Source organism: Dipodomys spectabilis, unplaced genomic scaffold, assembly GCF_019054845.1.
Source record: "Dipodomys spectabilis isolate Male_0828 unplaced genomic scaffold, ASM1905484v1 ptg000234l, whole genome shotgun sequence".
Classification (NCBI taxonomy): Eukaryota; Metazoa; Chordata; class Mammalia; order Rodentia; family Heteromyidae; genus Dipodomys; species Dipodomys spectabilis.
Window position 1 is genome coordinate 17,528,253 of NW_024870911.1, and position 274,882 is coordinate 17,803,134.

General features: G+C 46.6%; 15 protein-coding genes and 1 non-coding gene across 36 annotated transcripts; 11 read left to right on the forward strand and 5 right to left on the reverse strand.

The window, feature by feature from the left end:
- The first annotated feature begins 420 nt into the window (after nt 1-420).
- Gls2 (glutaminase 2) lies at nt 421-19,705 on the forward strand. 2 transcript variants are annotated; one of them, XM_042698972.1, is made up of 18 exons: nt 421-671; nt 4,769-4,868; nt 6,140-6,261; nt 6,836-6,965; nt 8,746-8,825; nt 8,910-9,073; nt 9,362-9,420; nt 15,375-15,407; nt 15,711-15,769; nt 16,222-16,288; nt 16,426-16,476; nt 16,648-16,824; nt 17,516-17,647; nt 17,797-17,889; nt 18,055-18,116; nt 18,736-18,812; nt 19,273-19,336; nt 19,477-19,705. In XM_042698972.1, the coding sequence occupies exons 1-18, from the start codon at nt 490-492 to the stop codon at nt 19,631-19,633; spliced, it is 1,809 nt and encodes a 602-aa protein (XP_042554906.1). In that variant the 5' UTR covers nt 421-489; the 3' UTR covers nt 19,634-19,705. The 2 variants fall into 2 exon arrangements, with proteins under 2 accessions (XP_042554906.1, XP_042554907.1); XM_042698973.1 differs by lacking the exon at nt 421-671 and adding an exon at nt 803-915.
- Spryd4 (SPRY domain containing 4) lies at nt 18,412-22,400 on the reverse strand. Of its 2 annotated transcripts, XM_042698975.1 has the most exons (3): nt 22,284-22,400; nt 21,559-21,923; nt 18,412-18,816 (listed from the first exon to the last, which is right to left on the reverse strand). In XM_042698975.1, the coding sequence occupies exons 1-3, from the start codon at nt 22,390-22,392 to the stop codon at nt 18,772-18,774; spliced, it is 519 nt and encodes a 172-aa protein (XP_042554909.1). In that variant the 5' UTR covers nt 22,393-22,400; the 3' UTR covers nt 18,412-18,771. The 2 variants fall into 2 exon arrangements, with proteins under 2 accessions (XP_042554909.1, XP_042554908.1); XM_042698974.1 differs by lacking the exon at nt 18,412-18,816 and having other exon boundaries at nt 20,744-21,923.
- Nucleotides 22,401-35,716: 13,316 nt separating this feature from the next.
- LOC122124345 (major intrinsic protein of lens fiber) lies at nt 35,717-40,600 on the forward strand. Its single transcript, XM_042699073.1, has 4 exons — nt 35,717-36,103; nt 36,568-36,732; nt 37,372-37,452; nt 40,237-40,600. Exons 1-4 carry the CDS (start codon nt 35,744-35,746, stop codon nt 40,420-40,422), a joined length of 792 nt encoding a protein of 263 aa, XP_042555007.1. The 5' UTR covers nt 35,717-35,743; the 3' UTR covers nt 40,423-40,600.
- A 1,576-nt stretch (nt 40,601-42,176) lies between these two features.
- Timeless (timeless circadian regulator) lies at nt 42,177-72,864 on the forward strand. Of its 3 annotated transcripts, none has more exons than XM_042699111.1 (30): nt 42,177-42,264; nt 55,367-55,561; nt 55,684-55,837; nt 56,214-56,328; nt 56,424-56,486; nt 56,970-57,071; nt 57,446-57,601; nt 57,829-57,962; nt 58,160-58,247; nt 58,847-59,023; nt 59,732-59,949; nt 60,164-60,267; nt 60,581-60,750; nt 62,992-63,120; nt 63,204-63,355; nt 65,220-65,317; nt 65,411-65,534; nt 65,626-65,827; nt 66,100-66,245; nt 68,213-68,298; nt 68,389-68,506; nt 68,596-68,678; nt 69,558-69,700; nt 69,902-70,085; nt 70,170-70,238; nt 70,352-70,470; nt 71,734-71,950; nt 72,089-72,184; nt 72,328-72,440; nt 72,775-72,864. In XM_042699111.1, the coding sequence occupies exons 2-29, from the start codon at nt 55,465-55,467 to the stop codon at nt 72,399-72,401; spliced, it is 3,618 nt and encodes a 1,205-aa protein (XP_042555045.1). In that variant the 5' UTR covers nt 42,177-42,264; nt 55,367-55,464; the 3' UTR covers nt 72,402-72,440; nt 72,775-72,864. The 3 variants fall into 3 exon arrangements, with proteins under 3 accessions (XP_042555045.1, XP_042555044.1, XP_042555046.1); XM_042699110.1 differs by having other exon boundaries at nt 55,400-55,561; XM_042699112.1 differs by lacking the exon at nt 42,177-42,264 and adding an exon at nt 53,258-53,317 and having other exon boundaries at nt 55,400-55,561.
- A 5,351-nt stretch (nt 72,865-78,215) lies between these two features.
- Apof (apolipoprotein F) lies at nt 78,216-80,430 on the forward strand. The gene is made up of 2 exons (XM_042698606.1): nt 78,216-78,231; nt 79,478-80,430. The coding sequence occupies exons 1-2, from the start codon at nt 78,216-78,218 to the stop codon at nt 80,428-80,430; spliced, it is 969 nt and encodes a 322-aa protein (XP_042554540.1).
- A 909-nt stretch (nt 80,431-81,339) lies between these two features.
- On the forward strand, nt 81,340-111,755 carry Stat2 (signal transducer and activator of transcription 2). 2 transcript variants are annotated; one of them, XM_042698783.1, is made up of 24 exons: nt 81,340-81,517; nt 87,554-87,691; nt 87,999-88,161; nt 90,242-90,337; nt 90,701-90,805; nt 90,896-90,971; nt 91,879-91,961; nt 92,122-92,270; nt 94,117-94,275; nt 94,378-94,470; nt 94,697-94,756; nt 100,927-100,947; nt 101,435-101,528; nt 101,651-101,698; nt 101,779-101,862; nt 102,511-102,606; nt 102,707-102,842; nt 102,983-103,035; nt 103,142-103,236; nt 104,369-104,502; nt 104,689-104,871; nt 107,063-107,120; nt 109,308-109,618; nt 110,179-111,755. In XM_042698783.1, the coding sequence occupies exons 2-24, from the start codon at nt 87,561-87,563 to the stop codon at nt 110,310-110,312; spliced, it is 2,562 nt and encodes an 853-aa protein (XP_042554717.1). In that variant the 5' UTR covers nt 81,340-81,517; nt 87,554-87,560; the 3' UTR covers nt 110,313-111,755. The 2 variants fall into 2 exon arrangements, with proteins under 2 accessions (XP_042554717.1, XP_042554718.1); XM_042698784.1 differs by having other exon boundaries at nt 90,716-90,805.
- A 3,476-nt stretch (nt 111,756-115,231) lies between these two features.
- Il23a (interleukin 23 subunit alpha) lies at nt 115,232-116,782 on the reverse strand. Its single transcript, XM_042698785.1, has 4 exons — nt 116,324-116,782; nt 115,794-115,895; nt 115,507-115,653; nt 115,232-115,393 (listed from the first exon to the last, which is right to left on the reverse strand). Exons 1-4 carry the CDS (start codon nt 116,486-116,488, stop codon nt 115,232-115,234), a joined length of 576 nt encoding a protein of 191 aa, XP_042554719.1. The 5' UTR covers nt 116,489-116,782.
- A 6,324-nt stretch (nt 116,783-123,106) lies between these two features.
- On the forward strand, nt 123,107-144,509 carry Pan2 (poly(A) specific ribonuclease subunit PAN2). Of its 6 annotated transcripts, none has more exons than XM_042698706.1 (26): nt 123,107-123,237; nt 123,905-124,301; nt 127,259-127,428; nt 127,541-127,661; nt 127,818-127,895; nt 129,298-129,565; nt 130,838-131,180; nt 131,612-131,708; nt 133,574-133,693; nt 134,125-134,244; nt 134,487-134,615; nt 134,722-134,921; nt 135,032-135,180; nt 135,323-135,429; nt 135,630-135,728; nt 136,158-136,228; nt 136,336-136,483; nt 136,777-136,920; nt 137,056-137,115; nt 139,131-139,221; nt 141,915-142,072; nt 142,166-142,309; nt 142,429-142,608; nt 142,719-142,812; nt 143,123-143,320; nt 143,899-144,509. In XM_042698706.1, the coding sequence occupies exons 2-26, from the start codon at nt 124,020-124,022 to the stop codon at nt 143,931-143,933; spliced, it is 3,606 nt and encodes a 1,201-aa protein (XP_042554640.1). In that variant the 5' UTR covers nt 123,107-123,237; nt 123,905-124,019; the 3' UTR covers nt 143,934-144,509. The 6 variants fall into 6 exon arrangements, with proteins under 6 accessions (XP_042554640.1, XP_042554642.1, XP_042554643.1 ...); XM_042698708.1 differs by having other exon boundaries at nt 136,336-136,477; XM_042698709.1 differs by having other exon boundaries at nt 135,032-135,168.
- A 502-nt stretch (nt 144,510-145,011) lies between these two features.
- Cnpy2 (canopy FGF signaling regulator 2) lies at nt 145,012-148,640 on the forward strand. Of its 3 annotated transcripts, none has more exons than XM_042698715.1 (6): nt 145,012-145,152; nt 146,006-146,118; nt 146,263-146,378; nt 147,187-147,390; nt 147,825-147,921; nt 148,477-148,640. In XM_042698715.1, exons 2-6 carry the CDS (start codon nt 146,031-146,033, stop codon nt 148,518-148,520), a joined length of 549 nt encoding a protein of 182 aa, XP_042554649.1. In that variant the 5' UTR covers nt 145,012-145,152; nt 146,006-146,030; the 3' UTR covers nt 148,521-148,640. The 3 variants fall into 3 exon arrangements, with proteins under 3 accessions (XP_042554649.1, XP_042554648.1, XP_042554647.1); XM_042698714.1 differs by lacking the exon at nt 145,012-145,152 and adding an exon at nt 145,231-145,408; XM_042698713.1 differs by lacking the exon at nt 145,012-145,152 and adding an exon at nt 145,438-145,510.
- An 11,214-nt stretch (nt 148,641-159,854) lies between these two features.
- Nucleotides 159,855-185,342, forward strand: Cs (citrate synthase). Its single transcript, XM_042698654.1, has 11 exons — nt 159,855-160,084; nt 173,541-173,588; nt 174,113-174,220; nt 175,144-175,209; nt 176,030-176,161; nt 176,410-176,598; nt 179,903-180,102; nt 181,350-181,479; nt 181,589-181,690; nt 183,161-183,370; nt 183,783-185,342. Exons 1-11 carry the CDS (start codon nt 160,043-160,045, stop codon nt 183,951-183,953), a joined length of 1,398 nt encoding a protein of 465 aa, XP_042554588.1. The 5' UTR covers nt 159,855-160,042; the 3' UTR covers nt 183,954-185,342.
- A 1,484-nt stretch (nt 185,343-186,826) lies between these two features.
- On the reverse strand, nt 186,827-191,113 carry Coq10a (coenzyme Q10A). Of its 2 annotated transcripts, none has more exons than XM_042698759.1 (5): nt 190,706-191,113; nt 189,952-190,098; nt 188,939-189,131; nt 188,105-188,206; nt 186,827-187,571 (listed from the first exon to the last, which is right to left on the reverse strand). In XM_042698759.1, exons 1-5 carry the CDS (start codon nt 190,828-190,830, stop codon nt 187,404-187,406), a joined length of 735 nt encoding a protein of 244 aa, XP_042554693.1. In that variant the 5' UTR covers nt 190,831-191,113; the 3' UTR covers nt 186,827-187,403. The 2 variants fall into 2 exon arrangements, with proteins under 2 accessions (XP_042554693.1, XP_042554695.1); XM_042698761.1 differs by lacking the exon at nt 190,706-191,113 and adding an exon at nt 190,545-190,638.
- A 10,040-nt stretch (nt 191,114-201,153) lies between these two features.
- On the forward strand, nt 201,154-220,295 carry Ankrd52 (ankyrin repeat domain 52). The gene is made up of 28 exons (XM_042698821.1): nt 201,154-201,273; nt 201,616-201,699; nt 202,151-202,229; nt 202,430-202,500; nt 203,506-203,706; nt 206,319-206,406; nt 206,552-206,694; nt 206,918-207,130; nt 207,388-207,466; nt 207,691-207,805; nt 208,445-208,527; nt 208,636-208,753; nt 208,945-209,013; nt 209,177-209,317; nt 209,395-209,475; nt 211,093-211,204; nt 211,405-211,476; nt 211,773-211,974; nt 212,217-212,304; nt 212,384-212,501; nt 214,528-214,747; nt 214,914-215,001; nt 215,106-215,189; nt 215,292-215,437; nt 215,646-215,728; nt 215,932-216,014; nt 216,200-216,291; nt 216,698-220,295. Exons 1-28 carry the CDS (start codon nt 201,247-201,249, stop codon nt 216,946-216,948), a joined length of 3,231 nt encoding a protein of 1,076 aa, XP_042554755.1. The 5' UTR covers nt 201,154-201,246; the 3' UTR covers nt 216,949-220,295.
- A 2,124-nt stretch (nt 220,296-222,419) lies between these two features.
- Slc39a5 (solute carrier family 39 member 5) lies at nt 222,420-229,301 on the reverse strand. 3 transcript variants are annotated; one of them, XM_042698824.1, is made up of 12 exons: nt 229,276-229,301; nt 228,905-228,985; nt 227,861-228,217; nt 227,146-227,326; nt 224,988-225,150; nt 224,669-224,838; nt 224,281-224,421; nt 223,825-223,918; nt 223,569-223,739; nt 223,309-223,389; nt 222,969-223,159; nt 222,420-222,681 (listed from the first exon to the last, which is right to left on the reverse strand). In XM_042698824.1, exons 3-12 carry the CDS (start codon nt 228,142-228,144, stop codon nt 222,538-222,540), a joined length of 1,620 nt encoding a protein of 539 aa, XP_042554758.1. In that variant the 5' UTR covers nt 228,145-228,217; nt 228,905-228,985; nt 229,276-229,301; the 3' UTR covers nt 222,420-222,537. The 3 variants fall into 3 exon arrangements, with proteins under 3 accessions (XP_042554758.1, XP_042554757.1, XP_042554756.1); XM_042698823.1 differs by lacking the exon at nt 228,905-228,985 and adding an exon at nt 228,497-228,556 and having other exon boundaries at nt 229,276-229,293; XM_042698822.1 differs by lacking the exon at nt 229,276-229,301 and adding an exon at nt 228,497-228,556 and having other exon boundaries at nt 228,905-228,975.
- A 212-nt stretch (nt 229,302-229,513) lies between these two features.
- On the reverse strand, nt 229,514-238,394 carry Nabp2 (nucleic acid binding protein 2). 4 transcript variants are annotated; one of them, XM_042698828.1, is made up of 8 exons: nt 236,665-236,718; nt 236,360-236,515; nt 236,168-236,269; nt 235,566-235,704; nt 235,250-235,321; nt 234,990-235,071; nt 234,840-234,903; nt 229,514-230,023 (listed from the first exon to the last, which is right to left on the reverse strand). In XM_042698828.1, exons 3-8 carry the CDS (start codon nt 236,244-236,246, stop codon nt 229,833-229,835), a joined length of 627 nt encoding a protein of 208 aa, XP_042554762.1. In that variant the 5' UTR covers nt 236,247-236,269; nt 236,360-236,515; nt 236,665-236,718; the 3' UTR covers nt 229,514-229,832. The 4 variants fall into 4 exon arrangements, with proteins under 4 accessions (XP_042554762.1, XP_042554764.1, XP_042554763.1 ...); XM_042698830.1 differs by lacking the exons at nt 236,360-236,515; nt 236,665-236,718 and adding an exon at nt 238,281-238,394; XM_042698829.1 differs by lacking the exons at nt 236,360-236,515; nt 236,665-236,718 and adding an exon at nt 237,936-238,244.
- Nucleotides 238,395-238,646: 252 nt separating this feature from the next.
- On the forward strand, nt 238,647-264,413 carry Rnf41 (ring finger protein 41). 3 transcript variants are annotated; one of them, XM_042698825.1, is made up of 8 exons: nt 238,647-238,789; nt 239,322-239,397; nt 243,617-243,800; nt 250,918-251,030; nt 257,606-257,877; nt 259,982-260,117; nt 261,129-261,232; nt 262,075-264,413. In XM_042698825.1, exons 4-8 carry the CDS (start codon nt 250,941-250,943, stop codon nt 262,424-262,426), a joined length of 954 nt encoding a protein of 317 aa, XP_042554759.1. In that variant the 5' UTR covers nt 238,647-238,789; nt 239,322-239,397; nt 243,617-243,800; nt 250,918-250,940; the 3' UTR covers nt 262,427-264,413. The 3 variants fall into 3 exon arrangements, with proteins under 3 accessions (XP_042554759.1, XP_042554761.1, XP_042554760.1); XM_042698827.1 differs by lacking the exon at nt 239,322-239,397; XM_042698826.1 differs by lacking the exon at nt 238,647-238,789 and having other exon boundaries at nt 239,279-239,397.
- On the forward strand, nt 258,744-258,869 carry LOC122124445. The gene has a single exon (XR_006150556.1).
- Nucleotides 264,414-274,882: the final 10,469 nt, after the last annotated feature.

The window sequence follows — 274,882 nt, forward strand, 5'->3', positions numbered from 1 at the left end:
GACTTTGCAGCCCCCTCAACTTCACCATCCCGCCCACAACTCCCGCACGCACTGCGCAGCACCCGAAGAATCCGCAGGCGCTGGCGGACCGCCCACAGCCTGACCCTCCTTATGTAGGACCGCCTTTCCCCGCCTCCCAGCGCTCTGCTTCCCCGGTGATTGGACGAGGGCTCTGTCAGTCCTAACCCCTGGGCTCCGCCCCCTCTTTGCCACCCACTAGACCGTAGCTCCCTTCTCTCGGTGCTCCGCAGCCCTCCGGGTCCATTTCTGCCCTGGGGTCGCGGGGGCACCTCGCCCTGGCCCCAGCCCAGGCGCAGGCCCCTCCTCCTGTCCTCGCCCCACCCCCGGGCCCCTCTCCCTGTTCTCTGGGGCTCGGCGCCGCACAGCTCGGCTCCCCCGCGCGCAGCCTGGCCGCGCTCCTCCGCCCCTCCCTCCCGGCACCGCACAGACGTCTCGGGCGCCCGGGCCAAGCGCGCGGCGCGCGGGGGCATGCGCTCCATGAGGGCTCTGCAGAGCGCGCTAAGCCGGGCGCGCGGGCACGGCCGGCGGGGAGGCTGGGGTCACCCGAGCCGGAGCCCGCTCCTCGGCGGGGGCGTCCGGTGCCACCTCAGTGAGGCCGCGGCGCGGGGCCGGGAGACGCCGCGCAGCCACCAGCCGCAGCACCAGGATCAGTAAGGCTCGCGGGACGGGGGCAGGGGCCCGGCTCGCTCCCACTCCCGCGGTGGTTCTCGCTCGCTCCCGGGGAGCCCCCTTCCCCAGGCAGCGCTCTCCCCTCCCCGCTCTCCTCGCTCACTAGCCTGCGATGCCTTTTCCTTTAGATTTGGGGCTTTGGGTCCGCCGCGCTCGGGCGGTAACGTGCCCGCCGCCCGGGAGGGCGTTTGGGCAGGTCGGTCTACGAGATGGTGCCTGTCCAAGGTGCGTACTGAAACCCCGGAACGCAGATGGGCGCCGAGTGTTGTTTGGTGCACGTGTCTGAATGCGGGGCCGTGTGCACACCCGCCCATCCCTCACCTTTCTTCGCCTCCTCGGTGGCGCTCGCTCGCGTGTCTTGTAGGGGATGCATGGGGATGGAACAGCTTCCTGCCCCAGGTCCAAGTGCACTCGGGTCCTGTCTGTTTCTGCGCGTCCTTGGCGCGGGGACTGAGAGCTGCGCGCGTTATTATTGGTGCGCAGGTGCGCACAGATCGGTTGGGTGTGTTCGCGTAGCAGGTCTCCCTCATCTGTAAAATAAGGATGGTTTTCCAAATGGTCTTTGAGTGGAGAGAATATTTCTAGTTTATGGTAGGATTCGAGTCGTACAGACGCAGATTTCCGAAACCAGACGTCAGACTTGGTTATTGGTACCCGTCAGGCTTCCTGATTGAGAAAGGTTCCCTTCCTCTGGGCACATCTTCCGTCCTGGAGACTGAACCTCTCTTTTCCTTCACTAACCAGGAGTACTTGGTGACTGTGCCTTCTTTTCTCCAAGATGCATAGTGCTGGAGCAGGAAATCTTATCCTTCCCAGAAGTCCAGCTAGACCCGGTCCAAGTAGCTCCTGCTTTTTTATTTTTATAGCAGTCACATTTTCCCTGTCATTGACATCTACCTGATGACATTTAGAAACACATATACACCATAATTAAAGTAGCCAGACTGACAAAGCACTACCTCACCACCGCTGGAGTCCTTGTCCTGAGAGGTAAAACACCAATAAGTATTATTTATTATTAGTCATTATTATGCAGTATTTTCCATCAGCATCTTCTCAAAGAGATGTGGAATACTGAAAGCCGTTCCTGTCCCAATCTCCAGCCCACTTCCTCCCATAGACTGGAAGTGGGACAGAGCAAAGGCTTCACCTCTCTCACCCTTCCACTTTGTTTGGGGTGATCACGGTAGAGGTATCATCGCTGGCTTCCTACACACACTCTCTCTAGTGGGATCAGTGATGGAATGTATATGGGAAACTAGTTTTTCTTGCTTAGAGCTGCTTGTGCTCCTGGTCTTGCACAGGTACACCCTGGGCAGAGAGAAGTTGACCCCCCCTAAGGGGGATAGATTCTGGGAGTGTGATGTCATGAGGGGGAAGATCAGCAAAGAGGAAATGCCCTGAAATTCAAATTGCTTTTTTTTTTTTTTTTGGTCAGTTGTGGGGGCTGAACTCTGGGCCTGGGCGCTGTCCCTCAGCTCTTCACCTAAAGGCTAGTGTTCTACCACTTGAGCCACTGTGCCACTTCCGGATTTTTTTCTTTTTGCTTATGTGGTGCTGAGGAATTGAACCCAGGGCCTCAGGCATGCAAGGCAAGCGCTCTACCACTGAGCCACCTTCCCAGCCCTGCTCTTTTACTTTTAACATTATGTTGGTGATTGACCTCTGAGTGATAGGTTTTGTTTTTTTTTTTAAGATTTTTGAGACATTCAAAAGTGACATGGCATTATTTCTAGTCTTCTGTCAGCAGAGATCTAACTTCAAAGTTCTTCCCAACTCTCCTCTGCAGTTAGTCCTGTTAGCTTTTTACCTCTCTTCACTATTGGCACTAGTGTCATTGTGACTTATTGGAGTCCCCAGAAATAGAAACACTGTCCCTGTTCTGCTGTTCTTCCTGGCTACAAACACACACGGGTCTAGGCTATGACAAGCTCCTTGAGAGTCTTTGTTTATTTGATGTTCTAGTGTTTAGACTCAGAGCCTCATGCTTGCTAGGCAGGTCCTCTACCATTTGAGCCATAACCCCAGTCCCAAGAGTCTATTTTTAGTGTACTATTTCAAGAGACAATCTAACCAAATAGTTCAAAATTAAAAATACACAAACTAGCCTTTGTGAAAAGTATTCCTTCCAACCTAACACTTTTTTTTTTTTTTTGGCCTAACGCCTACTTTACTTCTTATTTCTAGTTGTGTTAGTATTTTTTTTTTTCTTTTTTTGGTCTTTTGTACCTTTTTCCCCCCCAGAACTGAGAACCGAACTGCACTTGCCAGGCAAGTGCTCTTCCACTGAGCTAATCCCCAGCCTCTTCTCTTCTTATTTTTTATCCATTCTAGAATTATTTTGTACCTGAATAAGCAAACACATATGTATTTCCCCGTGTGTGTGTGTGTGTGTGTGTGTGTGTGTGTGTGTGTGTGTGTGTGTGTGTGTGTATGCCTTTCCTGGGGCTTAAACTCAGGGCCTGGATACTGTCCCTTAGCTTTTTCACTCAAGGCCGGTGCTCCACCTGAGTCACAGCTTTTTTTCTGGCTTTTTTCTTTCTTTTTTAAGTAGTTTAGTTGGTAAGAGTCTCACAGACTTTCCTGCCTGAGCTAGTTTCAAACTGTGATCCCCAGATTTTAGACCCCTGAGTAGCTAGGATTATAGACATGAGCCACTGGGGCATGGCTCTAATTTCATTCTTAATTCTGCATAATAGTTTACTATATAAATATATGGTAAATTGCCTACCTAGTTCCATAATAATGTACATTCAGGTTATTTCCAATTTTATTATTTCTAACAACGCAGTGAATAACTGTGAACATGATACTCTGTAGGTATATGAGTGTACCTGCAGGATAAATTCCTAGAAGACAAGATTGTTGGATCAAAGGACTTTGAGAGTGTATTAATCTCAGTTATCGCTCATATTTGGAAATGATTTGATAAAGTAATTCCTCTAAATTTGTTACTATGTTAATAGAAGAACTCTTGAAGACGAAGAAGACATTTGATTATTTAGGAATGTTAGATGTTACAAACCAGTGGAAGAGACATTTGGGGCAGTGGGCCCTTCCTAGCAATGTAACTTGGTAATTATTATTAAAGAACCCACTATGTGCTAGGGACTTTGCTCATTGCTATGAAGACAAAGATGTATAAAACACAAAGACCTAGCAGTGGAGCAAGAGAGTACTGACATTAAAGATGGTACGTGAGACAAATAGGCAGCACAAGCAAAATCTGGAGTTTAGCGAAGGTTAAAGTTGGTAACATTTGACCTGGACCTTGAAAGATGAGTAGGACTGTGCGAGATGAAGAGAAAAGTCATTACATGTAAAGGTAAAGCATAGCAAACGCTACAAAGCTTCCTAGTGCCTGTCCCATTTGAGTTACCATCTCTTTACTAGAGTGTGGAAGAATGGTGAGCTACAGGAAAGGAAGGATGGAAGGTTTTATAGACCCTCGAATTAAGAATTAGCTAGGTGTGGGCTGGGAATGTGGCTTAGTGGTAGAGTGCTTGCCTAGCATGCATGAAGCCCTGGGTTTGATTCTTTAGTACCACATACACAGAGAAGTGCTGTGGCTCAAGTAGTAGAGTGCTAGGCTTGAGCAAAGGAAGTTCAGAGACAGTGCCCAGGCCTTGAGTTCAAGCTCCAGGACTGGCAAAAAAAAAAAAAATTAGATGGGTGTGGTAGTGCACTTCAATAATCCTAGCACCTGGGAGGCTGAGGCAAGATGATTTAAGAGTTTGAGGGCAGCTTGAGCTACACAGTGAGACCCTGCCTCAAAGAAATAAAGAATTTACTCTAGGCACTAGGGAGCTATGATAGGAAATGCATAGGAAGGTGTAAGAAGGTGTGATGATTCATGTTTGGACATGTTTCAATGCCTGTGGAACAAGTGCAAGTGTCTAGAAGGCAACTGGAAATAAAGGCCTGAAAGTCAGAAGTAAAAAAAGGCTAGAGAGTGATAGATCCATCTCTCAAGGAAGAGACATGGAATGACATTCACCTAATTATAAGCTCATGTTCAGGGAGGAGGAGCAGGGAGTTCTCAGGCTCCTGTCCTCCTCCTATTTCTGCCTCCAAACAGTGATTCATCAGAGAGTGGCATGCTATCCCGCCTCGGTGATTTGCTCTTCTACACGATTGCCGAGGGACAGGAACGAATCCCTATCCACAAGTTCACTACCGTAAGTTACTCTATCTCTTCAGAGCTCTAAGCCCTTAGAATCTTTGGAAGTGAGCCAGGTGCCGGTGGCTCACGCCTGTAATCCTAGCTCCTCAGGAGGCTGAGATCTGAGTATCATGGTTCAAAGCCAGCCTGGGCAGAAAAGTCTGTGAGACTCTTATCTCCAATAAACCACTCAGAAACCAGAAGTGGTGCTGTGGCTCAAGTGGCAGAGCACTCACCTTGAGCTGAAGAGCTGAGGGACAGCGCCCAGGCCCTGAGTTCAAGACCCACAACCAACAACAACAACAAAAAAAAAATCCCGGAAGTGAAGAAAGGAGGATGCAGGTGCAGGTGAAGGGCAATTAGTTGGTAAGTTGCTATGTGAGGATGAAGAAGACAGATGTAGTACCAGGTGCCTAGGCTGAAGAGACAACCCAATCCCTGTCCAAAGGCCAGGAAATGAAACACTAACAATGAAAAAAAAATGTCACCAGGCACTGGTGGCTCATGCTTGTAGTCCTGGCCACTCAGGAGGCTAAGTTCTGAGTATTGCAGTTCAGAGTCAGTCCAAGTGGAAGTCTGTGACTCTGTGTATGTGTGTTTGTGTGTGTGTCAGTTGTATGACTTGAACTCTGGGCCTGGATGCTGGCTCTGAGCATTTCAGCTCAAGGTTAGTGCTCTACCACTTGAGCCACAGCGCCACTTCCCGTTTTCTGGTGATTTATTGGAGATAAAAGTCTCAGGAACTTTCCTGTCCAGGCTAGCTTTGAATCTCGATCCTCAGATCTCAGCCTCCTAAGTAGCTAGAATTATAGGTGTGAGCCACTGGCACCTGGCTTGTGAGACTCTTATATCTCCAATAAACTGCTAAAAAAAACAGCTTGAAGTGGAGCTGTAGCTCAAGTGGTAGAGTGCTAGCCTTGAATAAAAGAAGCTCAAGGAGTGGTGCTGTGGCTCAAGAGGTAGAGCGCTCGCCTTGAGCTGAAGAGCTGAGGGACAGCGCCCAGGCCCAGAGTTCAAGACCCACAACTGACCAAAAAAAAAAAGAAGCTCAAGGACAGTGTCCCAACCCTAAATTCAAGCCCCAGGATCAGCACCAAAATTTAAAAAAAAAAAAAATTCAGGAAACCCTAGTTGGTCTTCAGAGCTAGTCCAGCATCTCTTAAGTCTCCCAATCCATTTGTTCCATTTGTAGTTGGGCTTGACTTAGTTGAATATCCTGGGAAGATTATTAGGATTAGATTATTACCTTTTGAGCTGACTTTACCAGACATTTTATTTCACCCACAGGCATTGAAGGCCACTGGACTACAGACATCAGATCCTCGGCTCCGGGACTGCATGTGCCAGATGCACCGCATGGTCCAAGAATCCAGCAGTGGTGGCCTCTTAGACCGAGATCTCTTCCAAAAGTGAGGGCCCCAAAGATAAGGGCACTAGTTCCCTGAACTGTTCTGTGGACAGACACTGGGCAATTTTACAGCTCAGCCCACTTTGTTTTATTAGTTATTATACAAGTACTACATGAATACTCATATAAGTTTTAACGATTTATAAGCACATGCTCTCATTTCCCTCTCTACCACATCCTAGTCCCACTTTCCCAGAAGTAAACATTGTGAACAGATTAGTGAGCATCTTCTAGATAATATCCTATTTATTCACTAGATATTTGAATATTTATAAACATGTAAATATGACTTAGGACTTCTAAAATATATAGAGGGGACATATATGTTTATTGTTATTTCTCATATCTCAAGACATAATGACTTGAGCCATCTCCCATGTTATTATAACCCCTCATTTCAGAGGTAAAGAATGAAAACCTAGAAAGATAAAAAGTGACTTGCCAAATGTCACATAGCTATTGGTCCCAATCCAGATAGCTACTTATAACCTTCTTTGTTCTCACATTCCATGGCTCCAAAGTGAGCCTCAGCTGCATCTCTCTAGCCTTCTAATGCACTCATGTCTGGGATCCAGGTGTGTGAGCAGCAACATTGTGCTCCTGACCCAGGCATTCCGAAAGAAGTTTGTCATTCCTGATTTTGAGGAGTTCACGGGCCATGTGGATCGCATCTTTGAGGATTGCAAAGAGCTCACTGGAGGCAAAGTGAGTGCCAGGGGGATAAGGGAGGGGCAGGGGCTCTGGGCCAGACATAACTTGCTTCTCAGAGACTTTCTTTCTTTCTTTTTTTTTTTTTGGGTCCGGTCATGGGGCCTGAACTCTGGGCCTGGGCGCTGTCCCTCAGCTCTTCAGCTCAAGGCTAGCGCTCTACCACTTGAGCCACAGCGCCACTTCCGGCTTTTTTCTTTTTGTTTATGAGGAATCGAACCCAGGGCCTCAGGCATGCAAGGCAAGCGCTCTACCATTGAGCCACCCTCCCAGCCCCTCTCAGAGACTTTCTGGGGCTGGGAATCCTCCAGGATGAGAGGAGAAGCAGAACTTCTAAAAATGGGATATCACATGTTTCTATCCACCTGACTTCTAGAGCAGAGAATCCTCAGTGCTAATGGAAACAGATGGCATAAAAAGTCAACTGAAAAGCAGGGCACCAGTGGCTCACACCTGTAATCCCAGCTACTCAGAAGGCTGAGACCTGAGGATTGCATTTCAAAGCCAGCCTGGGAAGGAAAGTCTGTGAGACTCTTTTCTTTTTCTTTTTTTTTTGGGGGGGGGGGGGTCCGGTCGTGGGCCCTGAACTCTGAGCCTGGGCGCTGTCCCTCAGCTCTTCAGCTCAAGGCTAGCGCTCTACCACTTGAGCCACAGCGCCACTTCGGGCTTTTTTCTTTTTGCTTGTGTGGTGCTGAGGAATCGAATCCAGGGCTTCATGCATGTAAGGTAAGCGCTCTACCACTGAGCCACCTTCCCAGCCCCCGTGAGACTCATATCTCCAATAAACCACCAGAAAAAAACAGAAGTGGTGCTGTGGTTCAAGTGGTAGAGCACTCGCCTTGAGCTGAAGAGCTTAGGGACAGTGCCAAGGCCCAGAGTTCAAACCCCACAACCGACCAAAAAAAAAAAAAAGAAAGAAAAAATTCAACTGAAGCTTTCTAAGAGACTTAGAGTAATTGACAACCAAAAAAGGAAGCCAATTCCAGAATTCTTTTTTTCCGTGTGTGTGTGTGTGTGTGTGTGTGTGTGTGTGTGTGTGTGTGTGTGTGTGTGTGTGTGTGTGTGTGTGTGTGTGTGTGTGTGTGTGTGTGTGTGTGTGTGTGTGTGTTCTGGGGCTTGAACTCAAGGCCTGAGCACTGTCTCTGAGCTTTTCTGCTCAAAGCTAGTGCTCTATCACTTGAGCCATAGCTTCATTTCTGGCTTTTTTTTTTGGAGATAATAGTCTTACAGACTTTCCTGACTAGGCTAGCTTCAAACCACAATCTGTAGATCTCAGCTTCCTGAGCAGCTAGGATTACAGGCATGAGACATCAGTGCCCAGCCTCCAGAATTCTTTTTGTTTTAACCTTCCATGGACTTTATTGCCAGCTCTACAGGCCTGGGACTACAGAAAGATAAGGTCCCCTAGAATTTGGAAGACTTGGGTATTTCTGGGAGCAGTAGTCAGAAGGGAACCATTCTCCATGCTGGAGACAGGATCTTATCCTTTATTAAAAGATTCTCCTGGGCTGGGAATGTGGCTTAGTGGTAGATGCTTGCCTAGCATGCAGGAAGCCCTGGGTTTGATTCCTTATTACCCCATAAGCAGAAGAAACCAGAAGTGGTGCTGTGGCTCAAGTGGTAAAGTGCTAGCCTTGAGCAAAAGACACTCAGGGACAGTGCCCAGGCCCCGAGTTCAAGCCCCAGGACTGGCAAAAAAAAAAAAAAGATTCTCCTGACTCTGAATACAGCTCTGTTCTTCTCCACATCGATCTCCTCTTTACCCACTCTTGGCTAGGTGGCAGCGTATATTCCTCAGCTGGCCAAGTCAAATCCGGACCTGTGGGGCGTCTCCCTGTGTACTGTGGATGGTCAGCGGTAAGATGTTGGGTGAGAGGAAAGGGAGGGAGGGCTCCGGGCTGAGTAAAATAGAACCCCTTTCATGTCACTGTCTGTCTGCAGGCACTCTGTGGGCCACACAAAGATCCCCTTCTGCCTGCAGTCCTGCGTGAAACCCCTCACGTATGCCATCTCCATAAGTACACTAGGCACTGACTATGTGCATAAGTTTGTGGGCAAGGAGCCCAGTGGTCTGCGCTACAACAAGCTCTCCCTCAATGAGGAAGGTAAGCCACTTCAGACCACGCTCCACTCCCCTCCCCCACCCCCAGCCTTCTTTTTCTTGTTCCTTTCCCTTTTCTTCCATCTAAGTACTAACAGGCCTGACCCTGCTTAGCTTCTGAGATCAGAGATTGGCCATGGCCAAAGTACACAGCTGTAGCCTCTGCCTTTCCCCATTAGCCCTGTCCTTCCTTTCTCAGAAATCTTTTTTGTCTAACCCACAGAATGAGCAGGCTGTGAAACAGGCTTTCTTCCGTGGCTAATGAGATTCCGGTTGATTTGTATTTCCTCAGGAATCCCCCATAACCCCATGGTCAATGCTGGTGCCATTGTCGTCAGCTCCCTGATCAAGGTCAGTGCCACCCCCGTCTTCTGATAGATACTATTCTCTAAGTCTTCTTGCACAGCTCTGGGGAGCTGAGTGGTATGATTCCTTTGGGGGTTACCAAGAAGCATGTAAGAGCACGGCAGGGATCTAGGTGTGCTGAGGAGGTTTGTAAGAAGGACTGTATCACCCACCTCTCCCCATACTGTTTCCTTCCCCCACCTGAGTCTGGAGCCCAGTGCTTCCTGGACCTTACAGAAGTGCACAGCAAGTCCTGACCCCTGCCTAAAACCAAGGGCCAAGTGCCAGAGAGAACGGGGGAGGACAGCACTATTAGGCACTGATTGGCCACTCCTAGGTGAGAGACACTTGGAAAAAGGTGAATGGTCGGGCCAGGGCAGTTATTCACGTCACCTGGAACTGTGAGTTGGCCTTGAGCAAGGGTGTCAGGCAGGCACATCAGCTGTAGGTCTCCCAGGGCTTGAGCAAGAACCTGAGAACAACGTGGGCAGCCACACTCCAGAGCCAATCACAGCCCCTCCTGAGGAAGGTGGTGTTAGGAGCCCATCCCCCTGAGAACTCAGGTGTCAGAGTTTCTGCCCCCTCCCCCCAGGTGTTGACTTTATAGTTGACCTATGCAGGAAGCAAAGAGTCTGTGGTAGGAGACCAAGCCAAGTCTAACACACACACACACAGAGACACACACACACAGACACACACACACACACACACACACACACACACACACTTCCCTAAGCACTATCTACAGCCCTGCCTCTTGGACCTACCTTATCTCATTCCTATCTATGTCAGCTAAAACCTTGTCTAATGTATAAGGCCCTGAGTTCAATTCCAGAACTGAAAAACAAATAGAAAACCTTAGCTTCTTAGGTGGCTGAGATCTAGGGTTTTGTTTTTGTTTTTGTCTGTCTTGGGGCTAGAATTCTGGGCATGGGCGCTTTCCCTGAGCTCTTCAGCTCAAGGCTGTTGCTCTACACTTGAGCACAGCACCACTTCCGGTTTTCTGCTGGTTAGCTGGAGATGAGAGTCTCTCAGACTTTCCTGCCTGGGCTAGCTTTGAACCACAATCTTCAGATTTCAGATCTCAGCCTCCTGAGTAGCTAGGATTACAGGCGTGAGCCACTGGCACCCAGCTGAGAACTAGGGGCAGACAAATCCCAGAGACTCTTCAATTAAACAAAAAGATAGAATTGGAAATGTGGCTCAAGTGGTACACCAGCTATGAGTAAAAAAGCCAAGCAAGAGCTCTAGAAAGCTGAGCAAGAATGCAAGGTCTGATGGGCTGAGAAGGTGGCTCAGTGGTAGAGAGCTTGCCTTTCACACATGAGGCCCTGGGTTTGATTCCTTAGCACCACATAAGCAGAAAAAGCCAGAAGTGGCACTGTGGCTTAAGTGGTAGAGTGCTAGCCTTGAGCTGAAGAGCTGAGGGACAGAGCCTAGGCCCAGAGTTCAGGACCCATGAGTGGCAAAAAAAAAAAAGAATGCAAGGTCTGAAAGGTCCGGGACAGTGTGTCCAGGCCGAGTTCAAAACCCATGACCAATGGGCTCAGTGGCAGAGTGCTTGTCTAGCATTCATGAAGTACTGGGTTCCATTCCTCAGTACCACATATACAGAAAAAGCCAGACATGGCATTGTGGCTCAAGTGGTAGAGTGCTAGACTTGAGCAAAAGAAACTCAGGGACAGTGCCCAGGCTCTAAGTTCAAGCCCTAGGACTGGCAAAAAACAAAAAAACCCATGAGCAACAACAACAAAAAAAGAATGTAATGTCTGGAGTTCAAGCCATAGTACACACACATACACACACATACACATGCACAATTAGCTTCATTACACTTAGCAATATAATTTAATGCTGTAATATATGCAACAAAGGAGCCACACCCCATTTCTTACTCCATCTAGTGTTAGAGATAATATGGGAGTCAGGGCTTGGCTAGAGGAATGCTCTATCTAGCACAGGGTATTAGGACCAGGGTTACAAATAGGACTTAGGGCAGGACTAGAGTCAGGATGAGGGTTCAGATAAGGATAGATGTAAAGGTGAGGAGGGGGTAGGGGAGATGGGAAGGGATGGGAAGGAGGAAACAAAGGAGGCAACAATGCTTGATAAGAAATGTACTCATTACCTTGCCTATGTAATTGTAACCCCTCTGTATAGTATTTTCACAATAAAAAAAAAAAAAAAAAGAAGTTAAGGTGAGCACTAGTGGCTCACGCCTGTAATCCTAGCTACTCAGCAGGCTGAGATCTGAGGCTCATGATTCAAAGCCAGCCTGGGCAAGAAAGTCTAAGACTCTTACCTCCAGCTAACCACCAGAAAACCAGAAATGGAGCTGTGGCTCAGTGATAGAGCTCTATCCTTGAGCATAAAAGGTAAGTGTCAGTGTCTAGGCTCAGTGTCAAACCCTATGACCAACAACAACAACAAAAAAAAAGGAAGTAAAGATAAGCCTCAGGAGGAGTCAGGCTCATGTATGAATGAGGTTGTTTGAGACGGATCTCCTTATGTAGTCCAGGCTGGCCTCAAACTCTTGATCCTCTTGCCTCAGCTTCCCAAGTGCTGGGCTAATAAGTGTGTACCACCATGCCCAACTGAGTGAGGTTATCTGAATCTTCATTCTTTGATATCTGTCTGTCTGTCTATCTATCTCTATATATTTATTTATAGATAGATAGCATGCATGAAACCCTGGTTTCCATTCCTCAGTATCACATAAACAGAAAAAGCCGGAAGTGGCACTGTGGCTCAAGTGGTAGAGTGCTAGCCTTAAGCAAAAGAAACTCAGGGACAGCACCCAGGCTCTAAGTTCTAGTCCCGGGCGGGGGGGGGGGGGGGGGGGGGGGGGAGGGAGGGGGAGAGAGAGAGAGAGATTTGTCAGTCATGGGTCTTGAACTCTGGGCCTGGGTACTATCCCTGAGCTCTTCAGCTCAAGGTCAGCACTCTAGCACTGAAGCCACACACCGCCACTTCCAGTTTTCTGGTGGTTTATTAGAGATAGGAGTCTCAATGTATTTTCCTGCTGGGGTTGGCTTGAACTATGATCCTCAGATCTTAGACTCCTAAGTAGCTAGTGCCTGGCTTGATACTAGTTTTTTTTTCTGGTGTTACTAGGATCGAATTCAGAGCCTTGTACTTCCAAAGGCAAGTGCTTTACCACTTGAGCCATGCCCCCAGCCTTCTCTTTTTGAACTTATTTTTTTACTTTTTTTTTTGTCGGTCATGGGGTCTGAACTCTGGACCTGGGTGCTGTCCCTCAGTTCTTCAGCTCAAGGCTAGTGTTCTACCACTTGAGCTACAGCGCCACTTCTGGCTTTTTCTGCTTATGTGGTGCTGAGGAATTGAACCCAGGGCCTTATGCAGGCAAGGCAAGCACTCTACCACTGAGCCACCTTCCTAGCCCAGTTTCTTTTTACTTTTTTGTTTTGTGGTACTAGGGTTTTGAACTGGGGCCTTGAAATTTTGATAGGCAGGTGCTCTACTACTTGAGCTATACCCCAGCCCAAGTTAATTGGCTTGAATTTTTTGCCCAGGGCAGGTTTTGGATTGCAATTCTCCTACCTACATGTACCTGTATGCCTGTAGCTGAGACCACAGATACTCACCACTAGACTCAACTTACTGGTTTAGCTAAAAATCTCCCTTACCTTTTTCTCCCCCAGACTGGCCTTGAAACAAGATCCTCCCACTCTCTGCCTCGAGAGTAGCTGAAATTATAGGAGTATACCAGCACACCTGGCATGATGTTTCTCTGGTTTTTGTTTGTTTGTTTTTGGTAGGTCGTGGGGCTTCAACTCAGCGCCTGGGCACCGTCCATGAACTCATTTTGGTCAAGACTAGTGCTCTACCACTTTGAGCCACAACTCCACTTCCAGTTTCTGGTGGTTAATTGGAGATGAGAGTCCCACAGACTTTCCTACCTGGGATGCCTGTGAACCAAGGTCCTTAGATCTCAGTCTCCTGAATAGCTAGGATTACAGGTTTGAGCCACCACACTGGTTATTTTTTGTGTGTGTGTGCCATTCATAGAGCTTGAACTCAGAGCCTAGGCACTGTCCTGAGCTTTTTTTGCTTAAGACTAGTGCTCTATCACTTGAGCCAAGGGTCCATATTCAATTTTTAGTGGTTAACTGGAAATAAGTCTCAGTAGATTTTCCTGTCCAGGGTGGCTTTGAACTGTGAGCTTCAGATCTCAGCCTTCTGAGTAGCTAAGATTATAAGTGTGAACCACTGGCACCTGATTTGTGTGTCCTGGGGCTTGAACTGAGGGCCTAGGCATTGTCCCTGAGCTCTTGAGCACAAGGCTAGTGCTCTACCACTAGAGCCATAGCTCCACTTCTAGCTTTTTGGTGGTTAATTGGAGATAAGAGTCTCAATTTTGCTGTCCTGGCTGGTTTTGAACCACAGTCTTCAGATCTCAGCCTCCTGAGTAGCTAGGACTACAGGCATGAGCCACAGACACCCAGCTTAATGGTTTGATTTTTAAGATCACTAACTAGGGCTAGGAAGTTAGCTCAGTGGTAGATTGCTTGCCTTGCATGCATGAGGCCCTGTGTTTGATTCCTTAGTACCACATAAGCAACAACAACAACAAAAATCTGGAAGTGGCACTGTGGCTCAAGCGGTAGGGTGCTAGCCTTGAGCTGAAGAGCTGAGGGACAGCGCCCAAGCCCAGAGTTCCACCCCCCATGACCAACAATAAAACAAAAAAACAAAAAACCAAGATCACTAACTACATATATGCATGTGTTACATACTAGGTATTAAGGGGTTTTTTTTGTGTGTGTTTGTGTTTGTTTTTGTTTTTTTGGATGGTTATGGGCTTGAACTCAGGGCCTTGGTGCTGTCCTTGAGCCTTTTTGTGCTCAAGGGTAGAGCTCTATCACTTGAGCACAGCGCCACTTTTGGCTTTTTCTGAATAGTTTAATGAGGTAAGAGTCTCATGGAGACTTTTCTGTCCAGGCTTCAAACCACAATCCTCAGATCTCATCCTCCTGAGTAGCTAGGATTACAGACGTGAACTACCAGTACCCAGCTCTTTTTTTTTTTTAAGCACCAGGCATGCTGTCTTAGCTACCCATGAATGAGATGGGAGAATCACTTGAGTTCACTACCTGCAGACCATCCAAGAAAACAAAAAGAAAAGCCAAGCCGGGCGCCGGTGGCTCACGCCTGTAAACCTAGCTACTGAGGAGGCTGTGATCTGAGGATCACGGTTCAAAGCCAGCCCTGGCAGGAAAGTCCATGACACTCTTATCTCCAATAAACCACTAGAAAACGGGACGTGGCGCTGCGGCTTAAGGGGTAGAGCGCTCACCTTGAGCTGAAGAGCGCAGGGACAGTGCCCAAGCCCAGAGCTCAAGCTCCATGACGACGACGATGACCAAAAAGAAAAAGAAAGAAAGAAAGAAAGAGAAGCCATTGTAAAGTATTAACACATTTGCTGGGCACTGGTGGCTCACACCTGTAATCCTAGCTACACAGGAAGCTGAGATCTGAGGATCATGGTTCAAAGCCAGCCCAGGCAAGAATCCTTATCTCCAATTAACCACCAGAAAACCAAGCGGCACTGTGGCTCAAGTGGTAGAGCACTACTAGCCTTGAGCTGAAGAGCTCAGAGCAATACTCTGAGTCTTGAGCCCGAAGACTGGCAGATTAAAAATACACACACACACACACACACACACACACACACACACACACACACACACACACACACACACACACACACACACACACACACACACACACACACACACACACACACACACACACACACACACACACTCAGGGCAATACTCTGAGTCTTGAGCCCGAAGACTGGCAGATTAAAAATACACACACACACACACACACACACACACACAGTAGCAAGGCTAGTCTAAAACTTAAGTCCTTCAGACCCTACCTCTGGTATCCTTCTAGGACTGACATACTGACATCTCTCTCTTTCTCTGCAGATGGACTGCAACAAAGCAGAGAAGTTTGATTTTGTAAGTTCTTTGCTACTTAGCTCTTGGCTGCCTTTCTCCATGGCATGCTGTCCTCCCCAGCTGCCCCAAGTGCCTGGCTCTAAGCTCAGCATCATGTGCACCAGCTCACATTAGAAGCCCTATGTCCCAGAAATGGGAAACTACTGGTCTCATAGAGAAAAGCCTGTGGATGTCCCTGCCCTTTTTAAGCAAACCTGAGATATGCTCCAAATGGATCTGGTTCATAAGGGCTAGTCAGCCTGGAATGTGTTTAGTGGGGATCCTTAGTCAAGTGGCTCTTGCCTTGCCTCTCTTCTCTTCCAGGTGTTGCAATATCTGAACAAAATGGCTGGGAATGAATTCATGGGGTTCAGCAATGCCACGTAAGGCCCTATGTAGAAGACTGGCTGAACACACTAGTGTTGTGTGTAGATGGGGAGCGGTGAGAGGAGAGAGATTCTAGGGGATCCTTGGCCTCCTAGCTTCCTCTGAGCCCCTTCTTTGGCATTTGTTTCCTTTCTGAAATAATTTGTTCCATTTCTAATCATTATGAAATGAGAGGCAGTGTAGTGTTTGTGCTGAAGTCCTTGTCAAGACCCACCAGGCTTCTTAACTAAATGGCTGGGTACCTTTGGTGATTTTTGTTTAATACACACTTTACAACAAAGCTATGAGAGTGTTTGCTTAGACTCATACATTTACTAATATTGTGAGAAGTTAGAAGGGGGCTCATTCACTGTAGCACATGTGATGCGGTTCTGCCTCTCAGGCAAGTAATTTTTCCTTCTCCCCATACCTCTCAAGTTTCAAGTACTAAATTGGGTGTTTGCTTCAGATTCCAGTCAGAGAAGGAAACGGGGGACCGGAATTATGCCATCGGCTACTATCTCAAGGAAAAGAAGGTAACTGGGAGAAGCCAGTAGACAAAGTCCCTGGGAATTCTGGTGGCTGAAGGCAGTTGGGATTGGGGTATCACCCAAGACCATGGCAGTGTCAATGTGCGGCTTGAACAGAATGCTCTCCCCTCTCTTCCTTGCAGTGTTTTCCCAAGGGGGTGGACATGATGGCTGCCCTCGACCTCTACTTCCAGGTAAGTAAAGCATTCTCAGGGCTGAGGAAACAGGACTGCCCTCTGACTCACACCACAGACACTCCTCTCTGGTTGTTTTGTCAGAAACCCCAAAGGAACTTGGGAGATCTTGTTGTCCCAGAACATGGTTCCTGTCTACTCTGCCTGATCACCTGTCCCTTGTATCTATAGTTATGCTCCGTGGAGGTCACTTGTGAATCAGGTAGTGTCATGGCAGCCACCCTGGCCAATGGAGGAATCTGCCCCATCACAGGCGAGAGCGTGCTGAGCGCTGAAGCCGTGCGCAACACCCTCAGCCTCATGCATTCCTGTGGCATGTATGACTTCTCTGGCCAATTTGCTTTCCACGTGAGTGTTTCTGCCCTGTCACTCATCTGTCATATACCCAAGATCAGGAAGAGAATACACTGGTCTCTGAAGCGGAAGCTTGTTTCTGCTTCCCATTCACAAGCCTGCAGCCAGGCGAGAATGTATTACACACATACCACATCCCTCAAATATGTAGGCACATGAGTCACTCCTGGGTAAGCCTTTACAAGGCTGGCTCTCCTCTGCATCTCAGCTTACATATCACCTCTAAGGAGAGGTTTATTTTTAGTGTATCTGGCACTGGCAATGGAAGCCAAGCCTCATTGTGTTGGACCACTGAGCTGTATCTGCAGCCCTAGCAGCTTTTCTGACTGCCCTTTTTCAAACAAATCTGCCTCTCCCTCGTCACAGCACTCTATTTCTCAGGGTTGATCAGAATTATTTTTAGCTATTGCCTGTCTCTTACCCCAGAATGTAAGTTACATGAAAAGCTTTGCACTAGTTTCAGCACAGCATCCAGTAAGCATACTATCAGTAATATTTCAATAAACATTTCCTAACTATCCATGGACTGGGGGAGGATGGCATTGAGAAAAGAAGTTAATTAATAAGCCCAAAGGTTAAGGTGGATTGTGGCCTTGTCTATGCAGACACTTCAAATAGCCTGCCTTATTTGTTTCCCTATTTGAGCAACCCACAGCTTATCTTCAGCATCTAATCTGTTCTCTAGGTGGGCCTGCCTGCCAAGTCAGCTGTGTCAGGAGCCATCCTCCTGGTGGTACCCAATGTCATGGGAATGATGTGTCTATCACCACCATTGGACAAACTGGGGAACAGCCAAAGGGGCATCAGCTTCTGCCAGGTGAGTGGCTCTGTGTGTCCTACTTAATATTTATCAATTAAGCAACAAGTTAATGATAGCAACTTTATTTTAAGCAAACAAAGCAATTTTGAGCTCCTACCCAGTGCAACTGGACAAGCTATTGTTACATCTCTGACTTACAATTCTAGAAGTTGGTGTCTCTTTTTAATTTTCACAACTATGACAACCTGAGGCACTGTGCTCGGAAGTTAGACCCACGGCGTGAAGGTGGAGAAGTTCGGGTAAGGAAAACCTCGGCTGGCTCGGCAGGATTTCTCAGAACAAAATAATCTGTTACATTTCACCAATACCCTTGACTAAACATCCATGGAGAAGGGTTACAAGGTAGAGCTGGGCCTGGGTGTATTCAAAGCCAGTTAATCTCAGGTGGGGTATCTGTGTTCCAGAACAAGACAGTGGTGAACCTGTTGTTTGCTGCCTATAGTGGAGATGTCTCAGCTCTTCGGAGGTAACTCTACTGTATATCAGATATACACAATAAAATACAAGTCAGAGATCTTATTAGGAGGTAACATACCAAGACAGTTAAATTACACCAACTTTAGGGTTAGCCAGAATGGACAGAGATTACTTTTTTTTTTTTTTTTGCCAGTCCTGGTGCTTGAAGTCAGGACCTGGGTACTGTCCTGAGGAATCAAAGCCAGGGCTTCCTGCATGCTAGGCAAGCACTCTACCACTCAGTCACATTCCTAGCCACAGATTGCATTTATATGCGACAGAAAGCAAAATGCCAGCCATGTAAATACTTAATTAGTGGCAGTCACTGGTCATTGAATGCTAAGAGCATGGTCCTAGGAGGCAAGGATCCCCTCTCAAGTGGATTACCAACACCAACAAATATACACTATAACTAGGTGCCAGTGATCCTCCTGGAAGCATCACACTCCCATACTGAAAGTGGGATGGGACAGACTTACAAGTTACAGAACACATTATACAGAGCCACAGATATTAACATTAATCATTTTACTTTTCCTGAATCCCATCCAATCTAACCCAACTACAGAAAGGATACAGAGGATTCTCGACTGATTGGGATAACTCTAGCTGCTTTCCACTATCCTCAGGTTTGCTTTGTCAGCTATGGATATGGAACAGAAAGACTATGACTCCCGCACAGCCCTGCATGTTGCTGCTGCTGAAGGTACCTAAAGAGTGGAAGAGGGGAGGCAGCGTGTGAGACCCTTTCTTTCCTACTGAAAGTGTCCCATTATATGTATAGTTATACTATTAGTATTAGCAGCAAAATCCCAAGGCCTTTTCTCTTGCCCTCTTATGTAGACTCCAGTTGCCAAAGGTCTATAACAGAGTTCAGGACCCATATCCTCTTCTCACTTTCTTTTTCTTTTTTCTTTCTTTCTTTCCTTCCTCCCCCCCACCCCCCCGCTTTTTTTTTTTTTTTTGCCAGCCCTGGGCACTGTCCCTGAGCTGGTTTTGCTCAAGGCTAGCATGCTACCTCTTGAGCCACAGCACCACTTCCAGCTTTTTCTGTTTATGTGGTACTGAGGAATCGAATCCAGGGCTTCATGCATGCTAGGCAAGCACTCTACTACTAAGCCACATTCCCAGCCCCTCCTCTCATTTTCTTCTGCCCATATTCCTAGGACACACTGAAGTTGTTAAATTCCTGATCGAGGCTTGCAAAGTAAATCCTTTTGCCAAGGACCGGTGAGTAAGATTAGGCTAAAAGTGAGGACAATGGTACAACCTCATCACCACCACCTCCCAGCCACCAGCCACTGTGCACATGATACAACTATGGCATTCCCTGTGTCTTCTTTGCCTAATCATGTTCACTGCTCTGTCAGGTGGGGCAACATTCCTCTGGATGATGCTGTGCAATTCAATCACCTGGAGGTGGTCAAACTGCTTCAAGATTATCAGGACTCCTACACACTCTCTGAAACTCAGGCTGAGGCAGCAGCTGAGACCCTGTCCAAAGAGAACTTAGAGAGCATGGTGTAAGCACAGGTCATGGACAGACCCTGCTCAAGGAAAAGCATGAGCTGGCCACATACCTCACCCATGCAACCACCAGGAATAATAGGAGAGATGCTTCCGTGGGAACCAAGGCCATTTGGTGATACAAGCCAGTACTTTCTGTGCGAGTCAAAACACCCCATCCCTCTATGAACAGAGCACAGAGAAGGTCCTCAGTGGACACCTGCAGTAGAGCTATCCACAGAAACACAAGTATAATCTAATAGCCTGGCCCACTAAAAAACCATAACAGGTCCCCTTTCTCTCCCTGAAGAAACCATCACAAGAGAGAGACTTCAGAGAAAGGACCATGCACTTGTGTGTATCACAGAGAAGGAGGTGCCAGTACATCTAGATTTAGTAGTCTTAGTCTGACCCCAAAGCCACGACAAGCTGCTGCTACTGCTAACAACAATTTTATAGACAGAGAAAGTATTTTGTGCTCAAATAAACTTTAATTACACAAATGATTTTTGTTAAACTTAAGTCATTCTTTTTCCCCTAGGGTTTCTAATTTCATCACCATCATAGAAGGTAAAATAAGGTAGAACCACGGGGTCTAGCAAAGCCCAAACAATTCATATATATATATATATATATGTATATATATATATATATATATATATATATATATATATATATATATATATATATCTGTTCCACTAGGTTTTCCTCAACCCCCCCAATACTGCTTTAGGTTAAGTATATCCTGTTGCCAAGGAGACATGAGGGTTTGGGTCTACATAGGCCAAAAACTGGATTATGCAAAACTCTAGTCTCCTTTTCTCAGGAAGTTTCAATTATAGTGATATGAAGAGGAACTTCTTAAGAATAAAGCTTCTAGCCTGGCGCCGGTGGCTCATGCCTGTAATCCTAGCTACTCAGAAGGCTGAGATCTGAGGATCACCGTTAAAAGCCAGCCTGGGCAGGAAAGTCTGTGAGACTCTTAATAAACCACTCAGAAAACTGGCAGTGGCACTGTGGCTCAAGTGGTAGAGTGCTTGCCTTGAGCTGAAGAGCTGATGGACAGTTCCCAGGCCCAGAGTTCAAGCCCTACAACCAACCAAAAAAAAAAAAAAAAAAAAAAGAATAAAGCTTCTGGATCTAATCCTTTAGCTATCCCCCTAGAGTTTCTTCCCCTTTGGTAAAAGCTGTTACTGGCACAATGACAAACTGGCTGGGTATCAGAGGTACATGGACTTGGCTTAGGATAGCTGCAGCTGTGTGGGGCTGAGGGTCTATGGCACTGAGGTACTAGGGGAGGAATACCTTCTCACTGACCCACTGAGTAAATAAAGTACCCAAGGAGCTAGAGCCTAGACTTTTTAGGTGCTGTAGAGAAAAGGCAAGTCACTGTACCACCCCTGCAGTCAGAGGTAGAAACAATTCACTCTGGAGAGATCTGGTGAGCCCCCAAAACACAACATGTGGGTAAGGAAAAGAGAGGTATCACGGTTAATATACTGGAACAGTACTAAAAGGCAAGGTTCCAGGACTGAACAGTCTGAGGGGCCAACAGAACCAAGACAGGGAAAATATACCCCCTGTAATTTAGGGAACTGGCAGTAATCTGAGGGGAAAGCTTGGCGGTATGCCTAGTTTTCACAGGACGGACAGAGGACCTGATACTGAATTGTGGAGCTACTGATTGCTTTGGGGCAAAGTAAAACAGCTTCAGACATTTTTAACTCAAGGCTGGCCAAAAAGCATGATAAGGGACTTCAGTAATGGGCATGCTAGAGACCCTCTGGCACTTCAAGCCCTGAGTGAGTGAGCAGCTCTCCATCCCAAAGGGCAAAAGCAGGCACCACTGGACCCCGAAAATCTGTCTGTAGCGTGTGTATCACAGAGACCTGGCTCACATCCACCAGGCTCAGCTTCTTGGCCTCATATTCCAGCAGCAGCCCCACCTTCTCTGGATGCCCAATTCCCTCAATTGGGGCTTTCTCGTTGGCCAACATGGTATGCCACTTGCGCTGGGCATAGGAGAAGACCCAGGAACGGTCATCGACACCGATGCAGCTATCACGGGACATGTCCACATCTGCCACTCCTATACGGAACTGCTGGGACCGTTTCACTGTCACCTCCCAGTAGTGTCTGCCATTGGTGACCGCTGTGTCTGCCAACACCACTGCCCACTCCCGGAAGCGCTCCACATTCAGGGCCACCTGAGTGGGCTCCAATCCCACTAAGCCATATTTGACACCTGTGTCCTTTTTGAAGAGTGCCAGGCTGCTGTGGGCGGTTTTTTCTTCCAGTTTGAAACTGACGCCTGCGGGCAGAGCAAAAAAAAAAAAGACTGGATATCACAAAGGCTTAGGCTTAAGACTGCTGATCTCCAGATTCTGATCTGAAGCCAGCAGTCGGATCACGAGGAAGCAGGGGAGTCAGAACGCCAAGATGGCAAGAGTGAAGTAGGGTGGCGATCATACGGCAACGCGACGAGCCAACAACTCAGACTAAGCAAGCCTCAGCCTCGGCAGAAATCAGAGGATGCGCAAAGTTGAGACTCTGGACTGAGGCAGGTGGGGGAGGGGACGTGGTTCGAGGGGCCTGGCGTTCTTGGCTCGGGAAATAAGAGGCGGGAAGTGCTTCCGAGGTAAAAGAGAGCAAAAGGAGATAACGACCCTACCTCTCCGGGCCTCCCCGGCTGCAACCCCCCATCGTTTGGCTCCCCAGCGGCACAACCGCGCAAAGGGCAGCGCCATCTTACGCCACGGATGCACGGGGCACGCCCCCATGCGGGAGGCCCGGCCCCCGGGCGGCCTGCGCCCAGACCACGTGATGCGCCAGGCGGCCGCGCAGCCTGATGACGTGAGAGCCAGGACCTGAGGCGGGCGTCGCCATCTTAATGGTTTCCTGCACAGTTTCTTCTGCTCTTTGAAGGGTGTTTTCCGTTCTTTTGTTTACTTATAGTGTGTGAGTGGGGAAGTGCTGCTTGCATTTGAACTAAATAGGACTCTTAGAACAATAACCAGATGCTTAGAAGTTATGTATGTGCTGATCCTGGGGCTAGGACTCAGGGCCTGGGCACTCAGGGGCCAGGCATGAGTCCTGGGCATGTGGCTGCTATTTAGGTTTGTGTGAGTTGGTTTTTTTTTGGGGGGGGGGGGGCAGGAAGGGGGTTCTTTTTATCTTTCTTTCATTCTTTGTTGTTGTTGGTCGTGGGGCCTGAACTCTGGGCCTGGGCACTGTCCCTCAGCTCTTCAGCTCAAGGCTAGTGCTCTACCACTTGAGCCATAGCACCACTTCTGGCTTTTTCTGCTTATATGGTGCTGAGGAATCGAACCCAGGGCCTCATGCATGCAAGGCAAGCACTCTACAACTGAGCCACCTTCCCAACCTCCATTTAGGTATTTTTAAAGTTAGTCTTTCCAGAAACAGAGAGCTTTTTGAAGAGCTGAGGGACAGCGCCCAGGCCCAGAGTTCAGGCCCCACGACCGGACCCCCCAGAAACAGAGAGCTTTTCTTTTCTACCACCATCACCACACACTAGTTTCTCAGTAATTTTGTTAGGAGGATTTTCAATTTTCAATTGTTGAGTGAGCTGCCTTGGAGATACTTATTGCATAGGTGTCTTTCTTTCTTTCTTTCCTTCTGCCAGTCCTGGGGCTTGAACTCAGGGCCTGGGCACTATCTCTAAGCTTCTTTTGCTCAAGGTTAGTGCTCTACTACTTTTTTGTTTGTTTATGTGGTACTTAGGAATGGAACCCAAGGCTTCATGAATGCTAGGCAAGCACTCTACCACTGAGCCACATTCCCAGTTCTGCATAGGTGTCTTTACTAATTCCTTTCTGTAGAACCTAAACACAAATACCAAACAGTTCAACTTTAGTCTGTTTGGCCTACATTAAAAACTTATCTGGGGGACTGGGAAGTTGGCTCAGTGGTAGAGCGCTTACCTTGCATGCCTGAGGCCCTGAGTTCGATTCCTCAGCACCACATAAGCAAAAAGAAAAAAGCCAGAAGTGGCGCTGTGACTCAAGTGGTAGAGCGCTAGCCTTGAGCTGAAGAGCTGAGGGACAGCGCCCAGGCCCAGAGTTCAGGCCCCACGCCCGGACCCAAAAAAAAAAAACAAAAAACTTACCTGTCCTGAAAAGTGTGACACACAAAACCAATTGATCTTCCAGTTGAAAACTACTGTTTTGCTTCAAAGATGATCATTTATCAAAATAACCACTCAATTTGGAATATTGTCTTTATTCACCCACAGATGAATTGTGGCAAGCATTTACATGTTCCTCTTTTATAAGTAGACAGTAGACAGTAGACAGGTACTCTACCACTTGAGCCATGTTCCTAGTCACACATTTTTTTAAATAAAAAATGACAGTAGAAAAGGGAGTTGTATGTGTACATCTTCAGTGTGCAGTAGCCTATTCTTTCCACCAGGGTTCAGTCTGGCCAAACTTTATCAGCCAGCTAAATGTGAGAAACAAGTTTTGCTGCCTTTATGAGGAAAATGCTAGAAGGTGAAATTGCTTCAGCTGGTCTATCAGTGCTTTTTATTTTCATAATAAAGAACAAGGTGACATGAGGGCTAAAACAGTAGATACACACTATTTGTCACTTAAGACACCTCCATTATTCCTTACTCAGAATAAATTTGCCTGTCATATCATTTTACTTAAAAAAATTGGGAGTGGGGTGGGGCTGGGAAGGTGGTTCAGTGGTAGAGTGTTTGCTTCACAGGCATGAGATCCTGGGTTCGATTCCTAAGCGCCACATAAGCAGAAAAAGCCAGAAGTGGCACTGCGGCTCAAGTGGTAGAGTGCTAGCCTTGAGCTGAAGAGCTGAGGGACAGTGCCCAGGCCCAGAGTTCAGGCAATTAAGAAAAAATGTTATTGAAAAGGTTATGTACAGAGGAGTAACAATTACATAAGTCAGATAAAGAGTGCATTTCTGCACTTCCTTCCTTCCTTCCTCTCTCTCTTTTTTTCTTTCAGCAGTCCTGGGGCTTAAACTCAGGGCGTGGGCACTGTGTGTTAGCTTCTTTTGCTCAAGGCTAGCACTCTAACACTTGAGTTGAAGCACCACTTCCAGCCTTCTCTACTTATGTAGTATTGAGGAATCGAAGCCAGGGCATCATGCATGCAAGGCAAGCACTCTACCACTAAGCCACATTCCCAGTCCAATATTTTACTTTTATAGACTAGCCATTCATCTAATGAATTTACTTCCATAATTCAGGTCATTTACATGCCTCATTATTAAGTAAATTATTTTAACATTTTCATGCAGTGATAGAATTTTAGAAGTGATAGATTTTTTTTCTTGACAGACAAAAGGACATTTCAGGTAGAGAGAACAGCTTAGGCTAAAGCACTGGGTTATGAAACAGTGAGTGTCTGAGGGAATACAAGGAACACATGTTTTCGCAGTTGTATGTTGGGGCATGAGAGAAGCTCTATCATGAAGGCCATATATGCTATGATATGAGTTTAAACTTTTCCCAGGCATTCAGGAACTGTTGCAGATATACAGAAATGACAAATTGCACGTCCTCCTAGAAAGGTAAAGGTGGTAGCAGCATGGGGCATGAATTGGAGAGGTCAGAGACAAACAGGGTCTGTGGACACCAGAGTTCTCAGAGAAGGTATGGTATGAGCTCATCTGTCTAACTTGGTAGAATTAGAGAAGAGCTGGTGACTGATTTAATGGAGAAGGATTCATGGTTGTTGTTTTTTTTTTGTTTTGTTTTTTTGGGTCCGGTCATGGGGCCTGAACTCTGGGCCTGGGCGCTGTCCCTCAGCTCTTCGCTCAAGGCTAGCGCTCTACCACTTGAGCCACAGCGCCACTTCTGGCTTTTTTTTTTCTGCTTATGTGGTGCTGAGGAATCGAACCCAGGGCCTCATGCATGCAAGGCAAGCGCTGTACCACTGAGCCACCTTCCCAGCCCTGGGATTCATGGTTTCTGACTTAGGGGATAAGGAAGGAGAGGCATGTTGGAATGTGAAAAGATAATTAGTTAAGTTTAGATAGGCTAAATTTGAGGTATCTATGGAAAACCACATGAAAATGTTGATGAAGTCATCCAATGAAAGTGAATAGACAAACTAGCCAGGCACTGGTAGCTCACGCCTGTAATCCCAGCTACTCAGGAGGCTGAGATCTGAGGATCTCGGTTCAAAGCCAGCCCAGGCAGGAAAGTCTATGAGATTCTTATCTCCAATAAGCCACTCAGAACCTCAGCGAAAGAGCTGAGGGACAGCACCCAGGTCCAGAGTTCAAGCCTCATAACTGAAAAAAAAAAAAAGTGTATAGATTAGAGGAAACAAACTTAAGGCACAACCTTAGGGAATACCAATGTGTAAGATAACACATATGAAGACCCATACTGACCATTGGTCTGCCTTGCTTTAGGTTTTATCTAACTCCCTAGAAAGGAAAGAGATGGGGCTGGGAAGGTGGCTTAGTGGTAGAGTGCTTGCCTAGCATGGATTAGGCCCTGGGTTCAATTCCTCAGAAACACATAACAACAACAAAAATAGTAAGATTATTTAAAAGAAGTATTAAAAATAAAGAGGAAACAAGAGGCAAGGATAAAGATATAATAATCCTTTGATTATTCTGCATCTTGGATTGCCCTATTTCAATATGATCCAAGTGCTAATTGGATCTCTGAACTATGGATGGGAGAGGGGTGATGCACTCAGAGCTTGGTGATTGTTCTAGGCTTTGCCAGGAGTCAGCAGTCAGCAAAGCATAACCAGAGAAAGAGAGAGGAGGGGGTGGGGAGGCCTCTGGAGCTAGCCAAAGGGGCTGCTGGGCTGGCTTGTGCTCTGTTGAGGCCTTTGTGCTACTGTAACTGTCCACACAATGGAGCTGGTTACATGCTGACCTGGCATTCTGAGTATGGGGCTGGGATATTCTACATGGTGGAAACTGATGGATGGTCACCCAGTTCCTGAGGACCATATCTCTATTCACAAACCCTGAAAGCACTAGAGAGGACATTCAGTACATGATAATAAATTATGTTGGTGTGTCATTAATTCATAAATCATCTATACAGCTAATTTAACACACATATATTATTTATTTACTGCTTAAGTATATCTTATTTGTTCCTTGACCACCTCACAAGAACAGCAAGACTGATTTTTTTTTTTTTTGTCAGTCATAGGGCTTGAACTCAGGGCTTGGGAACTGCCCCTAAGCTTTTTTGCTCAAGGCTAGTGTATTATCACTTTGAGTCACAGCTGCACTTCAGGTTTTTAGGTGATTAATTGGAAATAAGAGTCTCCTGGGGCCAGGCACTGGTGGCTCACACCTGTAATCCTAGCTACTCAGGAAGTTGAGATCTGAGGATCCCGATTCAAAGCCAGCCTGGGCAGGAAAGTCTGTGAGACTTTTCCCCCTCCTCTTCACTGCCCCTCCCCTGATCGTGAGGCTATTAGATTCAGGGCCCAGTGCTGTCCCTGAGCGTCTTTGTGCTCAAGACTAGTGCTCTACCACTTGTGCCACAATGCTACTTCTGGTTTTTGAGTGGCTAATTGGAGGTAAGAATCTCACGGTGGACTGGCTTTGAACTGCAATCCTCAGATCTCAGCCTCCTGAGTAGCTAGGATTACAGGTATGAGCCACGGGCGCATGGTTTTTGTGAGACACTTATTTCCAATAAACTATCAGAAAACCAGAAGTGGCTCTATGGCTCAAAATGGTAGAGTGCTAGCGTTGAGTAAAAGAGCTCAGGAACAGCACCTAGGCCCTGATTTCAAGCCCATGATTGATTAAGGAAAAGGGGGGAAAAAATAAAGATTCTTACAGACTTTCCTGACAGAGTTGGCTTTAAACCATGATCCTCAGATTTTAGGTGGACTGATGTTCCTTAAGGAACTTAAAAATACCTTGTTAGAAAAAAACAGGTGCTGATGGCTCATGCTTGTAATCCTAGCTACTCAGGAGGCTGAGATCTGTTCAAAGACAGCTCAGGGAAGAAACTCCGTGAAATTCCTACCTCCAATTAACCACCAGAAAGCCGGAAGTGTTGCCATGGTTCAAGTGGTAGAGCGTTAGCCTTGAGCTGAAGAACTGAGGGACAGCACCCAGGCCCATAGTTCAAGCCCCATGACTGGAAAAAACAAAAACAAAAAACCTTGTTAGATCATGATGATAGGGCATGGCTGAGGAGGAGACACTGAAGGGTGATGAGTCAGTCCTGGAGCACCTCAGCAGTATCTGTGATGATCACATGGGACCTACTGTGGAGGAATAAAACATGACAAATTGCTCTATTTACAGATTCCTCCCTATTAGAATGGACTGCTTCTACAATATTCTCTGGAACTGAGAAAAGGGACTTCTTTTTAAAGTTGTAAATAGGATAAGTGGATTCAATCCTCAGTGCTGCAAAAGAAATTTAAAAATCAGCTGAGTAGAGTGAAAGAAAAAAAAAATAATAGAAAAAAAAGAATAGAAGATGAATTGGGGTACATTCTATGTGATCGTAGGTATCCCCAGGAATTTCCCAAAGGTACACTGCTACCCAGTGGTTCAGTTGCTAATTTAGCACTGTAGCATCTCACTTATTTACCCCGTTTCTGGTGAGAGATGAGATAGCCTTAGCTTAGCTTATCTTTCAGATACTTAATTCCACTTTTTTCTTACTTCTCTGGGTCTTAAAACCTAACATCATACAGATGGGTAGAGAGCCTTCCCTGTGGATCTCTGGTTAATAGAAGCCACCATCAGATCATGGCCTTTACTCAAGGAACCTGTGGTCAAAGATGTCAAGAGGAAGAAAAACTGGTAGAAGAGAGCAAAGAATGGGGACAGAAGATGCCTGGGTGTGAGTGTTTAAGGTTCCTGGGAAGGGCCCCAACTCAGTGAACATGATGGCGCACTTTCTCCCTGAGCACTTAACAACACTTGTTTCTCATCTCTCCGTCCCACTCACCTACACCTAGAAAGGTAGTCTCCAAACTGGAGCAGGATATTAACAATCACTTTGGACCAGGCTGGCAAAACAGTGATATGGGAGGTAATCCCTCAGATGAGGAGAAATGGCGATTTCTCTCCATTGAAGATTGAGACTCTTCATCTTCTCCACTAAGTCCCAGTCCAACCATGATATGGTTTATTCTTTTACCACTTCCTTATTCTCTCCTCCAGTCTTTCTTTCTTCCCAGATCAGATGCCTGAGGGTCAATAGATTCATAATTAAGTGTCTGTGGCCCGATTTTGCAGTGCTGAAGATTGAACCCAGATTATGCTAGGCAAGTTCTGTACCACTGAACTGCACCTTCAGCCCTGAGCTGTTTTTTTTGTGTTTTGTTTTGTTTTTTTAGGAAAGAGGGTATAAAGAAGGATGTTGCATGTGATGGACACTGCCAGCCTGGACAGACAGACTGATTTTCCTTCCCGTTCTTAACCAGAGTATCCAAAAACAGTAATTTTGGAGATATGTATTAGCCAAAGGCTTGGATACTGTCACCCTGGTTTGTAGGGGTGATACTTAGGGCCTCATGCCCCAATAGGAGCTCCATGCCAGGTGCAGTCTTTAATCCCCAATAGCCAGCCATGGCTATGGGATGGTGGTAAGGAGTCTGGTATAAGTGTTAAGTGGAGGACACAGACAAATCCAGCTCTGACCGTAGCACACCACAGCTTGACCTTCTCAAAGGCGTGGCTTATATCCTAATGGCAGAACATAGGAACCATACTGGCCTCTGGCCTCTGGTGGCTTCTTCTTTCTTCTTCTTCTTCTTCTTCTTGTCGGTCATTGGGCTTGAACTCTGGGCCTGGGTGCTGTCCCTGCACTCTTCAGCTCAAGGTGAGCGCTCTACTGCTTGAGCCACTGCACCACTTCTGGTTTTCTAGTGGTTTATTGGAGATAAGAGTCTCACGGATTTTCCTGCCCGGGCTGGCTTTGAACCGCAATCCTCAGATCTCAGCCTCCTGAGTAGCTAGGATTACAAGCGTGAGCCACCGGCACCCAGCTGCCTCTGGCTTTTCTACCTAACACTACCCAAGGTAGCATCCCAGCTGGTCACCCAGGTAAACAATTTTCTCCTTCTTGAGGAGAACAACATTGGGTAGGTAATGAAGGTAGTTAGCTGGTAGGAGTTTAAGGAATGAGAAAAGCAGGGGAACTGCTATTTTGTGCAGCTTCTCATTAAACCACAATGATCCAAAGCATATAGGCCAATGTGTTACATTCAGCAGCTCAGAAATTTGGATGACTTGTCACAGATCTTTTGCTTAGCACTTCCAGGTTGATTGTATTAATCAACTATCTATCACTGTAATAAAAAACCAGAGGCAATTAACTTATACTTAGGAGAGTTTTATTTGGCGCATAGTTCTGAATGTTTCAGTCCAACACTGATTGAGCCCACTGTTTTGGGCATCTGGCAAGAACATCCTATCATGGTGGGAATGTGGAGAAGAGCAGACTGCTTACTTCATGAGCCAGGAAGCAAAACAGAGAGAAAGAAAACCAGAGTCTCAAAGTCCCCTTAGAGGACACACCCCCAATGACTTCATAGTCACAGTACCTCTCACTAGCACCCTCCTGGGACCAAGACTTTACCACAGGTTCCTTTTGGGAGAACACTATCCATATTCAAACCACAGCAGGGGTAGATATTGACTTAGGGCAATGAGAAATAGTACGTGTGCTCTCATCCCTGGTCTTAGCATCTCTAGTCTCACAGATAAGCAGGCCAGCCTCTGTGTCTAGGGTTGGTATTCACCATGTTGATATTCACCTGGTGGGCCAGGCAGCCTGGCAGTGGACTTCTCAGTGACTGTTGGACCACTGGCATTGAGTCCCTTACAAAGCAGGGACTCGTGCAAGGCCAGAGTCCACTTCTTTTTATTTTTATTTTATTTTTTGCCAGTCGTGAGGCTTGAACTCAGGGCCTGGGCACTGTCCCTTTTTACTCAAGGCTAACACTCTACCATTTGAGCCACAGTGCCACTTCTAGCTTTTTCTGTTTATGTGGTACTGAGGAATTGAACCCAATGCTTTGTGTATGCTAGGCAAGCATTCTACCACTAAGCCACATGCTCAGCCCTATTTTTTTTTTTTTTGGTCGGTTTTGGGGCTTGAACTCTGGGCTTGAGCACTGTCCCTGTGATCTTCAGCTCAAGGCCAGCTCTCTACCGCTTGAGCCACAGTGCCACTTCCGGTTTTCTAGTGGTTTATTGGAGATAAGAGTCTCTTGGAGGCTGGGAAGTTGGCTCAGTGGTAGAAGTGCTTGCCTCGCATGCATGAGGCCCTGTGTTTGATTCCTCAGCACCATATAAGCTGAAAAAAGTCATAAGTGACACTGTGGCTCAAGTGGTAGGGCGCTAGCCTTGAGCTGAAATGCTGAGGGACAATACCCAGGCCCAGAGTTCAGCCCCCACAACTGACCCCTCCCCCCCAAAAAAAAGAGTCTCATGGACTTTCCTGCCTGGGCTGGCTTTGAACTGCGATCCTCAGATCTCAGCCTCTTGAGTAGGTAGGATTACAGGCATGAGCTACTGTGCCTGGCTCCTATTATTTTAAGTGGTTGTATAACTAGGTCAGTTTACCTCTAAAGAGAGATATAGCCTGTTTTTGTTTTATTTTGTTTTAAATGTCTAGCTGGACACCTGTAAATAATCACAGCTATTAGGAAGGCTGAGGAAAGGGGATCCTTTCAATTCAAGCCCAGTCTGGACTACATAATAAGGTCCTGTCTCAATAATAATAATGATGATAAAAAACAATAAAGACTGGACGCAACGGCTCATACTTGTAACCTTATTTTCCCAAGAGGTGGTGATCAGGAGGATTGCAATTTGAAGCCAACTTAGGCAAAAACTGAGACTATGTCAATGAAAAAAAAAAAGCTTAGCATGGAGGTGTGCATCTTTCATCCCAGCTATCTGGGAAGGTGTAAAGTTGGAGGAACATAGCCAAAACCATTTGAGACAGGAAGAGACCCTATGAGAAAATTAACTAAAGAAAAAAGGGCAAAGTTGGGTGTCCTGCCTAACAAGCATATGGCCCGGACTTACACCTTAGTGTCACCAAAAAACTTAAAAACAATTAAAAAAGCAAAGAGCTAGGTTAATACAAAACATTGAGCATATTCATTAAATTAAAATTATTATTATTATTATTGCCAATCCTGTGGCTTGAACTCAGGGCCTGGGCACTGAGTCTTGAGCTTCTTTTTTGCTCAAGGCTTACACTCTACCACTTGAGCCACAATTCACTTGCAGCTTTTTCTGTTTATATAGAAATGAGGAATGGAACCCAGGGCTTCATGCATGATAGGCAAGCACTCCATCACTAAGCCACATTCCCAACCCTTAAATTAATTTTGGGTTTTAGTTTTGTACCAGTACTGAGTCCTGAACTCAGGGTCTGGGTGCCGTGCTTTAGCTTTTAGCTTTTTCTGCTCAAGGCTAGTGCTCTACCACTTGAGCCATTTGTTGTTTTGTTTTTGTTTTTAACATGCATGCTTTGTTTACATTAATCAATCTTTAGAAATATATGTACTTTTTACCCATTACACAATTTCCCAAATGCTAATATTTACATTACTTTTGAGCTCTGCACTACAAAATTTCAAGTAGCTAAAAAGTTTCCTGACCCTTACATTTATATTCCCGAAGTCAAAGCTTGTATATGGATAACCATAGTCACTTCCATACTTTTTCTGATGAAGACTAACCCACAAAAATAAAATGTTTCTCTCTACTCCTTTTGCTAATAACTATTCACACACACACACACACACACATACACACACATTTATTTGTTGTTGTGGGGCTTGAACTCTGGCCCTGGCACTCTTCCTGCGCTCTTCAGCTCAAGGCTAGCACTCTAACACTTGAGCCACAGCGCCACTCCCAGCTTTTTTTCTTTTTGCTTATGTGGTGCTGAGGAATCGAACCCAGGGCCTCAGGCATGCAAGGCAAGCGATCTACCACTGAGCCACCTTCCCAGCCCTATAAATACATTTCTTTTTGAATAGTGTCGCTCGCCCCTTCCTGTGCTTTCTTGCAGATTTTCCATTCTGGCTTTTTTACTAATTAACTAGAAACAAGAGTCTCACAGATTTATCTGCCTAGGTAGGCTTCAAACCCCAAACCTCAGACCTCAGCCTCCTGAGTAGCTAGGGTTACAGGTGTGAGCCCCTGCCAGTGCCTGTTTTCATTTCCAGTTAGATAAGAAAGAGGCTGACATTCAACTAAGTGGGGAGACTGAAACTCAGAAATGGGCTGAGGTTGGATTTGGATCTCCATAGAGTTGTAGTTGACATTTGTTAAGGAATAGGGGAGGGATGCTGGCATACATTTGCCCTTCTGTTTCTTCTGTTTCTTCTTACAAGAGGCTGTAGGGTTTTGAGATAAACTCTTCCCACTAATAAAACCCTAATGAATGGCTCTTATTTGTTAAGTGTTGTGCTCTGAACCAGGCACTACATTATCTTATTTGATCCAGAATAAATTGAGTCTACTGTTTATGTTAGAATGATTGAACAAATACTTATTTTCTGTCTTCTGTATGTCAAACCCCAGGTTTGCAGCGGTGTACAGATCAGAGATGGTTTTTGCTTCCCTGGAGCTTATGTCTACTGTTGATAACATGTCCACCTAGAAAGCACTAAAGCCAGCCGTGCGTGGTGGTGCACGCCTATAATCCCTCATTTGCTATTGCTGTTGCTTATGAGTACAGGCTACACAGAAGACTTTTATTCATGATATCCTCTCTCAGCCCTGGTTAAATTATTTATTTATAGCTTGGGCTGGCCTTGGATTCTAGTTCTCCTGTCCACCCAGTGCTGGGATTATAGGCATGTATAACTACATCTGGTTTTGTTTGTTTAAAACTGGCATCATTCTATTTATTTATTTGTTCATTCATTCATTTTTTTGTGTGTGGTGCTAGAGTTTGAACTTAGGGCCTTGCACTAACTAGGCAAGTAGTCCTAAACTATACCTTCAGCTATTTATTTTATTTATTGTTTTGAGGGTTGATACTGTGACTTGAATTCAGGGCCTTTTTGTTTAAGGCTAGTGCTCTACAACTTGAGCCACACTTTCACTTCTGGCTCTTTTTACTAGTAAACTGGAAATAAGAGTCTCTCAGACTTAATCTGCCTTGGGTGGCTTCAAAGCTTGGTCATCAGATCTCAGCCTCTTTTTTTTTTTTTCTTTTGTCAGTCATAGTGCTTGAATTCTGGGCCTGAGCGCTGTCCCTCAGCTCTTCAGCTCAAGGCTAGCACTCTACCACTTGTGCTACAGCACCACTTCCGGTTTTCTGGTGGTTTTTATTGGAGATAAGAGTTTCATAGACTTTCCTGCCCAGGCTGGCTTTGAACCATGATCCTCAGATCTCAGCCTCCTGAGTAGCTAGGATTACAGACGTGAGCCACGAGTGCGGTGCAGATCCCAGCCTCTTAAGTAGCTAGGATTATAGGCGTGAGCCTCTGGTGTCTGTAAGGTTTTTTTTGTTGGTGGTGGTAGTCGTCGTGGGTCTTGAATTCTGGGCCTGGGTGTTATCCCTCAGCTCTTCAGCTCAAGGTGAGGGCTCTACCACTTGAGCCACAGCACCACTTCCAGTTTTCTGGTGGTTTATTGGAGATAAGGGTCTCACATACTTTCCTGCCCAGGTTGGCTTTGAACCTTGATCCTCAGATCTCAGCCAGCTGAGTAGCTAGGATTACAGGTATAAGCCACTGACGCTCATATTGGAAATTTATTTTTAATGATAATTAAAAGCCATCCAGCAGAAAAACTAAAACTTTTTTTTTTGTCAGCCATGGAGCCTGAACTCTGGGCCTGGGTGCTGTCCCTCAGCTCTTCACTTGTAGACTAGTACTCTATCACTTGAGCCTCAGCCCCACTTCCGGCTTTTTCTGCTTATGTAGTGCTGAGGAATCGAACCGAGGGCCTCATGCATGCAAGGCCACCTTCCCAGCCCCCAAACTAGAACCTTGACAATCACAGAAATATACATATACTGTTGAAACTAGGACTTCATGGGAAAAGCTGTGACCTGCGTGACTCGCTTGGTATGGAAGTGGAGATGAAGGAGTCTAGCAGTGTGTCCCATTTTGTGTTCTCTTCCTGCATAGCTCTCTCCTTTAGGTACCCAGTCCCTCACCAAGCCCGAGCTTGAACCTCTTTTGCTTCCCACATCACTGTTATCTGTCTCTTTGACCAGCCTGTTTTCCTAGATTCAATTCATCACCTCTAGTCCTATCCCTGGGGATCTAGGCTTAGGATTCCAGTGTCCCAATCTTGACTCTTACACAACATTGGATCTTCACATTACTTTACAGCCAGAATTCTGTTTTCTAGTTAGGAAAGATGAAATACAAGCAGACTCTGAGGTTTAACTACTGACTCTTTTCCTCTTTCTAGGCTGTCCAACTCCACTTGCAGCCTGTACTTCTTCCCCGACCTGCCTCTGTGGTTTAAATGACAAGGCTGAGTTTGGAAAGGCAGGTGCTGGCCTGGGTTGGGGGTAGGGAACATGGGCTTGGAGAAAGCCAGACACAGCAGAACTATTCTATCCCAGAGCTGCAGGGTCCACAGATTCCAGCCCAAACCAGCCAATGAGAGAAGGCTCTCTAATCCTAGGGAACTAAAGAATTCTCTTCAGTTATCCAAATTCTCTGCTGAACCCCACTTCTTACCCCCGCCCCCACCCTCACCCTGGGCAAACTCAGAGGAGTCTGAGGCCCCCCAAGAGCACAGTCTATATGCTGCACAAAGTGAATTCAGCTTGACCCAACTTCCAAGGAGATTTCTGAAGAATGTTCTAAAGTAGATGCAGATATCAGTCAGGACTGTGAACCCCAACTTCCACACACAAATAGAGGAAACCTACTGTTCCAGTTCTCCATCCATGAGCCTCACCCTCATGGCACATGGCTCTCTGGGCTCATCTCCCAATTGTGGAGGAAAGGAAAAATCCAGTAGCTGTATCAGATATGTGGGAGTGGACTCAGCCCTCCACAGCTGTGAATGGGTTAAGAGGCTGGCCCAGCTATCTCTGCCTGCCCCTCCCAGGGATTAAGAATCCTCTATAAAGGGGACTGTCCACTCAGACCAGTCCAGGGGGGTATTAGGGACCCAGGCACTGTGCCCATCCCCCCTGCCATGTGGGAACTGCGATCCACCTCCTTCTGGAGGGCTATATTCGCTGAGTTCTTTGCCACCCTCTTCTATGTCTTCTTTGGGCTGGGATCCTCCCTGCGCTGGGCCCCGGGACCCCTGCATGTCTTGCAGGTGGCTTTGGCCTTTGGCCTGGCCCTGGCTACACTGGTGCAGACGGTGGGCCACATCAGTGGAGCCCATGTCAATCCTGCAGTCACCTTTGCCTTCCTTGTGGGCTCCCAGATGTCCCTGCTCCGTGCCTTCTGCTATATGGCAGCCCAGCTCCTGGGAGCTGTGGCTGGGGCAGCTGTGCTGTACAGTGTTACCCCGCCAGCCGTCCGAGGAAACCTAGCACTCAACACGGTAATGGGCAGCTTCAAGGGATGGGGGGAACTTGATGTCTCAATGATTATTCTGACTGGTGCAATAGTGTGTGTGTGTGTGTGTGTGTGTGTGTGTTTCTGAGTGTGAGGAAGGATTAACAGTTGCTTGGAGGGGTAAGGAAGGCAGAGAACCCCAAAATAGAGCATGAAGAAACTTGAGTTCAAGTTCCAGCTTTCCTTTCAACTCCTTACAGGTCCTTGGGAAAACCAATTTTACCTTATGGGGCCTCAATTGCCTCATCCATGTAAATGGGCACAATCAGCAACTGTTTCCTCTGTGAAAGTTTGTTAGAAGACAGGATATAAATTCATTTACCATGAAGGGGGGTTGTACATTCCTCCTCTCTTGGAACTGATGCCCTAAGGGGACTATGTGGGAAGCCTTGAGTAGGTAATACTATGGCTTTCTAATGAGCTGAATTCATCTCTTCTTCCTTTGGTCAGCTGCATGCTGGGGTGAGTGTGGGCCAGGCCACCACTGTGGAGATCTTCCTGACACTCCAGTTCGTGCTCTGCATCTTTGCTACCTATGATGAGAGGCGGAATGGCCGGCTGGGCTCCGTGGCCCTGGCAGTTGGCTTCTCCCTGACCCTGGGCCACCTCTTTGGGGTAAGCAGGAGAGGGGAACAATTTCTCATTCAAGAATTTCAGGTTTCCTAAACCTTTCTCAACTTTTAAAGATTGTTTTGTTTTGTGCCTGTCCTGGGGCTTGAACTCAGGGCTGAGGCACTGTTCCTTTGCTTTTTTTTGCTCAAAGATAATGCTCTACTGCTTAAGCCATAGCTCCACTTTTGACTTTTTGGTGGTTAATTGGAAGAGTCTCACAGACTTTCCTACCTGGGCTGACTTTGAACCATAATCCTTAGACCTCAGCTTCCTGCCTAGCTAGGATTTCAGGTGTGAGCCACCAGGCCATTCCATATTCAAACATGAACATTATCTACCTCCCTCTATCACTCAGCCTAGAGGAATCAATCCTGCCCAAGCCCTACTCTTGTGACAATATCTAGTCCTTCTTGATCCAAAGAGAAATACATGGGTAGACTAGAACTTTGCGTCTGGGCCCACTGTTGGTCCCTAGTTTCGGCATCCCCATCCACTAAGGGAATCCTAGGAGGAAAATCTTGTAGCTTTGTCTGTTCTTACTGGCTGCTGGCTGGAGACTAGCTAGCAGCTGTCAATGGTGGTCTGTGAGGAGAGAAGCTGAGTGGGAGGGGCGAATCTCAGTTACAATCTTGTCTCTTGCAGATGTATTATACTGGTGCAGGGATGAATCCTGCCCGCTCCTTTGCTCCTGCCATTCTTACCCGGAACTTCACCAACCACTGGGTGAGTAAGGGTTAAGATCCTTGAGCCCCTCTGGATGGGGCTGGACTACAAATTTCAGATTTGGTTCCTGCTTTCCATCTGGATATGTTGGTTGCTTTGGGTAACCCACAGCTAAGGGGCTGTCAAGAGAGCGTGGTATACCTGTGTGAGCAGGTTGAGTTACTTTACTAGAAGTTGAGGCTCTTAGCTGGATGTGGTAGTGTGTGTCTATAAAGGCTGAGGATGGAGGATTATTTGAGCACAGAAGTTTGAGGCCAGCCTGGGGAACATAGAAAGAACTCCTTCTCTTAAAACAAAACAAACAACAACAAAAAAGCTGTTACTTATATTGTTCCTTTTTTAGTTGGATTTGGGGTTGTTGGATTTCAGAATTTTAACCAAGTATCCTCTGAATAAAGCTATGACAGACAACTAAAAATATGAAGACAAAGCTAGGTGCTCATGGCTCACATCTTTAATCCTAGCTACTCAGGAGGCTGAGATCTGAGGATCACAGTTCAAAGCCAGCCCAGGCAGGAAAATCCATGAAACTCTTATCTTCAATAAACTACCCCCCAAAAGAGCCAGAAATGGAACCATGGCTCAGGTGGCAAGAGTGCTAGCTTTGAGCAAAAGAAGCTCAGAAACAGCATTCAGGCCTTGAGCCCAAGTTCCATGACTAACCAAAGAGGGGAGAGAGAGTGTGTGTGTGTGTATATACACACACACACACACACACACACACACACACACACACACACACACACACACACACACACACACACACACACACACACACACACACACACACACACACACTGAAACTCCCAAAAAGCAGGATGTGTGCCCAGCACCAGTGGCTCATGCCTGTAATCCTAGCTACTCAGGAGGTTGAGACCTGGGGGATGGATGGTGGTTCAAAGCTCATCTGAGCCGAAATGTCTGCTAGACTCCATCTCTAACCAGGAAAATGCTGGACCAGATGTGTGACTAAGTGGTAGAGTACAAGGTTCTGAGTTCAAGCCCTGGTACTGGCACCAAAAAGAAAAAAAAAGTCAGAATGAGCATGACTGCAAATGGGCCTGAGCTTCCCCTCAATTCTAATACTTTACTAGTCTTTTGTGTGATCCTGGGAAAATAACCCAATCATTCTGTGCCTCAGTTTCTCTAACTATAAAATGAAGTTGTCTGTGCAGAACATTTAGCACAGAATCTAGTATTTGTCTTCAACAAATATTGGTTATGTCTATGTTGTTTAGGCCATATGCAAACTAAACATGAAAATAATTAAAAAAAAACTTTAAAGCTACATATGCATCTTCATAGTATCATTATTCACAATAAAGAAAAGATGGAAGCAACCCTACTATCCTTTGACAGCTGAATGGGTAAATAAAATATGGTCTATACTTACATGGAATATTATTCAGTCTTAAGAAGAAAGGATGTTTTGACATGCTACAACATGTCAACTTTTATGACCTTATACCAACCCCGAACCTTGAGGACATTATATATACTAAGTAAAATAAGCCAATCACTAAAAGTTAATTCTGTTTATGTGCTGTGGACTATTCAATTTTGTACAAGCAGAAGGTATAAGGGTGGTTTCCAGGGGCTGAATTGGAGGGGGAAAAGGCACTTACTATCTAATAGCTGTAGAGCTTTAGATTCACAACTGGGGAAAAAAAACTGGAAACAGACTGCACAATTATGTAAACATACTTTCTTTTTGTGTGTGTGTGTGTATGTGTGTGGTGTGTGTGTGTGCCAGTTGTGGGGCTTGAATTCAGAGCCTGGGCATTGTACCTGAGCTTTTTTGCTTAAGACTAGTGCTCTACCACTTTGAGCCACAGAGCTACTTCCTCCTTCCTGGTGGTTATTTGGAAAAAAGAGTCTGACAGACTTTCCTTCCTGGGGCTGGCTTTGAACCTCCATCCTCAGATCACATCCTCCTGAGTATCTGGGATTACAGGCATGAGTCACCTGGATCCTGGCTTATGTAAATATACTTAACATTACTAAACTGCAAACTTTAAAGTGTTTGATGTTATGTCACAAAGCATATTTTACCACAATTTACATTTTTTTCCAAGAAATATATAAACTGATAACAAATAATAGATATGTGCTAAGAATATGTAGGATAAGGGAATTTTTTTCTAGGTCAGTTGGGGGCTTGAACTCAGGGCCTGGGTACTGTCCCTCAGTTTTTTTGCTCAAGGCTAGTGCTCTAGCCCTTTGAGCCCCAGCTCTACTTCTAGTTTTTTGGTGGTAAATTGGGATAAGAGTCTCATGGACTTTCCTGCCCGGCTGGCTTTGCTTTTTTTGTTGTTGTTGTTGTTGGTTGTGGGGCTTGAACTCTGGGTGTGGGTGCTGTCCCTCAGGTCTTCAGCTCAAGGCTAGCACTCTAGCACTAGAGCCACAGTACCAATTACGGTTTTCTCAGCGGTTTATTGGAGATAAAAGTCTCATGGACTTTCATCCTGGACTACTTTTGAACCTCTATCCTCAGATCTCAGCCTCCTCAGTAGCTAGCATTATAGGCGTGAGCCACCAGTGCCAGATCAACTTAAGAGTTTTAAAACAAACTGGGGTGAAGTGTAGTACTTGCTTAGCAGGCACAAGGCTCTGAGTCCTATCCCCAATACCACAAAAGCAGTGACTTCTAGCTAAGACAATGGCCAGTTGCATGTGACACTGTGTATAGAATGTCTTGTTTTCCACTGAGGGGGGAAGAAGAGAAGCAGCCTTACCTCCCAGTCCTCCCCCTGAAGTCTAAACATTCCTTTCCTCTTCCCACAGGTGTACTGGGTGGGTCCAATCATTGGAGGGGGGCTAGGCAGCCTCCTCTACGACTTTCTCCTCTTCCCCCGGCTCAAGAGTGTTTCTGAGAGACTGTCTATCCTCAAGGGTACCAGACCCAGTGACTCCAATGGACAACCAGAGGGCACAGGGGAACCTGTTGAACTGAAGACCCAGGCCCTGTAAAATCTCCAGCTGGAGAGAGGAAGTAGAAAGCTGCCGGCTTTCTGTGGAGGGGCCATGCTAGCCCCAAGATGAAGAAAGAGACTGTGGGGAGGGGCATGTACTTCTTTATTTTTTAATGTATGTGTATTTTTCTCTCCCTCTCCCTTTTTGCTGTGTGAAATCTTTCAAGTTGCATTCATAAGCTGGTTGGTGCAAACTTCCCTTCCTCCCCTACCACCTCCCTTCGCCGTGGTGTGTGTGTGTGTGTGTGTGTGTGTGTGTGTATGAATGTGGATGAGTGTGGCTGTGTCTGAGTTTTTGGGAATGCGAGCTTAGGGAAGGGAAATGAGGTGTCAAAGTATATGTCCCTTCCTCAGCCTGGTTTGGTGAACACAGGGAACAGAGACCTCAAGTTTCTGCCCTTTACATTGCTTCCAGTCAAGTGCCAGGTGCTTGATTTCTGAGGAAGCAGAAAAGCTGGGTGGTCCTCTCAGATGGTAGATAGGAGACCAGACATTCCAAGGAGATGGAACTCAAGGGAGGTGGGTGGGAAAGGGAAATGGAGGTATTGGCCCCAGATCATGATGCAAGTGTACCTAAAAGTATGGGGGAACATAAGGGGATAATGTAGTCTACTTATTTCAGGGATGCTTGCCCCAGGGACTTGGGCAGGGGAAGTAACGCTGAGAAAAGTGAACACTGGGATTTGAGCTGTTCTGTAAAGCCACATAAACCTGTCTACATCCACTGGCTGGGTTGTGTGTTCATTATGCCTTAATGGATCTCCTTGGGCCAGGGAGCTCCCAACCTCTTTAAGGGGTGAGCAAGACTAGAATCTAGAAAAATAAAGCAGCTTAGCTTGTTTGTCTAACATCCCTTGGCAGATGGCACCTAGAATGGCCACCTTAAGGCAAAAACAGGAAATCAGATGGCCTGGAGCAAAGTAGGGGAGGATGGAGGAAGTGTTGCCCTTCCAAGATTTATTTGCAGCAAATGTCCAAGTGGAATCTTAATGCGTTTATCACTGGCTCTAGTCTCTCTCTCTCTCTTTTTTTTTTTTTTTGTCAGTCGTGGGTCTTGAACTCTGGGCCTGAGTGCTATCCCTCAGCTCTTCAGCTCAAGGAAAGTGCTCTACTACTTGAGTCACAGTGCCACTTCCGGTCTTCTGGTGATTAATTGTAGATAAGACTCTCTTGCACTTTCCTGCCTGGGCTGGCCTGGAACCACAATCCTCAGATGTTAGCTTCCTGAGTAGCTAGGATTACAGGCCTGAACCACCAGCTCATGGCCGTATCTTCTTTAATTGGTGGCACAATACATCACCTCAAGCGGTGCTCCAGATCACCCTCAACTGAATAATGAATAATGATTGCTGGTCTCTTCCCTTTATAGCTTTCACAAGCTTTAGACTTATGCCTATAGTTATGACAGACAACCATAACTCCCATCGGTTCTTCAGCTCTCCACTTTGGCCCAAATAAAACGTAACTTTCCTAACTAACCACTTAGGACTCCGGATTAGGCCCACTTGACTACAAGGGGAAGAATGTAAACTCGTCTTCACAAGGACCTTAATTTTCACGAGAATGCAACAAGAAATTCATACCGCTATGACTTTTCCGATGACTACAGGGGATTGACTCAGATAAAAACAATCCTAGTCCTTTCTTCCCTTCTGATTATAGCCCCAGTCACCCCTTTTCCCCCTCCGTCCCGCAGTCAAGTGGACTAGTCCGGCTTGCCCCGCCCCACTTCCCGCGCAGGCAAGGACAGTCCCAGCCATACCGGGTGGCGGGAAGTTCTGCGACCGGGCGTCTGAGGGCTGCTGGCTCTGCGGGGCTCAGGAGAGCCCGCAGAGAGCGGGTGAGTGTGGCGAGAGGGCTGTAGGTAGCCTACGATCCCTTTGCACCCGCCAGGCAGTGTCAAGCAGCGCTGTCCTGCGGTCCCATCGCTGAGTCTGTGGTCCCGCCGTAAGGTTTAAAGGCAGGGGGCGGGGCTCCCGGGGAGCATGCGCATTCGCAACCCGAGTCTTCGCTGGGGCGCTGCGGCCTGGGGAAGCTGTGATTGGTTCTTCTGCTGTCCCCGCGCCTCTCAGCCAGAGCTGAGCTGGTCACGGGCCAGAGCAGAGCGTTCCAGAGGACTGCTACTTCGAAAACTCCCTATCCAGTTCAGATTAAAAAAAAAAGTTTGTTGGTCATTAGGACTTTGAAATCACAGCTGTTTGATAGAAATCTTTTTCTTTAATGGAAGTAATTATTCTGGCCTTTCCCCCTGGGGTGTAAAGTTGCAGGATAAACATCTCTGCTCAAGTTTGTCTGCTAGGCAAGTAGCCACTAATTCAGTTTTGTTCTTGTGTGCTGGGCCTTGAACTCAGGGCCTGGGTGCAGTCCCTGAGTTCGTTTGTTTTCAAGGCTAGTGCTCTAGTACTTGAGCCACAGCTCCATTTCTGGCTTTTTGCTGGTTGGTTAGAGATAAGAATCTGATGGGAGCCTAGGGCCGGTGGCTCAGGCCTGTAATCCTAGCCACTCAGGAGGCTGAGATCTGAGGATCACGGTTCAAAGCCAGCCTGGGCAGGAAAGTCCATGAGACTTTTATCTCCAATAAACCACTAGAAAAACGGTAGTGGCGCTGTGGCCCAAGTGGTAGAGCGCTAGCCTTGAGCTGAAGAGCTGAGGGACAGCGTTAAAGCCCAGAGTTCAAGCCCCACGACCACTACCATCACCACCAAAAAGAATCTGATGGGCTTCCTGCCGGCAGCCGCCTTCAAACCATGATCTTTAGATATTAGCCTCCTTAGTAGCTAGGATTACTGTCCTGAGCTACTGATACCAGGCTTAGCAAGTCTCAGTTTATTTACTTTGACTTGTGTGCTGTCCTAGAACCTTTTTTAAAAGCCTGACCATTGCCCTTTAACCTTAAAACTCTTACTAGCCGGGCACCGGTGGCTTACTCCTGCAATCCCAGCTACTCTGAAGGCTGAGATCTGAGGATCATGGTTCAAAGCCAGCCTGGGCAGGAAAGTCTGTGAGACTTTTATCTCCAACAAACCACTAGGAAACCAGAAGTGGCGCTGTGGCTCGAGCAATAGAGTGCTCGCCTTGAGCTGAGGAGCACAGGGACAGCCCAGAGTTCAAGCCCCATGACCAACCAAAAAAAAAAGCCTCTTACTTCAGCAGTTCACTGTCAGGCTTGTGTAGGTGGGCATGGTGGCCTTTCATGGTCTGGACCTGACCCACTGGGCCTTATTTTCTTTCTTTCTTTCTTTTTTTTTTTTTTCTGTCATGGAGCCTGAACTCTGGGCCTGGATGCTGTCCCAGCTCTTCAGCTGGCTAAAGGCCTCATTTTTTAAAGCCCTAATTTTTTTTTTTTTTTTCATCTCATCTTTGACTACTAACCACAGGGAAGAGAAGAGCACTGTGTTCTTTCAAACCTCAGTACCTGTGCTCCTCCTGATCCCTATTTGGAAGTTCTTGTCATTTCTCTGCCAGTGAGCTTGTCTTTGAGTTCAGAACCCATTGTAGCTCTGAAATCCAGTTTAGCCAGCTCTCCCTGGGCCAAGCTGGCCATGTCTTCCTTTGTGCTTCTGATGTAGTGTACCTTCCTCTATTATCAGTGGCGCTATACAATTTAATAAAGGTTACAGAGCTCCTGATAGGTTCCATGTACTGTGGTCAGCACCAAGTGTATAAAGAGATGAATAGTTCAACCCCCGTGGAACTGACAGTCTGGTAGGAAAAACATGTATATAGGAGTCTTCTGCAGTTAGGGGTTACAAGATTATAAATAAGTTCTCCCTGGGGCTTGATATGGTGGTGTTCACCTGTGATTTCAGTTATTCTAGGTTACTGAGAGATAAAGGTAAGAAGGCTCCAAGATAAAGGGTGGTCTAAGAAAACAAACATAAGACACTGAAACATAAAAGCCAAAAGGACTTTGGCATGATTCATGTGGGAGAGCAACTGTCTAACAAACACAGGCCTTGAGTTCAAATCTCAGTACAACAACAGCCCCATCCTCTTCTGTTTCAACTTCAAGATTTGTATAGATCAGTTAGTACCACATTTATAGAGCACTTATACTATGCTAGTCATGATTTTTTTTGGGGGGGGAAGGGGGTCCAGTCATGGGGCCTGAACTCTGGGCCTGGGCGCTGTACCTCAGCTCTTCAGCTCAAGGCTAGCGCTCTACCACTTGAGCCAGAGCACCACTTCCGGCTTTTCTTTTTGCTTATGTGGTGCTGAGGAATCGAACCCAGGGCCCCATGCATGCAAGGCAAGCGCTCTACCACTGAGTCACCTTCCCAGCCCCTAGTCCTGATTTTTGAGCTCAAAGAGTTTACATTTTAGAGTGGTAGTTAATAGGATTAAATTAGACTCGTCTGAGGTGCATTTCCCACCCTCCCTCCCTTCCTTCTTCCCTTCCTAGAAGTAGATAACAGGGGACTGAGTTAGACTCACCTGAGGAGCATTTTCTTCCTTCTCTCCTCTCTGTCCCTCCCTGTAGAGGTGTTTATTAGAATTGAACCCAGGGCCTCATACATGCTAGTCAAGCACTCTACCACTGAGCTATAATCCCAGCTCTTTTATTTTGAGATGAGGTCTTGCTTGCTAAGTTGCCTAAACTAGCCTTGAGCCTGGGATCCTCCTACTTTAGTCTCCCATGCAGCTAGGATTACAGGCATGGAACATCATGCTCAGCTGTGAGGTGCATTTTCAAAATACGTTTGCCCACGTTCCACTCTGGAAATTTTGATCCAGTAACCAGGCTATGAAAATTAAAAGATGAATAAGAAAATTACTGTCTTCAAGAAATCTGAGGAAAATGAGGGGAGACAGACCTTTTAAATAATCAACTTTAACTATTATATTTAGCATGAGGTATTAAGTGCCATGATAGGTGTCTGTACATAGATACAAAGGAGGAAAGTTGCTTCTGTGTGAAGAATTCAGGAAGAATTGCCATTTTCACTCTGTGTGTGTATGTGTATGTGTGTACACATGAGTGTACACATGCATATGCTTGCTGGTTTGGGGGGTCTTGAACTCAGGGTCTGAACTCTGTCCCTGTGCTTTTTTTGCTCAAAGCTGGTGTTCTATCACTTGAGCCACAGCTCCACTTCTGGCTTTTTGGTGGCTAGTTGATGGCAAGTCTCCGATTTTCCTGCTCAGGCTTTGAACTACAATCTTAAGATAGTAGCCTCCTGAGTAGCTAGGATTACAGGTGTGAGCTACTGGTGCCATTTTCACACTTTTTTTTTGTTGTTGTTGTTGTTTGTGGGGCTTGAACTCTTGACCTGGTCTCTGTCCCTCAGCTCTTCAGCTCAAGGTGAGCGCTCTACCACTTGAGCCACAGTGCCACTTCCTATTTTTTTGGTGTGTGTGTGTGGCTTTTTTGTTTTTGTTTTTGTTTTTTTGTCGGTCGTGGGGCTTGAACTCTCGGCTTGGGTGCTGTCCCTGCACTCTTCAGCTCAAGGCGAGCATTCTACCGCTTGACCCACGACACCACTTCCGGTTTTCTAGTGGTTTATTGGAGATAAGAGTCTCATGGACTTTCCTGCTGGGGCTGGCTTTGAACAGTGATCCTCAGATCTCAGCCTCCTGAGTAACTAGGATTACAGACATGAGCTACCAGTGCCCAGCCAGTTTTCACTCTTAAAAGAAGTCCATAGGGGGCTGGGAAGGTGGCTCAGCAGTAGAGTGCTTGCCTCACATGCATGAGGCCCTGGGTTTGATTCTTAAGCACCACATAAGCAGAAAAAGCTGGAAGTGGCACTGTGGCTCAAGTGGTAGAGCGTTAGCCTTGAGCTGAAGAGCAGGGGGACAGCGCCAAGGCCTAGAGTTCAAGTCCCACAACCCACATTAAAAAAAGAAAAAAAAAAAAGGAGAGAGAGAGAGAGAGAGCGGGGGGTCCATAAATGGGAGGAGGACATTCTGGACAGAGGAGTAGCTTACCCAGGAGATGGAAAGGTAACCACAGGCATATATGAAGGGCTATGTAATGTTGAGGTTGGAGACTACCAAAGTTGTTTGTTTTTTTTTGTAGTACATGTTAATGTAAATACTTCTAATACTACCAAAGTGAAATATAAATGTTTCTCCTACCTTAAATTCCTCCATTTTTCCCCAGAAACATCACTCTGGGTGTGTGTGTGTGTGTGTGTGTGTGTGTGTGTGTGTGTGTGTGTGATGTGCACATGCTGTAATTGAGGTTTGAACTTAGGGCCTTGTGGTTGCTAGGCATGTGCTCTGTCACTTGATCCATGCCTCTACCCCTTTTTGCTTTTTGTTGGGGGGGGGGCCTGAACTCTGGGCCTGGGCGCTGTCCCTCAGCTTTTCAGCTCAAGGCTAGCACCCTACCACTTAAGCCACAGCGCTACTTCCGGCTTTTTCTGCTTATGTGGTGTTGAGGAATGGAACCCAGGGCCCCATACATGCAAGGCAAGCACTCAACCACTTCCCACCTTCCCAGCCCCTTTCCCAACCCCCCACTTTTTCTGGACCAAGATCCTTCCTCCTATGACTTCTGTATAGATAGGACCACAAGTACCTACCATCATACCCAGCTTGTTTGTTGAGATGAAATCTTAAACTAGCCCAAGCTAGACTTGAACCTTGATCCTCTTCCTGAGCTCTCCCTCTTAAGTAGCTAGGACTGTCTATGGGTATGAACCACTGCACCCTGCTGAAGTGTTTTTAAGCCAGGTGGGGATGTGGTCAAATCAGATAATTATCTTGTTAGATTTAATAAGATAAGGTTAAAGTGACGGAGTACAACTGTAATCCCAGCATTGACAAGTCTGAGAGAGAAAGATCACGAATGCAAGGCCAAGTCAGTGTGAGCTACATAGGGAGACCCTGTCCAAAAAAAAAACAAAACCCTAAGATTTAAAAAAAAGTCAGAGATACAAGGAAGAGTTTAGGCTACTCAACTGAATCATGTCAGCAGTGCTCAGAAGCTGAACTAAGACAGTAACAAAGCTGATAGACAGGGCTAGATAGAGGGGCTTAAGCAAGTTAAGGGAGATGGAAGTGACTCCTAAGTTTCCACACAGGTTTTCCCTAATTTGAACAGTTGAGGAAATAGTATCAGAGTCTGAGTGATCTAAAACAGAAGTGGAGATGGCGGGGAATGGTGAATTCAGTAATTCAGTGTTGATCATATGGCATGCAAGATGTCTCAGAGACATACAAGTTGGTTGTTTTGTTTTCTTTTGTGCCAGTACTAGGGCTTGGACTCTAAGCCTCATCTGAACATGGCTTTCTTGCTTACAGCTAGTGTTTTATTTCCTTTTTTTTTTTGGTAGGTCGTGGCACTTGAACTCTGGGCCTGGGCGCTGTTCCTCATCTCTTCAGCTCTTCAGTGCCCCATCTACCACTTGAGCTACAGTGTCATTTCCAATTTTGGAGATAAGAGTCTCACAGACTTTCCTGCCCAGGCTGGCTTTGAACCATGATCCTCAGATCTTAGCCTCCTGAGTATTTAGGATTACAGGTGTGAGTCACTCCACTGGTGCCTGGCTAGTGTTTTTATTTCTTGAGCTATGCCTCCTATCTGGCATTTTTGCTTGTTAATGGGAAATGAGAGTCTCAGATTTGTCTATAGGCTGACTTCAAATGTCAATCCTCAGATCTTAGCCTCCTGAGTAGCTAAGATTACAGAGCTAAGCCACAAACACCCAGCTGTGTTTATTCTTCCTGAGCTTCTGTTTCTTCATCTATAAAATGGAAATGATAGTCTCTATCATTAGGAATTCAAAGTATAGTAATGCAATGAAAACACAGAGTACACGAGGAGATGCTTCCCTTCCCCCCCCCCCCACCCCCACCCCCTGGTTGTGGGGTTTGAATTCAGTGCCTGGTGCCATCTCTGAGCTTTTTCACTCAAGGCTAGCACTCTACCACTTTGGCCCACAGTGCCACTTCTGGTTTTCTAGTGGTTCATTGGAGATAAGAGTCTCATAGACTTTCTTGTTCAGGCTGGCTTTGAACCATGATCCTCAGATCTCAGCCTCCTCAGTAGCTAGGATTACAGACACAGCACCCAGCTATATTCCCCCCCCCCCCCAATATTGGGGCTTGAATTCAGGCCCTCAAACTCTCACTCAGCTTTCTGGTTCACAGTTGGTGCCCTATCACTTGAGCCAGGCCTTTTTTCTGGCTTTTTTGCTGTTTACTTGGAGATAAAGGTCTGCTAAGACTGCTTCAAACCTTAATTCTCATATCTCAGCTTCCTGCATAGCTAGGATTATATCTGGGAATCACTGGCACCCAGGAGGAAGAGACTATTTTAGGGTTTGCAGAAATGATTTTCTCTGTGATGTGTGTGTGTGTGTGGGGGGGGGGGGGCTTTTGCAGTACTGAGGCTTGAAATTATGGCTTCACATAGTAGGCAAACATCCTGTCAGTTGGGCCATGTCACAGACATTTTGGATTTTTTTTTTTTTTTGAGGTAAGGTCTTGCTGACTTTGCTTGGGCTGGTCTCTAACTTAATAATTGGTGCAGGCTGAGTTTGAACTGGAGATCTTCCCACCTCCCTTTCCACCTGCTAGAGTACAGATTTGAGCCACTGCACCCAGCTTTACTTTTATTTTACCCCACCAGTTTACAAAGTACTTTTATGTGAGTGATTTCATTAGATTCCCTCAGTGACTATATGAGGTGATAAGGAAGATACCTTTCTGTGTCAATTCAGATCCTGTAGGAAGCAGACAGTGAGATGGAGTTAGGTGCAAGGCATTTATTGAAGCTGGGAGTAATCCTGCTCAGGAGGCTGAGATCCGAATTTGAAGCCTTCTTGCACAGGAACATCCACAAGAAGTTTATTTCCAGTTAACAACCAAAAATCCAGAAGTGGAACTGTGACTAAAATGGCAGAGTGCCAGCCTTGAATGGAAAAGGACTGAGTGCAGGCCCTACGTTCAAGCCCCAGTACCAGTACAAAAAAAGGAAGAAAAATAAAGATGCTCATTGAGGAATTTGTCTGATACTGTTAGGAGAAGGGAGGGAGCCCAATTGGAAGTAGAGAGAGCCTCAGGCCACAAGGCAATTGGATAGTCTGCTCCAATCCAGTGTGAAATTCTGGAGCAGGGATTGCTTCATTGGACAGAAAAGGCTACACCTTATACTTCTGTGCTTAGCCATGGTGGCGGAAGGGGCATGGGAGAGCTGTCTGGAAAGAAAAGAACTGAAGTAGATCTTGTATCTGCTAGCTGTCAACCAACTGCATTCGCAACCAAATAGCAAGCTCTTTTTTGAGAAGTCTGAGCAGGCCTTGCCACCCTGTCATTCCCCTTTTTCAGATTCAGAAGCTGAGACTAGATTCTATCTTCTGAACATTGTACTGTTTTATGACACCAACTTACATTCTGCAGCCACTGCACTAATTGAATGTCTCCTGTGCGAAAGTCTCTGGATTTAGTGTGTTTAGAAATGTGTAAGACAATGATTTGTCCAGGAAAAAAGAACTATTCTGGGACCTGCAGAAAGTAGGTCCTGAAGTAAGAGCTAGAGATGTAGAGTGATTTGTGCCATCTGGTTGGTCCTACCCTGCTGAAGGCTCACTCCTGGTATGAGCTGACTGAGAGGCTTTGGGGACTCAAGAAGGAAGGAGACTTCCACAATGGAGGGAATAAACTGAGGGGAGTTTATGTTTGAGACACGTGTGTTTGTGTTTCTGGATGAGGGTCCCAACAGCAATCAAGCCATAGATCAGAGTGGAATGGTTAGGTGGGTATGTATGATATAGGTGCAATGAGAATAACCAGATTATAAATAAAAAAGAGGAAGATGGGGCCAGACAGACTGAGTAACTTATTTAACTGAATGAAAAGAGAAAAGAAAGGAAAAAGACAAAAATAAATAAACTCTTACCTCCAGATTTTAAAGAAAAGGAGTGTGAATTCTTAAGTATTGGGTCCCTGGGTGATTTTTTTAAGTAGTGTGTTTCTACCAGGGAGGGCTGGAGCTCCTGTGCAAGCTCTTTTATCTCAGCTCTAATGAATGGACCTGAGACTATGGGGCTGCTGGCCTGGGAGCGCTACAATAAGTCTCTGACCTATTTCTTCCTTTATGCTGCAGTTGTCCCACTCAAAACTGCCAGGATTAGAGCCAAAGTCTTGACTCTCTTGCCTTCTCCCATCTGCCAGGACTGTTTCTTCCCTGTTTCCATTCACTATGCCTCTTATTTTGGTAGCCAGGAACCCCCCCTGTTATTTTTGCCTTTCAGGTAAGGTAATGTGTTAAAAGCAGGGATTGGGGGCCAGTTTTTGCAAGAACGGAATCCTTATTTAAATTGGTTTAGAACGTTCAAATCTTAGCACTACCAAAAACCCCACAAAAATTTGTTATGGAGGAGCTAAGGTGAAGGGGAGGCTGAGCAAATCCATGTGAGACATGGATTTGTCTTGGCTGTTAGAAGACTTTAGCATTTCACACCTTTTTAGTACCAAAGTGTGATACCTCCTCATTAGAAGGAAAATGTGCTAACTTTCATTTTTTAGCTCCTTCCTTCCTTCCTTCCTTCCTTCCTTCCTTCCTTCCTTCCTTCCTTCCTTCCTTCCTTCCTTCCTTCCTTCCTTCCTCTTTCTTTCTTTCTTTCTTTCTCTCTCTCTCTCTCTCTCTCTCTCTCTCTCTTTCTTTCTTGTGCCAGTCCTGGGGCTTGAACTCAGGGCCTGGGTGCTGTCCCTGAGTTTTGTTTTGTTTTGTTTTTCTCAAGACTAGTATTCTAGCTGGGCACTGGTGGCTCACGCCTGTAATCCTAGCTACTCAGGAGGCTGAGATCTGAGGATCGCGGTTCAAAGCCAGCCCGGGCGGGAGAGACCGTGAGACTCCTATCTCCAATAAACCACCAGAAAACCGGAAGTGGCGCTGTAGCTCAAGTGGTAGAGCTGAAGAGCTGAGGGACAACGCCTAGGCCCAGAGTTCAAGCCCCACGACCGACAAAAAAAAAAAAAAAGACTAGTATTCTACCACTTTGAGCCACAGTACCGTTTTGGGTTTTCTGGTAGTTACTTGGAGATAATGGTCTCATGGACTCTCCTGCCCAAGCTGGCTTTGAACTGTAATCCTTAAATCTCAGCCTCCTAAGTAACTAGTATTATAGGTGTAAGCCACTGGTGCCAGGCACATTCTTTGTTTTTATTTCTTTTTGTTTGTTTTGTTTTTTGTTTCTTGGAGTTTTTCTTTTCTGTGCTTTGGATTGAACTCAGGGGAAAATCTTTTTTTTTTGGGTCTGGTCATGGGGGCTCTACCACTTGAGCCACAGCATCACTTCTGGCTTTTTTTCTTTTTGCTTATGTGGTGCTGAGGAATCAAACCCAGGGCCTCAGGCATGCAAGGCAAGCGTTCTACCACTGAGCTACCTTCCCAGCCCCTCGTGGGAAAATCTTTACAATGAAACAGCCTTGCCTTTTTTTCTGCCTTGCCTCGCCTTGCCGTATGTGTGTGTGTGTGTGGGCCAGTGTGCCAGTGTGCCAGTCCTGCCGTTTGAACTCAGCCTAGATGCTGTTTATGAGATTTATTATTTATTTTTTGGTCGGTTGTGGGGCCTGAATTCTGGGCCTGGGTGCTTGCTGTCCCTCAGCTCTTCAGCTCAAGGCTAGTGCTCTACCACTTGAGCCACAGCGCCACTTCTGCTGAGGAATCAAACTCACAGCCTTATGCATGCAAGGAAAGCACTCTACCACTTAGCCACCTTCCCAGCCCCCTGTTTGTGAGCTTTTTTTTGCTCAAGGCTAGTGCTCTACCACCTGAACCACACCTCCACTTGTGACTTTTTGGTGGTTAATTGGAGATAAGAGTCTCACAGACTTACTTGTTTGGGCTGCTTGGAACTGCCATCCTCAGATCTCAGCCTCCTGAGTAACTAGGATTACAGGTGTGAGCTACCAGCTCCTGGCTTCCTGCTATCTTTTACATCCCTATCTTTTTTTTTTGGCGGGGGGGTCCGATCGTGGGGCCTGAATTCTGGGCCTGGGCACTGTCCCTCAGCTCTTCAGCTCAAGGCTAGCACTCTACCACTTGAACCACAGCGTCACTTCCGGCTTTTTTCTTTTTGCTTATGTGGTGCTGAGGAATTGAACTCAGGGCCTCGAGCATGCAAGGCAAGCGCTCTACCACTGAGCCAACTTCCCAGCTACATCCCTATCTTTTACATCAGCTTCCTAGACTGTCACGTGAAGAGAACAATCAAGGAAGGCCTTCAGTCTAGACATGTTTGCATGTATGCATGCAGAGGGTGTGTGTGTGTGTGTGTGTGTGTGTGTGTGTGTGTGTGTGTGTGTGTGTGTGTGTGTGTGTGTGTGTGTGTGTGTGTGTGTGTATGTGTGCAGGTGGGGGTGGTATGCACAAATACTGTGTGTGTGTGTGTGTGTGTGTGTGTGTGTGTGCGCGTGCGCGCGCGTGCGCGCAGGTGGGGGTGGTATGCACAAATACCTCAGTGATTTCCCTGGAAACCACCATGTGTCTTGAGGTGAGTCAGGGATTTCATGCACTGCAGCTGCCTCATCAGAGCCCAAGTTACCGCTGTGCAGGTCCCTGAGAATAAACAGCAAAGAAAAGTCTCCTAGTTCTTCAGTTTACCCAGTGAGTGTTTTTCTGGCTTCTTGTGTTGCTGGGCCCTGCTTTCAGAAAGTAGGTTAGCCCTGGGTGGTGGTAGAGGGATAGTGGCTTCCTGAAGAAGTAGACCAGTTACATAAATGTAGAGATAGCATCAGGCATTAAGCATTAGTCCGTAGGAGACTTCCTAGCCATTTCCTGTGGAGGAGTAGAGGTGGAGTCAGAATTTAGAAGTAGGTATTCAAGCCAGCCAAGGTTTCTTTTGTAAAGGATGCTGTTAATGGCTGAGCGGCGTAGCTGAAGGTGTGTATGGGACAAGATTGATGAATGTTCCTGTATTCCTGACCTGACACCAGACCAGGTAGAGAATGTCATGTGTTCATGTGTGGCCATGTAGTCAGGATCCTGGTCTGAGAAGTCTGGGATAGATGCTCAGTCTGTACCTATGTGATTGTCGAAGGCTTAAGGATTTGATTTGTTTTGTTTTGTTTTTTGGGGGGTCCGGTCATGGGGCCTGAATTCTGGGCCTGGGCGCTGTCCCTCAGCTCTTCAGTTCAAGGCTAGTGCTCTACTACTTGAGCCACTGTGCCACTTCCGGCTTTTTTCTTTTTGCTTAAGTGGTACTGAGGAAATGAACTCAGGGCCTCGAGCATGCAAGGCAAGCGCTCTACCACTGAGCCACCTTCCCAGCCCCAGGTTTAAGGATTTGAATAAACAGGGATATGCTTCAGAGAAGGGAGATGATTCTTCTGGGGAGAGGAGAATGACAGAGTAACAGATTCCTACTCACTCCCATTGGTCTTCAGTCTTATGTACTGACTACAACTGAGCTTGCCATGATTTAGGGTAATTTTGACCAGGTGTGGCCTCTTGCGTCTGATCCATTCAGAAAGTGGAGGATTTAGGAACATTCAGGAGGTTCATGAGTTTGAAGCTAACCTTTGCTTAACAAGATCATGTCTCAAAAAAAATAAAAAAAGAGGGGGCTGGGAAAGTGGCTTAGTGGTACAGTGCTTGCCTTGCATGCATGAGGCCCTGGGTTCAATTCCTCAGCACCACATAAACAGAAAAAGCCAGAAGTGGCGCTGTGGCTCAAGTGGTAGAGCGCTAGCCTTGAGCTGAAAAGCTGAGGGACAGTGCCCAGGCCCAGAGTTCAGGCCCCATGACTGACAAAAACAAACAAAATAAATAAGTTTAATTAAATTAAAAAAGAGGAATTTGGGGGATGAGTATGAAGAAACTTTTCACAGTTCAGTGTTTCAGAAGCCTCAGGGCTCCAGGATGTATCACTAAATAGAATCACTGTGTGACTGGGATTTCTTAATTCCTGTAGCACTCAGGGCTGTTCTGTGTATAGATGAGTTGCAAAAGTTGGGGGGCGGGGGGAGGGGCACTGGATCTGAACATTTTGAGGGAGAAGATAAGCTTACCCTTTTCCTCCCAAGGCTGCAGAGCTTTCTGAGGTGAAAGTCTCAGAGTTCATGCCCTTGTCTAAGTAACCATTCTTCCTATGGAGCAGGAGCCTGCCCCATTTATAGGGTAGAATTGGTTTTATTTGGTAGAAGCTTAGCTTAAAGCTAAATTTTCAGCTTAGCCCTAAGGGCCTAAGAATGTAGCTCAGTGGTAGTGCATTTGGCTAGCATGCATGAGCCCCTTTATTCCATCAGGTAATAACAAAAAACAGCAAACAACAACAACAAACACCAGCCAGGCACCAGTGACTCCTAGCTGTTTAAGAGGCTGAGACCTGAGGATCAGGATTCAAAGCCAGCCCAGGCAGGGAAGACCATGAGACTTTTCTTTTTCTCTCTTTCTTTCTTTCTTTCTTTCTTTCTTTCTTTCTTTCTTTCTTTCTTTCTTTCTTTCTTTCTTTCTTTCTTTCTTCCTTCCTTCCTTCCTTCCTTCCTTCCTTCCTTCCTTCCTTCCTTTATGTCTTTCTGTCTTTTTTTTTTGGCCAGTCCTGAGGCTTGAGTTCTGGGCCTGGGTGCTTTCCCTGAAGGGAAAGCTGAAGGCTAGTACTCTTATCACTTGAGCCCCAGAGCCACTTTTTCTGTAATTTAATTGGAGGTAAGAGTCTCAAAGACTTTCCTGCCCAGGCTGGCTTCGAGCCCATGATCCTCAGATCTCAACCTCCTAAGTTGGTAGGATTACAGGCGTGAGCCATTAGTGCCTGGCTCCATGAGACTTTTATCTCCAATTACCAAAAAAGCCTGAAGTGGTACTGTGGCTCAAAGTTGTAGAGTGCTTGCTTTTAGCAAAAAGAGCTCAGGGACAGCACCTAGGCCCTGAGTTCAAGCCTCACGACTGACAAAAATACCCCAAAGACTGTCCTTGGAACTGGGAGCATTTGAAGATCTTGCTCAGAATACTCAGCATTAGTATGTTTGTTCCTCTCTCCTTTTTTTTACAGAAAAGACCCTACATTCTTCCTTTGTCTCTATAGGCCTCATCAGATTTTCCTTCTCCCTCGTCTGTATATTCCTTCTCTGTTGGCTGGTCCTCTGATATATGGACTTAAACATGATGAACTGTGAACTTCTAGCCACTTGTAGTGCCCTAGGGTACTTGGAGGGAGACACTTACCACAAGGAACCAGATTGCTTAGGTGAGTATCTTTTTGAGGAATCAGGTAAAAACTATTGACTTGAGGAGATCTGTCTCCGGGAGGCGCTTGGGTGGAGTTTCTCCTGGGGTTCTAGGTACAAGCTTCATTCTGTCTGTCTTCAGAGAGTGTGAAAGATTTGATCCGTTACTTGAGGCATGAGGATGAGACCCGAGATGCACGACAGCAGCTGGGAGCAGCCCAGATCCTGCAGAGTGACCTTCTACCCATCCTCACCCAGCACCGCCAGGACAAGCCTCTCTTTGATGCCGTTATCAGGTTTCATTTCCCAGCCTTTTGATTTTCACCATGCATGTAACTGCATTTGTGGGTGTTTTTTGTTTGTTTTGTTTTTTGGTCATGGGGCTTGAACTCGGCTTAGGCACTGCCCCTCAGCTCTTCAGCTCAAGGCTAGGGCTCTGCTACTTGAGCCACAGGGCCACTTTCAATTTTCTGAGTGTTTTATTGGAGATAAGAGTCTCACGGATGTTCCTGCCCAGGCTGGCTTTGAATCCTGATCCTTGGATCTCAGCCTCCTGAGTAACTGGGATTACAGGAGTGAGCTACTAGCACCTGGCTGCATTTGTGTTTAAGCATTGTGTTTGGTGTGTTTTTGCCTGCCTAATTACTTCTTTCTTCTTCATCGTCTCCCCAGACTGATGGTGAACTTGACACAACCAGCCTTACTCTGTTTCGGCAGTGTGCCTAAGGAGCCCAGTGTGCGGCACCACTTTCTGCAGGTGCTAGGCTATCTGCAGGCTTACAAAGAGGTGAGGCCTTCTTTCGGTGGCCCCATGTCAGAGTTTGGAGCAGTGGGGAAAGAAGAGATGGGTACCATATATAAGATCTGTTCCCTGTTCGGCAGGCCTTTGCCAGTGAGAAGGCTTTTGGAGTCCTTAGTGAAACGTTGTATGAGTTGCTACAGCTGGTGAGTGAGCCTTCAGCACTCTGCACTTTCCCTGTACAGAGGAGATGCCGGGTCTAGAGATATCCCTATACTGGGATATCTTGGGAATATGATAGTCTACTGTATAGTCTCCTAGCCTCTTCAGGACTTTTTTCTTTTTCTTTTTCGGTCTATCATGGGTCTTAAACTCTGGGCCTGGGAGCTATCCCTCAGCTCTTCAGCTCAAGGCTAGTGCTCTACCACTTGAGCCACAGTGCCACTTCCAGTTTTCTGGTGGTTAATTGGAGATAAGAGTCTCATGGACTTTCCTACCCTTCCTGCCTGGGCTGGCTTTGACCCCTGATCCTCATATCTCAGCCTCCTGAGTAGCTAGACTTATAGGCATGAGCTATCAGTGCCCAGTTTGAACTCTTGTTTTTAATTCTGATTCTCTTCTGCAGCCTAGATAGATGTCACCTGCTTTCCACAGGGAGTCTCTCCTTCTCATTCTTTCCTTCTGACTAGGGCTGGGAGGAACGGCAGGAAGAAGACAACATACTGATTGAGAGGATCCTGCTGCTGGTCAGAAATATTCTCCATGTTCCAGCAGACCTTGAGCAGGAAAAGGTGAGGGTCTTGGAGCATCTGAGTTCCTACACTTGGTTTGGTTGTACTTGCCTTTTTTTTTGGTTGTAGGGTCTGAACTCTGGGCCTGGGCGCTGTCCCTCAGCTCTTCAGCTCAAGGCTAGCGCTCTACCACTTAAGCCACAGCGTCACTTCCGGCTTTTTCTGCTCATGTGGTGCTGAGGAATCGAACCCAGGGCTTCATGCATGCAAGGCTAGCACTCTAGCACTGAGCCACCTTCCCAGCCCCATGCTTCCCTTTTTAAGCCTTCCTGCCTTGGGGAGGAACCTTGGACCCAGGAGTGAGGTAGAAAACTCTTGGGCTGGGCCATGGAACTGAGCACGCTCCCTTCCTCCCCTTGCCACTCACTGCACAGAGGATTGATGATGATGCCAGTGTCCACGACCAGCTTCTCTGGGCGATTCACCTCAGTGGCTTGGATGACCTGCTCCTCTTCTTGGCCAGCTCATCTGCTGAGCAGCAGTGGAGCCTGCATGTGCTAGAGATTGTCTCCCTTATGTTTCGTGACCAGGTGAGACCCTCGGCTAGTGCACAGTACCCTCCATCTGTATTATGCTATCTGACCAGAACTGCTTTTGTAGTAATGATGGCTGAATCATGTACAGAACACAGGGTATGGAGTAGAGAAGGCATGTCTTCAGTCTAGGTTCCTGTCACAATTCCATTCCATCCCCAATAGGAATGTGCTCGGGATGAAGAATGATAGTTCTGACTATCTCCTCTTTGCTCCAAATCTAGAACCCTGAGCAGCTGGCAGGAGTAGGGCAGGGACGCTTAGCCCAGGAGCGGAACATGGATGTGACAGAACTGGAGGTGTTGCGTCAGCGAGAGATGGCAGAAAAGAAGACGCGCGCGTTCCAGCGAGGCAACAGGTGAATCACAGCTGCTCTGCCTCGTTGATATTAAGTTCTGCTTAATATCAAGGACCCTGAGTGCCGGAGCCAATTCAAAGATTGTAGAGTGGATAACACTTGGAAGCTCTCACTGGCCCTGAAATGCTGATTGAAGAGTAGGGTCAAGTTTCCAGAGAATTAAGGGATCACTTTGGCCTTTGTTTTCCTCCCTACAGGCACTCTCGATTTGGGGGCTCCTATATTGTCCAGGGGTTGAAGTCCATTGGGGAGAGGGACCTCATATTTCACAAAGGCCTTCACAATGTGAGTATTTTCACATCTGAGGTGGGCACACTGGAGTTATAGGAGATGGGTATCTCTTTTTTTTTTTTTTTTTTCAGTACTGGGGCTTGAACTCAGGGCCTGAAATTTGTTTGCCTGGTGCTCTACCACTTCAGCCATGTCCCCAACTAGCTTCTTTATAAGTTTAGGAAATCAGTGACTGAAAATGAAGTAGAACCTTCTAATGTGGTATTTGCCACATTATCTCCTATCAGAGGCAGGGAACCTTTAAGAAGGTTCTGAAGCTGGGACTGTGGCTTAGTGGTAGAATGCTTACATGAAGTTCTCGGTTTGATTCCTCAGTACCACATAAACAGAAAAAGCCAGAAGCGGAGCTGTGGCTCAAGTGGTAGAAAGCTAGCCTTGAGCAAAAGAAGCTCAGGGATGGTGCCTAGGCCCTGAGTCAAGCCCCAAGACTGGCAAAAGAAAAAAGAAAAAGAAAGAGAAAGAAAGAAAGAAAGAGAACAAAAAAGGAAAAAAGAAGAAGGTTCTGAGGAAATTGCAGCACCAGGAATGAGAAAAGAGCTACAGAGGAGGGTGGTGGCTAGAAGTAATTCTCACTCCTCAACCTATACCACCAGCTCCGAAACTACAGTTCCGATTTGGGGAAGCAGCCCCGAAGGCTACCTAAACGTCGTCAGGCTGCCAAGGAGCTGTCCATCCAGCGCCGCTCAGCCCTCAACGTGAGGCTGTTCCTCAGAGACTTCTGCTCTGAGTTCCTGGAGAACTGTTACAACCGGCTCATGGGCGCAGTAAAGGTGAGTCAGCAGGGATAGAGAGGCAGTCTGGGAGGGAATAGTCAAGTGGCCAGAGACGTGATGCGGCCAGTATGGGTAAGAATGGCAACCTAAGCTGGGTACTGGTGGCTCACGCCCGTAATCCTAGCTACTCAGGAGGCTGAGATCTGAGGATTGCGGTTCAAAGCCAGCCCAGGCAGGAAAGTCTGTGAGACTCTTATCTCTAACCACCAGAAAACCAGAAGTGGTGCTGTGGCTTAAGTGATAGAGCGCTCATCTTCAGCTGAAGAGCTGAGGGACAGCACACAGGCCCAGGGCTCAAGCCCCATGACTGACCAAAAAAAAAAAAAAAAAGAATGGCAACCTAGCCAGACGCTGGTGGCTCTCACCTGTAATTCTAGAAGGAACAAATGAAGGCTGACCCTGCAGGGTAGAGTGTCTCTGAGAAACTAAGATGCCAAGAGGGGAATGGGTCATTGGCATGATCAAAAAGATTCTAGGGGCTGGGAAGGTGGCTCAGTGGAAGAGTGCTTGCCTTGAAAAAGATTCTAGAGTAATTGCCCCAGAGTAAGGGGAGAGGGATACGCAGATGGGGAAGAGCAAGAGAACTGGGAATTGTGGATCCTGGAGAAGACTGTACAGTTGTATCAAGGATATACCCCGTCATACCAAGAATTTGGAATCCATGAGGTCATGGCTTTTTTTTTTCCTTCTTGTTCTGATTGTTAGGATCACCTGCTTCGTGAGAAAGCTCAACAGCATGATGAGACCTATTATATGTGGGCCTTAGCTTTCTTCATGGCCTTCAACCGAGCTGCCTCCTTCCGCCCAGGTTTAGTTTCTGAAACCCTCAGTGTCCGTGCCTTTCACTTCATTGAGCAGAATCTAACCAACTACTATGAAATGATGCTGACTGATCGTAAAGAAGCCGCCTCTTGGGCACGCAGGTGAGGGGGGTGGTTAACTCCCATCTTGGCCAGATGGGAGTCTGAATACCTGAATTTCAGATGATACTGTTTCCAGATTCAGAGTAAAGTGGTCAGGGTAGGGAGCAAGGAATAGCAGGTTTTTCTGTTGGGGAAATACTTTGTGTGTGTGGTGGGGGGCATGTTTCTGTAAGCCAGTATGCTAAGTTGTCCATTTTGGGCCTTCAATTCCCAGAATGCATCTGGCCCTAAAGGCCTATCAGGAGTTGCTGGCCACTGTGAATGAGATGGACATGTCCCCGGATGAGACTGTGAGGGAGAGCAGTCGTATCATCAAAAGTGAGGCCTGGCCTATTCTCTTTTTCCAGCATCCCTCCTCGTGTGTGTGTGTGTGTGTGTGTGTGTGTGTGTGTGTGGTGACAAGATCTCAGCATGTGTGTTTGTGTGTGTGTGTGTTGTGACAAGATCTCAGAATGTAGCCTAGGCTGGCATCCAACTGGTAATCCTCCTATCTCAGCCTCTGGAATGTTGGAATTACAGGCATGTGCCACCATATCCCTTCTCATTCTTCTCAATCCCAGCTTCATTCACCTTTTCATTTTCCAGGCTTCCCAGACCAATCCTTCCCTTCCTTTCTCTTCCTCACTCCTAGACAACATTTTCTATGTGATGGAATACCGAGAACTGTTCTTGACACTCTTTCGAAAGTTTGACGAGCGATGTCAGCCCCGCTCTTTCCTTCGTGACCTGGTGGAAACCACTCACCTCTTCCTCAAGATGTTGGAGCGGTTCTGTCGGAGCCGTGGGAACCTAGTGGTGCAGGTACTAGGCGGCCCCTAGTGTGGAAAGAGTTCTAGAGGAGGGTGAAGGACAGAGAGTTCTTTCTCCTCAGGTTTTCTGCAAGCTTAAGCTGATTTGTTAGAACTACTCTAAAAGTAACTACTAAGTAGTAACTTTGCCTAGTAACTAGGAAAAGATAGTTCTAACAGCATAATATGTATTTCTTATGATATTAAAAGGTCTGTGGTGGGGCTGGGAAGGTGGCTCAGTGGTAGAGCACTTGCCTTGCATGCTCGACCCTGAGTTCAATTCCTCAGCACCACATAAGAAAAAAGCCAGAAGTGGCGCTGTGGCTCAAGTGGTAGAGTGCTAGCCTTGAGCTGAAGAGCTGAGGGACAGCGCCTAGGCCCAGAGTTCAGGCCCCACGACTGGACCCAAAAAAATAAATAAATAAATAAAAGGTCTGTGGTATTGCCTATGTGAGTCTACCATAGTTTCCTTTTCCCATTAGATTAATTCATGAGCTGCTATAATTAATTCAGTAAACATTTAGTGAACATTTACAAGTACATAAGTCTTGAGCCATTCCTAGTTTTAAGAGTTCACAAATTATGCTGTAGTATTTCCTGGTATGTTTCAGAAATGTTATGGTCAAATGGAGAAAACCTGAAACTGAAAGTAAGGAAATTAGAGATCTAATCATGTTAGTTATTTGTTGGTTTTTTTTTTTTTTTGGGGGGGGAGGTCTGGTCGTGGGGCCTGAACTCTAGGCCTGGGCGCTGTCCCTCAGCTCTTCAGCTCAAGACAAGCACTCTACCACTTGAGCCACAGTGCCACTTCCAGTGGTTAATTGGAGATAAGAGTCTCACAGACTTTCTACCCAGGCTGGCTTTGAACTGTGATCCTCAGATCTCAGCCTCCTGAGTAGCTAAGATTACAGGTATGAACCACCAGAGCCCGGCTGAGCTTTGTCTTTTACCAAGATTTTTCATGTATCTTTCTTGATTCTTGAGTAAATCTCTTCTGTCTGGAGGCTTCTTAAGTTATTTCTGCTTTTTGGCAAACTCTCTTACTCTAGAAAATAGGCATTTTGTGCTCACTCGCATTAAAGCTATCATCTGCTTTGTGATGTAATTTCTTATTTACTTGTCTGTCTCTCCCACTAGAGTATAAGTTTCTCAGAAACAAGAAAATACACTGTTCAAGTCAGGTGGCTCACACCTATAATCCTAGCTACTCAGGAGGCTGTGATCTGAGGATCACAGTTCAAAGTAAGCCCAGTCAGGAAAATCTATGATACTCTCTTTTTTTTGTGGGTTGTGGGGTCTGAACTCTGGGCCTAGGCACTGTCCCCTCAGCTCTTCAGCTCAAGGCTAAGGCTCTTCTACTTGAGCCTCAGGCCCACTTCTGGCTTTTTCTGCTTATGTGGTGCTGAGGAATCGAATCCAGGGCCTCATGCATGCAAGGCAAGCACTCTACCACTGAGCCATCTTCGCAGCCCCAATAAACTTCCAAAAATTCAGAAATGGAGCTGTGGTAGCTCAAGTGGTAGAGCACTAGCCTTAGGCACAAAACCTCAGGGACAGCACTTAGGACCTGAGTTCAATCCCTAGGACTGGCATGTACACACACAGTAAAAAGATGGAAAAGCCGGGCACTGGTGGCTCACGCCTGTAATACTAGCTACTCAGGAGGCTGAGATCTGAGGATCGCCATTCAAAGCCAGCCCGGGCAGGAGAGACCGTGAGACTCCTATCTCCAATAAACCACCAGAAAACCAGAAGTGGCGCTGTAGCTCAAGTGGTAGAGCGCTCACCTTGAGCTGAAGAGCTGAGGGACAGCGCCCAGGCCCAGAGTTCAAGCAAGCCCCACAACCGACCAAAAAAAAAAAGATGGAAAAAAAGTGAAAGTACACTGTTTATGTTGCTTCCCATTGCTAAAGAGCAGTGCATAATGGGCACTGTGTAAATGACCATTTCATTAGTTTTATAATAGTAAAGACATGGATGCATAAAGACTTCCTCAGGGCTGGGAAGGTGGCTCAGTGGTAGAGCGCTTGCCTTGCATGCCTGAGGCCCTGGGTTTGATTCCTCAGCACCACATAAGCAAAAGGAAAAAAGCCGTAAGTGGCGCTGTGGCTCAAGTGGTAGAGCGCTAGCCTTGAGCTGAAGAGCTGAGGGACAGCACCCAGGCCCAGAGTTCAGGCCCCACAACCAGACCCCCCCCAAAAAAAAAAAGACTTCCTCAGTCTCCTACTATCCTTATACACTTCTTTCCCCATAGAACAAACGAAAGAAGAAAAAGAAGAAGAAGAAGTTTCTAGACCAAGCTTCTGGTAATGTCTCCCATAGTCCAGAGGAGCTAGAGGCCATGTGGCCAGCCCTTGCTGAGCAGCTGCAATGCTGCGCCCAGGTAGGTAGTTATGGAGCCCCCATCTTTTCCAAGGGTAGTGCTCTGGGTAGATGGTCTCCTCAACTCGCCTTGCCCATCTCTAGGATTCTGAGTTCAATGTAGAATCCCCAGTTCCCTTTGATGCGGCCTCAGAGGTGCCAGTGGAAGAGCAGCGGGCAGAAGCCATGGTGAGGATCCAAGACTGTCTCCTGGCTGGCCAGGCCCCACAGGCCCTGGCCCTCCTGAGGTCTGCCCGGTAAGCTTCCTGTCCACCCATCCTCCTGGTCTTTAAAGGCATGAGTAAGCCTTTTATGGTACAGGGTTCTCAGTCTGAAGGAGAGGGAAGTCCCATCAGAGCTCATACTGAGTACTGAGTCCATGAGATCTTTGATTAGCTAACTGAGTTTTTTCTATTTGAGAAATATCAGACATTGTTGGGGGGGAGGGGGGAGGCTGGGAAGGGATGTGAAGGGTAAACAAAGGAGGAGGCTGCAATGCTTGGTAAGAAATGTACGCATTATCCTGCCCATGTAATTGTAACCCCTCTGTACAGTATGTTCACAAATAAAATAAAATTAAAAAAAAAAAAAAGAAATATCAGACATTGGGAGGAAAAAATAAAGATAATTCTTTTTTTTTTTTTTTTTTGGTCTGGTCGTGGGGCCTGAACTCTGGGCCTGGGTGCTGTCCCTCAGCTCTTCAGCTCAAGGCTAGCGCTCTACCACTTGAGCCACAGCACCACTTCCGGCTTTTTTCTTTTAGCTTATGTGGTGCTGAGGAATCAAACTCAGGGCCTCAGGCATGCAAGGCAAGCGCTCTACCACTGAGCCACCTTCCCAGCCCCTAAAGATAATTCTACTAGCCAAAGATAACCATTGTTAACATTTTGTTGAGTAACCTTAAGTGTCTTGTTCTGTCATGTATATAATATATACAAGTGAAGGAGCTAGGCATGGTGATGAATGCCTATAATCACAACCCTCAACTTCTGAGACAGAAGGATCACTAGGCTACACAGTGATGATGATGATATTATTATTATTATTATTATTAGCCAGTCCTGGCACTTGAACTCAGGGTCTGGGCACTGTCCCTGAGCTTCTTTTGCTCAAGGCTAGCATTCTACCACTTGAATCACAGCACCACTTCCAGCTTTTTCTGTGTATGTGGTACTGAAGAATCAAACAGAGAGTTTCATGCATGCTAGGCAGGCACTCTACCACTAAGCCATATTCCTAACCCACAGTGATATTTTTTAAATCTAAGGGAACAGGGGGAAAGATATGTGCTGGTGGCTCACACCTGTAATCCTAGCTACTCAGGGTTTAAAGCCAGACTGGGCAGAAAAGTCTCCAAGACTCCATCTCCAATTAAGCAGCAAAAAAATCAGTCTGAAGGCATGTGATAGAATACCAGCTTTGATCCAGTAAGCTGACTATGTATGAGGCCCCTGAATTCAAGCCCTCTAGTGCCAGAAGAGAGAGAGAAATGAGGAAGGGAAAAAGGGGAAAGAAGGGAAGAAGGGAAGGTGAGAGAGAGGGAGGAAAAGGAGAAGGAAGGAAGGAAAATTGTGTATGCTGACTTTCAATATTGTTTTCAGAACATTTTACGAATACTTTCTTGGGACTGGGAAGGTGGCTCAGTGGTAGAGTGCTTGCCTTGCATGCTCAAGGCCCTGGGTTCGATTCCTCAGCACCACATAAGCAAAAAGAAAAAAGCCGGAAGTGGCGCTGTGGCTCAAGTGGTAGAGCGCTAGCCTTGAGCTGAAGAGTTGAGGGACAGCGCCTAGGCCCAGAGTTCAGGCCCCATGTCCGACCCAAAAAAAAAAGAATACTTTCTTGTCACCTATATTTTAATAATCATTAATGCCTCTCAGGCATTGTGTACATTTGATCAACTAAGTGTGACTGTTTAGGTTGTTTGCATTTTATTCTTAAATAGTTTTCATTGCAATGTGCCCTCTGAGGAAAAATTTTTCTGGTATTGTCGCATCCCTGCGGTAATAATAGTTTGCATTCTCTTTCTAGCTGAAAACTAAAATAGGTCTAAATTCCTTCTCCCATTTCTAATTGCAACTCAGATTTCCTATGGCTAAGGCTTTTGTTGTGTGTGTGCTCCAGGGAGGTATGGCCAGAAGGAGATGTGTTCGGCTCTCCAGACATTTCCCCGGAGGAGGAGGTGCAGTTGCTGAAACAAATCCTGTCTGCCCCACTTCCCCGTGAGTCTCCACTCCCACATTCCCACATATCTCCTCCCAGCTTTGCTTCAGCACGACCATCACAGAGACATAATGATCTCATTCTTCGTATAGGACAACAGGGCCCAGCTGAGGGAATTGCAGAAGAAGAAGAAGAAGAGGAGGAGGAGGCCGAGGAGGAGTTGCAGGTGGTTCAGGTTTCAGAGAAAGAGTTTAACTTTCTGGACTATCTGAAACGGTATGCACTGAGAAGTTAGTCCCAGGTGGCAGCTGTAAGGATGAACGTGGATCTGATGCTGACCTCCCCTCTCCTTCCTGTTTTGGTACAGTTATGCCTCCTCAACTATTGTGCGAGCCTATGTGCTTCTGCTGCGAAGCTACCAGCAGAATAGTGCCCACACTAACCACTGCATTGTCAAGATGTTGCACCGGCTCGCCTATGACCTCAAAATGGAAGCCCTTCTTTTCCAGCTTTCAATCTTTTGCCTCTTCAACCGTCTGCTTAATGACCCTGCTGCTGGAGCCTACAAAGTGAGAGGCTACCAAGGAATGGGGGGCTGTGTCTGTGGTGTGTGTGTGTGTGTGTGTGTGTGTGTGTGTGTGTGTGTGTGTGTGAACAATTTCAGGAAATAAAGGAGGCTAAGAGGTGTCGAGGACTGGGAGAGAAGACAAGAAAGTCAGCAGACAGGCTGAGGGAGCTGCATGGGGGTGGACAGAAGAGTCTAAGGGAGGAGAAGAAATAACTAGGGACAGGTCTGTGTATTCATTTGGACCAAGATATCCTCAGCCTCCCTCTCCTATAGGAGCTAGTGACTTTTGCCAAATATATCCTGGGCAAGTTCTTTGCATTGGCTGCAATCAACCAGAAAGCCTTTGTGGAGCTGTTATTCTGGAAGAACACAGCTGTGGTCCGAGAGATGACTGAGGGCTATGGCTCGCTGGACAGTGGGTGAGCTTGGGGATGGGGAAGGATGGGCAGAAGGGGAAAGGGGTAAAGCCGACTCACAAAGGACCAAAACTAGAAGAGCTTGTAGCTCATTCCATCTAATGTTTCTTCCCCTTTCAGTAGTAAAAAACAGGCCCAGAAAGGGAAGTGAATGCTTTACCTGAGGTTACCCCAAGAGAGGAGACTGGAGGCTATGTCTTCTATTTCTGCCATAGTTCCCTTCTCTGTCATTGGCCTTCACAGAGGTGGGAGTGGGGTGTCCCCCAGGGAGTCTGTAGGTTCCCTCTCAAACTATACTGGCAACCAAGCTGAATATGGTAGTATCACATGTAATCTCAGTATTCAGGAGGCTGAGGCAGAAGGATCAGGAGTTTAAAAAAAAAGTAAGAAACGAGAGGATTAGCCAGGCGCTGGTGGCTCACGCCTGTAATCCTAGCTACTCAGGAGGCTGAGATCTGAGGATCTCGGTTCAAAGCCAGCCCGGGCAGGAGAGACCGTGAGACTCCTATCTCCAATAAACCACCAGAAAACCAGAAGTGGCGCTGTAGCTCAAGTGGTAGAGCGCTCGCCTTGAGCTGAAGAGCTGAGGGACAGCGCCCAGGCCCAGAGTTCAAGCCCCACGACCGACAAAAAAAAAAAAAAGAAATGAGAGGATTCTTAGAAATGTGTGTCCTCCTTAATATGCAACTCCATCCCATTCCATTCACATTGCTCTTTTTTCCCATAGAACTCAGTCCTTGAAGGGACAAGTTCCATAGGCCCAAGCAGGAAAACCTTGTAGTTTGTAGTGTGTTCCTAAGTAGAAGGAGGGTGCAGGGAAGGTTTTACTAACTGGTTCCTTTGAGTTACCTGCCTCACCTTTCTTGCTCCTTTTAGAACTGATTGGCGGGGAGGAGGGGTTGGGAAGGTAGCTCAGTGGTAGAGTGCTTGCCTTGCATGCATGAGGCCCTGGGTTCGATTCCTCAGCACCACATATGCAGAAAAAGCCAGAAGTGGCCCTGTGGTTCAAGTGGTAGAGCTCTAGCCTTGAGCTGAAGAGCTTAGGGACAGCACCTGGGCCCAGAGTTCCTGCTCTATGACTGGATTAAAAAAAAAAAAAAGAATTGATTGGGGGCTAGGAAGCATGGCCACAAGCCTTGAAAGCATAAGATCCTGAGTTCAAACTCCAGTTCCACAAAAATTAAAAAGAGGAGAGAGGGCTGGGAAATTGGCTCAGTGGTAGAGCGCTTGCCTTGCATGCCTGAGGCCCTGGGTTCGATTCCTCAGCACCACATAAGCAAAAAAGAAAAAAACCCGGAAGTGGCGCTGTGACTCAAGTGGTAGAGTGCTAGCCTTGAGCTGAAGAGCTGAGGGACAGAGCCCAAGCCCAGAGTTCAGGTCCCACGACCAGATGCAAAAAAAGAAAAAAAAAGAGGAAAGAGAGAAAGAGGGGAAAAAAAGAATTGACAGAGTCTGGTGGCTCATGCCTGTAATCCTAGCTACTCCAGAGGCTAAAGTCTGAGAATTGGAGTTCTACACCAGCCTGAGTAAGAAAGTTCATAAGATTTTTCTCTCCAATTAACCACCAAAAAATTGGAAGTGACACTGTGGCTCAAAGTGGTAGAGTGCTAGCCTTGAACAAAAAGAGCTCAGGGACAGCACCCAGGCTCTGAGTTCAAGCTCCATGCCAACAACAACAACAACAAAAGAATTGATCATAGGGATGGGAAGTTGGCTCAGTAGAGTGCTTGCCTCACATGCATGAAACCCTGGGTTCAATTCCTCAGCACCACATAAGCAGAAAAAGCCAGAAGTGGTGCTATGGCTCAAGTGGCAGAGCGCTCACTTTGAGCTGAAGAGCTGAGGGACAGTGCCCAGGCCCAGAGTTCAGGCTCCATGACTGACAAAAAGAAAAAAAGAAGAATTGATCATAGAGGGCTTTTGGTTCCCTCTCAGGCTAGCCACCTACTCATTCCTCTTTCACCACTCAGGTCTTCTGGTCGCAGAGCCCCAGTGTGGAGTCCTGAGGAAGAGGCCCAGCTTCAGGAACTGTACCTGGCCCATAAGGACATGGAAGGTATGAGGCTGGAAGATCTGACAAGGTTCTGAGTTGGGCAGCCTGAGCTCCAGCTCTGTTCTTTACTTCTTCCCTCCCTTCCCACCCCAGGCCAAGATGTGGTGGAAATCATCTTGGCACACCTGAGAAGTACTCCTCGGACACGCAAGCAGGTCATCCACCATCTGGTACGCCTGGGGCTGGCTGACAGCGTGAAGGACTTCCAAAGGTAGAGGAGCAGGTTCTGGAAGTCATCGAGAGGGGAAATCCTCAGTTCCTTCCCTGGGCCTCCTTTTCCACTGACACCTCCCTAAATAGGAAAGGATCCCAGATTGTACTGTGGACAGAAGATCAGGAGCTGGAGCTGCAGCGGCTTTTTGAGGAGTTCCGGGACTCAGATGGTGAGTGAGAGGAAGCTCCGGGATCTGGGCCTGGGCGCTGTCCCTCAGCTCTTCAGCTCAAGGCTAGCACTCTACCACTTGAGCCACAGCACCACTTCCGGCTTTTTTCTTTTTGCTTATGTGGTGCTGAGGAATCAAACCCAGGGCCTCATGCATACAAGGCAAGCACTCTACCACTGAGCCACCTTCCCAGCCCCTCTACTGTTTATTCTTAATGAAACTTCTCCATCCCTTCTGCCACTTCTTATAGTTGTAAGGTCATTTTGGGGGTGGATTGAGCTGTTTTTTTCCTTTGGCAGTACTAGAGTTTGAACATAGGGTCTTGTGCTTGCTAGGCAGACACTCTTATCTATCACTTGAGCCATGCCTCCAGGAGCTAGCCTCTTTTTTTTTTTTTGGTGCTAATTCTGGGGCTTGAACTCAGAGCCTGGGTGTACTGTCCCATAGTTTTTTAAAAAATATATTTTTAATTTAAAAAAATTTAATATATATTTTTTATTGTTAAGATACTGTACAAAGGGGTTATAGTTACCTGAATAAGGTAATGAGTATACTTCCTATTGAGCTTTTTTTTGGTCATGGGACTTGGGCTTGGGCCTGAGCATTATCCTTGATCTTTTTCACTCAAGGCTAGTGCTGTACCACTTTGAGTCACAGTGCCACTTCCTATTTTCTGGTGGTTCATTGGAGATAAGAGTTTCATGGACTTTCCTGCCCAGGCTGGCTTTGAACCTTAATCCTCAGATCTCAGCCTCCTGAGCAGCTAGGATTACAGGCATGAGCCATTGGTGCCTGGCATGAACTAACTTCTTTCCAAACACATGGGATTTCATCCTTTCTCTTGTTGCTCTTGAATATTCATATGCTACCTTCCCATAGATGTGCTTGGTTATATCATGAAGAATATCACAGCCAAACGTTCACGGGCCCGAATAGTGGATAAACTGCTAGCACTGGGGTTGGTGACTAAGCGGCAGGAGCTATACAAGAAACGGAGGAAGAAGCTGGCACCCTCAAGCCTGGTAACCACCTTGCCCTGGCCTGGTCAGCCTGGGCCCACCCCCTGTGAAATGCTCCTTAGGAGGAGACCACCCACCCAAATTCTTCTTGTCTCAGGCTGTTTTGATTAAGTCTCTCCAGGGGGGTGATCAGTAACTAGAAGTCTCCACTAAGTATCCCTTGTGGCCTCTCTTCTCATCCTCTTGTCCCCCAATGAATTTTAGCCTAATGGGGAACAGTCCGTGAAAGATTTTTGGCAGGAAGATCTGGAAGAAGAAGAAGAAGAAAACTTGCCAGAAGAAGAGAACGAAGAAGATGGAGAGAAAGAGGAGGGTTTGGAAGCAGAATATGCCCAGGGTAGCTTGTTTCTTTCAACTGAAAACCTTGGCCAAGGCCTAAATGAGGAAGGTGAGGACTGAAGTCGAGAGAGGGTTCTTAGGTAGAAGGTTGAAATGGGAGTAAGGGCCAACTCTGTTTGCATTTTCCCTTTAGGCTTTTCTGCTCCACTCTTGTGGCTCCAGAACTGCCTGCTGAGAGCAGCAGATGATCGGGAAGAGGACGGTAGGTAAACAGAGGATGGTGTTAGGAGCACTGGAGGCCACTAGACCTGGTTGTGGGATTGAGGAGCAGTTCTTTCTTTTCCTCTTTCCACATGACTCTTGATCTTGTACTAGGCTGCTCCCAGGCTATTCCATTGGTGCCACTGACGGAAGAAAATGAGGAAGCAATGGAAAATGAACAGTTTCAGCAGCTGCTGCGCAAACTAAAGATTCGGCCCCCCACCTCCGGACAGGCAAGTACAGCCATCGCCATGTCGACCAGTGCTTGTTGGTCCAGTCAAATACCTCTTCATTGCTATTGCCCTCTGTCATTCCTGTTGCCTTGTCATGACTGGCCAAGATACATCCACAAACCATCTTGCCATCTTCCTCTCTAATCTCCCCTTCCCTGAATCCATGTTCCACACTGCCCCCAAATTTACCCTTCTGAAATAGTTTCAGTGATATCACGCCCCTGTGCAGAGCACTTGCTGGTTTCTCACTAGTTGCAGGACACAGTCCACAATCTCCAAATGGAAGTTCCATGACCATTCCACTCACACTCCTGCTTTCCACCTGTCATCTGCAACTACTTTCCACCCTCCAGTGCTAGGCCCTTTCATGCCTTTTCCTCTATTGGAATGCACACAGACCTGCATGCATGCACACCCTCCCTGCACCCATCTTCCTGTTGAATTTCAAGCCTGCCCTTGAGAATCAGATCTATTGTCACTTCCTCAAAGAAGTTGTCCCTATTAACCTTTCAACTTCTGAAGCAAAAGTGGCCACTTTGACAGCTGAAATTCGTTCATTCACTTCATTCAGCCCAATTCCATGGTATGACTGAACTTTCAATCTTTCTACTATTGGTTGTGAGTTCCTTGAGAGTAAGGATCATAACTGGTTCACCCTGAGGTCCCCAGGATCTATTCATTTATTTAGTTAGTTAACAAGTCTATTTATTAGGAATCTCATAATAGTAGGCATGGTGATAAACACTGGTCATATTTTATTTTATTTCTTTCTCTTTCTTTCTTTTCTTTTTCTTTCTTTCTTTCTTTTTTTTTTTTTTGCCAATCCTGGGGCATGAACTCAGAGTCTGGGCACTGTCCCTGAGCTTCTTTTGCTCAGTGCTAGCACTCTACCATTTGAACCACAGCACCATTTCCAGCTTTTTCTGTTTATATGGTACTGAGGAATCGAAGCCAGGGCTTCCTGCATGCTAGGCAAGCACTCTACTACTAAGCCACATTCCCAGCCCATTGGTCATATTTTATAAACAATAAGTAGAGTTCACAACTCTTGAGGATCTTCACCACTGTAGGGTCATCTTTATCCAATAAAAATATATAAATGTTGGAGATTTAACTCAGTAGAAGAGCACTTGTGGCAAGTTTGGTCCTCTGCTCTGGAAAAAATATATAGGATATGTTTATATCCTACATTTATATGAACAGTGTAAAAAGCTGATGAACAATGAGCATTCATTGTCATTTTTCTCTGCTGTGTTCTTCTAGGAAACCTTCTGGCGAATTCCAGCCAAGCTTAGCCCCACCCAGCTCCGGAGAATGGCAGCTTCTTTGAGTCAATCAACGGAGGCAGAAGAGAAGCTACCATCAGAGCTAGAGCCAAGAGTCCCTGGAGAGCAGGGTCCCAGGGAGGAGCACCAAGCAGAAACCTCCAGTACCCTCTCATTAGCCTATAAAAACAGAGCAGGCCTCGTATCCTCAGACGGTAAAGAGCAAATGCTCATCTAAGCATATTCCCTGAATTCTACTTACTTTGTGCTGTCTAGGTTGGGCCAGAGGGTATTTTGAGACTATGCAGACCCAGTTTCCTAATTTTGACCCAGTGATTTTGTGGTCACTTCAGAGGAGGAGACTGCTGATGATAAAGAGCAAGGGAAGGTGGCGCCCAAGAAGCGGCAACTGCTGGACAGCGATGAGGAAGACGAGGGCAGCAGCAAAAGTAGGGAGTCTTAATGGGACCTACTTTTTCTTTTACTCTGTCTTTAATTTAGAGACAGACTCTACCATCTGCCTTACCTTTAACCTACTTAGATTTCATTCTCTCTCTCTCTTTCTTTTTCTGCCTTACTCTTGTTCCTGTAGAGCCCAAGCTGGGATCTCCAGTAATCTACAGGAAGAAACGGTTTCAGATTGAGGATGAAGATGAAGACGAGTGATAAGCCCGAAGCCTAGGGGTGGAGATAGATTTGTTTTAGGTTGGTGAATTTAAATCAGTTGGGAAAGTCAGAGAACCTTCTCTGATTGAATTGGAAGCAGTAGAGTCCTGGGCTCTTCCCTAGATCTAGGGCCCAGGAACTACAGACAACAGTGCTGATGGACTTGTCTATAGTCAGTCCTTGCTTTTCCCAGTCTTAAGCAGTATGCCCCAGATGCAATCTGTGAGTGACCCATAGGCCCCTTGTTGGTCTGCTCCTTGGGCTTTCTGCTGGAGGTGGGTCACACTTCCGGAGAGTATTGTAATATAATATATGGGGATTCCTCATTACTTTCAGAAAGCACTACATTCCCTTATCCTCCTTTTCTTTCCAGTGATCATCCCCAGGACAGAAGATTGAGCCGAGCATGCATGAAGCCCTGGGTTCAATTCCTCAGTACCACATAAACAGAAAAAGCCAGAAGTGGTGCTGTGGCTCAGGTAGTAGAATGCTAGCCTTGAGCAAAAGACACTCAGGGACAGTGCCCAGACCCTGAGTTCAAACACCAGGACTGGCAAAAATAAATAAAATAAAATGTTAAAGAGACAGTCAGATTTTCTTTTTTCTGTTTCCCCTCTTTCCTAGAAATATAAATAGAATCACCATGTAGGCTGGCCCAGGCAAAACAGTGAGACCCTTTCTAAAAAGTAACCAGACCAAAAAGAGCTGGAGGCATGCATGGCTCAAGTGGAGAGAGCCTGCCTGTCAGGTAAAGGGCCTGGCATTCAGGCCCCAGAATCTCAAAAAATTAAAATAAAAAATCCCAGCTACTTGAATGTAGAGGAAGGAGGATCACAGGTTGGAAAAAAGTATACAAGAGTAATACCTGCATATCCATATATATTGTAACTCTGCTCAAAATTGCCAATTGGTAGAATCAGCCAACATGCTGAACAACTGGTGAATAGATAAAGTATATTCTCTCTCTCTCTCTCTCTCTCTCTCCCCCTCTCTCCTCATACACACACACACATACCATAAAAAAATAAAACCTAGGGGGCTGGGAATGTGGCTCAGTGGTAGAGCGCTTGCCTTGCATGCATGAGGCTCTGGGTTCAATTCCTCAGCACCACATAAGCAAAAAGAAAAAAGCCGGAAGTGGCAGTGTGGCTCAAGTGGTAGAGCGCTAGCCTTGAGCTGAAGAGCTGAGGGACAGCACCCAGGCCCAGAGTTCAGGCCCCACAACCAGACCCAAAAAATAAATAAATAAATAAATAAATAAAAACTCGGGGATGGGAAGGTGGCTCAGTGGTAGAGCGCTTGCCTTGCATGCCTGAAGCCCTGGGTTCGATTCCTCAGCACCACATAAGCAGGAAAAAAAAAAAAAGCCGGAAGTGGTGCTGTGGCTTAAGTGGTAGCGTGCTAGCCCTGAGCTGAAGAGCTGAGGGACAGCTCCCGGGCCCAGAGTTCAGGTCCCATGACCGGACCCCAAAAATAAATAAATAAATAATAAAAACTATAGCTGGGCATAAGTGGCTCACACCTTTAAACCTAGTTCTTAGGAGGCTTCCATTCAGGCCAAAAAGTTTGTGAGACCATCTTCAAAATAATCAGCAAGGGGCAGGGCTGCAGATGTGCTCAAGTGGTTGAGTAACAGCAGAGTTCAAAGCCTATGTAGTACTCTGAGTTCACCCTAGTGCACACACACACACAAAAGGTGAAAATTATATTATTTGCAAGAAAATACATGGACTTAGAAATCATGATGTTGAATGAGATAAACCAAGCTCATTAAGCGACAGATAGCATGTTCTCATTTGCATAATCAAAATTTAAAAGATGTACAAAACTGGGCACTGGTAGCTCATGCCTGTAACCCAGCTACTCAGGAGGCTGAGGACTGAGGATCATGGTTCAAAGCCAGCCTGGTCAAGAAAGTCCATGAGACTTTTATCTCCAATAAACTACTCAGAACTGGTGCTGTGGCTCAAATGATAGAGCACTAGCCTTGAGCACAGATTGGCTCAGGGACACAGCCCATGCCCTGAGTTCAAGCCCCAGCACAAGCAGAAAAAAAAAAAAAAAGATACGTGTGTGTGTGTATGTATGTAAAATATCAATGCAACTATAGGACTTAGGAGAAAGGGAAGGGGGAAATGAAGGACAAATGATACTGTGATACATTGTATCTGATCACTGTCCATTAGCTTTTTCACTCAAAACTGCACTCTATCCCTTGAGCCACGCCTCCACATCCAGGATTTTGGTGGTTAGTGGAGGTAAGAGTCTCACAGATGTGTCTGCCTGAGCTGGTCTTGAACCTTCATCCTCCGAGCTCAGCCTCTTGAGTAGTTAGGCTTACAGGTATGAGCCACTGGTGACTACTTTGGTTTTATTTATTTTTTATTTTTAAGAAAGGAACTTTTTTTTTTTAATTGGTCGGTTGTGGGGCTTGAACTCTGGGCTTGGGCACTTTCCCTGTGCTCTTCAGCTAAAGGCAAGTGCTCAACTGCTTGAGCTATTGCACCACTTCCTAGCTTTGGTTTTAACTCCCTTGGTGGTTACGTGCTGTTTTTGGAGAGTAAGGAGTGAAAATAGGAGCAGCATCCTTGAACCCCTTCATTGCCTGTTTCCTTATTTGTCAGGGAGCTGAGATCTGAAGACTAAGGTTCAAGGCCAGCCTTGGCAAAGTTCATGAGACTTATTTCCAATCAACCACCCAAAAAGCCAGAAGTGGAGCTGTAGCTCAAGTGTACAACACTAGCTTTGAGTTACACAGCTTAGGGACAGTGCCCAGGGCCTGAGTTAAAGCCCCTAGACCAGCCCTACCCCCCCCCCGCCCCCCAAGAAGAAATCTTGCCAGGTACCAGTGGCTCACGCCTGTAATCTTAGCTACTTAGGATGCTGAGATCTGAGGATCATGGTCCAAATCCAGCCCGGGCAGAGAAGTCCATGAGAATCTTATCTCCAATTAACCACCAGAAAACCAGAAGTGGTGCTATGGTTCAAGTGGTAGAACACTTGAGCTAAAGAGCTCAGGGACAGTGCCCAGGCCCAGAGTTCAAGATCCATGACCAACAACAACAACAAAAAATCTCACTTCCTCTTTTTAGGTTTTGGTTTTTTATTTACTTTTTAATTATTGTAGTGAAGAGTCAGGTGTGGTGGTATAAGCCAGTAATCCCAGCACTCCAGAGGCTAGAGACCAGCCTGAGCTACATAGTGAGGCCATGTGTCAAAACAAAACAAAAAACTATGGTAAGAATATAAAAAGTGTTGGGTGGCAGTGGCCCACAGCTGTAATCCTGGCTCTTCAGGAGGCTGAGATCTGATGATCATGGTTCCAAGCCAGCCCAATAAGAAATGTCCATGAGGGGCTGGGAAGGTGGCTCAGTGGCGCTGTGGCTCAAGTGGTAGAGTGCTAGCCTTGAGCTGAAGAGCTGAGGGACAGCGCCCAGGCCCAGAGTTCAGGCCCACGACTGGACCCAAAAAAAAAAAAAAAAGAAATGTCCATGAGACTTATCTCCAATTAACCAGTAAAAAGCTGGAATTGGAGGTGTGGTTCAAATAGTACAGTGCCAGACTTATTGAATGAGAGAGCGAAAGGATGCTGTCCAGGCCCTGAATTCAATTCCCAGTACCAGCACAAAAGAAAAGAAAGAAGGAAGGGAGGAAGAAAGAAAAGAAAAAACAGAAGGAAGAAAGGAATAAGGAAGAAAGGATGGAAGAAGGGAAAGAAAGAAGGCAAAAGAACATGGGGCAAACTGGGTCCTAGTAGCTCACACCTACAATTCTAGCTATTCAGTTGGCTGAGATCAGAGGATCACAGTTCAAAGCCAGCCCAGCCAGCAAAGTTTTTGAGATTCTTATCTCTAATCAATTACCCAAAAGCTGGAAGTGGAGCTGTGGCTCAAGTGTTAGAGCAAGTGGTAGAGTCCCAACATTGAACACAAAAGCTCAGGGACAGAGTTCAGACTCTGAATTCAAGCACTAGGATCTCTCTCTCTCTCTCTCTCTCTCTCTCTCTCTCTCTCTCTCTCTCTCTCTCTCTCTCACACACACACACACACACACACACACACACACACAGCACCTAGCACTAGTGGCTCATGGCTGTAATCCTAGCTACTAAGGAGGATGAGATCTGAGGATCGAAGTTCAAAGCCAGACCAGGCAAGAAAGTCCGTGAGAGTCTTATCTCCAAATAACCACCCCCAAACCAGAAGTGGAGCTTGACTCAAAATGGTAGAGTTCTAACCTTGAGTAAAAGAGCTCTGGGACAAGACCAGGACCTGAGTTCAAGCCCCAGGACTGACAAGGAGAAAATGAGGGGGGGAGGGGGAAGGAAAGAAAATGAGATAAATTGAGCAAAGAGAAAAGAAAGAAAGAAAAAAAGGCCAGTTTCTTAGCACAGGACAAAGGTGACAAGGGCAAAGTCTGGTTCAAAAAGAGTAAATATTTGCAAGTGCTATATCCTTATATTTGGGGAGGAAAATCAGCTTACTGGTTTCCCAGTAATTTTGGTAAGGGTAAGAGAGAAGGTGGGATTATATAACAATAGTTGGGACTGGTGCCATGCTCACAACTGCAATGCTAACTACTTGCAACTCAGAGATTGGGAGAAGCAAGGTTTGAGGCCAGCCTGGCACAAAGTAAAATACCATTTCAACCAATAAGTTGAGCATGGTGATATATATCTGTCATCCCAGCTACACAAAAGGAAGAGAGCAAGCTACTCAGGAGGGTGAGATCTGAGGATCTCGATTCAAAGCCAGCCCAGGCAGAAAAATCCCCTGTGAGACTCTTATCTCCAATTAACCACTCAAAAACCAGAAGTGGCACTGTGGCTCAAGTAGTCGAGTGCTAGCCTTGAGTGCAAAAAGGCTCAGGGACAGGGCCCAGGCCCTCAGTTCAGGCCCTCAGTTCAAGCCATACAATTGACAAAAAAAAAGGGGGTGGAGGGAGAACACAGAATCACAGCCTGATCTTGAACTCAACATCTCCTTTTTAGTTCCGGGACTACAAAATGCTAACTTAATTTTTTAATTGAAAAGAGCACTAGTTGGCTCACACCTGAAATCCTAGCTACTTAGGAGGCTGAGATCTGAAGACTGAGCTGACAAGTCTTTAAGACTTTTACCTCCAATTAACCAGAGGGAAAAAAAGCCAGAAATAGAGGTGTGACTCAGTGGTAAAGTGCCAATCTTGAACAAAAAAGCTAAAGAATAGGCACTGGATTATGCCTGTAATCCTAGATACTCAGGAAGCTGAGATCTGAGGATCAGTGGCTCTAAGCTAGCCCAGGCAGGAAAGTCCATGAGACTGTCATCTACAGTTAACCGTCTAAAAACCAGAAGAAGTGCAGCGGTGGCTCACAGTGGTAAAGTGCTGGCCTTAAGCAAAAAAGCTCAGGGACATTGCTCCAGCCCTGAGTTCAAGCCCATGATGGATTTTTTTTTTTTTTAAAGAAAGAAGCTAAAAGACAGTGCTTTGACCCTGAGTGCAAGCACCAGTACCAGCACAAAATCAATAAATTGATGAGAAATAAAATGAGAGAATCATAAACATGTAATCCAATTCTGAATTTCTCTGGTTCCTATCATGCACATTGAGGGGATTGGAGCAAGAATATATAGAAAATCTCAAAAGTCAAGGTCTTCGGTATTGAGGTTAAATGTCTGACAAGAGGACAAGGTTTGAGCAACCAATCAAATATTTGCAGAACCAGTGTCCTTTACTGGACACAGAAAGCAAGTGTCTCTTTTCCTCATGAGAGAGACCTGGACACAACAGGATTGAGGAGCAACCCAACCTATCAAAGCAGCTCACTTCTCTATGACTGGACTTTGTGGTAAATTGGGGGGCCCAATAAATGAGAGGAAAGGAAACTGAGGAAGTCCCTGTGACCTGAAAATAGGCGAGACCAAGTGGGAGCAGTTGGGTTTTCTGTTTTCAAATCCTTTAACTAAAAAGCTGGGTTCTGGTAGCCACAAACCTGTGATCCTACCTACTTAGGAGGCTAAGATCTAAGGATCATGATTCATAGCCAGCCCAGACAAGAAAGTCTGTGAGACTCTTATCTTCAATAAATTAATCAGAAAAAGCCAGAAGTGGTGCTGTGGCTCAAGTACTTGAGCCTTTGCTCAGGGACAGTGCCCAAGCCCAGAGTTCAAGCCTCAGGACTGGCAAAAAGAGAGAGAGAGAGAGAGGAAGGAAGGAAGGAAGGAAAGAAAGAAAGAAAGAAAGAAAATTCTTTCATGCGATTGTTTCTAACACAATTATAAGATGATTTCTTTGTTGCTTTGTATGTCCCTCCCCCACGGTATAACCCCTGCTTTCACTGTATTTGATGTTGTTATAATTTGTGGAGGGGAAGGGAAAAAAACAAATTGTTTAAATAGGGATACAGGTGGACCCATTGCAACAATGAAACATACAAGTTCTTATGTCAAAAAACGAACTTTACAACTTTGGTGGGGGCGGGGGGGGGGGGAGGAGGATTGGGGGGGCGGGGGGGGGGGGAGGATGGGATGGGAAGGGGAAACAAAGGAGGAGGCTACAATGCTTGATGAGAAATGTACTCATTGTCTTGCCCATGTAATTGTAACCCCTCTGTACAGTATTTTCACAATAAAAAGAGATAAATAAAAAATAAAAAGAAAGAAAGAGAAAGAAAGAAAAGAGATAGAGCACCAACCTTGAGTGAAAAGCTACGGCACGGCACAATGCCCTGTACTGCCCACCACCACCACCACCCCCCCAAAAAAAAAAACTTGGAAGTAGGTGATGGATGAGGTATCCCCTATCTGAGTCTTAGACTCCTTTCAAACTACATCCCTTAGAAAAATAGTTCACAGGACTGAGAATGTGGTTCAGTGGTAGAGCACTTGCCTAGCATGCATGAATCCCTGGGTTCAATTCCTCAGTACCAAACAAACAGAAAAAGCAGGAAGTGGCACTGTGGCTCAAGTGGTAGAGTGCTAGCCTTAAACAAAAGAAGCTCAGAGACAGTGCCCAGGCCCTGAGTTCAAGCCCCAGGACTGGCAAAGAAAGAAAAAGAAAAATAGTTCACATGTTTGGGGTTCTCTCCTTTCTAGGGTACTTTGCTCCAGCCATGCCTAGCAGCAAACTTGTCACAACAGCAATTGAGCTGCTTCTTTGCTGTCTCCTGCTGTCTCCTGTGGATGCCATTTCAGAGAGAAAGCAGGCAAATGTCTCCAAAGTGTACCTTCCTTCATCTTTAGGACCTCAACTGCCCTCCTCAGACTCCTTATCCTGCCAGACCCTGCACCCAAAGTCCCTGCCTGGCTTCAACTACATGACCCCTCTACCCAAGTTTCTGGTAGGCCTGGCTCTAAGAAATGCCCTGGAAGAAGTTGGCTGTCACTCTGATGCTTGGGCCCTGCAGCTTCAGCTCTTCCGCTTGGGAGGTGTGAATGCTACACAGATCCTCATCCAGCATCTTCAAGGACTCCAGAAAGGCAATAGGACAAAGAAAGAAGTCTCAGTAGAAGCCCTGGCCTCTGCTCTGCAGCTGTTAGCCAGGGATCAGCCAAACCCAAAGAGGACTCCGCGCTCCATCCCCACGGTGGACTGTGGCAATGATCAGGAACAGAGAGTGTACAATTACCTCCAACAGTTGCCAGGAGTGGGAACCTACTACAACTTGGGCACAGCTGTGTATTATGCTGTTCAGAATTGCTCTGAAAAGGCCAAGGAACGGGGCAAAGAGGGGGCTATAGATCTGGGCTATGACCTTCTGATGTACATGGCAGGAGCATCAGCAGGGCCTGCTGGCATAGTCATCAGTGCTGCACTTAAACCAGCTTTGAAGGCTGGAGTTCACAAGCTGATTGAGTATTACCATGCAAAAACAGAGGTAAACACCCCTTGCAAGGAGGGCTTAAGAAGTACATCAGATGTGAGTGACTGGGAATATACAATTACCATGGCTCCATTGATAGAAGTAGTAAGTTCACCTCCCTCCTGGGGCTGGGCCTTATTCAAAAGCATTGGTTTGGATTTTGGGGCTGGGAGTCTTGGGGTATAAAAGATGGTAACCAAAGAGGAATAAATAAAATATTCTGACAAGCTGCATCTGGTGTACTCAAAATCCAAAACTGTGATCCAAATTTCTGATTGATTTATATTTGTTATCCAAGAAAAAGGCATTGCTATAAAATGTAGGAATTTAAAATGTTGGGATTTTGGAGTTAGAAGCTTTTTTTTTTTTTTTTTTTAATTCCAGGCTCCACTGAGTGCCTCACTAGTATTATTTTTCTTAAGCTCCAAGTTTAAATTTCTAACGTGGGGCCGGGCTCCTGTGGCTCAAGCCTGTAATCCTAGCCACTCAGGTGATTGAGATCTGAGTATTGAGGTTAGACGCCAGACCAGGCAGGAAAGTCTCAGACTCTTATTTCCAATTAGGCAGCAAAAAGGCGAAAGAGGAGCTGTGGCTCAAGTGGTAGAGAACCAACTTGAGTGAAACCGCTCAAGAATAGTGTCCAGGCCCTGAGTTCAAGCGCACGTGCACACACACACAAATACATTTTAAGTGGAAATGGTCATTTTCATCTGAACGAGTGGTCGTAGAAATTAAAAACGATACTATAAATCTAAAGTATTAATAATTACTGTTTTTTTAAATTATTTCAGCCTTCCCCTTCCGATCCCAGAGTATCGAAATTCCGGCCCCACCCCTTCCCACCTCCGTCCCCAAATCAGTTTCGTTTCTGAGGCTCGGTTTAAGATTCTCGAAAATGAGCTGTGTGGCTCCTGGGCTAATTATTAATTAGGTCCCGCCCCTAGAAAGTAAAGGGAAGGAAGTAAATGAGATTTCTGACCAATCACTGGAGTGGAAGGTGTGTCTTGGAGGCAATTTGTCCCGCCCCGCGTAGAAGTGGAGTTGTGGCGGCGCCAATGAGCGTGCAGCACGGTGGTAGGCGGGGCCGAGCGTAGGCTGAGCTGTGTTGTGCTGGGTGGGAACGCGGAGCTCGGGTTTGTGGCTGCGGTCTCTAGCCACCTTCGCGAGTTTTGGGGGCTGGCAGACGTCCTGACCCTGGTACCTGAGCTCCCTTTGAGGACTGTAAGTCACGACCTGAGCCACTGTGGGGATCGGATACTGCGGCCCTAATAAGGTACGGGTGCTCAGAGGGTGAGCGGGATGCGAGGTTTTCCCTGGGTGGGAAGTGCGGCTGAACCCGGGGTTACCCCGGAGGAAACAACTTCGGCCCTCTGAAATGAAGCTGTTGCCAGCCAATTGCAGGATTTTCCTCCCTGTTCAATCCGGCTATCGCAATCCTAATGCCCACTCCCCTCCCAGACCTCCCTTGCAGCCTCCGAGAACCAGAACCTGGCATTCTTGCAATAATTTCATGTCTTAGCCAAAGTTTTTGCTTCTGCTCTGTCGTCATCATCATTATCATTCTCTGTTTTGGGGGTTTAGACTCAGGGTCTCCAGTGCTTATCCATTTTGAGCCACACCCCCAGACCGCTAAGTTATTTTTGATCCTTAACTAAAAAACAAGCTACATACAAAGATTGACGTGATAAATTATATAAACTGTAAAGGAACTGAAGGGGAAACTATTTGCTAAGGTTACATAAAAATCGAATTCATTTCTGGCGGATGCCGCTTGTTCACATCTGTAATTCTAACTACTCAAGAGGTTGAGATCTAAGGTCCTAGTTGGAAGCCAGGCCTGGGAATGTCCGTGAGACTCTTATCTCCAATCAAAAACCAAAAAGCCGGAAGTGAAGCTTTGGCTCTAATGGTAGAGCGCTAGCCTTCCACAAAAAAAAGTTCAGGGGGCTGGGAAGGTGGCTCAGTGGTAGAGCGCTTGCCTTGCATGCTCAAGGCCCTGGGTTCGATTCCTCAGCACCACATAAGCAAAAAAAAAAAGCCAGAAGTGGTGCTGTGGCTCAAGTGGTAGAGCGCTAGCCTTGAGCTGAAGAGCTGAGGGACAGTGCCCAGGCCCAGAGTTCAGGCCCCACGACTGGACCAAAAAAAAAAAAAAAAAAAGTTCAGGCCCAGATTTCAAGTCCCCAGACACACAGACACACACATAGATACATAGATACACACACACATACACACTTTTAGTTCGTTTCTGAAAAGTTTATTCAATGCAAAACATGTGCCTGAGAGAGTGAAAAATGACTGGAGAAACAGGTTGAAGGTGCTCAGTGTGTTCTCCATTTGGGAAGAATAGTGTTTTTGTTTTGCTGTTGTTTTCATATTTTAATACCATAATTTATATGCTCCCTCGCTTCTTTAACACCAACCATTTAATTCCACAAAAATTAAGCAGGAAGCCCTGTGCTGGAGGCTCATACTTGTAAGCCCAGCCACTCAGGAAGCCGAAATCTGAAGACTGCACTTTGAAGACAGCCTGAGTGGACAAATCTTAGAGACGTTTATCTCCAGTTAACCAGCAAAAAGCCAGAAGTGGAGCAGTGGCTCAAGTGGCGCGCCGCGCGCGCACACACACACACACACACACACACACACACACACACACACAAATTAAATGGGATTTTGCCACTTAAAAAATATTTCATTGAGGATGGGAAGGAGAAACAAAGGAGGAGGCTACAATGCTTGATAAGAAATATACTCATTATCTTGCCCATGTAATTGTAACCCCTCTGTACAGTATGTTCACAATAAAAAATAAATAAAAATTAAAAAAAAATTTCATTGAGGGGCTGGGAAGGTGGCTCAGTGGTAGAGCACTTGCCTTGCATGCATGAGGCCTTGAGTTCGATTCCTCAGCACCACATAAGCAAAAAGAAAAAAAAAACGGAAGTGGCGCTGTGGCTCAAGTGGTAGAGCGCTAGCCTTGAGCTGAAGAGGTGAGGGACAGTGCCCAGGCCCAGAGTTCAGGCCCCACGACCGGACCCCCCCCAAAAAAAATTTTTTCATTGAGCCAGGTGTTGGTGCTCACGTCTATAATCCTAGCTACTCAGGAGCTGAGATCTGAGGATCATGATTCAAAGCCAGCTGGGGCAGTAAAGTCTGTGAGACTCTTATCTCCAATAAACCACTAGAAAACTGGAAGTGGCACTGTGGCTCAAGTGGTAGAAAGCTCGTCTTGAGCTGAAGAGCACAGGGACAGAGCCCAAGCCCAGAGTTCAAGCCCCACAACTGACAAAAAAAAAAAAAAAAAAAATCATTGTGGGCCGGGAAGGTGGCTCAGTGATAGAGTGCTTGCCTAGCATGCATGAAACCCTGGGTTTGATTTCTTAGTACCACATACACAGAAGAAGCCAAAGTGGCTCTGTGGCTCAAGAGGTAGAATGCTAGCCTTGAGCAAAAGAAGCTCAGGGACAGCAATCATACCCTGAGTTCAAACCCCAGGACTGGCAAAACAAAACAAAAAACATTTCATTGTTGAATAGTTATTGAGGTTACAATTCCATGTTAGATTATGAGTATAAGTCATCTTGAGCTGTGTCATTCTTTCCATCAGTCCCCTTACTTTCCTTTCCCATCCCTACCCTTACAGTTTTCTGGTTGGCTATAAGAGTTTCTTGGACTTTCCTGCCCAGGCTGGCTTTGAACTGTGATCCTCTGATCTCAGGCTAGGATTATAGGCATGAGCCACCAGCGCCCAGCTTGTTTTGTTCCTTAAAAGAATTACAGGTGGGGCTGGGAAGGTGGCTCAGTGGTAGAGCACTTGCCTTGCATGCATGAGGCCCTGGGTTCGATTCCTCAGCACCACATAAGCAAAAAGAAAAAGGCCAGAAGTGGTGCTGTGGCTCAAGTGGTAGCGCGTTAGCCTTGAGCTGAAGAGCTGAGGGACAGCACGTAGGCCCAGAGTTCAGGCACCACGACCAGACACCCCCCCCCCCCCCCCGAAAAGAAAAAAGAAAAGAAGAGAATTACAGGCATTTAGTTTTAAAAGATCAAGCATGAGCCTGGCGACGGTGGCTCACACCTGTAATCCTAGCTACTCAGGAGGCTGAGATCTGAGGATTGAGGTTCAAAGCCAGCCTGGGCAGGAAAGTCCATGAAACTTTTATCTCCAATAAACCACCAGAAAACCAGAAGTGGTGCTGTAGCTCAAGTGGTAGAACGCTCACCTTGAGCTGAAGAGTTGAGGGACTGCGCTCAGGCCCAGAGTTCAAGCCCCATGATCAACCAAAAAAAAAAAGAAAAGATCAAGCATGGCAGGCTGGGAATATAGCTTACTAGAAGAATGCTTGCTTAGCATACATGAAGCTCTGAGTCTGGGTTCAATTCCTCAGTACTACATAAACAGAAAAAGTTGGAAGTGGTGCTATGGCTCAAGGGGTAGAGGACTAGCCTTGAGCACAGAGGGGTTCAGGGATAGTGCGCAATCCCTGAATTCAAGCCCAGGACTAGCCAAAAAAAAAAAAAGGGCTGGAAATGTGGCTCAGTGGTAGAGCGCTTGCCTTGCATGCATGAGGCCCTGGGTTCGATTCCTCAGTACCACATAAGCAAAAATAAAAAAAAAAGCCAGAAGTGGTGCTGTGGCTCAAGTGGTAGAGGTGCTAGCCTTGAGCTGAAGAGCTGAGGGACAGCACCCAGGCCCAAAGTTCAGGCCCCATGACCGGATCCAAAAATAAATAAATAAAAAAAACAAAAAAAAAAAGGATCAAGTGTGGGGCCTGGAATGTAGCTCAGTGGTTCAATGCTTGCTTGATTTAGGTAAAGCTCTGGGTTCAGTCCACAAAAATTTAAAAAATAAAAGAAGCAAAACCAAAGACTATTAAAAGGGTTAAAATGAAGCTGCTTATGGCTCATGCCTATAACCAGCTACTCGGAGGCTGAGACCTGAAGGATGTGGTATGAAGTCAACTGAGGTAGAAGTCCTCAAAACTTTTTCTCCAGGGACACTGGTGGCTCATGTCTATAATCCTATGGGGTTAGGAGGCTGAGATCTGAGGATCAGAGTTTGAACCAGCCTGAGTCGGAAAATCTGTGAGATGTTTATCTCTAATTAACCACCAAAAAGCCAGAAATAGAGCTGTGGCTCAAGTGGTAGAGTGCTAGCCTTGAGTGAAAGAGCTCAGGGACAGCACCCAGGCCCTGAGTTTAAGCCCCATGACTGATTTAAAAAAAAAAAAAAAAAAAGATAGCAGTTTGCAGCGGGCAGGAAAAACTGGGGGGGGGGGGGGGGGGGGGGGGGGGAGGGGATGCAGAGCATAGGCTGTTTGGTGACAAGCAGGAAACAGTTGTATGACATTTCTGGATCCTCAAAAATTTGATAATCCACATGGGGAGTCAGATTAACAGATGTCATTAAAATGCTACAATCTAAAGGACAGAGTGACCCTTTGCTTGTTGTTTAGACATTGTGTAGAGCAGATATCCTCCTTGCATGATGAACAATTTGTAGGCTTATCTACCCACCCACCCCCCTTGCCAGTCCTGGAGCTTGAACTGCAGGTGCAGGTGTGGTTGTTCTCTTTGGGCCTTTTTTGTGTTCAAGGCTAGTACTCTACCACTTGAACCACAGCATCACTTGGGCTTTTTCTGAGTAGTTTATTGGCGATAAGAAAGCATCTCATGGACTTTCCCAGGCTGGTTTCAAACCATGATCCTCAGATCTCAGCCTCCTTCTAGCTAGGATTATAGTCATGAGGCACTGTCACCCGGCTGCCTTATCTCCTCCTCCTCCTCCTCCTCCTCCTCTTCTTCCTCTTCCTCCTCCTCTTCTTCTTTGCCAGTCCTGGGGCTTGAACTCAGGGCCTAGGCATTGTCCCTTAGCTCCTTTTTATTTTTTTTATTTTTTTTTATTTTTGGGTCTGGTCGTGGGGCCTGAACTCTGGGCCTGGGCGCTGTCCCTCAGCTCTTTAGCTCAAGGCTAGCGCTCTACCACTTGAGCCACAGCGCCACTTCGGCTTTTTTCTTTTTGCTTATGTGGTGCTGAGGAATTGAACCCAGGGCCTCATGCATGCAAGGCAAGCACTCTATCACTGAGCCACCTTCCCAGCCCTCCCTTAGCTTCTTTGACTCAAGGCTAGCCTCCACCACTTGAGCCACAGCGCCACTTCCAGTTTTTTCTGTTTATGTGGTACTGAGGAATCGAACCCATGGCTCCATGCATGTTAGGCAACACTCTACCACTAAGCCACATTCCTAGCACTGCCTTATCTCTTTAAGAAGGCTGCAACCCCTAACAAACTTCCAGAACAAACAAGAATCATAAATATTCAAAACCAACACTGATCTTTATTCCTGAATAAATAAAAACACAAATACATTTAAATAAGGGAGATATATGAAAAATGGTAAAAAAAAAAAAAATATCTGTTAAGTTAGATGATATTTCTTTGGTTTTGATATACTGGGATTTGAACTTAGGCCTTGGGCTTGCTAGGCAAGTGCTTTCCTAACCCATCTGCTACTAGAGGACTCTTACACTATACATTCTATTTCTGTATATGCTTAAAATAGATCATTGAGGGCTGGGAAGGTGGCTCAGTGATAGAGTGCTTGCCTTGCATGCCTGAGGCCCTGGGTTCGATTCCTCAGCACCACATAAACAGAAAAAAAAAAAAAAGCCAGAAGTGACGCTGTGGCTCAAGTGGTAGAGCGTTAGCCTTGAGCTGAAGAGCTGAGGGGCAGCGCCCAGGCCCAGAGTTCAGGCCCCACGACTGGACCCCCCCAAAAAAAATTATTAAATAAAAAAAAAGACTTGATACAAAAGGCTACAATATTGGAGCTATGAAATAGTACATCTTGGAAGAATATACACCAAATTAAAATTGGTTACTTTTTTTTTTTTTCTGGTCGGTAATGGAACTTGAACTCTGGGCCTGGGCACTGTCCCTCAGCTCTTCAGCTCAAGGCTAACGCTCTACCATTTGAGCCACAGTGCCACTTCTGGTTTTCTGGTTGTTTATTGGAGATAAGAGGCTCATGGACTTTCTTCCCCCAGCTGGCTTTAAACTATGATCCTCAGATCTCAATCTCCTGCGTAGCTAGGATTACAGGTGTGAGCCACTGGCACCCGGCAAAACTGGTTACTTTCAGGAGAAGAAAATGGACCGAGATTGGAAGTGGAGTTGGTGTAAACTTTAATATTTTCTGTATTATTTGTTTGTATATTTTAAACATTTTGAATTAGTAATGATAAACAACCACAAGACAAAGGATAATTTAAGCCAGCAACATGTCCCATTGAGAATCCTCATCTTTTTAGAGCCCAAATGGCACAGTGGGAGCTGCTGCAGAGTCTTGACAGCTTTTATCTGGACCAGCTGCACCGGCTGTATACAGAAAGCCTTCTGCCCATGGATGTTCGACAGTACTTGGCGGCCTGGATTGAAGACCAGAACTGGTGAGGGTTTTAAGAAGGTGGCTCAGTGGTAAGAGTGCTTGCCTTGCATGCATGAGGCCCTAGGTTCGATTTTCTCAGCACCACATAAGCAGAAAAAGCCAGAAGTGGGGCTGAGGCTCAAGTGGTAGAGTGCTGGTCTATAGCTGAAGAGCTGAGGGACAGCGCCCAGGCCCAGAGTTCAGGCCCCACAATTGGCATAAAAAAAAAAAAAAAAGAATTGAGGGAAGAAAAAAGTGCTTCCTTTCTCCTGAGCCTCCAACATCGTAGAGCTTGCAGAGATATTACCCTTGTCACTCCTGGTTTTCAGGAAAGAAGCTGCCCTGGGGAATGATGACTGCAAAGCCAAAATGTTATTCTTTCATTTCTTGGACCAACTGAACTCTGAATGTGGCCGCTGCAGTAAGGACCCAAAGAGCTTGTTGATACAGCACAACTTGCGAAAATTCTACAGGGATGTTCAGGATATTCAGGTGGGGTTGGGAATTAACGGTGGGAGTGTAGAGTATGGCTTGGGATGAGAAATAGTACCTAAGGTGCAAAGGGAATGGGGCAGACCTGGGGATGAGGGCAGAGTCTAGACTTGGGGGCTCATTGACAGAGAGGACTAAGTCTGGATAACACTATTGGGAGAAGGCTAGGGATTCAGGATTGGGAAATACTGGGAATATTAGAGAAAAGCTTGAGGGTGGCAGGTAACTGTAAATCATTGAATTAGCTGGGCACCATTGGCCCATGCCTATAATCTTATACTAGCTACTCAGGAGGCTGAGAGCTGAGGATCACAGTTCAAAGCCAGCCCAGGCAGGAAAGTCCATGAGACTGTTATCTCCAATTAAGCACCAAAATAGTCAGAAGTGAAGCTGTGGCTTCACTGTGGATATTGAGAGCTAGCCTAGAGCAGAAAAGCTTAGAGACAGCGCCCAAGGCCAGCACTCAAGTCCTAGGACTGGTGCACACACACACACACACATTAAAAAAAAATGTTGAGGGGCTGGGAAGGTGGCTCAGTGTAGAGTGCTTACCTTGCATGCATGAGGCCCTGGGTTCGATTCCTCAGCACCACATAAGCAAAAAGAAAAAAGCCGGAAGTGGCATTGTGGCTCAAGTGGTAGAGTGGAAGCCTTGAGCTGAAGAGCTGAGGGACAGCACCCAGGCCCAGAGTTCAGGCCCCACAACCAACAACAACAACAACAAAATGTTGAAACAATATGTAACTTCTCTAGTTTATATAAACAAGTGTCTGAGTATAATCCTCCAAGAGGATTAGGAAATACTTCTCAGACCAGCCTTGAAAAATGAATAAGAGTATGATAGGCAAGAAATGAGGGCAGATGGGGCTGGAAAGGTGGCTCAGTGGTAGAGCACTTGCCTTGCATGCCTGAGGCCCTGGGTTCGATTCCTCAGCACCACATAAGCAAAAAGAAAAAAGCCAGAAGTGGTGCTGTGGCTCAAGTGGAAGAGCGCTAGCCTTGAGCTGAAGAGCTGAGGGACAGTGCCCAGGCCCAGAGTTCAGGCCCCACAACTAGACCCCCCCCCAAAAAAAAAGAAATGAGGGCAGAGATAAGGGTTGGAGGAGGACATTCCAGGGAATAAGAATAGTCTTGGGCCGGGTGCCGCCGGTGGCTCAGGCCTGTAATCCTAGCTACTCAGGAGACTGAGATCTGAGGATCACAGTTCAAAGCCAGCCCAGGCAGCAAAGTCTGTGAGACTCTTATCTCCAGTAAACCACTAGAAAACTGGAAGTGGCACTGTGGCTCAAGCGGTAGAGAGCTCACCTTGAGCTGAAGAGCGCAGGGACAGCGCCCAAGCCCAGAGTTCAAGCCCCAAAACTGACCAAAAAAAAAAAAAAAAGTCCTGGCCAGTGGTTCTCAACTGAGTGCCATTTTACACTCACATCCAGGGGATATTTAGCAATGCCTGGAGACATTTTTGGTTGTTGTAAATGAAAGAGAAGAGATGTTACTGGGTAGCAGAAATTCTGCTAAACATCCTACAGGGTATAGGACAGTCCCAAGGTATAGATTAAAGGAAAGAAGCAAACTGGGGCTATAGATAAGTGGGAGAGCATTTTCCTAGCATGCACAAGGGCTTTGGTCAAATTATCAACCCCACAAAATTAAAAAAAAATCTTGTTGAATTAGATCAATCCTTTCTGTTTTATGGTTTTTTTTGTTTTGTTTTGTTTTGTTTTTGTTTTTTTGCCAGTCCTGAGGCTTGAACTCAGGGCCTGGGCACTGTCTCTGAGCTTCTTTTGATTAAGACTAGCACTCTACCACTTGAGCCCTAAGGGTGCCACTTCTGGCTTTTTCTGTTTATGTGGTATGGAGGAATTGAAGTCAGGGCTTCATACATGCTAGGCAAACACTCTACCACTAAGCCACATTTCCAGCCCTTCTTTCTGTTTTCTTTTCTTTCTTTTTTTTTTTAATTGTATTTTTTTTATCTTTTCTTTTTTGGTACTGGGGATTGAACCCAGGACATTGCACTTGCTAGGCAAGTGCTTTGCCACTGAGCTACATCTCAGCCCCTTCTTTCTGTTTTCTTACCTAGGTCTTTCCCCAAGGTGCTACTCAATTGGCTGAGTTGATCTTTAATCTCCTTCTAGAGGAACAAAGAATTCTAAATCAGGCTCAAAGGACTCAGATGGTAAGAAGAATTTCATAGTGTGTTCGGAAGCTCTTGGCATAGAAAGGGACTTTGTTAAGAACTGAGAGAATTTGGGCTGGGAAGGTGGCTCAGTGGTAGAGCACTTGCCTTGTATGCCTGAGGCCCTGGGTTCAATTCCTCAGCACCACATAAGCAGAAAAAAAAAAAAACCGGAAGTGGCGCTGTGGCTCAAGTGGTAGAGTGCTAGACTTGAGCTGAAGAGCTGAGGGACAGTGCCCAGGCCCAAAATTCAGGCCCCACGACCGGACCGCCCCCCCCCCCCCCAAAAAAAAAATAATTTAGAGAATTTGCCTCAGAACAGGATCCACTGCTGTGAAAGGTTACAGCTTAAAATGTGCTCAGAGTCTTTTATTTCAGGATCAAGACATACCAGATCTTGAAATGCCCATGGAGAATGAACAGGTGGAGATCGAATCCCGAATCCTGGATCTAAGAGCTATGATGGAGGTCGGTGGATGTGGCAAGAGTTGGGGTGGGAGGGTTTATCCTTCTTCCTCCCTCAGAAGTTATCTCATTAAAGTCCCTTCCTCTGTACAGAACCTGGTGAAATCCATCACACAACTGAAAGACCTGCAGGATGTCTTCAGCTTCCGATTCGTGATTCTCAACCAAAGTAGGAAAGCACAGCGGGCATGTTGGCTGGGAGGCCAGGTTGGAGGAGAGCAGAAAGGGAAAGCTCCAGTGAGCAATAGTTACCGTTAGCCACATGTCACTGTTTATAGTCCTCACATATAAGACTACAAGTGCCAGAGTATGTTGTAGAAGCTGGGCTGGAGGCAGAGCTGAGGGACAACTTCTGTGTTTTGGGGTTTTTTTTTTTGGGGGGGGTTGGTCGTGGGGTTTGAACTCTGGGCTTTGGGCACTGTCCCTCAGCTCTTCAGCTCAAGGCTAGCACTCTACCACTTGAGCTACAGTGCCACTTCTGGTTTTCTGGTGGTTTATTGGAGATAAGAGTCTCACAGACTTTCCTGCCAGGGCTGGCATTGAACCGCGATCCTCAGATCTCAGCCTCCTGAGTAGCTAGGATTACAGGTGTGAGCCACCCGCACCCTGGAAGGACAACTTCTGAATATTGGAGGAAATGCATAGAAAATGTCCTTATTCGGTTCAGTAGACTTCTAGTATATTCAGAATTTTCCAGAGAGCTCCAGGTTCCTGTCCATGGTGTGGCTTTCCCTTCTCCCTCCTAAATTTCCCTTTCCTGTCACTGACTGAGACCCATGCCAAGAAAGAGAAGAAGTTTGGTAGCCAATGGCTTCTGCCTGCAATCCTAACTACTCCAGAGGCTGAGATCTGAGGATCACAATGCTCAAAGTTAGGAAAAGTCCATGAGAACCTTATCTTCAATCAATCACCAAAAAGCCAGAAATGGAGCTGTGGCTCAAGTGGTAGAGCACCAGCTTTGAAGGACAGCGCTCAGACCCTGAGTTCAAGCCCTGGTATCAGCACAAAAGAGAGGGGCAGGGAAAAGGAGAAGAAGGAAAGAAGCACCTACTTTAACTCCTACTCATGCCATTTAGGGAAAACATCTTCGGACCCCCATCACAGCACGCAACAGCAGCTTGTGCAGAATACTGCCAATGAACTGGACAAAAGGAGAAAGGTGAGGGCAAAGGATAGAGGCAGTGGGCAGGGGGAGTGGCTGGGAAAATGGTGGGATCTAGGGACCCTGGCCCTGTCACTTTGGCCTCTTTGTCTCTTCATCAGTCAGATGCTGAAGTCTGGTGGTCAGAGGTACTCAGCACTCATATCCTCTCTCCTAGGAGGTACTGGATGCTTGTAAAGCACTGGTGGGCCGATTAACTACCCTGGTCGAACTACTGCTGCCAAAGTTGGATGAATGGAAAGTCCGGCAACAAAAAGCCTGCCTTGGAGCGCCACTGGACCATGGGTTGGAACAACTGGAGAAATGGTAAGAGGAAATGCATTTTCTTCCCCTCCTGATCAGAGCCACTCTTTGTGTTTTGTGAGATGACATGGGCTACACACAGCAAGGAACACTGACTGCTCTCAATGGCTTCCCCTCTCCAGAATGAGCCCAACTCTTCTGTCTCACTGGAGCTATATTCTGTTTGTTTTGTGTTGGTCCTGGTGTTTGAACTGAGGGCCTGGGCTTTGGTACTCAAGGCTAGTGCTCTACCACTTGAGCTACTCCACTTCCTGCTTTGGGGTGGTTAATTGGAGATAAGACTCTCATGGGCTTTCCTGTCCTGGCTAGTTGTTTTTTTTTTGGGGGGGTCCAGTCGTGGGGCCTGAACTCTGGGCCTGGGCGCTGTCCCTCAGCTCTTCAGATCAAGGCTAGCACTCTACCACTTGAGCCACAGTGCTACTTCTGGCTTTTTTCTTTTTGCTTATGTGGTGCTGAGGAATCAAACCCAGGGCCTCATGCATGCAAGGCAAGCGCTCTTCCACTGAGCCACCTTCCCAGCCCCTGTCCTGGCTAGCTTTGATGTTCTCTGCTTTTTAATCTTCATGACACAAGTAACACAAAGACCTAGTCTTTGCTTTGGAGAAAGTAAGGAATTGATGCACAATGTAACTTTTCATTTTGTGATTTGACCTCCGGACTTCATGTTTGCTAGGTGGGCTCTCTGTTGTTTGAGCACCGGCCCTTTCTCCCCTCCCTGATTATTCTTAAATAGAGTTTTACTTTTTCATCCAGGCTGGCCTGGACAATTGCCACAGCTGAGATGATAGGCACACATCACCATGTCCACTTTTTTTTTTTTTTGGGGGGGGGGGGAGGGGGCCAGTCCTGGGGCTTGAACTCAGAGCCTGAACACTGTCCCTGAGCCTCTTTTGCTCAAGATTAGCACTCCACCACTTGAGCCATAGCACCGCTTCTGGCTTTTTCTGTTTAAGTGGTACTGAGGAATCAAAACCAGGGCTTTGTGCATGCTAGACAAGCATTTTACCACTAAGCCACATTCCTAGCCCCCTAGATTTGACGAGTTGAAGGCCCTTGAGAAAGCCACCTTTTTTGTGTCCTTCAGTTTTATCCTCTGTGAAACAGGTATAATACTAGTACCTACCCCATGGGCTGGTTGTAAGTGTATTTCATTAATGTGTGTGAAACACAATAAATCATACACAGCAAGCATCATGTTAGAAATAACTCTCATTTAATAAACCTTGTATCAGTGTCATGTGTGAAATGACTTTGATTTTTTTCATCTCTTGAATTATGAATCATGCTGAATAATCTGTTATATGCTTCCAAATCAGTTTTCCCCAGAATTTTTTTTTTTTTTGGGTCCGGTCGTGGGGCCTGAACTCTGGGCCTGGGTGCTGTCCCTCAATTCTTCAGCTCAAGGCTAGCGCTCTACTACTTGAGACACAGCGCCACTTCCGGCTTTTTTCTTTTGCTTATGTGGTACTGAGGAATCGAACCCAGGGCCTCATGCATGCAAGGCAAGTCCTCTACCACTGAGCCACCTTCCCAGCCCCCAGAATTTTTTTTTATTTGCTGGTCCTGGGGGCTTCATCTCAGGGCCTGGCATTGTCCCTGACTCTTCGTTCTCAAGGCTAGTGCTGTTTCACTTGAGCCACAGTGTGACTTCCAGATTTTTCGAGTAGTTCTTTAGAGAAAATAATAATAATAGCCAGCCTGTGCTGGCTTCAAACCATGAGCCTCAGGTCTCAGCCTCCGGAGTAGGTAGGATTACAGGTGTGAGCCACCAGTGGCGCTCTCCCAGAACCTTGGTGGTGACTCCACCCCAGAAACTCACGGATCCTCTCTCTCTGGATTCTGTTGCCAGGTTCACAGCTGGAGCAAAGCTATTGTTTCATCTGCGGCAGCTCCTGAAGCAGCTGAAGGAATTGAGCCACATGGTTGCGTATAAGGGTGACACTTTTAAAGATGGAGTACATCTACAGAAGGCCCAAGTCACAGAATTACTACATAATCTGCTCCACAGGTCTGGTGGCCAGGGAGGGAGCTCTGGGAAGAGCAGAAGGAAAGAAATAACAGGGGACATTCTTACACATACTGATAACCTTCTCCATACCTCTGTCCGCAGAGCATTTGTGGTGGAGGCTCAACCCTACATGCCCCAAACTCTCCATCGGCCCCTCATCCTCAAGACAGGGAGCAAGTTCACCGTCCGAACACGGTTGGCATTATAGAGCACCTGCCTTCTTTTTCCAGCCCTGTCACTATGCACTGGTATTTTTTGCCTTTACAGATCTCACTCCTGTCCTTTCTTTTTTCTCTCCTTTATATTCATCTTCTTCCTTTAATTCTTTCCCTTAGCTTCTTAGCTTTTGCTAAACCCTTACCTGGCCTCTCCAGGAGGTTAGATGAGCCATTTTTCCCAATCCATCTTCCTTTCCCCGCAGGCTGCTAGTGAGACTCCAGGAAGGCAATGAGTCACTGATGGCAGAAGTCTCCATTGACAAGTAAGTTAGCACAGGTGCATGGTGGGACCAAGGGACGGACAGGACATGGGCTGGGGTGGAGGTAGTATGAACTAACTCTTCCTTCCCTTTCATTACTCCTGGGGGCACCTACTATGTGACATACAAGAGCAACTACAAGTTGGGTATTCAAATGTGCAGGGGCTGGGAAGGTGGCTCAGTGGTAGAGCGCTTGCCTTGCATGCCTGAGGCCCTGGGTTCGATTCCTCGGCACCACATAAGCAAAAAGAAAAAAGCCGGAAGTGGCGCTGTGGCTCAAGTGGTAGAGCGTTAGCCTTGAGCTGAAGAGTTCAGGCCCCATGACCCACCAAAAAATAAAAAATAAAAAAATAAAATAAAATGTGCAAATAAGAATACTGGCTCAAGCTAGGCACAGTGGTTCATGCCTATAATCCTAGTTAGGAGGTAGATATGAGGATTGTGGTTCAAAGTTAGCCCTGGCAGAAAAGTACTGGTGAGACTGATTTCCAATTAATGATTCAAAAACCAGAAGTGGAGCTGTGGCTTAAAGTGGTGGAGTGCTAGCCTTGAGCAAGAAAGTTCAGAACAGTGCCTGGGCCCTGAGTTCAAGCCCCACAACAGACAAAAGAAAAAGAAAACAATGTGGGACACTGGTGGCTTATGCTTGTAATTCTAGCTATTCAGGAGGCTAAGATCCCAGGATTGTGGTTCAAAGCCAGCCTGGGCAGGTAAGTCCATGAAAGTCTTGTCTCCAATAAATGACCAGAAACCTGGAACTGGCTCTGTGGCTTAGTGGTAAAGTTCTAGCCTTGAGCTGAAGAGCCGAGGGACAGTGCCCAAACCCAGAGTTCAAGCCCCACGACTGACAAAAGAAAAGAAAAAGAATACAAGCTTAGAGAGATTGTCTTTTTTTTTTTTTTTTTTATTGTAAAGATACTATACAGAGGGTTACAGTTACATGAGTGAGGTAATGAGTATACTTCCTCTTGAACATTGTTACCCCCTCCATTGTTTTCCCCCTACCATCCCCTCCCTCCCTCCCTTCCCCGAGGTTCTTTTTTTTTTTTTTTTGATTGTGATTAAGTGATTACATAATTTCAAAGTCACAAGTTCATTCTAACTTCCCTGGAGGAAATTGTCTACCACAGTCTGTAATATATAACAGTGTTAACATGTTATATACCATATTTGTGATCAGCAGCATGGGGATATTTAGTAGTGGTTCAACCAGATGAGCAGGAGTTCTTTGTTTCTTAAGTCCTGTTAGTTTTGTCGTATCACCTAACATTTTGGATTTAGCATCCACTTATCAGGGAGACCATGTACCGTTTGTCTCTTCGTTCTTGGCTTACCTCGCTCAACATGATTCCTTCTAGCTCCATCCATTTCCCTGCAAATGCCATTATTTTGTCATTTCTAATGGCTGCATAATATTCCATTGTGTATAGATACCACAATTTTTGGATCCATTCATCTGTGGTGGGGCATCTAGGTTGTTTCCGTATCCTAGCTATTGTGAACAGTGCTGCAATAAACATGGAGGTGCACGTGTCCTTGTATATTGGTTCCTGTTGTTCAGGGTAGATGCCTAGAAGTGGTATGACTGGGTCGTAAGGGAGGTCAATCTTTAGCTTTCTAAGGACCCTCCAGACTGCTTTCCAAAGTGGTTGTATAAGTGTACATTCCCACCAGCAGTGTAATAGGGTTCCTCTTTCTCCACATCCCCTCCAGCATTTGTCGTTGGCTGATTTGTGGATGTGGGACATTCTGACTGGGGTGAGGTGGTATCTCAGGGTTGTCTTTATTTGCATTTCCTTCACCACCAGGGATGATGAACATTTCCTCATGTGTTTCTTTGCCATTTTTATTTCTTCATTTGAGAAGTCCCTCTTTAGTTCCCTTGCCCATTTAGTAATTGGTTTGTTAGGTTTGGGAGGGATTAGTTTCTTGAGTTCCCTGTATATACAGGATGTTAACCCCTTGTCTGATATATTGCTGGTAAATATTTTTTCCCGATTAGTTGGTTGTCTTTCTAACTTAGTTGCGATAGATTTAGCTGTGCAGAAGCTTTTTATTTTCAGGTAGTCCCATTTGTCGAGTCTCTCTCCAACTTGTTGTGACCCTGGGACTCTGTTCAGGAAGTTCCTTCCTGTGCCTATTAGTTCAAGTGTCTCTCCTACTCTGTCCTGCAGTAGTTTCAGAGATTCAGGTTTAATGTTAAGGTCTTTAATCCATTTTGAGTTGATGTTGGTGCATGGTGATAGGCTGGGGTCCACTTTTAGTTTTCTGCATGTGGCTGCCTAGTTTTCCCAGCACCAGCGGTTGAAGAGGCTGTGTTTCTTCCATTGTATGTCTTTGGCTCCTTTGTCGAATATCAGCTGGCTGTAGGCCTGTGGATTTATATCTGGATCTTCTATTCTGTTCCATTGGTCTTCGGGTCTGTTTTTGTGCCAGTACCATGCTGTCTTTGTTATTATAGCTCTGTAGTAGAGTTTGAAGTTCGGCATGGATAGCCTTCCCATATTGTCTTTATCCCCTAGAATTGTTTTGGCTATTCTAGGTCTTTTGTTGTTCCATATAAATTTTTGGACTGTTTTCTGTATTTCAGTGATGTACGTCATTGGGATTTTAATAGGAATTGCATTGAATTTGTATATTAGTTTTGGAAGTATTACCATCTTTACTATATTAAGTCGGCCTATCCAGGAGCATGGGAGGTCTTTCCATTTCCTAGTGTCTTCTGCAATTTCTTTCTTTAACTTTTTATAGTTCTCATTAAATAGTTCTTTTACATCTTTGGTTAGGTTAATTCCTAAATATTTTATTTTTTGGGAGGTTATTGTGAATGGGGTTGCTCCCTTTATTTCCCTCTCTTCCTGTACATTATCAGTGTATAGGAAGGCAACTGATTTTTGTGGGTTTATTTTGTATCCTGCTATTTTGCCGAAGTGACTTATAATTTCTAAAAGTTTGGGGATGGAGTTTTGGGGATCGTGGAGGTATAGTATCATGTTGTCTGCAAAAAGGGATAGTTTAACTTCTTCTTTCCCTATGCGGATCCCTTTAATGTCTTTTTCTTGCCTTATTGCCCTGGCTAAGGGTTCTAGGACTATGTTGAAGAGGAGTGGAGACAGTGGGCATCCTTGCCTTGTTCATGTTTTTAGGAGGATTGGTTGTAGCCTTTCCCCATTAAGTATAATATTGTCTATTGGTCTGTCATAAATGGCTTTTATTGTTTTTAGAAATGTTCCTTCTATTCCTATTTTCTCCAGAGCTTTTAGCATGAATGAATGTTGAATTTTATCAAAGGCCTTTTCTGCATCTGTGGCGATAATCATGTGATTCTTGACCTTGGCTCTGTTGATATGCTGGATTACATTTATTGACTTACGTATGTTAAACCATCCCTGTGTCTCTGGGATGAAGCCTACCTGATCATAGTGTATTATTTTTTTTATGTGTTTCTGGATTCTGTTAGCTAGAATCTTGTTAAGGATCTTTGCATCTGTGTTCATCAAGGAAACTGGCCTGTAATTCTCCTTTTTGGTTGGGTCTTTGCCTGGTTTGGGGATGAGTGTGATATTGGCTTCGTAGAATGAGTTTGGGATAGCTCCCTCCTTCTCTGTTTCTCTGAAGAGCTTGAGGAGTATGGGTATTAGTTCTTCTTTAAAGGTCTTATAGAATTCTGCTGTGAATCCATCTGGTCCTGGGCTTTTTTTTGTTGGAAGACTTTTGATAGCTTCCTGTATCTCATTATAGGATATTGGCTTATTTAATTGGTTAACTTCTTCTTTGCTCAGTTTGGGTAACTTGTATTTCTCTAAAAATGCATCCATTTCTGCCAGATTTTCTTCCTTTAGAGAGTATAGCTTTTGAAAGTAGTCTGTTAGAATTGTTTGGATATCTTGGGTACGTGTTGTGATGTTTCCGGTGGCATCCCTAATCCTATTAATATGAGTTTCCTCTCTTCTTTTTTTAATTAATCTTGCCAACCAGCCATCAATTTTGTTTATTTTTCAAAGAACCAGCTTTTTGTTTGGTTTATTTTGGTTATGGTTTTCTGATTTTCTAATTGGTTAATCTCTGCTCTTAATTTGGTTATCTGGCTTCGTCTAGTAGCTTTAGGTCCCATTTTTTCTTGTTTTTCTAGCTGTTTTAGTTGCAACATGAGATTATTTACTTGGTCTGTCTCCATTCTCTTGATGTGGGCACTGAGGGCAATAAATTTGCCCCTCAGGACTGCTTTTGCTGTGTCCCACAAGTTTCTTTGTGAGGTGTTTTCATTTTCACTGAGTTGTAGGAAATGCTTTATTTCTTCTCTGATCTCTTCTGTTACCCAGGTATTGTTAAGGAGTGTGCTGTTCAATTTCCATGTATTAGAGAAATTTCTGAGGTATGCTTTGTTATTGAGAGCTAGCTTGATTCCACTGTGGTCAGATAGGATACAGGGGATTATGTCAATCCCTTTGTATTTGCTTAAGTTCCTTGCATGAACTATGATATGGTCTATTTTGGAGAAAGTTCCATGAGCTGCTGAGAAGAATGTGTACTGTGTTGTTTTAGGGTGAAATACTCGGTAGATGTCAGTTAATTCCGCTTGAAGTATGGCCTCACTTAATTCGGTAGCTTCTTTGCCAATCCTCTGGTTGGTAGACCTGTCCTTTGGTGAGAGTGGCGTGTTAAAGTCTCCTAGTATTATCGTATTGGGATCTATTTTATTCTGTAAGTTTGAGAGCATTTGTTTGACATATCTGGGTGCACCGATATTTGGGGCATATAAGTTGATGATGGTTATATCCTCCTCTTGGATTGTTCCCTTTATTAATATGTAGTGTCTGTCCTTGTCTTTCTGTACTGATTTTAATGAAAAGTTTATTTTGTCAGATATCAGGATAGCTACACCTGCTTTCTTATTGGGGGCATTTGATTGGTAGATCCTTTTCCACCCCTTCACTCTGAGTTTGTTTGTATGTTTGGCTGAGAGGTGGGTCTCCTGAAGGCAACAGATGGATGGGTCTTGTTTTCTGATCCAGTCCTCAGTTCGTTTTCTTTTAATTGGCGAATTCAGCCCATTTATATTAAGAGAAAGTATAGAGAGATGCATTGTTGTCCCTGCCATTCCGTTTTCCTAAGTTTTTCTTCTTTCCTTTCCTCCTGTGCTTGCTCAGTTAGACTTTGAGTAATGCCTGTTTGGGGCAGGTCCCAGTTCCTGGTTGCTTTCTTCAGGTTGTGTCCCCCCTCTTAGAATTCTTTGTAATGCTGGCTTAATGTTTACGTATTCATTTAGTTTTTCTTTGCTATTAAAAGTTTTCAGTTCTCCATCGAATGTGAATGCTAGCTTTGCCGGGTATATCAGTCTGGGTTGGCAGTTATTGGCTCTCAGGGCTCGTATGGTGCTTTTCCAGGCTTTTCTTGCATTCATTGTTTGTGTGGAGAGATCTGCAGTGATTCTAATTTTTTTCCCGTTGTAGTATAGCTCCTTCTTCATTTTTGCTGCATGCAGGATTGTTTCCTTATTATTCAGATCCATCATTTTTACTATAATGTGTCTAGAAGTGTTTCTCCTGGGATCTTGCTTGTTGGGTGTTCGATAAGCTTTTGTGATGTAGTTAAGATGGTCGTTTTTGAGGTGGGGAAAATTTTCATTGACTATCTTGTTAAATAGGTGTTTCATTCCCTTGCTCTGGAATTCCTCACCTTCGTCCACTCCGATTATGCGAAGGTTAAATTTTTTAGCATTATCTGCTTGCTCTTGAATTTCCCTTTGGTTTAATTTGAGTGATTTTTCCATATCTGTCACTTTGAGATTGTCTTTTCTATGAGCTCACATAGCTACTGAGATGCAGGTTTGAATTCAAGTGTATTTAATTACAAAAATCAAGTTCCTGCCGGGTGCTGGTGGCTCACGCCTGTAATCCTAGCTACTCAGGAGGCTGAGATCTGAGGATCGCGGTTCAAAGCCAGCCCAGGCAGGAGAGACCGTGAGACTCCTATCTCCAATAAACAACCAGAAAACCGGAAGTGGCACTGTAGCTCAAGTGGTAGAGTACTCGCCTTGAGCTGAAGAGCTGAGGGACAGCGCCCAGGCCCAGAATTCAAGCCCCACAACCGACAAAAAAAAAAAAAATCAAGTTCCTAACTTCTGTACTTTTGTACTTTTTAATTATTATTATTTTTAAATTTCTTTTCAGGAATCCTCCTCAGTCACAAAGGTAGGTACCTGACCAGGATACCTGCAGACGTCTGTGCTGTACCATGTTTGGCAGCTCTGGTGGGAAGACAAAGAGGGGAATTTGGGTGGGACATGGGTAAAGAGAGAAGGGAGCGTGAAATGAAATAGAATTTCTGTTTTCCTGCTGAGTTTCAAAAATAACTACTCTAAAAAAATCCTATTCCTGGCTGGATGCTGGTAGATCATACCTGTAATCCTAGGTACTTAGGGAGCTGAGAGCTAAGGATCATTGTTTAAAGCACAGCCCTGGCACACAAATGCAAGAGATTCATCTCCAATTAACCAGCATAAAGCCAGAAGTAGAGGTGTGGCCCAAGTAGTAGAGCACCAGCCTTGATCCAAAGAGCTAAGGAAGTGCCCCCTGAGTTCAAGCCCCAGTACTACCACTGACATAAAAATAAATAAAATTTAAAAATTAAACATAACTTTGCTCTTTATCTCCATTCATTTTCTTTCTCTTGGAACAGCTTCCGGAAGTTCAACATTCTAACCTCAAACCAGAAAACTTTGACCCCAGAGAAAGGACAGAAAGAGGGTTTAATTTGGGACTTCGGCTTCTTGGTAAGGAAGATAAAGGACTGTTAGACTAGAGAAACTTTCCAAGCTCTGATACAAAATAGGAAGATCCAGGGACCTTGGTGTCCCCACTCTGAACATTCTCTCTCTTTACTCCCAATCCACAGACACTGGTAGAACAACGTCCAACTGGTCAAGGAAAGGGCAACAATAAGGTAAGACCGAGAATTTGCCAAAGCAATAAATCAGGGAATTTGCCAAAGGATCCTCTTATCACTGTCTCTGGCTGTCACAGGGACCGATGACTGTGACAGAAGAATTGCACATTATCAGCTTCACGGTCAACTATATCTACCAGGGTCTGAAGATGGAGCTGCAAGTGAGTGAAAGAAAGTAGGAGAACATGGGGCAGATTTGGAGGGAGGCATGGGGAGGATATAAACTGAAGACTTTGAGGGTGGACTGTCCCCCTCTGCCTGCCCCTAGGAAATATCTGCCGTTAAGAACATCATGGGCTGAGAAGGTGGATCAGTGGTAGAGCACTTGCCTTGCATGCATGAGGCCCTGAGTTCAATTCCTCAGCACCACATAAGCAAAAAAAAGAAAAAAGCCAGAAGTGGCGCTGGTGCTCAAGTGGTAGAGTGCTAGCCTTGAGCTCACGAGCTGAGGGACAGCGCCCAGGCCCAGAGTTCAGGCCCCACGACCGGACCCAAAAACAAAACAAAACAAAAGAACATCATATCCACCGGGCGCTGGTGGCTCACACCTGTAATCCTAGCTACTCAGGAGGCTGAGATCTGAGGATCACGGTTCAAAGCCAGCCCAGGCAGGAAAGTCCGTGAAACTCTTATCTCCAATTGACCACTAGAAAACCAAAAATGGCTCTGTGACTCAACTGGTAGAGCGTTAGCCTTGAGCTGAACCATTCAGGGACAGTGCCCAGGCCCAAGTTCAAGCCTCATGACCAACAAAAAAAGAAAAGAAAAAACATCATATCCGTCCTCCCTGACTCTTATCTTCTCCCCAGACGGACACTCTCCCTGTGGTGATTATTTCTAATATGAACCAATTGTCCATTGCCTGGGCCTCCATTCTGTGGTACAATCTTCTCAGCCCAAATCAGGTAGGAGATTAGGCCAGTGGGTGAGTATAGATCGAAGGGGATGGAAGCCTGGTGTGAGGGACTGTTTTAGAACCATCCGACTCTCCTCCCATTCCCACAGAACCAGCTGTTCTTCTCCAGCCCCCCTCTGGCTCCCTGGAGCCTGCTGGGCCCTGCTCTCAGTTGGCAGTTCTCTAACTATATCGGCCGAGGTCTCGATGCTGAGCAGCTGAGCATGTTAAAGAACAAACTCTTCGGTACACATCTCCTTTTCTTTCCCTTTCCCCAGCCTTAGTCTGCCCCTGCCTTGTGTCCCAGCTATCTATCCCAGGACCCCTGCCTCAACTTGCTTCCCTCTTTCAGTCATGTGACCTCTCTGTGACTGTCTGTTCCATAGGACAGAACTTTAGGATGGAGGACCCACTGTTGTCCTGGACTGACTTCAGCAAGGTAACTGCTTGGATCTTGTGTAGCTAGATCTAGCCCAAACACTGCCCCATCTCTAGTGTTCCTCCCCTCCAACAGAGACAGCTCCACCTTTCCATTCCTCTTCCAGCGAGAGAGCCCTCCTGGCAAGATACCATTCTGGACATGGCTGGACAAAATTCTTGAGCTGGTACATGATCACCTGAAGGATCTCTGGAATGATGGGTAAGTCCTCAGTCACCCTTCCCATCTTTGTTCTTTTCTGAACTCAGAATAGACTAGGTGCACCCCCAGTGGCAAATAGAGATGGAGCTGAAACTCATACAGGGCCACAATTGTAATAATGGTAGTCATGGCCTGTATTTTTTATCAAGGGCATCCTATGCTCCCGAACCTGGGGAATGCTTTCTTGAATTATCACATTTAATTACTATGACCGTTCTGAGGGATGAGTGTTCCCGACTTCATTTCACATGAGGAAACTAAGTCTTAAGTTCAGGAACTTGCCCAAAGGACAGAGCTGGCATTTAAACCCAGGCCTTTGTGACTCTAGAGCCGTATTCTCACTGCCTGCCCATTTGCACATTACTTGGCCTTCATAAGGTGCTGTTTGTGTGTGTGCGTGTGTGCGCGCGTGCATGCATGCACGCACGCATGTGTACACATGCACATGCATATGCATGTGCCATTAGTGAGGCTTAAACTCAGGGCCTTATGTTTTTCCTTAGCTTTTTTTGTCGTTGTGGCTTTTTTGTGTGTGTGTTTTCGTCCTAGGGCTTGAATTCAGGGCCTGGGTGCTATCCTTTAGCTTTTTTTGGCTCAAGGCTAGTACTCTACCACTTGAGCCACATTGGGCTATTTTTGGTGATTAATGAGAAACAAAAGTTTCAAGGTCTTTTCTGCCCTTCACTGGCTTTGAGCTAAGATCTCAGATCTCAGTCTCCTGCATAGCGAGGATTACAGGTATGAGCTATCAGTGCCCAACTTCTTCCTTGGCCTTTTTGCTCAAGGCTGGTACCCTACCACTTGAGCCACACTTCCACTTCCAGCCTTTTTGCTAGTTAATTGGAGATAACAGGCTCAGGCTCAATTCTCAGATCTCAGCTTCCTGAGTAGCCAGGATGACAGCACCCAGCTGTCAGGTGCTTTTCGTCTGTTTGATTTCACCAAATCCTCATGCCTTAAATCCACAGGTGGAGGAAGTGAAGTGAACTTGGCCATTGATGGGGACGTTTCTAAGAGACAGAGCTGGGGCCAAAACCTGGCACTCGTTTCCATACAAGGGGGACAGGAATGGTGGGGCGGGGCGGAGGGGGAGGCGAGGGGATTGTATCTCAAGCTGCTTTTTCTGTACCAGACGCATTATGGGCTTTGTGAGTCGGAGCCAGGAACGCCGGCTACTGAAGAAGACCATCTCTGGGACTTTTCTGCTGCGTTTCAGTGAATCTGCAGAAGGGGGAATCACCTGCTCCTGGGTGGAACACCAGGATGGTCAGCTGCTCTTCCCTGCACTTCCCCACAGCCTTTGTTTTCTACCTGATTCTCTATTCCTCTGCCTGTCTTTGGTTTTCTATACTATGTACTGAATCCTGCAGTAGCTTTAGGGTTAGGCAACCTGGGTGGGGAGCAATGGGCCCAGGCTCTTGTCTCTAACCTGTTCCTACATCCACTCTTCAGGTAAGATGCCCATCCGATCTGTGCAGCCCTTCACCAAGGAAGTGCTGCAGTCCCTCCCACTGACCGAAATCATCCGCCACTACCAGCTGCTCACCGAGGAGAACATCCCTGAGAACCCACTGCGCTTCCTCTATCCCCGGATCCCCCGTGATGAGGCTTTCGGGCGCTACTACCGGGAAAAAAGTGGGTTTCATTGCCATACTTTGTCCTAGATTGCAACTACTTTCAGACATCCATATCAACTTCTCTCTCTCTCTCTTAAATAATTTTATTGTTACTATTAATGTGTTATACATAGGGGTTACCATTTCATAAGTCAGATAATGAGTAAATTTATTTTTTTGGACAAAGTCATCTCTTCCTTCACTTTCCCCCAGTTTTCCCCTCCCATCCCTGCCCACAAGTTACATGGTTCATTTTCCACATAGTATATACTGAATAGCATGATTGCATTTGTTCACTCTTCCTTCCTCCCTTTCTGCATTCTCCCTTTACCTGCCCCCCTAAAAGAAAAACTACCCAAAGCAAAACCAAACACCACCACTGGCAAGAATAACGACAAAAACAAAGGTATATTGCCAAGGGCTGGTGGCTCATGCCTGTTATCCTAGCTACTTAGGAGGCTGAGATCTGATGGTTATGGATCAAAGCCAGTCCAGGCAGGAAAGTCTGTAAGACTTATTTCTAATTAACCACTGGAAAACCAGAAGTGGAGCTGTGGCTCAAAGTGGTAGAATGCTAGCCTTGAGTGAAAAAGCTCAGGGATAGCACCAGGTCCTGAGTTCAAGCCCCACAACTGACAAATAGACAAAAAACAAAAAATCATGTTGCCATTGCCTGGAATTAATTTTAATAAATAGTATTTTAAATGTTCAGAGAGGGCTGGGACTGTGGTTTAGTGGTAGAGTGCTTGCCTAGCATGCATGAAGCCCTGGCTTCAATTCCTCAGTACTATCTACACAGAAAAAGCCAGAAGTGGTGCTGTAGCTTAAGTGGTAGAGTGCTAGCCTTGAGCAAGAAAGAGAAGCTCAGAGCCGGGCGCTGGTAGCTCATGCCTGTAATCCTAGCTACTCAGGAGGCTGAGATCTGAGGATCACAGTTCAAAGCCAGCCCAGGCAGGAAAGACTGTGAGACTCCTATCTCCAATAAACCACCAGAAAACCGGAAGTGGCGCTGTAGCTCAAGTGGTAGAGCGCTCGCCTTGAGCTGAAGAGCTGAAGGACAGCGCCCAGGCCCAGAGTTCAAACCCCACGACCGACAAAAAAAAAAAAAAGAGAAGCTCAGAGACAGTGCCAAAGCCCTGAGTTCAAGCCCCAGGACTGGCAAAAAATTAAAAAATGTTCAGAGAAGTTACACCTTTGTGTTCATCCCCTAAGGATAATCCCCTTTCGTCTGACTGCTGTGTGTCATCGCTTAAAATCCTATATAGGTTATCATGTCCAGTTATATTTTAGATCTTGCTTCCACATATGAGAGAAAACATGTGACATTTGTCTCTCTTAAGTTTGACTTATCTCACTAAGCATAATTTATTCGAGGCCCATCCATTTTCCTACAAATGACATCCGTTTATTCTTTCTAATGGATGAGTAAAACTCCTTTGTGTACATATACCACATTTTACCAATCCATTCATTCTCTCTATTTTGCTGGTGCCATGGCTTACACACAGAGGACTGGTACTCTCTTTCACAACTTTTTCCCTTACAGTGGTTGCTCTACCACTTGATCACACACCCCAGTCCAGCTTCTTTTTGCTGGTTCATTGGAGAGTGTTGAAGATTTTTCTGCTCAGTCTGACTTTGAACCATGATCCTCCAGGTCTTAGCTTCCTGAGTAGCTAGGATTATAAGCATGAGCCACTGCACCTGGTTCTAGCCCCTTCTTTTTTAAAATAATTTTGGTTGAGATTAAGTGATTACATAAATTTCAGAAATGTCACAGTATTGTAGGATAGTGATAGTTAAAGTCACATTTTAACCTTCACAAGGCACATTGTCATTATCTTGGCCTATAAAGTTTGTGAAGTCTATAAGCTTTGACAATACAACTATTTCTTCTGAGTTGAGTGATATGTCCATTTCTTTCCTTTTTCTTAGTGTTAGCTCTTCCCTCTTTCCCTCTCATTCCCACCCTCCCATCGCTGCCCTTGAGTTGCTTAGTTCATTTTCATCAATATTCAGTGCAGCTGATGTTAGCCCCGTCTTTTAAACACAGAAACTCAGATACACACTAGAGCTAAGGGATTATTAGTCTGTGGGCACACTAGTTAGTGGGTAGATATGATTGATTGTCAATGCTGTCTGCACTTAGGGGAACCTTGAGCCCTGTGTCTAACCCTCTGACTTCTTACCTCCTATGTGTGTCTCCACAGTTAATCTTGAAGAACAGAGAAAATACCTGAAACATAGGCTCATTGTAGTCTCTAACAGGTAAGATACAAATCTTTCTCCCATCCTCCTAATCCTTTTGGCCTGCTAAAAGTGGCTACCTGCTCAACCCTAGTCCCTCCATCCTTGTTTCTTTCTTTACCCACACTTTCCAGGCCTCTAGATTTTTCCCATTCTATCTTATTTTACCTCCTTTCCTACTTTCCTGCTGCCTGTTAATAATAGTCATAATCACTAGTGTTAATAGGCACCTACAAGATACCAAGCATAGTACTAAATTGCTATTCTTCCCCTGCTTCCTCCTTCCTGTTCTACCCTCTGGTAAGCTTTTTTTTGGGGGGGGGCGGGGGTTCAGTCATGGGGCTTGAACTGTTGATATGGGTGCTATCCCTCAGCTCTTCAGCTCAGGCTAGTGCTCTACCACTTGAGCCACAGCATCACTTCCAGTTTTCTGAGTGGTTTATTGGAGAGAAGAGTCTCACGGACTTTCCTGCCTAGGCTGAGTAGCTAGGATTACAGGCGTGAGCTATCGATGCCTGGCTTTAGTAACCATTTTTTTACTCTTCACTTCTTGTTTTAGCTTCCACAAATGAATGAGGAGATGTGGTATCTGAAATTCCATCTGTGTTGCCAAAAATTATAGTATTTCATTTTATGAAAATACTGGCTGGGCTGGGAATGTGGCTTAGTGGTAGAATGCTTACCAAGTACACATGAAGCCCTGGGTTCGATTCCTCAGTACCACATAAACAGAAAAAGCTGGAAGTGGCATTGTAGCTCAAGTAGAGTGCTAGACTTGAGCAAAAAGAGGCTCAGAGACAGTGCTCAGTCCCCTGAGTTCAAGCCCCAAGACTGGCAGAAAAAAGAAAATACTGGATGTGCTGGTGGTTCATGCCTATAATCCTAGCTACTCAGATCTGAAGATCTACTGAGATCTGAAGATCACAATTAGAAGCCAGCCTAACCAGACAAATCCATGAGACTCTTATTTCCAATTAACCATCAGAAAGCTCAAACTAGAGTTGTGGTTCATGTGGTAGCGTATCAACCATGAATGAAAAAGCCAGACTACTAACATACACACATACAAAATACCAGCTGAGTAATGCTGCATTTTTAAAATATATACATCATCTCAGAGATTTCATTTCTTGGTGAGTATTCTGCAATAAGCATGGGAATGTAGATACCATGTTTTGTTTTGTTTTGATTTGGTTTTGTGATCATAGGGCTTGAACTAAGGGCCTGGGCCCCTGAACTTGCTCAAGGTTAGTGCTCTACCACTTGAGCCACAGTGCTACTTCCAAATTTTTCCTGGTGGTTAATTGGAGCTAAGAGTTTCATGGACTTTCCTGGCTTTGAACAGTGATCCTCAGATGTCAGCCTCCTGAGTAGCTAGGATTACAGGCATGAGCCACCACCCAGCTTGTCAGTATCTTTTTTATATACTGATTTCATTTCCTTTGGAAATATATCCAGCAAGCTGGGCACTGGTGGCTCACACCTATAATCCAGGCCCAGAGTTCAAGCCCCACAACCAACAAAAAAAAAACAAAGAAAGAAAGAAGGAAAGAGAAATACACCCAGCAATTAGAAAAGCTATATCATAGCCGGGCGCTGGTGGCTCACGCCTATAATCCTAGCTACTCAGGAGGCTGAGATCTGAGGATCAGGGTTCAAAGCCTGGGCAGGAGAGACCGTGAGACTCCTATCTCCAATAAAAAACCACCAGAAAACCGGAAGTGGCACTGTAGCTCAAGTGGTAGAGCGCTCGCCTTGAGCTGAAGAGCTGAGGGACAGCGCCCAGGCCCAGAGTTCAAGCCCCACGACCGACAAAAAAAAAAAAAAAAAAGAAAAGCTATATCATATGGTAGTTATATTTTTTTGGGGGGGCGGGGGGTCAGTCATGGGGCATGAACTGTTGGTCTGGGCACACTGTCCCTCAGCTCTTCAGCTCAAGTCTAGTGCTCTACCACTTGAGCCACAGCACCACTTCCAGTTTTCTGAGTGGTTTATTGGAGATAAGAGAAGGATTTTTCTGCCCAGGATGGCTTTGAACCATGATCCTCAGATTTCAGCCTCCTGAGTAGCTAGGATTACAGGTGTGAGTCACCAGCGCCTGGCTCCTCTATTGACTTTTTAGAATAGAGAGACAATTTCTCCTTGCTATACCATACCTTATTTCACCTTAACTGCCAAGCCCTACTTTGTCTGTTTTGTGATTGGAAGACAGACGGATGAGCTGCTACAACCCAAGGAACTTGAACTGGACCCAGAACTTGAGGCACTAGATTTGAAGTCAGAGCTGATGCCAGAGCAAAGTCTGGACCTGGAGTTGGAGCCACTGCTACAGGCAGGGCTGGATCTGGGCTCAGCACTGGAACCCAGCTCAACACAAGAGCCCAAGCTAGAACCTGGGCTCGAACCCACACTATGCATGATCTCACCAAGAATGCTGGAGCCAGAATTGAAACCTGCATTACAGCAAGAGCCAGATTTGCCCTGTGATCTGCGATACTTGGAGACTGAAGGAATGGAAAGTAAGTAATGGAAAGACAGGGCCAGGGAAAAGGGGACCCAATCCTTCTCCTACTTCTTCCCCTCACCTATTACAGAAAGGCTGAGCTCCAACCTCTCATAAGAGTCAGATTCCAGCCGGGCGCTGGTGGCTCACTCCTGTAATCCTAGCTACTCAGGAGTCTGAGATCTGAGGATCGCGGTTCAAAGCCAGCCCGGGCAGGAGAGACCGTGAGACTCCTATCTCCAATAAACTACCAGAAAACTGGAAGTGGCGCTGTAGCTCAAGTGGTAGAGCGCTCGCCTTGAGCTGAAGAGCTGAGGGACAGCGTGCAGGCCCAGAGTTCAAGCCCCACGACCGACAAAAAAAGAGTCAGATTCCTTTAGGTTAGGAAAGGATCCGGACTCTAGGAAATACACTTGTTTCTTTAATCCCCTACTGCCACCACATACCATTCCTCCAGCCCTCCATCTCCTCTTACATCCTGTCCAGGCCTTTACTGCCTTGCCCCCTCACACTCTCTGCTGGGTTGGGAACTCTCAAGTTAACTGTGGGCCTGATTTTTCCTTCTTTATTACCTAGTTTTCAGATGTATAAAGATTGATGAAATCATGCCACATGGCGACCCACTGCTGGTTGGCCAGAACATTGTGGATGAAGCTTACATCTCCTGCCCAAGCCATTTTGACACAGATGGACCCCTTGATGACTTCTGACTACTAAGAACTACATTTCCTCTGTTATTTCTATATCTTTGACTCCCTCCCACCTCCCACGTCATAATGCTGCTCTCTGAGGATGGGAAATCAGGCATTCTAAGCTGGACTAACTGAAGCTGGGAGTGAGAGACAAAAGAAGAGCGTGTATATGGAAGGGGCGGCAAAGACTCAGGATAATTGCTAGTCATGGTTCTAAAGAGAATCCTGGAGGATGCCTGCTGTGCTGGATGGTGCAAGGTCCTTTGGTCAGACCAGGACAGTTGGAAGATACTTGGAATGCCTAGTACAGGGTCGCCTTTCCACTACAGAAGAATTTTGGCATTTTAAAATAGCTGATAAGGTTGAACTGATGCAGACTACTATTGGTCTTTGGTGGGGAGCATCAGCACTGGGTAGAATTCCTCTCTCTCCCTCTCTCCTTCTCACTGTCCTCCAGTTATTGTTGTATTTAGCACTTTGTATATACTAGGTAGGTACTACACACACCACACACCTCTAGTTCTTCACTTCTCTTTTGTTTCCTTCAGGTCTAGAATAACCTTTTCCTTTCTTCTTCCCTTTACTCCTGATGCCAAATTCCAGTGTCACACATACACACAGACACACACACAGTGTGACTTTTTTGCTCAAGACTGGTTCTTTACAACTTGAGCCACACCCTACTTCTAGCTTTTTGTTGGTTATTGGAAAAGTCTCACAGACTTTTCTGCTTGGGCTGCCTTGGAACCACTATCTTCAGGTCTGAGCCTCCTGAGTAGCTAGGATTACAGGCATGAGCCACCAGTGGCCAGCTTCAATCCTAAATTTCTAGCTTTCTGCCTCCGCCCACCATGTGAAACTCTGCCCTAAGGAAGGGTGTAGGAGGAGGGCTGTTCTTACTAGTTCTCTGCACTGCTCTGCTGCACAATTTCTCATCAAATGGTCCTGCTATTCTAATGTGACCCTGAAGCTTTACATTGCTATCTTAGGCTTTGTTAGCTCTACTTTCCCAATACTTAAGGGGTATAGGGTTGCTGAGAATTTGGAGATTGCTTTTTATAATATTAGATAGAATTTAGTGTCTTTGTAGAGAAAGAAAAATAGATATCAGCTGTTTTGCTATGAAGATGATCATCCTTTCTTTTGTACAATGTATTGTTTACCTTATACAAGATTTCTATTGCTTGGCTGTGACTTGGGCAAAGGCTATGTTCCTGGAACTGAGAGCCTTGAAGGTTTTTGTAGGAGCTGGACATCCTCAAACCTTAACCATTCCTAGGGATCCCAAGGGGTAACTACTACTGCTCTAAGAGATACTTCTGCTACAACTTGAGATATAAACAAATGTTAGGCCCTGCACATGTGGCTGTTTCCTGTCTGGATGTCAGAAAAACAGTTCTGTTTAGAAAAGGACCCGCCCCTCTGAACAAAAAAGGCTAATAAATGTTGTGCCAACCGTAAGTGTCTCATCTTAGAAATTTTTACTTCTCTATGCATCTATACTAACATTCTTTTTTTTTTTGTCAGTTGTGGGGCTTGAACTCACTCAAACTAGCCCTATATCACTTTTTTTTGGGGGGGGAGGGGTGGCGTCAGTCATGGGGCTTGACCTCTGACCTCTGGGCTTGGGCACTGTCCCTCAGCTCTTCAGCTCAAGGCTAGCGCTCTACCACTTGAGCCACAGCGCCACTTCCAGTTTTCTGGAGGTTTATTGGAGATAAGAGACTTTCCTTGCCCCAGCTGGCTTTGAACCCCCGATCCTTAGATCTCAGCCTCCTGAGTAGAAAGGATTACAGGCATGAGCCACTGGGCCTGGCTAGATACTAAGATTCTTAAAGACACCAGTAAGAACCAGGCACTGGTCTTTCATACCTATAATCCTAGCTACTCAGAGGCTAAAATCTAATGATCACAATTTGAAGCCTGCTGGGGCATTCAAATGTAAGGCCAAGCAAGAGCATGAGGCCTAGAGTTCAAGCTCCAATACTGGCACAAAAAGAAAAGGAAAAAGAAAAAGACATCAGCCGGGTGCTGATGGCTCATAATCCTAACTACTCCAAAGGCTGAGATCTGAGGATTGTGGTGTAAAGCCAGCCTGGGCAGAAAAGTCTGTGAGACTTTTATCTCCAATTAACCACCAGAAAACTGGAAGTGGAGCTGTGGCTCAAAGTAGTAGAGTACTAGCTTTGAGCAAAAAGAGCTCAAGGACAGCACCCAGGGATGGAATTCAAGCCCCACAACTAACACACACACACACACACACACACACACACACACACACGACTTCATCAAGGATATCAGCAGAGAGGAATGAGGTCATCAAGACATGGCCTCTCTTCCACCCACTTTTATACCCTTCTTGTCCTGTTTATTCTTCTCTACCCATTTGGAGCAATCTTCCGCCCTTTTCATTCTTGGAGTTGAAGGAATTATTTAACTATCTTATTGTACTCAGCTGCTCATTGGCAAAGTCAAGACCTAAAAATGATCAGGGATCTGACTCCCAGAACCACACTTTTTTAAATTAGTGTATATTAATGGCACAAAAGGGTTTCATTGTGACATTTCCTTACATGCATATAATACAGTTTCATCAAATTGCCTTAACTATTGCTCTTTCTTATCCTCCCCTCCTTTGTTTTTTGTTTTTCAGGTACTGGTCCTGGGACTTGAACACAGGGCCTGGCTACTATTTCTGAGCTCTTTTTGCTCAGGGATAGCACTCTACCACTTGAGCCACAGCTCCATTTCTGGCTCCTTTTTTTTTTGTGCTTAATTGGAGATAAGAGACTCATGGACTATCCTACCCTGGCTGGCTTCAAACTGTGACCCTCAGCTCTCAGCCTCCTGAGTAGCTAGGGTTATAGGCTTGAGCCACTGGTACCCTGTCCTTTCCCTCCTTTTTAAAACAATATTTAAATGTTTCATTATTCTTTTTTATTTTTGAGACACTGTCTTGCCACACAGACTAGGCTGGACTGGAGTTCACCATATATGCTGGTTGGCTTTAAACTCACAATCCTGCCTCAGCCGAGGGAGTGCTGGAATCACAGGCCTGAATCACCACACATGATCAAACCAGGATGATGGAGATGAGAAAAGGAAATAATCACTATCCCCTCCCCCTCCTCTTTTTCTTCAAGGATAAGTTAACTCCTCTTGACTACCACACTCCTTCCTGAAGGGGCCTACGGATGTTCTGTAGGGAGAATCCCATTGCCTCAGGGGATTTATTTTCATCTCTCTGGAATACCCTCCCTGCCTGAAACCACGCTCTCGTGTTTGCTTTGGTAGCATATAAACTAAAATTAGAATAATAGAGAAAAGAACACTGAGCTCTTACTTTGATACTGTAGTTATTAGTTATCTTTGACCAGATGTGCTTTGGTGGGGGTGTCCTGGAGCTTGAACTCAGGGCCTGGGTGCTGTCCCTGAGCTTTTGTCAAGGCTAACAACATTCTACTGTACTTCCAGCTTTTTGGTGATTAATTGGAGATGAGAGTCTCCTGGACTTTCCTGCCCAGGTTGACTTTAAACCCCTATACTCAGATCTCAGCTTTCTTGAGTAGCCAGGATTTTAGGTGTGACCCAGCTGGCTAGATATGCTCTAAGAAATAAGAGAAGAAGGCCATGGATCAGGAAGTAATTAACCCCAAGATAGGTGACCCACTTCTTGATTTCAACTCCTTATAATCCCATTCTGCTTGTTCAGCTATCTAAGGATTGTGTGTGTGTGTGTGTGTGTGTGTGTGTGTGTGTGTGTGTGTGTGTGTGTGTGTGTGTGTATGAGTGTGCAGGCCAGAACTCAGGGCCTTGCTCTCTTGCTGAGCTTCTTAAGGGTGCAGCCACACTTGTACTTTCCAGCTTTTTGCTGGTTAATTGGAGATAAGAGATTCTAGATTTATCTGCCTGGATTGGCTTCAAACAATCCTTCTATCTCAGCCTCCTGAAGAGCCAGGATTTATAAAGCACGAGCCACCGGCGTCCAGCAAGATTCCAGTTATTCTATATGGTAAAGAGTAGAAAAGTTTGGGTTGGGAAGGTGGCTCAGTGGTAGAGCGCTTGCCTTGCATGCCTGAGGCCCTGGGTTCGATTCCTCAGCACCACATAAGCAAAAAGAAAAAAGCCGGAAGTGGCGCTGTGGCTCAAGTGGTAGCGTTAGCCTTGAGCTGAAGAGCTGAGGGACAGCGCCCACGCCCAGAGCTAACATTCTACCACTGAAGCCACAGTTGCCATTTCCACTTTTCTGAGTGGTTAATTGAAGATAAGAGTCTCAAATACTTTCCTGCTCAGGCTGCCTTTGAACCACAATCCTCAGATCTCAGCCTTCTGAGTAGCGTGAGCCACCAGTACCCGGCTGTAATCTTTCTTTTTTCGTCCTGGTCCTGGAATTTGAACTCAGGGCTAGGAAGCTGTCCCTGAGCTTTCCTGCTCAAGACTAGTGCTTTCCACTTGAGTCACAACTCCATTTCTGGCTTTTTTGGTAGTTCATTGGAGATTAGAGTCTCACATGCTTTCCTGGGGTGGCTGGCTTTGAACTGTGATCCTCAGATCTCTACTAAGTAGCCTACTAAGTAGCTAGGATTACAGATATGAGCCACCAGTACTCATTTTCCCATCTGTTTTTCTTTCCCACACCATGAAATTAGAATCAGAGTGACATAAATAAATCTTTATTTAAAAAAGGTAGAATTCCTTATAAATAAAATAAATAATCCCCGGTAAACTATGAGGATAAATAATACCAAAATTTCCCTTCCCATATAATAAATAAGCAATTTTTTACAGGTCAGCAATTTTTTTCAACACATAAATCCTATTAGAATGAGTGCACGAATTAACTTGTGTTAATTAGCTCCTATGTGTCAGAGCTAATAGCTTCATCTTGTTATAGTTGAGCTTTGGAGGTATGGGTGTCATCCTTCAAGCTATTTGCTTTAGGGGCTCAGAGTTGCTGCTCCATGGGAAAAGACACGAGCAGCTACTGCCACAAAGGCCTGGAGGCTGCGAAGGATCTTGATGCGGAGAAGGGGGCGCTGCCATGGCTGGCTGGAACTGGGGATAGGAATCGGCTGAATTTCCCAGTGGTGACCCTCGGGCTAAAAAGACACAGGACGTGGTGAGAAAGGACTCTTAAATCCTTACCCTCCAACCTCTACCTCTGACACTCTCCCCCTCCCACCCCCCAATCTTGTAGTACCCTGATTCATACCGGCAGGAGTTGACTGAGGCCTAAAAGGGAGGCATGAAGCTGCCTTACAGGACCATCAGGCAGTAGAAAAGGTTCCCCTGTGAAAATATCGGAGCCCAGAAGCTTCTCATAAAAAACCAGACCCTGGTGGATCCTTTGCAAGCAGAACTAGGGGGAGAAGAAAGCAATGAGAGAATATGGATAGTCTCCATCCAAAGATCTATCCACTTCTCAGCCACAACTCCTAGGTCACAAGAAGTACAGCCAAATTCTCAGCCTCCACTGCCTTGTGGCACAGCCTCATTTACCTGGCTGTTGTCCCTGAGTCCTTGTGGATCACAGCCATCCTCACACTGGATATGGGGGACTTCATCTGTAGTCTCTTCATCTTCCTCTTCTCTTAGAAGATCCTAGTATAGAGAGGAGAATGGGAAGAATGAAGGAAGATAAGTACCTTTGAAGCTAGATGTCAGTACCTAGCTACTCAAGAAGCTGAGATCTGAGGATCACAGTTAGAAGATAGTTCCTGCAGGAACATCTGTGAGACTCTTAGCTCCAGTTAATGGCCAAAAAGAAGTGGACCTGTGGCTCAAGTGATAAGAGCACTAACCTTGAGTGGAAAAAGCTAAGGGACAGTGCCCAGGCCCTGAGGTTCAAGCTCCAATAATGGCACGCACGCACACACCACAAAACCTTTGAGTCCTACTGGACTCTTAGGCCTGTCTGCCTGTCTCAGGAATTCTGTCTTTTTCTCATCTCCTGAGGCCTTCAGCCACAGCTTCCACCCAACCCTGCAGCCTTAGAGGGATTGGAGAGGTTCCCAGATGCTAACACTTACCATGTGTCCCACTGGTGAATGTGCATTCCAGGCCAATGTGCAGATCTTCTGTGAAAGCTTCTGACACTGGTCCCAGGCAGGGTTGCCACCCCCAGACACAGCCCGGCCTTGAGCAATCCAGGGCAGCAACAACAGCACCACCACAGCTGGGTTCTCAAGCATCATGTTGCCTGCTTCTCAAATCTGGCTGGTTCTGTGACCTGCAACAACCTTTGTGGAATCTCTACCCACTTCCACTTGCTCTGAGCCTCCCTCTCTGTTCTGTCTCTGCTGTGATTCTCTCCGTTGTCCGGGGTTTCTGAGCTCGCTTCCCGTTGTTTTTCTCCCTTTGTCTCTCTGACTAGAGCTCTTTTTAAGGACCTTGCATCTCAAGGCCCGCCCTTTACACTCAGGTGACTCACAGCAGGTGGGATTCCCCTCCCAGCATCATCTCCCTCTGTGGACAGCCCAGGTATATAGCCTCAGTTCTAGGGGAAAGAATGATGAGATTGCTGTGACTAGGGACCTAGGATGGGACACTCGTGTGTAATGCTCTCCAGGAATTGAAATGGCTATAGAAAGGGCAGGGAAGTTAATGAGAACACTTGAATGAATATGGTCTCAAGTTCCTTCCTCCTGTTTAATAATATGTCTCTGATCTTTTGGCTTCTCCAAGCTTTACCCCTACTCCACCCCAAACTCATTTCCTCATTTCCTCTTGCCTGAAGAAAAACCAAAACAGAGAAGCAGTCACTGGTCTCCCCACAGGATGATGAACTCAGCTTGAAATGAAGGTTGGCTCCTATGTGATGTTTGCTGTCTAGGAACAAGGGCTTCTTTTCTCCATTGGAAACTTGTTTTCACTGGATGGTCCTGCAGAGATGTCCCAGGAGAGAATGAACATACACAACTACTTTGTGACCTGGGAAGCCATTTAAGTACTAAGTATGGCATTATTGCATCACTTCAGGTCCCGCTGTAGAGAGCACTTTGGGGGAACTATTTTTCAACCCACTTAGTGGTCTGAGGTTTCATGGGTTTCATGGGTTCTGTGACATTCAGTTGATGATGATTTTTTTTTTTTTCAGGATATCAGTGTAAGCAAGGACTGGAAGTGCAACTCAGATATTCTAGCACCAGTTCCTACCCCATGGCTAGAAAGTCCAGGAGTTACACGCGGTTGAAGGCACACAGTGACAATGACCCTGGCTGGTCCTTCAGCCTATTGCATCCATGGGTAAAATCCACTGACGTTGCTTTTATCACCTCCTGATGCAATATCTATTGAAACAGCTCAGAGCATGAGATTGGGTGTGGGAGTGCTGGGTGGTCTGAAGCTGGGACTGCCCCAACCCCTGTGGAGGGTTCCAGAATAATTTGAATGTCAGAAAGAGGCCATCAGTGAGCACACGGCTGGCTCTCAAAGCCACCCCAAGAAGTTGACTTTTTTCTTCTCAGAAACTTGATCTCCATAGAGGCCTCCTTTCCTTTAGAACTATTTAAAACTGGCCAATTTCTGGTTCAAATATTATGGTTTTGCGATGGCTACCCTTTGGATATATTTCCAGCATTCCAGCTCAGGCTGGGCACTGGTGGCTCACACCTATAATCCTAGCTACTCAGGAGGTTGAGATCTGAGGATCATAGTTCAAAGCCTGGCAGAAAAGCCCATGAGACTTTTACCTCCAATTAACCACCAGAAAACTGGAAGTGGTGCTGTGCCTCAAGGTGGTAGAGTGCTAGCTTTGGGTCAAAAAGCTCAGGGATAGGGCCCAGGCTCTGAGTTCAAGCCTCATGACTGACCAAAAAAATAAGAGGAGAAAGAATTAGCTCAAATCAGGTACTGCAGGTTCTGGTGGCTCATGCCAGTAATCCCAGCTGCTCAGGAGGCTGAGATATAAGGATCATAGCTCAAAACCAGCCTGGCCACGAAAGCCAGCCTGGCCAACAAAAAAGCCAGAAGTAGAGGTCTGGCTGAAGTGGTAAAGAGCCTTCCTTGACCCTGATTTCATGGTCCAGTATCCCCACAAAAAGGGGAAAAAATAAAAAGAATTAGTTCATATAATGACAATGATGATAATGACAAGTTTCACTACTCTGAGGACACTCTCCCAATTTAACCTGTGCTAGAAGTAAGTAAATCTTCTTATCCCTTTAAACTCAGCTAAAACAAAGTTAAGTTTTCTACTGTTCCACCTTGATTTTATTTATAGCACTAACAATAATGGTTCCACTGTAAAGCAAATGTTAAAAGAAAATAAAACCTCCTGGGGCTGGGAAGGTGGCTCAGTGGTAGAGTGCTTGCCTCGCATGCATGAGGCCCTGGGTTGGATTCCTCAGTACCACATAATCAGAAAAAGCCGGAAGTGGTGCCTTGGCTCTAGTGGTAGAGTGCTAGCTTTGAGCTGAAGAGCTCAGAGACAGTGCCCAGGCCCAGAGTTCAGGCCCCACGACCCACAAAAAAACAAACAAACAACAACAACAACAAAAAAAACTCCATTATCTCAAAAAAAAATTAGGTTTGGAGAAAATGTTTACCTTTCCTTACATAGCCATAAATAGAAAAGGGAAATTGGGGAGTTTAACTTAATTTATATAGCAGTTCTCCTATCTCTTCCTACATGGGTATGTCTATATACTTATGCCAGTACTGGAGCTTGAACCCAGAGCACTGGTACTGTAATTTAGCTTTTTTGCTCAAGGCTGGTATTCTACCACTTGAGCCACACCTGGACTTCTGGCTTTTTTGCTGGTTCATTGAAGATAAGAGTATCACCGACTTTTCCTCTAACCTCAAGTATCAGGCTCTTGAGTATCTAGGATTGCAGCCATGAGGTACAGGAACACAGATTCTTTCTACTTTTAGTGCCCATTCTGGGAGTCCTAAAAGACAGGAGATGAGCTGGGGTGTGGCTCAAGTAGCAAAACACCAGCCTCGCAATTTCAGGCCCCAGAGTTCAAACCCCAGTCTGCCCCACCTCCCCAAAGGAAAACAAAAGGAGATGAAAGGTGAAAGGGAGGAGAAGGAAGTAGAGGCCTGGGAATGGGATGAGAGGAATGGGGGTGAGCTGGAGGCACAGAGCTCTTACCTCTTTTGTTTCACTTCCTGATGTTTTAGCAATTGGGCTGGAAGGAGGGTTGGTGGGGCAACTGTGGGACTGTTGCGTAGCAGGAACTACTTCCAAGGCTACTTCTGACCTGGAGCTCTAAGAAGCCCTTGACGTCAGTCAGCTGGGACTCAACCGTTATGCAAATTGTATTCACCGGACACTCCTGGGCAGGCCTTTCTAGTTGGATATCCAGACTCCAAATCTAGTTGAGGTTCCCCAGGTGGTTAATAATACCTGATAATAATGGTAGCTAATATATATCTAACTCTCACATTAGGTTATGTACTTTGTTTAAGCACTTAATATGATTTAACTCAATTCATTCTCACAACAACCCAATGACAAAGGTAAAATGATTATCCCACATGAGGACATTAAGTAATTTGCAAAAAAAAAGAAAAAAAAAAACACCCATAGAGCTACAAAGTACTTAAAATTGCAATGTAAACAATCTACCTTTGGATTCTGTATTTGGGGGGTGAAGATGGGGGGGGGAAAGGAGGGAGAGTATAGGGGCTGAGAACAAGTCTTATTATGTAGACTTCACTAGTTTGTAACAGGCTACCTAACCTAGGCTGTCCTTGAACTATTTATCCTCTTGCCTCAGTCTCCTGCTTGCTGGGATTGTAGGTTTGTAGGCTTTGAACCACGATCCTCAGATCTCAGCCTCCTGAGTAGCTAGGATTACAGGCGTGAGCCACCAGCGCCCGGCTTTTAAAGAGATTTTTATGCCAGTACTGAGGCTTGAACTCAGGGCTGGTTAGGCTTTTTCTCTTCATGAATGGTGCTGTACCACTGTGTTATACCTCCAGTTCTGTATTCCTACACCTATTTATTTTTTTCTGTTTGGTTGATGATAAGAGTATCTCTGATCTGTCTGACTGGGCTGGCTTTAAACCTTGATCCATAGATCTTAGCCTCCTAAGTAGCTAGGATTTCAGTCCTGAGTCTGTTAGATTCGAATTTGAGACCCCCAAGCAACCCCCAGAGACCACGACCAATGCAAACAGCAAAAGAGTCATTTATTTGCAAGCTTGAGAGCCTGGACTCACAATCATCACCGATGCAGCGGGTCAGAGGTGTGAGCCCAGATCACATGTTCAGTAGGATTCTTATAGGGTTTCCAGCAAATAGGAGAGGGTTTAAGGTTTGCAGGCTTCTACATAATTGGTCAGCATTACACGGGCAAGTTTCTGGTCGCCCTGACCCTGCAAGCTGCTTCTACTAGCTGACCATCCCATCCATTTTCCAGTACCTGAGGTTGTGTTTCTCAACCCTTATCTAACTGGGGTTGCTAGGGGTATAATGGGGATAATTGCAGTTTTGATTGTGGGCTTTCTGAGAACCTTCCAAGAACTGGTTTTTCCAATAACTGTTTTGTCCCTTAAGTTTAACCTGAGGTCAGTTTTACAGATGATGGCTTGTTTTTAGAATGGAGTTAGCTTAGTCCTTCAAGTCCTGTTGCATAGCTTATTATCATTTTTTGAGTTAAATCTCAGGACCTGTGAAATCAGATCAGTTGAGACCCCCTGAATTAAGATGTTTTTCTTGCCAGCCTCTGGTGGCTCACACCTGTAATCCTAGCTACTTAGGAGGCTGACATTTGAGGATCCTTGCTCAAAGCCAGGCCAGACAGGAAAGTCCAGGAGCTTCTTTTCTCCAACTAAGCTAAAAAAAAAAAAATGGAAGTAGCACTGTGGCTTGAAGTGCTAGTGTATTTGCCTTAAGCAAAAAGAGCTCAGGGACAGTGCCCAGGTCCTGAATTCAAGCCTCACAATGGACCAAAAAAAAATAAAAGAGAGAGAGAGAGAGAGAAAGATAATTTTTTTTTTTTGGTATGGTCATGGGGCCTGAACTCTGGGCGTGGGCACTGTCCCTCAGCTCTTCAGCTCAAGGCTAGCGCTCTACCACTTGAGCCACAGTGCCACTTCCGGCTTTTTTTTCTGCTTATGTGGTGCTGAGGAATCGAACCCAGGGCCTCATGCATGCAAGGCAAGCGCTCTACTACTGAGCCACCTTCCCAGCCCCGAGATAATTTTCTTTCGGGGCTGAATGAGTGGCTCAGGTGGTAGAGTGACAGCCAACAAATAAATGTTTCAGATGCTGTATGAGTCAATCACTTTTCTCTTATTTTATTCCAGACCTCTGACTCTATGACGTCTCTGAATGTAGGAAGTCTAGATTTTTGTTTGTTTTTTAGTGATGGTATTTAAGAATAGAACAGAGAGTCTGGTAATATGGCTTAATGGTAGAGTGCTTGCCTAACATTCATGAAGCCCTGGGTTTGATTCCTTAGTACCACATTCTACCACTTTGAGCCACAGAACCACTTCCGGTTTTCTGATGGCTAATTGAAGAGTCTCAAGTATTTTCCCACCTGGGCTGGCTTTGAACTGTGATCCTCAGACCTCAGCCTCCTGAGTAGCTAGTATTACCTTTGTGAGCCACCAGCACCTGATTCTTGAGTTGTTTTATGAAGGTCTATATACTAGCCTTTTTTGGGAGATTCCCCTCTCCCCTTTGCATGCTGTCTATCGAAACAAAGACCTCTTGCCTACAACCAATGCTCTATTACTCATCAACATCCCCAGTCCAGAGAAACACTTTAGTACTGTATCCTCAATAAGGAATTTCTTTTGGAGTTCCTTTATAAGAGCCTTTTAGAAGCAGCAATGACAGTTCAAGGGCTCAACTACATTTATTTCGATCCATTCTAAAGCAATTCAAGCTCATCCTTGGGGCCCAAGAAACTCTTAGAGTAACTGTTTGCCTTTTTTTTTTTTTTTTTTTTGTCGGTCATGGTGCTTGAACTCTGGGCCTCAGCTCTTCAGCTCAAGGCGAGCGCTCTACCACTTGAGCTACAGCGCCACTTCCGGTTTTCTGGTGGTTTATTGGAGATAAGAGTCTCACGGTCTCTCCTGCCCGGGCTGGCTTTGAACTGCGATCCTCAGATCTCAGCCTCCTGAGTAGCTAGGATTACAGGCGTGAGCCACCAGCGCCCGGCGTAACTGTTTGTCTTAAATAGCTCAATTGACTGTGCTCAAATCCCTCTGAGGGATAATGTCCAGGTCCATGCGCTGGACATTGACAGTCCAGAAGTCTTGTTCCATTGGGGTAGGGGAAGACACAGGAGGTAACAACCACAGTTGGGAATTCCAGGTGCCTTTAAAAATTGTAGAAAAAGTGGCCTTTGGGGACCGAGTCAGGAGTCAGACTCCCTGCTTCCTTTTTCTCTCCTCTATCTAGAAATCATAGGAAATGCCAGTGAGTTTCGGGGGCTTGGGGGTCAGAGGTGGTGGAGTGGCTCATAGGAGCACCGCCCTGGAGAGGGAGTGGACTGGGACAAGATGGGAATACCCAGCAAACGATTCTTTTTTTTTTATAATCTTGGGAGCCTTTTAATTTAGTTTCTGAAATTACCGAGAGCCCGAAAGTTCTGTTTCTAAGTCCAGGGTTAATTTTGTTTAAGAAAGGTCAAAAGCTAAAACGTTGCTTTCCACACCACCCAAACAAGCCCGCGTTTGATTCCACTTGTCCCCACTGGGGTCCCGTAGCCCTGTTTTGGCCCAGCTTTTCCGTCACACCCCTTCTTCCGGGGCTATCGGTTCTTGGCTCCTTCTGATTGGCTCAGACTCTTCCCAAGCTCTTGCTGATTGGAAGCGACGACTGCCAGTTTGACGTCCCTCCTGCCGTAGGCTAGGTTGAGGTAGAGGCGCGGGGGAGAACTGGGGAAACTGGAATTTCCCGCGGAGCGGACGGCGCTTGCTCTCTCCTTACTCGTTTTAATTCCACGCGCTACAAAATATCCGCCATGGAGAAATCTTGGTAATGACCCATTCCCCTGTAAGCATCCCAGAAACACATCTGACCCTTGCCCTTGTCCCTCCCTCTCCTCGTCCTCCGGGGAAGGATTCTGGGTAACCAATTTTTTTCTGGTTAGCCCAGAGAATTCTGGGTAACTCGTCGCTCCCATCACCTTCCCTGTTGCCCCCTCCCCAGTGTGGGGGACTGACCATTCCTATTACCCGCTTCCCCAACCCCAGAGTCCTAACTTGTACGGGAGTCTCGAGGACGGACTTGTTCTCACAGCCAAGTCCCCTCCTCCCATACTAGGAAGCAAGCACCTTTAATCTCTACCTAAATCCAAACTCCTTTCTTCACCCTATCTGCTCTCTTCTCGGGTGGTTCAGAGATGAACCGGGTACGTGAGCAGGAGAAAGGGAAGTCAAAGATTAGGTTAGTTGCTCGGGTGGCAGGGAGCATGGAGGGTCTAGAGGAAGAAGAGTAAGGGACGCCCAGTCTCCCATCTCCTCTAGTCTCCATCCCTTAATCCCCACCCCCCAACCCCCCACCTCTTCCATTCTCTGAGACTGCCCGGCAGTCTCATTCTGCTGCCTGCTTCATTGTCTGTTTTGCCCATGTAACCTATAAGACACTGAATACCAGTGCCTGGGCCAGCTCCTGACTGAGTTCTACCTCTTTCCCTTTGCAGGCAACAATATCCTTTCTGGGCCCACCCGTGATACCCTGCTGAGGCTTGGTCAGACGTCTACATGAACTGTGGCAAGGGAGGGTGTGACACACACTAATCAGCTGCCATCATCATCATGAACTTTGAGAGTCTGGACCCTGGACTGGCAGAATTTGCCCCAGCCATGCATTCTGCCCTTGACCCTGTCTTGGATGCCCACCTAAACCCAAATCTGCTACAGAATGTGGAGCTGGACCCAGAGGGAGTAGCCTTGGAGGCTCTTCCTGTTCAGGAATCAGTGCACATAATGGAAGGTGTCTACTCTGAATTGCACAGCGTTGTGGCTGAAGTGGGTGTGCCTGTGTCTGTCTCCCACTTTGATTTGCACGAAGAGATGCTGTGGGTGGGGAGCCATGGGGTAAGAAATTTACCTCTTTATGAGGACTAAAACAACTTGATAGTCTTTATCTGCTCTCTGCCCATGGCCAGCTCAATTGCTGTTGAATTGATGAGAATTAGCTGAGTCTCTTTAAGTTAAGCCAAGAAGATCCTGCTAAAGGATCCAGGGACGAGTTATATAGGTATTTGTTTTCATAAGGTATTCACTTTTGCCATAGTTTGCCCATGTTTTGTTGTTTCTTTTTGAGACTGGGCTTTGCTATCCAGCCTAGATTGGCTTCAACTTGTGATTCACCTCCTTCAGCTTCCTGAGTGCTGAGATTACAGGCCAGTCCCACTATACTTGACTCCATCCCTTGGTGTGTGTGTGTTTGAGTTGTGGGGCTTGAATTTTGGGCCTTGGTGCTGTCCCTGAGCTCTTTTGCTCAAGGCTAGTGTTCTACCACTTTAAGCCATAGCTCTACTTCCAGTTTTCTGGGGGTAAGAGATAAGAATCCCCAAAAGCTAGGCGCCGGTGGCTCACGCCTATAATCCTAGCTACTCAGGAGGCTGAGATCTGAGGATCACAGTTCAAAGCCAGCCTGGGCAGGAAAGTCTGTGAGACTTTTTTTTTTTTTGGGTCTGGTTGTGGGGCCTGAACTCTGGGCCTGGGCACTGTCCCTCAGCTCTTCAGCTCAAGGCTAGCGCTCTACCACTTGAGCCACAGCGCCACTTCCGGCTTTTTTTTCTTTTTGCTTATGTGGTGCTGAGGAATCGAACCCAGGGCCTCAGGCATGCAAGGCAAGCGCTCTACCACTGAGCCAACTTCCCAGCCCTCTGTGAGACTCTTATCTCCAGTAAACCACTAGAAAACCAGAAGTGGCGCTGTGGCTCAAGCAGTACAGCGCTCACCTTGAGCTGAAGAGCTGAGGGACAGCGCCCAAGCCCCAGAGTTCAAGTCCCACGACTGACCAAAAAAAAAAAAGAGTCCCAGGAACTTTCTTGCCAGGGCTGGCTTAGAACCTTGATCCTCAGATCTCATCCTCCTGAGTAACTAGGATTAAGGGATAAGCCACCAGTACCCAGCCCATTTCATATTTTGAGTAATATATCCATCAGTCTGTAGTCATCCAAATCCATTCTCTAGTGCCCCTCCTTGCTCTTCCATATTTTTATCTGCATATATCTGTGTATCTTACATGGAACCATTTTGACTTCCCTGGCTGATTTTAGTCTGTCAGAGGAGTTACTCATGGTAATTGTGTGCCAGTACTAGGGTTTGAACTCAGGCTTCATGCTCTTGATCATGGGTGGGGCTCTACCACTTGAGCTGTATCTCCAGTTCTAACATTTTGCCAGTTAATTGGAGATAAGAGCCTCTTGGGTTTTTCTGCCAGGTCTTATTTTGAACCTTGATCTTCTTGTGAATAAAAAAAAAAACATTTAAGCTGAGTGTCGGTGGCTCACGCCTGTAATCCTAGCTACTCAGGAGGCTGAGATTTGAGGATTGCAGTTCAAAGCCAGCCCGGGCAGGAAAGTCCATGAGACTTTTAGCTACAATAAACCACTAGAAAACCGGAAGTGGCGCTGTGGCTCAAGCAGTAGAGCGCTCCCTTTGAGCTGAAGAGCGCAGGGACAGCACCCAAGCCCAGAGTTCAAGCCCCACGACCAACAAAACAAGTTTAAATGAGAGAGGGAGAAAGAGAAATAGAGAGGACTGTGGAATGTAAGAAAGACAGCTGGTCAGTGCAGGATCAGACCATTCCCTGGCCTTCTGAAGAAACTCATTTCTAATCAGCTGAAGCATTACCTATTTCAGCACGGTCATTGTAAGGATTAAATAGGGTAGAGTTTACAAAAGCACTTTGTAATGTATTAAATAAAAATACTTGCTGTGCATTAAGCAAAAGTACTTTGTGGTACATTAATACACGGCAGTATACACTGGGTGCTGATGCTTCATACCTGTAATCCTGGCTATTCAGGAGGCTGAGATGTGAGAATCACAATTCAAAGCCATCCCAGGCAGAAAAAGAATATGAGACCTTTTTTTTTTTTGTCGGTCATGGGGCTTGAATTGGGCCTGGGCACTGTCCCTGAGCTCTTTAGCTCAAGGTGAGTGCTCTACCACTTAAGCCACAGCACCGCTTCCAGTTTTCTGGTGGTTAATTGTAGATAGGCATCTCATGGATTTTCCTGTCTGGGCTGGCTTTGAACTATGATCCTCAGATCTCAGCCTCCTGAGTATCTAGGATTACAGGCGTGAGCCACCAACTCCCAGCTTGTGAGACTCTTATCTCCAATTAAATCACAGAAAAAACTGGAAGTAGTACTGTGTCTCAAGTGGTAGAGCACTAGCCTTCAACAAAAGAAGCTCAGGGACAGTGCCCAGGTTCTGACTTCAAGCTCCAGGACAGGGTTTTTTTTTTTTTTTTTTTTTTTAATGATTGAACTCAGGACATGGAGTTTGCTAAACAAGCACTCCAAGACCAGCAAAAAAAAAAAAAAAAAGCTGGGAATGTGGCTTACTGGTAGAGTGCTTGCCTAGCATGCATGAAGCTCTGACTTTGATTCCTCAGTACCACATAAACAGAAGAAAAGCCAGAAGTAGCACTGTGGCTCAAGTGGTAGAATGCTTACCTGAGCAAAAAGAAGCTCAAGGACAGTGCCAGGCCCTGACTTCAAGCTCCAGGACAGGTTTAAAAAAAAAAAAAAGATTGAACTCAGGGCATGGAGTTTGCTAAACAAGCACTCTACCATATGAGCCGAGCCGCACCCAAGTCCATTATAATCCACCAAGGTGACCATTATCTTTATCGCTAAGAGTGACTTGCCCCGTGGCCCCCGTGCTGTACATGGCTGTGCTTTATGCCTCTCTTGTTAGCCAGGAAGGAAGGTAAGAAGGGAGAAAAGCTGAGCACTGTTGAGTCTCTAATCTGTATCTGGGAAGGCCCTACCCTTCCATTCATGGTTATCTGTTTTCTTTGTCCCCTGAAGGGCCATGCCACGTCATTTTTTGGGCCTGCCCTGGAGCGCTACTCATCCTTTCAGGTCAATGGCAGTGATGACATTCGGCAGATCCAGAGCCTAGAGAATGGTATCCTTTTTCTCACCAAGAACAACCTCAAGTATATGGCCCGGGGAGGTCTTATTATATTTGATTACTTGTAAGTGGCTTTTCAGTTCTGGACAGGCAAGCGGGAAATTCATAGTGTAAGAAGAGTAAAAGATAGGGAGCTGGTGAAACCCTGGTTTGTCGGTCTACCCTGTCTCACACAGGCTGGATGAAAGTGAGGATATGCACAGTCTGCTGCTGACTGACAGCAGTACTTTACTTGTTGGAGGGCTTCAGAACCATGTATTGGAGATTGATCTGAACACTGTTCAGGAGACTCAAAAGGTACAAGCCTGGCTTGAACACTAGAATGACCCATGCAGAGCCTAAGGGGTGGAATGGGGACTGTGGTTGGCCTGAGATGTGAGTATGACCACTCTATTCCTTTGGTCTGTGGGAAAGATCATGCCTCTCACTGATTTATTTTGCTTCCCTCTCTAGTATGCAGTTGAGATACCCGGAGTCACCATCATGAGACAGACAAATCGGTTCTTCTTTTGTGGCCATACATCTGGCAAGGTGACCAAGTTCCATTTTTCCTCCCCTTTATAGGCTGTTTTCTAGATATCTGATGAAGTCTGCTTTCCCTGGTTGGACTGAGATGAGAGGACTAGATATACTTTTCTCTCTCTCTTTCTTTCTTTCTTCCTTCCTTCCTTCCATGATGATGATGATGATGATGATAATGATGATTACTTGCCGGTCCTAGGGCTTGAACTCAGGACCTGGGCACTGTCTCTGAGATTCTTTTGCTCAAGCTTCTTTTGCTCTACCACTTGAGCCACAGCACCATTTCCAGCTTTTTCTGTTTATGTGGTGCTGAAGAATTGAACCCAGGGCTTCATACATGCTAGGCAAGCACTTTACCACTAAGCCACATTCCTAGCCCTAGATCTACTTCTTGGTCATTATGCTATACTATGAGATTTTCTTGAATCGTGGTGCGTGCCTTCCTTCCTTCCTTCCTTCCCTCCCTCCTTCCTTCCTTTCTTTCTTTTTGTTGTTGGTGGTGGGGTCTGAACTCTGGGCCTGGGTGCTGTCCCTCAGCTCTTCAGCTCAAGGCTAGCACTCTACCACTTGAGCCACAGCGCCACTTCCAGCTTTTTCTGCTTATGTGGTGCTGAGGAATTGAACCCAAGGCCTCATGCATGCGAGGCAAGCACTCTACCACTGAGCCACCTTCCCAGCACCATCCTGGTGTTTTCTTTCTTTTTTTTTTATTTGTCATGGGGCTTGAACTCTGGGCTTGGGTGCTGCCCCTGCGCTCTTCAGCTCAAGGTGAGCGCTCTGCCGCTTGAGCCATATTGCCATTTCCAGTTTTCTGCTGGTTTTATTGGAGATAAGAGTCTCACAGATTTTCCTGCCTGGGCTGGCTTTGAACCATGATGCTCAGGCCTCAGCCTCCTGAATAGCTAGGCATGAGCCACCGGCACCTGGCTTCCTGGTGTTTTCTACAAGTAGGTGCCTTAGAGGCAAAAGTATAATGAGTTCTTTTAGTGGTCAGTCCAGATCTTGGCTTCTCTTCTTGTCTTTTTTCTTCCAACTGTATATTCTAACACCTTAGTGTTTTTGGTTGTTTTTTTGTTTTGTTTTTTTTTGGTTGTTTGCTTTTCTTTTTGCCAGTCGTGGGTCTTGAGCTCTGAGCCTGGGCTCTGTCCCGGAGCCTCTCTGTGCTCAAGGATAGTGCTCTATTACTTGAGCCACAGTGCTACTTCTGGCTTTTTCTGTTTATGTACTGAGGAATAGAACCCAGGGCTTCATGCATGCTAGACACTAAGCCACTTTTTTAACCCCTAGAACTTTAGTTTTGTTTTTGTTTGTTTGTTTTGTTTTTTGGTAGGGATTTCTCAAGATTAGATAGGTATCAGGATCTCTTCTTGCTTACTGTGTTGGCAGGTAACAAGAGTTATCTCTTCTTTAGATTTCCCTGAGAGATCTCCGTAGTTTTAAGGTGGAGCATGAATTTGATGCCTTCTCTGGGAGTCTGTCAGATTTTGATGTACATGGCAACCTGCTAGCTGCCTGTGGCTTTTCCAGCCGCCTCACTGGCCTGGCCTGTGACCGTTTCCTCAAAGTGTATGATTTGCGCATGATGCGTGCCATCACACCACTTCAAGTACATGTGGATCCTGCCTTCTTGCGGTTCATTCCTACATACACTTCTCGTCTTGCTATCATCTCCCAGTCAGGTATGAAAGATTAAATAGGGGAGGTCCGTAAGCAAAGGGAAACAAGGCACCAAAAAGGATGTTCCCTATGGGGCTGGGAAGGTGGCTCAGAGGTAGAGCACTTGCCTTGCATACATGAGGCCCTCCCTGGGTTCGATTCCTCAGCACCGCATAAACAAAAAGAAAAAAGCCAGAAGTGGCGCCGTGGCTCAAGTGGTAGAGCGCTAGCCTTGAGCTGAAGAGCTGAGGGAGAGCGCCCAAGCCCAGAGTTCAGGCACCACGACCGGACCCCTCCCCCCCCCCCCAAAAAAAAAGATTGTTCCCTTGTTGGCCGGGGAAGGTGGCTCAGTGCTAGAGTGCTTACCTTGCATGCATAAGGTCCTGGATTCAATTCCTCAGCACCACATAAGCAGAAAAAGCCAGAAGTGGCGTTGTGGCTCAAGTGGTAGAGCCCTAGCCTTGAGCTGAAGAGCTGAGGGACAGCACCCAGGCCCAGAGTTCAGGCCCCATGACCAACAAAATTAAAAGGGGGACGGGCTGGGAAGGTGGCTCAGTGGTAGAGCGCTTGCCTCACATGCATGAGGCCCTAGGTTCAATTCCTTAGCACCACATAATCAGAAAAAGCTGGAAGTGGTGCTTGGCTCAAGTGGTAGAGCGCTCTCCTTGCGCTCAAGAGCTTAAGGACAGTGCCCAGGCCCAAAGTGAACTCTGAAGACCCCACCACTGACCAAAAAAAAAAAAAAAAGAATGCTCCCTTGTTATTGGGGAAGGAAGTAACCCTTCATACAGGTCCCAAGGTATCACTTAGCCTGGTTAGAAAGGAGAGCTTTTATCTTTTCTGTGTTTGAGGAACACCAACAAAAGATGAAAATAGAATAGGCAAGCCTGGCACCAGTGGCTCACACCTGTAATCCTAGCTACTCAGGAGGATGAGATTTCAGAATTGTGGTTCAAAGCTAACCCAAGCAGAAAGTCCATAAGACTCTTATCTCCAATAAACTACTCAGAAAATGAGTGCAAAGAGGCTCAGCGACAGTGCCTACCCCCTGAGTTCAAGCCCAAGACTGGCCAAAAAAAAAATTAAATTAAAATGGAATAGGCAAACTTGAGGACTGCTCTTTTCTGGACAGGAAAGCATCCTGTGGTTTATGGAAAGTATCAGATGGAATCTACGTGTAGGCATGGATTTGGAGTCCATCTTGCCTCAGTGTTAGAAGAGGATAGAAAATACATAAAAAGTTGTCTCCCTTCACTCTCCAGAGTTTAGTGGGTTTCTTCTTTGCTCTCTCCTAGGGCAATGCCAGTTTTGTGAACCCACAGGTCTGGCTAACCCAGCAGACATCTTCCATGTGAATCCTGTAGGACCTCTGCTGATGACATTTGATGTGTCAGCCAGCAAGCAGGCCCTGGCCTTTGGGGATTCTGAGGGCTGTGTGCACCTCTGGACTGATTCCCCTGAGCCTTCCTTCAACCCCTACTCCCGTGAGACTGAGTTTGCATTGCCCTGCCTCGTGGACTCACTGCCTCCTCTGGACTGGAGCCAGGACCTGCTGCCTCTTTCCCTCATTCCTGTTCCACTCACCAGTGACACACTTCTCTCTGATTGGCCTGCTGCCAACTCCATTCCAGCTCCCAGGTTGTATATCACTTCTGGGTCAAAAAAAGGGAGGAGGAAGCCGGGCACCGGTGGCGCATGCCTGTAATTCTAGCTACTTAGGAGGCTGAGATCTGAGGATCTCAGTTCAAAGCCAGCCCGGGCAGGAAAGTCTGTGAGACTTTTATCTCCAATAAACTTCTAGAAAACTGGAATGGCGCTGTGACTCAAGCGGTAGAGCACTTGCCTTGAGCTAAAGAGCGCAGGGACAGCGCCCAAGCCCAGAGTTCAAGCCCCAGGACCAACCAAAAAAAAAAAAAGGGAGGAGGAAAGGGCCTGCTAGTCCTGTTATTATCCTGCCACTATCCGGATTTTTGTGTATCTTTACTATTTTCTTTTCTTCTGGACCCTTGGGGATGGGGGGATGCATGGATTCTGGTATCTTCAAGCCCTAAAGCTATACTGGATTGTAGGCGAGCGCCACCTGTGGATGCAGAGATTCTACGCACCATGAAGAAAGTAGGCTTCATTGGCTATGCTCCTAATCCCCGCACCAGGCTGCGCAATCAGGTATGTTTACAGCACAGAGGGCTGGCCCCATCTTAGCCCCTTACCTCTATCCTCCTTTACTAGTCTTTGGTTTTGAGATAGTAGGGTTTCTGGGAGCCTGCTGAATTGAGAACTATGTTGTTAGGAAGGGTTCAAAGACATAGAAGATAAGGTTCTTGCCCTTAAGAAATTAATTTGGCATTTGGGGGCTGGGAAGGTGGCTCAGTGGTAGAGCGCTTGCCTTGCATGCCTGAGGCCCTGGGTTCGATTCCTCAGCACCACATAAGCAAAAAGAAAAAAGCCCGAAGTGGCGCTGTGGCTCAAGTGGTAGAGCACTATCCTTGAGCTGAAGAGCTGAGGGACAGTGCCCAGACCCAGTTCAGGCCCCACAACCGGATCCAAAAAATAAAAATAAAAGAAATTTAACATTTGGTTGAAGGTAAGATATTAGCCACACCTGAAATTATGTATGCTCTGTCATTAAATGTCAAAGGCATGGTGTAATCAATTCTTGTGCTAGAGCTGTTCAGAGGGGAAGTGTTAATCTAGGCTAGAGTTTTGGGAATGGCAAGATGAAATAGCCATTGGATGTTGAATTGGAAAGGTGGGGTTAGAGTAAGTTTATGGTTATGGAAGAGTATATTCAAGATGAGGAGTGTTAATAAAGGTCACAAGGGCAGGGCGCTGGTGGCTTACACCTGTAATCCTAGCTACTCAGGAAAGTCCGTGAGAGTCTTATCTTCAATTAAACACCGGAAAACTGGAAGTGGTGCTGTGGCTTAAGTGGAAGAGCTCTAGCCTTGAGCTAAAGAGCTGAGGGACAGTGCCCAAGCCCAGAGTTCAAGCCCCCCAACAAACAACAACAAAAAAAGGCATGTTGCAGGGGACTAAGAGTATACCTGCTGGTCTAAAGCAGCAGTTTTTTTTTTTGAGAAGCAGTGAGAGGTTAAGGTTAGAGACGGCCTTGGACACCTGTGGTTAGTGGGAGGAGTTGTGTCTTGTCACATTCTGGGAGAGTCAGTTTGGCAGCTTGGAGACCAATGTGGGAGCACTGTTGTCCAGCAGTGGTGGAATATAAAGATGGCAGTTGAGACAAAAACCGAAAACTGAATGTGGTGACACAAACCTGTAATTCATGTCGAAGAAAAGCTGAGGCAGGAAGATTGCAAATTTGAGGCCTGCCTGGGCTACATAATGAGCTGGGAGCTAGTCTGGGCCTTATAGCAGAATCCTGTGAAAATAAAGAAGGAAGGAAGGGTGAGGGAGAAGAAAGAGAAATACATGAATACATGGAACACCAGAAATAGAAGGTTCAAGACTTGGTAGCTATTTTAATGTTGGGATAAAAGTAAGGGAAAGTCATGCACTGGTGGTTCATGCCTATAATCCTGTCTACTCATAGGGCTGAGATGTATGTAGAGGAGGATCAAGATTCAAAAGTAACCTGGGGGGCTGGGAAGGTGGCTCAGTGGTAGAGCACTTGCCTTGCATGCCTGAGGCCCTGGGTTCGATTCCTCAGCACCACATAAACAAAAAGAAAAAAGCCGGAAGTGGTTCTATGGCTCAAGTGGTAGAGCGCTAGCCTTGAGCTGAAGAGCTGAGGGACAGCGCCCAGGCCCAGAGTTCAGGCCCCACGACTGGACCCAAAAAAAAAAAAAAAAAAAAGCAACCTGGACAGAAAAGTCTATCACCAATTAACCAGCAAAATGCTAGGCTAAAGGCCTGGCTTAAGTGGTAGAGCATAAGTGTCAAAAGCTAAGTGAGAGTATGAGGCCCAGAGAGTTCAAGACCCAATACTGACACAAAAAAAGAAGAAAAAAAGTCAGGAGGAAGCCAAAGATGATTAAGATGTTCCTCAGTTACCTCTTTTTTTTCTTCAACCCTAGATTCCTTACCGACTAAAGGAGTCTGACAGCGAATTTGACAGCTTTAGTCAAGTCACTGAATCACCAATAGGGCGGGAAGAGGAGCCACATCTCCATATGGTTTCTAAGAAATACCGCAAGGTGCTGGGGGGCACCAAGCAGGGGTGATGTAGGGAAACATGCCCTGGGAGGGTGTCATCATAGAAGGGCTTGAAGGATTTAGTCAAGAAGCCTTCACCCGCCACTCTGGACCCAGGAGGGAGGTTCTTGGAGAGGCCGTGGTGACTGGGAAGATTTGAGGAACTCTGAAGATAGCATTGTCTTGGGGCTGGGAAGGTGGCTTAGTGGTAGATTGCTTGCCTATTAAGCATGAAGCCCTGGGTTCAATTCCTCCATACCAAATAAACAAAAACAGCCAGAAGTAGTGCTGTGGCTTAAGTGGTAGAGAGCTAGCCTTGAGCAAAAGCAGCTCAGGGACAGTGCTCAGGCCATGAGTTCAAGCCCCAGGACTGGCACAAAAAAAATAAATAAATAAAGATATCCTTGTCTTGCTCAGACTGTTTCTACCTCAGGTAACCATCAAATATTCCAAGCTAGGGCTGGAGGACTTTGACTTCAAACACTACAATAAGACCCTTTTTGCTGGATTAGAGCCCCACATCCCCAATGCCTACTGTAATTGCATGATCCAGGTAAGCACCGGGTATTCCTAGGACTTGAATATCCCTACTACCTTTCTTCTTTGTTGTCCTCAGCCCCTACTCTGCTCTTTTAGGCTCCTTAACCAAACCTGGTGTACCTTGGCTTCCTCTACCATGCTTCTTACCTCTAAGCTTCCTCTGTGAGCTCTACTGCTTCAGTGGAGTTCTGCTTTGTATCCTCCCATCTCTTCTCCATTCCCTATTTCCTATACCAGTTCTGCTTTTCCCTCTAGGTGCTCTATTTTCTGGAGCCTGTTCGCTGTCTCATCCAGAACCACCTTTGCCAGAAGGAGTTCTGTTTGGCGTGTGAGCTAGGCTTCCTTTTCCATATGTTGGACCTCTCTCGTGGTGACCCTTGCCAGGTCAGTGCCTGGAGATGGGGGACTCTTGAAATGAAAGAGGAAGGAAGATGGCCAGCAATCACTGCAATGCAAATAGCCACAAAAGAGAAAATAACCTCTTTTCCAGGGGAGTAATTTTCTTCGAGCATTCCGCACCATTCCTGAGGCCTCAGCCCTTGGTCTAATCCTGGCTGATTCAGATGAGGCATCAGGCAAGGGCAATCTGGCCAGGCTCATTCAGAGGTGGAACCGCTTTATTCTTACTCAGCTGCATCAGGACATGCAGGAGCTGGAAGTACCCCAGGCTTATCGAGGTGCTGGAGGCAGGTATGGAATTAGACAGGGATCATAAAGCCACCGTGCAGGACAGGCTCTCCTGGGACTTAATGGATCTTCTAACTTTCTTGGTGTGTATATATTGCCTTCGTCACTCTTAGCAGCTTTTGTTCATCGGGGGACTCTATCATTGGGCAGCTGTTCAGTTGTGAGGTGGAGAACTGCAGCCTCTGCCGCTGCGGCAGTGAGACCGTGCGAGCCTCATCCACCCTACTCTTCACACTCTCCTACCCTGAGGGTAGCAACTGTGGTATACCCTGCAGCTGGGTTGGGAAGGCTCCTCCAGATGTCCTGTCACATCCCAGAGGAGTATTTGAGGGGGCGCGGGGATAAAGGGGACTAACTGTGGGTAGAAAGGAAAACCTGGAGTGAAGTATCCAATTTGCCCTCAGATAAAACTGGGAAGAACTTTGACTTTGCTCAGGTACTAAAGCGAAGCATGTGCCTGGAGCAGAATACACAGGCCTGGTGTGATAACTGTGAGAAATACCAGCCCACGGTGAGTGGTTGTTGCATTGGACTAGTGTCTTGCCATGTTAAGAGTTTTAGTCATCTGGGGGTGCATGCATTAACACTGTTATCTAGGGATCTATGGAGAGCAGGAAGGAATCCCAAGTTTGAGGCTTCAGATCCAGGATTTACTGATGCTGTCCAGGTTTTTTTCCCCTGTAGACTCCCTTGTTTGTTTTGTTCATTCAGATTCAGACCCGCAACATCCGCCATCTGCCAGATATTCTTGTCATTAATTGTGAGGTGAACAGCTCAAAAGAGGCAGATTTCTGGAGGATACAGGCTGAGGTAAGGACCAGTGCTTGAACTCAGGGCCTCATGTTCTCTTGCTCAGCTTTTCTACTTGTGGCTGGCATCCTACCATTTGAGCCATGCCTCCAGTCTGGCTGTTTGCTGGTTGTTGGAGTCTTGGACTTTTCTACCTGAGCTGGCATTGAACCTTAATCTTCCAGTCCTCAGCCCTGCAAATAGGGGTTTATATGAGTGAACTACCAGCACACAGCTTAGAAGCCATGTTTTTTTGTTTATTTGGTTTTGGTTTTGGTGCCTGTGCTGCAAGTTTGAACTCAGGGCCTTGAGCTTATTAGGCAAGCATTCTACCTTTTGAGCCATGCCCCCAGAAGCAGGGTTTTTGAGGAGTACTTTTTCTTTTCCTCCCTCTTCTTCTATATATGATTATGTTCTTTTGGAAACAGACTTTTTTCCTTTTGTATTCAGGTTGCCTTCAAGATGGCCATAAAGAAGCATGGTGGGGAAATCAAAAACAAGGAATTTGCTTTGGCAGATCGGTAAGTATGGTCCTGGAAATTGGGAAAGGACTGAACCTACCCAGTGGTGCCTCTGTTCACTGGCTAGATGGCTTCAGAACACACTTCCAATCCTTTTGTCCCCATAGGAAAGAACTAGGGAGTCCAGAGGGGTTGCTGTTGTGTCCTTCCATTGAGGAATTGAAGAACGTCTGGCTTCCTTTTTCCATTCGCATGAAGATGACCAAGAACAAAGGACTGGATGTGTGCAATTGGACTGATGGGGATGAGGTGCAGGTTATTGAAACACTGGGAAGAAGAGAGGGAATAAAGGAGAGAAGTTAGGGTAGAAGGTGAAGTGGGACAGGGGGAAGGTGGAACTTAGTAGAGGAAGAAGGAAGGGGACAAGGCCTAGTATTTTATCAGTTATGGGATTTTTTTCTAGTGTTGGGAGTCATAGATGGGTTAAGATGGAGATAACCTGCCCCGGCTCCCTATCCTTGTATCCCCTACTCCCTGCCCTCGATCCCCATCCCCTATGCTTCCCCATCCTTAAACTTAGCTTAGCAGCCTGGGTACCCCCCTCACAGTGGGGCCCAGCCAGGGCAGAGGAGGAGCATGGTGTCTATGTGTATGACCTGATGGCTACTGTGGTACACATCCTGGACTCACGCACAGGGGGCAGCCTGGTGGCTCACATCAAAGTTGGAGAGACCTACCACCAGCGCAAGGAGGTAAGTGAGGTGCTCCAGGGCACGGGTCCTGTGGATGGCCACGGTGGAGTCCTAAGTCTATCTTAGAGTCCCTAGCAGAGTGGTCCAGCATCAGTCTTTCTTCTTTGGTATCAGTCTTTCTCTGTATCTGTACAGGGCGTTACTCACCAGCAGTGGTATCTCTTCAATGACTTCCTTATTGAACCTATTGATAAGGTGAGTTATAACATGTTCCATCCCCTTTTCATCTTCCCTTTTGCCAGCATCATCATCCTCACAGAGGATGCTTAGCATCCCTGTCAAATGCCACGATTATTCAACAGGGAGAGAATGATCTTGGGAATATAAAGATTCAGCAGAATTAAAAGTAATACTTGAGCTGGGCACCAGTGGTTCACACCTGTAATCCTAGCTACTCAGGAGGCTGAGATCTGAGGATCACAGCTCAAAGCCAGCCTGGTCAGGAAAGTCCATGAGACTCTTATCTCCAATTAACCACAAGAAAACCAGAAATGGTGCTGTGGCTCAAGTGGTAGAACCTTCACCTTGAGCTGAAGAGCTGAGGGACAGCGCCCAGGCCCGAACTTCAAGCCCCACAACTGACAAAAAAAAAAAAAAAAAATGATAATGCTGGGGCTGGGAATGTGGACTAGTCTAGCAGGTGGACTTGTCTAGCATGCATGAAGTCCTGGGTTTAATTCCTCAGTACCACATAAACAGAAAAAGCCAGAAGTGGCCCTGTAGCCCAAGTGGTAGAGTGCTAGCCTTGGGTAAAAAGAAGCTCAGGGACAGTGCCCAGGCCCTGAGTTCAAGCCCCAGAACTGGCACACACTCCCAAAAATACATAATCAAAATGGTGGGCTGGCAAGGTGGCTCAGTGATAGAGTGCTTGCCTCACATGTATGAGGCCCTGGGTTCGTTTTCCTCAGCACCCCATAAACAGAGAAAGCCGGAAGTGGCACTGTGGCTCAAGTGGTAGCGTGCTTGCCTTACGCTGAAGAGCTGAGGGACAGCACCCATGCCTGGAGTTCAGGCCCCACGACTGACCAAAGAAAAAGGTTTTTCTTGGGCTGGGAATGTGGCTTAGTAGAGTGCTTGCCTAGCATACATGAAACCCTGGGTTCCATTCCTCAGTACCACATAAAAAGAAAAAGCCACCGGGCATTGGTGGCTTTACAACTGTAATCCTAGCTGCTCAGGAGGCAGAGATTTGAAGATCCAGGTTTAAACCAGCCCAAGCAGTAAAGTCTGTGAGACTTTTTTTTTGGTTTTTGGGTTTGTTTGTTTTTTTGGGTCCAGTCGTGGGGCCTGAACTCTGGGCATGGGCACTGTCCCTCAGCTCTTCAGCTCAAGGCTAGTGCTCTACCACTTGAGCCACAGCGCCACTTCCGGCTTTTTTCTTTTTTGCTTATGTGGTGCTGAGGAATCGAACCCAGGGCCTCAGGCATGCAAGGCAAGCACTCTACCACTGAGCCACCTTCCCAGCCTGTGAGACTTTTTTTTTTTCATGGACTTTCCTGCCCAGGCTGGCTTTGAACTTCGATCCTTAGATCTCAGCCTCCTGAGTAGCTAGGATTACAGGTGTGAGCCACCAGCACCCAGCAAGTCTGTGAGACTCATATCCAATTAACCACCAGAACACTGGAAGTGGCACTGTGGCTAAATGGTAGAGTGCTTGCCTTGAGCTGAAGAGCTGAGGGACAGTGCCCAGGCCCAGAATTCAAGCCCCACAACCAACCAAAAACAAAAACAAAAGAAACAACCCTGAAGTGGTTCTGTGGCTCTAGTGGTTAAGTACTAACCTTGAGTAAATGAAGCTCAGGGACAGTGCTTAGGCCCTGAGTTCAGGCCCCAGGACTGGCAAAAATAAAAAATAAATGTCTTCCCCCCCCCCCCCCCACCTCCCGTTTTTTTTTTTTGGTTGGTCGTGGGGCCTGATCTCTGGACCTGGGCGCTGTCCCTCAGCTCTTCAGCTGAAGGCTAGAGCGCTACCACTTGAGCCAGAGTGCCACTTCTGGCTTTTTCTGCTCATGTGAGGAATCGAACCCAGGGTCTCATGCATTTGAGGCAAGCACTCTACCACTGAGCCATCTTCCCTGCCCTCTCCCCCCATTTTTTCCTTTTTTCTTGCAATGTTGGGGATTGAACTCAAGGCTTTATTCATGCTGGCTTTGTTCATCATTGGTTTATACCTTCAACCCTGTTTTTTGTTTGTTTGTTTCCTTCTCTAGCATGAAGCTGTGCAGTTTGACATGAATTGGAAAGTACCAGCTATCCTTTATTATGTCAAAAGAAATCTCAATTCTAGATACAACCTCAACAGTAAGTGTAGCAGTTAAATTAGACAGTGTGGATAGTTTAAAGTGGACTTCAGGAAGACATCTGGGAAATAATGTTCAAGAATGCTTACTCGTGGGGCTGGGAAGGTAGCTCAGCGGTAGAGTGCATGCCTTGCAAGCATGAGGCCCTGGGTTCGATTTCTCAGCAGCACATAAACAGAAAAAGCCGGAAGTGGCGCTGTGGCTCAAGTGGTAGAGCACTAGCCTTGAGCTGAAGAGCTGAGGTACAGCGCCCAGACCCAGAGTTCAGGCCCCATGACCAGCAAAAAAAAAAATACAAAAAGAATGCTTACTCGTGTTAATATTGCCAGGGATACTATATATACCCTGCTTATCAGACCTTACATTTCGAAGCTGGAAACCCTAAGGATGGAATAGGGAAGTAGAGGAGGTTTGGTCAATATAACTTAGATTTTTTTTTTTTTTTTAGTCTAATTGGTCTTTTTTTTTTTTTTTTTGTGGTCTAAGAATTGAACTTAGGACCTGGGTGCTGCTGTCCCTGAGCTTTTTTCTTTTCTTTTTTTTTTCCTCAAGGCTAGCACTCTACAATTTGTGCCACAACTCTGCTTCTGGGTATTTGGTGATTAATTGGAGATGAGTCTCACAAATTTTCTTGCCTGGGCTGGATTCAAACCATGATCCTCCAATCTCAGCTTCCTAAGTACTGAGTAGCTAAGATTACAGGTGTGAACCACTAGTACCCAGTAGGTTTTTTTTTTTTTTTTTTTTGTGCATGTGTGTCCCAGTCCTGGAGCTTGAACTCAGGGTCTCTTGCTCTGTCTTGGCTTTTTTTGCTCTAGGCTGTTGTTCTGCCACTTGAATCATACCTCTACTTCTGGCTTCTACTGGTCAACTGGAGATAAGAGTCTTAGATTTATTTGTCCAGGCAGGCTTCACACTTGGAATTTCAGATCTCAAGCCTACTAGTTAGTTAGGATTACTGGTATAAACCAACAGTGCCTTTTTTTTTTTTTTTTTTGGCAAGTCCTGGGACTTGAACTCACTGTCACTGAGCTTTTTGCTCACCTGAGCCACAGTGCCATTTCCAGCTTTTTCTGTTTATGTGGTACTAAGGAATTGAACCCAGGGCTTTATGCATGCTAGGTAAACACTCTACCACTAAGCTACATTCCCAGCCCAACAGTGCCCATTTTTCTCCCCAAGAGATGCTTTCTCTTGTAGATGAGCTCCTTATGTAAGTTCCCCATTTGGTTCCTTAAAAACCATATGTTTTCTGTAACTTTATTTTTCTTTTCTTTTGTTTTTTTTTTTCGGTCGTGGGGCCTGAACTCTGGGCCTGGGCACTGTCCCTCAGCTCTTCAGCTCAAGGCTAGCACCTCTACCACTTGAGCCACAGCACCACTTCTGGCTTTTTCTGCTTATGTGGTGTTGAGGAATGGAACCCAGGGCCTCATGCATGCAAGGCAAGTGCTCTACCACTGAGCCACCTACCTTCCCAGCCCCTGTAACTTTATTTTTCTAAGTTTTTTTTTTCCTTTTTTTTTTTTTGGGTCCGGTTGTGGGGCTTGAACTCTGGGCCTGGGCGCTGTCCCTCAGCTCTTCAGCTCAAGGCTAGCGCTCTACCACTATGAGCCACAGTGCCACTTCCGGCTTTTTTCTTTTTGCTTATGTGGTGCTGAGGAATTGAACCCAGGGCCTCATGCATGCAAGGCAAGCGCTCTACCACTGAGCCACCTTCCCAGCCCCTTTTTTTCCTTTTTTTTATTGTTATCATAAAGATAAGGTACACCGTGGTCACAGTTACATAAGTCAGGTAAAGAGTATACTTCTTTTTGGACATTGTTACCTCTTCCCTCTTTTTCTGAGTTTTCTTTTTTTTTTTTTAATCCCCCCCCCCCCCCCAGCTCCTTTATTTTATTTATTTATTTATTTTAGTCGGTTGTGGCTTGAACTCTGGGCCTGCGCACTGTCCCTCAGCTCTTCAGTTCAAAGTTAGCTCTCTACCACTTGAGTCACAGCGCCACTTCCGGCTTTTTCTGCTTTGTCTACCTGGGTAGGTAGTTTATCAAGCAGACAGAATCTTTTTGTTTTTTGCTGGTCATGGGACTTGAACTCTGGGCCTGGACACTGTCCCTGAATTACTTTTGCTTAAGGCTAGTACTCTACCACTGAGCTACAGCTCCAGTTCTGGATTTTTCTGTGATTTAATTGGAGATAAGAGTCTTACAGACTTCCTTTTTTTTTTTTTTTTTTTAATTTTTTTTTTTTCGGTCCGGTCATGGGCCTGAACTCTGGGCCTGGGCGCTGTCCCTCAGCTCTTCAGCTCAAGGCGAGCACTCTACCACTTGAGCCACAATGCTACTTCTGGCTTTTTTTCTGCTTATGTGGTGCTGAGGAATCGAACCCAGGGCCTCAGGCATGCAAGGCAAGCCCTCTACCACTGAGCCACCTTCCCAGCCCCTCTTATAGACTTTCTTGCCTGGGCTGGCTTTGAACTACAATCCTCAGATCTCAGCCTCCCGAGTAGCTAGGATTATAGACATGAGCCAACTTTACCACCATTAGGTGCCCAGTTAGACAGAATCTTTTTACTCATGTATTTTGATTATTGAGGGTTCACATATAGATTCAGATCTCTGATCAGCCATCCTAGGTTTCTCTCTCCTAGTCACTTTGCTGTTCCCAGCCCTCTGTCCTCTGCATTCTTTCTTCTAGTCAAGAACCCTATTGAGGCTAGTGTGCTTATGGCTGAAGCCTCACTGGCACGGAAGCAGCGGAAAACGCACACTACCTTTATTCCACTGATGCTGAATGAGATGCCACAGGTTGGAGATCTGGTGGGCCTTGATGCTGAGTTTGTCACTCTTAATGAGGTAACAGACTGAAAGAATGAAACATTAGAACAGAATGATAAGGCTACTAGGAATTGTAAACATTTCTCTGATGTCCTTATTAATTCTTGTCAGGAAGAAGCAGAACTACGTAGCGATGGTACCAAATCTACCATTAAACCAAGCCAGATGTCAGTAGCTAGGATCACCTGTGTTCGGGGCCAAGGACCCAACGAGGGTATCCCCTTCATTGATGATTACATCTCCACCCAGGAGCAGGTATTAAGATGTGGAGGTGCTATGGGACAAGACTCGGTACATAGGATGCTCCTGGGAATCCAGGGAATATGGTGGGAGATTGCACCGAACATCCTGCATGATTTGTCCTTTACTCCTAGGTGGTGGACTACTTGACTCAGTACTCTGGGATAAAGCCAGGAGACCTTGATGCCAAAATTTCCTCCAAGCACCTCACAACTCTCAAGTCTACCTATTTAAAGCTTCGTTTTCTCATTGACATTGGAGTCAAATTTGTGGGTCATGGCCTACAGAAGGACTTCCGAGTCATCAACCTTATGGTTTGAACTTCTCATCACTTTTGAGAGTGGACCCCTCAGGGAACATACTGTATTTTTGGAGAATGGGAAATTATAGATCCCTTACTTTATCTACTCTTTTATTCCTCCAGGTGCCCAAGGACCAAGTCCTTGACACTGTCTACCTATTCCACATGCCACGAAAACGAATGATTTCCCTGCGGTTCCTTGCTTGGTACTTTCTGGGTGAGTTGCTCCACTTTGTAGGCTCCTGTGGTGCTGTGTTCTGCTGAGGCAGGGGCATCTCCAGTTCGAGACTAGCCTGGGCTACATAGACCCTGATTGTTATTAGAGAACAAAGGGTGACTAAGGAGGATCCTGAGTTAGTGGGACTTATTAATGGTTTTAATTAGCTTTACTATCCCTTTGCCTTAGGGAAGGTGTTGAACTTAAGGGCAGACATGTTTATTATTTTCTGATAAGCAGGCTCAGAGTGGGAAACATGTTCCTACCACCTTTTGTTAGGTAGGAACTATTCCACTTCCACTTTTACTAGATCTGAAGATTCAAGGGGAGACCCATGACAGTATTGAAGATGCCCGCACAGCCCTTCAACTCTACCGAAAGTATCTGGAGCTAAGCAAGAATGGCACTGAACCTGAATCTTTCCACAAAGTGCTCAAGAGTCTTTATGAGAAGGGCCGAAAGATGGACTGGAAAGTACCTGAACCTGAGAGCCAGACAAGTCCCAAGAGTAAGGCTTGGGATGGGACAGGGAAAACGGATCTGGGTAGGTTTTAACTGAATATATAGATTGTATGCACTACAATAATGTTGATTCTAACAGTACTACCCCAACTTATGTTTGTAAAACAAAATTTAACAATTACAAATCGCTTAATCCTCTTAACAATGAATATTATGGAAACTCTCTATTCATCCTAAACCTCTTCTTGCCTGATTCTGAAATGTTTAGGGGCCAGGTGCAAGTGGCTTCCACCTGTAATCTTAGCTAATCAGAAGGCTGAGATCTGAGGATCATGGTTCGAAGTTAGCCAGAGCAGGAAAGCCCTTGGGATTCTGATCTCCAATTAACTACCAAAAAAGCCAGAAGTGGAGTTGTGTCTAGCTTTGAGCAAAGGAAGTTCAAGGACATGCCCAGGCCCTGAGTTCAAGCCTAGGACCAGCACAAAAAATAATATTTGGGAATAATGTTTGGGAAACGGCCATGCTATGCCCTTGTTTCTCTTGCATTTTTTCTTTCATAAGATGTATTTCAAATACTTTTTTTCTGTTCTCTGGCGTCATGCTCTTGATTTTTGTCTTTCACAGATGCAGCTGTCTTCTCCTCAGTTCTGGCACTCTGACATGCGCTTTCCATTCAGTGTTCTGTGGCCCCAAACTTGGCTTCACCCTGTCTACTTACAGAATTGGACCTACAATCATCAGGGTCTAGAGATGGTGCTATTACTAGAACTGGAATGCAGCAAAATTGTTGCAAGGATTCTAGAAGTCAGATTCCTTCTTATCCTCTTATCCTTATCTTGGATAGTGTGCCAGAATCAAAGCCTAGCATAAATATCCTGGGTTCTTAATATTTAGGAGTTCCTAGAACCCAAAACTCTTTGAGTTCCTAGCTGGCTAGAAACTGAATTCCTGGCAGTGACAGAATATAACAGGTGTTCCAGACTGAGCTCAAGGCTTCCACTGCTTGAGGAATGATACCTGAAGGACCAGCATGGAGAATCTTGGTGGCCCAAGCAAACTGTGTTGCCAACATCATTGCCAAAGGAGACTTTGCATCCTGGAAGAACCTTGCATTCATTCATTTTGAGTGCTGAGAAGCAAACATCTGTCTTCCATCATCTTGAATTTTGTGTTATTTTTTAAATTTTGTTTAAAACCGCATGTTTTATAAAATAAAAATATTTTTGTCTATCTCATTAGAGAACTACTGGTGTGACATCTCACTTTAGTCCTCTTCTGTTTTTGCTTTACATAACAATGAAAACACTAGAAGTGGGGTTCAGATCCTTATTTAGAAATGAAGGTAAAGCAAAGTTTTGGAGTCCAAAAATACAGATGGCATATAATTGTTTTTGTCCTGGACAAGGTTAGGTCTTTGCTGTAGTTGCCTAGAAGCCTACGGTCACAGGTTGTTTGAAGACTGTACAGTATGGTTTCCTAGTTAATTGTATAAACTAAGAAACAACCAAGTGCCAATTTCAGACCCACAGCTATCATCTAAACCTGTTTGGTCCTGAGCTGAGGTGCGTCCTGGGAAATGTAGTTTCCTGTGTCTTGAGCTTTCTTGTGTCTTGAAACCTGGGCAGATTCCTGCTAGCAGCGCTTCTTTTTGAAAGGTCTAGGCCACCTGGACTGATGCACGCGTGCGCCTGCCCCGCTGTCCTTACACACCTCTGGAGCTCAGTCCGGGTTTTAGGCTACCATTTGGCTGACCTCTGGTGGTCACGTGGAGCTGATCGCCACGCAAGTCTGGGTCCTTCTACCTTCGATGGGGTCCTCGCTGACTCCGAGCCACTCCTGAGCTGCCTGTTCGCGAGAGAGCTCCGGGGCGGGCCCGGGGTCAGTCTGCTGGGGGGCTTGCACGGCCGTAGGGGCCACCTCCGAGGCCTGCTCAGGACCCGGGTTCGGCGCGGGGAGCCGGGTCAGGCGGCCACTGGGGCACCCTGGGTCTGGGAAGCGCCAAGCGCTCGGGAGAAGCCGGGGCAGCCTGGCTCCCCGCAGCCAGGCGCTGGGGCTGGGAGCCACCGAGGCCACAGTGAGGGTCCGGCCGCCTTCCGGCGCCTGAGCCAGGACAGTGGCGGCCCTGGGAACAGAGGTGGGACGGCCGCGGGCGGCGCAGGCCCCGCTGGGGGTTGGGGATGGATGGATCCCAGCGGAAACAATGGCGGAGCCTTAGCCAGGGGGCTGGTCTGCATGGGTAACCACTTACAGGCTGTGGGCATGCAGGAATCTTAGGGGCTGGGCTCGAATGGGCCGATTATTAAGTGCCCTCCTCATCGGTCCTCTGGCCCGATGAGGGTCCTTGCTGGCAGCTCCCGCCACCCCAGTGCCAGTCGTTCCGTAGCCCGGTGGGAAAGTATCAGCGCTCGGAGCGCGTCTGACATGTGGTTGCTAGAACTCAGTCCCCAGTCCAGAGCCCCCACTCCGCGCCCCGGGGAATCAGAGCCCTCCGGAGGGCGCTGGTTCCGAGGAGCCTCTTTGTAGCCTGGCCATGTTCTGAATGTAGAGTTCCTCTGTCTGTAGTGTCTGCGATACACTGAGGCCTTTGTAGGCTTTGGGATGGAGAAGGGGGGCAGGGCTGGGAAGGAAGGTTAGATGGAGATTGGAGAGGGGGCTGGGGGAAAGATGGGACAGGCAAGTAAAAAAATTAAGTCGGCCCCTCATACATATATTTTATTCCCACCCAAACCAGGTGGAGCGATCCCATTCTGCTAAAGATGAAAGGCTGGGGTGGGCTGGCCCTGCTTCTAGGGGCTCTGCTGGGAACTTCCTGGGCTCGAAGGAGCCAGGATCTACATTGTGGAGGTAAAGGCACAGAGGTGGGAGGAAGGAGGGTTTTTCGGGGGGGAGCCTTAGTTCCAACAAGGGCAGGGAGGGGAAATGAAGGGAAATCTCTCTTTTGATCCTATTTGCCTCCCTGCTCCCACACCCCTCTTCCTTTGCCACCAGCTTGTAGGGCTCTAGTAGATGAACTAGAGTGGGAAATCGCTCAAGTGGATCCCAAGAAGACCATTCAGATGGGATCTTTCCGGATCAATCCAGATGGCAGCCAGTCAGTAGTAGAGGTAACTATTACTGTTTCTTTAAATGAAATTGTTCATCATGATTGTGAATGAGAATTCAAGTAAGACGAGCCTTGGGTGAATGGAATTGAAGACAGATCTTGAGAGATTGGCCTCTGTCTCATTTGGAGGAATGTATGGTACCCTGTGTACATGCTTCCTGCCTCCAAACCTTTATACTTTCTTTCTGCTATAGAAGTTAGCAGACAGGTTGCTATGGTCATCTCCTTTCCCACATCCTGAATCCATGTACCTCATGTTTCACTATAGTAATGTTGCTTATACATAGATTCAGTCTAGGATTGGAACTATACAAGCTTGAAGCCCTGCGTTGAAGCCCTAGAACTACCCCCGCCCCCCAAAAAACTTTTTTTTGTTAGATGTAGTGGTATGCTTCTGTAATTCTAGCCACATGAAAGCCATAACTAGAAGGATTATAGTCTGAGGCCAGTCTGGGCAAAAAAAAAGTCATGAGCTTCTATCTGAAAAAAATACTCAAGCTGGGCGCTGGTGGCTCACGCCTGTAATCCTAGCTATGCAGGAGGCTGAGATATGAGGATCGCAGTTTAAAGCCAGCTCAGGCAGGAAAGTCCGTGAGACTCCTATCTCCAGTAAACCACTCAGAAAACGGAAGTGGCACTGTGGCTAAAGTGGTAGAGCGCTCACCTTGAGCTGAAGAGCTGAGGGACAGTGCCCAGGCCCAGAGTTCAAGCCCCACAACCGACAAAAAAAAGGGGGGGCTGGAGGTATGTCTCAAGTGGTAGAGCCCTTGAGCACAAGGCCCTGAGTTCAAGGCTGAGGACATTTCTAGGTACCCTATGCCCGCTCAGAGGCCCATCTCACAGAACTGCTAGAGGAGGTGTGTGACCGCATGAAGGAATATGGGGAACAGATTGACCCTTCCACCCACCGCAAGAACTATGTACGGGTTGTGAGCCGGAGTGGAGAATCCAGTGAACTGGACCTGCAGGGCATCCGAATTGACTCAGACATCAGTGGCACCCTCAAGTTTGCCGTGAGTTATGGCAGTGGATAGCTGCTTTTTGAAAATCAGTGAGGAAGTTGGAGGGTGGGAAGGTTGGAGAGCTCAGCTGAGAGCTGAGTCAATGTCCTTGTCTCCCTCTCTGGAAGTGGATAAGAAACTTCTTGCTTAAGCCAGGCACTGGTGGCTCACGCCAGTAATCCTAGCTACTGAGGAGGCTGAGATCTGAGGATTACGGTTCAAAGCCAGCCCAGGCAGGAAAGTCCGTGAAACTCTTAATCTCCAATAAAACCACCAGAAAACCAGAAGTGGCACTGTAGTTCAGGTGGTAGAGCGCTAGCCTTGAGCTGAAGAGCTGAGAGACAGCGCTCAGGCCCAGAGTTCAAGCCCCATGACCAACCAAAAAAAACCAAACAAACACAGATTTCTTGCTGCCTTTGTCATTCATTTCTCCCTTGGATTGGCAGTGTGAAAGCATTGTGGAGGAATACGAGGATGAACTTATTGAATTCTTTTCTCGAGAGGCCGACAATGTTAAAGACAAACTTTGCAGTAAGAGAACAGGTAAGCTACTTCCAATTGTTTTAGTTCTCATAGCCTTGTAGGTAGAACCTGGGATTCCCAGCACCTGCACACTCCAAATCCTCTGATAGTTAGCTTCCATTTCCCCTGGCTTAGAGATTTAGGTTAGTCCTTACCACTTTTTTCTTGTCATCTTTCAAAATTTATGGTCCCCTGACCTGAGGTATAGGTGAGAGGGCAGTGGATAAGTAGATTTGAAAAATGGTGGTTGGTGTATGTGCCAGTTGGGTTTTGACTCTTGTCTTTTTGGTATTGGTTCTGGGGCTTAAACTTAGGGCCTGGGTGCTATCCCTGAGCTTCTTTACTCAAGGTTAAGGCTCTCTCACTCGAGCCACAGCTTCACTTACAGCCTTAATTGGAGGAAAGGGTTTGTTGGACTTTCCTGCCCAGGAAAGCTTTGAACCATGATGCTCAGATCTTAGCCTTCTGAGTAGCTAGGATTGTAGGTGTGAACCACCAGTGCTTGGCATTGGGCTGTTTTCTTGGTAATGGCATGTGAGTGACATCTTCCTTCACACTGTTATATTCCGTTTGCAGATCTATGTGACCATGCCCTGCACATATCTCATGATGAGCTATGAACTACTGGAGCAGCCCAGACCAGCTTGGTGGATCACCCTCAGGAGGGGAAGATGGTGGCATTGCCTTTTATATTATGTTTTTATGGAAATGAACTGAAAAAAAAAAAAAGAAACTAAAAGTACCAACTGTGTTGTTTTTTCATGCCCAGAATCTGTCCTTACATTAGGCCTGAAGATAGAAGAGTACAGATAAGAAAGAAAGTAGAGGGCTGGAAAGGTAGCTAGGTGGTAGAATGCTTGCCTCGCATGCATGAGGCCCTGGGTTCGATTCCTCAGCACCACATAAGCAGAAAAAAAAATGGAAGTGGCGCTGTGGCTCAAGTGGTAGAGTGCTAGCCTTGAGTTGAAGAGCTGAGGGACAGCGCTTAGGCCCAGAGTTCAGAAAAGAAAAGAAAAGAAAGAAAATAGAGGGAAAGGAAAGGTTTGGGGATTGGTGCTATACAAAGTTCAAAGGAATCCATGCCATTAATTGCTTTACTTTCTGAGATCCTGCTCTACTATAAGCCATATAAACATGCATTCAGTGTGGATTCAACACTTGTTTCATTTTGTTTTGTTTTTGTTTTTTGCCACTCCTAGGCTTGAACTCAGGACTGGGCATTGTACGAGAGCTTCTTTTGCTCAATGCTAGCATTCTATACTTGAGCCACAGCACCAATTCTGGCATTTTCTGTTTAGGTGGTACTGAGGAATCAAACCCAGAGCTTCATGCATGCTAGACAAGCACTCTACTACTAAGCCACATTCCCAGCCCCACAGTGTGTTTATAGTCTTTTTTTTTTTTTTTTTGTGGGTCATGCAGCTTGAACTCTGGGCCTGAGCACTGTCTCTTAGCTCTTCAGCTCAAGGCTAGCACTCTACCACTTGAGCTACAGCGCCACTTCCGGTTTTCTGGTGGTTTATTGGAGATAAGTGTTTCACAGACTTCCTTGCCTGGGCTGGCTTTGAACCAAGATCCTCAGATCTCAGCCTCCTGTTATGTAGCTAGGATTACAGGCATGAGCCACCAGCGCCCGGCTGTTTATAGTCTTAATTATTGAGAAAAGAGAAACATCTAGAATACACAGGGAGCATATAAAAGTAGGGTAAGACAGGATTCTAAAAATTCCTTGTATTCATGCTGATAAAACAGAGATATGCTAGGTACTAGTGGCATTAATCCTACCTACTTAGGAGGCTGAAATCTAAGGAGTGCTTTACCAATTTGAGCCACAGCTCCACCTTGGTTTTAAGGTGGGTAATTAGAGATAAGAGTCTCAGAAGTTGGGCACCAGTAGCTCATACCTGTAATCCTAGCTACTCAAAAGGCTGAGATCTGAGAATCCCAGTCCAAGTCAGCCTGGGAAGGAAAGTCTATGAAACTCTTTTATCTCCAGTTAACCACCAGAAAACTGGAAGTGGCGCTGCGGCTCAAACTGGTACAGCACTAACCTTAAGCAAAACAGCTCAGGGCTAAAGCCTAGGACCTGAGTTCAAGCCCCACAACTGATGGGGGAAAAAAGAGTCTCATGGACTTTCCTGCCCTGGCTGGCTTAGAACTGCAATCCTTAGATCACAGCCTCTTGAGTAACTAGGATTACAGGTGTAAGTCATCAGTGACCAGCTCAATGAGACTCTTTTTTTTTTTTTTTTGGGTCCGGTCGTGGGGCCTGAACTCTGGGTCTGGGCACTGTCCCTCAGCTCTTCAGCTCAGGGCTAGCTCTCTACCACTTGAACTACAGCGCCACTTCTGGCTTTTTTCTTTTTGCTTATGTGGTGCTGAGGAATTGAACCCAGGGCCTCATGCATGCAAGGCAAGCGCTCTACCACTGAGCCACCTTCCCAGCCCCCTCAATGAGACTCTTGCCTCCAACAAACAACCAAAGGCAAGGACTGGAGCTGTGGCTCAAGTGGTAGAGCTGTAGCCTTCAAAACAAAAGGTCAGGGGCTGGGAAGGTGGCTCAGTGGTAGAGCGCTTGCCTTGCATGCATGAGGCCCTGGGTTCAATTCCTCAGCACCACATAAGAAAAAAACCGGAAGTGGCGCTGTGGCTCAAGTGGTAGAGTGCTAGCCTGGAGCTGAAGAGCTGAGGGACAGCGTCCAGGCCCAGAGTTCAGGCCCCACGACCAGACCCAAAAAAAAAAATATCTAATAAAAAAAAAAAATAAAACAAAAGGTCAGGAACAACACTCAAACCCTGAGTTCAAGTCCCAGGACCTGCATAAAAAACAAAGGGGGAAAAAAATGACAGAACTCAACCTGGATGGAAATAATGGACATGCATTATTCTTTCCTCCCTGCCCTTTCAGATGCAGGGACCACCAAGGCAGAGCAAAGGCAGGAAGGATGTGACCCTCTCAGCTGAAAAGTAAGGGTTTTATCAGGTAGGGATACATAAGGTAAGGAATTATACTGAATGAGGGCCTTGCTTGCTAGTCTAACCTTTTAGATATGATGCAAAATCCAACAATAAAGACTTTGTCATCTGCATCACTAGCTAATGTCAGTCTGGACTGAGTCCACATTTTTCTGTGTAGAGATTCTGTGCCTTAGCACAGGGCAGAACATCTAAAGGGTTTTTTCCTTTGTTAAGTTCTGAAACACCTGATCTTGAGATGTTTGAGGGCTTAGAATGGAACACTTCAGTCTCAGGAATGCCTTAAGGAGAGAATATCTATATAAACTTTTGAAGATATATTTACTTACTTACTTATTTATTATCTTGGGGCTTGAACTCGGCCTGAGTGCTATTCTTGAACTTTTTCGCTCAAGGCTAAAGCTCTACCACTTTGAGCCAGCTCTACTTCCAGTTTTCTGGTGGTTAACTAGAGATAAGAATCTCATGGACTTCCTGCCCAGGCTGGCTGTGATCTTCAAATCTCAGCCTCCTGAATAGCTAGGATTATAGGCGTGAGCCACCAATGCCTGGTCCATTTGAAAGATGCTTTATTTTATTTTTTGTCGGTCATGGGGCTTGAACTCTAGGCCTGGGTGCTGTCCCTCAGCTCTTCAGCTCAAGGCGAGCACTCTACCACTTGAGTCACAGTGCCACTTCCAAAAAAAATTTTTTTTGGGGGGGTCCAGTCATGGGGCCTGAACTCTGGGCTTGGGCGCTGTCCCTCAGCTCTTCAGCTCAAGATTAGTGCTCTACCACTTGAGCCACAGCGCCACTTCCGGCTTTTTTCTTTTTGCTTATGTGGTGCTGAGGAATCAAACCCAGGGCCTCTGGCATGCAAGGCAAGCGCTCTACCACTGAGCCACCTTCCCAGCCCCTTAAACAGGGTCTTGCTATGTAACTCAGGCTAGCCTAGAAATTGTCTTCCTGCCAGCTTCCTGAGTACTAAGATCATATGGGAGAGCAAATTATCTTTACACCTGGGCGCCAATGGCTCAAACCTGTAATCCTAGCTACTCAGGAGGCTGAGTTCTGAGGATCATGGTTCAAAGCCAGCCCAGGAAGAAAAAGTCCGTGAGACTCTCCTCTCCAACTAACCAGTAAAAAGCCGGAAATGGAGCTGTGGCTCAAACGGTAGAGTGCTTACCTTGAGCTGAAGAGCACAGGGACAGCGCCCAAGCCCAGAGTTCAAGCCCCACGACCGACAAAAAAAAAAAAAATTACAGTTTTTATTTTTTGTACTGGTATTGGGGCTTGAAGTCAGGGTCTCATGCTTTCACTTAGCTTTCTTGCTTGAACTATGCCTCTAGTCCAGCTTTTTTTTTTTCTTTCTTTCTTTGTTTTTTGGTTGGTCATGGGGCTTGAACTGTGGGCCTGAGTGCTGACCCTAAGCTCTTCAGCTCAAGGAAAGCACTCTACCACTTGAGCCACAGCGCCACTACCTAATCCAGCTTTTTTACTTGTTACCCAATTAGTTACTGGCTTCTAAACCTTCATCCTCAGATCTCAGCCACCTGAGTCGTTAGTATTATATGTATAAGCCATACCCGGCTTCATACTCGCCTATTCACTCATACATTCTTTTTCACTGTTTTGCTAGTGGTGTTTTTCTTTTAGTGTTTAATTGACACATAATGCTTGTATATTCTTATCATTTTATTTATTTCGTAGTACTAGGGAACGGAAGCCTGGAGTCAGCTACACAAATATTCTATCACTTGAGCTCTGTCCCCATAAACTAAGTCAGAGCAAGCAAAGAGAACTCTCTTCTCAACCAAAGAGAACTAGTGTTAATTCTATCGTCTGTGTGTGTGTGTGTGTGTGTGTGTGTGTGTGTGTGTGTGTGTGTATGTGTGTGTGAGAGAGAGAGAGAGTATATAAATGGAGTCTGCCTAGGTGGCTTAGACTGACCTCAAACTTGAATTCTTCCTGCTTCGATTCCTCAAGTGCTGAGATTACTGGCACGTGCCACCACACTGAACTCAATTCCATTTTATCATCTATAAGAAATGTTGTATCTAGCCAGGCACTAGTAGCTCACACCCGTAATCCTAGCTACTCTGGAGACAGATCTGAGGATCCTGGTTGGAAGCTAGCTCAGACAGTAACGTCTGTGAGATGCTTATCTCCAGCTAAAGGACCAAAAAAAGAGGAGGTGAGATAGAGAGCTAGCCTTGAGCAAAAAAGTTCAGGGACAATGCCCAGGTCTTCAGGTCCAGCTCTAGTACCAACACAAGGGGAAAGGGCTGGGAAGGTGGCTCAGTGGTAGAGCGCTTGCCTTGCATGCCTGAGGCCCTGGGTTCGATTCCTCAACACCACATAAGCAAAATAACAAAAAGCCAGAAGTGGTGCTGTGGCTCAAGTGGTAGAGTGCTAGCCTTGAGCTGAAGAGCTGAGGGACAGCGCCCAGGCCCAGAGTTCAGGCCCCACAACCAGACCCAAAACAAAAACAAAAACCAACACAAGGGGAAAAACAATTCTTTTTTTTTGCCAGTCCTGGGGCTTGAACTCTAGGCCTGGGCGCTGTCCTTGAGCGTCTTTTGTTCAAAGCTAGCACTCTACCACTTGACCCATACTGCCACTCCCAGCTTTTTCAGTGTCTGTGATACTGAAGAATTGAACCCAGGGCTTCATGCATGCTAGGCAAGCACTCTACCACTCAGCCACATTCCCAGCCAGGAAAAAAATATTCTTTCAAGTCATTTTTCAAACCAGCTGTTGTAAGATTGTTTTTATGGATTCTGTGATACATGTAATTAATGTTCATAATCTGTATAATCTTGAATATTCCTATGGTTACATCTGTTGTCGGTTTGGAATCTAAGAAGTCCATTCTCTTTCATCAGAAAAGTTATCAACATGTAAGTGAGCCAGGTGTGGCTCATTACAGATACATATTACAGGTACATACCTGTAATCCCAGTTATACCGGACTCTGAGGCAGGATGATCACTTGAAGCTATGAGTTTGAAAAACCCTGCCTGTAATCCTAGCTACTCAGGATTCTGAGATCTGAAGTGAGCCCTGATGGCAAAGTTCACGAAACTCATCCCCAATTAACCACAAAAAGAGCCAGAAGTGGAGTTGTGGCTCAAGTGGTAGAGCACTAGCCTTGAACAAAAGAGCTTATGGACAGTGTCCAGTCACTGAGTTCAAGCACCAGGACCGGCACAAAACAAAAACAAAAATATTGGTGCTGGACGTCAGTGGCTCATCCCTATAATCCTAGCAACTCAGGAGGCTGAGTTCTGAGGATCACAGTTTAAAGCCAGCCCAGGCAAGTAGACTCTTAACCTTCAATTAACCACAAGAAAACTGGAAGTGGCACTGTGGTTCAAGTGGTAGAGAACTAGTCTTGAGCTGGAAGAGCTGAGGGACAGTACCTAGGCCCAGAGTTCAAGCCCTACGACCGACAATAACTAACTAACTAACTAAATAAATGTTCCAAGAAAAAAAAGTGAGACTACATAGGAAACTTGAATCTTCTAATTTATAAAACTATCCAGCCTGAGTCTTCTATTGGTACTGAGTCTGCATGTGTCCTCCATACAACCCAGTGAAAAATTATTCTCTTATACCTTTATAAGTCCTAGTATGGTAGACTGACTTTGCGCATCTTTTTTTTTTTTTTTTTGTCGGTCGTGGGGCTTGAACTCTGGGCCTGGGCGCTGTCCCTCAGCTCTTCAGCTCAAGGCGAGCGCTCTACCACTTGAGCTACAGCGCCACTTCCGGTTTTCTGGTGGTTTATTGGAGATAGGAGTCTCACGGTCTCTCCTGCCCGGGCTGGCTTTGAACCGCGATTCTCAGATCTCAGCCTCCTGAGTAGCTAGGATTACAGGCGTGAGCCACCAGCGCCCGGCTTACTTTGCGCATCTTTTATCTCATATAACAAGGACATGTTTAGGGCTGGGAAGGTGGCTCAGTGGTAGAGCGCTTGCCTTGCATACATGAGGCCCTGGGTTCGATTCCTCAGCACCACATAAGCAGAAAAAAAAAAGGCTGGAAGTGGTGCTGTGGCTCAAGTGGTAGAGCACTCGCCTTGAGCTGAAGAGCTGAGGGACAGTGCCCAGACCCAGAGTTCAGCCCTCACAACCGGACCCAAAACAAAACAAAACAAAAGGACATGTTTATCAGAAGCTTTCTGCAAGCTCATACCTCCATTTCTGACTTTTTGCTAGTTCACTCAGATTTACCTGCTTAGAGTGGCTTTGAACCATGATCCTCACATCTTAGTCTCCTAAGTAGCTAGAATTACAGCGGTGAGCCATAAAACACCGAGAAACTTTTTTTTTTTTTTGGGTTCAGTCGTGAACTCTGGGCCTGAGCGCTGTCCCTCAGCTCTTCAGCTCAAGGCTAGTGCTCTACCACTTGAGCCACAGTGCCACTTCTGGTTTTTTCTGTTTATGTGGGTGCTGTCCCCAAGCTTCTTTTGCTCAAGGCAAGCACTTTACCACTTGAGCCACAGTGCCGCTTCTGGCTTATTTGAGTAGTTTATTGGAGATAAAGTCTCATGGACTTTCCTGCCTGGGCATACTTCAATTCAGATCTCAGCCCCTTGAGTAGCTAGGATTATAGGTAGGAGTTACCTGTACCCAGCTTATTTGCTAATTGTATGTATCCTATCTTTATGTGTTCTATGAGGGTGGGAGTGGTCACCATAGATGATGTATTTCAGCTCTGGATGATACAAAGGTTTTACAGATGAGTAGGACTTATCTATAAAATAACTTACTAAGTAAGTTCCTTATCTTTTTTTTCTTGGCAGTACTGGGGTTTGAACTCAGGACTTTGCACTTGAGCAAGAACTCTATCATAAACCACACCCCTAACCTTTTTTGCTTTGGATATTTTTCAGTTGGGGTCTCTGGATATTTTTCAGTTGGGGTCTCCTGCTTTTTACCTGGGATAGGCCTCGGATTCTGATCCTTTTACCTATGATTCCTTTGTAGCTGAGATTATAGGCACAGGTCACTATGCCAGCTTATTTGTTGGGAAAGGGTATGGCTAAAATTTTATTTATTTTTTTATCAGATGTGGGGCCTGGATGTTGTCCCTGAGCTCTTCACCTCAACGTTAGCTTTCTACCACTTGAGCCACAGCACCATTTCCGGTTTTCTGGTGATTGATTGGAGATAAGAATCTCAGGAACTTTCCTGCCTGGGCTGGCTTTGAACCACCATCCTCAGATCTCAGCCTCCTGAGTAGCTAAGATTACAAGTGTGCACCACCGACACCTGACATGGCTAAAATTTTTTTGATCCAGTTGGTCTTAAACCTGGAAAGTACATCCGTCCTAGTTACTTACCTTTTAACAACACATTGTGCTGACATCTCCTAGATACTTGGAAGCAGGGCACTTGTGGTTCTTGTCTGTAATCGTAGCTATTCAGGAGACTGTAAGATGTGAGGATCATGGTTCAAAGCCACTCTAAGCAGGTAAATCTGAGTGAACTAGCAAGAGCCCTGAGTTTAGTACCCAGCACCTAGGATTGAAGAGTTGCAGCTGATAATCATCTAAACAGCAAATTGTGTAAGCAGTAAAGTTTGGCAGTTAAGTCGATGTCAGTCTGAATTATAACTATAGTGATTAAGAGCTATGACCCTGGTCAGAACACATCTAAGTCTGGGTTTCTGCCTCCTTACAGATACTATTACCTACTTCTCAGAGCTGTCATGAAAATTATGTCATATTGTTCATGTACCACATTTAGATAGCAACTTGAAATAGTAAGCGTTCAAGACATCTTAACTATTGTCCATTAAATATAGAAGTTTGGTTTACCTATTGGTAGACAATTCAGGTTACATTTAGGCAGTATTCTCCCACTTGTTATTGGCCACCAGGGGGCATCATTGCCCTTATTCATTTTAAAGTAGTCCAAGGTCATCATGATCTCAATGTTTAACCTTCTCTATGCCCTGTCTAGTTCCCAGGCACTTAATTATATTTGGACCTAGAACTTATTTAGCTGATGTGTTTTTGTTTTTCCCCCAGTACTCCTCAGCACTGGAAGGAGCACCCTAAAAACAAGGCCTCCCATGCTAGGCAAGTCCTCTACTACTGAGCTACATCCCCAGCTTTTGGCTGTTGTATTCATACCAGCCTCTGTCTGTTTCTCTTCTCCCCTCTCCCTCCTCCCCACCCCTCTTTCTTGTCTCTTGGTGGATCCTGTCTGTAATCCTGTCTATTCAAGAGGCTGAGATCATGGTTCAAGGTCAGCATGGAGAACAGTCGGTCCTGGGGCCTGAACTCTGGGCCTGGGTGCTGTCCCTCAGCTCAAGGCTAGCTTTCTACTACTTGAGCCACAGCACCACTTCTAGCTTTTTTCTGCATATGTGGTGCTGAGGAATCAACCCAGAGCCTCATGCATGCAAGGCAAGCATCCTACCACTGAGTCACCTTCCCAGCCTTTCTGTGAGACTTTTATCTCCAATTAATCAGCAAAATGCTGGAAGTGGAGATGCTCTCAATTTAGCAGTACTAAGGGTTTGAACTTAGATCCTTATACCTGCTACCAAATTTTTCTTAATTTTCTACTTCTCCAGGTCCCATCTAGTTCAGGAAAAGTCTTTGTAGGACTGATGATATGGTTTAGTAATACATTCCTGGCCCAGTGTGTTCAATCCTAACATTGTCAAAAAAAAGAGGGACAAACATGCAGAGACTCTAATTCCACTTTTGGGAGATTCCACTTAGCTCTTTTGATGTTTAGGCTTTCCCACTGGCCTCATAACTGGCTGTCAGGACTTGGCAACTTTAAAAGTAGTCTATAAAGTCCTTGATGCTACTAGGCTCCAGCACTCTAAGTCAAAGATTTACAACACTGTCAATTACCCATCCTCCCTCCAATTATTAAAACTTCCAGATAGCTTGTCTTTATGACCACCCAATAGTTGTACCTTAAGGTAGCCTTATATCCTGAGAAAATGCCTCATTGGTTTTTGGGGCATTGGAGTTCAATCCTCTGATCTGCGGGCTAGACTCTGTGGATAATTAACCAGAAAGAAGGAACCAGGTCAGATTATTGTAGGGTTATGAGGACATACTCTGTAAGATGCTAAATTGGGAGCAAATATTGAACATTGAAGCTTTGAAGTTACTGGAGGGGCAGTTGAGGTCAGTGCCTCTTTGAAGCATTATATAGCTTCTCTTTCCTAATAACTACCTATCTGATTCCCAGGCTAGAGAAGCATTGTTTAGTAGGCATGAGTCTGGCCATCAGAAAACTTGGGAACCTGTAATCCTAGCTACTCAGGAGGCTGAGATCTGAGGATCATGGTTCAAAGCCAGCCCGGGAGGAAAGTCCAGAGACTCATCTCTCCAATTAATCACCAGAAAACTGGAAGTAACAGTAGTGCTGCTGTGGTTCAAGTAGTAGAGCACTAGCCTTGAGCTGAAGAGCTCAGGGACAGCATTCAGGTCCAGAGTTCAAGCCCCACAACGGACCAAAAACAAATCCAAAAAAACAAAAAACAAAAACATCTTGGAAAGACGAAATAAGGGTATTCTTTTTTTTTCTTGCCTGGCTAAGTTATAAACTAAAGTCTGTCTAGACTTGGTTTAGATGGATTCTGAGACCTCTGCTCTTCATTATTGCAACCTGGGTAGATAAAAGGATTGTTCACTAGGGCTTGAGATTTGTAGATAAGGTGTCTGATCCTTGAGTCAACTACTCTCTGCCCTTAGGCAGAAATAGGTTTAGAGAGGTAAAAAGTTTTGAGGTCCTGGTCCTTGTAGAGGAATTAAAGAGGAAGATTACTTTAGTATCCTGGGTCATTTTAGTGCCATGGGCCTCCAGGGGAACATCCCAGACGATGAGAGTATAAGAGTATAGAAGATAGCCAAGTAGGACAAGTGGTCCAGAGGCCCTATGGGAATGAATGAGATGACAAAAAGGGAGTGTGCCTATTGCCTGATTTTTGTAAAGGGTAGGTGTGCCAAAGGATAGGTATGCTGCTCCTCATCTTTGTAGCTAAATGAGGTATGGGCTTGCTGGGTTTACACCACTGGAGTGACAGACCCAGGATACTTTCATACTAAGGCAGAATTTGGATGACTTCGAGTTTCTGGTGGCATTAAAGAACTTTCAGCACGCAAAGAGTACTAGCTATTCATGTTATGTTTGTTGTTTTTCTTCACTTGTTGGAGTCTTCTGGTATTTGTAATACCTTGGCCTCTGCTGGCTTCAAACGATCTCCACCAAGTCTACTTCTGGTGTCATACACTTCTTTTTCATATGTTTATCACCCCATGGACATCAAGTCATTAACCATAGACATTCTTCAAGAAGGCATGCCAAAGCCTGGAGCTGGTGGCTCAAACCTGTAATCCTAGAGACACTGAGATCAGAGGATTGCTGTTCAGACCCAGCCTGGGCAGGAAAGTCCATGAGACAGATCTCCAATTAACTACCAAAAAAAGCTGGAAGTGGAGCTGTGGCTCAAGTGGTAGATGGCTAGCCTTGAGTAGAAAAGCTCTGGGACAGTGTCCAGGACCTAAATTCAAGCTCCAGGACCACCTCCATAAGTAGGGGGAAAGGCAGGAGAGAGGGGAGGGGGGGTGGAGAGAAAGAAGGAGGAAGAGGAGGAGAGAAGAAAACATGCCGGGGAGGTAGGAAGAATAGGCCCAGGCCTTGATCAGTTGTCATGACAGTTTATTAAGGAGTTGACCTTCAAAAGTCGAGTCCTGGAGCTTTGTCTTTAGTATTCTCTGGAGAATTAACCCCAAACATGTTAAGGGTAAAAGGAAAAAAAGGAAGTTAACTGAGTTCTCAGGCATATCCTTAGACACCTTCAATTCCTCCCCCGCCCACTCTACCGTTAATTAGCCTAATCCCTATAGTCCAATCACCCCGGCCGAAACAGCTGTCAACGGCTTAGGTCCCGCCCCTCTTCCGTAATGGACCAATGACCGAGCCAGAGGTGAATCCCCTGAGAGGGGAGGGGTGGGTCTCAATCTAGGGGCGGGCCCTCGCTGAGGACCCCGGGCCGGGCGCCGTCGTCGGTTTGTCTACCCGTCCCCCCGGTCGCCTCCTTTCAACCTTGTCCACGGGTTGGCGCGGTGTCTGGTGCAGCGGCTGCGGCTCCGTTCCTGCCGCAGCTTCTCTCCCTTCCTTCCCTTCCCACCAGAACCCAGGATAGGCCCGTCATGGCTTTACTCACTGCGGCAGCCCGGCTGTTGGGAGCCAAGGTGAGCCACGAGAGGACGGAGCGCGGCGTCCTGGGGTGGGGCCGTAGCGACCGGAGGCCCTCGGCGTCCGGGTCTCCCTCCCACACCGGAGCGCATCCCTGTGCGCCTTAAAGGGGCCCTGCTCCTGGTCGGCCGCCAGCCCGAGCTCCCCAGGCCCATGTGCTGCGCTGCGCTGCTCTGAGCAGCTGGCTCCCGGGAGTGAAGCGAACTGCCGCAGGCCGCTGCAGTCTGGGGCGGGGCGTGGTGGGGGTGGGAGGCGACCCTCCTGTCAGCATCCTGGTCTGCGGTGGGAGCGGGGCGGGAATGCGTGTCTCGGGACGCCGGAGCCAGGTCGGGAATGGCTGGTAGAAACCCGAAGGAGTCGTTCCGGTGGAGTTGGGGGGGGGGGGGGGAGTGGAGAAAGAACTGTTTGGGGGAGGGGCGAGGGATGGAATGAGCAGATGTGCTCACTCTGTCACTGGGCTTGAGCTGGAACGGTGGCCAGTTTTGGCCGTGCTTTGTAGGGAAGGCTTTTGTCAGTTCCTGAACTACCGGTTTCCACTTCTCCAGCCTAATTATTGGAACCTTGAGTGACCCGTATCAAGCCATTGCAGTTTCTCGTAAAGAAGTGGGACGCCCAACTCCTCTTTTGTCCTTGGGAACTCTTACACTTTATATAGGAGGAGCTTGAGTAGGGTGAGGCATTTCCGTGACACCTTCTGCTTGATTATCGCGCGTGATTGGAGAAAGAACCTGAAAGGTGGTTCCACCAAACTGCGGGCCGACCAGTAAGTGAGGAGGTAATAAAGCCAAGGTCACATGGCCAATCTTACTACTTGGCTTGCCTAGGTTTTGCTGTTAATTTTCCTCTCTCATGTGTCTCCCAAGAATGCATTGGGGCCCGTTACTTGACATGTATTTCTTTAAGATCCTAGAAATATCGTTTCAGGTAATGATGCCTCCAACTTCAAATTGCCAGTATGTTTGGCTTTGGATAACTTGGCTCTTTAAACAGAGAAACCACTGTGCTGAAGAAGTCCTGGCCCTCTAATCTGAGCGGGACAGTCCCACAAGTGACCTTGACTTCAAATTACTTAGATTTTCACTTCTGCAGACAGTTGGAAGCTGGGATACCCTAAGGGATAAGGAAACCATTAGAATGGTTTTTGTTTGCTCTGATTGGCAAGAGGTGAAGTGAAACCTGTAGTTTTTTTGTTTTTTGTCAGTGGAGGGGCTTGAACTGTGGACCTGAATGCTGTCCCTGAGCTCTTCAGCTCAGGCTGCTGCTCTACCACTTGAGCCACAGGGCCACTTCCGGTTTTCTGGTGGTTTATTGGAGATAAGAGTCTCACAGACTTTCCTGCCTGGGCTGGCTTTGAACCGTGATCCTCAGATCTCAGTCTCCTGAGTAGCTAGGAGGCGGGCGTGAGCCACTGGGGCCCAGCAAACCTGTAGGTTTTAACTTAAGGTTTTTCCAAACACCCAGCAACAAGGTAGAGACTGATCATTTGGGAGATACTTGACTTAGTTGGCTGGTGCTACTCCTGCTGCCAGGGAACAGGGTAAGGAAACCTCTTGGGAAATGAAGCAAAGTTCTAGACAGTGTTTGGCGGAATAGGGGACACTATAATTAGCTCATTCCAGAGCTACTAACCCTGGCCAGATAGACTAATCCCACAAATGAAATTGAAAAAGCCTTTAGATTTATCTCATAAGTCCCTAGGGGATCTTAGGGTACTTTTTGGGATAACATGACTACTGTTTGGGATAACAGTTATCATTTTACTTTCACCTTAGAAGATTCTAGAAAACTATCAAAAGCCATTAGAAAGCTTTTGACCCTTGGAACTGGAAAACTCCAACAAACTCAGGGCTTGGTGTTTCCTGAGAACTAAGCAGTATGGCCAGGAACTGAAAATCAGCAGATAAGTATTGGTCTCACCCCACTGAGCTGTCTAGATGAGCCTGAAGCTTAATTGGTAGTTGTATTTGCTAATAGATTTTTTTTTTACTTTTAATATGAAGATAATAAGCTTTATGAAGAGGCAAAGTAGGTTGGGTGCTGTTGGCTAACACCTGTAATTGTAGCTGCTATGGAGGCTGAGATCTGAAGATTGTGGTTCAAAGCCAGCCTGGGCAGGAAAGTCCATGAGACTCTTTTTTGTTTTTGTCTTTTTCTTTTTGGTACTGGGGATCGAAGCCAGGATGTTGTACTTGCTAGGCAAGCGCTTTGCCACATCCCAGCCCTCGTGAGACTCTTATCTTCAACTAATTACCAGAAAACTGGAAGTGAAGCTATGGCTCAAGGCTCTAGCCTTGAGTGAAAAAGTTCACGAAGGGCTGGGAATGTGGCTCAGTGGTAGAATGCTTGCCTTGCATGCATGATGCCCTGGGTTCAATTCCTTATTACCACTTAAGCAGAAAAGGCCAGAAGTGGCGTTGTGGCTCAAGTGGTAGAGCGCTAGCCTTAACCTGAAGAGCTGAGGGACAGTGCCCAGGCCCAGAGTTCAGGCCCCACGACCTACAAAAAAAAAAAAGGAAAGAAGGAAGTTCAGGGACAGGGCCCAGGCCCTGTGTTTAAGCTCCATGGCCTATGAGAGGGGTGGGGGGAGGGAAAGAGAAATACAAAAAGAGGCAAAGTAGTCTTCTGACCGAAAAGTACTTACTGTTCCCTGACATTTTGATTCTTATTGTTAGATTTTTTTTTTTTTTTTTTTGAGTCAGGATCTCAATATGTAGCCCAGGCTGGCCTAGAACTCTTGATATTCCTGTGTCGTCCTACCAAATGGGGATTACAGGCATTAACTACTACGACCATTCTAAAGGGAGTTATTTTTGTACCACTACCAATTGTTGTTCCAAACTAAGATGTTTGAAATTTTTAGAAAATCAATCCAAAGACATTTCCAAATTTTCTATATTTTTTCAAGGCCTTTAAATAAACACCACAATTTCTTCACAGCAAACTTAACAGCACTACATATCTCTTCCAAGCCCTATTCTGAAACTGGTTTAAACAAGACTGAGTCTGTTTTGTCTTATCAAGTACTTAGGCTTAGTACCCAAAACTCTTAATGACAAGAGCTCAGATCACAGCGCATTCAGTTTGATATTGGCCTATTACTCTTGGCACTAAACTAAAGATGAGCAGTGCAGGGGAGCCTTTGGAGTACTAGTTGCTGCATGACTACATTTATTCTGCCTAGTGGCTTTTAGGTTGGTAGCAGGTAAATGAACACATAAGGACACAATAAAGACAGAATGGGGGCAGTGAAGCAGGTAGAAAAGGGAATGTTGTCATTCCTGATTCCTAGAAACTCATATATGCAGCACATAGGAATCTAGACTTGGTAGATCTTAATAAGACCACAAATTCCTTAAGAGTTGAGTAGGAACCAGGCATGGTGAGGCAAGCCCTGTAATCTCAGCTATTCTGAAGCTAGAGACAGGAGAATTGAGTTTGGAGCCAGTCTGGGCAAGACTGGCCCTATTTTGAAAACAAAGATAAAATTTAAAAGGCTTTGGCATTGCTGTGTGCATATGGCACCTGTAGGATTACGTCACTCGTGCCTGTAATCCTAGCCACTCAGGAGGTTGAGATCTGAGGATCTGAGAATCTAAGCCAACCTGGCAAGAAAGTCAGAAACTTTTTTTTTTTTTTTTGTCGGTCGTGGGGCTTGAACTCTGGGCCTGGGTGCTGTCCTTCAGCTCAAGGCGAGCACTCTACCACTTGAGCTGCAGCGACACTTCCAGTTTTCTGGTGGTTTATTGCAGATAGGAGTCTCACAGTCTTTCCTGCCCGGGCTGGCTTTGAACCGTGATCCTCAGATCTCAGCCTCCTGAGTAGCTAGGATTACAGGCGTCAGCCACCAGCGCCCGGCGAAACTCTTAATCTCCAATTAACCACCTAAATAGCCAGAAGTGGAGCTGTGGCTCAGGTGGTAGAGTGCTAGCCTTGAGCAAAAAAGCTCAGGTACAATACTCAGACACCAAGTTCAAGTCCTAGGACTGGCACAAAGAAGGAAGAGAGGGAGGAGGGAAAGGGAAGAGAGAAGGGGAAAGGGAAGGAAGGAGCAAGGAGGTAACTATGGCAAAACTCAGAGTGCTTGTCTAGCAAATGCAAGGCCAAGTTCAGTCTCCAAAAGAGTAGGACATGTAGTTTAAAACAGTAGTGAGGCAACTTTCGCAATATATCTTCATTAGTGTTTACTTTTCATTCCTTCCAAGTGTCCAAGTGCCTTAAATTCTGTGTTCTTAGAATGTGAGGCCATTTTATTTTATTTTGGGTCCAGTCGTGGGGCCTGAACTCTGGGCCTGGGCACTATCCCTCAGCTCTTCAGCTCAAGGCTAGCACTCTACCACCTGAGCCACAGCGCCACTTCTGGCTTTTTTCTTTTTGCTTATGTGGTGCTGAGGAATCGAACCCAGGGCCTCAGGCATGCAAGGCAAGTGCTCTACCACTGAGCCTCCTTCCCAGCCCTGTGAGGCCATTTTAATAGTCTGTAAACTCACAGTGGGCTTTTTCATCTGGGATGCTTCTTTAACTTGCAGGTACCTTCAGTTTTTGATTCAGCAGAAGTATAAGACAGGATCTGGAAACATGTGTTTATTTATTTTTTTTAATGTGCTTCAGTTGACCATTTATGCCTTTGTTGCATGTAATATAGGAAATTTGAGGGTTTGGATTTTTTTGTTGGTGGTGATTATTTTGAAAATTGACTGTTCATGCCTGTAATTCTAGCTACTCAGAAGGCTAAGATTGGAGGATCGTGGTTTGAAGCTAGCTCAAGCAAAAAAAAAAAGTCCTTGAGACTTCATCTCTGATTAACCAGCAAAAATACCAGGCTGAGCCAGATGCTGCTGGCTCACACTCACTATCACAGCTACTCATAATCCTCCTGAGGCTGAGATCCAAGGATCACTGTTCAAACCTAGAGTAAGCAGGAAAGTCCTTGCAACTCTGGGCCTGGGCGCTGTCCCTCAGCTCTTCAGCTCAAGGCTAGCGCTCTACCACTTGAGCCACAGCACCACTTCCAGCTTTTTTCTTTTTGCTTATGTGGTGCTGAGGAATTGAACCCAGGGCCTCAGGCATGCAAGGCAAGCGCTGTACCACTGAGCCACCTTCCCACCCCCCAGTCCTTGCACTCTTATCTCCAGTTAACCACCAAAAAAACTGTAAATAGAGGAGTGGCTTAGTGGTAGAATGCCAGCCTTGAATGAAAAAGCTAAAGGACAGCACCCAGGCCCTTGAGTTCAAGTCTCATTATCCCTTTCCCTCTCCCCTCCCCCCCAAAAAAGCCAAGCTAGAGATGTGGTTCAAGTATTAAAGCACCAGTTTGGAACAAGCAAGCCAAATGAAATTGCTAATCCCTGAGTTCAAGCCCCAGAACCAGCAAAAGAAAGAAAAAAAAAATGGTTGGAGATGTAGTTCAATTGATAAAGTATGTGCTTGGTGTACTTAAAGCCCTTGGTTCAGTTCCCAGTACAATTCGTTGTTTTTGTTTTTTTGTTGGTTGTGGGGCCTGAACTCAGCCTGGGTGCTGTCCCTCAGCTCTTCAGCTCAAGGTTAGCACTCTACCACTTGAGCCACAGCGCCACTTCCGACTTTTTCTGCTTATGTGGTGCTGAGAAATCCAGCCAGGGCCTCCTGCATGCAAGGCAAGCGCTCTACCACTGAACCACCTTCCCAGCACTCCTCCTTCTTTATCAAGCATTGTTGCCTCCTCCTTTGTTTCCCCTTCCTATCCCTTTCAATCTCCCTCCCCTCGCCCCCCCCCTTTTTTTTTTTTACTTTAAATCCGGGCCTGTAATCCTAGCTACTCAAGGATGAAGGCAAAAGGATTGACGTTTGAGGCCAGCCTAGGCAGAAAAGTTCCTAAGACCCTATCTCAGAAGTAACCAGCAAAAAACAGTGCTGGAGGTATGGTTCAAGTGGTATGGTTCAAGTGACAGCCTGGCAAGACTAACGCCTCAGTACAAACAAAAACAAAAAATTGTCTTCAGTGAGTTATGGTTCAAGTGGTATAGTGTTAGCCTTGACCACAGAAGCTCAGAGATAATGCCCAGGCTCTGAGTTCAGTCTTCAGGACCTGTACAAAAATAAAATAGACTTGAGAATTGTTCTATTGGATATGGTGGCATACTTGGAAAGCTGAGGTAGGAAGATCATGAGTTAAGGCCAGTTTAGACCACATGTGTAGAATCTATCTCAAAAATCAAAGGCTGAAGCCAGGTGCTGGTGGCTGAGGAGGCTGAGATCTGAGGATCACAGTTTGAAGCTAACATGCAGGAAAGTCCTTGAGACTTATCTCCAATTCACCACCAGAAAACTGGAAGTGAAGCTGTGGCTCAAGTGGTAGAGCACTAGCCTTGAACAAAAAGAGCTCAGGGACAGCGCCCAGAGACTGAGTTCAAGCCCCACAACCAACAGTAAATAAAAATAAAAAACTGGGAATGTAGCTCAGAGTAGAACGGTTGCCTTGCATGTAGCAAGGCCCTGGGTCTGATTGCATCAACACAAAACAAAGCTGTTCTAATTAGCAGAGTGCTTTAAGCTTTTTTGTGAGTGGGTGGCAGGGCATATGTGCCAATCTGGAGCTTGAACTAAGGGTCTAGGTGCTGTCCCAAAGCTTCTCCCCCCTCCCCCAACACTAGTGCTCTACCACTTGTCACAGCTTCACTTCCAGCTTTTTAGTGGTTAATTGGAAATGTGAGTCTCATGGACCTTTCTGCCCTACAGGGCTTCAAATGTAATTCTCAGATCTCAGCTTTCTGAGTAGGTAGGATTATAGGAACAGACCACCTGCACCTGGTTTAAGTTGTTTTCTCTACTTTTTTCTTCATAGGCTTTTTTTCCTCCTCAAATACCTTAATTTCTTGTACATTCTTTTTTTTTTTTTTTTTTTTTTTTGTGGTCGGTCATGGGGCCTGAACTCTGGGCCTGGGCACTGTCCCTCAGCTCTTCAGCTCAAGGCTAGCGCTCTACCACTTGAGCCACAGCACCACTTCTGGCTTTTTTTCTGCTTATGTGGTGCTGAGGAATCAAATCCAGGGCCTCATGCATGCAAGGCAAGTGCTCTACCACTGAGCCACCTTCCCAGCCCTCTTGTACATTCTTAACTGTATTTCTTTTTTTTTGTCTTTTCTTTTTTGGTACTGGGGATCGAACCCAGGACATTGCACTTGCTAGGCAAGCGCTTTGCCACTGAGCTACATCCCAGCCCTCTTGTACATTCTTGAAACAATGTATTAGCCAAAACTTGTTAGGTCTCCTAGTATAAATGAGAAAATGATTTATGATTGCTGAGATAATTCAAGTGGCAGATCCTGTAAATTTTATTCACTACTATATCCTAAGCATACATATAATTTATATAATTTGATGTTCAATAAATATTAAAGAACAAAAGATTATAATGAAATGAAAATTTATGATTCTGCTTTTTTTTCAGTTTTGAGGCTTGATTGGTGTTTCTTGTATTTTTCTGAATAATTAGTGAATCCTTAGGCAAGATACTTTGAAAATAATAGGTGGAATTATTAAGAAAATTTCTGTGGATATTAAGTCAAAATAGGAGATTTGAAGAAAACTCTGCGTAGGATAGTAAGTGACCTGACTAAACATTGTAGTACAACCATTGTGAAAAGCAGACATTAAATGGCTTTAGTTCTCTGACCTGGTTCTGAGAAGAAAGGAACCTTTGTCCTAGGTTAAGTTTGGGGAATTTATGTTTTGTTTTATTTTTTCCTGAAGTAATTTTGTTTTACATTAGAAGCCGCTGTAACACAAGATTTTCCATACCAGTTATTTGGAAAAAATGAGATATATTACCAGAACCCAGCTTGGAAAGTACTTTTGTTCCATCTACTTGTCCTGGCTTGGCAAGCTCTTGTGTTGATAAGCACGCACCGTAGTCCTGTTAGTACCAAGATCATCTCTCATGTTTTTAATGTTGGAGCTTCTGATATGCCTTTGATGGAGACTCAAAGAAAACTTATCTTGCCTGGTGCTATAATCCTAGCTACTTAGGAGGCTGAGATATGAGGATTGTGGTTCTAAGCCAGCCTGGGCAGGAAAGTCTCTGAGACTCTTTATCTCCAATGAACTACTCAGAAAAAGCAGGAAGGGTGCTGTGGCTCAAGTGGTAGAGGGCTCACCTTGAGCACAAAAAAGCTCAGGGACAAGCCCAGGCCCTGAGTTCAAGTCCCAGGACCAGCTTAAAAAAAAAAAAAAAAAGAGCTGGGGACCGGTGGCTCATGCCTGTAATCCTAGCTACTCAGGAGCCTGAGATCAAGGTTCAAAGCCAGTCTGAGCAGGAAAGTCCGGGAGACTCTATCTCCAATAAACCACTAGAAAACCGGAAGTAGCACTGTGGCTCAAGTCATAAAGCACTCCCCTTGAACTGAAGAGCTCTGGGACAATGCCCAAGCCAAGAGTTCAAGCCCTACGACTGACCCCCCAAAAAAAAAAGTTATCTTTTCCCCTGTAGTAGGAGCCTTCATGTGGACCAGACTTGAGGAGTAAGAGGAAAATAACCATGTTATTAAGTAGGTGGTTATCCAGATAAGATCCCAGAATTTGGAGGAGAAGTTCATACTTGATAACTGATTTGTGCAATGTCCTTTTTCAGGAATAGTCTTAAGAACTATAATACTATAGGCAAGTCTTTGGCAGAATTTTCAAAAGACTAGTCTTTTTCTTTCTTGGCCCTTTAAAAGACACTTTCTCTTTCATGTATATTTTTCTATCTCAGCACATTTGAGATCTCTAGCCCACTGTGTCACTAAGAGAAAACTTCACTGGGCAAGGTGGTCTGTGCTTTTATTTTTTTTTCTTTGTTTTTTTTTGTGGGGGGAGGGGGAGCCAGTCATGGTGCCTGAACTCTGGGCCTGGGCGCTGTCCCTCAGCTCTTCAGCTCAAGGCTAGTGCTCTACCACTTGAGCCACAGCACCACTTCCAGCTATGGTCTGTGCTTTTAAAGGGTAGAGAGAGAGGGTCCCAGGCCAGCCTGGTCTACCTAGAGAGACTTGTTTCAAACAAATAAGACAAATAATAACAAACTCATTACAGGTGTTCTTTTGGGTGATGATAGCATATAAAGTTTGAAAAAGCCTCCCACTCCAATACTGTTGAGAAAGAATCCTGGCAGCTCTTCAAGCCAGGCCCTAGTGCTTAGAATCAGTGTTCACCATCTTTCATGAAGGAGCTTATCTAATGCAATGACTGCCTGACTCACCTGACAGCTGCTGTCTCAGTAAGCTACACGTGGTATGAAATCAGAAGCCAAACTCCAAACTGCCACACCTCCAGGGTAAGGGTGGGAGGTAGAAGTTCAAGACTGACTCAGGTTTATAATCTGCTTGTCCCATCAGTGAATATGAACTGAATATACTAAACAAAGACAGTCAGAGCTTTCTTTGGTGGCCAGTGGGTCCTCATGGATGAGAATCCTTTATTATTTTAATTAATTCAGGTAATGGGGCTTGAACTCAGGGCCTGGATGCTGTCCCTGAGCTCTTTTGCTCTGCCACCTTGAGACACAGCTCCACTTCCAATTTTGTTTTTTGTTTTGTTTTGTTGTTGTTTGTGGGGCTTGAATTCTGGGCCTGGGCACTGTTCCTGAGCTCTTCAGCTCAAGGTGAGCATTCTACCACTTGAGCCACAGCTCCACTTCTGGTTTTCTGGTGGTTAATTGGAGATAAAAAGTTTCATGAACTTTCCTGCCTGGGCAGGCTTTGAACCCTGATTCTCATACATTAGCCTCCTGACTAGCTAGGATTGCAGGTGTGAGCCACCAGTGCCTGGCCACTTCCAGTTTTTGAGTACCTACTTCAAGATAAAAATCTCATGGAGACTTTTCTGCCCAGGCTGGCTTTGAACTGTGATCCTCAGATCTCAGCCTCCTGAGTAGCTAGGATTACAAGTGAGTCAATAGCACCTGGCTCTTTATTATCTTGACTGATTGATTGATTACCATACTGGGGCTTGTACTCAGGAACTTTAACTCCCACTTGAATTTTTTTCCAAACTAGGTCGGTCAGCACTCTACTACTTAAGCCACAGCCCACTTCTGGCTTTTTGCAGGATAATTACAGGTTAAGAATCTCATATTTGGGCTGGGAAGGTGGCTCAGTGGTAGAGCGCTTGCCTTGCATGCCTGAGGCCCTGGGTTCGATTCCCTAGCATAAGCAAAAAGAAAAAAAGCCAGAAGTGGCACTGTGGCTCAAGTGGTAGAGCGCTAGCCTTGAGCTGAAGAGCTGAGGGACAGAGCCCAGGCCCAGAGTCCAGCCCCCACGACTGGACCTAAAAAAAAAAAGAATCTCATATTTGTCTTCTCAGGCTGGCTTAAAACTGTTATGTCTTAGATCTCAGCTTCCTGAGTAGTTAGGATTACAGATGAGCCACATTTCTAAAAAATATCTGTTGAACTCAGCTTTATTCTAAGATGCTTTCAAGAAAATAATTTCCTGTAGTTTACTTGACTAACTCTAAAATTGGCCTTATTGGAGCTGGGAATGTGGCTTAGTGGTAGACTGCTTGCCCAGCATGCATGAAGCCCTGGGTTTGATTGGTCGGTACCACATAAACAGTAAACAGAAAAAGTTGGAAGTGGCACTGTAGCTCAAGTGGTAGAGTGTTAGCCTTGAGCAAAAAGCAGCTCAGGGACAATGGCGTAGGACTGGGAGGGGAAAACACCTTGTTATTACCTGTGTTTTCTTTTTCTTTTTTTTGTTTTCTTTGTGCATACCAAGCTAGCCTAAATTGAAATTCTCTGTGATCCTTTGTTGTTGGTGTGGGTGTGAATATGGGTATGGGTACGGGTCCGGGTCCGGGTACGGGTACGGGTACGCATGCTTGTGTGCAAGCCAGTCCTAGGGCTTAAACTGAGGACCTGAGCACTGTCACTGAGCTTTTGGGCTCAAGGCTAGCACTCTACCACTTGAGCTATAGCTCCACTTCCAGCTTTTTCTGTGATTAATCAGAGATAAAAATCTCACAGACATTTCTGCCTGGGCTGGCTTCAAACCACAGTCCTCATATCTCAGCCTCCTGAATAGCTATAGGCATAAACCACCAGTGCCCAGCTACTGGTTCAATTTTATGATAAACAAGGCTTTCTTTGACTATCTCACTATCTTCAAAATAGTGCAGGTTTTTTTGTTTTTTCATTTTAATTCAGGGCCTCTTGCTCAGCTGGTACTCTACCATTTGAGATATGCCACTAGCCCAGCTTTTTTGCTGGTTAATTTTTGAGATGGAGTCTCATGGACTTTTCTCTCCTAGTTGGCCTCAAACTAGAATCCTCTAGATTTCAGTCTCCTATATGGCAGCTATGATTATAAACATGAACCATCAATGCTTAGCTAATGCAAACTATTTATTTATTTAGGTAGCACTTCTGAGGCTTGAAATTGGCCTGGGTCCTGTCCTTGAGCTTTTTGCTCATGGCTAGCACTCACCTAAGCCACAATTTCACTTCTGGCTGTTGGGTTATTAATTAAAAATAACAATGTTACAGACTTTCTTGCTTGGACTGACTTTGAAACCATGATCTTCAAATCTCAGTTTCCTGAGTAGCTAAGACCCATTTTTTTGGATATAGCTTTAGTGTGTTTGTGTGTGTGGTAGTGGAGTTTGAACTTGCCAGGCACACACATTAACCACTGGAGCCATGCTTCCAAGTGTAAATAATTTTCTTGAACTATATCCCTTTTGGCTTTTTGAGATAGTCTTACTATGTAGTCTAGGCTGGCGTGAAATACATGGTCCTTCTACTTTGGTGCAAGTGCTAAATTACAGACATATATCAATATACCTGGCTTGAAATACATGTTTAAAACTTCCTATAAAAAAAGGGAGGGGGCCGGGCACTGGTGGCTCACGCCTGTAATCCTAGCTACTCAGGATCACGGTTCAAAGCCAGCCCGGGCAGGAGAGACTGTGAGACTCCTATCTCCAATAAACCACCAGAAAACTGGAAGTGGCGCTGCAGCTCAAGTGGTAGAGCGCTCGCCTTGAGCTGAAGAGCTGAGGGACAGCACCCAGGCCCAGAGTTCAAGCCCCACGACCAACCAAAAAAAAAAAGTGGGGGGGAGGGGGCTGGGAAGGTGGCTCAGTGGTAGAGTGCTTGCCTTGCATGCATGAGACCCTGGGTTCGATTCCTCAGCACCACATAAGAAAAAAGAAAAAAGCCGGAAATGGCGCTGTGGCTCAAGTGGTAGAGTGCTGGCCTTGAGCTGAAGAGCTGAGGGACAGCACCCAGGCCCAGAGTTCAGGCCCCAGTACCGGACCCAAAAAAAACAAAAAACAAGCTGGGCGCCATTGGCTCACGCCTGTAATCCTAGCTACTCAGGAGGCTGAGACTTGAAGATCACTGTTCAAAGACAGCCCAGCTCGGGCAGGAAAGTCCATGAGACTCTTATCTCTAGTAAACCACTAGAAAAACAGGAAGTGGTGCTGTGGCTCAAGCGGTAGAGCGCTCGCCTTGAGCTGAAGAGCTCAGGAACAGCGCCCAGGCCCAGACAGAGTTCAAGCCCCACAACTATGGGCTGGGAAGGTAGCTCAGTGGTAGAGCGCTTGCCTTGCATGCATGAGGCCCTGGGTTTGATTCCTCAGCACCACATAAGCAAAAAGAAAAAAGCTGGAAGTGGTGCTGTGGCTCGAGTGGTAGAGTGCTAGCCTTAAGCTGAAGAGCTGAGGGATAGCACCCAGGCCCAGAGTTCAGGCCCCTCGAACCAACCAAAACAAAAAAATGAAAAACAAAAGAACCCAAAACAAAAACTTCCTGTAGTTGCCAAATGCTGGGGGCTAGATAAGAATCTCAGAGATTCTCATCTCTTAGAGCTCCAGCTTGGAGTGGAAAAAACTAAGATAGCATGAGACCCTGAGTTCAAGTCCTACTACCAGCACACACACAGTATTCCTAAAGTACAGGTTATATAGGTGATAAACTTAGTTTTTTTAATCTGAAAATGTCTTTATTTTGCCCTCTTTGTAAGTCATTACCACTATGCACCCACCCACCCCTCCTAGGTTAATTATTTTCTCTTGGCATTCTTTAGGAAAATTGAGGCTGAGTCGCTCCTGAATGTTGGCATTATCTATTGTTTTTCTTAGTCTTCTATCAGTTGCTTCTTTGTTTGGTATTTTTTCTTGCTGCTTTTTCTAGGATTACTGTTGTGAATGGCTGTCTGCTGCCTATGGGTGGTCTCTCCTAGACTGGAGAGTTCAAGTGCTGCTAAAAAAGTAATAACATTAATTGCTCAGTTTCCTCATTTGTTTTCCTCTCAGAACAATTACCAGATCTGCATGTGCTAGATACTGTAAAAGCTCTCTTGCCCAGGAACCCAGTTGATATGAGAAGATGTTAGTGATGCTGTGGATAGAAGAAGCAGAGTTAAACCTGCTGTTGTCTCTGGAGGTAACACCAAACTGTTTATGTCTGTTACATAAGGATTTGTTTTTATTTCTTTGCAGAATGCATCCTGTCTTGTTCTGGCTGCCCGGCATGCTAGTGCTTCTACGGTAAGATTTGGAAAAGGAACACAAAATCACTGATACAGAACACAAAATCTGACCCTGGAACAGAGCATTTGGCAACCATTCAACGTGTTACCCTGAGTCTCCTGGAAGTATCTTTTATTGTCATTATTGTAACGATTATATGACTATTTTTTAAAGACAGGATATTGGTATATAACCTAGTCTGGTCTCAGCTACTTGAGTCTTGTAATCATGGATATGCACCAACATACTTGGCTTCTAATTATTTATAGTTAATGGCAATAAGAACATTTACATTACTGTGCAACCATTTCCATCATCTATTAGATTCTTCTGTTCTATATATAGAACATTTGCTCTGACACTTGAGCCCTACTTCCACTTTACCCCTTCCTAATTCTTTTACCTTCATCTATCTAGACAAAGTATTTGAACAGGCTTCCCTACTGATAAAGCAAAATGCTAAAGAACAGTTATATATGCCTATTTACAGGAAGAAATCTCATACAACTTACTGATTGGCCTATTCTTTCTTCTTTTTCTAGAACTTGAAAGATATAATAGCTAACATGATACCTAAGGAACAAGCCAGAATTAAGGCCTTCAGGCAGCAACATGGCAAGACAGTGGTGGGCCAAATTACTGTGGACATGGTAAGAGGTCTTAGCTGGGAAAAGTATCCCTGTAATGTGTTTCAGCAAAAGTACTATTCTCTTCACTGATTGCTTTCAAACATTCCATTCCATACTAAGAAATAGTGGGACTTATGTTGTTCATTAGAGATTAGATTTGTCTATGCAGCTTTAATGATCAAGCCTAATGTAATTCACCTATGGGAAGGATGAATGTAGTTTTTAGTCCTGCTCTCAGCCTTCAATCATTATAGCCAGGACTGAGTCTTTTGAGTTATTGTTCTTCCAGACATCCAATTAAACCATGGTCCCACTAGGATAACTTCTCCAGCTTTAAGAGTTTGAGAAACTCAACTCAGCTAGCAGTTTTTAGCATTGGTATCCTTTGCATTCCCCTGTAATCTCATGCTATACTTTGATTGGGAGTTGGGAGAAGTTATAAGTGGGTAAGAGAAAAAAATATAATTAATAAAATAAGCTAGAGACAGACACATTAAAGAAAGATAGTAACTTCTCAACTTTAAATTTTCATTTATGACCGGGCGCCAGTGTAATTCCGCCTGTAATCCTAACTACTCAGGAGGCTGAGATCTTGAGGATCACGTTCAAAGCCAGCCTGGGCCGGAAAGTCCGTGAGACTCTTACCTCAAATTAACTACCAGAAAACTGGAAGTGGAGCTGTGGCTCAAGTGGTAGAGCACTCACCTTGAGTTAAAGAACTCAGGGTCAGCGCCCAGGCCTAGAGTTCAAGCCTCACATCTGACATAATAATAACAAATAATAATAATAATAATATTTTCAGTAATTTAACTCCATAGAAATCTTTCCCCTCACTGAAGTCCTGCAAATCTAAAAATAAATTTCCTCTCTCAAATTCCATGAAGCTCTGACATGCTGTATTATGAATCATCTGTCTACTGGTCACATCCTCTTTTTTTCTTTAGATGTATGGTGGCATGAGAGGCATGAAGGGTCTTGTATATGAAACATCAGTTCTTGATCCTGATGAGGTAAGGTGCCTCGTGGCAATCACTGATAATCATTGAGTTTACCAACCACATTATTAGACCAGTACAGATTAGAACAACACACTGCACCACTTTTAATTTTTTTTTAACAGAATAGGATTATAAGTGTAGATTAGAGACTGGTGCCAGTGGCTTATGCCTGTAATCCTAGCTACTGAGGAGGCTGAGATCTGAGGATTGTAGTTCAAAACCAGCCCCAAAAGACAAATCTGTGAGTCATACCTCCATTTAACCAGCAAAAAGCCAGAAGTAGAGATGTGGCTCAAGTGTTAAAGCATCAGCTTCTGAACAACAAAAAGAAAAACAAGGAAAAGTATGAGTTTCTGAGTTCAAGCCCCCATTACTGATCCCACTCCCCCCCCCAAAAAAAATAAAAGGGCAGGTTAGAATAGCATTTTTACATTTTGGAATACAATAGAAGGCATAGAACTCGAATAAATTTACTTCAGTATATTAAAATACAAAAGCTGAAGTAAATATATGAAGGTTTTAACTTTGAAAGTTAAGGACTGGGAATATGGGTTAGTGTTAGAGTGCTTGCCTAGCTTGCATGAAGTCCTGGGATTCTTCGGTACCACATAAACAGAAAAAGCCAGCAGTGTCAATGTGGCTCAAGTGCTAGCCTTAAGCAAAAGAAATTTAGGGACAGTCCCCAGGCCCTGAGTTCAAGCCCCAGGACTGGCAAAAGATGATTTTGATGATGATGATGATGATGATGTTGATAATGATAAAAAATGTGTATTATGAGTAAAACTGGTCAGTTATATAGTATTATGTAATGCTTACTCTTCTCCCCATCAAGGGTATTCGTTTCAGAGGCCATAGTATCCCTGAATGCCAGAAAAAGCTGCCTAAGGCTAAGGGTGGGGAAGAACCTCTCCCTGAAGGCTTATTTTGGCTGCTGGTAACTGGACAGATCCCAACAGAACAACAGGTACAGCAGGACATTATCCCTTCCTGTCCCCCTCTTTGCCTTTCTCTAATCTTAGACGGTTAATCCTGATCTGGCTGTGGGTAAAGGTTTATGGAAACATACAGCGAGGGGTAGGAATGGGCAGAGGACTGCTACTAAAGTGGATTGGGTTATATACATGCTCTTAGGTTTTCTTTACAGATGTCATTGCTCTTTAATTTCTCTCCTTTTCTTTGCTAGTATCCTGACCAGCATCTCCTTTTCCATAGGTATCTTGGCTGTCACAGGAATGGGCAAAGAGAGCAGCTTTGCCATCTCATGTGGTCACTATGCTGGACAACTTTCCCACCAATCTACATCCAATGTCTCAGTTCAGTGCAGCTATAACAGCCCTCAACAGTGAAAGTAACTTTGCCCGGGCATATGCAGAGGGTATCAACCGAACCAAGTACTGGGAGGTAGGAAATTTGGGATGGGTGATTGGTTCATGATGGGGATTCAGAGGACTTAAGTGTGGAGAGAGAAAAGAGATTATAGCCTTTTTAGGAAGATTATTACTTGAGTTTTTCTAGAAACTTATGTAATATTTTAGAAAGCTGGATTCAGTGGTTGAGCTTACTCTAGCTCCAGAGGTTCATTTCCTTCTCCCACTTCTCCAGATTAGGAGAACTTTGAGAAATCTTACAAGCAAGAGGAATGCCAGCTAAGCAAACTATGAAGTTTGTTTCTTGTTTGGAAATAGGTCATATGGGAAGAAAGAATTCCTTTTTAGGGAACACTTTAGTGATTTTTGTTTTGTTTGAGAAAACCTTGTACTATATAGTATGGCCTGGCTCACCTTTCCTAGTGCTAGGATTACAATTATGAATCACCACACCTTGCCTATGCCAACTCTGTGTTAGAGTATTTTGTTTAACTAGCATTGTAGTGCATTCTTGTAGTCCCCATTACTTAAGATTACTTGGGCCCATAAGTTGTTTTTGTTTTTGTTTTGTTTTGTTGTTGTTTTTTTGTCAGTTGTGGGGTCTGAACTCAGCCTGGGCGCTGTCCTTCAACTCTTTAGTTCAAGGCTAGTTCAAGGCTAGTGCTCTACCATTTGAACCACAGCGCCACTTCCGGCTTTTTCGGCTTATGTGATGCTGAGGAATTGAACCCAGGGCCTCATGCATGCAAGACAAGAACTCTACCACTAAGCCACCTTCCCTGCCCAACTTGAGCCCATAAGTTTAAGAGCACTTTGGACCTTAGCTTTTCTGCTCAAGGCTGGCACTCTACCTCTTGAACTATACCTCCACTTCCAACTTTTTGCTGGTTAATTGGAAATAATAGTCTCACATACTTTCATGCCTGGGCTGGCTTTGAATTGGGATCCTCAGCTCTCAGCCTCCTGAGAAGCTAGGATTACAGGTGTGAGCCACTGGTATTATCAAGCTGCTGTTTGCCTTGACTGCCACAAAGGAGGGAGAAACTACTTTTTCCTATTTTGTAATAGATGCCTGTAAGGTATTTTTGAGGCATCTAAGCATGCTGCATGCTTAATGTCAGTAACTGCGTTGAGATAAATGTTTCAGGACTTCGCAGATTTCCTGGAGTGCTTGTAACCAATGTTCATAACTCGGTGCTATATTTAATATATACATTATATATTATATATATTTACATATAGATAAATATTAGATACTTATATTTTTTAATGTGTGTGTGCCAGTACTCGGGCTTCAACTCAGAGCCTTGCGTTCTCCCTTTTTTGCTCACAACTACCACCTAAGCCCTGTCTTCAATCTAGCATTTTGCTAATTTACTGGAGATAGTGTCTTGAACTTATCTGTCTGGACTTTCTTTGAGCCAACCTCTTGGACTTAGCTGTCTGGACTCTCTTTAAACCATGATTCTCAGATTTCAGCCTCCTGAGTAGGATTGTTGTCTAGCCTCTCTCAAAAGTCAGACATACTATTTGAGTTCTTTTCTCTGTCTAGATTAATTATGAGGTATTTAAGTAGAATTATATGATAGCTTCAGCTGTTTTGTTCTTGTTTTGTGTTTATATTGAGATAAGGTCTCATGTAGACCAGTTGGGCCTGGAACTTGAGAGCTTGCTCCCTCAGTTACAAAGGCTGAAATTATAGACATAGCCACAATCAGTTCATCTCCTTCCCTTCCTCCCTCTCTCTCTCCCTCTTTCCCTCCCTCCCTCACACTCATATTATGGCTTGAATAAAGACCTTGCAGTCTCAGCTTGTTTATTTATGGCTAATGAGCCACCACTGGAGCCATGTCTCCAGTCCGCTTTTTGCTGAGTGATTAGAGAGAGTCTCATGGACTTTTCTGCTCGGACTGGCATCCAGCCAGCTTTGAGATATTCTAGATCTCTCAGCTATTAAGTACCTAGAATTGCAAGCATAAGTACTGATGTTCTGCTCAGCTGGGTTTTTAATAACATTTTTAATAACATTAATAGCATAATCTTGTAAGTTGCAAGAGTTGAGCCAGCTTCTGTGTCTTTCTGTCTGTCTGTCTGTCTCTGTCTATCTGTCTCTGTCTGTCTGTCTCTCTGTTTCTGTCAGTCCTGAGCTTGAACTCAGGGCCTTACTTAGCATTTCCATTTAAGACTGGCACTCTAAGCTGGGCACTGGTGGCTTACGGCTGTAATCCCAGCTACTCAGGAGGCTGAGATCTGAGGATCACAGTTCAAAGCCAGCCCAGGCAGGAAAGTCTGTGAGACTCTTATCTCCAGTAAACTACCAGAAAACCGGAAGTGGTGCTGTGGCTCAAGTGGTAGAGTGTTCCCTTGAGCTGAGAGACAGCACCCAAGCCCAGAGTTCAAGCCCCACGACCGACCTCCCCCCCCCCAAAAAAAAAAAAAAAAAAAAGACTGGCACTCTACCACTTGAGCCACTCTGCTACTTCTGGCATTTTGCCTGGTTCATTGGAGATAAGAGTCTTTCAGCTTTGTCTCCTTGGGTTGGCTTTAAAACTCAGTTCTCAGATCTCAGTAACTGAGTAGCTAGAATTACAGGCATGAGCCACTGGTACCTAGCCAAGTGGAAGCTTCTTTAGCAATGATAGTTGAATAGTACTGCTTGACCCTTGGCCTAATTAGTGAATTTTCTTTGGAAGATGAAAAATAAAATTAATGATTAAACTGGGTGCCAGTTACTCATACCTGTAATCGTAGCTACTTAGGAGGTTGAGATCTGAGGATCGTGGTTCAAAGCTTGGTCAGGAAAGTCCATGAAACTTTTATCTCCAATTAATCACCAAAAAGCTGGAAGTGGAGCTCTGGCTCAAGTGGTAGAATGCTAGCCTTGAAAAAAAGCTCAGGGATCAGAGTTCAAGCCCAAGACTAGGAGAGATTAAAATATGGTGCATATTATAGTGGGAAAGATCACAAACACATCAGAGTTCATACCTGAGTTTGGCATTTAACTGAGTACTAAGAGTTGAAGAATTAACCAGGAAAAAACAGGAAGTGAAGAGGTGGCTCAAATGATAGAGTGCCAGCCTTGAGTGAAAAAGCTAAGCAAGAATGAGTACATGGCCCTCAGTTCAACCCCCATATTGGCACATTTAGTATTTGTCATAATGGTTTATTTAGTAGGTGGTATTTTGTTATTCCATATTTTGAAACATATATAAAATATCTACCCAGTATCTACCCATGAACCTATGTAACCCAGTCTATGTAGGACAAAGATTATCAACTGCCTAATTCTTCTTTGCTCATAATTCCGTTTTTTTCTCCATCTTCCTTTCTGTCATCAGTTGATTTATGAAGACTGTATGGATCTGATCGCAAAGCTACCCTGTGTTGCAGCGAAGATCTACCGGAATCTTTACAGGGAGGGAAGCAGTATTGGGGCCATTGATTCTAAGCTGGACTGGTCCCACAATTTCACCAACATGTTAGGCTATACTGATGCTCAGTTTACTGAGCTTATGCGTTTGTACCTCACCATCCACAGGTGAGCTAGATCCAGAAACCATAGCCACCAGGTACCTGGATTGGTGTAAAAAAATTTTTTTTAACTCCTTAATGTTCTTATACTGGAAGAGATGATCTGCTGTAAGGAGGCAGAAATATTGTCATAATGGCCATTCAAGGGAGGAAAAAAAAAAGTGGCCTGGTAAGGAAGAAAGGTCAAAAGACCTGGGGGAAGCTGGGCGCACTAGTGGCTCATTGTAATCCTAACTACTCAGGAGGCTGAGATCTGAGGATGACAGTATAAAGCCAGACCAGGCAAGAAAGTACTTGTAACTCTTATCTCCATTTAACTACTAAAAAAAGCTAAAAGTGGAGATGTGGCTCAAATGCTAGAGCCCTAGTCTTGAGTAAAAGATGTCAAGCTCCAGGAATTGGCGCTGTAGCTCAAGTGGTAGAGCGCTCGCCTTGTTGAAGAGCTGAGGGAAAATGCCCAGGCCCAGAGTTCAAGCCCCACGACCGACAAAAAAAAAAAAAAAAAATTTCAAGCTCCATGACTGGTGACAACAACAACCAAAAAAAAAAATAAAACCTGTGGAAATTACTAAAACCATTTTAAGATTAGATGATACTTCTATTTGGGAGGAGGAGAACTGTCTATTAATAGTAGGTGTTCCTTTAGCTTTCCAGGAGCGCCCTCTTCTGGCAGTTGCTATTAAAAACTGAAGGGGTGCTGGGCTCCAATGGCTCACGCCTGTAATCCTAGCTACTCAGGAGGCTGAGATCTGAGGATTGTGGTTCAAAGCCAGCCCTGGCAGGAAAGTCTGTGAGACTCTTATCTCCAATTAACCACTAGAAAACTGGAAGTGTTGCTGTGGCTCAAGTGGTAGAGTGCTCACCTTGAGCTGGAGAGCTGAGAGACAGCGCCCAGTCCCAGAATTCAAGCCCCATGACTGACCAAAAAATAAAAATAAAAACTGAAGTTGTGGCTGGGGTTAGCTCAGTGGTGGAATATTTTCCTAGCATGTGGAAGACCCTGGGTTTGATCCTCAAAACTGGAAGAAAAATATTGGAAGTGTAGAAAAAAAAGCTGGGGAGAGTTAGGGAGCTGGCACACAGTAATTCTTATAGGTCTGTGGATTAATGCACAAAAGCTAATAATAAGATTAGGCTGTCTTGTTACAGGAGTTTAGGTATCAATTGACTAGCTATAGGCTAATGTAAACCCATAAAACATGGTTCTGTGTTTTTATAATCTTCCCTTCCTTTGTCTATATTTCTTCCACATAGTGACCATGAGGGTGGCAATGTAAGTGCGCATACCAGCCATTTGGTGGGCAGTGCCCTTTCAGACCCTTACTTGTCTTTTGCAGCAGCCATGAATGGGCTGGCGGGGCCTCTACATGGATTGGCAAATCAGGTATAATACTTTTTTTCTTTCCTGATCTGTGTTTCTCTCGCCCACATGCTTTCTTCCTGATCCTGGCATCTATATTGACAGTCCTTTTCTCCCCAAACCTTATTCATAGGAAGTACTTGTCTGGCTAACACAGTTGCAGAAGGAAGTTGGCAAAGATGTGTCAGATGAGAAGTTACGAGACTACATCTGGAACACACTCAACTCAGGACGGGTAAGCAGAGATGCTTAGCAACTATGAAAGAAGCATAGAGCCAAATCCTGCAGTTGCATTGGAATGATTAAGAAGTAAAAAAACAGCCAGGCACTGGTGGCTCCCACCTATAATCCTAGCTACTCAGGAGGCTGAGATCTGAGGATCACGGTTCAAAGCCAGCCCAGGCAGGAAAGTTCATGAGACTTTTATCTCCAATTTACCACCAGAAAACCAGAAGTGGCGCTGTGGCTCAAGTGGTAGAGTACTCAACTTGAGCTGAAGAGCTCAGGGGCAGCGCCCAGGCCCGCCCAGAGTTAAAAAAAAAAAAAAAAAAAGGAAAAAACAATGAACCAGGCAAGATGGCACACACCTATAATACCAGCACTCAGAAAACTGAAGCAGGAGAGTCAGGTCACATGTTCTAGACTACTCTGGGCTATTAGATTTCAGGCCAGTGTGTGCAACATAGCATAATCTTGTCTCAAAAAAAAAGCCAAGCCAGGCTCCGGTGGCTCATGCCTGTAATCCTAGCTACTCAGGAGGCTGAGATTTGAGGATCAAGGTTCAAAGCCAGCCTGGGCAGGAAAGTCCGTGGAACTCTTATCTCCCATAAACCACCAGAAAACCAGAAGTAGCACTGTAGCTCAAGTGGTAGAGCCCTCGCCTTGAGCTGAAGAGCTGAGGGACAGCGCCCAGGCCCAGAGTTCAAGCCCCACGACTGGCAAAAAAAAGCCAAGCACCGATGGCTCACACCTGTAAATCCTAGCTACTCAGTAGGCTGAGATCTGAGGATTGTGGTTTGAAGCCAGCCTAGGCAGGAAAGTATCTCCAGTTAACTACTAAGGAAAAAAAAAACAGAAGTAGTGATGTGGCTCAAATGGTTCAGTGTTTGTTTTAAGCAAAAAAGCTCAGGGTGCCAGGTGCTGGTGGCTCATGCCTATAATCCTAGCTAAGATCTGAGGCTAAGATCTGAGGACTGCGGTTTGAAGTCATATGAGGCAGAAAAGTCTCCGTGATACACTTAACCTCCAATTAACCACTCAAAAACTGGAAGTGGCACTGTGGCTCAAGTGGTAGACTATTAGTCTTGAGCACAGAGGCTCAGGGACAGCACTCAGGCCCAGGATAGACACCAAAGGAAAGAAAAAAAAAGGGGGGGGGGTGGGGAGGTAGTCCCTAAAGTAGACAAAGAATTTTTTTCCCTCATTTAGGATTTAGGGGTGAAACATTCTAGTCTTGCACCAGTGGTTCATGCCTATAATTCTAGCTACTGAGGAGACTTGAGGTCTAGAGGATCCTAGTTCAAAGCCAACTCAGGAAGAAAAGTCTGAAAGACTCCATTTCCAAAAATAACCAGTAATAAGACAGGTTGGTAGTATGGCTCAAGTGGTAGAATGCCAGGCTAACAAATGCAGAGCCCTGAATACCAGAAAAAGAAAAAAAAAATTCTACCTGAGAGTACCAGCTGCTTATCCTCACCCTTTACAGGTTGTACCAGGCTATGGTCATGCAGTACTAAGGAAGACTGATCCACGATACTCCTGTCAGCGAGAGTTTGCACTGAAACACCTACCTAATGATCCCATGTTTAAGCTGGTTGCTCAACTGTACAAGATTGTGCCCAATATCCTCTTAGAGCAGGGCAAGGCCAAGAATCCATGGCCCAATGTTGATGCTCACAGTGGCGTGCTGCTTCAGGTGAGTCCTTCCTTCGAATTTCAACACAACCTACTATTCTGCCGTGTACAAAATCAACTCCCTGAGACAGAGCATGGACTTTGATAAAGGACTCCTATAGAGTCCTTTGATAAAGTTGTCTATGGCAGGTCAGGGATTGTTCTTTCAGAATCCCAATGTGTGCTTTTCTTAGTGTCATTTTTATTTAAGGTTGACTGGGCAACGTCCCTAGAGAAAAAGAGAAAATGGGGCCTCTAAGGGTCCTTTCACACTGGACTTGTACATACCACTTCCTTTAGACCTCCTTTTCTTCTACTGTAGGAATTGGACTCCAGGGCTTTGTTTGTGGTAGCCAAGCACTTTACCACTGACCTACATCTTTAGCTCTGCCTCTGAACCTTTAACAAAGCTTTTTTTCTCTTCTGTCTTACAGTACTATGGCATGACGGAGATGAATTACTACACAGTCCTGTTCGGGGTGTCACGGGCACTGGGTGTGCTGGCACAGCTCATTTGGAGCCGAGCCCTAGGCTTCCCTCTAGAAAGGCCCAAATCCATGAGCACAGATGGTCTGATGAAGTTTGTGGACTCTAAGTCAGGGTAAAACTAGAGTTGTGGAAAGCTGACTACAAGAAAATGAGGAAGCTTAAAAATAAAGTATACTTTTGTTTCATGGGGCCTTTAAAGACTTAAGATTAAATTGTATCTGAGGCACTGAATATATGTTTGAAGTTAAAATATAAACAAAGACTTTAAAAGATGAAAAGTGACCCCTCCCCCCCTTTCTTCCCTAACCAGCTCCCTTTCTCTGCCTAGTATGAGTTGCCCATCAACTGTAGGATGACCAGGACTAATGCATGTGGTATGGGTTAGAGTTGGCCACCCACCCACCAACTCCAGAATGAGAATCTGGCTCTTCTTCCCTCAAATCAAAGCAGATTTAGGAGAATCTGCATTCACTCTGGAGCTTTTGCTTCTTTGCCCTGCCCTCTAGGCCAACAGATCAGAATTTTTTCTTATAGTTCCATAGGAATCAATGCTAAATTGTCAGCTTTGTCAAGCCTAATGTTCCTCTCCTGTACACAGACACCTAGAAAGACCTATTGGTTTGCTGGACATGTTTTGGCCATTTTTTTTGTATACTACCAGGTGGCCATAAAGGCATCAATCACACTTGTTGTGAGTGGCACCCACTGTTTGATTTGATCTCTTTTTAAAATTGCCCATTAAAATTAGGGCCTGGGAGTATTCAGTTTCCTACTGCTTGAATACCTCCTTCCAGGCTCTCTATACCTGCCGTGCCTCAAGCTGAGGATGCTCTAGGTCTTTCCCTGTTGGTCCATACCAGAGACCTGAGCAGGTCTGTCTGAACTGTGGTCTTTTAGTTATTTGGCTTTATCAGTACTTAATGTGAACTAAGCTTTTTACTTTTACAGAATACAAGCCACTACCCACTGATCTGTTTCCTGGGGCCTTTTTTGTCCTTTATTAATAGGCTGTGGCGCATACAACAGAAGCTCTCAGGGATGGCCAGCCCTTTTGTGGTATGGTCAAAGGGTTCTAGCATTTCTTTTTGAACAGAGAAGTGATTGGAGATGGTCCTTTTGAATATCCAGTCCAAGGGTTGGGGGCATTCAAAATAATAAACCTCCCCATGTCATTCCCTACCACCAGAAATTGTTCCCTTATTTATCAGTCTCCTGCCCCCTCCTCAAGAACGCACAGAACAGTGTTTGTTTTAGAAGCCTCATTTGCACAGGTTTTCAGTGACTCAGAATGCTCTACTACCTTTTCCTTGAGAAAGGATTGAGACACTCCTGCTGTGCCCCCTTTTCCCAAAACCCCTGCCTGTGTTTGTGTAGAATCTAAACCCCAGAACCACGCTGTTGAGATGGACACTGTAAAACCCCTGGGTAACTGTTAAGTCATGATGCAAACTTCAGGTTGTTCTGTATAAAAATAAAAAAAAAAATAAATGTTTTTATTAACAATGCTTGAGCCTGCTACTAAATAAGTCCTGGAGGAATCTTTATTTTGAGGCAAGGAATCTGAAAAACCAGGTCCTGAACTTAGTGGGTTATAAGTTATTCTATGCATCGGAGGAAAAGCTCCCTGTGAGATTTCCAAAGGAGGCTTCTTCGTCAAGGTTAGGAAGTCCTTTACCTTTAGCCTCCATCCTTCCTAGTTTCATAGTAAAGTAGAACACTCAAGGACTGTGGCTGAGACATCACAGCTGCTTACGTGACTCATCTAAGAACTGGTCTAGCCCACTGGGTGAAAGGAACAAATTACAGCAAGGACAAATTGGACTAAGACTACTAGCTCAGGACCTGAACACTAGAGGGCTCTAGTTGTCATTAGGTACCTGTTTATTTTTTATTTATTTATTTTTTTCTGGTCATGGGGCCTGAACTCTGGGCCTGGACACTGTCCCTCAGCTCTTCAGCTCAAGGCTACCGTCCTACTTCCGGCTTTTTCTGCTTAGGTGGTGCTGAGGAGTCGAACCCAGGGCCTCATACATGCAAGGCAAGCCCTCTACCACTGAGCCACCTTCCCAGCACCTGTTTATTTTTTACTTATTTATTTTTTTTGGTCTTGGGGCTTTAACTTTGGGCCTGGGCGCTGTCCCTGAGCTCTTCAAACGCAAGGTGAGCACTCTACCACTTGAGCCACAGTGCCACTTCTGATTTTCTGGTGGTTAATTGGAGATAAGAATCTCATGAGGGAGCTGGGAAGGAGGCTCAGTGGTAGAGTGCTTGCCTTGCATGCATGAGGCTCTGCGTTTGATTCCTCAGCACCATATAAGCAGTAAAAGCCAGAAGTTGTGCTATGGCTCAAGAGGTAGAGTGCTAACCTTGAGCAAAAGAAGCTCAGGGACAGTGCCCAGGTCCTGAGTTCAATACTGAGTTAAATTAAATAAATTTAATCGGAAGTGATGCTGTGGCTCAATTGATAGACCACTCACCTTGAGCTGAATCGATGAGGGACAGCTCCCAGGCCCAGAGTTCAGGCCCTATGACCAACAACAACAAAAGAGTCTCATGGACTTTCCTGCTCAGGCTGGCTTTGAACCGCAATTCTCAGGTCTCAGCCTCCTGAGTAGCTAGGATTACAGGCATGAGCCATTGGCGCCTGGCAGGTACCAACTTTTCTTTGCAGCTTTCACTAAGGAGTACCCCCAAATAAGAAGGGGTGGTCCTCAGGCATCAGCTACAAGGGCATCAGACCTCTGGTCTGAAACCATATGTTTCTGTCCTGAGATGCAGTAAATGACCTTCTGTAAAGGCTATAAATAGGCAAGTGGGTGGGTACTAGGTCCTGGAATGTAGAATGTGCTACTATAGTTAGCAGGGACACTATGTCCAAGAAGCTTTTTTACACTTTAACTCCCCTGGGAAAGGAAGCAATGGCTTTCTTCTACTTAACTATATGTACATTAGCCTCCTCCCCAAAAGAAATAATACAAAAAAAGACAAATTCACACTGTCACAGTTTATTGAGATTTTATAAAAACTCATGTCATGTGGAAGAATAAGGTGCAACCCATTAGTTCAGACAATTCTGTTCAGTACTTCTTTTTCCACCATGTGGCAGTTATGAGGAGAGCTGCTCTCTCTACTAGACAGACAGCATGGAAATACTCAAACTGAAGCAGGCTGCCTTGTCTCCTGAGGAATCTAAGGTAAAACAAAAGTTACCACCCAAAACCTCTGAACCAGAGAAAGCTCTGTTTATTTAAGCCTTCAAGAAGTTAACTTTCTTCCCTTGGTCAGACATTTATAAAACGCCCTGACAGGGCTCAGTGACAAGACCTGGTTCTAATTGAATGTGAAAAGGCTGAACTTTAAAGAAAAGCCTGACCTATTCATGTCTTACTTGCATATCACCTGCCTTTTCCACAACATTTTCAGCCAGCATAGAGTCCACTTTTTATAAAACTGAGAGGAGAAATGGTACTATGAACATAGGTCCCTCTCAAAGTTGGAGCCAAACAAAATAAATAATTGCATAGGAAGGGGAAATAGAAGGGAGGCTAGATGAGCAATCCTTTGCCTCAAGTCTGGTGCACCTCATGGAACATCAGTTCACGGGGGATGACTGTTTCTGGACCAAACTTTGTGGCCGCCCGGCGTTCGAAGGCAGCAACATTCTGTTTGACAACCTCATCAAAAAACATAGTGGCCAGCTGGGAGTGCAGCAGAGAACGAAATTCAAAGGTAATCTGGGAATGTGTAAGAAATATTGTCAGAACCTCTTGAAAACCATGTTCAATAGTCCTGGCTGAATGGGAAGGTACTGATCCATAGTGTCTTTACTCTTTATCCCCCCACTCCTGTTTTAGACTCCTTCAAGAGCACCAATTTAGGACTGGGCAGAGTAAAAGTTCCATACAAACCCAGGCATCTGAAAACTTGATTTAAGAGCTGTTTGGTGCCAGGTGCTGGTGGCTCATGCCTGTAATCCTAGCTACTCAGGAGGCTGAGATCTGAGGATTGCAGTTCAAAGCCAGACCAGGCAGGAAAGTCTGGAGACTCTTATCTCCAATAATCCCAGAAAACCGAAAGTGGTGCTGTAGCTCAAGTGGTAGAGCGCTAGCTAGCCTTTAGCTGAAAAGCTGAGGGACAGCACTCAGGCCCAGAGTTCGAGCCCCACAACTGACCAAAAAAATAAAAAAAGTTTGGTGCTAAAGAATTCCACACTGACACAGCTCTTCCCTCATATTTAATCCTAGACCTACAAAGCTGCTTGACTCACCGAAAAGTCCACAGTGCAGGTTCGAGGGTAGGCAGGAATACCAGGGCGGAATCGCCAAATAGTCTCTAAATGGTTGAAGAGCTTGCCATCAGTGCAAACAGCCTAGAATAAGACAATCAGCTAGCTAGTTACTTAGTATAGGAGGTGGAAAAGAAAGAGTTAGGATATAGCTTCATGGAGCACTCACTTGGCCTTCTGTGAGGCCCTGGGTTGGATCCCCCATACCATAAAAATAAAGTCGTTTCCCTTCCTTCCCCTCTGATTTTTTTTAATTTATTTTTTTGCCAGTCCTGGGCCTGGGCACTGTCCTTGAGCCTCTTTGTGCTCAAGGCTAGTGTTCTACCACTTGAGCTCCAGTGCCACTTCTGACCTTTTGTGAGTAGTTTACTGAAGGTGAGAGTCTCATGGAGGGCTGGGAATATGGCTTATCGGCACAGTGCTTGCCTAGCATGCATGAAACCCTGGGTTTAATCCCTCAGTATCACATAAACAGAAAAAGCCAGAAGTGGCACTGTGGCTCAAATGGTAGAGTGCTAGCCTTGAGCAAAAAAACTCGGGGACAGTGTCCAGGCTCTGAGTTCAAGCCCTAGAACTGGCAAATAAAAAGAGTCCTACAGACTTTTCCTGCCTGGACTAGCTTTGAACTGCAATCCTCAGATCTCAGTCTCCTCAAAACTAGGGTTTACAGGTATAAGCCACAGGTGCCCATTTATTAGGTAAATAATCAGAGATAAAATAATTTTAAGAAATGCCCCCCCCCCCGGGAAAAAAAAAAACTCTTAAATGTGAATTGCTAAGGAGGACAAAAAATATCCTGTCCCAAACAGGCCTCACCTTGACCATGTGAGGTTTGACCATAGAAACTGCAGAGGTATAGCGCTCCAAGACAGGTGGGAAGCCGACTTCCAACTGGGCTTTCAGGTGACCCTTACGGCTAGATACCACCAGAGACTTCTTACACCATGGCACAAACTCTCGATACTCCTGGACATTGGACACGACCTCATACATCTCCTGCATTGAGTACCTAGGGGAAAAGGATCACAGAGAGGCCAAGGAACTGCCAGCTGGGTCAGATTCCTATTTGTCACTGGTCTTCAACACCTGCCTTTGCCAGCTACTACCACACAACTTTAGGAACTAAAGATTTGCCAAATGCAAACTTACATGTCTCTGATGTTAAACTGTTTTAAGGTTTGTAGAATTTCACATTATTTTGAATGCAAGAGAGACTTCTAGAGGAGTTTCTTATTGGCTATCACACAAGATCAGATCCTAGCTCTACAACTAACTGTAAACCTAGGTAAAACCTGTGCCTCTACTCTTACCTATGAAATGAAGCTAACAATACCTGGTTCATAGGTTTGTTGTAAGGAATGAGGGAAATTTATGTAAAATACCTAGGCAGCCTTGCTGCTAGCACATAACAAATTGGTCAATAAGATATTATTCTATTGTGTTCATAAAATGTTTGAAAGGATCATCAGAGAAGTAATATCCTGTTTCTGTTTTTGTTGTTGGGTTATTTTTTGGGGGGGGGAGGGTTGTGGGTTTTTTTGTTTTTTGAGATAGGGAGTTGCTATGTAGTCCAGGCTGTCCTTGAACACAATCCTGCTTGCCTGTATTATGAGCAGGAACTATCATCCTCACCTACTCTGTTGGGTTAACACATACCTTTTGCTATAGTCCAACCCTAGATTTATTTCGCCTAAAATACATGTACAGTAACCAAGAAGAAGGCTGGCAGAAGATAGGAAAAAAAAAGTCCCAAGTATGAATCTTAATCATCTGTGCCCTTACACTGTACCTAGACATGGTTAAGTGGAGGGGAAGAGGAGGATGCTCACCCCATAATCCTCCGCTCTGAGTAAGCCTTGCGCTTGTTGGTGAAAGGGGCTGCAAAACTCATGAAGGAACGACAGGGAGGTAGGCCAGCCTCAGCTGTCAAGACCTGGGCAGCCCGGGGCAAGAGGAGGCTGCAGGAAATCAGAAACCTAAGGCCAAAAGCAAAGGAAAGGCAACGTCACGATTTTTTTTTCTTCTTCTCTTTTTGCAGCCGATCATTTCCAGATGCAAGGGAAGAAGGGTTCATCCCAGAGGAAGGTCGTCCAGACAAGCTTTGCCCCTCCAGCACCTGCTGCGGCTCTCCCAGGGCCCTGGCCAGGCAGTCACGAGTGCAAAAGGTCGAGGGCAGCTAAGGACAGGGCCAGGGGTGGGGCTGGAAAAAACGGGAGCGTGCAAAGGCACTGTCGCCTTTGGGCTATTCTGCTCAAAGCAAAAGCTGTCAAGGAACACACACACATACATACATACACACAAACACACACACACACACACACACACACACACACACACACACACACACAGAGTCTCCCAGCCCCTCCAGCCCAGTTAACAGCACATCTCCAACAAGGGACAAGAGGTGGGGGTGACACCGTACCCCGAGGGTACAACTTGTAAAAGCATTCTCCAAAGCTCTACGCTAGCTCCCAAGACACCGCCGCTGCCAGCCACCTAGGGCCGCCACCCCCCACCGTGGAACTTCGGGGGCGCCAGGCGACCCCTGCCCCGCGGCGCGGACGCCCGGCGCCTCGCTCTCACCTCATTGGTCGCGGAGGGCCGGGGGGCGGGGCCAAGAGCGCGCTAGAGCGGAGCGTGAGGCCGCAACAGCCCCGGGCGGCTGTGCGCGTCCCGGCTGGGAGCCGCCGCGCGCCCGCGGAGGCCATGCGCGCGACCCTCCCTGGGCCCTGAGGCTGCGGCTGGCTCGCGCCCTGCGGCTGCGCACCGGTGTAAGGGTGAGGGCCGCGGGGTAGATTCCGCGCCCCGGAGTTGTTACGACTGCAGTCGCCCGGCTCCCGCCCAGGCGGCTGGGTCCACCAGAACTGAAGCGGTGACCGCAGCTCCGGGTACCCTCAACGTCACGCGGTTGCCAGGGCCTGGAACCTGGACAGGGAGGAAGGAGGGACGACGCTGCCTGCCGGGAGATGTAGTTCCTTTCGCAGCCCGGGAGAGAAAGGGCGCTTGGGGTGCGTAGGCGAAGCTGCGGGGACGGCTTCTGGGGAAACGAGGTCGCTGGGCAGAAACGACCTAGCCAAGTGTGTGGTCACAGGACCAGGCGCGTAGACACCCTGGCGACTTCGTGGGCGTGTCCACGCCGGGCGCCTGTGGATTTCCCGGCCGCCTCTCCGAGCCTTTATCAGCTTCTGCCTTTATGGTTAGAACTCCGGTTCCTCTCTGTGTCTGCTGTGCTTTACCTTTGGGAAAGGACATTAACCAGGCCAAGCTGTGGCCTTAAAAGAACGTACGCGTGTGTGCGTGTGTGCGTGTGTGTGTGTGTGTGTGTGTATCTGTCTATAGGTTGTTTTGTGTTTGTTGACTTCATTTACCCCCCCCCCCTCCTGCCCATCATGGAACTTGAACTCGAGACCTGGGCACTGCCTCCGAGCTTTTCTGTTCAAGGCTAGCGCTCTACCACTTTGAGCTGCAGATCTACTTCCTGTTTTCTGGGGGTTAATTGGAGATCAGCTTCTCAAGAACATTTCCTGCCCCGGGGCTGGATTCGAATCGGGATTCTCAGATCTCAGCTTCCCTAGTAGGATTACTGGTGAAAGCCACCAGCACCTAGCTTGTTTTGTCTTCTTGTTTGTTTTTTGGACATAGGGTCTCACCCAGTCACCTAAGCTGACCTTGAATTTGTGACTCCAGAGTGACGTGATTTTCTCTTTTAATAAAAATTTATGTACTTTATACACGTGTGAAAATAGGACAAGCTAACTTGATAAGGCAGGTTTGAGAAAGGAGAATGACAGAGTGGTCATTAGGACCAAGAAACATTGTACTTAGAAATGGATTTGTGCACGCAAAACTCCCTTGTTTGTTTTTTGTTTGTTTTGTCGATCCTGAGGTTTGAACTCTGGGCCGGAGTGCTGTCCCTGAGCTCTTTAGCTCAAAGATAGCACTCTGCCACTTGAGGCATAGCACCACTTCCGGTTTTCTGGTGGCTGATTGGAGAGAACAGTCTCAGGGATTTTATCCTATAAGGGCTGACTTTGAACCATGATCCTCAGATCTCAGCCTCCTAAGTAGCTAGGATTACAGTTGTGAGCCACCAGTGCCTGGCTTCCCTTGCATCTATATAAAATATGAAATGAAAAAAAGTTTGGGCTGGGAATGTGGTTTAGTAGTGGACTGTTGCTTGGCATGCATGAAGCCCTGTGTTCGGTTCCTCGGTACCGAATAAACAGAAAAAACTAGAAGTGATGCTGTGGCTTAAGTGGTAGAGTGCTAGCCTTGAGCAAAAGAAGCTCAGGGACAGTGCCCAGGTCCTGTGTTCAATCCCCAGGACTGGCAAAAAAGTTTATTGGAAATGGCGCTGTGGCTCAGTTGATAGAGTGCTGACCTTGAGCTGAAGAGCTAAGGGACAGCACCCAGCCCCAGAATTCAAGCCCCACAACTAACCAAAAAGAAAAAAAAGTTTACCTATAATAGCTGGGCACCTGTGGCTCATGTCTGTAATCCTACCTACTCAGGAGGCTGAGATCTAATGATTGTGGTTCAAAGCCAGCCCAGGCAGGAAAGTCTGTGAGATTCTTCTCTCCAATTAACCACCCAGAAAACCGGAAGTGGCACTATGGCTCACGTGGTAGAACGCTAGCCTTGAACTGAAGAGTGCAGGTACAGCACCTAAGCCCCAGAGTTCAAGCCCCATGACCACCACCACCACCACTTCCATAATAATAATTTATGGAAAAAAGGGTGAGGCTCACGCCTGTAATCCTAACTACTCAGGAGCCTGAGAGTGTGGCTTAAGTGGTAGAGTACCTGGTCTAGCCCTGAGTTAAAATCTACTGCCACCGGGCTGGGAAGGTGGCTCAGTGGTAGAGCGCTTGCCTTGCATGCCTGAGGCCTTGGGTTCGATTCCTCAGCACCACATAAGCAAAAAAAGAAAAAAAGCCGGAAATGGCCCTGTGGCTCAAGTGGTAGAGTGCTAGCCTGGAACTGAAGAGCTGAGGGACAGCGCCCAGGCCCAGAGTTCAGGCCCCATGACCGGACCAAAAAAAAAAAAAATCCACTACCACCAAAGAAAAGAGAGCCAGGTGCTGGTGGCTCATGCCTGTAATCCTAGCTACTCAGGAGGCTGAGATCTGAGGATCAGAGTTCAAAGCCAGCCCAGGCAGGAAAGTCCATGAGACTCTTATCTCCAATTAACCACCAGAAAACCAGAATGATGCTCTGGCTCAAGTGGTAGAGCGCTAGTCTTGAGCTGAAGAGCTGGGGGATAGTGCCCAGGCCCAGAGTTCTAGGCCCCACAGTCGACATACACACAAAAAGAGAACAGTTGCTTTTGATAAAAGTGGCAAAGATTGGCTGGGAATGTGGCTTAGTGGTAGAGTACTTACCTGAGTTTGATTCCTCAGTACTACATAAGCAAAAAAAGCCAGAAGTGGCGCTGTGGCTCAAGTGGTAGAATGCTAGACTTGAGCACAGAGAGGCTCAGAGACAGTGGTCAGGCCCTGAGTTCAAGCCCCAGGGTTGGCAAAAAAAAAAAAAGACAAAAGAAGGGAAGAAAAACCAGCAATTAGAAAGAGACTGGATTTAGTTGGGTGCAAGAGCAATCAAAAGTCTTCCATGGTAGAGTAGAAGAAGGACATCTTAAGACAGATGGAGCCAGGCACTGGTGGCTCATGCCTATAAGCCTAGCTACTCAGAAATCTGAGCTATAAAGATGTAGGCTCAAAGCCGGTCCAGGCAGAAAAATCTCCAACTCTTATCTCCAATTAGCCAGCCAAAAGCTGGAAGTGGCTCGAGTGGTAGAACACCAGCTTGAGCATAAAAGCCAAGTGAGAGTACAAGCACAAAAACAAACCAATCTTTACTTCCTCCATAGCACTTAGTACTACTAGTTCAACCATTATTGGGCTAGGGGTGTGCTTAATAATAGAGTGCTGGGCCGGGCGCTGGTGGCTCACGCCTGTAATCCTAGCTACTCAGGAGGCTGAGATTTGAGGATCGCGGTTCAAAGCCAGCCCGGGCAGGAGAGACCGTGAGACTCCTATCTCCAATAAACCACCAGAAAACCGGAAGTGGCGCTATAGCTCAAGTGGTAGAGCGCTCACCTTGAGCTGAAGAGCTGAGGGACAGCGCCCAGGCCCAGAGTTCAAGCCCCACAACCGACAAAAAAAAAAATAATAATAATAGAGTGCTGGGTGCCAGTGGCTCATACCAAGCAATCCTAGCTACTTGGGAGGCTGAGATCTGAGAATCTCAGTTCAAAGCTAGCCCAAGCAAGAAAGTCTGTGAGACTTAGCTTTAATTAACTGGAAGTGACACTGTGGTAGAATGCTAGCCTTGAGCAAAAGAGCTCAGGGAAAGTGTCCAGGCCCTGAGTTCAAGTCCCATGGCCAAGAATAACAAAATAGTAGAGTGCCTGCCTTACATGCATGAGGCCCTGGGTTCAACACCCAGTACAATAAATAAATGCATAAATATATGTGTGTGAATAAATATATGTGTATAAATAAATATATTTTGTCATCTTTCCTTTTATCTCTTTTCCACCCATCAAGGGATAGAAAAACTCAAGTCAGAGAATAATCTTACTCTCCTAACATATTACCCCCTTAGCACTGGAGGGAAGGTCTGTTATGTCCTTACTCCCCTCCCCCCATTACCATGGAGCCAACCTCAGATAAGAATATGACCTTGAAGGACAGTTTATTCTTTGCAACCTCACCTTCGTGTCCGGTGCCACCTCCTCTGACTAAGGGTTTGCGCATGCAAGATAGCTGCTTGGAGTGTGGAACAGGGCTCTGGTTGGGTAAAGACAGAAATGAACTGGGATACATGACTGAACTGTGACACCATTAGCACTCTGCATTCACCGAGTTAATGGCTACACAATCCCCAAGGCCCAATAGGCCTGCCGAGCCAATTTGCTTGCTAGCCCCCCACTAATTAGATTAACTAATTACTGCCATTTAAACCTTTCCTACTTCATTCCCTGTATCTGAAACGACCAATTTCCTGCCAGGCCCCTACCATTCTACATCAATAATGTCCTTCAAATACTAACTCAAAACACACCTCCCTCAGGAATAAACCTATCCTTCAACCTTACTCTGAATTCATAGTTCAATGTAAACAAGTATGAATCCTATACTGTCTGTTTCCTCTTGTAATATGTATGTCCTACTAAGTAATAAACTCAGAAACACACACCATCACTTTTTTTGTCCATTGTTGGAGCTTGAATTTTGGCCTGGGCACTGTCCCTGAGCCTCTTTGTACTCAAGGCTAACACTCTACCATTTGAACCATAGCCACTTCCTGGTTTTTGTTTTTGTTTTTTTGGGTCTGGTCATGGGGCCTGAACTCTGTGCCTTGGCGCTTTCCCTCAGCTCTTCAGCTCAAGGCTAGCACTCTACCACTTGAGCCACAGCACCACTTCCGGCTTTTTTTCTTTTTGCTTATGTGGTGCTGAGGAATTGAACCCAGGGCCTCAGGCATGCAAGGCAAGTGCTCTACCACTGAGCCACCTTTCCAGCCCCACTTCCTGTTTTTGAGTGCTTAATTGGAGATGAATCTCACGGAGTCTTTTCTGCTTGGGCTGGCTTCAAGCCGTGGTCCTCAGAGCTCAGCCTCCTGAGTAGCTTGGGTTACAGGCATGATCCACCAACCAGCACCCAGCACATCACTCTTTTAAGTTTCTACTTTCCAATCACTGTAGCATAAAGGCTGGGCATATAATCTTCAGCTTTGTTAGAAGCATAAAAAACAAAGTTTAGCAGGTGCAGATGACTCATACCTGTAACCCTAGCTACTCAGGAGGCTGAGATTTGAGGATCATGGTTCAAAGCCAGCCCAGGCAGAAAAGTCCATGAGATTCTTATCTCTCATTAACCTCCAGAAAAGTAGAAGTGGTGCTTTGGCACAAAGTGGTAGAGCATGAGCCTTGAACACAAGAGCTCAGGGACAATGCCCAGTCCTTGAATTCAAGCCCCATAACTGACAAAACAAAAAGTTTAAATGACAGCAGGCTTTCTTCTAGGATTACCCAAATATTAAGTGAGTAGTTGAAGCCAGGGCTGTATTGCCAATTTTGTCCTCCTCTCACTGTGTGTGTTATACCTTGTGTGTCACCCAAGATTCAGAAATGTTACCTACATCATCCTCTTTTTTTTTATTACTGGAAAATCCTCTTTCTTGCTCTGGATAATATTAAAAATAACTCTTCTAGCCCTTCCTCCTACTTCCAGATACCAGAAAGCCAAGCTGACAATTTCTCTTCACCTTCACCCTTGTGCCAGACCCAGGCACGTGATCCAAGATCAACCCCTGACTCCAATTCCTCAGGTTACAAGAGCTATTTTGGGCAGTAGAGACCATGTATTCCCTTCCTCCCTTTCTCTGCATGGTATCCTAGCTTAGCCCTAGGAAGGACCATCATACCCAATAGCTAAGTGAGTATGTCCCAACACCCTTACCTATCTGACCCTCAGCTACCTTCAGTTTCTATTTCAGCCTCTTTTTCTCTTCACCCATCATCAAAAATGCTTCTTCCAGGGCTGGGAAGGTGACTCAGTGGTAGTGTGCTTGCCTTGTATGCATATGGCCCTGGGTTCAATTCCTTAGCGTCACATAAGCAGAAAAAGCCGAAGTGGCACTGTGGCTCAAGTGGTAGAGCGCTAGCCTTGAGCTGAAGAGCTGAGGGACAGCGCCCAAGCCCTGAGTTCAGTCCCATGACCAACAAAAAAAAAGAAAGAAAAAGAAATATGCTTCTTCCCATGTTTTGAAGACTAGAACTAAAACAATGCAAGGTATACAATTACCATCAGAAAATTAAAATTTTCAAGTGCCACTGGCTCCTGCCTATAAACCTAGCTACTCAAGAGGCTGAAATTTGAGGATCATGGTTTTTTTTTTTTTTTTGTCGGTCGTGGGGCTTGAACTCTGGGCCTGGGCGCTGTCCCTCAGCTCTTCAGCTCAAGGCGAGCGCTCTACCACTTGAGCTACAGCGCCACTTCCGGTTTTCTGGTGGTTTATTGGAGATAAGAGTCTCACGGTCTCTCCTGCCCGGGCTGGCTTTGAACCGCGATCCTCAGATCTCAGCCTCCTGAGTAGCTAGGATTACAGGCGTGAGCCACCAGCGCCCGGCGAGGATCATGGTTTTAAAGCCAGCCAGCCTATCTGCCTACCTGGACAGGAAAGTCAGAAGGTATAGGTGAAGTGGTAGAGCCTCAGCTTTAGGCAGAAAAAGCTCAGACACAAGGCTGGGAATGTGGCTTAGTGGTAGGGTGCTTGTCTGGCATGCATGAAGCCCTAAGTACCATATATACACACAGAAAAGCCAGCAGTGGTACTGTGGCTCAAGTGGTAGCATGCTAGCCTCGAACAAGAGAAGCTCAGGGACAATGCTTTTTCTCTGAATTCAAGCCTCAGGACTGGTAAACAAAACAAAATAAACTAAGACACAGCACCCAGGAACTGAATTCAAGCCCGACACAAAAAAGAAAGCTTTTTTTTTTGTTTGTTTGTTTTGTCGGTCATGGGTCTTAAACTCTGGACCTGGGCATTGCCCCTGAGCTTTTCTGCTCAAGGCTAGCGCTCTACCACTTAAGCTACAGTGCCACTTCCAGTTTTCTGGTAGTTAATTGGACATAAAAGAGTCTTACCTACTCTCCTGGCTTTGAACCACAATTCTCAGATCTTAGCCTCCTGAGTAGCTAGGTTTACAGTCCTGAGCCATTGATGCCCAGCTTATTATTTTTAATCCTGGCTGGGGGTGTGGCTCAGTAATAGAGTACTTACTTTACAAATACAAGATCCAGAGATTAAATTTTAGCACTGCAGCAACACAGCCTACCTAGTGAAATCTGACTTAAATATACCAAAGCAAATAAACAAACAAAAAATTCCAAACAAATCGTAGATGACTCATAGCTGTGAGATCTGAGGATTTAGGTTCCAAGCTAGCCTAGGTATAAAAATTTGTGAGACTCTTATCTCCGATAATCACCAAAGAACCAAAAGTAGAGCTGTAGCCCAAGTAGTAGAATGAGTAGAAAAGCGACAGCATCTAGGCCCTAAGTTCAAGTCCCAGTAATCACTCCCCCCCCAACCCTCTGCCCCAAAGACATTGAACACAAGGATTTACTTGTGCTACACTCTTTCCTTAGTGTATTCTCTTTGAAGGATCCACTTGCTCCCACTCCTACTATTAAAAAAAAAAATTTTTTTTTTTGGGTCGGTCGTGGGGCTTGAACTCTGGGTTGGGCGCTGTCCCTGTCCTCTTCAGCTCAAGGGAAGCGCTCTACCGCTTGAGCCACAGCACCACTTCCAGTTTTCTAGTGGTTTATTGGAGATAAGAGTTCCACGGACTTTCCTGCCCAGGCTGGCTTCGAACCTTGATCCTCAGATCTCAGCCTCCTGAGTAGCTAGGATTACAGGGCTAGGATTACAGGCGTGAGCCACCGGCGCCCAGCTTCTTCTTCTTCTTTTTTTTTTAAACTCAAGGTTTGGGTGCAGCCACCTCTACTTTTTTTTTTTTGGGGGGGGGGTCCGGTCGTGGGGCCTGAACTCTGGGCCTGGGCGCTGTCCCTCAGCTCTTCAGCTCAAGGCTAGAGCTCGACCACTTGAGCCACAGCGCCACTTCTGGCTTTTTTCTTTTTGCTTATGTGGTGCTGAGGAATTGAACCCAGGGCCTCAGGCATGCAAGGCAAGCGCTCTACCACTGAGCCACCTTCCCAGCCCCAAGCCATCTCTACTTTTTGTCTGTTCTGGAGCTTGAACTTGGGGCCTGGGCAGTGAGCCTGAGCAATTTTGCTCAAGGCTAGAAGTGGAGTCAGAGCTCTACTTCTGGTTTTTGAAGATAAGGATTTCACAAAGACTTTCTTGCCAGGGCTGGCTGGGAACCACAATCCTCAGATCTCCTGAGTAGCTAGGTTTACAGGCGTGAGCCACCAGAGCTCAGCGGCATTCAGGCATGGTGGAGATATGGCTAGAAAAAAGGATGGGCTGAGGTTGGTCCAGGATTTAAGTAGGGAAGGCAGTGGGGAAAAGGTGAAGCCAAGTGAGGGAAGGTGTGGCCACATCAGATGCAGATGTGACCTCAAGGCCTGGGACCCTTTCTCCGCCAGTGGGAGGCATGGGGGCATGGATGGAGGAGGGGGAGGTGACTGATGCCAGGTGTGCCAGGTACCTAGGTGACACTGGGCAGAGACTTAGCCAAGAGGAGGGTGGAATCTGCCCCACCTTCCTAGGGTGGTCCTTACAACATCTACTCTCTCTCTCTCTCTCTCTCTCTTTCTTCCTTCCTTCCTTTCTTTCCTTTCTTCCTTCCTTTCTTTTTTTTTTTTTTGCCAGTCCTGGGGCTTGAACTCCGTGCCTGAGCACTGTCCCTGAGCTTCTTTTGCTCAAGGCTAGTACTCTACCACAGTGCCACTTGAAACTTTTTCTGTTTATATGGTGCTGAGGAATCAACCAGGGCTTCATGCATGCCAGGCAAGCACTCTACTATTAGGCCACATTCACCTCTTCTTTTTTGAGACCAGGTCTCACTATATAGCCCATGGATTCACAATTCTGCCTCTTCAGTTATCCTGGGTGCTGAGATAACAAACATACATCATGATTCCAGCCTTTGAAACATTTTTTTGTTTTTCTGTTTTCTGTCAGTTGTGAGGCTTGAACTCAGGGTCTGGGCTCTGTCCCTGTACCTCTTGGTGCTCAAGGCTAATGCTCTATCACTTGAGCCACAGCACCACTTCCAATTCTCTGATAGTTAGTTGAAGATGAGTCTCATGGGTTTTGCTTACTGGGCTGGCTTCGAACTGTGATCCTCAGGTAGGATTACCACTGAATCCTTTTTAGGAATTCAATCTACAGATTTCTGCTTTCCCCCTTCTGGGTTGGGATGTCCTCTAGTCAGTTGTTTCCTGATTGACTGCTATCTGACCTCTCCAGTAAGAGAGGAGATGCACCCTCCCCTCCTCCCTCTTTTATGGGGGAAGGGGACTGTTGTTGTTTAGGAAGTTCTCTGTGTGTGTGTGTGTGTGTGTGTGTGTGTGTGTGTGTGTGTGTGTGTGTGTGTGTGTGTGTGTGTGTGTGTGTGTGTGTGTGTGCATGCTGGTCTCAGGCTTGAACTCAGGACCTGGGCGCTGTTCCTGGTCTTTTGGGCTCAAGGTTAGTGTGTTCTATCACTTGAGCCACAGCTCCACTTCGGACTTTTTTTTTTTTTTTTGGTAGTTAATTGTAGATAAGAGTCTCACAGACTATCACGCCCCTGGCTTTGAACCTGGATCCTCAGATCTTAGCCTCCAGAGTAACTAGGATTACAGGCTCTGTTAAATCTTTTTAAGTGTTGTCACCTAACCACCTTAATCTGGCAATGGAGTAATTTAGGGGGTTGAAGTGTCCCTTTCGTTGACCTTCTTGGAGACCTGTTCCAGCTACCACCTGTCCTGACCTCTTTGTGGGGGTTTCCTAAAGCAGAATCCTTAGGCTCTCTCTCTGCAGTTTGGACCACTTTTGCCATTTCCTTTCTACCCAACTAAAGTCGTCCCCAGTGAAGATCCCACGCTGTCCTCCTCTGGGGCTACTGCCATGCACGAACTCCACATCACGCCCACCCCTAGTTTCTCCTAATCTGTGGGGGGCGTAGGAGGGTGTGGAAGGCTGTCGGGAGGAGTTAGCCTGGAGATAGCATTGTGGGCTGGGTGAGATCTGGCCGGCCGGCGGTTCGGCCCTGAGGACTGGGGGGCACGGCGGGAGCAAGGCCTGAGTTTCCGCTATGGTGCTGCGGAGGACCCTGCGAGCCGCCGGGCTAGAGCCGAGAGCGCCGCGCAGCCGGCTGGGGGAGCCGAGGAGCCAGCGCGGGAGCTTGGGGTGGCCAGGACCGCTCGCGCTGCACGGGCGGGGCAGAGGGCGCTGCGGCCTGGCCCGGCGGTGCGCACAGGGCCCCGCGGCCGGGCTGGGGACCGCCGCCAGGGAGCGCTGCGGGCTCCCGCTCGCCCGCCCCCCGGTAGGCGGGGCCGCGCTCTCCCCGCAGCCGCCGCCGCAGCCGCCGCCTGGGCCGCCCCGTGTCCCCGGTGGAGCCGCCGCCGCCGCCGCCGCGAGCTCGATGCGGACGGAGCCTGGGCCGGGCCATGGGGATCCTCAGCATCACGGACCAGGTCAGCCCTCCTGCCCTTCCCGGCTTCCTCTTTCCACGGCCCGGCGCCACCGCCACGCGAGCTCGGGGATGTGAGGCCTAGGTTGGGCCCGAGCCCGGGGCTCCCGCCCCGCCCCACGCCGCGCTCCCCTCAGCGGATCGGGTTGTCCTTGGTGGCGGGGAGCGGGGAGGGGGGAGCGCCTGGCGTCCGGCGGAGGCGCCGCGGGAATCCGCTGCAGCCTGGAACCCCCAAAGCGGAGCCCCTCCAGCGACGCCCCCCTTTAACCTGGGTGCTTCCCCCACCCCCCACCCCTGGTGCGGCTGTGGCTCCGGCCCGCTCGCTGAATGCCGGTTCTCCCTGCAGCCGCCCCTGGTCCAGGCCATCTTTAGCCGAGATGTGGAGGAAGTGCGTTCCCTCCTCTCGCAGAAGGAGAACATCAATGTGCTGGTGAGTTGGGAGCTGGGAGGAGGATGGCGAGCCCAGAATCCGGGCTCCGGGATTCGGGACCCCTCCCCACCAGTGGGGCGGCTCCGGGTCTCCCGTGCTCCGATGGCACGGGAGACTCTGCTCTTCTTACCTCGGTGGGAGCCTGCTCAGCGTTTGGCGCTGGTCAGGCTTGGAGCACTGAGTGGCGGGGCTGGGGATGCTCAGAAACAGTGTTCTCTACCGAACCATCGGGGTCTGCAGCGCCCCCACCCCTCCTGGAAGAAGGAGAAGGTGGCCGGTGGCCCCGACTCCACCCTCTAAGGTGCTGGTCTTTCCTTCTCAACACTGGGATTTAGGACGCTGCAGAATCTATGGGAAAAGATTGTGAGGCAGAACCAGGAGCTCTCAGACTTGAGCTGAGACTCGGGATAATTTCTCCCCACAACCGCTCCCCTTTCTTCTGTATTTCCAGGACCAAGAGAGACGAACCCCATTGCATGCTGCTGCCTACGTAGGCGATGTCCCCATCCTCCAGTTGCTACTGATGTCAGGTGAAAGTGGGGATCAGGAAGGTGTGGCACCTAGAGAGGAGCAGAGAGGAGAACGCTCCTTGTTCATTTCCAAGGAAATTCTGGTGTTTGGACCAGGCAAAGGGGTTCTACTCCATGCACATTCAGGTCCTACCTGATTACTAGTTTCCTTCCTTCCTCCTCTTCACCTCCCATCAAAATAGGATTGTATATCCCCACAGGTGCTAATGTAAATGCTAAGGACACACTGTGGCTGACCCCTCTTCATCGTGCTGCTGCCTCTCGAAATGAGGTATGAACCTTCCACTTCCTTTCACCCTTCCATAAAGGAGGAGTTGATGAAAGTGGGACTTAGGGGTTAGAAAAACTCGGTTCTCTGCCCTACAGACTATTCTACTCCAGATAGGGTGGAGACCAGACCTAGGCTCCTCCCTCCTATCCCTAGAACTGGCTGGTATGGGGGGCTGAATGCTGCCAGCTGATGTGACGTCAGGGAGAGCTTAACACTGGGCTGGCAGACTGCGGGGGCTCTGCTGCCAGGCCTGAGTGACTCATCCCTCCCTGGGGGGCCACCTTGAGTCTGATACCCCTCTGGGCTCTGAGATTTCTTTCCTTATGATGAGGAATAGGAGTAGCGATCTGTTGCATCCTGACCTATCATGCACCATGAATATTGACTGCACGAGAGCTGAACATATCTCATCAGTGGGGTCTTGTATCCTAGTGTCATCAACCACAGAGAGGGAAGATGTGACTTCCTCTTCCAGTCGATCACTTCTTTGACTCCAGCTACCAGGGGGCGGGCAGGGGCGGGGTAGAGAGGAATGGTTAGGAAGGACATTTTAGTCTGAGTTTTGGAGAGGAACTTGTATGTATTTGCTTATGGGGGTAATGGAAATGGTTTTGGTGCCTGTGGGCAGGCTAAGGAAGATAACTTGGGCTGTTAATTTAGCAAGAATATTTCTTTTTTCTTGAAAGTAGGATTGGGATTTGTGGATCTACTTGGGGTGGATGTATTTGTGAGTATAGATATTTTAAGGGTTAGAGAGTGATACCTGTTGGCTTGAGGAAGAGGAAGAGGTGTCTGTTTTCCTCAAGAAAATAAAGGTTTTAAGGTCTAAGGTGATCCAGAAGATGAGAAGTAGGTATGGAAAGGCTAGGTATGTTAGGAAAATGTAGAGATTGTACCAGGAGGTTGGGGCCATATTTGACATTATGACCCATTCCACCTCCTGCCTCTTCTTGTTTTACCTCCTGTTTCTCCTCTGTCTTCTCTCTTGTCCCTGCCCATCCACAGAAGGTGCTGGGGCTGCTGCTGGCTCATTCAGCTGATGTGAATGCCCGGGACAAGCTGTGGCAAACACCACTGCATGTGGCTGCTGCCAACCGGGCTACCAAGTGTGCTGAGGCTCTGGCACCCTTGTTGAGCAGCCTCAATGTGGCCGACAGGAGTGGGCGCAGTGCACTGCACCATGCAGTGCACAGTGGACATCTTGAGGTGAGGACCACTGCAGCCTAGGCCCAGACTTCCTTGTTCTTGCCTTCCTGTTCACTTTTTTCTGCTTCTGGGTCATTAGGTCTAGGGCAGAAGCAGCTCTGATAACTAAATACTTGGACCCAAACCAGAATGATTTTTTTTTTTTTTTTTGGCTTGATCTCTGGGCCTACGAACTGTTCCTCAGCTCTTTAGCTCTTCAGCTCAAGGCTAGCGCTCTACCACTTGAACCACTGGGCCACTTCTGGATTTATGGTGGTTTATTGGAGATAAGAGCCTCACTGGACTTTCTGGCCCAGGCTGGCTTTGAACCACAATCCTCAGATCTCAGCCTCCTGAGTAGCTAGGATTACAGGTGTGAGCCACCAGTGCCCAGAAAAAAATTTTTTTGTTTGTTTTGGTTATGAGGATTGAACCCGGGGTTGAAATATATGCTAGACAAATGCTCTACCATTGAGCTATACCTTTAGCCCTTATTTTGAAATTCTTGACTTGAGAATCATGGTTCAAAGCCAGCTCAGATATGTAAGTTTTTTTGTTTTTTGGGTTTTTTTTTGGGTCCGGTTGTGGGGCCTGAACTCTGGGCCTGGGCGCTGTCCCTCAGTTCTTCAGCTCAAGGCTAGCGCTCTACCACTTGAGCCACAGCACCACTTCTGGCTTGGAACCCTTGAGCCACTTCCTGCTTTTTTCTTTTTGCATATGTGGTGCTGAGGAATCAAACCCAGGGCCTCATGCATGCAAGGCAAGCGCTTTACCACTGAGCCACCTTCCCAGCCCTCTTTCTTTTTTTTGGGGGGTCCGGTCGTGGGGCCTGAACTCTGGGCCTGGGCGCTGTCTCTCAGCTCTTCAGCTCAAGGCTAGCGTTCTACCACTTGAGCCACAGCACCACTTCCGGCTTTTTTCTTATGTGGTGCTGAGGAATCGAACCTAGGGCCTCTGGCATGCCAGGCAAGTGCTTTACCACTGAGCTATCATCCCAGACCACCTCTCTTTCTTTCTTTGTCGTGGGTAATGAACTCTGGGCCTGGGCACTGTCCCTCAACTCTTCAGCTCAAGGCTAGCGCTCTGCCACTGGAGCCACAGCACCACTTCCAGCATTTTCTGCTTATGTGGTGCTGAGGAGCTGAACCCAGGGCCTCATGCATGCAAACAAGCACTCTACCACTGAGCCACCTTCCCAGCCCCTACTTTTTCTTTCTTGTATGTACTGATGAATGTTTTTTTTTGGGTCCGGTCGTGGGGTCTGAACTCTGGGCCTGGGCGCTGTCCCTCAGCTCTTCAGTTCAAGGCTAGCACTCTACCACTTGAGCCACAGCGCCACTTCCACTTTTTTCTTTTTGCTTATGTGGTGCTGAGGAGTTGAACCCAGGGCCTCATGCATGTAAGGCAAGCGCTCTACCACTGAGCCACCTTCCCAGCCCACAGGTAGGCAAGTTTATCTCCAATTAACCACCAAAAAGCCAGAAGTAGATCTGTGGCTTAAGTGACAGAGCACTTGCCTTAAGTGAAAAAATGAAGGGACAGCACCTAGGCCCTGAGTTCAAGCACCAGAAAGAAAAAAAGAAAAAGAAATTCTTAGCCGGGCGCTGGTGGCTTATGCCTGTAATCAGCTACTCAGGAAGCTGAGTTCTGAGGAATGCAATTCAAAGCCAGGCGGGGCAGGAAAGTTTGTGAGACTCTTATCTCCAAGTGTAGCTCAAGTGGTAGAGTGCTAGCCTTGAGCTGAAGAGCTGAGGGACAGTGCCTGGGCCCAGAGTTCAAGCCCCACACCAGCAAAAAAGACAAAAAAAATAAAATTCTTGACTTAGGCTTCAGGAGATTAATAAACCCTTTGAAGTCACCTGGAAATGTTTGTTTTTGTTTTTTTGTTTTTTGGGTCCGGTTGTGGGGCCTGAACTCTGGGCCTGGGCGTTGTCCCTCAGCTCTTCAGCTCAAGGCTAGCGCTCTACCACTTGAGCCACAGCGCCACTTCTGGCTTTTTTTCTTTTTTGCTTATGTGGTGCTGAGGAATCGAACCCAGGGCCTCTGGCATGCAAGGCAAGCCCTCTACCACTGAGCTACCTTCTCAGCCCCTCACCTGGAAATGTTTATATGCATGCCTTTTTCCAAAGAGAGAGCTCGTATTCTTTTTTTTTTTTTTTTGTCGGTCGTGGGGCTTGAACTCTGGGCCTGGGCGCTGTCCCTCAGCTCTTCAGCTCAAGGCGAGCGCTCTACCACTTGAGCTACAGTGCCATTTCCGGTTTTATTTATTTTTATTTTATTTATTTTTTTCTGGTGGTTTATTGGAGATAGGAGTCTCACGGTCTTTCCTACCCGGGCTGGCTTTGAACGGTGATTCTCAGATCTCAGCCTCCTGAGTAGCTAGGATTACAGGCGTGAGCCACCAGCGCCCAGCTCCCCATGCATTTTCTTTAAGCTTCCAGATCTATTTGTTATCTTCTCTTAGTGCCTGCTCCTCTGTTCCCTCTAGTCTGCCAGATTGTTCTGCTTGTGAATAGCAGAATTGGGAAGCAAAACGTATTAGGCTGCCTTTACCTTTGAGGAGATGAGAGGCCTCTGCCCTGAAGTAGGTTGAGGGTATGAACATGGCTCTGTGTCTTTTATGTCCAATACAGACAGTGAACCTACTTCTCAACAAGGGAGCCAGCCTCAATGTCTGTGACAAAAAGGAACGGCAGCCTCTGCACTGGGCCGCTTTTCTGGGTGAGAGAAAATATACAAAAAAAGGAGGAATTTGACCTTCAGGATTCCCAATGCAAGGCGATAGGGTTGCTTACAGCCTTTGGAGGGAGGAGCTGAGGGTCTTTATGTTCATCCTCAACTCTTTAAGACTGTCTTCTTTTCCTAGGACATTTGGAAGTCCTGAAATTGCTGGTGGCACGTGGAGCAGACCTTGGCTGTAAGGACCGAAAGGGCTATGGGCTGCTCCACACAGCTGCGGCCAGTGGCCAGATTGAAGTGGTGAAGTACCTGCTCCGGATGGGGGCTGAGGTCAGGGTGTTAAGTGCTGGGTCTGGGGGTTCAGGGTGGGAGTTGGAGGTGCAGAGTCTGTTATAGACTTGGGAGGCTGGAAGACTGGGTTGAGAGGGTTTGAATAAGGCTTATGTTATATAATTGTGCCCTCATTATTTTGGGTCAGAAAACTGAAGGGGCTGAGGCTGTCTGATTTTTTTTTTAACCTGATATATTCTTACCTTCATTCCTGATACTACAGATCGATGAGCCCAATGCTTTTGGAAACACAGCTTTGCACATCGCCTGCTACCTGGGCCAGGATGCTGTGGCTATAGAGCTGGTGAATGCCGGAGCCAATGTCAATCAGCCAAATGACAAGGGCTTTACACCATTACATGTGGCTGCAGTTTCCACCAATGGCGCTCTCTGCTTAGAGTTATTGGTCAACAATGGGGCTGATGTCAACTACCAGGTGCTTGAAGGGATAAGGCATGGACCAGTAAGGAGAGGGACCTGTCTCTGTAGCTGCTGGCCATATCCAGATAGCTCTCCTGGGGAGTTGTTCACGTGATTCCTGGGGTGTTCAGATTTTACCATGGATTTAAAGAATGAGTACTGAGAAGATGTTCATATGATCTTTCTATCCTCAGAGAAGAGGTGTCCTTTGAAAGGGGAAACAGGTCATTTCTCTGTGTTTTGCACTAAATTAACCTTGCCATGTTTCCACAGAGCAAAGAAGGGAAAAGCCCTCTGCACATGGCTGCCATCCATGGCCGTTTCACACGCTCCCAGATCCTCATCCAGAATGGTATGAACTCAACAGACGTTATGCCTCATCTCCTCATCTTTCCTTCTACCTCCTGTCCCAGCTTTCCAGTCAAGATAGGCACTTGCAGCGCTGTCCTGCCTAGTCTCTTACAGTTTATAAACAAAATAACACATGTAGACATGCTTAACTTGACCAAATTTAATAAGTACTCAAGTGGTAACTAGCTGGTGTGAATGGTCTTAATGTGTGCATGTCCATCTCAGGTAGCGAGATTGACTGTGCGGACAAATTTGGGAACACGCCCCTGCATGTGGCTGCTCGCTATGGGCACGAGCTCCTCATCAGCACACTCATGACCAATGGCGCAGACACCGCCCGGTGAGTCCCTCTCATCCCACTTGGAGGCCATGTTCAGTTTGTATATACTACTCAGATCCAATGTAGTCACAGAGATGCTTGCCAAAGGGAAGCTTGGAGGGACTGGGAATGTGGCTTAGTTGTAGAGCGCTTGCCTAGCATGCATGAAGCCCTGGGTTTAATTCCTCAGCACCACATAAACAGAAAAGGCTGGAAGTGGCACTGTGGCTCAAGTTGTGGAGTGCTAGCCTTGAGCAAAAAGAAGCTCAGGGACAGTGCCCAGGCCCTGAGTTCAAGTCCCAGGAGTGTCAAAAGAAAAAAAGAGGGGGGCTGGGAAGGTGGTTCAGTGGTAGAGCACTTGCGTTGCATGCCTGAGGCCCTGGGTTCAACTCCTCAGCACAACATAAGCAAAAAAGAAAAAAGCCAGGAGTGGTGCTGTGGCTCAAGTGGTAGAGCGCTAGCCTTGAGCTGAAGAGCTGAGGGACAGTGCCCATGCCCAGAGTTCAGGCCCCACGACTGGACCCCAAAAAAAACAAAACAAAACAAAAAAGAAAAAAAGAGGGAAGCTTGGAGAATCTCCTACTGACTCCTTGGGTGGTAGTAGGCCACAGAAAAGGACTCTGTAAATTTTTGACCCTGAGTCCCTCAACTTCTTCCCAGGCGCGGCATCCATGACATGTTTCCCCTGCACTTAGCTGTTCTCTTTGGATTCTCTGACTGTTGCCGGAAGCTTCTTTCCTCAGGTATGTGCTGACTGGTCAGGGTCAAGCAGGTGTTGAGGGAACAGAGGGCTTCACCCATGTGCAGTGGTCTCAGGGCTCTTGGAACAACCTGTGGCTGTGCCCCTCTAGGTCAGTTGTACAGCATCGTGTCTTCACTCAGCAATGAGCACGTGCTTTCTGCTGGATTTGACATCAACACCCCTGACAACCTTGGCCGCACCTGTCTTCATGCTGCTGCTTCCGGAGGGTATGTTTTCTTTCCCATACCTTGAGAAGAGCACTGCGCAAGGGCCTGAGCCCTCACTACCGAGCTCTTCCTCTACACAATGAGAGCAGTCCCAGCAGAGAAGGCAATACAGTTCCATTCTTTCAGACCCTCTCTAGGACTGCAGTGGCTCCTTGAAGCTCCCTCACCCTTCTCTCTCATCTTCCTTTTAGAAATGTTGAATGTCTTAATTTGCTGTTGAGCAGTGGAGCTGACCTGAGAAGGAGAGACAAATTTGGAAGGTAAATCATTGTGTAGGAGTGCTCATGGGAAGTGTCTGGTTAGAGGGTCAAATGGGAGCAGGAGACTTAAGTGAGGAAAGCATTATATAGTAGCTGTTGACTGCACCTGTGATTGCATTTGGCTCTTTCTCTGATTCTTCTGACCACTTTCACTTTTCCCCAGGACTCCACTGCACTATGCAGCTGCCAACGGTAGCTACCAGTGTGCTGTGACACTGGTGACTGCTGGGGCAGGTGTCAATGAGGCTGACTGTAAAGGCTGCTCTCCCCTCCACTATGCTGCGGCCTCTGACACGTACCGGAGGTGAGACTTCCTTTCTGTTCCTTCTCAATCCCCATATACCTCCCTGAGCCATCCTGACATCTTCACGCTCTTCCTAGAGCGGAACCCCACACTGCTTCCAGCCATGATGCTGAAGAGGACGAGCCACTGAAGGAGTCCCGTAGGAAGGAGGCTTTCTTGTGAGTATAAGAGAAGCTTCTGGGATGTGCTGTCCCCATAGTGTACGAGCTACTAAGGCTAAGCAAATTGGGTTGGTTGGTTGGTGTACTGGCTAAGCAAATTGGGTTGGGAGTACTGGGAGTACTGGGAGTGAAGCCTCCATTCTTTTTTTTTCCCCCCAGTCCTGGGGGCTTGAACTCAGGGCCTAGGCACTGTCCCTGAGCTTCTTTTGCTCAAGGCTAGTACTCTACCACTTTAGCCATGGCACCACTTCTGGCTTTCTGTTTATGTGGTATTGAGGAATCAAACCCAGGGCTTCATGCATGCTAGGCAAGCACTCTACCACTAAGCCACATTCCCAGCTGAAGCCTAGATTCTTGCCCAGGCTAGGCAGTCACATTCCCTGCCACATTCCCAGCTAGTAGTAAGCATAAAGATGAATTACTCCAGGACTGAAAAACTAATCAGCAAGCTAGGCATTAGTGGTTCGCGCTTGTAATCCTAGCTACTCAGAGAGGCTGAGATCTGAGAACTGCAGTTCAAAGCCAGCTTGGGCAGGAAAGTCTGTGAAACTTTTTATCTGCAATTAGCTACCTAAAAAAACGGATATGAAGCTGTGGCTCAAAGTGATAGAGCACTATCTTTGAGGGAAAAAAATCTTAGGGACAGTGTGTAGGCCCTGAGTTCAAGCCTCAAGACTAACCAAAAAGCAAAAAAAAGAAAAGAAAAAAAAATCAGCTATTGGGAAAAGAAGAGATCCTTGTACTTATTAATTTAAGTGGCTAATGGGAAAACTGAGTATGAGGTGTATGGGAACTCTATACTATTTTCACAGTTTTTCTGTCAATTTAAGACTATTCTAAAATAAAAAGGTTATTTAAAACACTTAAATAAAGTACTAAGATCTAGGAGGCTTTGCTATGTGACCTTTGACAAATTACTTAAAACTTTTCTGTGCCCACTTACCTCAATCATAGTAGGACAAAAATCGTATCTAGCATGAGGCCCGGGGTTCAATTCCTCAGCACCACATAAGCAAAAAGAAAAAAGCCAAAGCCCGAAGTGGCGCTGTGGCTCAAGTGGTAGAGTGCTAGCCTTGAGCTGAAGAGCTGAGGGACAGCGCCCAGGCCCAGAGTTCAAGCCCCATGACTGGACCCCCCAAAAAAAAATCGATCCTAGTTCTGAGGATCATTATGATAGCCAAGGTATTTAATATGTAGGAAGTGCTTAGTATCTTACCATTATTAGTATTAGGATGAGTAAGAGATGAGAAGGGTGTCAGGCGGTACAGAGAAAGCACCTAACTGGGAAGGTTAGGAAAGGCCCCACAGAGAAGAGGAACATCTAGATTTGTGATGACTTAGATCTCACATAGACTGAAAGGAGCAGGCCTTCTAGAGAAGAAAGGGTGATAGGTGAACCAGCAGAAATCTAGCAGCTGAATCACAAGCCCAGGCTCTCCAGGAGAGGGTCAAGGATATAGAGGGTGTTGAGCTGGTGACCCAGGGCAGACTTCATGAAAGGAATGGGTTTGGAGTCCTTGGGGGCCCCCTGCTTCTCCCTCTGGCCCTCCTAGAGGGAGGCACCCTTGTGGTTCTCGCCTGTCGGTACCTCACTGTCCACCCCTGGTTTCCCAGCTGTCTGGAGTTCTTACTGGATAATGGTGCAGATCCCTCCCTGCGGGACAGGCAGGGCTACACAGCTGTGCACTATGCAGCCGCTTATGGCAACAGACAGAACCTTGAACTGGTATGTATTGAGATCTGGTTTGGGAGGGTGGGGGCAGGGCAGAAGGCAACAATCTGCCTTTGGATTTGTGGTTCTTAAACTCAGGGTGTTTGGATCAGGTACCTGGTCCTTTGGTCCAGCAGTAGGAGATTACTATGAGCTGGGCATGGGGAGATATGGAAGTTGCAGAACATAAGCACCTACTTTCCTGTCCATTGCAGCTCTTAGAAATGTCCTTTAACTGCCTGGAGGATGTGGAGAGCACCATTCCAGTCAGCCCTTTGCACTTAGCTGTGAGTTCCATGTCTTTTCTTCTCATCTTCCTTGAAACTACCCGCCCCTGGGCCCAAACAAGGGTGCTAGCACTTGTGACGCTTGTCTTTGCTTTTGCTTTCTTTTGGGAAGAAGGCAGTGACAAGCAGGCAGTGGTTTGGAGAGGGGATAGGCACAGAGCAGGAAAGATACCAGAGGGGCCCAAGGATCTTGCAGATGTCTAGTGACTCCCTGTGGGCCCCACCCCCACTCCCAGCAATCAGAGTGGGGATGAGATGTCCCCAGCTGTATCCACTGGTTACCTGCACTACTCTAGGCCTACAACGGTCACTGTGAAGCCCTGAAGACACTGGCTGAGACGCTGGTGAATCTGGATGTAAGGGACCACAAGGGCCGGACCGCGCTCTTCCTGGCCACTGAGCGAGGCTCTACTGAGTGTGTGGAGGTGCTTACGGCCCATGGCGCCTCTGCCCTCATCAAGGAGCGCAAGCGCAAGTGGACACCCCTACACGCTGCTGGTTAGTGCCCACTTCAGGCTACCGCCCTCCCCTTACCATAACACATCTCTCCTTAATAGTTAAGGCTGAAGGTGGGGTAGAGAAGGAACATGGAGACTTTTTCACTAGTAGCTTACTACCTTGAAGAACACTCCCTGCCACAGGCCTTCCCATAATTGTAACTGAGTTGTTCAGGATCAGTCTGTTTCCCTCCCTCCCTCCTTTCCTGACACTGTCCTGACACAGCCCCCTTTTTCTCCCAGCGGCCTCTGGCCACACTGATTCCCTGCATTTGCTGATCGATAGTGGGGAACGAGCCGACATCACAGATGTCATGGATGCCTATGGACAGTGAGTGTGGGCCAGAGGTGGGGTGCACTTTTTTTTCAGCTCTGTTGGATCCTCACCCTTTCCCTTGCCTCTTCTGTAGAACCCCACTGATGCTGGCCATCATGAATGGCCACGTGGACTGTGTACATCTGCTGCTAGAGAAAGGATCCACAGCTGATGCTGCTGACCTTCGGGGCCGCACCGCCCTCCACCGTGGGGTGAGTGGGTCCCTAGTATAGATTGTTCCTAGGACACTCCATCAACAGGACAAGATTTTGTACCCAGGTCTTAACTGGGCCTTACCATGCTTGCTTGCTTGAGGATGAGTACCTGACATTTCCAGCTAATTTCCCTAAGGGCCCTGCTTTGTCATCACATGCAGTCACATGCTCACCTAGACTGCCCAAGATACCCTGCTGGCCCTGTCCCATCAGACAGTGATGCCACCACCCAGATCTGTCTCCATGCTCACCTGTCCTAAAGCTGCCTCCTCCTCTTCTCCCACAAGATTTTTCTCTTCTTCTTTTTTTTTTTTTTCTTTCCTTTTCTCTTTTCTTTTGTGCTGGTACTGGAGCCTGATCTACTAGCCTTGTGCTCTTGCTCGGCTTTTTCACTCAAAACTCTACCACTTGAGCCACACCTCTACTTCCAGCTTTTCACTGGTTAATTGGGATAAGAATCTTGAGGATTTGTTTGCTTGGGCTGGCTTCAAACTGATTCTCAAATCTCACCCCAGAGTATCTTTATTATAAGTGAGAAGCCACCACCAGTACATGGCTCTTTTCACTTTTTTGTGGGAGTACCAGAGCTTAAACTCAGGGCCTGAGCACTGTTCCTTAGCTCTTTCACTCAAGGTTGGCATTCTACCACTTGAGCCATAGCTTCACTTCTGGCTTTTTGGTGGTTAATTGGAGATAAGAATCTTACCAGAGGGCTGGGAATGTGTCTTAGTGGCAGAGTGCTTGCCTAGCATGCATGAAGGCTGAGTGGTGCTGAGGCTCAAGTAGTAGAGTGCTAGCCTTGAGCAAAAGAAGCTCAGAGACAGCTCAAGCCCCAGGACTGGCAAAAAAAAAAAACAAAAGAATCTCACAGACTTTGTTGCCTAGGCTGGCTTCAAACTGCAGTCCTCAGATCTCAGCCTCTCTGAGTGGGTAGGATTACAGATGTGTGCTACCAGCGCCTGGCTCTTTTTTATTTTTATTTTTTTATTTATTTTTTTTTTTGGTTGGTGGTGGGGCTTGAACTCTGGGCCTGGGCACTCTCCCTCAGCTCTTCAGCTCAAGGCTAGTGCTCTACCACTTGAGCCACAGCACCACTCCCGGTTTTCTAGTGGTTTTTATTGGAGATAAAAGTCTCACGGACTTTCCTGCCTGGGCTGGCTTTGAACTGTGATCCTCAGATCTCAGCCTCCTCAGTAGCTAGGATTACAGGCGTGAGCTACTGGCACCTGGCCAACTCTTTTTGATTTTTTGAGACAAATGTTTCACTATGTTGCTTAGGCTGGCCCTAATCAAGAGATTCTTCTGCCTCAGACTTTCAAGTAGCTGGAACTGCAGGCCTGCCCAACTTTCCTACAAGGTTCTTTGATCTCTCAGTCTCACTATTTGGTCTTTCACTCCAAGAGCTCTCGGATTTACTCTGACCAGCCTGACTGTTGGCAGAGAGAGTTAGAGAAGAACCGCTTGCTTGCTCACACACACACAGATTCTCTCTCTCTCTCTCTCTCTCTCTCTCCCTCTCTCTCCCTCTCCCTCTCTTCCTCTCTCTCTCCCTCCCCCCCACCCCGCCTCCGCTTTCTCTTCTCCCCTCTGTGTGTGTGTGTGTGTGTGTGAGTGTGAGTGTGTATGCTGGTACTTTTTGTGCTGGGGCTTGAATTCAGGGCTTCACACACTCTTGCTTAGCTTTTGTGCTCACAGTTGACACTCTACCACTTGAGCCTACACCTCCAGTTCCAGCATTTTGCTGGTTCATTAGAAATAAGAATCTGTCAGATTTTCTGCTCTGGCTGGCTTCAAACCTTGGTCCACAAACCTTGATCTCTGCCTCCTGAGTAGCTAGGATTACAGGTGTGAGCCACCAACACCTGGCAATCTGCTCATTTCTAACACTAGAATTTGTAGAGAAAATGATTAGAGCCCTGGAAGTGGTTCTTGCTCCTAGGTCTCCCTCCCCTCTCCTTCCCCCAGCAACTGTCCAGTGGAAGAGTGGTGGCTCCTCACCCCTCCCCCTGAATGTCTCCTGCAGGCAGTGACTGGCTGTGAGGACTGCCTGGCTGCCCTGCTGGACCATGATGCATTTGTGTTGTGCCGAGACTTTAAGGGTCGCACGCCCATTCACCTGGCCTCAGCCTGTGGCCACACTGCAGTCCTGCGGACCCTGCTGCAGGCTGCCCTTTCCACAGACCCCTTGGATGCTGGGGTGGATTACAGCGGATATTCACCCATGCACTGGGCCTCCTACACTGGTATGAGTGGGGCTTTGGCAGGTGCAGGGAGGGGTGTGGGGCATTGAGGAGAAAGGTGGGTTGTAGCAGAGCATCTGGAAGCACAGTGGAGCATCTAAGATAGGACAGGACAGATGGAGAACTGTGCCTTTTCTCTCCATCACCAAACTTTCCTCCTCATACCCAGGACATGAAGATTGTCTGGAGTTGTTACTTGAACACAGCCCATTCTCATACCTGGAGGGAAACCCCTTCACTCCTTTGCACTGTGCAGTGTAAGTCTCTTCCTCTGCATCGGCCTTCTCAGAGCACCATGGCTGACGTTCTGGTTGGGAATGTATTTCCTTTGTCCTTCCTGATGAGTCCTCCCTCTCCCCAGAATTAATAACCAGGACAGCACCACAGAGATGTTGCTGGGAGCTCTGGGTGACAAGATTGTGAACAGCCGAGACGCCAAAGGACGGTGAGTAACGGAGTGCTCAAGGAGCAGCCTGAGCTGCCTCTGGCTTTGGTTCCTGTCCATGTGGAAGAGCCTTCCCTAACTCACCCTACCCTGACCCCTCAGGACCCCCCTTCACGCCGCTGCCTTCGCGGATAATGTCTCTGGGCTCCGGATGCTGCTGCAGCATCAAGCTGAGGTGAACGCCACTGACCACACTGGCCGCACTGCACTCATGACGGCGGCTGAGAACGGGCAGACCGCTGCTGTGGGTGTGTAGGGGCTCCGCTGTGGCAGGGAGGAGTCCCCAGGGTGTTTGGCAGGGTGGGTCAGCCCTGCCTGCAAGGCTAGCAAGGGTTGGAGTTCAGGATACAGGTGTCTTTGGTATCTCTTGAGGGTTTGAAGATAGAAGCGTGGGCAGCTAGGATAGCTGTTGCTCAGGAGAAAAGTGTTCATCCTTTTGTCCCATTTCTCTTGTAGAATTTCTGCTGTATCGAGGGAAGGCAGACCTGACTGTGCTGGATGAGAACAAGAACACTGCCCTCCATTTGGCTTGTAGCAAGGTACTTCCCAGATTAGGGGGCAGCATGAAAGCCTGATGGGCAGGACAAATCCCGATTACAGAATAGACTGCACCAGCGACAAGGTTGCCCAGCCTGTGTGATGGTAGCACAGCTCCTCTCTGTCTGCCATCTTCCCCAGTCCTGCCCTGTGGCCTGTCTTGATTCTACTTCACAAATTTCCACTCTCTGTTCCTCTCCCTCAGGGCCATGAAAAATGTGCCCTCATGATCCTGGCAGAAACCCAAGACCTTGGCCTTATCAATGCCACCAACAGTGCGCTGCAGATGTGAGTGCCCAGGGAAGGGGGCTCCTGGCTGGGGGAGGCAGGTGGGTGAAGAAAACGGTCCACACTCTTAGGCTCTCTGGAGCTCACAGTATTTATTCGGCATTCTCACCACCTGCCGGGGGGTGGCAGGACTTCTTGGCACCCGGTTGACTTTGTGTTTCTCTCTTTACTTTCTTTCTTCCAAGGCCACTCCACATTGCTGCCCGGAATGGTCTAGCTTCTGTGGTGCAGGCCCTCCTGAGTCGTGGGGCCACAGTGCTGGCTGTGGATGAAGAAGGTGGGTGGGGTCCGGAGCCCCCCGCCTCTCCCAGGTTTGGGGTCAGGGACATTCTACAGGAGGTGACTTCTTAACCTTGCTATAAATGAGATTTTCTTCCCAGGGGAACTCTTGAGAGTAGGGACCCAACACCAGTACTCTGAGTCTCACAGGGGAGTCTGATGGAACTGGGTGGAGAGTCAGCATGGTCAGGAAGGCCTCCCATCCATCCCCCTGGCTGCTGGCCCCATGTACTTAGAACCTGCCTGTCAGTCTCCCTGGGCCTTTACCGCCCCAGATTTCTGACCATGCTGGGTGTTTTCCTGCCTTGGCTCCCCTCTACAACTGAGAGCTCAGGGCCTGGGGAGGGTGGATGGGAACCCTGGACCCAGGGGTCGTGCCTCAGTTACTCTCCTTGGCCCTGCAGGTCACACCCCAGCACTGGCCTGCGCTCCCAACAAAGATGTGGCAGACTGCCTGGCCTTGATCCTTTCCACCATGAAGCCTTTCCCACCCAAGGACGCCGTCAGTCCTTTCAGCTTCAGCCTGCTCAAGAACTGCGGCATCGCAGCCGCCAAGACGGTGGGTGGCTGTGGCGCCTTGCCCCACGGGGCCTCCTGCCCCTACAGCCAGGAGCGGCACGGTGCCATTGGGTTAGATGGCTGCTACTCTGAGTAGCCCCCTCCAGTGTCCCTCTCCCTGCCGGTGGCTTGATATTATTCTATTTATTTAGAAAAAGTCTACACATTTAGGGCACTTTAAAGGAGAACACGACTGGGTGGCGGGGCAGAGGGGGGAAGGAAGCACTGGGGAGCAGCTGCTCACCCCTTTGCCACACCATCCTGGCCTGGCAGGGGTCTGGGACCGACAGGGAGCACCCCAGGCCCTTGGTACCCCAGGGCAACCCTTTCTGCCAAGTGTCCCAAAATGATTGCTAAATGCCTGGCTCCCTCTCTCTTTGACTCCATCTCTCAGTTCCCCTTTCTGCTACCAGCTCCCCCTCCTCCTTCCTTCTGACTCTCCTCTGTGCCCCCCCCCCTTCTCCCTGCCCCTACTGCCAGGCAGACCCCTCCTCTTCTTCCATACCCATCACTGCCTCCCTGCTCGGCTGGCCCCTCCATCCCCGCAGCAGTGAGAAGCCTTAATTTCTGGTACTGTGTGAGCACTCTGGGGTGTCCCCCTCCCCCTTCAGGGGCAGCTAGAGGATGAAGGGGGAGGGTATTTAGCACTGGGGCCTGGAACTTTCCCCCTACTCTTTACCCTATCACCCCTAAAGTTCAAATGCAAAACACTTGAAGCAGCAACTACTGTACCTGGGCCCCAATCCTGCACTCTCCCCTGGCTCCTCATATGCAAATCAAGGGCTGGTTCTGCCCCCACAGCCTGCCCCACCTCCCACCTCCTGACCTGGCCCCTAACCACGCACTTTAACCTTGCTTCTTTCTTTTAATTTCTTTTGGAAGAACAGAGCCTGTGGCCATTCCCTCCCCGGCTCTCTTCTCCCTGAACTTTGAGGCTTGTCATGAATTTTTAAGTACGCATTTTATTCTTTAGGGGAAGAAACAAATTAATTTCCTGCCCATTTCAAAACCACAGCCCTAGTATGTCCTCTGTGTTTCAGGCATGTGCTTGCATGTGTGTGGAGGGAGGGACCGCGTTCTTCCTCTTGTGTCCCCAAGTCCCTGGGTTCCTCTATGCCCTTTGTCTGCCTCTGCCTTCCTTCATGTTGGAGAGTACCCACTGCCCCAGTCACTCCTGATCTGAAGCCAAAGACGGTGGGAGGGGCAGGGGCAGACTAGGGACCAAGGCTGCTCTTTAGGAAAGCAGGCCTTCCTCCAGTGTGAGGAGAAAGTTCTGGTCAAGGGAGCTACAGGCAGACACTGGAGCTCAGTCCCCTGCCTCCCAGCACAGGGGGAAATGGGATTGAGTAGGGGCTGCACTGATAAGATTCCTCGAACTTGTACCCCAAAAGCCAAACTGGGCTGGAGTGAGGAGGGGCAGTGTTTTCTCTAAATGTAGCACTGCATCTGGCCCTGGTCCCTTCAGATGCCCTGTCCAACCATCTTGGTGAGCCTCTGCCCCAATTGGACCTACTCGTGTAGCCCAGTGTCCCTTCCTCACACTCAATACCTCAGCCAGGGGCCAAGACACAGAACTTGAATAGAGGTCCTGCCCCTCCATCCTGCAGTGCATCCTCGCCCAGTTTGGCTGTCATCAGTATTGTCCCTCAAGAACTGGACAGGCTTCGTTTACACAGTATAGGGACTCCCCTGTGGGAGCCCTCAGTCCCTTTCCCCCACCCGAGCTTGCTTTATTCACTTCCTTACCCATTTTTCCAGTTGTGTCTCCTGAATGTCTCGCCACCCTTGCCATGGGTGAGCTGAGGGGAGAGGGGCTGTCCCAGGGCTCCCTCCCTCCCTCCAGATCCCCTGCACCATACCTCATGCTGGTTCCCTGAAGCCTGGGGCATTTGTCCAAGTCCTTACTCCTTTTCACAGTCCCTCCTTATCTCTGTGTCTTGCTTCTTCAACCTTTAGATCCTAAACCATTTCAAGGCTTCCAAATGACCATTATTGGTGAGAAGGATTGTGCAGCTTTTAGTTTTTATTTTTGTTTTCAAAGCCAAAGGGCCTTGGATGCCCCCTCTTGCCCGTCTCCCTCCCCCACTTCATCCTTTGCCCTCCCCTATACGACAATCAATGTGACCTCTCTTAAGGGCTGCTGCCCCCACCCCCATCCTGCTGGTTCTGCAAAGCTTGTCCCCAATTTCAATTCTCTTTCCTAGATCCTCCCAGTTCCCACCCCCTCCCTCTCATTTTGGTGCTGGGAATTAGGTGGTGGGGGGCGGGGGCCCAGGGAGTGGGGAGACAGGTCTTCCGGGAATGAGTCCGGGGGTATCAGTCGTGTTCTCTTTTATCAATGCTTCGTGATGACAGGAAGAGTATGAGTATGTCAGGAGCCCCATTGTTTTGCTTTGCTAGATGAGATTTCTGGTGGCTGTCGGTACCCTGCTGTCCTGGGCACACTGTCATCAGTGCCCGGAAGACGGCAGGGAGTCAGTCCTCTGTCCCTCCTCACTGGCATGGCTGTGAGGAGCCCTGGAGGGCCAGCAGCCTCCTCTCCTTATGCCAAAGGAAATCCCGCACCTCACCCCGGGCTCCCCAGCCCTTAGTGTTTTTTGAAGCATTTTGACCATTCTCATGGCCACTGCATATTTATTTTAATGTTAAGAGTTTTTTTTTGTTTTGTTTTGTTTTGTTTTGAAACCTCTTTGACTTAAACGGGTGTGGAGAAGTAAAACAGGCAGAATGCCCCCCAATCTTAAGGGGGTCGGGTGGGGAGGAAATGCCTCCTTCCCTTCACCCTCCCCGTCTCCCCTCCCCACCGCAGCTCTAAAGCACTTGCTTCAAGTAATAAGCACTTTTATGAAAAGGCCTATTTTTAAGTGAGGACCCTGGGAGCAGCCCAGGTGCCGAGCAAAGGAGACAGAGCGAGGGCTACATAGGAGACAGGGAAACAGACGTGCGGAGCAGAGGGCGAGATGACGAGAGCCAGTTTTTAAGTTTCTGATTTTTGGGGGGATGTTTCTGATCGGGTGGTGGCTTTGGTAAGGTTGTGTACTCTGCTTCAGAAAAACGAACGGCACCAACTGTGGGTCCCAGAATGGACCTCCAGCCATGGGCCGCTGCCACTGTCCACCTGAGATTGATGGGCCACCTCCCCCACCCCGTGGCCCCCTGAGCCATAGGACTGCTGAAAACCACTGAATGTACAGCCCAGGTTGGGGTGGGGAGCGGCCCCTGGGGGAGGTGCTGCTTTTGTTTGGTGCTGTGGGGGGTGGGAGAGATGAGACTGAGGGACTGCCACCCCACGTAGACATGTGTTCCTTGGGGTGGAGGGGCTGAGGAGGGCTTGCCTCCCTCTCCAACCCCAGCCATGGCCCCTCTTCCTTCCTCACCCCTATCCGTTTTGACTGTAAGTCCAGCTCACCTTTGCCTTCAATATGTAACCAAAGGAAAACTCAATACTGTTTCCACCACTGTCTGCCCACCCGAGCACCTTCTTACTCCCTGGACCTAGAAGGGGAGAAGAGGCTGGGGGTGGGGAGGGTGGGGTCAGAGAACGGTTCTACAACTGTACCCCTAAAACCTTCTCTGCGGTCTTGGAAGGGGTCCCATGAGCTGGGGTGGGGCCAGGCTGGCAGGGCTGGGAGTAGGCACACAATCTTATGCACACGAGTGTTTCTTTGTCGAAATGACTCCGGTGACTGTGCTCCAGCGGGGAGGCCCCTTCCCTCTCAGCCATTTCTCACCCTCTCCCCACACCCAGTGTTCATCTTCCACCTCCCCTTCCCACCGCAAAGGAAAATAGCCTTACAGACCCTAGCCCAGAAACCCTACTCCTGGGGCAACAGAGTGTGAGCCCCTTCCTACCCGCCGAGTTCAAACCCTACCTTTTACAAAGGAGGAGTACGGAGCAAAGCAGCCCTTTCCCCTCTGTGCTGGCTCCAGCCCTCCAGTCCTTGACCCAGGCTGGGCAAGGGCAGAGGTTAGGAATCTTTGAGGACCAAGTCCAGTGGTCTGGGAAGAGGGAGACAGAGGGAAGGGTCTGACACGGGGACTCCCTCCTCCTGACCCAACCCCTAGAGAAGCGACCAAATCCCAGAGATGGGAGGGAGCTGGGGTGGGAGGGTCTGCTCTTTGAATTACTTGAAGGTACTGACTCTGAGGCTGCTGTTGCCCATGTAGGCGTGAGGGGGACACCGTCACTGCATTTGGGAGGGCAGAGGGTGGCGGGTGACCAGAGGACCCGCCCTTGGCCCTCGCTCACTCCTGTTAGGCCCTTTCCCTGGGGAGTCTGCAAGCCTGATGACCCGGGGAGGGTGGGGAGAGCCTTCCCTCCCGTCCCCACCCTCGCTCTGGGCACCCTCTCCAATTGCACTAAAGTAGCTGTTGTGCCAGTCTTACCCCATGCCAGGGTGGGGTCTCTGCTTCCAGTCTTTTCCCTACCGCCTCTGCTCCCATCCCGGACAATCTCCTTGTTCCGCTTGTATTCCTGGACAGCTCAGCTTTGTGTGTGTGTGTGTGTGTGTGTGTGTGTGTGTGTGTGTGTGTGTGTGTGTGTGTGTGTGTGTGTGTGTGTGTGTGTGTGTGTGTGTGTGTGTGTGTGTGTGTGTGTGTGTGTGTGTGTGTGTGTGTGTGTGTGTGTGTGTGTGTGTGTAGGGGGTTGGGGTGGGTTCTGGCTGGAATGGGTTTGGCAGAGGTTTGGGAAGGGCTAGGAGAAAGATGGAGGATGAAGTCTCCTATTTCCCTTCCCCAACTCTAAGCCAACAGAAGCCTGGGAGGGAGGGTGCCTCCTCTCGCTGCCGTGTGTCTTGCAGATGTGCCAAAATGGGGGTGGGTGGGAGGGGAGGGTGCCTGGCAGAGCAGCCCCCAGGGTGGCTCTCTCAAAGCAATACAGTTCCTCCGCTGGGGAACGGCAAGACAGGGGAGAGGGTTGGGGTGGGGGCTCCCCAGGTGTGGGGGGGGCTCCCCATGTACAGCTGTGTATATTCAGGGGCGTTCTCTGTCTGGTACCCGCTGTGGGCATCTATGTGTGTGTGAACCTCCCCTTCCCCATGCCCTGCATGACCTGTGATGCTGCAGACACCACCATCCTGTATGCAGGTGTGTGTTGGGGGGCACAGAGGGGCATGCCTCATGTCCTGTTTGCACCCTCCACCCTGTGACCCATGTACTCGGTTGTAGGAAGTAAAGAGAACTGAGCACAATTCACTGGATTCTAGTTGAATCTTTCTCTAAGCAATTTTCCCATTCCTGCCCTTCTCCCTTGTCCCAGATCCACCTGTGGTGCTAGTGTTGGGGTCGGGGGTGTTCAATGCTGGTGGGCAGCAATAAAGGGCAGATCTGCCCAGATGCCTGCATCCCCAGGGTGCTGAGGGCTACAGGAAAAAGTGGGGACCTCGGTGCATTTGTCCCACCCCTCCCACTCCTCCCTGGGCTAAAGCACAATGCTCTCCCTTGAAGATGGATGCACCCTGCACCCTCCAGGCCCCCACTCATGTCCTCCTCCAACCTGCTTTGAGCCCTCCCACCACACCTTGGTTTTCTATGCTGTTTTGGTGCAAGTACAACTGTCGTAGTCATGGCTTTGGGGATGGGTTCTGTTTATTAAAATCCTATTGCTCCTACTGGCCCTGTGTCCCGCCTCCATTCCTGTGGTTGGGGGGAAGGAAGGGCAACCTGGATCCCTTGCCACTGGCCCCTGTCAGCCATCAGAGGCCAGGGGCAATAACTGCTCCTCCAGCAGGGCTATGGTGATCATGAGGCTGCCCCCTAGCAGCAGCCCCAGCCCCTGCAGCAGCACATGGAGCATGGGTAGGGGCTCAGGAGGACGAAGTAGGGCTGGTAGCTGGAAGAAAAGAAGACTGTCAGGATTCTGGCCTGGCCTCCAACCTTCCCCTGCCCTGGAAACAGAGCCTCTGACCTCTTAGCCTGAAACAGAGAAGGTATCTGTGAATGATCAGCAAAGCCCCTCCCCCAGCACTAGTTTTGGCCCCTTGTTTCTCAGGCACAAACTGGCCTAAGGGCCAGTCCCCTCCAGACCTGGGGGAGGTGGAGGGACTGCTACTTCCCTCCTCTCTGTAGCTAGCACCTCCCACTGTCCTTGATTCCACTCCTGTACCCTACACCTCTTACCATGTCCACAAGGGCCACATAGAGGAAGACCCCAGCCGTGACCCCAAACACCCAGGGGGTGAGAGGGACAGGGCCCAAACTGAGCCCCACCCCCAGAGCTGCACCTCCCAGTCCCAGGGCTCCGGACACAAGGCTCAGCAGCAGCAGCCTCTGGAAGGACAGCCCTGCCTGTAGCAGCATTGCAAAGTCGCCTGTTGGGGAGAGAGGATAGGACAAAAGGGGATAAGCCAGTGCTGCCCCTCCTCCCACTCCCCTCTGTGTCAACCACCAGCTTCTGAGTTCTGCTTCTTGGAGATCTCCCCCTTCTAGAGCCCACACACTCCACATGTTCCATTCCTACCCAGTTCATGGGGCAGCTCATGGCAGAAGACAGCTAGAGTGGTGCTGAGGCCACTGGAGAAGCCATCAGAGAAGGCTGCACCTGAGGTCAGTAGGGTTGAACGGTGTCAGTACAGAGGGCCACCTCCTTATATCCCCTTGTCCCTCTGTGATAATCTTCCCCCCTTCCTGGCAGCCCCCTCTCCTCGTTGTAGCTGACAACTAGAAGTCCCGACCTCTCTGGGACTCCTATTTTCTCCCTCTGTTCTCTCCCCTGCACACCTATGGCCAGCCCATCAGTGAGGTTATGCAGGCCATCACCCAGAAGGACCATCCACGTGATACTGGCACCACCACCACCCTGCTGCCCATGACTGTGGCCTTGGTGTCCAGCAGAGGCTGGAGCTGGTGGAGACTGGCTGTGGTGTTCCCTCTGGCCCTGAGCCTCTGGTTCTGCAGGAGAAGGACAAGGACAAGCGTTGGGAGCTGCAGGTGAGCACTGTGATCTGGGAGCCCACATTATTTCTCCTCTAGTCACCTGGAGCCGCCTGCAGGGGCCGGAGGGCCGTCCCACTGCCATCTTCGGGGTCCAGATTTGGTGTTCCAAGATTCCTTTTGCGCCTGCAGTATCTCTGAAATAGGAAGACATCCCTCCTGGTGGAGGAGGCAGTAGTGCCAGGGACTAAGGGGAGGCTGGGCCACCAGCTGGGAAAGTGAACACCTGCTTCTACCTCTGGCACCTGGGGAATGTTGTTTGGCCTCCCCGCTTCCAGGTTAGCACCTCCCTCTGTTTCTTGGTTGGCTTGAACTTGGTAGAGGAGATCATTTGGCCAGAAGTCCCGGGCCTATGCTAAGAACCCGTACTCATTTGTTAGTGGACAGCTGATAGCCCAGAGCCAGGAGAACAAGCTGCCCCCTCATGCATGGCTTGCTTGGCCAGTTCTTGGCTAGGATTCTGGTCTTGGCAGGAGGAGGAGAAAAAGATGTCACTCACTGGTCTGAGCCCTCTACGCCGCAACAGCCCTAGCACGTTCTCTAACACAAAGAGCAGGAAAAGACCTCCAAGCACCGACAGCCCTGGACCCAGGTCCTCCTCTGGTCTCCCATTAGGTCCTGTGTGCTGCCCTCCTTGTGCCTGTCAGGAAGGAGGTCAGAGAGGAAAGGTCCCTGGAAGCCCCCACACCCACCCACATCCCTCTCACAAGGAAGGTACTCATCTACTCTACTGGAAGGCAGCTGTGGGCTGAAACTAGGAGTAGGGGAGTGGAATCTGGGAGCTGATGAAAAGGGGAAGGGTTGCTCTGTGGCTGGGAACACTTTGGATTCATGGACACCATTTGCCCCTGGGTTGGGAGGGCAGGGAGGACAGGGGTTTCACATACATGTGGCAGTAGGTGTAGCAGCGCATCCCCACAAAGAGTGCCCACAGCCAGGGCTCCCAGGAAGCCCAACAAAGGCCGAAATAGACGAGGTCCCAGGAGCCTCAGCAGCAGCAGGGAGAGGGGAGCAGGAAGGCTGAGCAGCAGGACTGCCAGGGAACTATGAAGCAGGGCTGGGGAGAATCAGGAGCCAAAGTCAGGCAGGATTGATCCAGAGGCAAAGTGGGGAAGAGTTACATTGCAAGGGACATTGGGCCCCAGTGAACCTTCTTCCTTGGTAGGGGGACACAGGGTGCTCCCTACCCACTTCTCATTCACTGACCAGACAGTAGATCTCCTGGAGGAGCCGGGGCTGGAGCTTTGACACAGACACGACTGTCAATCTGGTAAAGCAGGGCTGGGCACAGCAGAGCAAACTGGCGAGGGGTCAGAGGAGCAGCAGGGCTCAGGCCAAAATTGACCAGCAGCTGGGAGCCATTTAGGCACTAGGAGTTGAGAAAGTTATACAATGAAGGAGTCCCTGGGAACTATAACTCAGCTCTTTCCATCTCTACTTCCATTGCACAGACTCCTGAGTCTCTCTCAAGGTCTCCTTTGCTCACATTGGCAAAAGCATCAGAGTCAGGGAACTAAGTTACTCATAATAAATGGACCCAATGAAAATATTCAGTTCAAAGCTGGAAACCAGTGGCTCATACCTATAATCAGCTACTCAGGAGGCTGAGATCTGAGAATCATTGTTCAAAGCCAGCCTGAGCAGAAAATCTATGGGACTCATCTCCAATTAAACAGCAAAAAGCCAGAAGTGAAGCTGTGGTTCAAGTGGTAGAGAGCTAGCCTTGAGCACAAAGGCTCAGGGGAGCAGGGCGCTGGTGGCTCACGCCTATAATCCTAGTTACTCAGAAGGCTGAGAACTGCCAGCGCAGGCAGAAAAGTCCATGAGAAGGGCTGGGAAGGTGGCTCAGTGGTAGAGCGTTTGCCTTGCATCCATGAGGGCCCTGAGTTCGATTCCTTAGCACGATATAAGCAGAAAAAGCTGGAAGTGGTACTGTGGCTCAAGTGGTAGAGTGTTCACCTGGAGCTGAAGAGCTGAGGGACAGAGCCCAGGCCCAGAGTTCAGGCCCCACAACCAACAAAAAGAAAAAAAAGAAAAAAGAAAAGTCTTTTATCAACAATCAGACAACTGGATGTGGTGTTGTGGCTCAAAGTAGTGGAGCACTAGCCTTGAACAAAAGAGCCCTGTCACAGTGCCCAGGCCTTGAATTCAAGCCCTATGAATGACCAAAAAAAAAAAAATCAGAGAACAATGGCCAGGCCCTGAGTTCAAGCCTCAGGATCAGCAACAACAACAAAAAGAATGAAAGTTCAGTTCAAGACAAATTGGATGCCAGTGAATATTTCCATCATCTCCCTTCTTTGTTTGATGATGAGCTTGTGACAATGCTAGAATCCTCAAATGGAAAAGAATCTGAAATGCCACCCATCTGCTCAACAGTCTTATAAGTTTGTCCAGCCTTGAAGTGGATGCTTTCTGTGATGGGGCACTCATTAACCTGCTTTCTCATCCAATTACTTTTCAGGATCAGACAGTCTTGGAACAAGTTCACTGTCACTCAATCTAAGTAAAGACAGCCATCTAAGCTGGGCACAAGAGGCTCACACATGTAATTCTAGCTACTTAGGAGGCTGAGATAGGGAGAACTGTTATTTGAAGATAGCCCACTATATAATCGTATACTCTTGACCAATAGCAGAAGATGATGGCATACACCTACCATTCCAGCTACATGGCAGGTTGAGATCAATCAGAAGGATCTCAGTCCCAGACCAGCCCAGGAAGAAAAAGTCAATGAGACTCCATTTCTGTGGTAGAGTGCCTATCTGGTATGCTCAAGCTCCTCAATACAGCCAAAAGAAAACAAGAAAACAGCCATCTTCTCCCTAAGGACTCCTGATAATCATTCATAGATGCTATCCTGGGATCCTGCCCTCTTTTTCTGCAGTGTATCGCCCCTAAACTGGGTGTGGCAACTCACTATACTGGAATAATATATCCTAAAGACCGCATTGGGATTTGTTTTTTGTTTTTGTGTTTCCCAGTCATGGGGCTTGAACTCAGGGCCTGGGCACTGTCCCTGTGCTGCTTTTGCTCAAGGCTAGCACTCTACCACTTGAGCCACAGTGCTACTTCTGGCTTTTTCTGGTTTTTTTTTTTGGGTCCGGTCGTGGGGCCTGAACTCTGGGCCTGGGTGCTGTCCCTCAGCTCTTCAGCTCAACCACTTGAGCCACAGTGCCACTTCCGGCTTTTTTCTTTTTGCTTATGTGGTGCTGAGGAATCGAACCCAGGGCCTCATGCATGCAAGGCAAGCGCTCTACCCCTGAGATTTTTTTTTTTTCTTAAGTAACCATTAAAGTATAGACTCTTAAGCAATTCAGGCCACCTAATCCCATAGCTCCTTTCTAGAGACCATCAGACTTACATCCTCATTCAGATGGTCAGCTAATGAATGGTCCAAAAGCAGCAGCCTGTGAAAGAGGTCCAAGCCCGAAGGTGCTGCAGGTCCATTGTGGGAGGCCTTTGACTCCTCCAGGTCATCCCAGCCTGAGGGACTCAGAGGCATCTCTGCCCAGACATCCACACTCAGCTCTGGGTCCTGGAGCCTGAAATGTATAACAGAGCAAGTTGGACTTGCTCATGCTCTCAAACACCTTCCTTGAGTTCTCCTAAGAGGTTAGGAAGGGCTGGAATTCCTAGGATCCAGGATTCAGTCCTGGTAAGATTTGAGAACTGTCACTTTGTAGGAGAGCCTAAGAATGGTGACATTGGTATTAAAGGAAAAAGCTGGAAGCACTCCAAACTGGGAGCCAAAGTCAGCTTGGAGTACTGAGCATTGAGACTCAGCCAGGAATTTATTGTCTTTCTAAAATTTGCTTTCTTACAGTGCTGGGAATAGAACACAACACCTTGAGCATGGTAGACAAGTGCTCAACCATTGAACTACATCCCAGCTCAAGAACAAGGAATTTAAGTTTCCAGGAATTTGGAGGAGAAAATTTGGAGGCAATAGAGGCAAGCAGGGTCTTGAAGAGTTGCTCCTTGGGTGTGTAATTTGAAGGACTAAGCTAAGCACTAAAACAGCTGGTGGATAAGAGCATTTCGGGGATGGGGGGGGGGGAGGAGAAAGAGGTTAGTACCTGTGTGTCAAATTGTCTCCTGCTGAGGGTACAACCCTCCCTGTCTGGGGCCCATGGTGTCCCAGTCGAAGCCCCTGGACTCTGCCCAGACCTAGGTTGTGGAGAAGACGGGCCAGGCCTCCTGCAGTCAGTGTCCCATTCTCGCCATACAGGCCAAACAGCTGGGCCAGGTAATGGTTCTGCTCCTGCTCAGCAGGGCCTAGGTAGGGGACTGAGCCCCCTACCCAGCCCAAGATGATTCCCACACACAGGATAGCCAACAGATAATGCACTGGAGCTCCCATGATAGGGAGGGGAATCTGTTTGAGTGTCTGGTTCTGGCTTCTAGTCCCACTGGTACATCCTGAGGTTTTTACCCTAGGTGGAAAAAAAAATGGAGGGAATTAGGGGCACTTTTCTGCTCTCCAGCTCAGGGCCACTGGGAAAACCACCTCCTTCCTTTGTCTAGAGTTAAAAGCAGCTTCAGCTCAGGTCTTCTCTCTCCCTCCCCATTGCCTTCCTCTGGAACAGTTGGTCATCGGGACTTCAGAGCAGCTCCCCAAACCAGGGCTCTCTTCACATCGGACCCAGCCCCCATCCTCCAATCTTGCCTCATCTCTTTATTCCCCTCACCCCACCCAGTTCCCAGGTGCTCACCCCTACTGATGATGAGAGTTGCCACCTCGGGTCCCTGGCAGGTTGGATGTTACAAGGTTCCTGAGTCAGGGAGGGGAACCTGGGCTCAGCCTCCAGGTGCCCAGGTGCAATGGAGGCCACGTCAGTCATATAGAGGGCTGAGATGGACAGGCTCCCTTGTCTTAGCCCACCTGCTTTGGGGCGGGGCAAGGGGTGTGGCCAGTGTGGGAAGGTTCATATAGAAGAGTTAATGGTTCACTGCTCTCTGGGGTGGGGGTCAAAGGTCACTTTGGGCTGGGAGAGGGCCCCCCTCTGCTGTGAGAAAGCCACATGGTTGAGAACTTGTACTTATTTTTTTTCCTTCTTCTTAAATAATTCGCCCTCTTCTAAACACTTAGTACCCTTTGTATGTACTCCCACCCCACCTACCTCACGTCTGCCACAGAGCTTCCTCTTTTTCCAACCCCAGCCCCATGCACCCTGGGTAGTTTGCACCCAAGAGTCCCTAAATTGAGGAGGAGCAGGGAGAGGCAGGTAAGTGGTAATCCCAGATGCATGTGGGAGAGAAACTGTTCTTAGCAATTCCCTACCCCAGAAAGCCCAAGAACCAATAATCCCCCACCCTGGGAAGCATAAGAGCAGTGTTCAGAAATCAATGACCAACGGACACCTGGGAAGCTCTGCAGGGGACAAATAGGAAAACAAATCCTGGGCTCCCCTCTGCTTTCAGACCTGGCTGAAGATCAGGGGAGCAAGATCTGATTGGAGCCACTGGTCCAGGGGGTTGAGGTTGGCATTACCTGACAGCAGGAGGCAGGAAGGACGTTCAGAAGGGGAACCCAGCCTTCCTATGGCAGGCAAGCGGGCAAGGGTCACCTGGAGGGAGGGGGCAGGGGAGGGACACTACCTTAAAGGGACAGGCCTATTTTACCTAGGCTTCCTTGCCTCTATCTCCCCTTTACTTCCTGGGACCTGCAGCTTTCCCAAATACCCAGCTGTTGACTATTTTCCTTTAGAACAAAAAGCAAAGAAGTCCACTGCAGAGTGGTAACATTTATTTAGGCAGGAGAGGTGGGAATAAGACCCTCATATCATACACACAAGAAAGAGTTCAACTGTCATTTCTAGAGAGGGCTCTGAATCCCAGGGGACAGTCTGGACAAGGTAGATATGGGGGCGGGGGGGGGGGGATAAGACCACTGTGCAATCACCTCTCCAGGGAAGTTTAGTGGCTAAAATACTGCTACCCACCTCCCCTGTGCCAAAGCCAGCAGCCCAGCAGAAGGCTGTCTGGTCCTCCAGCAGAGGCAGACACCTGGGTTGTGGTTGGTGGCAGGAGGGGAGGAAGAGTGTCTCGCTATCTTTTGCTGCTTCTTCGGGTTTCTTTGCCGTTACTGACAGGGTTGTTGGAAGGGCCGGCAGGTGTGTGGTTGGGTTGGCTTCGAGTAATCCGGGTGCTGGGAGGGTGGGAAGAAGCATGAGGAGGGTGGGGGCCACCACCAGGACCTGGTGGGGTGCTCAGTCCATTCCCATTCTGGTTCTCAGAAGCTAGTGGTAGGAGAATAAACACAAAATTAGAGAGTGAAGGGCTGGGAAGTTGGCTCAGTGGTAGAGTGCTTGCCTTGCATGCATGAGGCCCTGGGTTCGATTCCTCAGCACCACATAAGCAAAAAAGAAAAAAACCGGAAGTGGCACTGTAGCTCAAGTGGTAGAGCGCTAGCCTTGAGCTGAAGAGCTGAGGGACAGCGCCCAGGCCCAGAGTTCAGGCCCCACGACTGGACCCCAAAACAAAACAAAAAAATTAGAGTGAAGGTAGGACAAGGTCCTATCCCGAAAGCACCAGACTTAACTGTGAACCACATGAATGCCAATTGAAGCAGATACAAAAAACAAGGTGAGTTGTGAGTATGAATGGGGTCATTTTGGAAGTTGCTACCTTGACCCTGGTATGGTATTTTTCTTTTCTTTATCTCCGTATCATTGGAAGCCATAACTAGAATTATCTGTTCAGTTAAATGTCCCCTGACCAAAGGTGGCTGAAAAAACTGGAGAAGCATAGGAAGGCGAAGGCTATGAAGACGTTTCCAAGTTAAAAGGTAAGGAAGGGGGTTGGGCATGTGAGTCAGTTGTAGAGTGGTGTTCATAGCATGCAGCAGGCCTCTGGGTTCAATCCCCAACATTGCCAAAAAAATATTTTTTTAAAATGAGGATCTTGGGCTGGGAAGGTGGCTCAGTGGTAGAGCGCTTGCCTTGCATGCTCGAGGCCCTGGGTTCGATTCCTCAGCACCACATAAGCAAAAGAAAAAAGCCGAAAGTGGCACTGTGGCTCAAGTGGTAGAGCGCTAGCCTTGAGCTGAAGAGCTGAGGGACAGCACCCAGGCCCAGAGTTCAGGCCCCACGACCGGACCCTCCCCCCAAAAAAATGAGGATCTTTATATTTGTTTTGTTTTATGGGAGCAAATAAAATTTCATTGATACTCTCCCCCCCACACCCAAGAAGGACCTTTCTTTGTTTTGGTGCTGGGGCTTAAAAGTCAGGGCCGAGGTGCTGTTCCCTTAATTTTTTTACTCTTTAGCTCTTCCACTTGAGCCACAGCTCCACCTCCAGGTCTTTTAGTAGTTTAGTGGAAATAAGTTGTCTTACAGACATTCCTGCCCAAGTTTTGAACTGTGGTCCTCAGAGCTCAGCCTCCTGAGTAGCTAGGATTACAGGCATGAGCCACTCACGCCCAGCACTAAGAGTCTTATTTTCCATTGGAAACAGGTGCTATTTTCTTTGGTGGGAATTCAATGGTCATAGTTTGTGGCATTATTGAGGGCTCGCTACAGAATCAGACTCATAGGGGGCTGGGAAGGTGGCTCATTGGTAGAGTGCTTGCCTTGCATGCCTGAGGCCCTGGGTTTGACTCCCCAGCACCACATAAGCAAAAAGAAAAAAGCCGGAAGTGGCGCTATGGCTCAAGTGGTAGAGTACCAGCCTTGAACTGAAGAGCTGAGGGACAGCGCCCAGGCCCAGAGTTCAGGCCCCATGACCAGACCCCCCCCCCAAAAAAAAAAAAAAAAAGAATCAGACTCATAGAAGATATTCCCACTTATCCATCTATAACAATGTTTCAGTCAGCAACTGACCACATTGATAGGGGTCCTGTAGGATTACAATGAAACTGCCAGGTTCCCATTGTCTGGCAACACTGTAACCATGGTAATGTTGTAATATAATGTATCACTAATGTGTCTGTTTTTTGAAGCTGGATAAACAAACTTACTGAAATGCTAGTCGTATAAATCATAGCACATACAATTAATTAATGTGTCTTATATAATACTTGATAATAAGTGATTGTTACCCTATGTATTTACGTATGTGTACATATTTACAGATATGTGTATATACACACATACACACATGTATGCTAAGTTTGAGTTCAGTGAGTTCTGCTTGCTAGGCAGGGGCTCAATTATTTGAGCTACAGTGCCCCAGCCTGCACTACATTTTTTGTTACTTTAGAATGTACCCCTTCTATTTACTAAGAAACTGTCAGGCAGAGCTGGGTGCTGGTGGCTCATGCCTGTAATCCTAGCTACTCAGGAGGCTGAAATCGCAATTCAGTCAGCCGAGGGAAGAAAATCCATGAAACTCTGATCTCCAATAAACCACCAGAAAACCAGAAGTGGTGCTGTGGTTCAAGTGGTAGCTCACCTTGAGCTGAAAAGCACAGGGACAGCACCCAAGCCCAGAGTTCAAGACCAATGACTGACAAAAAAGAAAGTGTGGGGCTGAGGAGCGACACCATGCCTCTGAAGGACTTCCAGTGGCACAAGTAAAAGAAGATAACAAAATCCTCTGTTCCTAAAATCAATTACCAAATGCTGATTCATTTTGTTTCTACAAATACATACAAAAGCTGAATAAGAAATATATATGGCATCAGCCGGGTGCCGGTGGCTCATGCCTATAATCCTAGCTACTCAGGAGGCTGAGATCTGAGGATCGTGGTTCAAAGCCAGCCCAGGCAGGAAAGTCCGTGAAACTCTTATCTCCAATAAAAACCACTAGAAAACCAGAAGTGGTGCTGTGGCTCAAGTGGTAGAGCGCTGGCCTTGAGCTGAAGAATGCAGGGACAGTGCCCAAGCCCAGAGTTCAAGCCCCACAACTGAACAACAACAACAAAAAATGTGTGTGTGTGTGTGTGTGTGTGTGTGTGTGTGTGTGTGTACATACATATGGCTAAAAACTTAACATTGATCTTTCTTTTAGTTTTCCTAATTCTTTTTAACATTGACTCCTCTATACCCACCTTTTTCTAACCCTGACCCTGTGTAAGCCTAGGCTAATGTGTGCTTGTGACTTAATTTTTAATAAAAGTTCAAAAGATAAAGAAGTAGTGAAAAATTAGCGAGGCATCAGTGGCCTGTGCCTATAACCTAGTTATGCAGGAGGATAAGAGGTCTAAGAGCTGAGGTATGAAGCCAGCCCCCAAGGCAAATCCAAGAGACTCCTATCTCCAATTAATTAGCAAAAAGCTGGAAGTGGTAAAGCATTAGTCTTGAGCAGACAGACAGGGATGGTGCTCATGACTCAGCCATGTCAGGATAAGTTCAACCACCAAGCCTGGCCAAAAAAAAAATGGTGCAAGGCCCTGAATGCAAGCCCTAGTGCTGACAGAAAACAACAACAACAATAAAAAAAAGTAATGAAAAATAAAAAAAAAAGAAAAAGAAAAAGGTTATACCATATAGCTTAGGTGTACTGTAGGTGATGCCACCAAGTTTGTGTCCATGTACTCTGATCATACATCCTAAGAAATGGGAACACATTTATCACTAAAAGATGCATGAAGGTGGATGCTAGTGACTCACGCCTATAATCCTAGCTACTCAGGAGTCTGAGATCTGAGGATCATGGTTCAAAGCCAGCCTAGGCAGACTGTGTGTGTGTGTGTGTGTGTGATTTGTGGGGCCTAAACTCTGGCCTGGGCGCTATCCCTTAGCTCTTCAGCTCAAGGTTAGTGGTCTACTACTTTGAGCCACAGCACCACTTCTGGCTTTTTCTGTTTTATGTGGTGCTGGGGAATCGAACCCAGAGCCTCACTTATGCAAGGTAAGCATTCTACCACTGAGCCACCTTCCCAGCCCTTCGTGGGACCCTTATCCTGAATTAACAACCAGAAAAATGGAAGTCATACTATGGCTCAAGTGGTAGAGCGTTAGCCTTGAGCCGAAGAGCTGAGGGACTGTGCCCAGGACCAGAGTTCAAGCCCCACAGCAGACCAAAAAAAAAAAAAGATGCATGACTAGGTATATATTTTTTAATATAAATTATATATATGTATATATATATAAATACATATATATATATGTAATTTTTTTGCCAGGTGCTGGTGGCTCACACCTGTAATCCTAGCTACTCAGGAGGCTGAGAACTGAGGATGGAGGTTCAAAGCCAATCAGGGCAGGAAAGTCCATGAGACTCTTACCTCTAATTAACCATCAGAAAACCAGAAGTGGCACTGTGGCTCAAGTGATAGAATGCTAGCCTTGAGCTGAAGAGCTGAGGGACAGCACCTAGGCCCAGAGTTCAAGCCCCACAACCAAAAAAAATTTAAAAAAGTAAAATTGTTTTTTTGCCAATCCTGAGGCTTGAATTCAAGGTCAGGGCACTGTCCCTGAATTTCTTTTGTTCAAGACTAGCACTCTACCACTTGAGCCACAGTGCCACTTCCAGCTTTTTCTGTTTATGTGGTACTGAGGAATCGAACTTGGGGTTCCATGCCTGTGAGGCAAGCACCTCTTCCACTGAGCCACCTTCCCAGCCCTGACTAGCTATATTTATACTTTCAAAAATGTTATTTATGTAAATGGAGTTTGTTACAAGGAATTGACAAATATATATATATATATATATATATATATATATATATATATATATTTTTTTTTTTTTTTTTTGTCGGCCATGGGGCTTGAACTCTGGGCCTGGGCGCTGTCCCTCAGCTCTTCAGCTCAAGGCGAGCGCTCTACCACTTGAGCTACAGCGCCACTTCCAGTTTTCTGGTGGTTTATTGGAGATAGGAGTCTCACGGTCTCTCCTGCCCGGGCTGGCTTTGAACCGCGATCCTCAGATCTCAGCCTCCTGAGTAGCTAGGATTACAGGTGTGAGCCACCAGCGCCCGGCTTCATGTAAGCTTTCTTGCTCTCAATAGTCACTGCCATGTGTGGGGAAGTCAGAGTTGAGAATGCAAAAGGCATCAAAAGTGAGAGTCCAGTGAGAAGAATTAGGTGGAGAGGAATATCATGAGGGAAATGAATCTTTCCAGGATGAGGTGAGCAAGGGAACAGGAGGTGTCATGGATGGAAGGAAATGTACCTGGAGAGGTGACAGGGGCTCCGGTGGTAGCCTGGGGGACCGTAGGGCTGCTGTCATTCTGCACCTGAAGGCACAGATTACACACTGAGATCCTGTTCCCCACGACACCTGTCCCGACCACTTTCTCTACCTTCAGGCTAGGAGACTCACCACTTTGTTGGGTGCCTGCTGGTTGCTATACTCTGGGTTGGGCTCACTGAAGTTAGGAACTTCAGAATAAACCATACAGAATCTGCAAAGGGAGAAAACCAAAGTCTTGGACTTATACTCTGGACCATTGCTGGAGGCCTCAGAAAAATCTAGACACAGGGCATTATCTACACACCCTTATGTTGCCCCCAAGCAAATCTAACCCCCCCATCCCCCATTTGGGTTACCACTGATTGATCTCCATTCCTAAGAGCACTTACTCTCCAATCTTCTGCAGATCACCCCCACGGCCAGTGTACAATGTGAGGCAACCTTTGAACACTGATGCGTACCTGTGAGGTTAAAAAAAAAAAAAGGCAAGATTGAGTCTTCAGAAGATTTTTTTTTTTTTTTTTTTTTTTTGTCGGTCGTGGGGCTTGAACTCTGGGTCTGGGCGTTGTCCCTCAGCTCTTCAACTCAAGGTGAGCGCTCTACCACTTGAGCTACAGCGCCACTTCCTCTTCAGAAGATTTTTAAGGACTTTTAACCCCATCTTTCTTTGTTGCTTGGTTACCCAGGAATCTATAGGTGCCTTACCCTTTGGTGAGCCGGATAATGTCCCCAGGTTGGATCAGATTGCCCACATCATCCCAGACAGAGATATTGATGCTGCCTGTTTTGTCTGCTACTTTGCAAGTTCGAACTTCGTGCCCGTCCTTTGTCTTAGTCACTCGACCTGAAGAGAAGAGAGAAATGGGAGAAGATGGTCATGGGAATAGGGTGATGATGGCTATAGGGATGAGATCTAGATTTGACTGAGGTAGTCCATGTACAAGAGAGCAAAGCCCAAATTCCAGTGTGTGTGTGTGTGTGTGAGTGTGGGGATGGGGAGCCCGAAGTGTGGGGGGGGGGGGCGAGAGAGGGGGGAGGGTCAACAGTGGAGGGCCAGCACCATGGAGAGGTCCCTGAGTGGAAAAAGGCCCACGTGGGCCCTAGAAGACTGAGTGTGGCCAGAGTGCTATCTATTTTCCCCACTGCAATTCTCTCTGTCGTAGTCTAAGAGAGAGGAGGAGTGAACTGTGTCTTTGGGCGCACCCTGCCATCCTTGGAACAAGAAAGCAGATATTCTCCCCTGCCACCTTCAGCCCTCACCCTTCCCTGCATCCCACCGCCCGCACCCGCTGCACCAGCATAGCCACCTGTCTCCAGCACAATGAAGATAAGGTTCAGATTCTTGAGCCCGGGCTTGATATCCTTCACGAAGGTCTCCGTCGTCATGCTGCCCAAGACTTGGCTCCCTTCTGGAAAGGGGAATAGGAGAAGGAAGACTTAAGGCTTGGAGCCTTTGCCCGCCCATGCTCCATTTCCCAAGGCCTGCCTATTCACTATACCTGGGTTGGGATCAGGTCGTCTCCAACCCTGGAACCCTTCTAGAAGGTTAGAAGCGAACTTCTCTGGGGGCCTCGAATTTTTAGATCCGAACTTGGGGGCTTCTGGATAAGATGTTTGGGGATTCGGAGGCCCTCTACCGGGATGCTTTCAGTCTCCTGCACCGGGGTAGGCGACAGAGATGAGCGTAGGAAAACTGGTGCAGAGCCACGGCATGCAATTTTACTCGCCAAACCTTCCCCAACCCTCATCCGGACAACTCGGGACTCGGTACATCCCCTTCCCCCATTCAGCGACCACCACCCACCCAGCCAGCAGGTCGGACTCTGCACGCCGCCGAGCCGCCCGCAGGGGGAGCCACAGGTCCTGCTGCCACCGGATGCTGCCCGCTGGAGCGCGGGAGTACGGACATTTCCGGAAGTTTTTCTCGGACTGAGCCCCACTGTCCAATCAGCACTGCCCTGTGCCCCACCGCCTGCACCCGCCCAGCCAATCCGGGTTCGGCGATTCACGCGCTGCGACGGGGGCGGATTTCAGGTATTAAAGGAACCTGGGAGATGCTTAGCTCCATAGGAGGATGAACCACCAGGGGGCGCCTAAAGGGACATTTTCCCTTTATTTGGCTTGAATATATATGTGGGCCCTACTTTCTTTTTTCTTAACTAGTAGTGACACAATGGGGGGAAGAGACTAAAGGCTTGGGAATTCAGCGGAAATAAAGTTTGAATCCCAGCCAGAGCCTCACTTCATTCGACAAATCTTAACTGTGTAAATCTACCTTACAGATGGGGGGGGAGGGGGAAAGGGAAGTCATGTAAAAAGCAGTGCCTAGGATATGATAGCCACTTATTAGTGGCTACTAATAAGTAGCCTACTGCTCCAATCCTCACCTCTATTTCTGATTTGAGGTCTTCATCACTAATTCACTAACCAGTCAGGGAGGCTTTTTGGGACAAGTGGCATTCACACCAGAGTCAGACAGTAGGGCAGACTCACCTCCCTTTTGAAAGAAATGGAAACCAAGACATAAAGAACAAGCGTCGGGGCTGGGAAGGTGGCTCAATTGTAGAGTGCTTGCCTCGCATACATGAGGCCCTGGGTTTGATTCTTCAGTACCACATAAACAGAAAAAGCTGGAAGTGGCGCTGTAGCTCAAGTGGTAGAGCGCTAGCCTTGAGCTGAAGAGCTGAGGGACAGCGCCCAGGCCCAGAGTTCAAGAGCCACAACCGAAAAAAAAAAAGTGTCTCATTAATTCGCAAGCCACTTGTTCCTACTGCTTTTTATCTCATTAGATCTGAGTTCCGAGCCTGATCTTCAGTTCTCTTTGGGACCTGTCAGATTAACAAAAGGTAGTGTGGTTGGAGGTATAGTTCAAGTGGTAGAGTGCTTGGTTAGCAAGGGTCCTGAGTTCAAACCCCAGTGCCACACACAATTGTGTATAAACCAATTAAGTGAAGACACACTAATGTAGATTATCATTTGCTTAGCGAATATCCAAAATGAACACTACTTAATACCAGATTAATCTTAAGAAGTTTTGTAATTGTAATGTCTTAGCTTGTTTAATTAATCCCTTACCTTATTATAGAGCTCTTTAGGCTCCACCATGACTTTCCTCGGAACCCTGGTGCTCTCCCGCCCAACCACGGTGCTGTAACCTAAGGAAAACAACTCAAAACCTAGGAGGAAAGATGTTTCTTCTCTTTCCTTAGTGGTTTCAGGGCACTCTATGAGTGTTTAGAGAGCCCACGTGGATAAGGCAGGAGAGTGGCTGGGCAGAGGCGGATAACCCGTTCGACACCCTAGATGAAAGCTCTGCGGTGAGACACTCCTCCACTCCCCGCCCCACGGCCGCCTAGTTAACTGGCAGTATCCATTCCCATGACTGTGAGTCACAGGGTTGGGAGGCCCCGAGATGCTGACCACGGCTCTGGAGAGGCCGGGAAGACGGCGAGTCACATTACAGGCCAACTGCCCAGCGATCTCGACCCGCTCCTCAAGGACACAAGACCTGCGCGGCCCTTCCAAACCAAGTGTCGCTGTGCCAAGCTATTCAAACCCAGGTTGGCCCGGGCCTTTCACGCTGGGAAAGAACATAGAGACATCCCATCCAATGGCTATAAAGTGCTGGATGGGACCATAAGAACTTCCGGTCTAAAGGGAGAGGCCTGGCTAGCCTCTGAGCTTCCTCATTGGCTGTTCGTTGCTTCCCAGTCCTGTCCAGGTTAAACAAAGAGGCGGGGCCTAGTGACGAATTTCCGCCGGGTTGCGTAGCAGCAGTGGGCGGGGAGAAGGATCCGTCAGGACAGCGACGAGTGGTCCGAACCTTCTTCCCCCGTCCTTCCCTTTCCCTTTCCTCTCACAGGAAAGGCTGAGACCCGGTACCGGGGCCATCCGGTGGCCGCCGCTGCCTCAGCTCCAGCCAGGCCTGGGTACGTAGAGTCCAGGCCGGGCCCTGGGCGGCGCGTACTGCGTCGGCGCGAGCTTCTACTTAAAAAGAGGGTGTGGGAGAGGAGGGAGCGAGGTCCCACGGGGAGGGGGGCATGGAATGGGGGGAGGCGGTGCTGGGGAGGAGTTGGGAGGTGAGAAGGGGGCTCTGGGGGCTGGGTTGTTGAGAAAGGTCCACTGGAGTAGGAGATGACGGGCGGGAGGGGCCTTGGGCTGGTCACCCGATCCCGAGGAGCACACCCCGGGGGGAACAACGTGGTGGTGTTTAACCTGGCAATGATTGACGGGCTTGGGGACGACCAGAGGAACGTTCCGGGGGGGGCCCACCTCTGCAAGCACGGCGGAACCTAAACCTCCGCCTTCAAAAGAGCCAGAGCTTGGCTCCTCTCCCATGCCTTGTCTTTTGGCAGCCTTGTCTTCCTCTTTCATTCCTTCCTCGCTCTTTTTTTTTCCCCTCCCACCCCCACCCCCGTGAAGGAATCTCACATTCCTCACATCCTTGGCCTTGGTTCGCAGCTTCACACATCCCAAAAGCCTGCCCCATCAGATGCAGAGAGATTGGGGAGTGTGGAGAAGGGGAGCAGAAAAAAGGGTGAGAAACCCCTTTAAGACATCTTCCTCTTTAAGAAATGGACTTTGTTTCCCCTATTAGCAAATGCAGCTGTTAGAGAGGCCGCTGTTTTTGGAGACATCTCTGTGACAGTCTCATCTCTTGTAGGGTGGTTTTAGAGTCTGACAGATGGTGCTTATGGCTGTTAGTCTTTCCCTAGGAAAGAGTGGGGTGGACTAGTGGTAGGGAATGTTGGGAGTGCAAGTGTAATTACCCTATGTGCCCCCATCAACCTTGTGGCTAGGCTTGGCTTCCAGGAGAGTATGTGAGTATGTATACACACATGTGCACACACATACTGGGACTTGAACTCAGGGCCTGAACACTGTTCATTAGCTCTTTCATTCAAGACTGGTATTATTATCACTTGAGCTATCTACCTCACATAAGCTATCATTTCTGGCTTTTTTATGGTTAATTGGAAGGGCTGGGAAGGTGGCTCAGTGGTAGAGTGCTTGCCTTGCACAGCATGAGGCCCTGAGTTCGATTCTTCAGCACCACACAAGCAGAGAAAGCTGGAAGTGGCACTGTGGCTCAAGTGGTAGAACTCTAGCCTTAAGTTAAAGAAGCTCAGGGACAATGCCCAGGTCCTGAGTTTAAACTCCAGGACTGGCAAAAAAAAAAAAAAAATAGTCTCATGGACTCTTTTGTTTGAACCATGCACCATCCTGAGATCTTAACCTCCTGAGTAGCTAGGATTATAGGAATGAACCACCAGAACAGTACAAGTTCCTGGTAATTGAAAAGAAGAAGCAACATTTCCTCTGGCCCTCATTATGAATTTATTTTGCCATTTTGTTACAAATACCTTAACTGAGATTAGCCCTGTTAAGTACAGTTTCACATTTATTATCTCATTTGATTTGCAGGACAATATATAAAGTAGATACAGGCTAGTATCAATTTCTGTTTGACAGTTGGAGAAAATGAAAACCACAGAAAGGTTCCATGGATTGTCTAAAGTTGTCTAATTGGATAGAATGTGCTATTCAATTACATATCAGAAAAACTTTAGTCTTTTCCTCACCAGTATATGTCTATTGGTAGTTTAAAGGCTTTGTTAGAATAAAATAGGATACTGCTTATTTTTACACATAATTACAAAGACATTTTTAAAAAACTAGGCTAGGAATGTGGCTGAGTGGTACAGTGTTTTCCCAGCATGAATGAAGCCCTGGGTTCCATTCCTCAGAACCACAAAAACAGAAAAAGCTGGAAGTGGCGCTGTGGGTCAGTGTGGCTTAGAGCTAGGACTAGAATCCAAAGTCTTCTCACTCTGGACTCTTCATTCAATTGGAAGAACCCTGAAGTAGGATTGGTTTTCTCAGTGTGGGCAGCTATTTGCTGAGTATGGAATTTATCACTAGGACATTGAGCATAGCCAACAGCACTGGTTCCTGGAAGCATTTCTTGAGGTGCAGGTGCACGTGCCAGAGTGTTGGGCAATAGGGTGTTGTCCAAATGATGGAAGCATTATATGTCTCTATTATGAGTGGAAAAGGAAGAAATAGTGGCAAGAAACATAGTCTCCTGCCTACCACTGGACCACGTGGAAGAGAAAGTATTACTACTGGCTTTGTGCCTGTATCGCACTAAGTGGCTTAAAATATATGCTGAATGGCTGGACAACAGTGGCTCACATCTGTAATCCTAGATACTCAGGAGACTGAGATTTGAGGCTCATAGCTTGAAGCCAGCCCAGGCTGCAAAGTTTGTAAGACTTTTATCTCTAATTAACCAGCAAAAATCTGTGAGTATGGGCTGGGAAGGGCTCAGTGATAGAGTGCTTGTCTTGCATGCATGAGGCATATATAAGCAGAAAAAGCCGGAAGTGATGCTTTGGCTCAAGTGGTAGAGCACTAGCCTTGAGCTGAAGTGCTGAGGGACAGCGCCCAGGCCCAGGGTTCAGGCCACATGACTGGCAAAAAAAAAAAAAAAATCTGGAAGTGGAACTTAATTTCAAATGATAGAACACTAGCCTTGAGTAAGAGAGCTGAAGAATAATACCTAGGTCTTGAGTTGAAGCCCAGAAATGCTGAGCATATTGTGGTTAATGAGCATGGACCAGACTGAGAAGAAAAATGGACTTTGTGGTTTTTTTTTTTTTTTCCTTTCAGTCCTGGGGCTTGAACTCAGGCCCTGGACACGATCCCTGAGCTTCTTTTGCTCAAGGCTAACATGCTACCACTTGAGCTACAGTGCCACTTCCAACTTCTTCTGTTTATGTGGTACTGAGGAATAGAACCCAGGGCTTCATGCATGCTAGGCAAGTACTCCACCACTAAGCCACATTCCTAGCCTAGTTTTTTTTTTTAATGTCTTTGTAATTATGTATAAAAATCATTACTATCCTATTCTTTAAACTGTCAATAGACACATACTGGTGAGGAAAAGACTAAAGTTTTCTGATATGTGGTTGAATAGATCTCTTAGCACATTCTATCCAAAGTCTTGTCTTCCTCTTGGAGGAATGAGTCTCATCAGCTTAGTCTTACTGCTTTTCAGTTGCATACTTAAAAACAATTTCTTTTTTTTCTTTTTTTTTTTTTTTCTCAACCTCATCTCAGAAGTATTTCTTGCTTTAAGAAAGAATTGCCAGGCGCCAGTAGCTCATGCCTGTAATCCTAGCTACACAGGAGGCTGAGATCTGCAGGCCATCGTTCAAAGCCAGTCCGAGCAGGAAAGTCTGTGAGACTTTTATGTTCAATAAACAACTAGAAAACCAGAAGTGCTGCTGTGGCTCAAGCAGTAGAGCGCTCACCTTGTGCTGAAGAGCGCAGGGACTGCTCCCAAGCCCAGAGTTCAAGCCCCACAACCAACAAAAAAGAGAGAGAGAGAGAGAGAATTGGGTGGGTGCTGGTGGCTCACGCCTGTAATCTTACCTACTCAAGAGTCTGAGATCTAAGGATCATGGTTCAAAGCTAAGCCCCAGCAGGAAAGTATGTGAGGCTCTTATTTCCAATTAACCACCAGAAAACTGGAAATGGCACTGTGGCTCACATAGTAGAGCTCTCACCTTGAGCTGAATTGCTAAGGGACAGCATCCAGGATCAGAGTTCAAGCCCCATGACCAACAAAAAAAAAAAGAAAAAAGAAAAAAAGAAAGAGAATTGTACCTATACCAAGTTCTTTACTATCTCCAAATAATATTTTCTAGTTAGAGGGTAGGATCAGAGTTCTTTTTGCAAGATAGAGGTATATCTTTGTAGCCTGTGCTGGCCTGGATCTCTTGATTTTACTGCCTCAGCTTCTTGGGTGAGATTGTAGACATGAACCACTCCTGACTCCAGAATTCAATTTAAATGAAATAAATGCTGAAGTATTGTGCCAGCCTGATTGGAAAATGTCAAGTGAGAGACTGAGGCCCTGAGTTCAACTCTTACCAGCAGGGGGAAAGAAAAAAAAGTAAATAATTTATGTGAAAGCACTTTCGAACCATTAAAGCATCATAGTATACAAGTAAGTTATGGGTTTATCTAGCCACCAACTTGGAACCATTAATATTAGTTATTACATGTGCCTAATACAATCTTTTTTTGTTTTTGTTTTTTTGGTGCTGCTCCTGGGGCTCGAACTCAGGGCCTGGGCACTGTCCCTGAGCTTTTTTTGCTCAAAGCTAGTATGCTACCACTGAGCCACAGTTCTACCTCTGGCTTTTTTCTTTTTTAAAAAAATTTAATTTATTATTTATTTATTTATTTTTGGGGGGGGGTTCGGTCATGGGGCCTGAACTCTGGGCCTGGGTGCTGTCCCTCAGCTCTTCAGCTCATGGCTAGCTCTCTAACACTTGAGCCACAATGCCACTTCTGGCTTTTTTTCTTTTTGCTTAATGTGGTTCTGGGGAATTGAACCCAGGGCCTCGTACATGCAAGGCAAGCGCTCTACCACTGAGCCACCTTCCCAGCCCCTAATTTAAAATTTTATCTTTGAACAGCTCTCCTCTGTCTTTGTGTCCTTTTCTTCCCTCTTCTCAGATATATTTGAATCTACTGGGCCATATACTTCCACTAGATTCTTTAGTCAGTTCTGTCCCTTTCCAGGGTAGTCCCATATGCTTCACACAGGAACCTTCAGTCCTTAAAGGAGATAGCACATTCTCCTCAACTGTCACCCACTCACCAGATCCAAGTCTGTCCAGTCTCACCACCAAGTAGAGAGGAGTTCCCTGACTCACCTTTCTCTTCCTTCTTCCTATTTATAGAGTGCTCCCGATTGTGACATCACATCCATCCCTTGGCGATGGAACTTGTCCCTAGGAAGGAAGATTCAGTCGGTGATTAGCCAACAAGATGGGTTTCTTGGAGTATCTCCTGAGTGGCACTGAGTGGAGGCATCAGGGGGTTGGAACCTTGTAAACAGGGAACCTACCCCCCACCATTTGGAAGGTAAAGAGCTTTGGTTTGGAACCCCATTCCATGCTTCACCTCTTTTTTTCTGCCAGGCCTTCTGTCCTAGAAAACCTGATTTCTAAAACACCTTTGGAGGGGTTTTATTGTTGTTAAATATAAAGTTCTGTTATAGTAAAGCACCCTTTTGAAATGTGCAATGGCTTACTCGAAGACCCAAGTGCCACAACTGAAAACAGAAGACCTGTGATTGGTTCAAATGATGCAGAAAGCTTTCTGATATTAACCTATACTACCCTGTTTATTGAGTATTTATGTCTCCCACTAATTATCTTATTTTTTGGTGGTACTGGCATTTAAAATCAGGTTCTGGCAATTGCTAAGCAAGTGCTGTGCCACTTAAGCCATGCCCCCTACTACTCACAATAATAATCTTACTGATAATTGCTTAATAAGTTTCATGTTTTGTTTTTTTTTTAAATTTTTCTAGTCATGGGGTTTGAACTCTGGGCCTGAGTGTTTTCCCTGAGTTCTTCAGCTCAAGGTGAGCACTCTACCACTTGAACCACAGCGCCACTTTCAGTTTTCTGGTGGTTAATTGGAGATTAGAGTCTCATGGGGGCTGGCTTTAAAACTCACGATCCTCAGAACTCAGCCTCCTGAGTAGCTGGGATTACAGGCATGAGCCACTGGTGCCTGGCTTATATCCTGTGTATTTTACTAGGCTTATGCACCTTAATTTGAGGATAAGAATTGTGTTTGCTCTTTCCCCTGCATTTCTTTCTTTCTTTCCTTCTTTCTTTCTTCCCTTCATTCTTCCCTTCTTTCTTTCCTTCCTTCTTTCCTTCCTTGTTCCCTTCTTTCTTCTTTCTTTCTTTCTCTCTTTCCTTCTTTCTTTCTTTCTTTCTTTCTCTTTCTTTCTTTCTTTCTTTCTTTCTTTCTTTCTTTCTTTCTTTCTTTCTTTCTTTCTTTCTTTCTTTCTTTCTTTCTTTCTTTCTTTCTTTCTTTCTTTCCCCAGTCCTGGGGCTTCCACTGTCCCTGCACTTCTTTTGCTCAAGGCTAGTATTCTATCACTTGATCCATGGCATTACTTCCAGCTTTTTCTGTTTATGTGGTACTGAGGAATGGAACCCAGGGCTTCATGCATGCTAGGCGAGCACTCTACCACTGAGCCATATTCCCAGCCCTCCTCTGCATTTCTTTGTTGGCAGTGCAGTGTTCTATATTTAAGATGAAGATGGGCTGGGAAGGTGGCTCAGTGGTAGAGCGCTTGCCTTGCATGCCTGAGGCCCTGGGTTCAATTCCTCAGCACCACATAAGAAAAAGAAAAAAGCCGGAAGTGGTGCTGTGGCTCAAGTGGTAGTGTGCTAGCCTTGAGCTGAAGAGCTGAGGGACAGCGCCCAGGCCCAGAGTTCAGGCCCCACAACTGGACCAAAAAAAAAAAGATGAAGATGACACTTGGAGTAACCACAGAAATAATGTTGAGTGTTGGTGGAAAAGTGGGAAGTCTACTAACCTTTGAAACCTGGCAGGCCTTACTTTCCTAATGGTGGGGAACATCTGGCCCAAAGGCTATATAGACCTGTAAAATTATTTGGTAATGACAGTACAGACACATGCTTTGCATTGGTTTCCTGTAGCCATCTTCTTGAATTGATCATTTTATATGGCCTGTGAATGATGTTATAAATACCCAAATGGCCCCTAGCAGAGAAAAAAAGATTCCCCACCCCAGCATAGGCAATGGATGAGTTGTTAAAAGAACTATAAGCCTAGCCAGCCCAGGCAGGAAAGTCTGTGAGACTCTTATCCCCAATTAACACCAAAAAACCGGGAGTGGCGCTGTGGCTCAAGTAGTAGAGCTCTTGCCTTGAACTGAAGAGCTCAGGGACAGCACCCAGGCCCAGAGTTCAAGCCCTATGACTGACAAAAAGAAAAAGAAAAAAAGAACTATAAGCCTTCTGAATTCTTTTGTAAATTCAACTAAGTAAACTGAATTGCCATACCTATAATCAGAGAATCCCTGTTCCAGGCCAGTCTGGGCCAAACAGTTTTCGAGACTCCCATCTCAACAGGAAACATCTGGATATTATAGTATGTGTTTATCATTCCAGTTATAGAAGGAAGTATAAATAAGATCACAATTCAAGTAGGCTCTTGTAAATAGTAACACTATCACAAAAATAACCAGAATAGCCAAGCACCAGTGGCTTGCTCCTGTAATCCCAGCTACTCAGGAAGCTGAGATCTGAGGTCTGTGGTTTGAAACTAGCTCTGGGAAGAAAGTCCATGAGACTCTTATCTCCATTTAACTACAAAAAGCCAGAAGTGGATCGTGAGTCGAGTGGTAGAATGCTAGCCTTTAGCGCAAAAGCTCAGGGACAGTGCCCAGTCCCCAAGTTCAAGCCCCAGGACTGCCCCTTCTCTCCAAAAAATAACCAGAGCAAGGACAAGGCCCTGAGTCCAAGCCCCAATACTGGGAAAAGGGGAGAATCCCCTGTGGTAAATTCATTATCTATCATTGCATTCTAGAACTAAGAAAGACCATAGAGACAATGTAACTTACCCTTTCATCTCACAAGTGAGAAAACTTGAGTTTTTGTTTTTTGAGTTTTTTTTTTCTGGTCCTGAGGCTTGAACTCAGTACCTGCCCCTGAGTTCTTTTAGTTAAGGCTAGTGCTCTACCACTGGAGCCACAGAGCCTCATCCAGCTTTTTCTTAGTAGTTTATTGGTGATAAGAATCTCACGGACTTTCCTGCCCGGGCTGGCTTAGATCCTTGATCCTCAGATCTCAGCCTCCTGAGTAGCTAGGATTACAGGCGTGAGTCACTGGTGCCCAGTTGGAATTTTGAGCTCTTAAGAGAAGGAGTAAGGTAATTTCAGTCTAAGGATTCTATTGCTTAAATAAAAACAGTCACTTCCTTTTACCTAATTAGTCAAAAGAGTGACCTAAAAGGCAGCAAGACGAAGTTGTGGTGCTATTGCCTCATGCCTATAATCCTTGCTACTCAAGGTGAAGTCAGGGCACCTTTTATAATAGTTGCCACCTAATTTACCTATTTGTTTTACATTCCTAGTCATGGAATCATAGAACTTGCAGAGCACTTTAGATCTTATGTAATCTAGGATGTTTCACATCACACAGAGTAAGGAAACAGGTCTGGAAAGGTTAAGTAACTTGCCTGAGGACATGGCATTTGGTCATGGTGTAGCTAGAACTGTGGCTCAAATTCATGTTATTAATTTTTTTTTCTTTTTCCTTTTCTTTGTTCTTTTCCTGTCGTGTATGTCTGCGAGGGTCCTGAAGCTTGAATTCGGGGTCTGGCCACTATCTTTTGCTCAAGGCTATGCTCTACCACTTGAATCACATCTCTACTTCTGTCTTTTTTTGGGTGCTTAATTAGAGATAAGAGTCTCACCAGCTTACCTGCCAGGCTCCTGTGATCCTCAGATCTCAACCTCCTGAGTAGCTAAGATTACAGGGGTGGGCAACCAGCACCCAGCCCCTCCTTTCTTTCCTTGGCCTGATGCCCCCAGTTCCATCTCTCCTCTCTCTCTATTCCCTCCCTTTTTTCTACCTTTCCTCCTTCTCTTCCTTTTTGTTTAGAGACAGTATTATCTCTATGTTGCCAAGTCTAGGCTATAACTCCTTGACTAAGGCAGTTTTCCTGCCTCAGCCTCCAAAGTGCTAGAATTGCACATAACCAAGCATAAGAATCGCAAGCCTTCTGGGTGCCAGTGGCTCATGCCTGTAATCTTAGTTACTGAGAAGGCTGAGATCTGAGGATTGAAGTTCAAAGCCAGCCCGGACAGAAAAGTCCCTGTGATTTTTTTTTTTTTTTTGCCAGTCCTGGGGCTTGAACTCATGGCCTGTGCACTGTCCTGAGCTTCTTTTGCTCAAGGCTAGCACTCTAATACTTGAGCCATGGAGCCACTGCTGACTTTTTCTGTTTATGTGGTACTGAGGAATGGAACCTAGGGCTTCATGCATGCTAGGCAAACACTCTACCACTAAGCCACATTCCTAGCCCCCCTGTGAGATTCTTATCTCCAATTAACAACAAAAATAGTGCTGTGGCTCAAGTGGTAGAATGCTAGCCTTGAGCACAAAGAGGCTGAATGACAGTGCCCAGGCCCTGAGTTCAAGTCCCAAAACTTACCCAAAAAAAAGAATCTCAATTGGCTTTATTTTCTATTCTCTGTTTTCTTGGGGCTAGAACTCAGGGCCTGGATCATGCTAAGGAAGCATTCTGCCACAGAGCTACAGCCCCAAATGGCTTTATTTTCTATTCTAGAACCAGGCTACATTTCATTCCATAAAATAGAGTTAGAACTGGGCGCCAGTGGCTCACACCTGTAATCCTAACTATACAGGAGGCTGAGATCTGAGGATCACAGTTCAAAGCCAGTCCGGGCAGGAAAGTTTGTGAGACTCTCATCTCCAATAAACCACTAGTAAACTGGAAGTGGCGCTGTGGCTCAAGTGGTAGAATACTCGTCTTGAGCTGAAGAGCACAGGGACCGAGTACCCAAGCCCAGAGTTCAAGCCCCACGACCGACAAAAAAAAAAAAAGACAAAAAAACCCAGAAAAACATAGAGTTAGTGTTCCAATGGACTAAGCAGAAGAGATTGTTGTTTGTTTGGTGGTAGTGAGTTTTTTTTTTTGTTTGGTTTTTTTTTTTTTTGGTCCGGTCGTGGGGCCTGAACTCTGGGCCTGGGCGCTGTCCCTCAGCTCTTCAGCTCAAGGCTAGCACTCTACCACTTGAGCCACAGTGCCACTTCCGGCTTTTTTCTTTTTGCTTATATGGTGCTGAGGAATTGAACCCAGGGCCTCAGGCATGCAAGGCAAGCGCTCTACCACTGAGCCATCTTCCCAGCCCCTGGTAATGAGTATTGAACTCAGGGCTTTGAGCTTGTTAGGCAGGTACTCTATTGTTGAATCATGCTTCCATCCCTTTCTCACACTAGTTATTTTATTTTTGTTGTTGGTCATGGGATTTGAACTCTGGGCCTGGGCCCTATCCCTCAGCTCTTTAGCTCAAGGCTAGTGTCTTCCTAGGCCACAATGCCACTTCTAGTTTTCTGGTGGTTTATTGGAGATAAGAGTCTCACAGAGGGCTGGGAAGGTGGCTCAATGGTAGAATACTTACCTTGCATGCATGAGGCCCTGAGTTCGATTGCTTAGTACCACATAAGCGGAAAAAGCTGGAAGTGGTGTTGTGGCTGGTGTGGTAGAATGCTAGGCTTGAGCTGAAGAGCTGAGGGTCAGCACCCAGGCCCAGAGTTCAGGCCCCACGACCGACAAAAAAAGTAAATAAAAAAGTCTCACAGCCTGCCTGGCTGGCTGTGAACTACAAACCTCAGATCTCAGCCTCCTGAGTATCTAGGATTACAGGTATAATCCACCAGCACCTGGCTATACTAGTTATTTTTGAGATATTGGGTCTTGCTTTTTGCTTGGGCCCATGCCCAGACTCTTCTATTTTATGCTTATTTCTATAGCTGGGTTAACAGGTGTGGGCCACCATGCTCAGCTTCTTCCATTGGGAGGAACTCTTTCAATTTTTTTTTTTTTTGGTCGGTAGTGGAGCCTGAACTCTGGGGCTGGGCGCTGTCCCTCAGCTCTTCAGCTCAAGCAAGGCTAGTGCTCTACCACTTGGGCCACTTCCGGCTCTTTCTGCTTATGTGGTGCTGAGGAATCAAACCCAGGGCCTTCTGCATGCAAGGCAAACGCTCTACCACTGAGCCACCTTCCCAACCCCAATCTGATTTGTATTCTCTTGGGAGCTCTCAGTTAATCTGGTTTAGCTGACCTTTTCTTTTTTTTTTTTTTTGGTCAGTCATGGGGCCTGAACTCTGGGTCTGGGCGCTGTCCCTCAGCTCTTGAGCTCAAGGCTAGCACTCTACCACTTGAGCCACAGCACCACTTCTGGCTTTTTCTGCTTATGTGGTGCTGAAGAATCGAACCCAGGGCTTTATGCATGCAAGACAAGCATTCTACCACTAAGCCACCTTCCCAGCCCCTAGCTGACCTTTTCTAGGTTACCACAAGGTGATGGTTAATCTGTGGTTTGCTTGCTCTTACAGCAGGTGCTCATCCTTGGTCCGATGAGCCTCTGAGTTGATGCACACAGGAGTGGTTTGAGACACTGTGGACTCATTTGTTCAGATCTCACCTTTAGGAGCCCAGAGAAGGGGCATGGCATAATTGCTACCCTTTGGATTCTTGCTCTCATTCTCTCCTCTATCTACATTACCACCACATAAATTGAGACTCTTATCAAGTCTCTCCTGCCCTGCCTAGAAGTTCTTCCTGTCTCCAGTCTCCTCCAAGTTTACACGATGATTCTAGCTACCACATCATTCCTAAGTCTTTCAGTGATTTCTTATATCCTTCTGGACAAAGTCCAAATTCCTTACAGACCTCTTTTCATGACCTGCTCCTTGCTTGCCTCCAGCTTTGTTGTCTGTCTTGATACTCCTTCCCTACTAAATCCTCCTTTCAACCTTAATTATCCTTACCTACTGTTCCCCAAACCCATTGTGGCCTAATACCTCAGTCTAGTTATCTCTTCTTTCTGTCTTATAGGACTAATTTCTGAGGATGCTTAATCCTAGAAAACTTCTCAAAACTGCCCTCCTTTCCTAGCTTTGCAGCTTGAGTCATGCCCATAACCCTCTGGCTGTGACCTTAAACCATCTTCTACAATTCCCAGTCCTGGAATTAAGTTTCTAGAGTCAGCTTAATTTTTTCCCTAAAATGACTATCACATACTATCTTTTTTTTTTTCTTTTTTGCCAGTCCTAGGGCTTGAACTCCGGTCAAGGGCACTGTCCCTGAGTTTCTTTTGCTCAAGGCTAGCGTTCTACCACTTGAATCATAGTGCCATTTCCTGCTTTTTCTGAGTAGTTTATTGGAGATAAAGAGTCTCCTGGACTCCTCTGCCTGGGCTATCTTCTAACTGCTATCCTCAGAGCTCAGCTTCCTAAGTAGATAGGATTACAGGAGTGAGACATTGGCACACAACTACATTGTACCTTCTTAATAATTATTTGTTGGGTAAATAAATGGGTCTTGGCGATGAGTTCTTGTTACTATATTATCAATAGGCTTTTCTTGAACAGACCTCTTTTTCTCTGTTCGTTGCTTCTAGGACCTGGGTTTCAGTGATGAGACATGGGGTATGATGTAACACGTTTCCAGGGGGATGTTGATGAAGACCTTATCTGCCCTATTTGCAGTGGAGTCTTGGAGGAGCCAGTCCAGGTGAGTTGGTCTGATGGCAGATTTGGGTGGGACAACAGATGGCTGTAGAATTAATAGAAAATATTTATGAGGGATACAGCCAAAGTGCCAGTGGCTCACATGTGTAATCCTAGCTGAGACCTAGAAGATCACAGTTTAAAATCAGCCTGCCTGGGCAGAAAACTCATAGATTCCATCTCCATTTAATCAATGAAAAGCTGGGTTAGAGGTGTGGTTCACATGTTGGAATACCATCTGTGACCAAGAATCTTGAGCAGAGGGATAAGCCCTGAGTTCAAGTCCCAGTACTGGCAAAAATGAATAAAAATAAACTAAAGAGAATATTCACAAGGAATGGAATGCAGGGGGGAAGTTACTGTGTTCTGCTTCTCCATTCTTCCCTGAAGAAGGCTTTAGGAAAGGGGAGCAGCAGTGGCTACATGGGGAAATGAGCCTTTAGACTCCATCTAGAGGGCTGGGAATGTGGCTTAGTGGCAGAGTGCCTAGCATGCATGAAGCCTTGGGTTTGGTTCCTCAGTACCACATAAACAGAAAAAAAAAATGGAAGTGACACTGTGGCCCAATTGGTAAAGTGCTAGCCTTGAACAAAAGAAGCTCAGGGACAATGCCCAGGCCCTGAGTTCAAGCCCCAGGACTGGCAAAAAAAAAAAAAAAAAAAAGCATCCATCTAGAAAGAAGATATCAAGATATCTCAGATTCTCTGGTTTAGATTTTGTTGTGAGGTCATTTCTGAGATTTTCTGCTATAAAATGGTCAATTGCTTATTTCTGCTGGCAGTAGGTTGGTAGCCACCTTTCTCTTACATGAACTCTGACTAAGGTCTGTCTTATCCTTCTGGACTTTCCTGATAAATTCTTTGTGCATTTTAATTGATGTAGTGAGTGGATCAGGTATCCAGAAATCTCCTTGAAAGCCTCTTACCTGACTACAGTCTGTCTAACACATATTAAGTGAAGAACTGTATTTACTGATCCATTCTCTTCTTAGAAAGACCCAACTTTAGATGCAGCAAACCCTTTCTTCATTTTGATATGAAAGCTGCCAGTGTCAATAGATCATTTCTAGGCAAGTGCTCTGTTACTTAAACTGTGCCCCCATCCCAGTCACTAGGTCATTTCTCTGCAGGCCTTGCCATCCCAAAGTCAGCTGTGTCTTCCTGGGGCACGTTTGAGGAGAAGCTCAGGATTATCAGGCAAGTAGTGAATAAAATATCTTTTTTTTTTTTTTTTTCTTTTTTCCTTAAGCAGTCCTAGGCCTTGGGGCCTAGGCACCATCCCTTAAGGGTGGTGCTCTACCATATGAACTATCACTTTACTTCTGGCTTTTTGGTGGTTAATTAGACATGAGAGTCTCATTGTAGATTTCCCTGTCCAGGCTGGCTTTGAGCTGCAGTCCTCAGATCTCAGCCTCCTGAGTAGCTAGGATTACAAATATGAACCACGAGCTCTCAGCTAAAGTGCAGTTACATTCATGGGCCTTCATCCTTATTCTGTAAATACCGATTCATTTCTGGCACTTGTAGTCAACTGGACATAATCTCATTTCCAAACCAGGAGAATAGTCAAGGTGGTCACATTCCATGCTTCCGTTACTCCCAGGGCTCCTCTTGAATCTTTTTTTTTTTTTCCCTTGTCGGACTGGGGCTTGGACTTGGGACCTAGGCACTGTCCCTGAGCTCTTTTGCTCAAGGCTAACACTCTACCACTTGAGCTACAGTGCCACTTCCAGTGTTCTAGTGGTTAATTAGAGGTGAGAGTCTTACAGATTTTCCTACCTGGGCTGTCTTTGAACCATGAGCCTCAGATCTTGAATCTTTAAGTTTATTCTTTCTAGTTCCTAACCAGCCAAAGGAGCACAAAGGCTTAACTAAATAACAGTGGAAGCTGGCCCTGAACCCTTTTTTAGGCCTTTGCAGGCTACCATTAAAGGCATATTAGATGGGTGTGGAGCAAGTTATCCTGGTTTTTTCAAGAGGTCAAGGGGTGTGTCAGGTTTCCTACTCATCCTGGCAGGACCTTGTTTGTTTTCTGGATCTATCATTTGAGGCAAAGCACTTGAAAGGTGAATAGCAATCAGTCATAGTTGGAAGCCACTTATCCACTTCCAAAGTTCTCTGAAGTTACCTTCTGAAGAGCATAGTAGGATAATCTACCGTCTGTCTTTCTTTCTCTCTTTCTTTTTCTCCCTTCCTTCCTTCCTTCCTTCCTTCCTTCCTTCCTTCCTTTCTTTCTTTCTCTTCCTTTGTTCCTTTCTTGTCCTAGGGCTTAAACTCTGGGCCTGGGCTTTGTCCCTGAGCTCCTTTTGCTCAAGGCTAGTGCTCTACCACTTGAGCCACAGTGCCACTTCTGGCTTTCTGCTTATATGGTGTGGAGGAATCGAACCCAGGGCCTCATGCATGCAAGGCAAGCACTCTACCACTGAGCCACTTTCCCAGCCCCTGTTTGTTTGTTTACAATGAACCTAGGTTCTTAAGCAGGTATTCTAAGTGACTATGAGAACTCTCATTTCCATCCTTGCCCTTGTCTACTTGGTTCCCCCATAGATAGCTATTTATTAGTTTATCTGGTATCCCTGCCACAATTTCTAGCTGAAAGCAAGTATTAGGGGAAGTGGATGGAGGTGTAGACTTTTTCTTTCTTTTTTTTTTTTTTTGTTTTGTTTTTTGGTGTCAGTTTTGGGGCTTAAACTAAGAACCCTGTCCCTGAGCTTCTTTTGCTCAAGGCTAGCACTCTACCACTTGAGCCATAGCTGTACTTCTGGCTTTTTGGTAATTTATTAAAGATAAGAATTTTATGCATATTCCTGCCTGGGTTGGCTTTGAACCATGATCTTCAGATCTCAGCCTCCTGACTAGCTAAGATTATAGGTATGAGCCACTGGTGCCCAGCTCTGATACTTTTCTTATACACAAAAGATAACAACTCCTATGTTTTTCTGAAGTACTCCTTAGATAGGGAAGTTATTTAAGAGGTGACAAATATACTCAGGTGGCTGAGATTTGAGGATTAAGTTTTAAAGCCAACAATACTCTTTATCCCATTAATCAACAAAAACCTAGAGGTAGATGTATAGCTTAAGTGGTAGAGCACCAGCTTTGAGCAAGAAAGCTAACAAGAGCTTGAGGCTCTGAGTTCAAGCCCCAGTTGTAGAATATACATGCCCATACAGAAAAGAGGTGATAATTGTGCCATGATCTGAATAAGATATCTTTAAGGTGCTTTCATGTAAAAATCTAGGGGAAGAAGGTGGGGGGTATGATTCAAGTAATAGAGTGCTTAGCAAACACAAGACTAGTGCTCTGTCACTTTGAGCCACAGCTCCACTCCCAGTTTTTTTTTGATGCTTAATTGGAGATAAGAATCTTGTAGACTTTTCTGCCTGGGCTGGCTTTGAACTTTGATCCTCAGATCTCAGCTTCCTTAATAGTTAGGATTACCTGTGTGAGCCACCAGCATCAGACTTCTTTGTAACTTTTTTTTTTTTGGGTCCGGTTGTGGGGCCTAAACTCTGGGTCTGGGCACTGTCCCTCAGCTCTTCAGCTCAAGGCTAGTGCTCTACCATTTGAGCCACAATGCCACTTCTGGCTTTTTTCTTTTTGCTTATGTGGTGCTGAGGAATCGAACTCAGGGCCTTGGGCATGCACTGAGCCACCTTCCCAGCCCTTCTTTGTAATTTTTTAAGCAAGAGCATAATGTGGTCTGGTTTGCATTTTATTTTGTTTATTTTTCGGTTGTGGGGCTTGAACTCAGGACCTGGGCACTCTCCTCAAGCTTTCTCACTCAAGGCTAGTATCCAGCCATTTTAGACCACAGCTCTGCTTCCTTTTTTTTTTTGTTGGTCATGGAGCTTGAACTCAGCCTGGGCACTGTCCCTCAGCTCTTCAGCTCAAGGCTAGCGCTCTACCACTTGAGCCACAGCGCCCACTTCCAGCTTTTTCTGTGTATATGGTGCTGAGGAATCGAACCAGGGCCTCATGCATGTAAGGCAAGCAATCTACCACTGAGCCAGGCACCTTTTCAGCCATCATGCTTCCAATTTTTGAGTGGTTAATTGAGATAAGAGTCTCACAGAGCCAGACCATGGTGGCTCACGTCTGTAATCCTAGCTACTGAGGAGACTGAGATCTGAGGATCTCGGTTCAAAGCTAGCCCTGGCAGAAAAGTCCGTGAGACTCTTCAATAAACCACTAGAAAACCGGAAGTGGCACTGTGGCTCAAGCGGTAGAGCGATCGCCTTGAGCTGAAGAGGACAGGGACAGCGCCCAAGCCCAGAGTTCAAGCCCCATGACTGACCAAAAAAAAAAAGTCTCACAGAGATGTTTCTGCATGGGTTGGCTTTGAACCACAATCCTCAGATCTCAGCCTCCACAGTAGCTAGGATTACCTAGCTACTCAGCTAGGTGGGAACCACCAGCTCCTGACTTTATTTGCATTTTAAAATGTCAATCATTCTGACTGCTAAATATAGATTAAATTAAAAAGGACGGGCTGGGAAGGTGGCTCAGTGGTAGAGCGTTTGCCTTGCATGCATGAGGCCCTGGAGTCCATCCTCAACATCACATAAGCAGAAAAAGCCGGAAGTGGCGCTGTGGCTAGAGCGCTAGCCTTGAGCTAAAGAGCTGAGGGACAGCATCCATGCCCTGAGTTCAGGCCCCATGACTGGCAAAAAATAAATAAATAATAAATAAAAAATAAAAAGGACAAGGGAAACCAGTGAAACACATACATAATAATTCAGATAAAGGGCTGGGAAGGTGGCTCAGTGGCAGAGTGCTTGCCTTGCATGCATGAAGCCGTGGGTTCGATTCCTCAGCACCACATAAGCAAAAAAGAAAAAAAAAACGGAAGTGGCGCTGTGGCTCAAGTGGTAGAGTGCTAGCCTCGAGCTGAAGAGCTGAGGGACAGCGCCCAGGCCCAGAGTTCAGGCCCCACGACCGGACCAAAAAAACAAACAAACAAACAAAAATAATTCAGATAAAAAATATTATGATCAGCTGTCGCTGGTGGCTCAAGCCTGTAATCCTAGTTACTGAGGAGGCTGAGATCTGATGATCATGGTTCAAAACCAGCCCAGGCAAAAAAGTCTGTGAGACTCTTATCTCCAATAGACCACTAGAAAACCTGAAGTGGTGCTGTGGCTCAAGTGTTGGAGTGCTAGCCTTAAGCTGAAGAGCTGAGAGACAACTCCCAGGCCCAAAGTTCAAGACCCACAACCAACAAAATAATAAAATTAGTATGATGGCAGCTTTTGAAGCGAATTAGTGGCAGAATGATGAGGTACCATCTAAGACTTTGAGAAGAATGAAGTATGTTTGAGTATAAGGGTTAGAACTTATGAATGGTTGGATTAATGATACTGATAATGACTTCTTTCCTTATGAAACCTGTTTAAGTTTTTGTGCCTCACAGGCAGATCTTAGGCACCTAGGAAGTGCTGAGGACATAGTAAACACTCCGGCCATTCACTCATCACCATCTACTAAGCACCTTCTATATCTGCACTGCTACATCTCTGATGGTGTCTATAAAGGGGTCAGGAAATCATCGGACAGGAAGTAGGCTGAACTATACTTGACAAAACTAAAAAGAACGTTATTCAAAAAAAAAAAAGGCTATTTAGGAGCATAGATGTTGCAGATGGGACTCAGGGCAACACCTCAGATCAGCCAGAATTTTTGGTCAACCTTGATTCAATACCTTGAGTTTACATAGAGAGATCTCTTAACACCTGGGGGGGGAGGGTCACAGGCTTTTCCAATTTTATTTTCTTTGTTCTTGTTATGTTTTCTGAGATAGGGTCTTACTGTATAGGGCAGGGTGACCTAGACCTCACAATGTAGCCTAGAACATGAAGTCTGGCCTTGAACATGCTAGTCTTTTTTGCTTCAACCTCCCAAGTGCTTTAATTATAGCCATGCACCACCATACCCAGCTATTTTGTTTTCTTTTTTCTTTCTCTCTTTTTTCTTTGTCGGTCATGGGGCCTGAACTCTGGGCCTGGGCTCTGCCCCTCAGCTCTTCAGCTCAAGGCTAGCACTCTACCACTTGAGCCATGGTGCCACTTCTGCCTTTTTCTGCTTATGTGGTGCTAAGGAATTGAACCCAGGGTCTCGTGCATGCAAGGCAAGCACTCTACTACGGAGCCACCTTCCCAGCCCCTGTTTTGTTTGCTTGTTTCAACTTATGTCAGTAAATCTCTGCCCCTCTCCTCTCTACATCTGAATCTTAGTCATTCTTTAAAATTCATATCAAATTTGGCTTCTTCATGAACATCTTCTGTGGTGACCTAGCCTGGAAAGATGTACTTTTTTTTTTTCAGCAGTTCTTGTACAATCCAATTGACAATTAATAATAATTGGCTGCCTTACATCATCTTTCCTATTGTTCTGGAATGTTATTTATACCTCTTATTATTATATAACTTTTTACCTGCTTGTCTTGTCTTACAAAGGAAACATATCTTAAACTTGACCACAGGGACCTCTGGTCCTACAAGCTGGCTTTGTCATTGTCAAATCCAGGTGGGTAACTCCTACTAATACTCTTGTGTCTCCTTCACCCTGCTCTCCCCACTAGGCGCCTCACTGTGAACATGCTTTCTGCAATGCCTGCATCACCCAGTGGTTCTCTCAGCAGCAGACGTGTCCGGTAGACCGTAGTGTTGTGACAGTCGCCCACTTGCGCCCAGTACCTCGGATCATGCGGAACATGCTATCAAAGTTGCAGATTGCCTGTGACAACGCTGTGTTTGGCTGCAGTGCCATTGTCCGGCTCGACAACCTCATGTCTCACCTCAGCGACTGTGAGCACAACCCGAAGCGGCCTGTGACCTGTGAACAGGGCTGTGGGTGAGATTCCTTCCCTTCGGTCCCACATGGATAAGGGCTTTTCCATTTATACTCCTGCCTCTGGATACACTGCTCACAAGCTGAGGCGGTCTCCTGTGCATGTAAGCAAGGAGCATTCCTCACCTTCTTAGCTCCCTCCCCAAGTTCCTATTTTTTTTTTTTTTAATGGTACTGGGGTTTGAACTCAGGGCCTTATACTTGCTTGATTGGTAATCTACCATTTGAGTCATATCTCCCTGCTTTTTGTTGGTTACTTTGGAGACAGAATCTCACAGACTTTTCTGCCTTTGCTTTGAACTGTGATCAGTCTCCTAAGTAGGTAAGACTACACTGTAAGCACCCAGCTGAATCGTTTATGTATGTATATATTTAGGTGCTGGTACTGTGGCTAGAATGCAGGACCTCGCACTCTGATATAGCTTTTTTATTCATGGCTGGTATGCTATCACTTGAGCCATGCCTTCTGTCCAGCATACTGCTGGTTAATTGGAGATGGATTCTTTTTCAGACTTTGCTGGGCTGGCCTCAAACTGAGAGGATCTCACTCTCTTGCTTTTTTTCAACCATGATCTTTTTACTCTCGCTCTAATAAAAGAAAGAGGACAACAATTCAGCAATCGGATTTACTTTATTCTTTCCTTTCAATCCAGTACTACTTTCTCTTTGTTAGGCTTACTGCTCTATTTTCCAACCTTCTCATGTTTCTTCTTGTCCTATTTTTTCCTTTCTGGGAGATACGAAGTAGTTGATTAAATGCTGATAGCTGGAACAGTGAAACTAGGACTTCTCAGAGTAAGTGCACTGGCCAAATCTGTACAAGGAAAAGAGAGTAATGTGGCCAATGGGCAATAAAGCACTGTCTTTCCTTGTCCTGGTTTATGCTTTCCCTGCTTCTTGTGTGCAGTTCTAACAAGACAGGACACACAGCAATCTTCAGTTTAGGAGGGCCATCCTAAGAGTAGGGCTGACTCTTAATAGGCATGAAAGTCAATCTGAGAGAGACAAAACAGACATAAGAAAAAATCCTGCAACACTGAAGGTTTTTTGCTTTTTGTGGTTGTTTTGGTACTAGTGCTAAGGTTTGAACTTAGGACCCACGCACTTGCACTTTTGTGCTCAAGGCTCTCATTCTACCAGTTGAGCCACAGCTCTACTTCTTTGATAGTGAATTGGAGATAAGAGTCTCATAGACTTCCTTGCCTAGGCAGGCTTTGGACCAGGATTCTCAGATCTCAGCCTCCTAAGTAGCTAGGATTATAGGTATGAGTCATCACTATTTTTTTTTGCCAGTCCTGGGGCTTGAACCTCAGGGCCTGGGCTCTAACTCTGAGCTTCTTTCACTCAAGGCTAGCACTCTATCACCTGAGCCCAGTGCCACTTCCAATTTTTTTCTGAGTTTATTGGAGATAAGGGTCTTGTGTACTTTCCTGCCTAGGCTGGCTTCAAACTGCAATCCTCAGATCTCAACCTCCTGAGTAGTAGCTAGGATTATAGGCATGAGCCACCTCTACCTGGCTAATACTGAGTGGATTTTTTGTTTTTTTTCTTTTTTGTTTGTTTGTTTGTTTTTTGTCAGTTGTGGGGCTTGAACTCTGGGCCTGATCCCAAGGCTAGTGCTCTACTACTTGAGCCACAGTGCTACTTCCTAACACTGAGTTGTTTGTTTTTTTTTTGTTTTTGGGTCTGGTCGTGGGGCCTGAACTCTGGGCCTGGGCGCTGTCCCTCAGTTCTTCAGCTCAAGGCTAGCGCTCTATCACTTGCCATAGTGCCACTTCCGGCTTTTTTCTTTTCTGCTTATGTGGTGCTGGGGAATCGAACCCAGGGCCTCATGCATGCAAGGCAAGCGTTCTACCACTGAGCCACCTCCCCAGCCCTTAACACTGAGTTTTGAAGGATGAAAGTGCAGAGAAAGTTGTCAGCAAAGGGGCAAGGAGCATGCTTGGGAGAAGAGAATAAAAGGAATAAATAATAGACCTGAAATGAGTGCTAGAAATTTAGAGTTGGAGAAAAGCCCACTTGGCAGTTTTCTGCCACAGAATGAGCTCTTAGCTCACGTGTCCCATTGAATGAGCCTATTCTCCTCTATCCCCACCCTGGACTGCAGCCTGGAGATGCCCAAAGATGAGCTGCCAAACCACAATTGTATTAAGCACCTGCGCTCCGTGGTACAGCAACAGCAGACACGTATTGCAGAGCTGGAGAAAACGTCAGCTGAACACAAACACCAGCTGGCAGAGCAGGTAAGCCCCAGAGAACATGGGGAAAGTATGTCTATCATATGCAAATAGCTGGCAAATACTGCTGTGAACACATACACCTGTGTTGTGTTTATGAGACTAGATGAGCAGATTGTTCTGACTATGGCTTAGTAGAGAATCAGATTAGAGTTTTCTTACTTCACTCCATCTCATTCATGTCATTTATCTAAAATTTATCAAATGCCTTCTCTGTGAAAGCCCTTTGCATAGAGAAGACAAAATAGCTAGAAATGAGACATACTATCTCTTTATTTTTGTGCCAGTGCTGAGACTTAAAGTCGGACCTGGGCACTACCCCTGAGCTTTTGCTCAAGGCTAACACTCAACCAGTTAAACAACTTCTGGCTTTTTGGTTGTTTATAGGGAATTAGAGTCTCACATAGCCTGTGTGGTGACTTAACACCTGTAATTCTCAAGTGTTAGCTGAGCCTCCCAGGAGGCTGAGATCTGAGATTTGTGGTTCAAAGACAGCCAGAGCAGGAAAGTCTGTGAGACTCTTCTCTCCTATTAAATCACAGAAAAAGCCAGACGTTAGCACTGTAGCTCAAGTGGTAGAGTGTTAGTCTTGAGCAAAAGGAGCTCAGGGACAGTGTCCAGGCCCTCTTAATTAATAATAAAGAGTCTCAGACTTTACTGCCTGGACTGGCTTCAAACTGCAATCCTCAGATCTTAGCTTCCTAAGTAGCTAGGATTACAGGCCTGGGCCACTGGTGCAGCTGCCCTCATTTTCTTGGCTTTTTTTTTTTTTTTTGTCGGCCATGGGCCTGAACTCTGAGCCTGGGCGCTGTCCTTCAGCTCTTCAATTCAAGCTAGCGCTCTAGCCACAGCGCCACTTCTGGCTTTTTCTGCTTATGTTGTGCTGAGGAATCAAACCCAGGGCCTTATGCATACAAGGCAAGCTCTCTACCACTGAGCCACCTTCCCAGCCCCACTCTTGGCTTTTATCTGCTGTTTACCTTAACCATCACCACTGGTTCTCTTTTCCTCCAACAGAAGCGAGATATCCAGCTACTAAAGGCATACATGCGTGCAATCCGCAGTGTTAACCCCAACCTTCAGAACCTGGAGGAGACAATTGAATACAACGAGATCCTTGAGTGAGTGTCCATATCCTGCCACCAAAGCCTAAAAGAGGAAGAGCAGGGAGTGGCAGAAGAGGGCTAGACTAAGAGTTGGCAGTAAGATAGCTAGGCCGAGCCCACTGTTTCTTAGATGTTGGGAGGTAAAATGCAGGAACAGAGAAGACAATAACCCTCAGCTCCAGTACAGGATATCTTGTGTATTTGGGTGGTAAAAGAGGAAGCCTGCCCAGCGATCCAGTCTGTCCAGAATTAGGTGAGTACAACCAAGTACAAAGTCCTGTATTAAAGGAGTGTGAGGAGAGACAAAAAGAAATAGAAGATATCATCCCTGATATATCATCTTCAGGTAGCTTACAGCCCAGAGAAGAGGAGGCAGAGTGCATATCCAGGAAAGTGATCTAAAATGCAGCAAATACAAAGTAAACAAGCAAAGTCTTAAGATTCCATTCAGTTCTGGAGTCCTATTCAGTTCAAAGACTAAACTGTAAGTGTGAAATGATATATACAGGACAAATAGTGCTAAGTGGGATACAGTATAGAAGAATCGTTGCTTGATTTCAGTAGACATCTGTGAGCACTTCTTACATGCCAAGCACTAGATGTGCTAAGCACTGGGATTTCAAAGAAAAATAGCAGGGACAGAATGTAGGAGCTTGAAGTTTAATCTGGTGCATAGTGTGGTGATTTGGATGGGACCAACTGGGAAAGAGTTGGGGGTTCTGAGTGAGCTGATGCTGGAAGGAAAGATGGGATAATAGAGACAAGCTGACTGCAGAGTGGGTGGTCATTCCTCTTAGGAAAAGCCAAAACAGAACGAGAGGATGAGCTGGAATGACCATGCCCAACCCTCCACACAGGTGGGTGAACTCCCTGCAGCCAGCAAGAGTGACGCGGTGGGGAGGGATGATCTCCACACCGGATGCTGTCCTCCAGGCCGTCATCAAGCGCTCCCTGGTGGAGAGTGGCTGCCCCGCCTCTATTGTCAACGAGCTGATTGAAAATGCCCACGAACGTAGTTGGCCCCAGGGCCTGGCCACACTAGAGACAAGACAGATGAACCGGCGCTACTACGAGAACTACGTGGCCAAGCGCATTCCTGGCAAGCAGGCCGTTGTCGTAATGGCCTGCGAGAACCAGCATATGGGTGATGACATGGTGCAGGAGCCGGGGCTTGTCATGATATTTGCGCATGGTGTGGAGGAGATATAGGAGACTCGATCAGCTGTCAGGAAGAGATGGAAGTCAGAAAAACTCTCATCACTCCAGCAACTGGGCCCTGAATCCTTCCCACTATCCTTAATGCCATGACCGGCACTGGAGCCACACATTCCCCTGCCCTTCTGATACAGAAGGGCCCTGGGACACTTAGATCAGCCTTTTGGGAGGGAAACTCAGATTCCTGCCTTTTGCCATATTTCTTCCCCTAAAATGTCTGTCAGTGTGCAGTTGGGGTGGGAGAGTCCTGCCAAAGGTCCCTGGTTCTAGATATTTTCAGAAAGCACAAGAGATTTGGTTTCCCTAGAGGATCAAGGTGGAGTGAGGAGTCTTAATAATTGTCCCTCTCCTCCAAAACCAGGGAATCAGAACAGGCAGACCTATTGGCTCTAAGCAGCATTTAGAGGGCAGCTCTGAGGAGCAGACTTCCTGAAGAAATTGTAAGGGTGGAACCAAGACCCTAGAAGTCAGTAGTGAGGCCAGGAGTTGGCCATCACTGGTAACCCTTAGGGGACCATTGGACCTGTGTGCCAAGCACATCCCTGTACGGCCCACCTTAAAGGTGCAGGCTCCTGCTGGGTCTGCAGGTATACAGGTTGGATTGCTGAAAATTTCCAGATGAGCTCTTTTTTTTTCCTACATGTTTTCATAATTAGGGAATGACAGCATTGGGAGTAGGGGCTAGACTATTGGGGTTCATATGCTCAGCGAAGTGGCTGCTCTCTGGCTTTTGCTGGAGTAGGATAGGCATTGCCTTTTGTGGCATGTCCATAATAGTTCATACACTCCTCTCTGTGATTATAGTGAGTTATTTTGATAATTTCCTTTGGCTGTTTGTTTATACTCCACAAATCCCATCTGTTTCCCACTTTTTTTTTTTTTTTTTTTTTTAAGAATGGCCTGGTTATGGCTACCTTACTCTCTAGCCCAGCCACATTGTTGGCAATTTAATTTATTTACTTTTTTTTTTTTTAAAGAAAGGAAAAAAGAAAAAAAAATGAAACTTTTCTTTTGCTGTTCCTATTGTGGGGATTCTGGATAGGGTGGGACAGGGTGGTATCTGTGTTAGATTTTTCTTTTCAGCACAACCTTTGGCTTTAATATAGGAAGAGCCAAGGGAGTCCTTGGCTGAACTTAATGGCATCTACTGTAACACTCTTGTCACCCCATCTGAGATGAGGTGCTTCTTCTGCTCCTGTGTTGGATGTGACAGTCTAGCAGCAATGCTGTGGCCCCTTGAAGACATTCGCTCCTGGCTCTATTAAGGTCTCATTGTAAAACCCTGGGTTTAGAGTATTCATTTTGAAGGCAACTCTCTCCCAGCTTCCCCTGGAACTATATAGCTGGGTTCTAAGCTTCAGTAGACAAATGGATAGAAATTCCATGTGTCTTTAAAAAGACAGGCTGTGCTCTGGGTCACCCATGTGCACTGAAGGACTTCAGTTCCATTTTAGGCTGCCTGAGGCATCCCTCACTCGCTGTGGCAACTGGCAGAGCGATGGGAGGGAAGGATAGTGGATGTGATTCTTGAAGTGTGCAGGTCGGGGGTAGGGTTGGAGAGAGAGGGAAGGGCTCCTCTCACCAGTTAACAGCTGCTTCTCTCTGGACTTTTATTTGCAGGCCAGCTTGCTGTTGCAGGCCAGCTTGCTATTAGTCTCGGTGGTGGGGGGGGGGTCATGGCTCTGACGGGGTTGGGGCAGAGGGGAGTGGGGAGCAGTCATGTGTTCCAGCTCTAGGACACGGTGCTCAGGAATTAGAAAACGCTGCTATACTTAGTGTGGTTACTACATTTCTCCTACTCCCCTGTCCCTGCCTGCCTTGCCAAGGCTGGCACTCCTGTTCCCACCCATGGACAGAGCCAGGAAGCTCAGTTCAGGCTTCCCAACCCTTTGCACTAGTGTCTGCAGGTTGCTGGTTGTGTTGTGTGTGCTGTTCTGTGGTGTTGACTGCACTAATAATAAACCTTTCACTCAACTCTAAATTCTTAATTCACCATCACTCCCTCCCCTTGTAAGAACTTCTGTGCTTAGGCCTTTCTTCCTCTGCTTCCTTGGTCTGGAACTGACCTCTGCTCTATGAGGATGTATGCTTGGGAGTCATGTGTACCTCCCATGTGCTTTGCCTTGTATGCCCTCCTGCTCCCACAGCCGCCAAAGCTCTCTTTGCTCTCCTGAATATTCTTTCCAGGCTGTGCCTTTACCCTAAAATTCCATGTCTTTCCTAAGTGCTCCTGGGCTTGGGGAAAAGTTTCTTCAAAAGACATGTAAACACTCTTTGCTCTGGAATTCCGTTGCAGGCTGGGAAGCCTCCATCTCTCACAGGCTCCTAACCAAAAAAGTCATTGTGAGGAAGGGAACCTCAAACAACCGTACCTGCTTTCAGCAAACCTTGATTTTTTTTTTTTTTTTCTGGTGCCAGTGCTAGGGTTTGATCTCATCCCTGAGCCTTTTTGCTCAAAGCTAGTACCCTACCACTTGAGCCACAGTTCTACTTCTGGTTTTGGTGGTGAATTGGAGATAAAGAGTCTCCAATTCACCCTAAGTGTCTGCCTGGGCTGGGCTGGAGCCTCCATCCTCAGATCTTAGTCTTCTGAGTAGCTAGGATTACAGCCGTGAGCCACTAGCACTAGCTGATAAAGCTTATTAAACATTTACTGTCACCACCTTCTCCCTATGATAAGAAGGAATTGCTGCCCCCAAAATACATATATTTAAATTTATTGAACTTTCTTTTTTTTGTTTTTGTTTTTTCCCAATGCTGGGCCTTGAACTTAGGGCCTGGGCACTGTCCCTGATCCTCTGTGCTCAAGGCTAGCACTCTACCACTTGAACCACAGCGCCACTTCTGGCTTTTTTTCTGTTTATGTGATACTGACAAATCGAACTCAGGGCGTCATGCATGCTAGGCAAGCACTCTACCACTGAGCCACATTCCCAGCACTTGGGTTTTGTTGGGTTTTTAACTGTTTTTGTTTGTTTGGTTTTTCTGCTGGGGACTGAGCACAGGACGTTGCACTTACTAGGCAAGCACTTTGCCACTGAGCTATATCCCAGCCCTTGTTAAGCTTTTATCATGGGCTTAATGTAAATCTAACAGTACTCTATAATGAGCTTTAAAGGAGGCGTTCCTGCATGCTCTGAGTCTACACTTTCATACACACAAAATTTGATTAGAAAATGATAATAAACATGTCACAATGTAGATCATAGGAGGCAATACATTTATCAGAGGAAAAACTCATATTCCTCATTTCTTTTTTTTCCTGACACTCCTTAAAAAGTATTTTGTGCCAATCACTAGTTCATGCTTGTAATCCTAGCAGGAGACTGAGATCTGAGGATTGAAGTTTAAAGCCAGCCTGGGCAAAGAATGTACACAAGGTTCTCATCTGTAATTAACCAGCGGAGCCAGAAGTGCAGCTATGGCTCAAGTTATAGAGTACCAGCTTTATGCAGAAAAAAAACAACAAACCCCACTAAGGGATAGCACCTAGGCTCTGAATTTGCCCCAGTACTGACACTAACTGGAGGCAGTGGTAGAGTACCAGTATAGTAAATTTGGGGCCTGAATTTGAACTCCAGTACTATCAAAAAAATTATTTTGAGAACTGAACTTGCAGCTCATTCTTAAATGTCTTGAATGGTGCCATATCTTTGTTGTTGTTGTTGTTGTTGTTGCTGGTCATGGGTCTTGAATTCTGGGTCTGGGCACTGTCCCTGAGCTCTTCAGCTCAAAGAGAGGGCTCTACCACTTGAGCCACAGCGCCACTTCTGGTTTTTTGATTGTTAATTGGAGATAAGAGTCTCATGGACTTTCTTGCCCAAGCTGGCTTTGAACCTCGACCCTCACATCTCACCCTCCTGAGTAGCTAGGATTACAGGCTGGAGCCACTGGTGCCCAGCATGCCATATCTTTTTAGGGTAGTTTTGATGTTTTGGAGCATAATCATAGAATGTCTTCCTACAATATACTTACTAGAATGAGGAGTCAGGTGGCCAAATGGCATCTACTTTGGCAGAGAACTTATTTCTCAGCATCAATGAGTACATAATTAAAAGGCATAATAAATGTGATAAGATTTACTAGCAATAGAAGATGGAGGAAGATAGCATTGATTCTGATGAGAATCAGGAAGTTGTTCAGAAGTGTTATTTCTAGAGAAGTCTACAAATCAGCTTTTGCTTTAAAAAATTGTTGAAACATAGCCATGTCCTTTTGTCTACATTGTGTCTGGCTGCCTTTTTTTTTTTTTTTTTTGCCAGTTCTGGGGCTTAAACTCAGGGTCTAGGCACTGTTCCTGAACTTTGTGCTCAAGACTAGCACTCTACCACTTGAGCCACAGCACCACAGCTGTTTATGTGGTACTGAGGAGTCGAACCCAGGGTTTCATTCATGCTAAGCAAGCACCCTACCACTAGGCCACATTCCCAGTCATGACGGCATTTTTTGTTTGGTCATTCATGGGGGCTTGAACTCAAGGTCTTAAGTGCTGTCTCTAAGCTTTTCCACTCAAGGCTAGTTCTCTACTACTTGAGCCACAGTGCCATTTCCAGTTTTCTGGTAGTTACTTGGAGATAAGAGTCTCATCGACTTTTTTGCCCGGGTTGGCTTAGAACTGAAATCCTCAGATCTCCTGAGTAGCTAGGGTTACAAGTGTGAACCACCCATCAGGTGCCAGTGGCTCATGCCTATAATCTTAGCTACTCAGGAGGCTGAGATCTGAAGATCAAGGTTCAAAGCCAGCCCTGGCAGGAAAGTCTCTTATCTCCAATAAACCACTAGAAAACCAGAAGTGGCACTGTGGCTCAAGTGGTTGAGCACTCACCTTGAGCTGAAGAGCACAAGGACAGCACTCAAGCCTAGAGGTCAAGTCTCATGACTGACAAAAAAAAAAAAAAAGAATCCTTTCATACTGGGGAGAGAAGCCAAAGTCTTGTACATATCAGACAAGTACTAGTACCAAGGATCTCTGGCTGCTTTTATGTTACAGCTTCAGAGTAGTTGCCATATACTGTAAATATTCAGTCCTTTACAGAAAAGGTTTGTCAAAATATTCAAAACTTGCTGGGCACCATTGGCTCACACCTGTAATCCTCACTACTCAGGAAGCTTAGATCTGAGGCTCGTGGCTCAAAGCCAGACCAGGCAGGAAAGTCCGTGAGACTCTTGTATCCAGTTAATCACCAGAAAACTGGAAGTGGTACTATGGCTCAAAGAAGTAGGGCAGCCGGGCACCAGTGGCTCATGCCTATAATCCTAGCTACTCAGGAGGCTGAGATCTGAGGATCAGAGTTCAAAGCCAGCCCGGGCAGGAAAGTCCATGAGACTCTTATCTCCAATGGACCACTAGAAACCAGAAGTGGTGCTGTGGCTCTAGTGGTAGAGTGCTCAAAAAGAAGAAGAAGAAGAAGAAGAAGAAGGGCACTAGCCTTGAGCCAAAGAGCTCAGGGATAGCACCCAGGCCCAGAGTTCAAGCCCACGACCAACAACAGCAGCAAAATCAAAACTTAAAGTTAAGAGAACTAAAGTTAGCAGGAATAAGATTAGTGGTTTTATTTACTTCAGTATGTAGACATTTGAAAAATCAAAAGAATACTTTTGTACATTATCAAAATAACCAACAAATCTATATCTAATTGACATTTTCCCCAGTTCTCAAAAGAAAAAACCCTAAAGCTAATTTTTTCTAAGACTAGATCCAATCAGGACCATTCATTATATGGGATTACTGTTCAACTCTCCCTTTCTCTGAATTCCTAGAACAGCTTTTTGTATGTAGTACTATTTTGTTGGAGAGAGTGGGTCAGTTGTCCAGGGAAAGTACATTCCTTGAGAGACGCGGGTAGCTGGTAGTGCAGTTCTGCCATATAAAAGAACCAGGAACCTTCAGCTAGGTACCAGAGGCAATTCCATCAACTCCAGAGGCTGAGATCTGAGGATCCAACTCCAAAGCCAGCCAGGAAAATCCATAAGACTTACCTCCAATTAACTACCAGAAAAATGGAAATGGCGCTGTGGCTCAAAATAATAGAGCACTAGCCTTGAGCAAAAGAGCTCAAGGACAGTGCCTAAGTCCTGAGTTCAAGCCCCATGACAAAAAAAAAAAACCCACTTCAGGGACAGCACTCAGATCCTGAATTCAAGCCACAGGACATCCACGCACGAGCACACACACACACACACAGATACAGGAACCAATATCAGTATATATATTTTTTTTTTTTCAAGAAACTGGATAACCTAATATTTATGCTAAGATCTTGTAACTTCTAGATGTTACACCACGTTTTTTTGCTTTTTGTTTTTTTGTTGGACGTAGGGCCTGAACTCTGGGCCTGGATGCTGTCCTTCAGCTCTTCAGCTCAAGGCTAGTGCTCTACCACTTGAGCCACAGCACCACTTCTGGCTTTTTCTGCTTATGTGGTCCTGAGGAATCGAACTCAGGGCCTCATGCATGTAAGGTAAGCACTCTGCCACTGAACCACCTTCCCAGCCCCTAGACCACATTTTTTTTTGGGGGGGGGCATCCAGTTGTGGGGCCTGAACTCTGGGCCTGGGCGCTATCCCTCAGCTCTTCAGCTCAAGGCTAGCACTCTACCACTTGAGCCACAGCGCCATTTCCAGCTTTTTTCTTTTTGCTTATGTGGTGCTGAGGAATCGAACCCAGGGCCTCAGGCATTGCAAGGCAAGCGCTCTACCTTCCCAGCTCCCTTAGACCACATTCTTTTTTTTTTGGGGGGGGGGGTCTGGTCGTGGGGCCTGAACTCTGGGCCTGGGCGCTGTCCCTCAGCTCTTCAGCTCAAGGCTAGCGCTCTACCACTGGAGCCATAGCACCACTTCCGGCTTTTTTTTTCTGCTTATGTGGTGCTGAGGAATCGAACCCAGGGCCTCAGGCATGCAAGGCCAGTGCTCTACCACTGAGCCACCTTCCCAGCCCCTAGACCACATTTTTAAAAAATGATTTGAGGCCAAAGTATTCAGATCCACCAGTTTTTAACCTTTTTTTTTGGGGGGGGGGTCCGGTTGTGGGGCCTGAACTGTGGGCCTGGACGCTGTCCCTCAGCTCTTCAGCTCAAGGCTAGCACTCTACCACTTGAGCCACAGCACCACTTTCAGCTTTTTTCTTTTTCTTATGTGGTGCTGAGGAATCGAGCCCAGGGCCTCAGGCATGCAAGGCAAGCGCTCTACCACTGAGCCATCTTCCCAGCCCTTTTTAACCTTTTTTTTATATGTAATTTTTCTAATAGTTTTTGTTGATCATCGGGCTTGAACTTAGGGCTCAGGTGTTGTCCCTGATCTTTTTTGCTCAAGGATAGTACTCTGCCACTTTGAATCACAATTCCACTTGTTTTTTTGAGGTGAGTGTTCTGGTAGCCAGGTACTGGTAGCTTATGCCTGGAATCCTAGCTACTCAGGAGGCTGAGATCTAAGGATTGCGGTTCAAAGCCAGCATACTCAGGAAAGTCCATAGGACTCTTATCTCCCAATTAGCTAGAAAACTGGAAGTGACACTGTGGCTCAAAGTGGAAGAGTATTAGCCTTGAGCAAAAGAGCTCAGGGACAGTGCCTCAGCCCTGAATTCAAGTCACACAACCAACTGGAAAAAAAAGTCATGGGCCTTTCCTGCCTGGGCTGGCTTTGAACCATGCCTCTCATATCTCAACCTCCTGAGTAGCTTGGATTATAGGAGTGAGCCACCAGAGTCCAGCTGGAGGCAAGTTTTTTAATGACTTACAACTCATACTAGTAACAAAAGCAAGAAGCTGGCACCAGTGGCTCATGCCTGTAATCTTAGCTACTCAGGAGGCTGAGATCTAAGGATCTCTGTTCAGAGCCATCCCAGGCAGGAAAGTCTGTGAGACTCTTATCTTCAGTTAACCACCAGAATACCAGAAGTGGTGCTGTGGCTCAAGTGGTAGAGAGCTTGTTTTGAGCTAAACCCCAGGCCCAGAATTCAAGGCCCAGGACCAGCAAAAAAGAAAAAGGACAAGAGACATTTGGGAAGAAAAGTTGATAAATCTAAACTGATGAAGTTTGTTCAACCAACACTAATAATCTTCCATGTGCTAAGTATGGTGTCAAGCATTTCAGATGTGTAATTTATCAATAAGACGAAGGGAATTTGCAGCTTAGTAAGGTGACATACTCGAACAGAACAGTATGTTGTTGGTAATTAAAAACTAAGTACAATGGGACAACAAGCAAGAAAGGGGGCAGGGAAGGTGGCTCAGTGGTAGAGTGCTTGCCTTAAATGCATGAGGCTCTGGGTTTGATTCCTCAGCACCACATAAGCAGAAAAAGCCAGAGTGGCTCTGTGGCTCAAGTGGTAGAGTGTTAGCCTTGAGCTGAAGAACTAAGGGACAGCACCCAGGCCCAGAGTTCAGCCCCAAGACCACAAAAAAAAAAAAAGCAAGAAAAAGGTCAAATCACCTACTTTGTGTGATATGGGAAGAAAGGCTGCTCAGGAATCATTAGAGCCAAGTTCTGTTAAGATACTGTCAGTGGGAACAGTGGTAATGGTCAGATTGAGCATTTACTACATGTCAGGCAGTAAACAACATTAACCATCTCAACAACCTTTATAAAGAGGCATTATTGCTGTATGCCTACCATGCCTACTATAGGCTGAAGCAGAAGAGACATAAGTTTGAGACCATCCTGGGTCACACCACCAAAGGAATTATTTCAGCTCAATTTTTCTCTGAAAAAACTAATGCAGAAGACAGAATTCACACAGTTGACAATTAGAATTGGTACTTAGACCCAGAAAGTCATTCCAGAGCTCCTAAACACTGCACATAAGCAATGAGAAGGGAGCCAAAAAATGAGCCAAAGACTGAATTTTCCAGCATATGTAGATGACAACACAGGAATTGTCTAAATAGAATGAGCAGGTTTGGGGGAGGGGTGGGTAAAGTAATAACTTCAATTGGATAATATTGGTTGGAAGATATGTTTAAGCAAAAAAAGAAAAGAAAAAAAAACACCAGATGGATTCAATCTCCCAGAATGAGTCATTGTCTCAAAGTATCTGCCCTGAGTTAATCAAGAAATTCATGGGCTACTCAGGAGGCTGAGATTAGAGGATCAAGGTGCTAAGCCAGCCTGGGCAGGAAAGTCTATGAGACTCATCTCCAATTAACCACCAGAAAAGCTGGAAGTGGTGCTGTGGCTCAAGTGGCAGAGCATTAGTGTTGAGCTGAAGAGCTCAGGGACAGCGCCCAAGCCCAGAGTTCAAGCCCCATGACTGACCAAAAAAGAAAAAGAAAAAATTCTTGGGACAAATACCAGATAGTAGAGAAGAGAAAGAAGGCAGCAAATAGTACTTTAGAACTAACAAGTAATTTAGAACAAAATAAAAAGACATAAGGTTTTGAAGTAAGGGATTATTTAAGCGTAGCTCAAATTAGCAGTGAAGGAATTCAGAAATGTGACAACATCCTTACAGTTGTAGGTAAAGATCACTGAAACCCAAGTCCTCTAATGATTTGCTTTGCCCCTTATAATATCGAACAACTCATTAACTTGGAAGAGGATAAGAACTCCCATATTCTTCCAACCAGCTTTTGAGGCTTAGAATTGGGAAAAGCCACATCTCTTCTGGTCCTTTGCTGCTTAATTGGAGGTAAGAGAGTCTCAAACCCAGATCTTACCTGCCTGAGTAACTAGGATTATAATGTTAGTCCCAGCTAACATATTTAAGAACAAACAAAAAAATAGGCCTGTAATTCTAGCTACTCAGGAGGATCCGAAGTTCAAAGGAAGCCTGGGCAGGAAAGTCTGAGACTCTGACCTCCAGTAAACTACCCAAAAAAGCAGGAAGTGGAACTGTGGTTCAAGTGGTAAAGAGAGCAAAAAGAATCTCAGGGACAGTGGTCAGGCCCTGAGTTCAAGCCCCAGACCAGCACAAAATATAAACAAAATAGTGACATAAAAGCAATTTTAGAGTCAGGCATCAATGGCTCATGCCTGCAATCCTAGCAAATGCCAGAAGTGAAACTGTGGCTCAAGTGGTGGAACACTGTCTTTGGGCATAAATATTCAGGGACAGCTCCCAGGCCTGAGTTCAACCCCTATGGGAAAAAAAAAAAAGCTGGGCCCAGTCGGTTCATATACAACCTCAGCTACTAGGGAGGTGGAGTTAGCAGTGTGGCAGCTTGAGGCTAGCCCAGACAAAATTACCCTAGATCCTATTTCTTATCTCAAGAAACAAACTAGGTGTGGTTCATACTTTCATGTAATTACATTCATGTAATTCCAGCTCTCTACAGAAAGCAGATGTAAGAGGATGGAGGCCTTAGGCCAATCCTTGGCAAAGTGAGCCCTGTGTGAAAAAACTAAAGCAAAATGTACTGAAAGATGTGACTCAAACACTTAAGATCTGAGAAATTAGTCAGATGCCAGTGGCTCACGCCTGTAATCCTAGCTACTCAGGAGGCTGAGAGCTGAAGTTTGAGGTTCAAAGCCAGCCCAGGAAAGAAAGTCCGTGAGACACTAATCTCCAATAAATCACCAGAAAACTGGAAGTGGTGGTCTAGCTCAAGTGGTAAAGCACTAGCCTTGAGCTGAAGAGCTGAGGGACAGTGCCCAGGCCCAGAGTTCAAGTTTTCAAGTCCCACAACCGACAAAAAAAAAAAAACGAATTGATTGCAGCAGAGAAGATCACTATATAGTGGCTTTAGCTCCTTGTTGATTATAAAGTGAAGAGACAAGCCTTGCACTGGTAGCTCAAGCCTATAATCCTAGCTACTCAGGAGGTTGAGATCTGAAGATCCTGGTTCAAAGCCAGCCCAGTAAGGAAAGTACATGAGACTCTTATTTCCAATTAGCCACCAGAAAACTTGAAGTGGTGCTTTGGGTCAAAGTGGTAGAGTGCTTGGGCTGGGAAGGTTGCTCTGTGGTAAAGTGCTTGCCTTGCATGCATGTGGCCTTGGGTGCAATTCCTCAGCACCACATAAGCAGAAAAAGCCAGAAGTAGCACTGTGGATTCAGCCTTGAGCTGAAGAGCTGAGGGACAGCGCCCAGGCCCAGAGTTCAGGCCCCACAAGTAACCAAAAAAAAAAAAAAAAAGGAAGAGTGCTAACTTTGAGCAAAAAGAGCTCAGGCCCTTGAGTTCAAGACCAAAAAATAATTAAAAATTAAACAGAAGGAACTGTGAAAGAAAGCAGGCATTGGCTCTCAAAGGGAGATGACCGGGAAGAATTAAAGATTAAAAAGAAATAGCACCATTGGCACCCAGTTTAAGGATGGTCATCTTATGTAACCCAGGTTGTCCCTGAATTGACTATATTCCTGCTTCAGCCTTCTGAGATTTGCCACTGTGTTTATCTAAAAATATGAAATCATCCGTGGTACACAAAGGCTGGAAATTTTTGCCTCCCAAGATTATGAGGGAAGCATTTTAGAGTGGAAAGGATGATCAAATACCAAAGGAGCTTGCCTGCCTCCTTTCCCTTCTCTCAATAGTTCTTCCATTTTGTAAACCACGGAGTCCTTTTTTTGTTTACAACATGGTTGTTAGTTGCCCTCTGCTGGTCACTTCTGCTCTCAGCATTCCAGATATTAAATCCAAGGCATGCAAAAAATGGGATTTGGCAGGAAGAATACTGAGCATATTAGATCCTATTAACTATCTCAGTATATTTCATATTTGTGTATACTGCCTTGTAAAGGAGATGCAAAGGAACAATACACTGTCATTTTTAGAATGAAGAATTAAAATATTACTGTAAACAGAAAGAGCCAGGTGCTGGTGACTCATGTCTGTAATCCTAGCTACTCAGGAGGCTGAGATCTGAGGGATCACAGTTCAAAGCCAGCCTGAGCAGGACCATCCATGAGACTCTTATCTCCAATTAACCACCAGAAAACCGGAAGTGGTGCTGTGGCTCAAGTGGTAGAGCACTAGCCTTGAGCTGAAGAGCACAGGGACCATGCCCAGGCCAGAGTTCAAGCCCCATGACTGAAAAAAAAAAAAAAAAACAGGAAGGAAGGAAGGAGGACAGGAAAGATGGGCTGGGAATGTGGCTTAGTGGTAGAGTACTTGCATGCCATGCATAAAGCCCTGGGTTTAATTCCTCAGTACCACATAAACAGAAAAAGCCAGAAGTAGTGCTGTGGCTTAAAGTGGTAGAGTGTTAGTCTTGAGCACAAAGAAGTTCAGGGACAATGCCAGGCCCTGAGTTCAAGCCCCAGGACTGGCAGAGAGAGACAGACAGAAACAGACAGACAGACAGAAACAAAGCCACACACCCATTTATAAACATTAAAACACTTAGGTGTGCCATGCATGTACTGATAGCTGTAATCCTAGCTCTAAGGAGGCTGAGATCCAAGGATTGTAGTTCAAAGCCAGCAGGGAAGAAAATCCAAGACTCATCCTAGTTAACCACCAGAGAGCCAGAGTAGAACCAAGTCTCAAACATTAGAGCCCCAGCCTGAAGTGGAAAA

Bases quoted from the DNA above. Each gene is read 5' to 3' on its own strand.
- Gls2 (XM_042698972.1), top strand. From the start codon at position 490: ATGCGCTCCATGAGGGCTCTGCAGAGCGCGCTAAGCCGGGCGCGCGGG. The intron at 8,826-8,909 runs GTAAGATGTTGG...GTCTGTCTGCAG, and splicing joins TGTACTGTGGATGGTCAGCG to GCACTCTGTGGGCCACACAA. The intron at 18,117-18,735 runs GTAACTCTACTG...CACTATCCTCAG, and splicing joins GATGTCTCAGCTCTTCGGAG to GTTTGCTTTGTCAGCTATGG.
- Spryd4 (XM_042698974.1), bottom strand. From the start codon at position 22,392: ATGGGGGCGTGCCCCGTGCATCCGTGGCGTAAGATGGCGCTGCCCTTT. The intron at 21,924-22,283 runs GTAGGGTCGTTA...CTCTGCCCGCAG, and splicing joins AGCCGGGGAGGCCCGGAGAG to GCGTCAGTTTCAAACTGGAA.
- LOC122124345 (XM_042699073.1), top strand. From the start codon at position 35,744: ATGTGGGAACTGCGATCCACCTCCTTCTGGAGGGCTATATTCGCTGAG. The intron at 36,104-36,567 runs GTAATGGGCAGC...TCCTTTGGTCAG, and splicing joins GAAACCTAGCACTCAACACG to CTGCATGCTGGGGTGAGTGT. The intron at 37,453-40,236 runs GTGAGTAAGGGT...CTCTTCCCACAG, and splicing joins GGAACTTCACCAACCACTGG to GTGTACTGGGTGGGTCCAAT.
- Timeless (XM_042699111.1), top strand. From the start codon at position 55,465: ATGGACTTAAACATGATGAACTGTGAACTTCTAGCCACTTGTAGTGCC. The intron at 57,602-57,828 runs GTGAGACCCTCG...CTCCAAATCTAG, and splicing joins CCCTTATGTTTCGTGACCAG to AACCCTGAGCAGCTGGCAGG. The intron at 71,951-72,088 runs GTAAAGAGCAAA...TGGTCACTTCAG, and splicing joins AGGCCTCGTATCCTCAGACG to AGGAGGAGACTGCTGATGAT.
- Stat2 (XM_042698783.1), top strand. From the start codon at position 87,561: ATGGCACAGTGGGAGCTGCTGCAGAGTCTTGACAGCTTTTATCTGGAC. The intron at 100,948-101,434 runs GTAGGTACCTGA...CTCTTGGAACAG, and splicing joins AATCCTCCTCAGTCACAAAG to CTTCCGGAAGTTCAACATTC. The intron at 107,121-109,307 runs GTAAGATACAAA...TGTGATTGGAAG, and splicing joins CTCATTGTAGTCTCTAACAG to ACAGACGGATGAGCTGCTAC.
- Il23a (XM_042698785.1), bottom strand. From the start codon at position 116,488: ATGATGCTTGAGAACCCAGCTGTGGTGGTGCTGTTGTTGCTGCCCTGG. The intron at 115,654-115,793 runs GTAAATGAGGCT...TTCTCCCCCTAG, and splicing joins GACTCAGGGACAACAGCCAG to TTCTGCTTGCAAAGGATCCA. The intron at 115,394-115,506 runs GTATGAATCAGG...GTGTCTTTTTAG, and splicing joins GCCTCAGTCAACTCCTGCCG to CCCGAGGGTCACCACTGGGA.
- Pan2 (XM_042698706.1), top strand. From the start codon at position 124,020: ATGAACTTTGAGAGTCTGGACCCTGGACTGGCAGAATTTGCCCCAGCC. The intron at 124,302-127,258 runs GTAAGAAATTTA...TGTCCCCTGAAG, and splicing joins TGTGGGTGGGGAGCCATGGG to GGCCATGCCACGTCATTTTT. The intron at 127,429-127,540 runs GTAAGTGGCTTT...TGTCTCACACAG, and splicing joins CTTATTATATTTGATTACTT to GCTGGATGAAAGTGAGGATA.
- Cnpy2 (XM_042698713.1), top strand. From the start codon at position 145,452: ATGGATGGATCCCAGCGGAAACAATGGCGGAGCCTTAGCCAGGGGGCT. The intron at 145,511-146,005 runs GTAACCACTTAC...CACCCAAACCAG, and splicing joins CAGGGGGCTGGTCTGCATGG to GTGGAGCGATCCCATTCTGC. The intron at 147,922-148,476 runs GTAAGCTACTTC...TTCCGTTTGCAG, and splicing joins ACTTTGCAGTAAGAGAACAG to ATCTATGTGACCATGCCCTG.
- Cs (XM_042698654.1), top strand. From the start codon at position 160,043: ATGGCTTTACTCACTGCGGCAGCCCGGCTGTTGGGAGCCAAG. The intron at 175,210-176,029 runs GTAAGGTGCCTC...CTCCCCATCAAG, and splicing joins CAGTTCTTGATCCTGATGAG to GGTATTCGTTTCAGAGGCCA. The intron at 181,691-183,160 runs GTAAGCAGAGAT...CACCCTTTACAG, and splicing joins ACACACTCAACTCAGGACGG to GTTGTACCAGGCTATGGTCA.
- Coq10a (XM_042698759.1), bottom strand. From the start codon at position 190,830: ATGGCCTCCGCGGGCGCGCGGCGGCTCCCAGCCGGGACGCGCACAGCC. The intron at 190,099-190,705 runs GTGAGAGCGAGG...TTTTGGCCTTAG, and splicing joins GGCCCTCCGCGACCAATGAG to GTTTCTGATTTCCTGCAGCC. The intron at 188,207-188,938 runs GTGAGGCCTGTT...GTCTTATTCTAG, and splicing joins TCAAACCTCACATGGTCAAG to GCTGTTTGCACTGATGGCAA.
- Ankrd52 (XM_042698821.1), top strand. From the start codon at position 201,247: ATGGGGATCCTCAGCATCACGGACCAG. The intron at 209,318-209,394 runs GTGAGACTTCCT...CGCTCTTCCTAG, and splicing joins GCCTCTGACACGTACCGGAG to AGCGGAACCCCACACTGCTT. The intron at 211,975-212,216 runs GTTAGTGCCCAC...TTTTTCTCCCAG, and splicing joins GACACCCCTACACGCTGCTG to CGGCCTCTGGCCACACTGAT.
- Slc39a5 (XM_042698824.1), bottom strand. From the start codon at position 228,144: ATGGGAGCTCCAGTGCATTATCTGTTGGCTATCCTGTGTGTGGGAATC. The intron at 223,919-224,280 runs GTGAGTGACATC...TTCCTATTTCAG, and splicing joins GGCGTAGAGGGCTCAGACCA to AGATACTGCAGGCGCAAAAG. The intron at 222,682-222,968 runs GTAAGAGGTGTA...CTTTTCTTCCAG, and splicing joins ATGTGGCCCTTGTGGACATG to CTACCAGCCCTACTTCGTCC.
- Nabp2 (XM_042698830.1), bottom strand. From the start codon at position 236,246: ATGACGACGGAGACCTTCGTGAAGGATATCAAGCCCGGGCTCAAGAAT. The intron at 235,322-235,565 runs GTAAGGCACCTA...TTAACCTCACAG, and splicing joins ATTATCCGGCTCACCAAAGG to GTACGCATCAGTGTTCAAAG. The intron at 235,072-235,249 runs GTAAGTGCTCTT...CTCCCTTTGCAG, and splicing joins GATCTGCAGAAGATTGGAGA to ATTCTGTATGGTTTATTCTG.
- Rnf41 (XM_042698825.1), top strand. From the start codon at position 250,941: ATGGGGTATGATGTAACACGTTTCCAGGGGGATGTTGATGAAGACCTT. The intron at 260,118-261,128 runs GTAAGCCCCAGA...TTCCTCCAACAG, and splicing joins AACACCAGCTGGCAGAGCAG to AAGCGAGATATCCAGCTACT. The intron at 261,233-262,074 runs GTGAGTGTCCAT...CCCTCCACACAG, and splicing joins GAATACAACGAGATCCTTGA to GTGGGTGAACTCCCTGCAGC.